The sequence below is a fragment of the Oryctolagus cuniculus genome, chromosome 7 (assembly GCF_964237555.1).
Source record: "Oryctolagus cuniculus chromosome 7, mOryCun1.1, whole genome shotgun sequence".
Lineage (NCBI taxonomy): Eukaryota > Metazoa > Chordata > Mammalia > Lagomorpha > Leporidae > Oryctolagus > Oryctolagus cuniculus.
The window spans coordinates 107,636,565-107,880,752 of NC_091438.1; the positions used below are offsets into that span (position 1 = coordinate 107,636,565).

Consider the following 244,188-nt stretch of genomic DNA (forward strand, 5'->3'; position numbering starts at 1 on the left):
GATCAGCGCGGTGCGCCAGCTGCAGCGCACCAGCCTCGGCAGCCATTGGAGGGTGAACCAACAGCAAAGGAAGACCTTTCTCTCTCTCTCTCTCACTGTCCACTCTTGCCTGTCAAAAAAAAAAAAAAGGGTGGGAGGTGTTTTGTTTTGGGGAGAACCTGTCTTACAGGTTGGGAGGTGGGGAGCCATGCAACTTGATCATCACACAACTGAAAATCACCAAGCCACTATCCCAGAAAGACCTTCCCTAGCCTGGGCCCTGCAAAGCTAAGAAGGGTGAAAGAAGGAGGAGGCAGAAAAATGTGCATTAGTAGGTCAAGGATATGTGAATCTTTGGCTATCAGGGTTTCCAGTGAATCCACAGAAGATGGCTTGGAGGGCGAGCACTGTGTGCGTTGGGTTAAGCTGTGGCCTGCAGTGCCAACATCTCATATGCATGTTGGTTTGAGTCCCGGACTGTTCCACTTCGATCCAACTCCCCACTAATGTGCCTGGGAAAGCAGTGGAAGATGTGCACTCACATGGGAGACCTGGAAGAAGCTCCTGGCTCCTGCTTTCAGCCTGTCACAGCCTTGGCTGTTACAGCCATTTGGAGAATGAACCAGTGGATGAAGGAACTCTCTCTGTATCGCCTTTCTCTCTTTGTAACTCTACCTTTCAAATAAATAAGAAGAAGATGTCTTAGAACTTGAGCTTCCATTAAAAAAATTTTTTTTAATTTATTTGAAAGGCCAAGAGACATCTCTGTCATCTACTGATTCATACCTTGAATTCCTACAACAGCTGGGGCTGGACCAGGCTAAAGCAATAAGCCAGGAACTCCATCCAGATCACCCCTGTGGGTAGCAAGAACCCAAGTACTGGAGCCATCAGCTGCTGACCTCCAGGGTGTACTTTAGTAGGAAGTTGGAAATGGAGCCAGGAGTCCAACCCAGGCACTGCAATATGGGATGCAGACATCTGAAGCAGTGTTACAAGCACTGTGCTCAATGCCTGCCGTGAGACTTCAGCTTTCTTGTCAGATCCCACGTGAGAGTACCCCTCAACCTCCCAACAACCCTAATGTGGACCCTGGCAGGGCCTCTTAACAAAGAGCTAACAGATTTCCTGGAGTGAGCCAGAATATGAATGGAAACCAGGGGAGGGGCCTGCGGCCGGTCAAAACTCACTGCACCCAAATGGGGTGGTTCACGTGGGGACCCGTCTCGAACTTCACAGAGTGGGGTCAGCATTTTCCTGCAGGCTTCTCTGAAAGCTCTGATCGACTGCGAATCGCCATGGAAAGGAGCAACCCAGGAATCAGCTCATGGAGGGGTGAGGAGATGGTGCGGGCACAGACCCCCCTCCCCACACTCCTGCCACTTGAGCCTCAAGCCACCTCAGCTGGAGAGAGGTACCCAGCTCCTACTGAAATGAAATTACAGTATGTAAATGAATTATAATTCAAAATGAAACTTGGCAGCTGAAATTGGGAAGAGGCCAATTTGAAATGGTGCTATTACTCAAGAGAAAAGGAGGATTGAGACAGGCAAAGTTACTGGAAACAAGTTGTTTATTTTTTACTGAATTGAAATTAAAAATTATCTTTTGGGAATGGGTGTTTAACCAGCTGATTAACATGCCTGCACCCCACATCAGAGTGCTTGGATTCACTTCCTGGCTCCAGCTCCAAACTCCAGTTCCCTGGTACACCCTGGGAGGCAGCAGGTGATGGCTCAAGAACTTGAGTCCCTGCCATCCATGTGGGAAACCAGAATTGAGTTCCAGGCTCCTAGAGGTTGGGGGAGTAAACCAGCAGATGGAAGCCTTCTCTCTCTTTTTTTGCCTCTCTCAGATAAATAAAACTAAAAACGGTGTGATTTTTTTTAAAGATTATTTATTTATTTGAAAGGCAGTTACAGAGAACTGGTTCACTCCCCAAATGGCCTCAACAGCCGGAGCTGGACTCATCTGAAATCAGAAGCCAGGAGCTTCCTCTGGGACTCCCTGATGGGTGTAGGAGCCCAAGCACTTGGGCCATCTTTTCTGGCTCTCCCAAGTCATTAGCAGGGTGCTGGATTGGAAGTGCAGCAACTAGGACTTGAACTGGTGCGTATATGGGATGCTGGCACTGCAGGCGGCTTTACCTGCTACACCACAGTGAGAGGACAGCTTTACCTGCTACAGTGCCAGTGCCAAAAATTGTATGTTAAAGAGATAAAAAGACTGCAAAGTATCCCTTTAGACAAAAGGTTGCCTGTTGTTTGTTCTTCTCCCAGGAAATCTCCTCACCCACTGCTATTAATAGGGGAAGGAATGGGAGTTCCAACTCTGTGCTCACACTTCTATGGCTTGTGAACTCTCACCACTGTCTCCTCTCCAAGACAACAGAATGTCCCTGTAACTTGTCTTCTAGAACGTTTCCCTGTAGGGAACTGCGTGAGAGTAGGTAGGGATATACTTATTGATATCTTCAGGCTGTTATCTACCTGCATGGGTGCAAGATACCCACATCTTTGATCCTTTCTTGTGAACAGTAGATTCATTAAGAATATGACAATGTAGCTAAAACCGTAGCTTTTAAGATGCACCTGTCTTTAATCTCAATCCTACTCAGAAGTCAAGTTGTGAGGCCAGCAATGTGACATAGTGGATAAAGAGCCACTGCCTGTGACACCGGTGTCCTGGATGAGCACTGACTCGTGTCACAGCTGCGCCACTTCTGATCCAGCCTCCTGCTAATGCACCTGGGAAAGCAGCACAAGATGGCCCAAGTGCTTGGGCCCCTGTGAGGCTCTTGGCTCCTGGCTCCTGGCTTTGGCTTGATTCAGCCTTAGCTGTTGAAGCCACTTGCAGAGTGAACCAACAGATGCTAGATCTCTTTTGATCTCTTCCTATCTCTCTGTAACTCTTTCAACTAAATAGAAAAGTCTTTTTCAAAAAATCAAGTTGTAGGCCGGCGCCGCGGCTCACTAGGCTAATCCTCCGCCTAGCGGTGCCGGCACACCGGGTTCTAGTCCCGGTCGGGGCGCCGGATTCTGTCCCAGTTGCCCCTCTTCCAGGCCAGCCCTCTGCTGTGGCCCGGGAGTGCAGTGGAGGATGGCCCAAGTACTTGGGCCCTGCACCCCATGGGAGACCAGGAAAAGCACCTGGCTCCTGGCTCCTGCCATCAGATCAGCGCGGTGCGCCGGCCGCGGCGCACCGGCCGCAGCGCACCGGCCACGGCGGCCATTGAAGGGTGAACCAACGGCAAAGGAAGACCTTTCTCTCTGTCTCTCTCTCTCACTGTCCACTCTGCCTCTCAAAAAAAAAAAAAAAAAAATCAAGTTGTAAATGATTCAGCCTACTAGTTGTTAATCCCATTAGGACACTGTCAGGATGGGTTTCCAACTCTGAGTTTGAATTTAACTAAATGCCTCTTGACTGTCATTTTAAAAAAGTAAGGATACAAAATTTCAGAGAGCGTAGCATGTGGTAATGTTACTGTTTGGTGAGGCCCTGCAGTTGACTACCCGTGTATAAGTTTGACAGTTTGTGTTCTGAGGCACAAATACAGTTTTCACTGCAGGTGAACTACTGATCTAAATACTGGATTCTTTTTTTTTTTTAAATTATTTATTTATTTGAAAGAGTTACACAGAGAAGGAGAGTCAGAGAAAGAGAGGTCTTCCATCTCTTGGTTCACTCCCCAATTGGCTGCAACGGCCAGAGCTACACCAATCCAAAGCCAAGAGCCAGGAGCTTCTTATAGGTCTCCCATGGGGGTGCAGGGGCCCAAGGACTTAGGCCATCTTCTGCTTATTTCCCAGGCCATAGCAGAAAGCTGGATCGGAAGTGGAGCAGCCGGATCATGAACCCACTGCCCATATGGGATGCTGCCCACTCCTCCTTTTAAGATTGATTTATTTATTCGAAAGGCAGAGTTACAGAGAGGCAGAGGCAGAGAGACGGAAAGTCTTCCATCTGCTGATTCACTCCCCAAATGGCCACAATGCCTGGAGCTATGCTGATCCAAAGCCAAGAGGAAGGAGCTTCTTCTAGGGCTTCCATACAGGTGCAGGGGCCCAAGCACTTGGGCCATTTTCCACTGCTTTCTCAGGTCACAGCAGAGAGCTGGATCAGAAATGGAGCAGGCGGGACTTGAACTGGCACCCATATGGGATGCTGGTGCTGCAGGTGGAAGCTTCGCTCACTATGTCACAGCTTTGGCTCCTATTTTATGTCTTTTAACGGTGTTCTAAGAATTCATATATAAAGCATCAGTCTATGATGGATTGGAAAGAAGGACAAAGTGATCCTCCACCAAACAGTTCAAGAAGCACTGACTTCGACCCAGCAAATCCCACACACAACTTTGTCCTGTGATGTTCCTTTACTCTAGCGAAGTGCTAAGTGGTCACAGTGACCCCTGGAAGGGACAGCAAAGGGGATACTGTGTAGTGTATAGAAAATAGGGGAGACTCTAGACAGAACTCCTTGTGTCTTGAGAATGGCTGTTGGACAAGGCACTAACACCAGCAAATATCCCAAAACTTTCAATTACCTTTGACCTTGCAGAAGTAAAAGTGATGGAGATATGCCTTCTGCTGGGAAAGCAGAAAGAGCTTCTTCCTTCTAAAGGAAGAGAACAAATTAAATCCTCATTGCCCAAGACTCTCAACGGGAGCCGTAGGAAGCAGAGGGATGATGCCACAGAGGCCTGTGGGTAAATCAGGTGCGTGGAAAGTAGCCAGGCCCTGTGGAGGGAAGTATACCTCCTAAATCCATTTGGATCACTTTTTGGCTAAGTCCTCAGATTTGTACGAAGAGCTGTTTTCAGTGTCTTTGCATCTTTTGGAATTTTGAAGACAGCAACATTGTAGAGTTAGCAACGCTGAGAATTGGATTGAGCGTTTAATCAGTTGAATACTTCCTTATGTTTTCCTGGTTTGTTCTCATAACAAGTGACCTTAGGCCAACTCCTAGTAACACATGATTGTGGAATGCGCCCTCCTGAGAATTACTGCATAGTTTTTCATCCTGAGCACATTGAAAAATCTCTGAAAAATCAGAAGTGTGTGTTTGGATGATGATGACAATATAAGCTAGCTGTACCTGCTGTGTGCCTGGTATTTTACATAACTCATCACTAAGTGTCATAACAACCCTGGTCAAATATGGGTAAAATTAAGACTTAGAAAATCTAGGTCACCTTTCCCTTGTGCAGTCATCCAATGCATATTGTTTTGGTGAAAAATGGGCTACATTTAGAGCCATGGTCCCATCACCTGGTGATGTTGTAACTGACTTTGTGCCAGTACCATGATGTTCACACATGATGAAATCACCTAAAGATGGAGTTCTCAGAACCTAGCCCTGTCATTAAGTGACACATAACTAAATTAACTTTTCATTATCACACCAAAATACATAAGAGGAACTATTTTTTATTTGTTTATTTGAAAGGCAGAGTTACGGAGAGGGAAAGGCAGAGAGAGATCTTCCATCCACTGGTTTATTCCCCAAATGGCCACAGTGGCTGGGGCTGGGGCTGGGGCTGGACTAGGCCAAAGCCAGGAGCTAGGAGCTTCACCGGGGTCTGCCATGTGGGCGGCAGGAGCCCAAGCACTTTGGCCATCTACTGCTTTCCCTGGCGCATTAACAAGGAGATGGATCAGAAGTAGAGCAGTTGGGACCTGCACCAGTGCTCATATGGGATGCCAGCATAGCAGGTGGCTGTGCCATAATGCTAGCCCTGAGAAAAGTTTTGTTTAGCTCACAGTTCTGGAGGTTCAAGTCCAAGACCAGGCAAGTTTAGTGCTGTAGTGGATAGCAATGGCAGAGTGTGCAGAGGAATGATCTCATCTTGAGCCAGGAAGAAGAGAGATGGGGAGTGTGCTCATCTGTGTCTTAATGGCCCAATCCAGTCCAGTCATCTCCCAAAAACCCTACTCCAAATACCATAATTATATCATGCTTCTACCTTTTAATACCATGAAAATAAGTTGAAGCCCAGGTTTCTGTATGTACATTCCCTACAGATTCTTACCAGCATCCTTATACACACAAAGCAACACCAGAACCCCAGAATCATATTTTCATTGATTCCTTTCTTCCACCTACTAACCCTGTCAACATCTACTTTCTTTTGGTTTTTGACCTTGAATCCACAAGCCACAGCAGAGAGCCGGATCAGAAGTGAAGCAATTGGGACTCGAACCAGTGCCCACTAAGCCAGAGGGCCTATCAATGATTTTTAACCTGCATTATCTTACTTAATCCATTCACAGAAACCACCTCCCCCATCCTATACCTTTTCCTGACTTTCCACAGCACTTTCACATATTATGTTCCCAATCCCATATTTCAGTTTTCTTACTATGTATATGCTTCGAGACCCCCACTAGAGTGTAAGCTCCATGGCTTTTTAGTTCAATGATATAGGTCCCCAGCAGGTAGAACCAAGGTGCTCAAATGTTTTTTGGATTAATGAACAGTCCCTACAGGCAAATACCACTTATAGGTGAGTATCATTCTCATTTACATGTAAAGAATGATGTTTTTGGAATTAAATAATGTTCTTGAGGTGTCTGGCATAGCTGTTGAGATGCCACTTGAGACACATGTATGCTATGTCGAGTGCCTGGATTCGAGTCCCAGCACCACTTCCAATTCCAGGTTCCTGCTAATGTGCACCCTAGGAGACAGTGGGTGATGACTCAAGTACTTGGGTCTATGCCACCCATGCAGGAGACCCAGATTGAATTCCAGGTTCCTGGATAGGCATGTAGAGTGAACCAGTGTATGGGAGATTTCTCTGTTTTTCAAATAATATAAAAGAAACCATTTTTAAGATGTGCTTACATGTGGAAGTTGTTATTTTTAACTTCAAAATAGGGTTTTAAATTTCAGTATTAACACTATTGCTTTCTGCATTGTATTTTTGGAATGCACAGTTTAACACCAAAAATAGATTGGTTTGACACCTCAGATATCCTCCTTAGAAAAGGTAAAGAGTGGGGCCAGCATTGTGGCGCAGCAGCTTAAGCCACCACCTGTGCTGCGGGCATCCCATATGAGCACCAGTTCGAATCCCAGCTTTTCCACTTCCAATCCAAATCCTTGCTAATGTACCTGGTAAAGCAACAGAAGATGGTCCAAATGCTTGGGTCCCTGCCTCCCATGTGGGAGACACAGATTGAGTTCTAGGCTCCTGGTTTTGACCTATCCCATCCCTGGCTGTTGTGACTATCTGTGAATGAACCAAGGATAGAAGATCCCTCTCCCTTTCTTTCCCTCTGCCCTCTCCCCTCTCCCCTCTCTTCTCTCTTCTCTCCCCTCTCTCCCTTTAACCCTGCCTTTTAAATAAATAAATCCTTTTTAAAAATGAGAAGATATATAGTGTATTTGTTAAATACATACATTTATACTCATGTATAGTGTTGGCTGTAGTTAACAGGATACAGTTGTGTTCTACCCTATCATGCTGCCCCCAGTGTTTCTTACATGGTGAAGGTTTGCCTAAATGACCAACCTATTCCTCTGGCACCAGAGTCTGAGGTTCAGATACTTCAGCTGGACATCCAGTTCCACTGATGGATGGCTGCTTTGTCACTGAATGGTGGTGTTCTGGAAAATTCTTTGGGCCTGAAATTTATCTCAAGCTAACTTCTACCTGTCAACCGAGTTCTACCCTCCATGGAATGAAAGAATAAATGAAATCATCCTTTCACATATCAACTCTTCAAATAATGGCTTATTTATACTTATTCTTGGATTTCTCTTGTCTTGGTTCCTCACACATTCCTTGTATGTGATCTTTCCAACCATTTTCCCATCCTGCTTGCTCCTTCCAGCTTGTTCAGGGTTCAATTTCAAGGCCTCATCCATTTCTCCTCGTGTGGTTTTGGGGTGAGTGCATTGTTTTTGGCAACTGCACAGTCCTGTCAGCTCATCCACATTCCTGGAGTCTTAGTGTGGATTATTGCTGAACTCTAGTGGGAAGAATGCACCATGCAGATGGAGCCAAGGGTTGCTGATGATTGTGAAAAATAATGATGTCTCCAGACACTCTTATGCTTCAGTTCTTTCCAGACTCCATCTGCCACGCCAAGACAGGACAAGAATGAACATTTATTGAATGAATCCTGCCTGTATATGAGGTAACCATCCTATATGCTCCATGTAAGCTGCCCATTTTACTTTCTTTCTTTTTTTTTTTTTTAAGATTGATTTATTTACTTGAGAGACAGAGTTACAGACAGAGGGGAAGACAGAGAGAGAGGTCTTGCATCTGCTGATTCATTCCCCAGATGGCTGCAATGGCAGGAGCTGGGCCAATCCAAAGCCAGGAGCCAGGAGCTTCTTCTAGGTGTAGGGGCCCAAGGACTTGGGCCATCTTCCACAGCTTTCCCAGGCCATTAGCAGGGAGCTGGGTCAGAAGTGAAGCAGCCAGGACTTGAACCGGTGCCCATAAGGGATGCCAGTGCTGCAGGCAGAGGCTTAATCTGTACCGCAGCACCAGCCCCCTATCTTAGTTTCTAAACAACCATAGTCAGAGACCTTTAACTCTATTTTACTCTTGAAAAGACTGAAATTGGAGAGATTGACTGATGTGGTTAAGATCACATAGTTTTGGGCAGCTGTCTGGCCTAGGAATTAAAATATTGGTTATTAAGATACCCACATACCACATTAATGTACTTGAGTTGCATCTCTGGCCCTGGCTCCTGACTCCAGCTTCTTACTAATGCAGACCTTGGGAGACAACAGTGATGGCTCAAATGATTGAATCCCTGCCAGCCATGTAGAAGACCTGGATTGAGTTCCCAGCTCTTGACTTTGGCTCCAGCCTAGCCCTGGCCATTGTAGGCATTTGAGGAGTGAATGGAGCTTGCTGTCTGTCTCTCACTTGTCTGTGTCTGTCTCTCAGAAAAAAAAAAAAAAAAAAAAAAAAAACTGGCTTATAATTGATGGAGCTTGGATATGCATCTAGGTCATCTGACTACAGATCCTGAGCTTGATAAGATGCACCTCAGGGAGCTACAAAGAGGATAAACTGAGCTAGCCAAGGCTCCTCCTTTCGTTCTCTCTGGAAAATGTGCAAAGAAAGATACTTTAAAGGAGTGATGGCATCTCCTTCCTATGCTTGGAAGAAGGAAAAGAGAAAGGATTCACTTTAGTGTCCTCCTACTTTGCCACGTGCTCCTGTCTGTTTATCTCATCTGCTCCCCAAACAGTTCTACAAGGAGGGCATTGTCCTTGTTACCTTTCTACAGGTCAAGGAACCATGGCTCAGAGAGGATAAAACTAATTTATTCCTACGGCCACCTGACACCAGAGCCAACACACTTTGTACCACACAATGCCATTTCTCAGAGGTTTTCCACTTCCACTCAAACTGCGCCCCTCCCAGAGAGTGTCAAGCTAGACTGCTACCCACTGTGATAGCCTTCCCTCTCCTGTCTGCTGCTTCCAATTTTTTTTTTAAAGATTTTTTTTTTATTTGAAAGGCAAAGTGACAGAGATCTTCCATCTGCTGGTTCACTCCCCAAATAGCTGCAACAGCTGGGGCTCAGCCAGGCCCAGGTCATCATCTGCTGAGACATATCCTTACTGGACAGCTGGTTCCACTGATGGGCACGTTAGCAGGGAGCTGGATAGGAAGTGGAACAGCTGGGATTCAGACCGGCGCTCTGATAGGGGATGCCAACATCACAAGCTATGGCTTAACCCACCATACCACAGCGCCGGCCACCACTGCTTCCAATCTTAGTGACTTAACACATTACCTAAATCGAAAGGGAGAAAAAGCCCTGACCAAAATAGATGAGCATTTGTTCCCTAGACTTCCTGTTGGCTGAGCTTTGGGCCAAGGATCATTCCTGGAAGCACAGTAAGAAATCTGCTGAGGTTACTAGAGCTTGGCTGGGGTGGGACCTGCTCGCTTCCTGCCTCCCCAGGCATATGACCTCACCCATAAATGCAAGGTAAGCACAAAAGCCGCGCTGAGACCTGATCATTTCTCAGCACTCACCGAAGGTCCTGGACCCACCGGCTTCAGACTGAATTCACTTTCCAAATGATTGGTACAGAAAATTATTTAGGGGCCACTAGGAAGAATCCTATCTAATTACTAATCTTTGCATTGCACAGAGAGTAAATGCTCACAAAATACTTTTCACTTACTTTATTCCCTTATTCCTCCCAACAACTTGCCAATAAAGGCTGGGCAGAAGTTCACTGCCCTGTTGTGCTTGCTGTCAGTGGTTCCTTTTCCCTTCACTCCTCTCCTGTGCTGTCCCCTAGGCTGCTTGTTCCTCTGTGCCCTTGCCATTGGCTTACTGGCTATGAGCAGTCACCAGCTCAGAGGAAATGGAGTGAGACCAAGCGGGAACTGCCCTGTTCAGGCTCCAGTTCCCAAGCCATCTGGTTGTCCTGGCTTTCCACAGCACAGGTGTGACAGTGTGCAGGCTGTCACCAATGTCCACCTGCACTTGAATGTCCAGCTGCCATAAAGCCTCTCTCCACCCCAGACAAGTACTATATATTAATCCTAAAGTCACACTGACCCTTAGGGAAAATGTGCAGCTTCACCTGACTTTCTCTAGGGCAGGAGATAAGCTGATAAATGGTCCTGGAAGCAAGGGCTTACCTGTGGCAGGCTCGCTTTGCCCTTTGCCTATGAGCTCAGCTCACAGTTGAATCCAAGCCTGCAAGCCCTCCCCTCACCCCATACCAATCTATCCTCTTTCTAAAATGTTTGTATGTCAGAAATACATGTAGGGGCTGGCTTGTGGCACAGCAGGTTAAGCCACTGCTTGTGACACCTGCATCCCATATCCAAGCACTGCTTTGAGTCCTAGCTGGTCTACTTCTGATCCAGTCCCTGTGAGGCACCCAGCAAAGCAGGCAAAGATGACTCAAGCACTTGGACTCCTGATACCCACGTGGGAGATCAGGATGAAGTTCCTGGCTCCTGACTTGAGCCTGACCCAGCCCCAGGTGTTGTGGCCATTTGGGGAGTGAACCAGTGAATGGAAGATCTCTTTCTGTCTCAGTCTCTCTCTGTGTCACTCTGTCTTTCAAATAAAAACACATCTTTTTAATAAAAGTATATAAATAGAATTATATAATATGTAACATTTTGGAATGGACATTTTTCCCCCACACAATCTGTTTCCCTTAGATTCTTCCAAGTCATGGTATAGATTTTATTATCTAAAGTGCATGTGTTTAGTTTTAAAAGTTTCACTGTAGTTTTAGTTTGTGTGTGTGTGTGTGTGTGTTTTAATTTGATAGGTAGAGTTAGTGAGAGAGAGAGACAGAGAGAAAGGTCTTTCTTCCGTTGGTTCACCCACCAAATGGCTGCAACTGCCGGCGCTGCGCCAATCCGAAGCCAGGAGCCAGGTGCCTCTTCCTGGTCTCCCATGCGGGTGCAGGGGCCCAAGCACTTGGGCCATCCTCCATTGCCTTCCTGGGCCACAGCAGAGAGCTGGACTGGAAGAGGAGCAACCAGGACTAGAACCCAGTGCCCATATGGGATGCTGGTGCCACAGGCAGAGGATTAAGCAAGTGAGCCATGGCGCCGGCCCCATTAGTTGGTTTTTAAGTTTGTATATTTACCAAGGTCTGTAACCAGGATTACAGAGGGCAGCTGTGCCACTCTCTAGCCAGGAGACCTTGTGAATTGCTTAGTATCCTCTTACCTCCTTACCTTTAGAATAGGTACAAGAATGAGCCTCTGTATTCTATTTCCTTTACTAACAGAGGTGTGCTGCAGTAATGAAAGACAGTGACTTCTTTAGCCACTGTGTAATTCCAAGTCCTAGTATTTCCAGGATTGGGATACACAGGCAGATCTTGCACATTGTTTGAAGGGAAAAACATTAGATTCAGTGATCCACCTTTTCTGAGAGGAACTGACGTTCATTCTGTGCATAGAGGAGTTGCCGAGGGTCCACAGCCAGCACCTCGAAGGTGATGTCTCCTCGTGGGGTACTCTGGCAGAATCACTGGACAGTCTATAAACTTCTCTGTCTGCCACCGGTCAGAGCCACCCAGTCATAGAGGAGTGCAGGCTGAGGCTGGCAGCCACCTAGCAGATAAGGCACTAATAGCAGAAAGTGTATCTGATGCCTCATTTAGTGCTTTCTAGACCCAAAGCAGAAATTACTTTACTCCACACAGTGAAAAATAAGAAGTGCCCATTTGTGCAGTCAGCGTTCTCAGGAGATTCTGGATTTGACAGGCACTTGGGGCTTACTGTATGTGCATTGAAGACAGCTGTTCCGTGAGGTTGTTACAAGGAGCCACGTTCAAGGGCCAGAAAAGCCTTGACCCTATATAAAAATGGGTTGCTTCACAAAGTCACCTATTTTAATACAAATTCAATCTCCTCTCCATAGGTTCGTGGCCATGTGTCACAGAGCAAAGAAATTTCTGGGATGTGTGTGTGTATGTAAAATAAGAGAATTCCTGTGCAAAATGTTTATGCTTAAGACTGGAAGTATTTCAGACTTCAGAAGTTTTTGATTTTGACTATTTGCATATTGTAACGAGGTATCTTGAGGATAGGATCCAGTTCTGAACAGGAAATTGATTTATGTTTCTTGTACCCATAGCCTGAAAGTAATTCATACCATATTTTAATAATGTTTTTAAGAATTTGTTTTATTTATTTTATTTTATTTTTTTTTTTATTTATTTATTTTTTTTTTATTTTTTTTTGACAGGCAGAGTGGACAGTGAGAGAGAGAGACAGAGAGAAAGGTCTTCCTTTGCCGTTGGTTCACCCTCCAATGGCCGCCGTGGCCGGCGCGCTGCGGCCGGCACACCGCGCTGATCCGATGGCAGGAGCCAGGAGCCAGCTGCTTTTCCTGGTCTCCCATGCGGGTGCAGGGCCCAAGCACCTGGGCCATCCTCCACTGCACTCCCGGGCCACAGCAGAGGGCTGGCCTGGAAGAGGGGCAACCGGGACAGAATCCGGCGCCCCGACCGGGACTAGAACCCGGTGTGCCGGCGCCGCTAGGCGGAGGATTAGCCTAGTGAGCCGCGGCGCCGGCTAAGAATTTGTTTTATTTATTTTAAAGGCTGGGTTACAGAGAGAGAGAGAGAAAGCGCGCGCTTCAATCTGCTGGTTCACTCCTCAAATGACTGCAACAGATGTGGCTGACCCAGTCTGAAGTCTGAAGCCAGGAGCCAGGAGCATCTCCCGGGTCTTCCACATGGATGCAGGCATCCCAAGCACTGAGGCCATCTTCTGCTGCTTTCCCAGGTGCATTAGCAGGGAGCTGGACAAGAAGTGGAGCAGCCAGGACTCAGACCAGTGTCCATATGGGATGTTGGTGCTGCAGACAGCAGCTTAACCTTCTATGCCACAATGCCGATCCCTTATTTTTAATAATTTTGCAAGTGAAACAAAGTGTTATGGTGTGGAATTTTCCATTTGTGACATTACATTGGTACTCAAAATGTTTCGGATTTGGAGGATTTTGGATTTCAGATTTTCAGAGTATGGATGCTCAAATTCTGCATGAATACACACAAATGTATATATGTGTGTATTTGTGCATGTATGCATGTGTGTATGTGTGTACATGCATGTGTGTATGTATTTGCTTGTGTTTTCTGGAAGCAGACAGTAGAGTTCAGGACAGAGCTGGAAACAAGATACCCACAGTTCCCATGAATGGTCTGTGTGGGGGAAAACACACTCAGATGACAGAGTGAGGTCTGCCGATAAAGGTTACAAAGTGGCCATCAGGTAAGAACGAAGGTCAGTCACCAGGCACAGTCAGGGCCCGTGTCTACAACAAATATAAGTCATGAAAATTTAAAAGATACTGGTTCCTGCCTCCAGTTCCATGTTGGAAATGCAGAGCAGAGTAAGTAAGCTACCTTTTAGTGTGTTTAATCTAGCAGTTTTTCAACGCTTTTCAACTTTGGAAAGAAAACTTCCTGTTAGGTCAAGTTCAGACTGGGGAGATGAAAAGATCACCATCTGGGACAAGCCTCACCTTCCCCCTCCGCAGGGGCCACCTGCTTCCACCCAGCTCCCACTGGCTGCTGCTGACCAAGCCCTCAACCCTAAAACGAGGTGGGGTCACTTTGGGCCCTGGCAGTTAAGGGTAAGGGACACCTGACATCAGAACAGAGATTCCCCCTTTTCCGTGATGAGAGCTGCTGTCTTGGTTTTGTGACTCTATGATCAGAACAAGCAGTAGTTAGAACCTTACACATCCCTGCCCTCCTTGGCCCCTGTGTCCTCCTCGCCCCTCCACCTGCTGGGCCCCCTTTTACTCCATCCCAGTAACTGCCATAACTAGAATACAGGGGCCATAGGTAGGTTTGAAGGGTGTGGAGACCTGAAATGCAGGTCACATGAGGCACTGGGCATGTGTGGGGGTGCGAAGGCTGAGCAGGGGGGCTGCTGTGAACAGCATGAAGTACTCTGACCCCTAGACCCTGAGAGGGTGTTCAGTGACAATGCAAGGGGGACACTGGGGGACTGGCGCTGTGGCATAGTGAGTTAAGCCACCACCTGCAGTGCCAGCATCCCATTCAGGTGCTGGTTCGAGTCCCAGCTAGTCCACTTCAATCTGGCTCCCTGCTAATGTGCCTGTGAAGGCAGCAGATGATGGCCCAAGTCTTTGGGCCCCTGTACCCATGTGGAAGACTGGGAAGAAGCTCTTGGCTCCTGGCTTCAGCCTGGCTCAGCCCCAGATGTTGCAGCCATTTGGGGAGTGAACCAGCAGATGGAAGATTTCTCTCCTCCCCTCCCTCCCTCCCTCTCCGTGTAAACTCTGCCTTTCAAATAAATACATAAATCATTAAAAAAAAAAAAAACCTGCTTCCTCTTCTGGCAGGTGTGTGATACAGCATTTAAGGCATTGTTTGGGATGCCTGCATCCCATATCAGAGTGCCTGGATTCAGTTCAGTCCCAGCTCTGCTCCCAGCTTTCTGCTAATGTGCACCCTGAGGCAGCAGGTGATGGTTCAGGTACTTGGGCCCTGCCACCCTTGTGGATGGAGTTCCAGGCTCCTGGCTTCAGCCTGGCCCAGTGTCAGCTGTTGTAAGCATTTGAGGAGTAAACCAGTGGATAGGAGATTCTCTGTCTGTCTGTCCCTCTGCCTTTCAAATATAATAAAGAACAATGTAAAAGTTTCCTCTTGCCTCAATGTGTTTGAATATGCACATGTTACTGTGACACGCCTATGTCCACTGCACTGCTGCTCCCCAATAAACTTTAATCTTTGGAGGTTTTCTGTTACTTAGGTTTTGACCACGGAAGCAGCAATTGGAGACTAACATAAAACTAATCTAAAGGCTGAGCCTAGGGAAGCCTCAGGAGAGAACCTGCACATCAGCCTGGAAAAGGCAGTGGCCCCGTGGGAGCAGCTCAGTCACCGTGCCAACGGGCCTCCCCTACGCAGTCACCAGGATCACAGTTAGTGGACCAGAGGATCAGAGTGGGTTAACAGCCAGCCTGCCCTTGCAGCGCATGCCTCTAACAATGTGGAGAAAATGTAGTAGAACCGAGTGTGAAGGAGCCAGGGAGACCTAGCATGAGCTCCTCTCTGCCACGTGTGGACTGCACACTCTTATGTAACCTTTCAACCCAGTTTCCTATCTTGCAAACTGGAGAGAAATATGTTTTCTTAGCCAGAAGGATTGTGATAAGGATTAAGTACCACACGTGACATCCCACATAGAAATCTCTGAATGAATATCTGCTACATAAATATTACATGCATACACACACACACACACATGATCATATGACTCTGTGGTGAGTTCTGGGAACAAAGAGAAGAGCAACCAGGATGGCTCAGAATCAAGTTATATAAAAAGAATGTGCAGAGGAATGGTGAGGTTTGATATAAAGCTACTTGAAATATTTTCAGGACTGACTAATTTGTGAAGCCTGATACAAGCTGAGAAAGTAGGTTCCCTTATTCAAGAAAGCATTAAGAACTTCAAAATGGCCAAACCCAGAATTAACCCAAGCTTGGGGCCCTTCTGAGCTCTGTGCCTGTTGTACAGGTTGCACATTCACAAAGCTGGCCCTGAATGTTACCATGTAAGAAGAGGGACTTGACCTCAGCAGAGAGAACTAGCACTGAGGGGAAGGAACTACAGACATAAGGGAGAGCTTTGTAATAAGCCAGTCAGAGAGGACCAGGAACAGGCACTCAGTGTACAGTTAAGATGCCCATGTCTCATATGAGAGTAATGAGTTTGATTCCCAGCTCTGGCTCCTAACTCCAGCTTCTGCCAGTGCAGAGCCTGGTAGACAGAAGATGATAGCTCAGGTACTTGTGTCCCTGCCACACATGTGAGAGACCAGAATTGTGTCCTTGGCTCCTGGCTCCAATCTGACCCAGTGCCAGCTGTTGTGGGCGTTTGGGGGTGAACTAGTGGATGAGAGTCTCTTGGTCTCTATCTCTGCTTTTCAAACAGTCAATTAAAGAGAGATGCAACTTGGGTATTTTTTCCCCTGCATGTTCAAGCTGCCAGTGGGTAGCCACTTGGCAGGTGCTTTATGCTGGATGGTGGAGAATGCCTCATCACACAAAATGCTGAGGTTAAAGAAAAAAAATTACACCAGGGCCAGCCTGTGGAGTAACAGACAAAGCCGCTGTCAGCACTGCCGACAACTCATTTGGGTGCTGATTTGGGACCTGGCTGTTCCACTTCTCCTTTTTTTTTTTTTTTTTTTAATTATTTATTTGACAGATAGTAAGAGAGAGAGACAGAAAGACAGGTCTTCCTTCCGTTGGTTCACCCTCCAAATGGCTGCTACGGCCAGAGCTACGCCAATCCAAAGCCAGGAGCCAGGTGCTTCCTCCTGGTCTCCGATGCAGGTGCAGGGGTCCAAGCACTTGGGCCATTCTCCACTGCCTTCCTGGGCCACAGCAGAGAGCTGGACTGGAAGAGGAGCAGCTGGGACTAGAGCCTGGTGCCCATATGGGATGCTGGTGCCGTAGGTGGAGTATTAACCAAGTGAGCCACAGTGCCGACCCCTCCTTTTTTTTAAGATTTATTTTTATTTATTTGAAAGACAGAGTTAGAGAGAGAGAGAGAGAGAGAGAGAGAGAGAGAGGTCTTCCATCCACAGGTTCACTCCCCAAATGGCTGCAACAGCCAGAGCTGTGACGATCCGAAGTCAGGAGCCAGGAGCTTCCTCCAGGTCTCCCATGCGGATACAGGGGCCCAAGGACTTGGGCCATCCTCTACTGCCTTCCCAAGCCTTAGCAGAGAGCTTGATCAGAAGTGGGGCAGCTGGGCCGGCGCCGCGGCTCAATAGGCTAATCCTCCGCCTTGTGGCGCCGGCACACCGGGTTCTAGTCCTGGTCGGGGCGCCGGATTCTGTCCCGGTTGCCCCTCTTCCAGGCCAGCCCTCTGCTGTGGCCAGGGAGTGCAGTGGAGGATGGCCCAGGTGCTTGGGCCCTGCACCCCATGGGAGACCAGGAAAAGCACCTGGCTCCTGGCTCCTGCCATCGGATCAGCGCGGTGCGCCGGCCGCAGCGCGCCGGCCGCGGCGGCCATTGGAGGGTGAACCAACGGCAAAGGAAGACCTTTCTCTCTGTCTCTCTCTCTCACTGTCCACTCTGCCTATCAAAAAATTAAAAAAAAAAAAAAAGAAGTGGGGCAGCTGGGACTAGAACCGACGACCACATGGAATGCTGGCACTGTAGGCCAGGGCCTTAACGCACTGTGCCACAGCACTGGCCCTATGCTCCACTTCTGATCCAGCTCCCTGCTAATGTGCCTGGGAAAACAGCAGAGGCTGGCCCTAGTGCTTGGGCCCTTCCCCATTGAGAGAGACCTGAAAGAAGCTCCTGGCTTCTGACTTCAGCCTGGCGCAGCTCTTGCCGTTGTGGCCATTTGGGGAGTGAATCAGTAGATGGAAGATACCCCTCTCTTTCTCTCTGTAACTCTGCCTTTCAAGTAAATAAATAAATCTTTTTTAAAAAAGATTTTATAAAATAAAAAAATATTTTATTTATTATTTATTTGAGAAGTAGAGTTACAGACAGTGAGAGGGAGAGACATAGAGAAAGGTCTTCTATCTGCTGGTTCACTCCCCAAATGGCTGCAGTGGCCATAGCTGGACTGATATGATGCCAGGAGCCAGGAGCTTCTTCCAGGTTTTGCACATGGGTGCAGGGACCCAAGCACTTGGGCCATCTTTTACTGCTTTCCTAGGCCACAGCAGAGAGCTGGATCAGAAGAGGAGCAGCCAGGACTAGAACCAGCACCTATAGGGGATGCTGGACCTTCAGATGGAGAATTAATCTGCACCACAGCGCTGGCCCCAGTAAATAAATCTTAAAAAAAAAAAAAAAAAAAAAAGTCTACATCCTGTACCACAGTACCTAGATTCAACTTTTTTTTTTTTTTTTAAAGATTTACTTATTTATTCGAAAGTCAGAACTACACAGAGAGAGGAGAGGCAGAGAGAGAGAGAGAGAGGTCTTTCATCCGCTGGTTCACTCCCTAATTGGCTACAATGGCTGGAGCTGCACCAATCCAAAGCCAGGAGCCAGGAGCTTCTTCTGGGCCTCCCACCAGAGTGCAGGGGCCCAAAGACTTGGGCCATCCTCTACTGCTTTCCCAGGCCACAGCAGAGAGCTGGATTCAAAGTGAAGCAGCAGGGCCGATGCCACGGTTCAATAGGCTAATCCTCCGCCTGCGGCGCCGGCACACCAGGTTCTAATCCCAGTCGGGGCGCCGGATTCTGTCCCGGTTGCCCCTCTTCCAGGCCAGCTCTGTGCTGTGGCCCGGGAGTACAGTGGAGGATGGCCCAAGTGCTTGGGCCCTGCACCCCATGGGAGACCAGGAGAAGCACCTGCCTCCTGGCTTCGGCTCAGCATGGTGCGCCGGCCGCAGCAGCCATTGGAGAGTGAACCAACGGTAAAGGAAGACCTTTCTCTCTCTCTCTCTCTCTCTCTCTCTCTCTCTCTCTCTCTTTCTCACTGTCCACTCTGCCTGTCAAACAAAACAAAACAAAACAAAACAAAACAACAAAGTGGAGCAGCAGGTCTCAAACAGGCGCCCATATGGGATGCCGGCACCTCAGGCCAAGGCATTAAGCTGCTTCCCATAGCACTGGCCCCTTAACATGCAGCTCTGTTTCCTAAATGCAGCCTCTTGCTAATACAGATCCTGGGATGGCTCATATAATTGAGTTGCGGGATTTGCCCACCTGACAAACAGCTTGCCAAACACTGACCATCAGGATGGTAGAAGAAAGTAGGTGTTTATTTTGCAACACACAGAGCAAGGAGTACAGGCAGCTCTCCCTCTACTCCTAGACTCCTCAAGAGTTAAGGGTGGTCAGTCTTCCAAAGCTGGGCAGGGCAAGATCTGGCTGGCCCACAGTGCTCACGGCCTGCCTTTGTTTCATCAGTAATGGGAGGCTGGCATGTTCTTCTAAAGATGCTGCATTGACAAAGTGGGCTCCAGTCTCTGGAAGCCACAGGTAGAAGGTTAATAGTTGGTTTGCTCAGGGCCTGGGATTCCTGTGAAGCATCTCAAAATTGAGCTGGCGTTAGGATAGTAATTATGGAGGTGATGATTGAATTCTTAGTCTTGTGACTTGGGATCTGGTGAGGCCAGCCTAACCCTTGCACCAATCCCTTAATTTAATGAGTTAATCTTTAGTGAGAAGTTGACTTTGAATCGTCAAAGTGAAAAAATTTGTGTGAGTGGAGTTGAACAGCATCTCAGTTGGTTATTGTTTATAGCCTTTGCCTCTTCCTGCTGGGCTATGTTGGACTTTTTAATTGTTGAAGTCTTTATTTAGTGGAGTCATTAGGCCTTTGACTAAAATATAAACTAAAAATACATTATCTCAAAAAATTATAAATAAAATTGAAAAAATAAACAGGATTAATATTTTAAAGTAAAAATGGAGGCAGAAGAAGTACAAACTTAGGGAGAGAGTCTGAGACCTGATAAAGCTGACATTGGGATGTTATGGATAGGAGCTCAGTTTCAATATTAGAAGCAAAGACTCCATGGGGGAGGACCACCGTGTATAAGAACCACCCGGGGCCTGCAGTGTGGTGAAGCAGGTTAAGCTACTGTCTGCAGTGCTGCTATCCCATATGGGTACCAGTTCAAATCCTAGCTGCTCCACTTCCAGTCCAGTTCCCTGCTAATGACCTGGAAAAAGCAGCAGAAGATAGCCTGTGTGCTTGGGCCCCTGCCACCCACATGGGAGATCCAGATGAAGCTTATGGCTCCTGGCTCAGCCATGGCCATGTGGCCATCTGGGGCATGAACCAAAGAATGGAAGCTCTCTCTATCTCTCTTAGTCCCTTTCTCTCTGTCTCTGATTTTTCCCTCTAAGTTTTTTTTTTTTTTAAAGATTTAGTTATTTATTTGAAAGACTTACACAGAGAGGAGAGGCAGAGAGAGAGAGAGAGAGAGAGAGAGAGAGGAGGTCTTCCATCCGCTGGTTCACTCCCCAGTTGGCCGCAATGGCTAGCGCTGCGCCAATCGGAAGCCGGGAGCCAGGAGCTTCTTCAGGGTCAACCATGGGGGTGCAGGGGCCCAAGGATTTGGGCCATCTTCTACTGCTTTCCCAGGCCACAGCAGAGAGCTGGTTCAGAAGTGGAGCAGCCGGGTCTCAAACCGGCACCCATATGGGATGCTGGTGTTTCAGGCCAGGGCGTTAACCCACTGCACCACAACACCGGCCCCATCTGACTTTCAAAATAAATAAATTTTTTTAGAGTGTCTGCAAGCAATTACTATCCAACCAGAATTTATCTTTTGTATCAAATTCCTAACCAGGAGTGGGATTAGCCAAGTTCCACTGCCTTTGTGACCTGAATACTACTCTGATTAGTGGACAGAGGCAATTGGCAATGGAGCAGGTCTCTGAGATCTGCCCAGATTGAAATAAAATTCTACCACTTGGGGACAACGCTGTGGCTCACTTGGTTAATCCTCTGCCTGCGGCGCCGGTATCCCATATGGGCGCCAGGTTCTAGTCCCGGTTGCTCTTCTTCCAGTCCAGCTCTCTGCTGTGGCCCGGGAGTGCAGTGGAGGATGGCCCAAGTTCTTGGGCCCTGCATCTGCATGGGAGACCAGGATAAGCACCTGGTTCCTGGCTTCGGATCAGTGTAGCTCTGGCCGTAGTGGCCATTTGGGGGGTGAACCAACGGAAGGAAGACCTTTGTCTCTCTCTCACTGTCTGTCAAAAAAATAAAAAATAATAATAATAATATAAAATTCTACCACTTAGTTGCTGTGTAGTCAGTAACTTAGCATCTGTGCATCTGTTTTTGTGCTTCCATAAAATGAGAATAATCCTGAGATCTAATGCATAAGGTTAAAGGGAAGATGAAATAAAAGAATTCTCATCAAGGATCATGAGATGGGTAGATAAGGGGTACTTAATAGGAATTAGCTCTTGGGGATTTATTTTGATTTCATTTTTTGTGTTTCAATAAAATTTATACAACATGTAATTTATTATTTTAACCATTTTTTTTTTGAGAGGCAGAGTGGACAGTGAGAGAGAGAGACAGAGAGGAAGGTCTTCCTTTTTGCCGTTGGTTCACCATCCAATGGCCGCCGCGGCCGGCGCGCTGTTGCTGGCGCACCACGCTGATCTGATGGCAGGAGCCAGGAGCCAGGTGCTTTTCCTGGTCTCCCATGGGGTGCAGGGCCCAAGCACCTGGGCCATCCTCCACTGCACTCCCTGGCCACAGCAGAGGGCTGGCCTGGAAGAGGGGCAACCGGGACAGAATCCGGCGCCCCGACCAGGACTAGAACCTGGTGTGCCGGCGCCGCAAGGTGGAGGATTAGCCTAGTGAGCCGTGGCGCCGGCCTTATTTTAACCATTTTTAAGAGCCATTTATTGGCCGGCGCCACAGCTCACTAGGCTAATCCTCTGCCTGTGGCACTGGCACACCGGGTTCCAGTCTTGGTCAGGGCGCCGGATTCTGTCCTGGTTGCCCCTCTTCTAGGCCAGCTCTCTGCTGTGGCCCAGGAGTGCAGTGGAGGATGACCCAGGTGCTTGGGCCCTGCACCCCATGGGAGACCAGGAGAAACACCTGGCTCCTGGCTTCGGATCAGTGCGGTGCGCCAGCCGCAGTGCACCGGCCATGGCGGCCATTGGAGGGTGAACCAACAGCAAAAGGAAGACCTTTCTCTCTGTCTCTCTCTCTCACTGTCTAACTCTGCCTGTCAAAAAAAAAAAAATCATTTATTTATTTGAAAGTCCGAGTTACATTGAGGGATAAGCAGAGAGAGTGAGTGAGAGAGCTCTTCCATCCTCTGGCTCACCCTCCAAATGGCCACAACAGCCAGGGTTGGGTCAGGCCGGAGCCAGGAGTGAGAGCTTCATCTGGATCTCCCACTTGGGTACAGTAACACAACCACTTGGGCCTCCTCTGCTGCTTTCTCAGGCACATTAGTGGATTGGAAGTGGAGCAGCGGGACTTGAACTGGTGCATATATGGGATGGTGGACCTGCAGACAGCAGTTTAAAACTGTGCCACAGAGCCAGCCCCAGTGTTAACCATTTTTAAATGTACAGTTTAGGGACATTAAGTATATGCACATTCTTGTACACCATTCACTGTCTATTCATTATCCAGCTGCACAGCTTTTTCATCGTCCCAAACTGTAGCTCCTGTCTTTTAGTTGCTGTTGTTATGACTGCCTGGGCCCACCCTTTGGAAGGATGTGATGGGAACACTTCCCAAAGTGGGGAACATGGTGAGTGGATACTAGCAGGTGTCCACTGAACATATCACACTTTTACTATTCTTTAAACATTACAGAGCTCTTTCACTGTTTGATGCAGTCCTCCCAAGGAAGGACTTCTTTGAGTCAGCAGGGGTTACAATCTTCATAGGAGAGAAGACTAAAGTTCAGGAAATTTGATTGTTTAAAACCTCCCGGGGGACGGCACTGTGGCACAGCGGGTTAAAGCCCTGATCTGAAGTGCCAGCATCCCATATAGGTGCCGATTCTAGTCCCGGCTGCTTCTCTTCTGATCCAGCTCTCTGCTATAGCCTGGGAAAGCAGTAGAAGATGACCTTGGGCCCCTGCACCCACGTGGGAGAGCTCGAAGAAGCTCTGGGCCCCTGGCTCCGGATCAGCGCAGCTCTGGCCGTTGCAGCCATCTGGGGAGTGAACCAGCGGATGGAAGACTCCCTCTCTGTCTCTACCTCTCTCTGTAACTCTGTCTTTCAAATAAATAAAACAAATTGTCGCTCCCCCTCTTCATGGAGGAACGACACTAAACCCTGCCTAGGCTTCATATCCGAGTCACGGCACCATTATGTCGCTCCCCGTCTTCGTGGAGGAACGACACAGGACCCTGCGCTGTTCTTCTGTCTGCTCGGCCCTCCCCGGGTTTGCTGCTGGTCCTTCCCGGGTTGGCTGCTGGTCCTTCCACCTCCGTGGAAGGGCGGTTCCCCCTGCCACATTCCCCACTTCCGCGGGGGAGCAGCACACCGCCGGCCGGCTCTCTCGGGGGCTGCACAGGTGTTCCCCTTAGATGTTCCTGGTGCATGCCGTCTCTCTCCTCCTTTATAGTCCTCCTCCGCCAATCCTAACTCGGCTGCCCACACGCCGAGTACGCTGCTCTCCTCCAATCAGGAGCAGGTCCTGCAGCTTGTCAAGTTGGTGAGAGGCAGCTGGGTAGAAGCTGTTGCCTCCTCTCCCAGCGCCATATTGTGGGAGAGCAGATGCATAGAATAAGTCTTAATTCCAGTAACTCAGTCCAGTCCGGGTTGCTCCCAACACAAATCTTTTTTTAAGAAAAAAAAAAAACCCTCCCATCTTGCTTACACACTCAGGCTTCAAGGTCATGTCTTCTCAGCCCAAGTTTGTGCTTTTTCTATTGTCGTTCCCCCTCTTCGTGGAGGAACGACACAGGACCCTGCGCTGTTCTTTCATCTGCTCGGCCCTTCCCGGGTTTGCTGCTGGTCCTTCCCGGGTTGGCTGCCGACCCCTCCACCTCCGTGGAGGGGCGGCTCCCCCTGCCATTTTCCCCGCTTCCACGGAGGAGCGGCACACTGCCGGCCAGCTCTCTCGGGGGCTGCTCGGGTGTTCCTTCAGATGTTCCCGGTGCATGTTGTCTCTCTCCTCCTTTATAGTCCTCTTCCACCAATCCCAACTCTGCTACCCACACGCCAAGCATGCTGCTCTCCTCCAATCATGAGCAGGATTAGCTCCTGCAGCTTATCAGTCAAACTGGCAAGAGGCAGCTGCGTAGAGGTTGTTTGGTCTCTCTCTGAGCGCCATATTGTGGGAGAGCAGATGCATAGAATAAGTCTTAATTCCAGTAACTTAGTCTAGTCCGAGTTGCTCCCCACATCTATAATGTCTTAGAGATGTGATTACTCAGCCAAGGTTAATTTTATTTTAGTATACAAGTTTTTTGAAAATATTTAATAAGATTATTCTTTTTTTTTAAATGACTCACTTTTATTTATTTGAAAGAGTAATAGAGGAAGCAACAAAGAGAGAGAGAGAGAGAGAGAGAGAGAGAGAGATCTTTCATCCACTGATGCATCCCCAATTGGCTGCAATGGCCAGTACTGGGCCAGGCCAAAGCCAGGAGCCAGGAACTCCATCTGGGTCTCCTACATCAGTGCAAAGGCTCAAGGACTTGGGCCATCTTCTGCTGCTTTCCCAAGTGTACTAGCAGGGAGCAGGATCAGAAATGGAGCAGCCGGGACTCGAAGCGACATTCACATGGGATGCTGACCTCACAGGCAGTAGCTTAACTCACTGTGTCACAATGCTGACCTAGTAAGATACTTCTAAGAAAAATATACGGAATGTATATTGGGTTTTTTTGTTTATTTCTTTACTATTTTAATTTTGATTAATTTTTACCAGATTCAATATGGTTTCTGGATACAATTCAAAGAACATATTGATATTCCCTCCCTCTCACCCTTCCTCCCCTCTCCCACCCATTCCACCCTCCTTCCTTCTCCCTTTCTTCCTTTTTTTAGATAATATATATATATATTTTTTTGACAGGAAGAGTTAGACAGTGAGACAGTGAGAGAGAAAGGTCTTGCTTTTCCGTTGGTTCACCCCCTAAATGGCCACCACGGCGGGCACACTGCAGCCAGCGTGCTGCACCTGTCCGAAGCCAGGAGCCAGGTGCTTCCTCCTGGTTTCCCATGCGGGTGCAGGGCCCAAGCACTTGGGCCATCCTCCACTACCTTCCCGGACCACAGCAGACAGCTGGACTGAAAGAGGAGCAACAAGGACAGAATCCGGCGCCCCAACCGGGACTAGAACTTGGGGTGCTGGTACCACAGACAGAGGATTAGCCAAGTGAGCCGTGGCGCCAGCCTAGATGATATATTTTAAATTTACATTACAGTAAAAAGGCTTAAAACTTAAATGAATAAAAAGTTTAACAAGTAAAAAGCAAAAAGACCCTAATTTAGTGGGAATACAGACAATAGCTACAAACAATAATTGAATGGAAAAAAAAAACCATTTCACCCACACACAATAAATTTGAAAGTAAAGATAGATCATTAAAACTATAGTAGTCTAGGCTGGCGCCACGGCTCATTAGGCTAATCCTCCTCCTGCGGCACCAACACCCTGGGTTCTAGTCCTGGTTGGGGCGCCGAATTCTGTCCTGGTTGCTCCTCTTCCTGTCCAGCTCTCTGTTGTGGCCCAGGAAGGCAGTGGAGGATGGCCCAAGTGCTTGGGCCCTGCACCCACATGAGAGACCAGGAGGAAGCACCTGGCTGCTGGCCTCAAATGGGCGCAGTGTGCCAGCCGTGGCGTCCATTTGGGGGGTGAACCAACGGAAGGAAGACCTTTCTCTCTCTCTCTCTCTCTCTCTCTCTAACTCTGCCTGTCAAAAATGAATAAATAAATAAATAAAAATTAAAAAGCTATAGTAGGCCGGTGCCGCGGCTCACTAGGCTAATCCTCCGCCTAGCGGCGCCAGCACACCGGGTTCTAGTCCCGGTTGGGGCGCCGGATTCTGTCCCGGTTGCCCCTCTTCCAGGCCAGCCCTCTGCTGTGGCCAGGGAGTGCAGTGGAAGATGGCCCAGGTGCTTGGGCCCTGCACCCCATGGGAGACCAGGAAAAGCACCTGGCTCCTGGCTCCTGGCTCCTGCCACCGGATCGGCGCGGTGCGCCGGCTGCAGCGCGCTGGCCGCGGCGGCCATTGGAGGGTGAACCAACGGCAAAGGAAGACCTTTCTCTGTCTCTCTCTCTCACTGTCCACTCTGCCTGTCAAAAAAAAAAAAAAAAAAAAAAAAAAAAAAAGCTATAGTAGTCTAACATTCTTTTTTTTACCTTTTATTTAATAAATGAAATCTGGTATTGTGATGCCTCCGGCTTTGTTTTTGTTGTACAAGATTGCTTTAGCTATTCGAGGTCTCTTGTGCCTCCATATGAATTTCAGCATCATTTTTTCTCGATCTGAGAAGAATGTCTTTGGTATCTTGATTGGTATCGCATTGAATCTGTAAATTGCTTTTGGGAGAATGGACATTTTGATGATGTTGTTTCTTCCAATCCATGAGCATGGAAGATTTTTCCGTTTTTTGGTATCCTCTTCTATTTCTTTCTTTAAGATTTTGTAATTTTCATCGTAGAGATCTTTAATGTCCTTGGTTAAGTTTATTCCAAGGTATTTGATTTTTTTTTTTTTTTTTTACAAATGCACTGTTGCTCTTTCTTCGCATGCTTGGTGCAAATGTCATTTTGTCCGAATTTTTTTTTTTTTACTTTTATTTAATGAATATAAATTTCCAAAGTACGGCTTATGGATTACAATGGCTTCCCCCCCATAACGTCCCTCCCACCCGCAACCCTCCCCTTTCCCACTCCCTCTCCCCTTCCATTCACATCAAGATTCATTTTCGATTATCTTAATATACAGAAGATCAGCTTAGTATACATTAAGTAAGGATTTCAACAGTTTGCTCCCACACAGAAACATAAAGTGAAAAATAATAGATGATTTTTTAAATGATGATGAAATCAGATCAGACCTATTGTCATGTTTAATCCCAGTGAGAGTCAAATTGGGAATTGCTAATTTCTTCTTTTTTTTTTTTTAACAGAAGATCAGTTTAGTATACATTAAGTAAAGATTTCAACAGTTTGCACCCCCATAGAAACACAAAGTGAAATATACTGTTTGAGTACTCGTTATAGCATTAAGCCTCAATATACAGCACATTAAGGACAGAGATCCTACATGAGGAGTAAGTGCACAGTGACTCCTGTTGTTGACTTTACAAATTGACACTCCTGTTTATGGCATCAGTAATCTCCCTATGCACCAGTCATGAGTTTCCAAGGCTATGGAAACCCCTTGAGTTCTCCGATTCTTATCTTGTTTAGACAAGGTCATAGTCAAAGTGGAGGTTCTCTCCTCCCTTCAGAGAAAGGTACCTCCTTCTTTGAAGACCTGTTCTTTCCACTGGGATCTCACTCACAGAGATCTTTCATTTAGGTTTTTTTTTTTTTTTTTTTTTTTTTTTCCAGAGTGTCTTGGCTTTCCATGCCTGAAATACTCTCATGGGCTTTTCAGCCAGATCGGAATGCCTTTAGGGCTGATTCTGAGGCCAGAGTGCTGTTTAGGACATCCGCCATTCTATGAGTCTGCTGAGTATCTCGCTTCCCATGTTGGATCACTCTCCCCTTTATTTATTCTATTGGTTAGTATTAGCAGGTACTAGACTTGTTTATGTGCTTCCTTTGACTCTTAGTCCTTTCATTATGATCAATTGTGAACTGAAATTGATCACTTGGAATAGTGAGATGGCATTGGTACATGCCACCTTGATGGGATTAAATTGGAGTCCCCTGGTATGTTTTTAACTCTACCATTTGGGGCAAGTCAGCTTGAGCATGTGCCAAATTGTACATCTCTTCCCTCTCTTATCCCCACTCTTATGTTTAACAGGGATCACATTTCAGTTAAATTTCAACACTTAAGAATTACTGTGTATTAATTACAGAATTAAATCAGTCATATTAAGTAGAACAGACAAGAAAAACTACTAAGAGGGATAATGTATTAAGTTGTTCATTAATAGTCAGGGCTATGCTGATCAAGTCACCGTTTCTCATAGTGTCGATTTCACTTCAACAGGTTTCCTTTTTGGTGTTCAGTCAGTTGTCACCGATCAGGGCGAACATATGGTATTAGTCCCTTTGGGACTGGCTTATTTCACTCAGCATGATGTGTTCCAGATTCCTCCATTTTGTTGCAAATGACTGGATTTCGTTGTTTCTTACTGCGGTATAGTATTCTAAAGAGTACATATCCCATAATTTCTTTATCCAGTCTACCATTGATGGGCATTTAGGTTGGTTCCAGGTCTTGGCTATTGTGAATTGTGCTGTAATAAACATTAGACAGCTTGTTTGTTTGCCAATTTAAATTCCTTTGGGTAAATTCCAAGGAGTGGGATGGCTGGGTCGAACGGTAGGGTTATATTCAGGTTTCTAAGGAATCTCCAGACTGACTTCCATAGTGGCTTGACCAGTTTGCATTCCCACCAACAGTGGGTTAGTGTCCCTTTTTCCCCACATCCTCACCAGCATCTGTTGTTGGTAGATTTCTGTATGTGAGCCATTCTAACCGGGGTGAGGTGAAACCTCATTGTGGTTTTGATTTGCATTTCCCTGATTGCTAGTGACCTTGAACATTTTTTCATGTGCCTGTTGGCCATTTGGATTTCCTCTTTTGAGAAATGTCTATTGAGGTCCTTGGCCCATCTCTTAAGTGGGTTGTTTGTTTTGTTTTTGTGGAGTTTCTTGATCTCTTTGTAGATTCTGGTTATTAACCCTTTATCTGTTGCATAGTTTTCAAATATTTTTTCCCATTCTGTCGGTTGTCTCTTCACTCTCCTGACTGTTTCTTTTGCAGTACAGAAACTTCTCAATTTGATGCAATCCCAGTAGTTGATTTTGGCTTTGACTGCCTGTGCCTCCCGGGTCTTTTCCAGAAATTCTTTGCCTGTGCCAATATCTTGAAGGGTTTCTCCAATGTTCTCTAATAACTTGATGGTGTCAGGTCGTAGATTTAGGTCCTTAATCCACGTTGAGTGGCTTTTTGTGTAAGGTGTAAGGTAGAGGTCTTGCTTCATGCTTCTGCACGTGGAAATCCAGTTTTCCCAGCACCATTTATTGAATAGACTGTCCTTGCTCCAGGAATTGGTTTTAGATCCTTGATCAAATATAAGTTGGCTGTAGATGTTTGGGTTGGTTTCTGGTGTTTCAATTCTGTTCCATTGGTCTTTCCATCTGTTTCTGTACCAGTACCATGCTGTTTTGATTACAACTGCCCTGTAGTATGTCCTGAAATCTGGTATTGTGATGCCTCCAGCATTGTTTTTGTTGTACAAGATTGCTTTAGCTATTCGAGGTCTCTTGTGCCTCCATATGAATTTCAGCATCATTTTTTCTCGATCTGAGAAGAATGTCTTTGGTATCTTGATTGGTATCGCATTGAATCTGTAAATTGCTTTTGGGAGAATGGACATTTTGATGATGTTGATTCTTCCAATCCATGAGCATGGAAGATTTTTCCGTTTTTTGGTATCCTCTTCTATTTCTTTCTTTAAGATTTTGTAATTTTCATCATAGAGATCTTTAACGTCCTTGGTTAAGTTTATTCCAAGGTATTTGATTGTTTTTGTAGCTATTGTGAATGGGATTGATCTTAGCACTTCTTTCTCAGCCGTGGCATTGCCTGTGTATACAAAGGCTGTTGATTTTTGCGCATTGATTTTATATCTGGCTACTTTGCCAAACTCTTCTATGAGTACCAATAGTCTCTTAGTAGAGTTCTTTCGATCCCCTAAATAAAGAGTCATATCATCTGCAAAGAGGGATAGTTTGAGTTCTTCCTTCCCAATTTGTATGCCTTTAATTTATTTTTCTTGCCTAATGGCTCTGGCTAAAACTTCCAGAACTATATTGAATAGCAGTGGTGAGAGTGGGCATCCCTGTCTGATACCAGATCTCAGTGGAACTTTTCCCCATTCAATAGGATGATGGTCATGAGTTTTTCATAAATTGCTTTGATTGTATTGAGGGATGTTATTTCTATACCCAATTTGCTTAGAGTTTTCATCATGAAAGGGTGTTATATTTTATCGAATGCTTTCTCTGCACCTATTGAGATAATCATATGGTTTTTCTTCTGCAGTTTGTTAATGTGGTGTATCACATTGATTGTTTTGCAAACATTGAACCATCCCTGCATACCAGGGATAAAACCCAGTTGGTCTGGGTGGATGATCTTTCTGATGTGTTGTTGCATTCTATTAGCCAGAATTTTATTGAGGATTTTTGCGCCTATGTTCATCAGGGATATTGGTCTGTAATTTTCTTTCAATGCTGCATCTTTTTCAGGCTTATGGATTAAGGTGATGCTGGCTTCATAGAAAGAATTTGGGAGGATTCCCTCTTTTTCGATTGTTCTGAATAGTTTGAGAAGAATTGGAGTTAGTTCTTCTTTAAATATCTGGTAGAATTCAGCAGTGAATCCATCTGGTCCTGGGCTTTTCTTTGTTGGGAGGGTCTTTATTACTGTTTCAATTTCTGTCTCAGTTATGGGTCTATTTAGGTTTTCTGTGTCTTCATGGTTTACTTTAGGTAGGTTATATGTTTCCAGGAATCTATCCATTTCTGATAGATTTCCATGTTTGCTGGCATACAAGTCCTTGTAGTAATTTCTGATGATTCTTTTTATTTCTATGGTTTCTGTTGTTACATTCCCTTTTTCATCTCTGATTTTTATTGATTTGGGTCTTTTCTTTTTTTTTAGTTAGTTGGGCCAATGGTGTGTGAATTTTGTTTATTTTTTCAAAAAAACAGCTCTTCATTTAGGTGATCTGTTGTAATTTTTTTTGATTCAATTCTGTTGATTTCTTCTCTGATTTTAATTATTTCTCTTCTCCTACTAGTTTTGGGTCTGGTTTGCTTCAGTTTTTCTAGATCCTTGAGAGCGTTGAAAGCTCATTTATTTGGTGCCTTTGGAGGGTGAACCAATGGCAAAAGGAAGACCTTTCTCTCTCTCTCTCTCTCTCTCTCTCTCTCTCACTGTCCACTCTGCCTGTCAAAAAAAAAAAAAAAAAAAAAAGCTCATTTGGTGCTTTTCTAATTTCTTGGTGTAGGCACCTATTGCTATAAACTTTCCTCATAACACTGCTTTTGCTGTATCCCATAAGTTTTGATATGTTTTGTTGTTATTCTCATTTACTTCCAGAAAGTTTTTGATTTCTCTTTTGATTTCTTCTATGACCCAGTGTTCATTCAGTAGCATGTGGTTCAATCTCCATGTGTTTGCATATGCTCTAGGGATTCCTGAGTTGCTAATTTCCAGCTTCATTCCATTGTGGTCTGAGAAGCTGCATGGTATGATTCTAATTCTTTTGAATTTGCTGAGACTTACTTTATGGCTTAGCATGTGGTCAATCCTAGAGTAGGTTCCATGTACTGCTGAGAAGAATGTAAATTCTTTATGTGTAGGATTAAAAGTTCTGTAGATATCTGTTAGATCCATTTGGGCTATAGTGTCAATTAAATCTGCTGTTTCTTTGTTGATCTTCTGTCCAGTTGATCTGTCTATTGCTGAAAGTGGAGTATTGAAGTCCCCCAATACTATTGTATTGGAGTCTAAGTTTCCCTTTAAGTCCCTTAACATATCTTTTAAATAAACCGGTGCCCTGTAATTAGGTGCATATACATTTATAATAGTTACATCTTCCTGTTGAATTGAACCCTTAATCATTATATAGTGTCCCTCTTTGTCTCTCTTAACAGTTTTTGTGTTAAAGTTTATTTTGTCTGATATTAAGATGGCTATGCCAGCTCTTTTTTGATTTCTGTTGGCATGGAATATCTTTTTCCAGCCTTTCACTTTCAGTCTGCATACATCTTTGTTGGAAATATGTGTTTCTTGTAAGCAGCAAATAGATGGGTTTTGTTCCTTAATCCATTCAGCCAGTCTGTGTCTTTTAACTGGAGAGTTGAGGCCATTAATGTTCAATGTGACTATTGATAAATAGTATCTTTGCCCTGCCATTTTCCCAAAGATATTTCTAATATATGCTTTGAACTTCCTGTGATCTTTTACTGGGAGGTTTCCTTCCTTTTCCTTCTTTCATATTGATGGCTGTGTTTCTGTGTTTCTTTGTGTAACACATCTTTAAGCATCTTTTGCAGGGCTGGATGAGTGGTGACAAATTCTTTCAATTTCTGTCTGCTATGAAAAGTCTTTATTCCACCTTCATTCACAAATTAGAGCTTTGCAGGATATAATATTCTGGGCTGGCAATTTTTTTCTCTTAGTACCTGGGCTATATCTTGCCATTACCTCCTAGCCTGTAGGGTTTCTGATGAGAAGTCTCCTGTGAGTCCAATTGGAGATCTTCTGAGAGTAATCTGACGTTTCTCTCTTGCACATTTTAGGATCTTTTCTTTCTGTTTCACTGTGGAGAGTTTAATTACAACATGTTGTGGTGAGGATCTCTTTTGGTCATGTTTGCTAGGGGTTCTATGAGCTTCCTGTACTTGGATGTCTGTCCTTCTCCAAACCTGGGAAATTTTCTGCTAGTATCTCACTAAAAAGGCCTTCTAATCCTTTCTGTGTCTCCATGCCTTCAGGAACTCCTAGAACCTGAATGTTGGGTTTTTCAATAGTATCCTGTAGATTCCCAACAGTATTTTTTAGATTTCTAATTTCCTCTTCTTGTCTTGGTTTGACTGTATACTTTCCTGTTCTCTGTCTTCTAAGTCCGATATTCTCTCTTCTGCTTCACTGATTCTGTTTTTAAGGCTCTCAAATGCATTTGTCATTTGATCTATTGAATTCTTCATTTCATTTTTGATTTCTCTTCAATATCATAATTTCATGTTCTACTAGATTCTTCATTTCATTTTGATTCTTCCTTAAGATTTCATTTTCACAAGAGAGATTTTATATCCTGTCCAGTAAGGACTTCTGTAGTTCAAGAATTTGTTTTTGAGAACTTCTTAATGTTCTTATCATAAATTTTTTGAAATCTGTATCTTGCATTTCTTCTATCTCCTCATCTTCATAATCTTGAATTGGAGTGTCATGTTCATTTGGGGGCGTCATAATGTCTTCCTTGTTCTTGTTTCCTTGGTTTCTATGTTTGTTGCTTGGCATTGTGGAGATATTCTTTGGTTTCTACTTTTTTTTTTTCCTTGCTATGGTGGCTTTTCTCATTATACTATGACTCTAGATTAAGTGGACTGTCTGCTTTTAGTGGATCTTTAGAGGCTTGTAATGGGTGTGGCCAGAGAGCTCTGTTCAGTTCTTCAGGGTTAAGGGTGTGCCAAAGGTTACATACCCTGGTTTGGCATGATAAATCTTCTCTCTCTCTTTCTTGTGCACGCGCATGCGTGTGTGCGTGTGCACTTTTTATTCAGAAGGGAAGTACTTCGGCACAGCTGAGCTATTCTCCTTGAAGGCAATCAGTGTCTAAGTGCTAGCCCCTCCCTTTCCGGCGCTGGTGCATACACTCAACGGCTGGGGTCCCGAGCCATGGGTGCCCATGCCCTCCATGTAGGTCTACCAGGTCCCACTAGTTCTGGAAGAGTTTCCTCTGCAGTTTTTTCCCTAACTCTTCCCTGAAACTACAGTATCTCCATTTGTATTAAACTATCTTTTCCCGGACTATCAGTGCGCTCCCTCCCTATTCCGCCATCTTGGAGAACTCCCAGTCTAACATTCTTAACCATTGGTTTGACAAAATATAAAGCAAAGTTTCACAGAAACTATATTTGCAGGAATACTGATAACACACAGACATTTCTTTTTTTTTCTTTTTCATTTGTTTTTTAAATTTTAGCTCCCACATGGAAGGGAAAGCATGTGGTGTTTGTCTTTCTATGTCTGGCTTATCTCACTCAGCGTGTTGTCCTTCACTTGCATTCATTTTGCTGCAAATGATAGAATTTCATTCTTTTTGATAGCTGAATAGTATTCCCTTGTATATATATACTACATTTCCTTTATCCATTCATCTGATGATGGACACCTTGGTTGATTCAGTACTTTGGCTATTATGAACAGTGCTGCTATAAATGTGGTGGTACAGGTTATCTCTTTGATATGTTGTGTTCAAGTATTTGGTGTATATACTCAGTAGTGGGATTGCTGGATCATATAGCAAAGTCTATTTTCAGTTTGTTAAGAAATTTCCAGACTATTTTCCACAGTGGCTGCACTAATTTACATTTCCATCAACAGTGAGGATGTCTGCATCCTTGCCAGCATTTGTTACTCTCTGTGTTTTGGGTCTTGGCTATTCTGACAGGGGTGAGGTGATATCTCACTGTGGTTTTGTTTTGCCTTTCCCTGATGGCTAGTAATGTTGAGCAATTTTTTCATGTTGTCCATTTGTATTTCTTTCTTTTTTCTTTTTTTTAAGGTTTTATTTATTTATTTATTTAAGAGGTAGAGTTACAGACAGTGAGAGGGAGAGACAGAGAGAAAGGTCTCCATCCGCTGGTTCACTCCCCAGGTGGCCGCAATGGCTGGAGCTGTGCCAATTCGAAGCCAGGAGCCAGGAGCTTCTTCCAGGTCTCCTGTGTGGGTGCAGGGGCCCAAGGACTTGGGCCATCCTCCACTGCCATCCCAGGCCACAACAGAGAGCAGGATCAGAAGAGGAGCAGCTGGGACTAGAACCGGCACCCATATGGGATGCTGACACTTCAGGCCAGGGCTTTAACCCACTGCACCATAGTGCCAGCCCCCCCATTTGTATTTCTTCTTTTGAGAACTGTCTGTTGGGGTCCTTTGCCCATTTCTTAACTGGATTGTTGTTTTTTCATTGTTGCTTATTTTCTTTGTTTTTGTGTTGTTGAGTTTTTAAAGTTGCTGATATATTCGGGATATTAATCCTTTGTTGGATAGGTAGCTTGCAAATATTTCTTCCCATTCTGTTTTATGTCTCTTCACTCTATTGATTGTTTCCTTTGCTGTGCAAAAGCTCCTGAGTTTAGTTTTCCTCTTGTTGCCCATGCTTTGCATATTTTTTTTATCACATACAATCAAACATAACTGAAACTGAATTGAGAGCTTGCATTCAGCTGTGAGGGATAGGAAGCACCTGCAGTCTTCCTGACTTGTGCAAGGTGCTTCTCACATAGGGGGAAGGCAAGAGCAGTCACCACGCGGTGTGGCAGAGGAACCAGCTCCCACCCGATTGCTTTTGCTGCCACCACTGAAGCTGTCATCCTAATCAAGAACACAGTCCTTACCTTTCAAAACAAAAGTGTTTACAAGTAGATTGATAGAAATTCAATCCATAGAATAGTGGGTGGAGACTCAGAGCATCAGAAAATGTTTCCAATGCTGACGGTTTGCATTTGTTGCTTAATACAGACATTAGGGCTTGCAGGAAAATCCAAATTATTGTTGGGTCTTTGATTCAGGGCGTCTGGGGACACTCATGGAAACGTACATCTCTGAGAAAAGGAAGTGAAGCAGCTGGTAGTGATTTTGAGGATACTCTTTTTTAAAGATTTATTTGTTTTATTTTTAAAATATTTATTTATTTGAGAGGTAGAGTTACAGACAGAGAGAGGGAGAGACAGAAAGAGAGGTCTTCCATTTGCTGGTTCACTCCCCAAATGGCTGCAACTAGGGCCAATCCAAAGCCAGGAGCCAGGAGTGTCTTCTGGGTCTCCCACATGGGTGCAGGGGCCCAAATACTTGGGCCATCCTCCACTGCCTTCCCAGGCCATTAGCAGGGAGCTGGATCAGAAGTGGAGCAGCCTTGGGGCTGGTGCTATGGCACAGCGGGTTAAAGCCCTGGCCTGAAGTGCCAGCATCCCATATGGATGCTGGTTCAAGTTTTGGCTATTCCACTTTTGATCCAGCTCTCTGCTATGGCCTGGGAAAGCAGTGGAAGATGGCCCAAGTCCTTGGGCCCCTGCACCTGCGTGGGAGACCCGGAAGAAGCTCCTGGCTCCTGACTTCAGTTTGGCTCAGCTCCAGGTGTTGCGGCCATCTGGGGAGTGAACCAGCAGATGGAAGACCTCTCTCTGTCTCTACCTCTCTCTATAACTCTGTCTTTCAAATAAATAAAATGAATCTTTATTAAAAAAAAAAAAAAGAAGTGGAGCAGCCGGATTCAAACTGGTGCCCATTTGAAATGCTGGGGCCACAGGTAGAGGTTTAACCTACTATGGTACCATGTCAGCCTGTATTTTACTTTTTTAAAGGCAGAGTGACTAGAGAGAGAGAGAGAGAGAGAGAGAGAGAGATTTTTCATCTGCTGTTGACTTCCCAAATGGCTACAATGGCCAGGACTGGGCCAAGCTGAAGCCAGGAGCCAGGAACTCCATCTGGGTCTCTCACATGTGTATGTAGCAAGGGCCCACATACTTGAGCCGTGCGTGCTTCCCTCCCTGGAACATTAGCAGGCAGCTGGATTGGAAATAGAGCAGCTGGGACTCGATATGGGACGCTATGGCAGAGGTGGCGGTTCACCCCCAGGTGCCACACCATCCGCCCCACATCCACTGGTTTATATACTTTATTTCAGATTATGAGTAGGAAGATTCTCAAATTGGAATGTGTGGGTAGGCTGTAGCTTGGAATTACAGGCCTACAAGAAGTCTGTTGTCTGATTCAGTTAATTAATTTTCATCTCATAGTTTAGGAAATGTCATCATAAAGAAACTTTAGTGTACAATGTAGAGATTTTGTGAATATCAGAGTGGAGGGATGGATCAATGACCTCCTGACTTTTATCTTATAAGAAAGTTTTAAAGTATTTGCTGGAAACAAATGGCATGACTAAGAGCATTTTTAAGATGAGATGGAGAAAACGATTCCATTAGAAAAGAAAGGGATGAGTTTTTGCTGATGTTTTATGGTTTGGGCAATGAAACATATTTTGCCTGATTGGCTTGATTACTTTTTTTTTAAGTGAAAAACACCTTTGCCAAATGCCAAAAGTCTTCATTTTATGCAAAAATCACAGGAAGAAAGCTACCCCATAGCACCTAACAACCAGACTAATGCTTGCATTAAGCAGTCTGCCCATTAAATTAATGGCTACCCTTTTGGATTAGACACCCACCTTCCATTTGCCACTCTTTCTAAAAGAAAAGCCCTTGGGGTATCTGAAGCCCTCAATATAATAAGTTTTTGTTATGCACAACTTGGTCATTCCTTTTGTATAAAACGCAGTTGCCTCGCGCCCTTTATCTTCTCTCTGACTTTCAACCTGGTCCCACCTCCTCCATGCTCCACTATGTCCCCCTATCTCTGCCACTCTTGTTTCCTCAGTTCTAAAGTACTGGATGTGTTCCTTTCTATGTGACCCTCCAACATGTCATATTCAGTCAATCCACATGCTTTTAGCCATGCTTTTACTCATGTGGAACACATTTCCCCTTCATCAATTCTGAGAATTTTCACACTTCATGGCACACAATATCCAGTTTATTCTGTAAATTTTCCTGACAACTTCTTCCTTTCCTAAGTTTGTCTAGCTTACAAATTACTATCAATTGTTGGACACGTCTTAAGTGCCAAGCTTCTTATCTTTACTCCACAGTACAACTTCACAAGGTAATTATTAGCATCTTTATTTTATAAAATAGAGAATGAGATTCAGAAATATTAGATCATTTGGCCAAGATCACACATTCCTCAATTAGTTTTTTTGTTGTTGTTGTTGTTTATTTATTTCAATCTGCTTGAAAGACGGGGGGGGGGGGGGAAGAGTGGGGAGAGAGAGATCTTCCATCCACTGGTTCACTCCCCAAATGTCCACAATTGCCAGGGCTGGGCCAGGCTGAATTCAAGAGGCTAGAACTCCATCCAGGTCTCCCATATGGGTGGTAGGGGCCCAAGAACTTCTGAGGATGTGTTAACAGGAATTTGGATTGGAAGTGGAGTATCCGGGACTTGAACTGGTACTCCCATATGGGATGCGGGCATCTCAAGGGGTGGCTTAACCAGCTATGCCACAATGCCTGCCTTCCTCAATTACTTCTTGAAATCAAGGACTATATAGTTTAAGATTTACATTCACTGCTAGTTCCAGAGATCGAAGTAAGGATGGCTGAAATAAGACAGGATTTAATTTTCTCTCATTCAAAAACAGTCCAGAGCAAGGCAAGCCAGGGGTGATAATGTGGCCCTTATGATAGCATCGAAGTCCTACCCTCTTTGAGCAAGTCCCCTGTCTTTCCCAGGTGTGGGCCTTGCCCTCATATTTACAGGATGGCTGCTGGAAGTCTAGTCATTGTATTTATGTTCCTAGCAAGAAGGAAAAGGGAAAAGGTAAGTCTCTCAGCAGATTTTTTAGACATCTTTTCTAGAAACCTGACCCTAAAACTACTATTTCTAGTTCAGTGGTTATCACATTTGCAAGGAAGGCTGGGAAATATTTCCTGTGAGTATGCTGACTCATCTGACTGTGCATGCTGAATAGTGGTGTCTTTCAAAGAGACCCATACCTCCATCTTCTCTTATATTTTGATAGCACCTAGTAAGTGCCCCATAACACTGGCAAGCAGTATACTATAGAAAAATGGAGAGAAGAAAAAGGTAATTTAGACAGCGGAGAAATAAACTGAAGAGACTCATAAGTACCTCATAAGAAAATATCCACTGATTTCCCACCATTCAGAACAATTAAAAAACTAACATCAAGATGGAGAAAATCATTTTGTTTAGATCTGCTGTTTCCTTCCGTCTTTATGCCTTGCACACATTTAATTTCCATTTATGAAACCAGCATCATAAAATGTTCTGTTCTGCAAAAGGACTCACTGTAAACCAGTGCCTCAGACAGAATGACCAGGACTCAGGCAATACCCGAAGAGCACTTAGAGAAAAGAATGAGAATCCATTTCCCATAGAAATTAGTGCTGCACATCGCTGGAACTCTCCTGAGATTATCATGTTGATTTGAAAAATAATTGAAATTCATAAAAGAAAAATCTATAGTAATTATCTGAAATGGTTACCCAGCCCCCAGATTAACATCAAAAGAAGGTCTTATTTGGCATTAAAAGTTCATTTCTGTGATTTTAAATGTTGGTGAGGTTTCACATTCTGTGTGCCCTTGATCCAGGAACACCAGTTGTTTACAATTTGGCCTGTTGGTTTTATCTCTTCCTTTATGTGTGCACGCATTTTTTTCCTGCAACTTTTGAGACTAAATCTGAGGCAATCCTATGCTTCAGAAGATTTGCTGAGAGAAGGACCTTCTTTTATATAACTGTAGTAAAATGGTCAAAACCAGAAATCCAACATTGGTCCAACACTGTTGTCTAATACGTGTTCCATGTGCAAAGTCCATTGATTGTCCCTAGACTGTCCCTTACAGCTCAGAATACAGTGTCAGACCACGCATTGCAGTCAGTTGTCATTTCTCTTTCATCTTTTATCTGGAACAGTTCCCCAGGCTTTGACTTTAGCTAACAACATTTGTTTTGTTGTTGTTAAAGACTATAGGGCAGTTATTTTGTGGAAGGTCCTTCAACTTGGTTTTGTTTTGTTTTGTTTTCTTGGCTTGCTGCCTTAGTCTGTTTTCTGCTGCTATCACAGAATACCACAGACTGGGTGAATTATAAACAACAAAAGTTTATTTGGCCCATGAATCTGGAGACAGGAGAAGTCCAAGATTGATGGCCACATCTGGCCAGGGCCTTCTTGTTGTAGAATAACATGGTGGAAGGCATTACTTGGTGAGAGACAGAGAGGAAAAGGAGGCCCAGCACCCCCCTTTTATAAGCAGCCAAGCCTTGCAGTAACGGCTTTAATCCATTCACAGGAGTGGTACATTGTTGCTGTGGATTTGTTCTGAGAAGAAGAGTGCAGTGGGAGCAAGAGGCATGGAGTTATGACACAGACCCCAGGAGTCAGGTGAAAGTGGGCCAGAGGTGAGCAGCCCGCAGACTCGTTTATTTCAGTTGGTACAGCACTGGTACAGCACTGAGGCAGCCAATCCGGTCAAGGGGCAGTTTATTCCCTAACAAATCACTGCCTGTTGCCAGCAAGGCTCCTTTGCCAGGTGGGTTCCAAAGCCATTCCTGAGTAACTGACGCTTGCTTGCCAGCAGCCATCTTGACATGGCCTTATTCCACGACAGTACATCACAGTCCAAGGCTCTACATACTTAGTCATCCTCCTTTTTCTTCCCCTTTCCCAAGTATCAGACCTGCTTATGGTTCAATAACTCTCCCTGGTCTCAAGATGACCTCCAGTGAACTGCTCACACTGCTCACCCCATCAGGGTGTATGTCTGCTTAATAAAGGACCCAGCCGACGGGTGGAATACAAGTACATGTGAGGAAATTTGCTCTGCCGCTACTGCCTATGTAAATCAGGTACAGAGCCACACAGATGGACAGAGGATAGTCCGTGGTGGTGTCAAGGGGTCATCAAAGTTGGTGGAGAATCACCATCAGCCTCACCCCAAATGCAATGGACATAGAATGCAATGGAAGGGACACGTCTTCCTTAAAAACACAGCTTCAAAAACAATTCCTCTAGGTACTAATTTCTGGCAGATTGCTGTCCCTCAACGTTTCTATATGTAAAACTTCTGGAGTTCCTAGTATAGCAGTTCCAAATCCTAAATCAAGACCTGAAGATTGGAGGGCCCGTTGCTTAGTAACCAAATTAGAATCCAGAAGGGTAGCATGTGTTGGGAGAAGGGGGAAGTTGGCACTCATTTCTACTCCTGGAAGTCAAATCATGGGAATCTGTGGGCTCCAGTGCTTTTTTCTGGGCCCCCAACTGAGGTAAGCCTCTGTCTTCCTCCCAAGCTGTGTTCCAAGGCCACTGCCTGCGCCTGGTTCACTATGCTCCAGTGACAGTCTAACCGGAAACCATTTGCCAAGTTGAGAGAATCATGCTTGGATCACATAGTTGAACATACAGTTTCGGGCTCAATAAGGCAATTATTCCAAAGATTTTCTGGGGAATGCTCCAAAATCCCATCTGGAAGTCAAGCACTGGCCAGAAAGGAAATAGCTCTCAGGTGGGGTCACATGGAAGGCAGGTAGAAAAAGTTATGGCCCAGGATTTCAGAGTGAGTTTCTTCTCTGTGCCAGGCATATTCATGTGCTTGTATTTCTAGAGCCAACGTACAATGCCGGAATTATGCTTTAAGGTAATTCTGGTTTTATGGGCTTTAAAAATGTGGTTTTGGAAATTAAGTGATTTTTCCAAGATCATAGTACTAGCAAGTAGCAAAGAAAGAATTCAGACCAAATCTTCTAACTGTAAACTTAGTGATTGTTCACAATGCTGGGTAACTCTTCTCTCACCTTTATCCAAATGCCTGTGTCAGTGATAATGTTTTACCTTGTGGCTTTATTTCCTTACCTAGATGACTAGAAAAAAAATCTGTCAACTTTTAGCCAGTCCGCGGTTGGGAAGCACTGTAGTGGACGTTGGCTAGTTTTTGGCATCCCAGCATCCATTTTCTTCCTTTTTTTTTTTTTTTTAATAAACATTGTAATTTCCTTCTGGAAAATTCCTCCTCCTCACCTGCAGTCCATGTTTTTTTAAGATTTATTTATTTGAAAGGCAGAGTTACAGAGAGGCAGAGAGAGAGAGAGAGGGAGGGAGAGAGGGAGAGAGGTCTTCCATCCACTGGTTCATTCCCGATGGCCACTGATCCAAAGCCAGGAGTCAGGAGCTTCTTCTAGGTCTCCCACATGGGTGCAGGGGCCCAAGGATTTGGGCCATCTTCTACTGCTTTCGCAGGCCATAGCAGAGAGCTGGATGGTAAGTGGAGCTGCCAGGACTTGAACTGGTGCCCAAATGGGATGCCGGCACTGCAGGCAGCAGCTTTACCAGCTATACCACAGTGCCAGCCCCACCTTTTTAAAAAAAATTAGATTTATTGGCCGGCGCCACGGCTCACTTGGCTAATCCTCCGCCTGTGGCTCCGGCACCCTGGGTTCTAGTGCCATTTGGGGTGCTGGATCCTGTCCCGGTTGCTCCTCTTCCAGTCCAGCTCTCTGCTGTGGCCCAGGAGGGCAGTGGAGGATGGCCCAAGTGCTTGGGCCCCTGTACCCGCATGGGAGACGGGGAGGAGGCACCTGGCTCCTGGCTTTGAATTGGCGCAGCGCCAGCCGTAGCGGCCATTTGGGGGGTGAACCAACGAAGGAAGACCTTTCTCTCTCTCTCTCGCTCACTGTCTAACTCTGCCTGTCAAAAAAAAAAAAAAAATTTATTTGGGGTCGGCGCTATGGCACAACGGGTTAAAGCCCTGGTCTCTCTCTGTCTCCACTTCTCTGTGTAACTGTCTTTCAAATATATAAAATAAATCTTTTTAAAAAATAGACATTTTATTTAGTTGAAAGAGTTACAGATGGGCCACCATTTGTGGCATAGTGGGTAAAGCCACAACCTACAATGCTGGCATCCTATATTGGTGCCAGTTCAGGTCCTGGTTACTCCACTTCTGATCCAGCTCCCTGCTAATGGTCTGGGAGAGCAGTGGAAGATGCCTCAAGTGTTTGAGCCTGGGGCACTCACATAGGAGGAAGCTCATGGGTCCTGGTTTCAGCCTGGCCCAGCCCTGGCCATTGCGGCCGTTTCGGGAGTGAACCAGCAGATGGAAGATCTCTCTGTCTCTCCCCTCTCCTCTCTATAACTCTTCCCTTCAAATAAATAAGTAAATTTTTAAAAGAAAAAACAAGTTATAGACTCAGAGAGAGACAGGTCTTCCATCTGCTACTTCACTCCTCAATTGGCCACAGTGGCCAGGGTTGGGCCAGGCCAGGGTTGGGCCAGCAGCTTCTTCCAGGTCTTGCATGTAGGTGCAGGGTCTGAAGCACTTGAGCCATCCTTTGCTGCTTTCCCAGGCACATTAGCAGGGAGCTGGGTTGGAAGTGGAGCAGCCAGAACTGGAACCTGTGCCCATATGGGGTTACGGTGCCACAGCCTACATAGCTTAACCTGCTATACCACAGTGCCGGCCCCTGTGTTGATTTTCTATTATTTTCAACTGGGAGGGAATTATGTGATACAATAGACCTCAGTCCAACACTGGTTACGTTAGGGGGCGGGCCTTTGGCCTAGAGGTTAAGATACTGGCCAGTACTCCCCCATTCCATATTGAAGTGCCTGAGTTTGTTTCCTAGCTCCAGTTCTGATTCTAGCTTCCTGTCAGTGTGAACTCTGGGAGGCAGCAGATGATGGCTCAAGTAATTTGGTTCCTGCAACTCACGTGGAAAATTCAGATTGAGTTTCTACCTCCTGTCTGTGGCCTGGCCCAGTCCCAGCTGTTGCCCACATTTAAGAAATGAACCAGCAGAAAGGAGCTCTCTGTGCCTATTTGCCTCTCAAACAGGTAATTTTAACAAGTCATATAAGACTGAAGAGCAAAGAGACCAGTAACTCCATTAAAAATGACCAAAGCATTAGAGCAGACATTTCTCCAAAGAATATGTACAAATGATCAATAAGCTCTTGAAAATATGTTCAACATTTTTAAGGAAGATTTATTATTGGGGCCAGTTCTGTGGCACAGCAGGGTTAAAGCCACAGTCTACAGTGTTGGCATCCCATATGGACGCTGGTTCGAGTCCTAGCTGCTCCACTTCCAATCCAGCTCTCTGCTATGGCCTGGGAAAGCAGTAGAAAATGGCCCAAGTCCTTGGGCCCCTGTACCCACGTGGGAGACCCGGAAGAGGCTTCTGGCTTCAGATCAATGTAGCTCCAGCCATTGTAGCCATCTGGGGGGTGAACCAGCAGATGGAAGACCTCTCTCTCTCTCTGCCTCTGACTCTCTGTTAAGTCTGCCTTTCAAATAAATAAATACTTTTTTTTAAAAAAAGATTTCTTATTTATTTGAAAGGCAGAATGATGGAGAGAGAAAGAGAAAGGGAGAGAAAGTGGTATCTTCCATCTGCTAGTTCATTTTCCAAATGACCTCTGTGGCCAGAGTTAGGCCATTGAAGTGGAGCATCTGGGACTCCAACTGGCACTCTGATATGGGATGCTGGTGTCACAAGTGGCACCACAACACCAGCCCCAAAGATGCTCAGCATTATTAATCGTTAGGGAAATGCACATCAAAACCACAGTGAGGTATGACTTCACATCCTCTAGGATGGCTATAATCACAAGTATGGACAATAGAAGTATTGGCAAGAATATGGAGAAATTGGAATCCTTGTACATTGCTGGTAGAGATGTAAAAATCACACAATTCCTTTGCAAAATAGTCTGGCAGTTCCTCACATATTTAAATTTAGACTTACCATGTGACCAGCAATTCTATTAGGTATATCCTCAAGAGAAATGAAAATACATATCCATATATTACACAAGAATGCTCATAGTGATTGTATTCATAATAACTAAAAATAAAAACTCAAATGCTCATTCACAGAGTGGATAAACACATTTTGATATATTCACACAAAAGAGTACTACTCAGTATAAAAGGATTGAGCTACTGATATGCACAAAAGCACGGATGAACTAGAAAAGTGAAAGAAAGAGCAGAAAATAATATATGGTAGGTCCTCAAAAAGTCCATGAAAAATAGTTATTATGAAAAAACAGTGCATTGATTTCAATTTTTATACCCAAATAAGATTATTTATTACATTTCCGTAAGTCTTGTATATAGCATGACCCAACTGTGGAGATAAAATTAGAAAGTGATTGTCTCAGAAGAAAGAAGGGAAAAGAAAGGAAAGGAAATTTCTAGAACTTTTTTTTAAAAGATTTATTTATTTATTTGAAAGTCAGAGTTACACAGAGAGAGGAGAGGCAGAGAGAGAGAGAGGTCTTCCATCCACTGGTTCACTCCCCAATTGGTGGCAACGACTGGAGCTGCGCAGATCTGAAGCCAGGAGCCAGGAGCTTCTTCTAGGTCTCCTACATGGGTGCAGGGGCCCAAGGACTTGGGCCATCTTCTACTACTTTCCCTGGCCATGGCAGAGAACTGGATTGGAAATGGAGCAGCCGAATCTTGAGCTGGCGCACATATGGGATGCCGGCACTGCAGATAGTGGCCTTACCTGCATATGCCACAGCACCGGCCCCATGATCTAATGTTTGAGAAGCTTTCCCATCCAAAAATATCTTTCTCTACCACTTAAAAAGGGACTGAATTTCTCCCTGATTAGTTTCTCCCATGAAATACAGCTTTCAAAAACCTAAACAAAATGCTACATTAATTTTTTTGCATTGAATATTTCGGCACAACACTAATGTATGAAGGTGGTTTTCCTACTTAGCAAGGTACCTCAACCTCCATTGACTATTAGTGGTCAAGAGATTCAGGCTCCATCCACCTTATAATGGAGCACATTTGTAAACCATTGATTCTTCATCTCCACACCTATCTTTTTTTTTTTTTTTTAATTTATTTGACGGGTAGAGTTATAGACAGAATAAGAGAGAGAGATGGAAAGAAAGGTCTTCCTTCAGTTGGTTCACTCTCCAAATGGCTGCTACAGCCGGAGCGCTGTGCCGATCCGAAGCCAGGATCCAGGTGCTTCTTCCTGGTTTCCCATGTGGGTGCAGGGGCCCAAGCACCTGGGCCATCCTCCACTGCCCTCTGGGGCCACAGCAGAGAGCTGGACTGGAAGAGGAGCAGCCGGGACTAGAACCCTGCGTCCATATGGGATGCCGGCGCCGCAGGTGGAGGATTAACCAAGTGAGCCACGGCGCCAGCCCCTCCATGCCTATCTTACAGAGTTTTGTGACAAAGTTCTTCATTCCATCGAACTTAGCTCAAAAGAACAAGTGAGGGCCTGGCATTATTAGCTACTGCTTGCGGTGCAGACATCCCATATGGGTACCAGTTTGAGTCCTTGCTGTTCCACTTCTAATCCAGCTTCCTGCTAATGGCCCATGAAAAGCAGCAGCAGATAGCTTAAGTGTCTAGGCCCCTGCCTCCCATGTGGGAACCCAGATAAAACTCCTGGCTCCTGGATTTGGCCTGGCCCAGCCCTGACCATGTGGCCATCTGGAATGTGAACCAGTAGGTGGAAGGTCTGCCGGTCTGTCTATCCCTCTCTCTTTGTACCTCTGACTTTCAAAATAGACAAACAAATCTTTTAAAAAATAATTAAGAGAGCAATTGATTTCTATTTAAAGTCTAGTAATGAAAATGATAATGAAAGTGAAAAAATAGTGATTATCATCTTCAAGTTGCTTAGAAGGTTGAAGAGTCAACAAGTGAATTTCCACTTTGACTAACTCCTCTTTTTTTCTTCAGCACCTTCTTCATCTGATCCCAACTTCCAGCATTATGCCTTTCTTCTCTCCACTTACTGATCGGTTTAATGGGCCCCAGAAAAGCTATGGAATGCAGAGTCACTTAGAAACTTCCCCAGCATGATTCTTGAGATTCCTGTGGGTACACTGGGATATCCATTTTGAAGGTGCTTTATGGATTAGAAAGAGTCTTAATTGCTTCACTATATGGACTTCTCTGTGACCAAAAATAAAAGCAATAGAAGCTCTTTGGGGAAAGGGAGAGGAAACATTACCAAAAAAAAAAAAGTATTATTTTCCAATGCCAAGGAAATTCATTAGCAAACACATTAAAATGTACTCGCACTAAATTGTTTTGGAAAAGATCTTGCTTTGGAAAATCACAAGAAAAACACTTCTAGTTCTGGTCCCTTGGCACAATGAGACAGCAAGATGACAAATGTCTTATTATTCCCTACAGTGCCTTAATATTTAGAGGACATCTGCTACTAAGTGTTTCTCCCTCCCCTGAGTCACCTTTATCACAGCCTAACATTATGTTATTGCTATTCTGCGTATCCACCTGTTACAGTGATAAGACACAGATGTACTCCTGCAGTGTGTGGGAAATAAATTAGTACAAAAACCAAGAGGCTGAGCGTCCAGTCCAACTTCTTGTACTAAATGTGCAGTCTTAGGCAAATATCTCAAATTCTTTTGCCTTCAGTATAATCAACTCAAGAATCAGAAGAGTAAAAGGCATGGTTCTAGTGAAAAGGAAACTAAGACTTGTCCCAGGAAGTAGAGGTTACTCCTGCTACAGAACCAATATGTAGATAAGGGGTGATATATATCCTTATTAGCAGTAACTAGGTTACTGCTACATGGTAGAGATGAGGTAAGCAGGGTTGTGTTTAGAACTTAAGGATTCAATAAATAACCTTTTGGTCAATGGAAAGTCACAGGCAGCCAGTAAGGACAGTGCCACATGTGGTGAAATTTGGGTTTCTTCAAACCTGCTTTAGAGAAGTAAGCAAAGGCATCTTTACTCATGCAGTCTGGCACAAAGGGATTTTCTTTCTTTTTTTTTTAATTTTTATTTATTTATTTGAAAGCAGAGCTACAAAGAGGCCGAGGGGGGAGTGTCTTCCATCCACTAGTTCACTCCCCAGATGGCCGCAATGGCAGGAGCTGCACCAATCCAAAGCCAGGAGCCAGGAGCTTCTTCCAGGTCTCCACGCGGGTGCAGGGGCCCAAGGACTTGGGCCATCTTCTACTGCTTTCCCAGGCCACAGCAGTAGCTGGAACCGAAGTGGAGCAGCAGGGTCTCAAACCAGCACCCACGTGGGATGCCGGCACCTCAGACAGCAACTTTGCCTGCTACGCCACAGTGCCAGCCCCAAGAAAGGGATTTTCAAAAGTATATCTAGAGGAAACACTAAAGGAAGCTAGGAAGAACAGACAAAGGAGATGGAAGGTTGTCAGGAGACCAGTTTCAACCTTGTGGACAGCTACAGAAGCAGGCACTATACCACCTGTGTTTCATGTTGCCTAGTCATTGCTCCGTCTCCCTACTCCCCACTTTACGAGAGAAACTAGAGGTGGCTACCCTTTTAGATTTAGGCAGACAGATGGTCAAGTCCCTCTCATGCCAGACCTACTCTTCACTCTGCTGGGTTCCCTGGGAGGTTGACCTAAGCACACTGCATCAGTAGGTTCTCTGGCCTTCTGGCTTCCAGCTGGGTTCAGCAACAGGGAGCACGGACAGGAGATCAAAGCCAGAAAGGCAGACGAGCAGCAGCAGGGTACTTGTGTCCCTTCTGTAGTCACCGTACCATGGACCAGCTCCATCCTTCCACTGGAGGTCATAGCTCTTTTCAAGCAGCTCGTACCACACAGCTCTGTCTCCTGCTTTCTGTCCTTGCTTCTTCAAGCCTACGAGGGGGAATGGTACCCCCCATTATGAATACTAGGGCAGTTTATTATCACTTTTTAGTTCCTTACATCCTGCCCACACCTTTTTACATAGTCCCTTTATCAAGCTCTCCAATTACCAAATTTGTACAGATTTTTTTTTTCTTTTCTGGTGAAGCCCTGACTAATACAGATAGGTTTCTCATAGGAACCACATGGGCAACTGAAAGATCAAAAGATTTAAAAAAAAAAAAGTACATGAAGTTTCTTTGGAGAATATGACTTTGTTGAAGTTCAAATAAAGCATATGCAATACATGCAGAAGGTACATAAAATGTATGTCTGCAGTTTGCTAAGTATGAAATGAACATCTTCATAACCAGTGCTATCACCTGGATAGAAAACATGCCGGCTCCTCAGAAGCCTAAGCTCCGCATATCCCTCTTGCTAGTCGCCTTTGCTCTGACTCTCACGGCAATCATTTTATTACTGCTCTGCTCTTTTCCAGCAAATGTGCACTTGACCTGTTGTGCAAGTATCCTTCATTTTACCTGTTGTAGAGCTTACATTAATGGAATCATCCAATGGATATTATTTTGAACTTTGATTCTTTTACTCAGTTTTAGGTTAGATTCATCTATGTTGATGTAGTGTATTTAGTTCACTTTCACTACCTTATATTATTTTACTGTAACAATATCCAGCCTTTTATTTATCTGTTTGCTGTTGGTGATACTTGAATTGTTTCTGGTTTCAGGCTGTTCAGAACAATGCTGTTAAGAAAATTCTTGGATTTATTTCTACAATAGTGTTTTTCAAACTGGTCTCAAGACCCCTCTACATTGTTAAAAATTATTTAGGCAGGGTGGGTGTTTGACAAAGCAGTAAAGATGCCACTTGGGGCACCCATATCCCATATCTCATATCTTTTGTGTGTGTGTGTGATTGGTTTTATTCATTATCTGCATAACAGCAAGAAACCAAGAATAAAGACACACACACACACACACACAGAGAGAGAGAGAGAGCAAGCACTATCTGGGCATTTTCTTGTGTTTGTTAAGGTGTTGAACAAGTAGTCCTTGCACAGGCAACTTGCATCCCCTCCTTCTGCTCTCTGAAGTTCCATAGCCTTTTCTGCAGCTCCCAGGTGGACAATCCTAGAGGATTAGTGGGTCTAGTTTCTATATAAGTTAAGGGGTAGGGGTCCTGCAGAGCCCCTTATTGATGAGTGAGGCCCAGGCCCAGGCTGTGTCTTCACTGGAGCAGGTGCCCAGCCTTTCCGCCAGCAGCACATCCCCTATCAGAGTGCTTGGGTTTGAGTTGCAGCTCTGCTCCTGCTTCCAGCTTCTGTAAATGAGCGTGCTGGGCGATGGCAGGTGACAGGTGGCCAGTCCCCCATTTGGTGTAACTGGACTGAATTCCCAACTCCTGGCTTTGGCCTGGCCCAGTGCCTGCTGTTGCTGGCATTTGGGAAGTGACCAGCTGATGGGACCTGTCTGCCTCTCTTTTTCTGTATTTTTCTCTCTCTACCTCTTCACCTTTCAAATAATTAAAATAAATAGGTAAAAAAATGTAAAGTTATTGCAATGTTCCTATAGAACATTCACTTATATTAATGGTATCTATCAATATTTACTATATTAGAAATTGAAGCTACTCAAAATTTTAGATATTGGGGCCTGGGTTGCACAGCCGATAAAGCCACTGCCTGTGATGCTGGCACCCAATATGCGCGCCAGTTCATAACCTTGCTACTCTGCCCCTGATCCAGTTCCCTGCTAATGGCTTGGGAAAACAGAAGATGGCCCAAGTGCTTGGGGCCCTGCACCCATGTGGGAGACCTGAAAGAAGCTCCTGGCTTCGGCCTAGCCCATCTGTGGCTGTTGTAGCCATTTGGGGACTGAACTAGTGGTTGGAAGATTCTCTCTCTCTCTCCCTCTATCTCTTCCTCTCTGTAACTCTTTCAGATAAATAAACATTTTTAATTTATTAAGACTTATTTATTTAAAAGGCAGAGATACAGAGAGAAGAGAGAGAGAGAGAAAGAGAGAGACATCTTCCATCTGTGGGCTCACTTCCCAAATGGCCCCAATGGCCCAGGCTAGGCCAGGCTGAAACCAAGAGCCAGGAGCTTCTTCCAGTCTCCCATGTGGGTGCAGGAGACCAAGCTCTTGGGCCATCTTTTGCTCCTTTCCCAGGCACATTAGCAGGGAGCTGAACTGGAAGTGGATCATCTGGGACTCAATTGCCGCCCATATGGGATGCTGGCACTGCATACGGAAGCTTAATACCTACACCACAGAGCCATACCCTAAACTAAATAAATCTTTAAAACATTTTAAAATTATTAATTTATTTTAAATAATAATAAATCATTACATGTTAATATAAATAATGTATTTAATAAAAAAAACTATGAAAAAATGAAAAAAGTTTAGAAAGAAAATATGAAAGAATTTTATGACTTTGATATATGTAATTCTTAAATAAAATTGTCGCTCCCTGTCTTCATGGAGGAACGACACAGGACCCTGCGCTGTTCTTTCATCTGCTCGGCCCTCCCCGGGTTTGCTGCTGGTTCTTCCCGGGTTGGCTACTGTCCCTTCCACCTCCGTGGAAGGGCGGTTCCCCCTGGCCACTTTCCCCACTTCCGCAGGGGAGTGGCACACCGCCGGCCGGCTCTCTCGGGGGCTGCACAGGTGTTCCTTCAAATAGATGTTCCCCTTAGATGTTCCTGGTGCATGTTGTCTCTCTCCTCCTTTATAGTCCTCCTCTGTCAATCCCAACTCGGCTGCCCACATGCCAAGTACGCTGCTCTCCTCCAATCAGGAGCAGGATCAGCTCCTGGAGGTCATCACTCAAGTTGGCAAGAAGCAGCTGCGTAGAAGCTGTTTTCTCCTCTCCCAGCGCCATATTGTGGGAGAGCAGATGCATAGAATAAGTCTTAATTCCAGTAACTCAGTCCAGTCCGGGTTGCTCCCCACAAATCCCCCTTTCTTTTTATTTTTGGCGTTGATACGCGCCTGTCTTCGGTGCCCCGCGGCACACACTCTGCTCTGCTTGCTAGAGTTGCCCACAGGTGCTTACAAGCCTACCAATCAGGCAAACCGAATCCAGGTCCTCTCTTCGCCATGTTGTGAGGAGGTTTTTAGGCGCTGATGCGTGCCTGAGTTCGGTGCCCTGCAGCGCATGCTCTGCTCTGCTAGAACTGCCTGCAGGTGCTTACAAGCCCTATCAGGCAAACCGAATCCAAGCCTTCTCATTGCGGTATTGTGGGGAGACATATTGATGTTAATTCGTGCCTGTCTTTGGTGACCTGCGGCGCATAAGCTGCTAGCTGCCCACAGGTGCTCACCACCTCCCTAATCAGGCAGACCGAATCCAAGCTCTCTCATTGCCATGCTGTGGGGAGGCCTTACTTTTCTCTATTTCTCTATCTCCGGGCATTCCTATTTCTCCTATTTTACTTCTATCTACCAGCATTCCTATTTCTCTCATTTTACTTCTAAACTTCTGTTTCTCTTATCCCTGCGGCTTCCCGGCGCCCGCCCCGAGGCTGCTTCTCGGCGGCTTCCCGGCTCTGAGCCGCTTCAGCCCGCGCTTCTCTCATCTGCGCGGCTTCCCGGCTTTGCGCGCGCACTCCGCACCCCTTTGCGCCCGCACCACGGCCTCGCGCTAGCCCCACGTTCCCTATCTATTCACGCCCCGTGCTCTCTCTACACGCAGTGGCTTCCGCGAGTCACACAGCATAGCTTACGTTTCCGCCACCACCGGTATTCAATCTAAGTTCCCCGGGCTAACCTGGCGAATTCAACCTAGCTCACGCGTCTGCGCCTTTCGGTCTGGCTCCCCGTCCTTTGCTCCCCGGACTAATCTGATGGATTCCAACCTGGCGACCCATGTCTCTGCCTCTGGTTCCAGATTTTCGCCTTTTGCCCCCCGGGCTGACTTAAAGAATTCCAAACTGGCTTATGTTTCCGCCTCGGCCTGCCCCCCGCGGCTTCAATTTCCCTAACATTTTTCTCTACCCTGTATGTTTCCCTAAGTTTTCTTCCAACAATATTCCTCCCTCATTTCTCCTGGCTTCTCCCCACAGTCCGTATCCGAGTCTGTTTGTTCTAGCTTTCACTTTCGCTTTCGACCTTAGAGATTTCTCCCAGCTTCCCCCCGTAGTCCGTATCCGAGTCTATGCCTAGGCTTTCAATAGCTTCTTCCAGCACCTTTTTCGTCCGGCTTTCCCCTAGGCTCTTTGCTAGTCTCTCTCTCGTATTTTCCCACTTCTTCCCATTTCTTCCCTCCTAAGTTTCCTATCCGAGTCACGGCACCATTATGTCGCTCCCCGTCTTTGTGGAGGAACAACACAGGACCCTGCGCTGTTCTTTCGTCTGCTCGGCCCTCCCCGGGTTTGCTGCTGGTTCTTCCCGGGTTGGCTACTGTCCCTTCCACCTCCGTGGAAGGGCGGTTCCCCCTGGCCACTTTCCCCACTTCCGCAGGGGAGTGGCACACTGCCGGCCGGCTCTCTCGGGGGCTGCACAGGTGTTCCTTCAGATAGATGTTCCTCTTAGATGTTCCTGGTGCATGTTGTCTCTCTCCTCCTTTATAGTCCTCCTCCGCCAATCCCAACTCGGCTGCCCACACGCCGAGTACGCTGCTCTCCTCCAATCAGGAGCAGGATCAGCTCCTGGAGGTCATCACTCAAGTTGGCAAGAGGCAGCTGCGTAGAAGCTGTTTTCTCCTCTCCCAGCGCCATATTGTGGGAGAGCAGATGCATAGAATAAGTCTTAATTCCAGTAACTCAGTCCAGTCCGGGTTGCTCCCCACAAAAATGAAAAGCAAAACCATAAAAATTGGTCAATTGGGCTACACTAAAGAACTTATCTTCATGAAATGATACCTGAAAGAGGGGCGACCCAAACCACAGAATAGAAGATACTGGCTGCAGAGGTAACTAGTGAAGAATTTGATTCTAAAACCTATAAAAATGTGGCTGGCGCTGCGGCTCACTAGGCTAATCCTCTGCCTGTGGCACTGGCACACCAGGTTCTAGTCCCCATTGGGGCATCGGTTCTGTCCCGGTTGCTCCTCTTCCAGGCCAGCTCTCTGCTGTGGCCTGGGAAGGCAGTGGAGGATGGCCCAAGTGCTTGGGCCCTGCACCCCATGGGAGACCAGGAGAAGCACCTGGCTCCTGGCTTCAGATCAGCGCGGTGCACCGGCCATGGTGGCCATTGGGGCGGGGGGGACCAATGGAAGGAAGACCTTTAAAAAATTTTTTTAATTTAAAAAAACTATAAAAATGCATACAGAAAAATATGAAAAAGTCCGATAACCCAACAGAAAAAAATGGACAGAAAATGTGAATAAGCACCTCCTGACGTGGGGAATCTGGAAGGCTGTAAGTGTATGAAGACCTGCTCCACCCGAGGGGAGAGCAGGAGAAGCACAGCAGAGCACCCGTGTGTCCCAGCCACTGGTGATAACGTGGGCTGATGGCAGCGCTCAGAGGCTTGGATGGGAACATAAATTTGGGAAGCTACTTTGGAAAAGAGTGCCGGCCTGTCTGGTGAAGACTGATGACAGATATCTATGACACAGCAGCTTTCCTCTAGGCCTGTATCTCAGGGCGTCAGTCCCAAAGAGTGGTCCCCATGGACTACTGAATGTCCTTGATCTTTCCCGGAGTCTATAGGAGCAAAATATTTTTATAGTAACATGTTGTTTGTCTTTTTTTTATTGCCTTTTATTGCACTGATGGAGGGAGAGAAAAGAAGGGTCAAATTGCTGGGAGCTTAGCACATAGATCAAGGCAGTGGTATAGAACTGTGTTAGTGGTCTCCTTACTCTTGAACAATGCTACTCACCGTCAAAACCCATGCATGCCTGTTTCATGTAAGAATACTTTCAGTGAAAATTGTTTTTGTTTAATCTTGACCATTGAATACACTTCTTTTTTTTCCTAATGAGATTAGTAGTAACACTAACAAATGTGAGGGTTTTATTTTATATTTTTTAAAGATCACTTGGTTGATTTGAAAGGCAGAGAGACAGAGGAGAGAGATCTTCCATCTATCGATTCACTCCTCAAGTGTCTGCACCAGCCAAGGCTGGGCCATGCTGTATCCAGGAGACAGTAACTCCACCCAGATATCCCACATAGGTGGCAGGAACCCAAGCACTTGGGCCATCATCTTGCCACTTCCCAGGTACATCAGCAGGAAGCAGAGTAGCTGGGACTCAAACCGGCTCTCTGGTATGGGATGTTGGAATCAAAAGCATCAGCTTAACCAACTATACCACAACACTAGCACCCAATTTTCTGACTTTAAAATCAAGAATGCTGGCTGGCGCCTTGGCTCACTTGGCTAATCCTCTGCCTGCGGCACTGGCACCGCAGGTTCTAGTCCCGTCTGTGGCACCAGGTTCTGTCCCGGTTGCTTCTCTTCCAGTCCAGCTCTCTGCTGTGGTCCAGGAGGGCAGTGGAGGATGGCCTAAGTGCTTGGGCCTGCACCCACATGGGAGACCAGGAGGAAGCATCTGGCTCCTGACTTCGGATCGGCCCAGTGCGCTGGCAGTAGCGTCCATTTGGGGGGTGAACCAACAAAAGGAAGACCTTTCTCTCTCTTTCTCTCTCTGTCTAACTCTGCCTGTCAAAACAAACAAACAAACAAACAAAACAAAAAACAAGGATGCATATTTACTTTAAAAAAAGATTTATTTATTTATTTATTTATTTATTTGAAATTCAGAGTTACACAGAGAGAGAGGCAGAGAGAGAGAGGTCTTCCATCCACTAGTTCACTCTCTAGATGTTTGCAACGGCCGGAGCTGCACCGATCCAGAGCCAGGAGCCAGGAGCTTCTTCCAGGTCTCCCACTCGGGTGCAGGAGCCCAAGGACTTGGGCCATCTTCTACTGCTTTCCCAGGCCATAGCAGAGAGCTGGATCAGAAGTGGAGCAGCCGGGACTAGACTCGGCGCCCATATGGGATGCTGGTGCTTCAGGTCAGGGTGTTAACCTGCTGTGCCACCACGACGGCCCCTGCATATTGACTTTTTACAATTTGTCTTTTCTGGAAATGTTGAGTGGTCATTTTTTCCTTTATTAATATGACAGATTACATTGATTTTTGACTATTAAACCAATTTTGTATTCCTAGGATAACTTAACTTGGTTATATATATTAGCCTTTTGTACTACTGGATTCAGCTTGCTAATATTAAGTCATAGTCCCAACTGTTCTGTAATTATACTTTGTTCTACTGTCCATGATGAGTTTCAGTATCATTATGAGCTTGGGAATTGTTCCCTCTTTAATATGTTTACGTGATAGCATACTTTGTTCCTTAAAAGATTGGTTAAATTCACATTAGTTTCTGGTGCTAGAGTTTTTCCCTTTTTCTAACTTAATAGTTTATTTTTTTGAGATAACATGTTTAATTTACATTATAGTCAATGGGTTAATGACTCTACTAAATAAAGAGTTCAACAAATAAAAGGTAAAAAAAGTCCAGCAAAATAGCTCAGTAGGAAAATAGGCAAGGCCTGTAAGCAATAACCAAATGAAAAGATCATTTCAACTTCATTCATAAAAGGCAAATTTTAAAATAATCACAAGATCATTAAAACTATGATAGAATATAATTCCTATCAATTTGTTTGACAAAAATTTGAAACAAAATTTGACAAAATATTGTATTTGCAGCGAAATGGATACACACAGGAATTTCTTTGTTTTTAATTTTAGCTCCCCGATATAAGGGAGAATATGCGATATTTGTCTTTCTGTGTCTAGCTTATTTCCTTTCATATGATGTCTTCCAGTTCCAACCATTTTGCTGCAAATATATAGCTGAATATTCCATTGTGTGTGTGTTTGTGTATGTCATATTTTCTTTATCTGTTCATCTAATGATGGACACCTTGGCTGATACCATATTTTGGCTATTGTAAACAGTGCTGCTATACACATGGGGAAGCAGGTATCTCTTTTGGGTATATACTCAATGGTGGGATTGCTGGATCATATGGTAAGTCTATTTCTAGTTTTTAAGGAAGTCGCCATACTGTTTTCCACAGTGGCTGCACTAATTTACATTCCCATGACAGTGTGAGTTCCTCTTTCTCCACATCCTTGCCAGAATCTGTTTTTTGTTGTTGTTGTTTTATTTTTATTTTTTTTTTTTAAGATTTAGTTATTGAGACTGGTGCTGTGGCAGAGAAGGTTAAGCTGCTGCCTGCAGTGCCGGCATCCCACATGGGCTCCAGTTCAAGTCCCGCCTGCTCCATTTCCAATCCAGCTCCCTGCTAATGTGCCTGTGATAGCAGTGGAAGATGGACCAAGTGCTTCGGCCGCCGCACCCACATAGGATACCTAGAGGAAGCTCCTGGCTTCAGCCTGGCCCAGCCTCAGCAGTTGTGGCCATTTGGGGAGTGAACTAACGGATGAGGAATCTTTGTCTCTCTCTGGCTTGAACTGGCACCCATATGGGATACCCGTATGGGATACTAGCACAGCACTGCAGGCAGAGGCTTAGCCTTCTACAGTGTCAGCCCCAGTCCTTCAAAATTTTCACAGCTTGTTTTAATAGCCTAGCCTGAATCCTTCAGAATTTTTTTTACAGTTGTTGACCATAACCTATATAATCTCAGCTGGGTTAATTTCACTAATCATCACTGTTTGAACAATTTCATTTTTTGCTTGTTCTATCAATTATTGAGATATATACTTTAATTTCTCACATAATTTTAGTTCTTCAGATTGCCCCTCATATAGTCTGAGGCCATATTATTATGATATAAATGTTGCACATTTATGGACTCTGTGTAAACTGAACCTGTTAAAAAGTGATTATCTGGGGCAGGGAAGCAGATTAAGCTGCTGCCTGCAATGCCAACATTTTATATGAACACTGGTTCAAGTCCCAGCTGCTCCACTTCTGATCCAGCTCCCTGTGAATGTGCCTGGGAAAGGATTAAAAGATGGCCCAAGTGCTTGGGTTCCTTTACCCACGTGGGAGACCTGGATGGAGTTTCTGGATCCTACCTGCAGCTTGGCCCAGTCCCGACCATTGCAACCATCTGGGGAGTGAACCAGCAGATGGAAGATCCCTTTTTCTATATCTCCATGTCTCTCTCTGTAACTCTGCCTTCCAAATAAATGAATACATTTTTTTAAAGTGATTATCAAGGCCAGCACTGTAGCATAGCAGGTAAAGCCGTTGCCTGCATTGCTGGCATTCCATATGGGAGCTGGTTCAAGTCCCAGCTGCTCCACTTCCCATCCAGCTCTCTGCTGTGGCCTGGGAAAGCAGTAGAAGATGGCCCAAGTTCTTGGGCCCCTGCACCCCCGTGGGAAGACCTGGAAGAAGCTCCTGGCTCCTGGCTTCAGATCGGCACTGCTCTGACCATTGCGGCCAACTGGGGACTGAACCAGCAGATGGAAGACCTCTCTCTCTCTCTCTCTCTCTCTCTCTCTCTCTCTGCCTCTCCTTCTCCCTCTGTATAACTCTGACTTTCAAATAAATAAATAAAGCTTTAAAAAAGTGATTATCTTTATCTTAGCAAATCTTTATTATGGTAAAATATTATGATTTTTATTTATTTATTTGAGAAACAGAGAATTAGAGACAAGGGGAGCTCCCATTCACTAGTTCACTCCCCAAATGCCAACGATGGCTGGGGACAGAGGCCAGGAGCCAACAACTTAATCCAGGTCTTCCAAGAGGATGGCAGGAACCCAATTACTTGAGCCATCATCTGCTGCCTCTCAGGAACTGCATTAACAGCAAACAGGAATCAGGAGCCAGTGCTTGGGATCCAACTCAGTACCCTGGTAACTTAACCACTAGGCCAAATGTCCACCCTTCAGTTATTTTTAAGTTTACAATTCAGTGGTATTAATTAGAGTCATAATGTTCTGCAACTATCATCACCATCTATTATCATGACTTTTTCATCCCCAAACTGAAACTCTGTAACCATTAAGCAAAAACTCCCCTCGTCCCCACTCCCACCAGCTCCTAGTAAACTCTGATCTTGTTTGATTTCTCCATGACTTTGCCTATTCTAGACATTTCATGTAAATGGAACCATACAATATTTGTGTTTTTGAGTCTGGCTTATTTCACTTAGCATATGTCAAGATTCTTCCTCATTGTGGCAGAACTTCATTCCTTATTATGGCTGAATATATGGCTGATATTCCATTGTTTGTATCTACCATATTTTGTTATCTGTTCACCTTTCTTTGCTTTTCATTCTTTTTGCACCACAAGACATCCTTGTGAATTACCTTTAACAGAAGTCTGGATAGTAGCAAATTCTCTGTGTTTCTATTTCTTTCCAAAATAACTGGTTGGGGGGTGGGCATTTGGTGCATGGGTGAAGATGCTGCTTGGGATGCCTGTACCCTGTATTGGAGTATTTAGGTAGGAAGTATAGCTGTGTTCCTGATTCCAGCTTCTTATGAATGCACAACCTGGGGGGCGGCAGGTGATGCTTCAAGTAGTTGTGTCCCTGTCTTGCACATGGGAGACTGAATTCAGCTCCTTCTGGCTTCAGCCTGGCCCAGCCTGAACTCTTTCAGGCGTTTGGGGAGTGATCAGCAGATGTGAGATCTTTCTCTGTCTTTCACTCTCTGTCTCCCACTTTCAAATAAATAAAGTAGATAAGTAAAAAGTTAAAAGATTTGTTTATTTATTTGAAAGGCAGAGTAAGAGAGAGAGGGAGAGACAGAGACAGAGAGAGAGAGACAGAGAGAGAATCTTCCATACACTGGTTCGCTCCCCAAATAGCCACAACAGCCGGGGCTGGACCAGGCCAAAGCCAGGAGCCTAGAACTCCATCTTCCACTGCTTTCCCAGGCACATAACAGGGAGGAGGATCAGAAGCTGAGCAGCTGCAACTTGAACTGGCACCTATATGGGATGCCAGCATCATAGATGGCAACTTAATCCACTATGCCACAGCGCTGGCCCCGTCTTCGTTCTTGAAAGATACTTTCACTTGGAAGAGAACAATACATTAACAGTTATTTTCTTTCTTTCTTTCTTTCCTTTTTTTTACAGGCAGAGTGGACAGTGAGAGAGAGAGACAGAGAGAAAGGTCTTCCTTTGCCGTTGGTTCACCCTCCAATGGCCGCCGCGGCTGGCGCACTGCAGCCGGTGCACCGTGCTGATCCGAAGCCAGGAGCCAGGTGCTTCTCCTGGTCTCCCATGTGGGTGCAGGGCCCAAGGACTTGGGCCATCCTCCACTGCACTCCCTGGCCACAGCAGAGGGCTGGCCTGGAAGAGGGGCAACCGGGACAGAATCCGGCGCCCCGACCGGGACTAGAACCCGGTGTGCCAGCGCCGCAAGGTGGAGGATTAGCCTATTGAGCCACGGCGCCGGCCAATCTTTTGCTTCTTTCAGCTGTCAAACATTGTGTTTATTTTGTGTTTTGTTTTTGTTTTTTAACTATGTTGCTGCTCACTGAACTAGAAAATCCTTTGTGCAAATACATTGAGGTCCAGCTTGAAGGTGGCTTCTCAACGGGTTTAAATGTGTTACTTTCAATCTCTCGATGCACTGTTGCACCAGTTTTAATTCAGTTTCTGGCTGTTTCTGTGTTGGTGGAGCTTGCAATGCCCAGAACTGAGCAGGAATACTGAAACCGAAAACTGAAGAAGGAAGCTCCACATAGGAATTGGAGCGGGCACTTGGCACAATGATTAAGGCACTGCTTTAGACACTGGTTTTGTTAGGTAAGTTAGAAATTAGAAGTTAGAAATTAACCTAAGTGTTGGGGGGTGGGGGTGGGGCGTGAGGAAAACAAAAATGTCTTCAGAGAGGCATGTTAACAGCCTCAGAAGCACATCTTGGAAGCAGCCCAGGGTTTTACACTACAAAGTCTTGCCCATACTCCAGTAACTTTGCAGGTGGTCTCAGCATCCTCACCCCCACCCCACCCCACCAAGGAAAGCTCTCTAGGAGAATCATCTCTGCTCAGCCCCAAATTGGTTACCTAGCCTGGTAACACTGAGCAATAAAAACTGCTGGGGCTGGTGCTGTGGCATAGTGGGTAAAACCACCACCTGCAGTGGCAGCATCCCATATGGGCACAGGTTCAAGTCCTGGCTGCTCCACTTCCAATTCAGCTTCCTGCTAGTGCACCAAGGAAAGCAGTGGAAGATGTTCTCTTTGCATTCACATGGGAGACCTGGAAGAAGCTCCTGGCTCTTGGTTTTGGATCAGCCCATCTCTGGCCATTGTGGCCATTTGTGGAGTGAACCAGTATTGAAAGACTTTTCTCTCTGTCTCTTCCCCTCTCTGTCTGTAACTTTGCCTTTCAAATAAATAAATACATCTTTAAAAAACAAGACAAAACAAAACAAAACCCTTCACAGCCTTCCTCAAAAAAAGGCACCCTAGGGGAAGCTTTTCAGCCAGGTGGAGCTCCCCAGTCTGATAGCACTGGGTAGTGAAATCTTGGGAGGAATTTCACCTAGTTCACACTGAGCAAACCCTTTGTCCTGGAGAAGACTAAGGAAGGGAAGGAGACACGGCAGGAAGAATTGGACCCCATTCCCTTATAAGCCCCATTCTGAATACAGAGTGCCTGCTCAGCTCTCAGCTCTCCTGAGCTGCCTACCTGGCCTGCAAGGTACGTTCTCTCCATTAAACCATGTAACCTTGCTTTCCTCCAATCTGAATGACTGGGCACTCTCTCAAATTCTGTCTAGAGAGGTGCTCATCTGTTCTGATGGATGCCCCACCCCACCCCCGTTCAACCTTGATAACTTACTAACCACTCTGTCCCACATCTGAATTCTTTGTTGTGCAAGGTTGTCCACCCATCTCAGCTAACATTTTGAGTGTTGGCTACCCTGCTTCCAATTCAGCTTTCTGCTCATGCGCATCCTTGGAAGGCAGCAGATGATGGCTGAAGCACCTGAGTTCCCACCGTCCACGTGGGAGACTGATGAAGCTCCTAGCTCCTAGCTTCAGTCTGGCCTCCAGCTCTGACTGTTGCAGCCATCTGGGGAGTGAACCAATAGATAGAAGATCTCTCTCTCTCTCTCTTATTCTCTGTCTTTGCCTCTCTTTCTGTAACTCTACCTTTCAGATAAATGAATAAATAATTTTTTTAAAAAAATCAGAATAGGCAAGATTTTATATTTTTACAAATCCCGAGGGATCTAGGGCTTGAAACTTGTGTTACAACATTCCTTTTCTGTTCTGTAAGAGTTAGCTTCTCAGGGCTGGCACTGTAATGTTGAAGATTAAGCCTCCACTTGCAGTGCTGGCTCCCATATGGGCGGCGGTTTGAGTCTCCCTGCTAACATGCATAGGAAAGCAGTGGAAGTTGGCCCAAGTGCTTGGGCCCCTGCATCCATGTGGGAGACTGGAAGAAGCTCCTGGCTCCTTGTTTCTGATTGGCCTGTCTCCAGCCATTGTGACCATTTGGGGAGTAAACCAGCAGATGGAAGATCTCTCTCTCTCTCTCTCTCTCTCTCTCTATTTCTGCCTTTCCAATAAATAAATAAATCCTTAAAAAAAAAAGAATTAGCTTCTCAGGCATCCTGCTTGTTCTTGCCACCTTATCAGAAAGTCTTTGACAGCACATAAACTTCATGACTGGAGAGTGGCACCTTTAGGCTGACAGGCGGTCAGTATCCTAAGAGAGAGAAAGCAAATGGAGTGGGTGAGACTGAAGCTGCTGTTGCCATGGTTTGCTGTCACAATGGCTTGAATAGCTTTGCACCACCAAGTGGTTATAACTGCAGTAATGCCAGAAAACGATTACAATTTTCACAAATTGTTTCTACATGATACTTTCCAAAAATCCCTTGTGCATGGAAATTTGGGGGAAATGTAGCCTTTCAATTCCCAGTTCTATTTGTAGATTTTCTTCTGTAAGCATATCTTTTTATTTGAAAGGCAGAGTTTCAAATGGAACGAGAGACAGAAAGAGGGAGATCTTCCATCTGCTAGTTTACTCTACCAAATGTCTACAACAGCTGGGGTTGGGCCAGGCTGAAGCCAGGAGCCAGGGACTGCATCTGGATCTCCCACCTGAATGGGAGGGACTCAAGCCCTTGAGTCATCATTTGCTGCTTCCCAGACACATTAGCTGGGAACAGGGTCAGAAGCAGAGTAGCCAGGACTCAAGCCTGCACTCCAGGATGGGAGGGGGTGTCCCAAGCACACTTTCTTATTTTTTTTTTGTTCCCCAAAGATTTACTTTTTATTTATTTGGAAGTCATAAATACAGAGAGAGAGGGAGACACACAGAAATCTTCCATCTGCTGGTTCATCCCTCAAATGGCCACAATGGCCAGGACTGGACCAGGCTGAAGCCAAGGGCCAGAAGCTTCCTCCGGGTCTCCCACGTGGGTGCAGGGGCCCAAGGATTTTGGCCATGTTCCACTGCTTTTGCAGGTACATTAGCAGGGAGCTGGATTGGAAATGGAGCAGCCAGGACTCGAACCGGTGCCTATATGGGATGCCAGCACTGCAGGCAGTGGCTTAACTTGTGCCACAGCACCGGCCCCTGGATTTTCTTTTGTATTTCATTCCTTAGGAAGATAGACTAAAATTGGCTGGATTATCAAGTGCCCTCAAGATAAAAGTGGCTTGAATACTCAGTATACGTTAGATATTTTTTCCTGATAATTCCTTGATGTCTTTTTAGTACTTTGATGGTTTCAATATAATTTCGCTTTTTAACAATGTTGGCATTTAGTACTCTATCTCTGGTGAGCATTCCGGATGTCCGTCTCTGGAGTTAGGTGATGGGATGAGCTCCTCCCTGCACTGGGGTCTGTCAAGGCCTTGCAGGTGCACTTTCTGACTTTCTGCTGTCCTCAGGTGCACAGGACTGTAGCTGGGGTATTTCCTGAGTTGTCATTTTTCTCCACATGCAAAATGCAAAAGAGAAAAGGATGAGGCTGACGTTGCGTAGTAGCGTAGAGGTAAAGCTATTTGGTGTACCACTGTCCCACATAGGCACCAGTTCATGTCCCAGCTGCTCCTTGTGGTCTGACTCGGGCCTGCCCTAGTTCTCACTGGCACTATAGACCTCTTTGAATCTTTGCTATATCCTCATCCAGTGTCTCAGTCTCCAGTTTTGCTCTGGATCACTTTAACTGCCCTGTAACCTGCTCTTTCTCAGCTGAGCCAGATTCTGAGTCCCCTCTAGGAAGTGCAGGAACATCCAAGTCCCTTCCAGACCAGACAGGTGCCCACAATGCACCCCCTCCCTTTTTGTAAACCTGATTATTCTGCTCTGCTCTCAAACCCCTTTGGGCCCCACCCCATGGTGCCACTCACTTTAATCAGTGATATCCATTTGGAATTCCAAATGGGAAGTAGAAGAGAAACCCCTTGGTCTTAGCCTTCCACTCAACCATTGTGTGTGTGTGTGTGTGTGTGTGTTAAGGAAATTAGTATTTATTTATTGAACGCTTACTAAGTATCAGTGATAAACAAACACCTGAAATTTCATTTAATTCCCACACTCTTCACATGATAGCACAAGTTCAGTCAGTACTGTGTGTATCTGGGCTTGCACACAACCTGTGCTAGAAACCAAGCTATTTTTGTAAGAAATTTAAAAACAGAGTAAGAATGACTTTAAGAAATGAGGATCTTGGTAGTTTCTTGAGCCAGCTTATTTCAGGTATGATGTCTTCACAATGCCCAGATTTCTTTTCTTTTCTCCTTCTTCTTCCTTCCTTTCTTTTTTTTTTTTTTTTTTTTTTTTTTTTTTTTTTAAGATTTATTTATTTGAGAGGCAGAGAGAGTGAGAGAGAAAATCTTCCAGCCACTGGTTCACTCCCCAGATGGCTACAATGGCCAGAGTTGTACCAATCTGAAGACAGGAGTCAGGAGCTTCTTCTGGGTCTCCCGTGTAGGTGCAGGGCCCCAAGGACTTGGGCCACCTTCCACTGTTTTCCCAGGCCATAGCAGAGAGCTATATCAGAAGAGGAGCAGCTGAAACTCAAACCAGTGCCCATATGGGATGCCGGCACTGCAGGTGGTGGCTTTACCTGCTATGCCACAGCACCAGCCCCCAAACAGATGTCTTCCTTCCTTCCTTCCTTCCTTCCTTCCTTCCTTCCTTCCTTCCTTCCTTCCTTCCTTCCTTCCAGCACAGTGGAACAGTGCAGCTAGGAAAATGACACTGCATGTAATTGAATCCCTGAGGATGCACAAGGCTTCCAAGTTTTGGCAGTGCATTGACACACTGCCAGGAATATCACACAAAACAGACGTCATCTTCCAAATGGGCTTATGCCCAGGCGATCCACTCTATACTGCTGTACCCATAAATCTGCACAACCTGACATTTCTTCCTCCAAAAGGCAGAGTTTGGGGTCCCCTCAACCATACTAACACATCTTTTCTCTTTCCATCTTATTCCTGAGATCAAGAAAACATCCCACTGCCTGGCTCTCCTAACTCCAGTGCCTGCATTCTCCCCCACAGTTTCCTGGAATAGGAAGCCATTCAAACCCTCCGCTTCCTCTGCGTCCTAGCCTCTTCCATCTGGGGACAGCAAGCTCCAGGGTCTAGTGATTGCAGGTGGGGCAAGTTCTCTCTTTACCCTGTAGAAGAAGCTGGTCTACCACGTTGAGCTGAGTCAGTAGCAAAGGAATGTGGAAAATCTTTCCTCTCTCACTTATTTTCTGGCTTTCTAAATAACCATTTTGACCAAAAATCCTATTTTGGATATCAGAAGCTGATTTTTAACTCTTCCTTTTTACTTTATTTTATTTTTAAAGTTTTGTTTGTTTGAAAGGAGGAGTGAGAGCAAGAGGAGGAGGAGAGAGAAAGTGAGAGAAAGAGAGTTTTTACTACTGATTCACTCCTCATAGGCCCACAACAGTGGGGGCTGGGCCAGGCCAAAGCCAGGAGCCAGAAACTCTATCCAGGCCTCCCATGTGGATGGCAGAGACTCAAGTACTTGAGCCATCATTTGCTGCCTCCCAGGTACAATTAGGTGTGTAGTGGTGGCTTAGTCTCTTATTTTTAATAATAAATAAAGACCACTTTAGCTTTAATTTTTATTTGTTTGAGATGTAAAGAGACAGAGAGCTCCTGTTCATTGTTTCACTTCCTAAATGCCAGCAACAGTTAAGTCTGGGACTAGGCTGGACCAAGGTCAGAGCCAGGAGCCTGGAACTCAATACAGGTCTCCTATGAGAGTGGCAGGAACCCAGTGACTTGAGCTTCTTGCCTCTCAGGAGCTGCATTGGCAGGAAGCTAGAGTCAGAATCCGAGAACTGAAGGAAGATGCTTTAAACAGCTATGCCAAACACCTGCTCCCAACACTTCCTTTTGAAATCCCTGCTTTCACAGTCCTAACTTTATCTTCACCCACTGCCTTCAAGCAAATGTATGCTTTGGTCAACTAAGGGAAAGATCATATGAAAGAAAGTGTCAAAGAGAAAAGCGTCGGGCTGACATTGTGGTGTAGTGGTGTATTGGCATAGCGCGTGAAGCAGCCTGCCACACTAGTATCCCTTTTGGGCACTGGTTCACATCCCAACTGCTCCACTTCTTTTTATTTTATTTTATTTTATTTTTATTGTTTGACAGGCAGAGTTAGAGAGAGAGAGAGAGAGAGAAAGAAAGGTCTTCCTTTTTCCATTGGTTCAGCCCACAAGTGGCCTCTACGGCCGGTGTGGTGCGGCCGGCGCGCTGCACTGATCTGAAGCCAGGAGCCAGATGCTTCCTCCTGGTCTCCCAGGCGGGTGCAGGGCCCAAGGACCTGGGCCATCCTACACTGCACTCCTGGGCCACAGCAGAGAGCTGGACTGGAAGAGGAGCAGAATCTGGCGCCCCAACCGGGACTAGAACCCAGGGTGCCGGTGCCACAGGCAGAAGATTAGCCTAGTGAGCCGAGGCGCCAGCCCAGCTGCTCCATTTCTGATCCAGCTCCTCACTAATGGTCTGAGAAAAGCAGCGTAAGATGTCATCCATGTAGGAGACCTGGATGAAGTTCCTGGCTCCTGGATTTGACCTAGCCCAGCCTTGGCCTTTTTTTTTTTTTTTTTTTTTTTTTTTTAAGATTTATGTGTTTATTCGAAAGTCAGAGTTACACAGAGAGAGGAGAGGCAGAGAGAGAGAGAGAGAGAGAGATCCTCCATCTGATGGTTCACTCCCCAGTTGGCCACAACAGCCGGAGCTGTGCCCATCTGAAGCCAGGAGCCAGGAGCTTCCTCCAGGTCTCCCACGCAGGTGCAGGGGCCCAAGGACTTGGGCCATCCTCTACTGCTTTCTGAGGCCATAGCAGAGAGCCGGATCAGAAGTGGAGCAGCCAGGTCTCGAACCATACCCCATATGGGATGCCGGCATTTCAGGCAGGCTAGCCCTGGCCTTTGTATGGGTAGTGAACTAGCAGATGGAAGATCTCTCTCTGTAACTCTGTAACTCTGACTTTTTTTTAAATTATATCTTCCATGATATTTTTTTAAATATTTATTTTGTTTATTTGAAAGACAAAGTTACAGAGAAAGGTAGAGACAGAGAGAGAGAGAGAGATCTTCTGTCTGCTAGTTCATTCCCCAGATGGCCACAACAACCAGAGCTGCGCCCATCCGAAGCCAGGAGCCAGGAGCTTCTTCCAGGTTTCCCACGTGGGTGCAGGAGTCCAAGGACGTGGGCCATCTTCTACTGCTTTCCCAGGCCATAGCAGAGAGCTGGATCGGAAGTGGAGCAGCCAGGACTAGAACTGGTGCCCATATGGGATGCTGGCGCTTCAGGCCAGGACTTTAACCCACTGCGCCACAGCGCCGGCCCCTGTAACTCTGACTTTTAAATAAATCTTTAAAAAAGAGAGAGAGAGGCCGGCGCCGCGGCTCACTAGGCTAATCCTCCGCCTAGCGGCGCCGGCACACCGGGTTCTAGTCCCGGTCGGGGCGCCGGATTCTGTCCCGGTTGCCCCTCTTCCAGGCCAGCCCTCTGCTGTGGCCAGGGAGTGCAGTGGAGGATGGCCCAGGTGCTTGGGCCCTGCACCCCATGGGAGACCAGGAAAAGCACCTGGCTCCTGGCTCCTGCCATCGGATCAGCGCGGTGCGCCGGCCGCAGCGCGCCAGCCGCGGCGGCCATTGGAGGGTGAACCAACGGCAAAGGAAGACCTTTCTCTCTGTCTCTCTCACTGTCCACTCTGCCTGTCAAAAAAAAATAAATAAATAAAAAAAAATAAAAAATAAAAAAAAAAGAGAGAGAGAAACTCACATTAACATATTCCATAAATATCCAAGTTACAGTTATATTCATATGTATATGTTATTTGTTCATCAGAAATATTGATAATACTTATCTATTGCTATGAAACAAATTGCCTCCAAAGTTAGTGCCTTCAAACAATGAACTGTCCCCATTTCAGTTTCTAGGGTCCTGAATTTGGAAGCAGATCAGCTGACTGATTCTGGCTCGGGATCAGGTTTCTGTCCAGAGGGCAGCTGGGCCGCAGCCACCTAAAGACTGGACTGAGGCTGAGGGATCCACTTCCCAGCTCATCCACAGGGCTTTTCACAGCAGGCCTCAGTTCCCTGCTGGCTGTGGGCTGGAGGCCTGTTTCTCACCACACAGGCCTCTCCTGGTGACTTAGTAGCCAGTTTCCCTTGGAGTGTGTAAGCTGGGCAGAGCTGGGGAGGGGAGAGAGAGAGAGAGAGAGAGCGCACGCATGCGCTAGCCACACACTGCCACTTGTGCTTTATTGCATTCTTTAGAAGTGAGTCACCAAATCCATAACCAAGCCAAAGGAATTTAGGTTCTCCTCTAAAAGGGAATGTCAGAGACTGTGTGGACAATTTAAATCACCAGAGCATTCATAATTACCCACTTCCTATGTGCCAGAATGAACAACTAGGGTCTAACAAGAACAAAACAGATATGCCTTGCATGGTGGAGCTCCAAGCCCAGTGGGGACATGAACATGAAGAGGCAATTGCGGCCGGTACCGCAGCTCACTAGGCTAATCCTCCACCTGTGGCGCCGGCACCCCGGGTTCTAGTCCTGGTTGGGGCGCCGGATTCTGTCCCGGGTGCTCCTCTAGCAGTCCAGCTCTCTGCTGTGGCCCGGAAAGGCAGTGGAGGATGGCCCAAGTGCTTGGGCCCTGCACCTGCATGGCAGACCCGGAAGAAGTACCTGGCTTCTGACTTCAGATAGGCGCAGTGCGGCGGCCGTAGTAGCCACTTGGGGGGTGAACCAATGGAAAGGAAGACCTTTCTCTCTGTCTGTCTGCCCAACTCTGCCTGTCAAAAAAAAAAAAAAAAAAAAAAGAGGCAATTGCAGCACTGAGACATGGGTCTCCCCATAGCCCAGGTGACATGAGGCATAGCATGTGCTTGGGGCACATGTGTCCACACATGTGAGAACACTTTCACATGAATAATAAAAGTGATCAACAGTTAAGGTTCAAGAGCCGCTTACTGACAGTACAACCACTGGCCAGGAATTCATTTTCTCTGTGCTGCATCAGTGAGATGGGAGAGTAACAGTACTACCTCATAGGATTCTTGTAAGGATTAAATGAATTAGCACATGAAAAAGACTTAAAAAGTGCCTGGAACACCACAGATGTTAGTGATCAAACTGTAAGCTGCTTCAGAAAAGATGGGTATTATTATTCTAATTTCTGAGACGAGGTACATGTCTTTCAATGTCTTCCTGAAAATGGAATTGCCATTCTTTGTCATTTAATTTTTAATGATACTGTACTTTTTTATTTTTAAGCCTATTAACATGTCACAAAATGTGACTGTCTTTCTTCTTGTCTGCCCCCACCCACTCATCCCACTTCCTTCCCCAGAGGAAACCACTTGAACAGTTTCATGAATGTTCTTTCAGAAATGTTTCAACCTTTTAGAAAGCTACATATTTTAAAAGTATTTTGATACAAATGAGATCATCTTATATAAATATATATATCATTTTACTACTTTACTTGATTTTTGTGTTTTAACAGATTTTTTCATGTTAATGATCATAGCTTCATTTTTTCAGAAGAATTATTATTTGAGAGGCAGAGTGACAGAGAGAGAGAGAGAGAGAGAGAGAGATATTCTATCCTCTAGTTCACTCTCCAAATGGCCACAATAGCTGGGAAGGATCCAGCCTGAAGCCAGGAGCTTGGAACTCCATCTAAGTCTCTTCTAGGTGGGTTGCAGTGGATCAAGTACTTTGGCCATCTTCTTCTTTTCCCAGGCACATTAGCAGGGAGTTGGATGGGAAGCGGAGCACCCCGGGCTTGAACGGGTTCTACGATATAAGATGCCAGTTTCACAAGTTGTGGCTTAGCCTACTTTGCCACCATGGCAGCCCCAGGTTATAGTTTTATATTATTCCTTTTAATGACTGTATTAAATTCTGTAAGATGGATATACCATAGATGCTTTAACCATTCTTTTATTGATGAACATTCAAGTTGTTTACAACTTTCTCTTATAAACAATTGTATAATAAACATAAATATTTTTTAAATATTTATTTTACTTGAAAGTCAGAGTTACACACAGAGAGGAGAGGCAGAGAGAGAGAGAGGTCTTCCATCTGCTGGTTCACTCCCCAGATGGCCACATCGGCAGGAGCTGCGCCAATCCAAAGCCAGGAGCCAGGAGCCTCTTCCAGGTCTCCCATGAGGGTGCAGGGGCCCAAGGACTTGGGCCATCCTCCACTCCCTTCCCAGGCCACAGCAGAGAGCTGGATTGGAAGTGGAGCAGCCAGGTCTCAAACCGACACCCCTATGGGTTGCCGGCGCTGCAGGCGGTGGCCCCACCCACTACGCCACAGTGCTGGCCCCATAAACATAAGTATTTAAATAGCCTTTCTTACCTTCAAAGATTCTTGAATATAATTTTTGATCAAGACTTTTTATACTCATTGAATCTGCACAGCTGTAATGAAGAAGTCTACAAAATATTTAAAACCTTTAACCTGCATCCCAGAATTTCTCTAAAGTGACATCAACTATTTCTCCAATTTAATCACAGTTGTTGGATCAAGAGTTGTCACCAACCTCAAGCTGTGCCGGTCACAGTCTTCTCTTTGAGAACTTAAAGACAGAATGAAGTCTGATGGTCAGCCTCTTTCCAGGTAGCCAGACTGGGTCACCATGGGAGCGAGAGGGTTGGTTATGTGACTCGTGGTCCAGAAGTACAGCCAGAGCTGACTGCCAGAGACCCAGGAATAGACAGATGATGGGGAGGAGACAGGTTTCCATGTACATTACCAGGTCTTTCTTCCTGGTACCCAATTACAGTCAGACTCTGGGCTTGCTGAAGCTGGCTCTTCCTGTTTACACTCATGAAAGTGGGTTCCATTATCTTCCCTTTAAGACTGATATCCAGGGGCTGGCATTGTGGCAAAGCAGGTTGAGCTTGCCTGGCATCCTATATCTCAGCAGCAGTAAAGTCCCGGATGCTCCATATCGGATTCAGCTCCCTGCTAACGCACCTGGGAAAGCGGCAGATGATGGCCATCACTCAGGCCCCTGTTACCCATGTGGGAGACCCAAATGGAGATCCTGGCTTCATCAGATCTGGCTATTCTGGCCATTTGGGAAGTAAACCAGTGGATGGAAGATTCCCTCTCTCTCCTCTGTCCCTCCCTGTCTGTATTGTTCATCTTTCAAATAAATAAATAGGGCCAGTGTAATACATAGCAGGTTAAGCTTCTACCTGAGACCAGCATCCCATATGGGCAGCGTTTGGAGACCTGGCTTCTCTACTTCTGACCCAGCTCACTGCTAATGCACCTGGGAAAGCAGCAGAAGATGGCCCAAGTGCTTGGGCCCCTGCACCCACAGGCAAGACTTGGAAGAAGCTCCTGGCTCCTGCCTTAGGCCTAGCCCAGCCCTGGCCATTGTAGCCATTTGGGAAGTGAATCAGAGGATAGAAGACCTCTCTGTCTCTCCTTCTCTCTATGTAACTCTCTCAAATAAAAAATATAAATCTTTAAAACGAATAAATCCCTTTTTAAAAGATTAATGGAGGGGCTGGTGCTGTGGTGTGGTGGGTAAAGCCACTGCTTGCAGTGCCAGCATCCCATATGGGCACTGGTTCAAGGCCTGCTGCTCCACTTCTGATCCAATTCCCTGCTAATGTACCTGGGAAAAGTACTTGGGCCCCTGCACCCATATGGGAGATCCACAGGAAGCACTTAGCTCCTTGCTTTGGATCACCACAGCTCCTACTGTTCTGGTCATTTGGCAAATGAACCAGTAGACAGAAGGTCTGTCTGTCTCTCTCTCTCTCTCTCTCTCTCTCTGCCTTTCAAATAAATCTTTAAAAAATATTGATGGAGAGCCGGCGCCGTGGCTCAATAGGCTAATCCTCCACCTTGCGGCGCCGGCACACCGGGTTCTAGTCCCGGTTGGGGCGCCGGATTCTGTCCCGGTTGCCCCTCTTCCAGGCCAGCTCTCTGCTATGGCCAGGGAGTGCAGTGGAGGATGGCCCAGGTGCTTGGGCCCTGCACCCCATGGGAGACCAGGAAAAGCACCTGGCTCCTGGCTCCTGCCAGGATCAGCGCGGTGCGCCGGCTGCAGCGGCGGCCATTGGAGGGTGAACCAGCGGCAAAGGAAGACCTTTCTCTCTCTGTCTCTCTCACTGTCCACTCTGCCTGTCAAAAAAAAAAAAAAAAAAAAATATTGATGGAAAAATGGAGTTAAAAATAATTTTCAGGGCTGGCACTGTGGCATAATGGATAAAGCCGCCAGCTGCAGTGCTGGTATCCAATATGGGCTCCAGTCCAAGTCCTGGCTGCTCCGCTTCCAATCCAGCTCCCTGCTAATGCTCCTGGGAAAGCGGCGGAAGGTGGTCCAAGTTCTTGGGCCTCTGCACCCACATGGGAGACCTGTGGATCGGCCCAGCTACAGCCATTGTGGCCATTTGGGGAGTGAACCAGCAGAGGGAAGCTCTCTCTCTTTCTCTGCCTCTGCTCTCTCTGTAACTCTGCCTTTCAAGTAAATAAATGAATCTTTTTTAAAAAAAGTTCATTAGAAAAAATAAAGACTGATCTCAAGTCGCTCTTGATCTGTGACTAGTGACTGACCTGACCTGCGCACATTAGCTATTAGGGCCACTCAGAACTTTCAAACCACACATTTCTGTCAGTTTGTTTCAAGATCACGATTCTCCAATATCATGGGCAAAAGAGGATTTGTAGAAAAAGAAGATAAAAATCAACAGTTTTTCTTTTTTGAACCAGTGCCCATATGAGATGCCGGCACTGTAGGCAGCAGCTTTACCTGCTATGCCACAGTGCCAGCCCTGGCATCTCACTTCTTTCCATAGAATTTCCATTGTAAGCATCTCCCCAGCTCCCTTGGGACTGCACTTCCTCTGCTTTTCCTCTTCCGCTGGTCAGAAGCTGCATGTCTTTTCCCTATTCAGCCATCTTGGATGCTCGTCCTCCCTCCCTCCCTCCCCATTTCCCTCTCTCTCTGTCACTCTGCCTTTCAAATAAATAAATCTTTAAAAAGTTTTTTTCAACACCAATAATGTTTCTAAGGTAATTGAAAAAATTTAGCTAGGTTGCATTAAACATAATACTATTGAATCATTTCTGGATGATTAGGGTAAACATTATGAAGAGTGAAGTTTTTTAAGTTTTCTTTATTTGTCTTGTTTGATAGGACAGATAGGGAAGTATTTTAAACAAAAGCTGTAAAGCAAACACTGAGACCTAAAGAGGTTTTCAAACTTCAGAATCTTTCACATCTAAGTTTGATTTCATAAACTAGTCAAAAAGCCTAAAGTGGTTTATCAATTATCAATATGATTTAATTTTACCAAATTGATTCCCATCTTAAGAAACAGATTTTTATCTGTAGTTTATACTTGTGTAAAGATATAAAAGGTCTCCTGCTAGAATGTCCATATTCATGTTCAGTAATAGCAGCATACCATATCAGAGGGCCAGTTCAAGTCCCGACTACTCCACTTCCAAGCTAGCTCCCTGCTAATGTGCCTGGAAAAAGTAGTGGATGATGGCACAAGTACTTGGGCCCCTGCCACCTACATGAGAGACCCAGATTGAATTCCTGGTCCTGGTTTCGACCTGGCTCAGACATGGCTGTTGCGGTCATTTGGAGAATAAACCAGCAGAAGGAAGATTTCTCTCTCTCCCTCCCTCCTTCCTTCCCCAGTTCCCTCTCTCTCTATCACTCTGCCTTTCAAATAAATAAATCTTGGCCGGCGCCGCGGCTCACTAGGCTAATCCTCCGCCTAGCGGCGCCGGCACACCGGGTTCTAGTCCCGGTTGGGGCGCCGGATTCTGTCCCGGTTGACCCTCTTCCAGGCCAGCTCTCTGCTGTGGCCAGGGAGTGCAGTGGAGGATGGCCCAGGTGCTTGGGCCCTGCACCCCATGGGAGACCAGGAAAAGCACCTGGCTCCTGGCTCCTGCCATCGGATCAGCGCGGTGTGCCGGCCGCAGCGCGCCGGCTGTGGCGGCCATTGGAGGGTGAACCAACGGCAAAGGAAGACCTTTCTCTCTGTCTCTCTCTCTCACTGTCCACTCTGCCTGTCAAAAAAAAAAAAAAAAAAATCTTTAAAAAGTTTTTTTCAACACCAATAATGTAATGGTGTTCAATGAAATAAGTAATGTATTTTTTTAGAAAACTTATTTAATAAATATAAATTGTGAAAATACAACTTTTGGATTATAGCGGTTTTCCCCCCATAACCACTTTCCCACCTACAAACCATCCATCTCCTACTCCCTCTCCCATCCCATTCTTCATCAAGATTCATTTTTAATTATCTTTGTATACAGAAGATCAACTTAGTATATACTAAATAAAGATTTCAACAGATTGCACCCACACAGACACACAAAGTATAAAGTACTGTTTGAAGACAAGTTTTACCATTAATTCTCATAGTACAACACATTAAGGATAGAGATCCCACATGAGGAGTAAGTACACAGTGACTCCTGTTGTTGATTTAACAATTGACACTCTTATTTATGATGTCAGTAATCACCGAGGCTCTTGTCATGAGCTGCCAAGGCTATGGAAGCCTCTTGAGTTCACAAACTCCGACCTTATTTAGACAAGGCCATAATCAAAGTGGAAGTTCTCTCCTCCCTTCAGAGAAAGGGTACCTCCTTCTTTGATGACCTGTTTTTTCCACTGGGATCTCATTCACAGAGATCTTTCATTTAGGTCATTTTTTGCCAGAGTGTCTTGACTTTCCATGCCTGAGAAACTCTCATGGGTTTTTTAGCCAGATCCAAATGCCTTAAGGGCTGATTCTGAGGCCAGAGTGCTGTTCAGGGCATTTGCCATTCTATGAGTCTGTTGTGTATCCCAGTAAGTAATGTATTTAAAAATTAAAATTTATACAAAAGTACATTCTTATTATTTTAAATACTTATTTATTTCCATCGAGTGGCTCATTCCCCATATGCCCTCAATAGCCAAGGCTGGACCTGGCTGACATCAGCAGTCTAGAATTTCATTGGGGTTTACCAAATAGGTGGCAGGAACCCACATTCTTGAGCCATCATCTGCTGCCTCCCAGGTGCCTTCATAGAAGCTGGACTGGATCCCACACACTCTGGTATAGGATGCAGATCTCCCATGCAGCAGCTTAACCTGCTGCATCACAAGGCCAACCTGTAGATTGTTATGCTCAGAATATGACTTGAGGGGCCAATGACGTAGCATGGTAGGTTAAGCTGCCGTCTATAGTGCTGGCATCCCATATCAGTGTCAGTTTGAGTCCCAGCTGCTCTGTGTCTGATCCAGCTCCCTGCTAATGTGCCTGGTAAAGCAGCAGAGGATGGCCAAAGTGCTTGGGCCCCCACACCCATGTGGGTGACCCGGAGGAAACCCTGGCTTCTGACTTTGGCCTGGCCCAGCTCCAGTCACTGCAGTCAATTGGGGAATGAACCAGTGGATGGAAATTCTCTCTCTCTCTCTCTCTCTGTCTCTCCTCTCTCTATATAACTCTGACTTTCAAAAAAATGAATAAATCTTTAAAAATTACTTGAAAAATACAGTTTTTGTTTGATCAAATACTTTTTTTGTCAAGCAACAAAGCAAGATAAAGGAATGAATACAACAGCTTGTATTCCTAAAGTTCATATTCACTAGCCTGGTATAACTGCAAGCGAGAAATCTCAATATGGGACAAATATAGGAGATGATGCTTGATCTTGGGAACACTGTGTAGGATTATTAAGTAAGAATTAACAGGCTCTATCTAGTCATCCTACAAAACATTCCAGAAATCAGTGTCCCAGCCTTCAAGATAGCAGAGGTAGAGAAGGGAGAGAGAAGACGGCAGAATTAGAGAAGAGAATGCCCATTATAGAATGTGTCTGGCTTTAACACTTCATAGTTTGCTCTGCTGATGTGCCTATCACTGGAAGCCCCAGCAGCTACTTGGATGAGCATTTGTACTTGGACTGTATTATTTTAACTATATTATAATCACCATTATGGAAACCAGGGATGAAGACCCACAAAAGAATCCAAGTTTTACTCATGATTACCACTTGGCGATTTGATTCCTTTGATCTTCACATCGACTTGTTTGTCAATTCTGATCCTTAAAGTAGACGTTTGGTATAGTTGGTCAGCCTGGACACTTCAAAGACAGCAAGCTGCCCAGCCATCTGCGAGACTGCCACTGGGTCCCTGATGTTCTCACAGATGGCAGCTTATCACTTCTCAAAGACAAGCAACAAATCTATTCCATGCCTAAGTGAAACAGCTGCTCAGTCTTAGAGCATAACACCCAACACCTTACTCAGAAATGCAAGCAAGGTTAGTGGCAACCTGGTGACCTCCTTATCATCTAGGAGGTTTTCCACTCTATCCCCCACCCACCCAAACACTCTCCCTTTCTTCTTTAGATATTCTGTATGATTAAGAAGTACACCCCCCCCCCCAGAGGTGGGGGGGCAGGGTAGGGGTTGTGACTCAGAGGGTTAAGCTGCAGCTTGCAATGCCAGCATCCCACCTGGGAGTGCTAGTTGAGGTTCCTGCTTATGTGCCCAGGAAGGCAGCAGACGATGGCACTTGGGCCCCTACCAGCCATGTGGGAGACCAGGCTGGGCTGGTTCTGTTGTGGCTATTTGGGAAGTGGCCCTGGTTATTGTGGCTATTTGGGAGGTGAACCAGCAGATGAAAGAGCCTCTCTCTCTCTCTCTCTCTCTGTCACTTGCCTTTCAAATAGATAAATAATAGATCTTTAGAAGAAAAAAGAAAGAAGTAATTTGAGTATTAATTTATGGGAATAAGAGGTCACATGCCTTGCTAAAGTCTTGTTCCTGCATTGCCAAATTCGATCACTTTTGGGTTTGAGGGGTTTTGTTTCCCTTGGTTTGGAATAGGTAGGAAGAGGGAGTAGAGTAGGGTTTTGCATGGATTACTGCAGAAGGCATTCTGTCTTCATAAAGAGGGGAAAACACGCCCACCTCATAATTGCAAGTATTTGGACTTAAAACACGAGGCAGATCTTACCCCTGCCTTCCACATTAAGTAGCTGGGTTGGTCTGGACAAGTCCCTTAGCCTTTCATTTTCCTCATCTGCAAAACGAAAGCATTAGTGTATAGACAGCCATTGAAATCCTGCCTGCAAACATTCATTCTTTATTTTTTTCAGCATCTTCTAGAATAACCGATGCTAGTAAGAGCGATTCTCGGAAAGCTCCAGAATGCGTCTGGAACGTTCTTAAGCATCACTGCCCCTCGTCCTGTTAAGAGAGGCGACCGGCTCCTGCGCCAGACGGAGCGAGACGCTGCCACCGCCCGAGAGCGCACAGGGTCGGGGTAGAGGCGTCTACCGCCTGGGGCTGCCGGGCCTGGAGCGCGTCTTTCCCAGTAAGGAGCGCTCTGCATGTTAAAGGGCTCCCCAACCACTCGAAGGGCGCCTGGGGTCAGGGCGGGGCGCCAGCCGCTCTAGTGCAGGCTGGGGAAACCTGGGACGCTTTGCTGGGCTTCCTCCGAGTCACGCGGCCCTTGCACGGTAGAAATTGTGCAATGGCTAGGCGGGCGGGAGAAGCGGGGGACGAGGTCACCGTGCCAACTGCTCTTTTTTTTTTTTTTTTCCCTTGTAACTTTTTTTTCCCCCCTAGGTTGCCTTGCGCGGCGCGAGGCGCTACGCCGCGACCGGAACACCGGGTTCCCAGCTGATGCCCGAAGCCCCGGCCAAAACCCAACGCCTTCCGCAGGGGCGGGTGGGTGCGTCCTCGGGCTGGAGCGGAGCCTCCGGTCCCCGCGGCGCTTCCCGGTACCGACAGCGGGCGAGGAGGAACCTGGGTCCGCCTACGGCAGGAGCCCAGGGACTGCCCACAGCGCTGCATGTATGTCCCGCCAGCTGGACAGGCGTTTTCCGATCGGGAACCGGCCGCGGGCTTCGCAGGAGTCTGCGTGGAAACCCCACCCCCACCCCGTTCCGCACCGGGCTGCGTCCCACCGAGGGCCGACCAGGGTCTGGGAAGGAGCCGGGGTAGGACGCCTGAGGTCCCTGGGCGCGCCCGGCTGCAGGCGCGGAGGTGGGGGGGGGGGGAGGCACCGTCCTTCGTGACCTCTTCCTCGTGGCGGACAAACTGCTGTTAGCTTCGCTCAGAAGTCAGGCAGCGATCGTGCTGACCACGACTGTCCCTGGCCTCCAGCGCGGCGGAAGGCCAAGCTGCGAATGGCGAGCCCGTTCTTCGACACCGGCGTCCACTAGGCTTCGCTGGGAGCAGCCGCTTCTAGGCTTCCCCACCGCAGTGAGCGGCGACCGGGTAGCCGATGGGACAGGTGCGCTGTGACTCGGAGCCCCTCCGCTCCGGGCCGCGGGGAGTTTCTGGCCGGGACTCACTCGAGTGACTGCCTTGGTGTGATGTAACAAAATTAAATATGTATTTCCCATGTGTATCGCGAGGAGAAAAAAAGGTTGCAGACTTTGTCCCTATTTTCAACCCTATATTGGGGTCGGGCACGCGTATCCTGAGGATGCTGGAGGGTTGGTTGTAAACAAGCCGCGTTGACGAGGGTGCCTGCACCTTGGGGACACGCTTTTGTCCGTCGCCATCTCCTGGGTGACAGCCTTGTCTACGTGCCACGAAAAGGGCTTTTGCCACTTCACCCCCTTTCCCTTCCGGAAACTTCAGACATGCTCTGAGATCAGAACGTGACTTCCTCGTAGCCCTGCTGGCGGTGGCGTGGGCGGGGACCTCCGGGAAGGCGAGCGGAAGCAGTCGAGTCACCGCGCTGGCGTTCGTGCGGGCGTGCGGGGAGAGAGGGTCCAGGCGCCTCAGGCACGGGGACCGCCCTGCAGGGGCTTCCCTGCTGGCTGACCCTCAGCTCTTTTCAGTAACTCCGGGAACAGCGCAGTACAGTAAAAGATAAACGTGTGTGTGTGTGTGGGTTGGGTTAGGGCATGTCCCACAAGTGTAGACTGAGGTAAGAAAGGATATGCCGGCATTAGGATTCCCTCCCGGCTGGCACAGTTTTCATGTGCCCCTGGCACATCGTTACAGGATCAGCGCGGAATTGGGCGTGGGGCTGGGGTAGTTTATCTTGGAAAGTGGAATAGAACAGTGGAAGTTCTCCAACATCATGAAATTTGCGGAATTAACCCTTTCTCTTTCTTTCTTCTTTCCTTCCCTCCCTTTTCTTTTGAAAGACACATAGAAAGAGAAATTTTCCATCACACTCCAAATGCCCACGGCAACAGCACTGGCTGGGCCAGATCAAAGTGAGGAACCTGGAACCCAAACCATGGCAGGGACCCAAGGACTGGAGCCATCACCTGCTGCCTCCCAGGGTGCTGGGTTAGCAGGAAGTTGTTGGAAGCTGAGCTGGACTGGAATCCAGACGTGAATATGGGATGTGGGCCTCGCAAACTCTTGCTGTCCCCAAAGCGCTCCCTACTCCTTGTATTTGAGTATTACCGACCACTGCTCACGTAGATCAGCTGTTTCTCCCTTCCCGGGCTCTGCTTTGTGAGGCTAACCTTGCTAGACAGGTCTTGTCCCTGGCTACCCTGGGGAGTTGAGAAAGCGCTCATAAGTGGCTCTTGGTAGAGTTGGGGCTTCCAAGGAGAAATGAGAGCACGAAAAGAAGGACCTGCTCCTTTAGAACAACAACAACAACAACAAAACTTTTAAATCACAAATAATTATCCATTGAAGAAAAGTCAGAGTTGTTTAGAATCAGAAAGAAAAAAACAAATTGAAATCCCACCAACCAGAAAAGCAAGGCAGAGCATTCAAAAAGTTCACAGAAATGCATATTAAGACAAAACTGTGCATGAATTGCAAATTGGTTTGCACCTAAATAAACTTATCTTTTAAGGCTATTTCCATGGACTTAAATAAAAAGATTTATTTATATTTATTTGAAAGGCAGAGTTAGAGAGAGAGAGAAAAATCTTCCATACTGTGGTTCACTCCCCAAATGGCCACAATGGCCAGAATGAAGCAAGGAGCCAGGAGCTTCCTCCAGGACTCCCACGTGGGTGCAGGGGCCCAAGCACTTGGGCCATCTCCCACTGCTTTCCCAGGTACTTTAGCAGGGAGCTGCGCTGGAAGTGGAGCAGCCAGGACTGGAACCAGTGCCTATATGGTATGCTGGCATCCCAGGAGGTAGCTTAACCTGTTACGCTACATCACTGGCCCCTTCCGTGAACTAAAGTGCCTCAGTATAACATTATATATAAACAGAATGCCTTACAACCTTTTTTCCTTGCATAAATTATCATGACATGCCATCAGGTACACTCTATGCATGTCTTTAAATGGCTGTGTGGTATGCTGTGCTATATTTATTTATTTATTTTTAAGTTTATTCATTTATTTGAAAGGCAGTTACAGAGAAAGAGAGGCAGAGACAGAGAGTGAGATCTTTCTTCTGCTGGCTCTTCCCCTGAATGGCCACAATGATCAGGCCTGGGCCAGGCTGAAGCCAGGAACCAAGAGCTTCTTCTGGATCTCCCACATGGTTGCAGGGGCCCGAGTATTTGGGCCATCTTCCCTGCTTTCCCAGGCATGTTAGCAGGAAGCTGGATTGGAAGTGGAGCAACCAGGACTTGAACTGGCTTCATACAGCATGCGGGCGCCACAGGCAGCGGCTTGACCTGCTACGCTACAGCAGCAGGCCATCTATATTTATTTAACCAATGCTTCATTGAAGACCTTTAGATTGTGTCCAGAACCTTGTTATTTAAATAGGGCTAGAGCTCTAGCCTTGCAGAAAGCACATTGTCAATTATGCACATAGATAACTTTCCTGGAAGTGATATTGTGGGGCCCAGGATAAGGTCACCTTTTCAGTGACCTCTTACTTTTCATTATTCCACCCCCAGGGCCAGTGTTTCCCCAAAGTTTTGTATCATTTATTCTCTAAGAATTTATTGAGCACATGTCACACATGAGTATATTGTAACTCAAAGATAAGAAAAAATTGATAAGTGATAAATAGATTGATAACCAAATGTTACTCAGAGATCAATAAATACATTGTCGTTCAAGGTGTCACAGACTAGCCAGGAAAGTTTTGGCAGCCATCTGCCCAGTTTGAGGAGGGTCCTGGAGAAAAATGTAGCCTTTCTCAAGGCCTACAGATTTTAACTGAGAGGAGTATTGAAGGATAGGAAGGGCCAGAAATACTGTGCCCAGGCAGCCTGATAAGTGCTCGCTCATTTGGAGGAAACTGTGATTTGTCTTCTTGCCGATACTGAGAGTAGAGCTGGGCAGGAGGGCAATGGCGTGCAGCAAAGAAATAGCCTGTTACGTCATACTACCCAGGTTTGGACTTCATCACAGAGCAACTGGAGAAAGTGATTTGTGATCCTCCAAGGTCATGATGAAACTGGACTCTGCCACTTAACCCACTGAAGGGTTCGGTCTTCAGTAGATCCCCACAACCATTCCAGGGGAGAGAAAACAAACAATAGGAAAAGTTTGCAAAGGAAATATCTTACAGCAGTGTTGAAGTAAAAACTGCAGAGTTGATCGAATTCACTGGTAGTCACCACCATGTCCATCACAATTAGAGCATACTGTGGTTAACATTAGAAAGTTTTGTTGTGAATTTTTTTTTCTCTCGCTCTGCTTTAAAAAGAATAATCTTAATGCCGGCACACCCAGAGATTGCTTCAATGTCCTACCAGGCAAACAAATCCAAGACTTCCAATAAGTCTAAAAGCATGTTGCATAGATTTTAGTATGTGAAAGCACTTGGAAAACTAAAGAATACTTAAAATAAACTATAAAGTTGTTAAAACTATGAAATAGTTCAACTTTAAAGGAAGTGGTTTAAGAAAAACTTTTTACTTACAGATAAAGGGTCAGAAACTCAAATGCCTACTGTGACTATGTAATCATTGTTGATGGTTCTGAAAATTTTTCGGACATTACCTCTTTGAATATTTGAATATTTATTCTCCCTCATTTTTCTCTATCTCCTTGGATAAGCCTGAGTTAATGTTAAGCATTCTTATTTTAGATTTTGTGTCTTATCATTTCTTATTTGAAGACTGTAGGTGTGATTTTTGCCATCTGTTGTTGCTGCCTTTTACCCATTGTGCTTTTCGTACTTGGTGTGTTTTCTGAATTTTGACTCTGAGTGTGTATTCCTTGGATATGTGGAAAATATTTGAAGCATAGATTGAAGTTATGTTCATCCAAAGATCATTTGTATGTACCTCTACTAATTACCTGGGACCAACTTAATACCTCTACTGTTTGTTTTCTTTTAAGTATGGGAGTATCAACTTTGGATATAAAGTATAAGAAAAAGAAACATAGGTATGAGTATTTGGCACAGCAGTTAAGTCACTGCCTGGGACGCCCACATCCTATATCAGAGTGCCTTGTTCAAGTCCTGGCTCCTCCACTTCTGATCCAGCTTCCTGCTTATATTGTGTACCTTGAGAAGCTGCAGAATACCTGGTGCCTAACACCCATGTGAGAGCCCTGGATGGAGTTCCAGGGTCTTGGCTTTGACCTGGCCCAGACTTGACTGTTGTAGGCATTTGGTGAGTAAATCACTGAATGGATGCCCTCCCTCCCCCTTTAAAATACAGTGTTGGGTGGGTTTTAGCCTTAGCTGATTTCCAAAAACTTAGTGTTTTGAGATCTTCAGATTTTTCAAGAATAACTTGATTTCCATGTGAAATCACTAATTTTTTAAACTTTTTTTTTATTTGAAAGAGTTATAGAGAGACAGAGAGAGATCCTCCATCTGCCATTTTACTCCCCGGATGGCAGGGCTGGGTCAGGCGGAAGCCAGGAACCAGGAGCTTCATCTAGTCTCCCATATGGATGGCAGGGGCTTAAACACTTGGCCATCTTCTGTTGCTTTTCCCAGGCCATTAGCAGGGAGCTGGATCTGAAGTAGAGCAGCCAGTATATGAACTGTACCCATATGGCATGCCTGTGTCACAGGCGGCAGTTTTACCCATTACACCACAGTGCCAGTCCCCAAATCACTAATTTTTAAATGTTGGAAAACAATTCAAATTTCTTTTAATGAACTGGAAGAAAACAGTCATCATGGGTTATATTTTATCTCCAACCTATTAGTTTGTGATTTTTTTTTTTTAGACAGAGAGAGAGAGTTATAGACAGTGAGAGAAAGACGGAGAGAAAAAAGGTCTCCCTTCTGTTGGTTCACCCCACAATGGCCGCCATGGCCGGTGCTGCACCGATCCGAAGCTAGGAGCCGGGTACTTCCTCCCGGTCTCCCGTGCAGGTTCAGGACCCAAGGACTTGGGCCATCCTCCACTGCCTTCCCAGGCCACAGCAGATAGCTGGAGTGGAAGAGGAACAACCGGGACAGAATCCGGCACCCCGACCAGGGCTGGAACCCAGGGTGCCGGCGCCACAGGCGGAGGATTAGCCAAGTGAGCCACAGCGCCAGCCTTCTTTTTTAAAAAGCTGTATTTACTTATTTGAAAGGCAGAGTGACAGAGAGAAAAGAGCAAGAGAGCATCCATCCACTGATTCACTCTCCAATGGCTGCAATAACTGGGGCTGGGCCAGCCAGAAGCCAGAAGCCAGAAACTCCATTCAGGTCTCCCACTGTGGGTGACAGGGACTCAGGTACTTGAGCCATCGTCTGCTGCCTCCCAGGGTGCACATTAGCAGGAAGTTGGATGAGAGAGAGAAGCTGGTAGTTCATCAACATTAGTTATGGATGTGGTTTAACCTTCGGTGCCACAAAGCCCGCCCCACTTTACAGTTTCTGTTCTAGACAAAATCAGCAATCGACCCTCCAGTCAACCTGTGTGTATTGTATTTGTACCATGTAGAATGTTAGATTGCATTTGTTAAGATTTATTTATTTGAAAGTCAGAGTTATAGAGAGAGAGAGGGAGAGACAGAGAGTGATCTTCCATCTGCTAATTTACTCCCCAGATGGCCACAACACCTGGGCTGGGCCAGGCCAAAGCCAGGAGCCAGGAGCTTCATCTGGGTCTCCCACGTGGGTGGTAGGGGCTGAAACTCCTTGTCCATCTTCTGCTACTTTTCCCAGGCTGTTAACACGAAGCTGGATTGGAAGTGGGGCAGCTAGGACTCGAACCAGTGTCCACATCACAGGCAGCTTTACCTGCCATGCCACAACACCAGGCTCAGAATGCATTTGTTAAAAGCAACAACCACATATGTGCAGAGAAAAAGTCCAGTTTTAGGTTTCTGTTGATTTTTCTTGACAAATATAATTGTCAACTCAAGTGTTGAGATTTTTTGGTTCAGGAACTCAGGTCCCTGTATCTACAATACAAGGAAATATAGAAAATAGTTCCTGATCACAAAGATTTTACATGCTGTGCGAGACAAGATGGACTGAAGTATCAAGAGATATGAGAAGAGCAACAGGAAGTTACTGACTCAGTCTGGGTGTGCTTGAATGGAGGCTGCAGTAGTGCAGACATGATGGCCTTAGGAGGAAATGGGCAGATATCATATATTGAAAAGATGATGTGACAGAAGTTGGTAACTGAATGAGACAAGAACAGAGGAGAACTGGGGAGTAAGTATTTAGTCTAGTGGTTAAGACGCCTGCATTATAGGGTGGGCATTGCAACACAGCTGGAGCTGGTTAAACTGCTGCTTGGACACCCACATCCCTTACTGGAATGCCTGGTTGAAGCCCTGGCTGCTCTGTGCTTCCAATTCAGCTTCCTGTTGATGCACCCAGGAGGCAGCAGACGATGCCCCAAGTACTTAGGTTCCTGGGAGATCCAGATTGAGTAAACCAGTGGATGGAAATTTCTCTCTCTCTCTCCCTCTGTTTCTTCCTCTCTCTCTTTCACTTTAACTTTTAAATAAAATTAATTGAACATTTTTTTGGAAAAAAAAAAAAGGACTCATGCATCCTTTTTGGGAATATGTGGATTTGATTACCAACTCCAGCTTCAGACTTTGCAGACCCTGGGAGGCCTTGGTGATGGCCAGGTAATTCTGTTCCTGTCACCCATGTGGGAGACCTGGATTGCATTCCTGGCTTCAGCTTTTACCCTGGCCCTGCTGGGGGTGTGGAACACAATCTTGCCTGCATATTGAAGTCAGGTTTTTTATTTTTTAAAATATTTATTTATTTATTTGAAAGAGTTACACAGAGAGAGGAGAGGCAGAGAGAGAGAGAGAGAGATTTCCATCCGATGGTTCACTCCCCAATTGGCCGCAACAGTCGGAGCTGCGCCAATCCAAAGCCAGGAGCCAGGAGCTTCTTCCATGTCTCCCACGCAGGTGCAGGGGCCCAGGGACTTGGGACATCTTGTACTGCTATCCCAGGCCACAGCAGAGAGCTGGATCGGAAGTGGAGCAACCAGGTCTCGAACCAGGGCCCATATGGGATGCCGGTGCTTCAGACCAGGGCATTAACCTGCTGCGCCACACCGCCGGCCCCAAGAAGTCAGGTTTTTTAGATTTATTTTATAAAATCCTATATGTCATAGTTAAGAATTGGGACACTAGTGTCCTGTCTTCGACCTTTTCTCTGCCTTTTACTGTATGCCTTGCACAAGTCTCCCTACCTCTCTTGAGTACCAGTTCTCCAAGGATTATGGTGAGGTGGTTTTTTCCCTAATTTTTATTTATTTTCATTTTATTTTAAAGGCAAGAGAGAAACCATCATGGGGCATCTGAACAGTGAACCAGCAGATGGAAGCTCTCTATGTTTGCGTCTTTGTCATTGCTCTCTCAAATAAATAAATTTTAAAGAAAGGAGAAATGGTATGTGTATTTTATGTTCATGTGATTGGGACCAGGTATTATGTTTCATGACTCTCCATAATTATTTTGAAATAAAGGAAAGGAAAAAACCCAATGTCACTTTTCTTTTGATTTGTCCAATGTGAAATATTTTCTAATCTGTAAAAGACTCAACAGATGTAATCAAGTTTATATAACAAAAAAAAAAATCCAAGAATTAAGGGAATTATTTTGGCTGATATATTCATGTACGTTGCCTTCTTCAGGTGTCTTCTCACATTCAAGGATTCTCTTCCTCCTTATTTATGTAACAGCAGCTGAAAGAGTGTGCAGGTATTTCTTGTGCTGGAAAAGTTCATTGAAATTGATTGTCAATATTCTCCTGACTCGCTGCTATTAGTTCCATTTAAGGCGTTTCACTGGCGTCTGATTGTTTGAAGAGACTATAGGGAAACTGATGACATGAAGTAAGATAGATTATGGATCATGTTTAAATCTCATCTCTCCTTGGGCCTAGTAGGCACAACTCCCATTATTGCTAATGGAGTGTGGGGCATAAGTCTTTGCATACTCAGGAGTTCACCACTAAAAAACTGTCAATCACCGCATCTTTGCAGTAGGTTGCAGATAGGCTTTAACTTTAGGTATAATTGGCTACAATGGTCTAATTGTAAATGATTACCACCCAACAGGTTTTATTTCACCCATTCTGGCCTTTTATAGCACCAGAAGGATGGGGGCACTTATCAACAGCTCAGGATAAAAACAGTTCTAGAAGAATTTGGTTGCTTGTGTACATTCAGGATCCCAGGTAGGGTTATGTTTGTTTAGGAATTGCCAAGTGCTTTCCCATGTATGGGGTCACATGTGGATCTCACTGACAGCTCTTCCTGAAAAAGTAGATAGGGCAGACCTATTATCCCAAACTAGAGACTGATTATCAGTTACATTCACTTTTTTTTTTTTTTTTTGTCCAATGTCACAAATCTCACATGTGTGAAAATCAGGACCAGAACCTAAGTCTTAGAACCAGAAGTTCAGTGCTTTGTCCTGGGTTCCACATTGCTTTCACAGCCAGGGCTTCCTTCAGGGATCATTATGTGAGTGACTTTATCAGGCTCCGAGGGCTGCAAGAATGCAGTGTTGCCACTGCTTTCAAAGGACTTACGAGTTTATTTGATGAAAGGGTGTGTACAGATAAAATAGCTACAGCAGGAATTGTATTATCGTCAGTTATTTTAAGAATGTAGAGAAAAGAAAAAAAAATCATCTTGAGCTATTCATTAGGTGTCATTTCATGGAGAAGACCTGTGCATGTTCGTGGATGCGCTACTGCAAATAGGGTCACAGAAAAGCCAACTTTTGAGCATCTACTCTGTCAAGCACTGTGTTAGCTGCCTCTCATATTTTCTTTGATTTAAACCTCATCATAGGAGCAGGTGTTTTGTGTAGCAGTTTAGATGTCACTTGGAGCACTCACATCCCATGTCAAAGTGCCTAGTTTGAGTCCTGGCTGTTTCTGATTCTGGCTTCTGGTCATATATACCCTGGAAGCAGCAAGTGATGGCTCAAGTAGTTGGGTCTCTGCCACCCATATGAGATCTCTCTCTCTCTCTCTCTCTTAAATATTTATTATATATTTGACAAACAGTTACAGAGAGAAAGAGATCTTCCATCTGCTGCTTCACTCCCCAAATGGCCACAATATCCGGGACTGGGCCAGGCCAAAGCCAGGAGTCTAGCATTCCATCTGGGTCTCCCACATGGGTGCAGGAGCCCAAGCAGTTGGGCCGTCCTCTACTGCTTTCCCAGGCACATTAGCTGGGAGCTTGGAAGCCAGGACTGGAACTGGTGTTCAAATTGGACGCCAGCATCACAGGTAGCAGCTTAATCTGCTGTGCTACAATGCCAGCCCTGATCTTTCTTTTTTAACATAATTTTTTATTCATTTTATGTTAAAGTTTCTCCTCTAATGCTCTAATTTGTATACTAATGCTGCTTCTAAAAAGTATTTATTTGCCAAAATGTTTGATTACCATGCAATAATTCTATGTTTTAATGGAGTACAGTGCAATATTTTAACATACACACAGTGTAAATCTATCAAACCAGGCAATTAGCCTTTGCATTTCTTTATCTTTTCTTTGAGTTTGGAGCCTACCAGTTTCTCTTTTCCAGTGGATTAAGCTGCCCACTTGTGGCACTGGCATCCCATATTGGATTGTTGGTTTGAGTTCCAGCTGCTCTGCTTCCAACCCATCTCCCTACTATTACACATAGAAAGACAACAGAAGATGACCTAAGTATGTGGGTTCCTATTACCCATATGGGAGACTCAGATGGAGTTCCAGACTCCCTGCTTTGGCCTGCCCCAGTCGTGACCATTGAGGCTATTTGGGGAATGAGTCAGTGGAGTGAAGATCTCTCTCCCACTCCCTCTCTCTCTTCAAACACACACATACGTACATACCCACACACACACACAAATAAATAAATACTTAAAACACTGTGTGTGAGGTGAGCATTTGGCCCAGTGTTTAAGATGTTGTTGGGATGCCTTCTTCTCATATTGGAGTGTCTGGGTTGGAGTCCTGGTTCTGGCTCTGATTCTACCTTCTTGATAACATGCACCCTGGGAGGCAGCAGATGATGGCTCAGACTCTCAAATCCTTGCCAATCACGTGGTAGGGATAAAGCTGCTGGCTTTAGCCCAGCCCACAGCTGACTGTTGCAGGTATTTGGGCAGTAAACCAACAGATGGAAGTGTTCTCCCCAAATGGCTACAAAACCCAGGTTGGTGCAGGCCCAAGGCAGGAGAAGGAATTCCATTCTGGACTCCCATGTGGGTCAGAGGAGCCCACGCACTCAAGAGCCATCTTCAGCCGCCTTCTCAGGTGCATTAGTAGAAAACTGGATTGGAAGCTAAGTAGCTGGGATTTTAAATGTCACTCCAATATGAGATGCCAGCATTGCAAGCAGTGACTTAACCCACTGCATCACAACATTGGCCCCTAAATTGCCATCATTTAAGCTACCTAGTCTGTGTTATTTTGTTATGGCAGTTCTAGAAAAATAATACAAATCTCTCCAGAAAATTTTTTTATTCCAGTTAGTGTATTTTTCAGTTCCAGAACTTGCTTCCTTTTAACAATTTTCATCTCTCTACTGGTAGTCTCACTTTGTTCACATACTATTTTCTTGATTTCCTTTAGTTTTTTGTCCATATTTCCCTTTGTCTTATTGAAGATATTTAAGATTGCTGTTTTAAAGTCTTTGTATGGGGGCAGGCATTTGGTGTAGTGGTTAAACCACCACTTGGGATGCCCACATCCCATATTGGAATACCTGGCTTCAAGTGCTAGTTCCACTCTCCATTCTAGCTTCCTACTGATGCATACCCTGGGAGGCAGCATGTTATGTCTCAATTAGTTGGGTCCCTGCCACCCATGTGGGGATCCCCAATTGAGTTCCTAGCTCTTGGCTTCAGTCTGGCTGTTGAAGGCATTTGGGTAGTGAACAGTGGGTGGGCAATCTCTTTGTTACTCTCTCTGTCTCTGTCACACATTGGAGTGCCTGGGTTTGATTAAAAGTAAGAAGGGAATGTCTTTGTCTAATAAATCCAATGTCTAGGCTTCTTCAGAGACAGCTTTTAAAAATCCACTTATTTTGTTCAATTAAGCTCCCCTTTCATATTTACTCATGTGCCTTGTGTTTTTTTTTTTTGTTTTTTTTTTTTTTTTATAGATTTTTGAATAGTATAATGTGGCCACTCTGGAAACTGGCTTCTGTCCCTTCCTCTTGGTTTTATTTATTTGTTTACTTTTTTTTTTTTTTTTGGCAGTCTATAGTAGTGTTCTTGTTTTTTGACTTGTTGGGGTCTATAGTAGAATTGTACTACTATAGTACTGTTATAGTTGGACTTTTTCCAACCATTTGTACAGAGACTACTGGGCAAGGCATGGCCAAAATCTGAAGCAGAAAGTTCATTTTTGTCTCCCATGTGGGTAGCAGGGACCAAAGTACCTGGGCCTTCATCCACTGCCTCCTGGCACATTAGCGAGAAGCTGGATCAAAAGTGTGGAGGAGCTGGGACATGAACCCAAGTACTTCTATGTGGGATGTGAGCCTCCCAACTGGAATTTGAAGCTGCGGTGTCTCAATGCCTGCCCCTCAGTGAGCTTTTTGACATAAAACAAAAAACAAAAACAAAAACAAACTAGGGGCAAGTACTTGGTCTAGTGGTTAAGATGCCTGTGTATCACACCAGAGTGCCTGAGTTTGATTCCTGGTTCCAGCTTCCAGCTAGTGCAGACCGTGGGAGGCAGTGGTGAGGATTCAGGTGGTTGGGTTTGTGCCACCCACAGGGGAGACCTGTATTGAGTTCCAGCTCCCAGCTTCGATCTTGACCCTGGGATCATTGTGTGCATTTGGGGAGTGAACTAGCACACAGGAGCACCTCCCCTCTGCAAATAAATTTGTAAAAATTATAAGCAAAACAAAACACTCCTCTCAGTCTTTGCCTACTGGGGACTTCCTTTGATTCATAGCCAGACCTGTACTGCACTTGGGAATCAGCCCATGATGCAAGCTCAAGATTTATTCAGGTCTATGGTGAGTTAGTGACCTGTCCTGGGCATGTGCATGGCTTTCTAGATTCCCTGCAAAAAGAGGTGCTTTGGGTTGTCCTAACATCCTAAAGAAACTTGCTCCTCTATCCTTGGATTTTCTTCCATGATATTCGGTGGTTTATGGAATGCCTTTGCTTCATGCTTGTTCTTCCAAGTTTTGACACCTGATGCTTTTCCAGCCTGGGTTCAGAATAAGACAGACAGAGATGAGCACTTTGTGTCAGTCTTCAGGTGGCTCTGGGGAAAAACTGACACAAGAATTCGCAAATATGGTTTGCCCTGCTCTGTCTGGAACCAGTGACCACAGGTGCCATGCTGGCAGTGTGGGCTGCTGTCTTCACAACTGTTGCCAGCCCCGGAGTCTGTGGGGTAAGGAAAAGTAAACAATGAAACAAAAGATTGAAAGCATTTTAAGTTGATTTTTTAAAAGGATTTATTTATTTATTTTTATTATTTATTTATTTATTTATTTGAGAAGTAGACTTACAGAGACAGACAGAGAGAGACACACACACAGAGAAAGGCCTTCCATATGCTGGTTCACTCCCCAAATGGCCGCAACGGCCAGAACTGAGCTGATCTGAAGCCAGGAGCCAGGAGCCTCTTTCAGGTCTCCCACATGGATGCAGAGACTCAAGGACTTGGGCCATCGTCCACTGCTTTCTCAGGCCATAGCAGAGAGCTGGGTCGGAAGTGGAGCAGCCGGGACTCAAACCGGTGCCCATATGGGATGCTGACACCACAGGCAGAGCCTTAGCTTTCTGTGCTGGCCCCCTATTTATTTATTTGAAAGGTAGAGTAAGAGAGTGAGGGAGGGCGTGAGAGACAGAGAGAGAGGAATCTCCCATGCATTGGCTCATTCCCCACGTGGCTGCAATGGCTGGGGCTGTGCCAAGCTGAAACCAGGAGCCTGGAACACCATCTGGGTCTCTCATGTGGGTGCAGGGGCTCAAGCACTTGAGTCATCTTCCACTGCTTTCCCAGGTGCATTAGCAGGGAGCTGGATTAGAAGTGGCACAGCCATGACTCCAACTGGTACCCATATGAGATGCTGGACTTGCAGGTGGCAGTTCCTAAATTGATTTCTTTTCTTTTCTTTTCTTTTCTTTTCTTTTCTTTTCTTTTCTTTTCTTTTCTTTTCTTTTCTTTTCTCTTCTCTTCTCTTCTCTTCTCTTCTCTTCTCTTCTCTTCTCTTCTCTTCTCTTCTCTTCTCTTCTTTTCTTTTGTTATTTTTTGAAATATTCATCTGGTTGCTTTGCCTTCTTTTTCCCAAGGTTCTGACAAAGTTGATTCTGACAGTGCTTGTTTTTTATGTCTCTGGGCGGGGGGACAGGAGCTTGGAGTTCCCTACTCTGCCATTTTGCTGACCTAATTAGGGGTTTGGAATCTTAAAGTTAGTATAGAGGATAGACTTTTTCCCTGATATGTAATTGAAAAACAGATGTTGCAAAGATTTAGATGGTTAAGTGCATGAAACTTCAAGGCAGATGATCTGAATTTTAGTCCTTCCTTTGTTTTCAAAAAGTTTTTAATAAGCTATTTAGTTATTAAACCTCCCCCAAGCTTCAGTTCCTTATATGTAAATTAGGGGTGTTTGAGAAATTGAAGAGGATCGCTTACAGTAAAATCTTGTGTGCCAGTAATGTTTAACACTCAGCTTTCAGAAGGGATGGGGTGGGGAACCCTGATCTTTAGTGTTTATCAGTTTCCATACTGGCAGTACCCCTGATTCAGCTCATTTGAAGATGTTAACATAAAATCAGCTGATGTAGAGTCAAGAAGACACATGCACAATTAGTTCGCAGGAGCCAGTGGGAGCGAGCTCCAGTACATTGCCTCAAAAAGAGGCTAGGGTGTATAAGTGATCAATCAATCAACATTATCATCTTCAATTACCTTGCACAAAAAGAACAAACAAAAAGGGGATGATTCCTGAAAAGTCAAGTTACGTAATCTCCCTCTCAAATGTCCTATGTTCTGAAATGCTTGTTATTTTGGGTATTTTGAAATGTTGGCCCCAGGCGGTCTGTCTTCTGTGGGAATCACATTTCCTGTTCCTGTTCTGTCCGTAGAGCTTGTATCACTGTGTACAGTGAACATAGTTACAGGGAGGATGGTCTTAGCACAAAAGCCTGCCTACTGTGCCGGCAGCTGACCACACCTGGAAGGACTTGTTCCTAATTGGCCAACCTGTTAACCCTGCAGGCTGCAGGAAACCTTGGAGGCATCATGTTGCCGAGGTGTTTTGCTGGATATTGACCTGCCAGCTGCTGCCAGCTAACCATGTTTTTCCCTTGAAGGCGCACATAAATAGCCCAGCCACCCTCACCAGGAAAACAATTTCTGCCCACAACCAGGCTTAGTCAAGTTAATGAAGCAAAGACTATCTTACTCATTCCCCTAGGTAACCGTCTCTAATCCTAGTACCAAGTCACCATGTTGCCCCATGTTCCTTATCCACCCATCCATTCGTCCATGACTTACAGAGTGTCTGTGGCTCCACTACAAAGATGACAGAATGATCCCTGCTGTCTATAAACTCAAAGCCTAGGATGGGCAGGGTGGAGTAGGGCTAGGTATACAAATAAAATAGAATGCAGTATGGCAAGGAAAGTGCAAAATTATATGTGAAATACTTCCCAAAGGAGTGATCTTACCTACCTGCAGGCACTAAGGAAGTTTTCACAGGGTGTCTGCAGACAGCCATGGGGCAGGGGAAAGGCTTGGGGTCACCCTATGTGCCTGGCTGTGGCATTGGCCCCTCCACAAATAGGAGCCTTTATTTGCTTCCTCTCTTAAAAATATTTATTTATTTAAGAAGGAGATAGAGAGCGAGCGAGCGAGCAAGTGAGAGAGAGCTCCCATCTACTGGGTCACTCCCCAGATGGCTACAATGGCCAGTGTTGGGCTGAGGCTGAAGCTGGGAGCCAGAACACAATCTAGCTCTCCCGTATGAGTGAGAGAGACTTAACCGCTCAAGCCATCACAGCTGCCCACCAAAGTTTGCACTAGTAGGAAGCTGTACTTAGTAGCTGAGCCAGGTATTGAACCCAGGTATGGATGTGGGACACTGAACACTTAGCCACTGGGCTGAATGCCTGCCTCTTTCCTTCCTCTTTTATTGTTCTGCCTTTTAGAACTTCAAGGCTCTGATACCTGCTAAGAATAAAATAATAACCAACATTTTTTAGGGCTTACAATATATCAGATATTGCACAAAATTCTTTACATTCATTATTTAATTCAATCTTCACAATTGTAGAAGAGAGAAAATGTTATCACCCTCCTGATACAGTCAAGAAAACAGATTTAAAGCAGTCTTGTTCTCCAAGTTTCAGCCTAGGAATAGGCAGAGCTAAAACCCAGCTCCAATTCACTGACAAACCTGTGGTCTTAGAAAAAGTTATCAAGATGGTACAGTAAAGGGAGTAGGAAAAGTGGTTCATTCCCACAACCCTCCCTGCAAAACTTTGCTGTGCTTTATAGTGCTCCTACCTTAAACACTCTCACTTTCTATCTGGACTAATTGCAACAAAGTGGAAGTGCCTGGTGTGAGGGGCAAAGGTTTCAAAGGATGTTGATGGTGGTGCGTTTGTCTCCCAGGACTCTGGTTGTTACTGGCTGCTGTTGGGTTCATGTTAATCTTGACTTTCTATGAGTCAGCTAATGCCACTCCCAAATAGTGTAAAGTGTTAACCCAATTAGAAAACATCATCAGCCCAATTGGAAAACTTCTACCCAATTAGCCTTAATGTCAGACCAAGTGTCAACTTCTGTTTTATATTCTGTAAAAGGAAGGAGGATTTCCACTTAACACTCAAAATTTTCAATAAATGCCACTGACCTTTCTTTTCAGCCAAGTGGAGAGACAATACAAATATATATGTATGTTATTTAACTTAGTGTTGACATAACTGTATAGAATTATGTGTATGCAAATAAGTAATCTGAACCTCATTTGTTCAAGTTCATACAGTCAATTTTCTTTCTACTACTGGACTAGAACTATTGGGATGGTTTGTTTAGTATGTATCCTAGTGGGTAACTCTCCTCCTTATTAATAATGATAATTTTCATATTTCTAAAGGGTAATTATTATTTTGAAGATGTGACAGTGCAAAGAACCAGAGCCTTGAAGCTAGGTGTTCCTGTGTTAAAATTCGCAGTTCCTACTCTGTGGAATGTGACCTTTGGCAAATCCCCTAGTCTCACCTCAAAACTTGTAAGAATTAAAGCAGGTGGCTTATACCCAAGGATACTTAAATACATGTTGTTTATTCCTAATTCCTCCTTGGAGGAATGTGACTGGACATTTCCAGCTGTCTCAAGACATTTTAACTTATTGAAATTTATTTACAAAGAGAGAGAGCATCCTCATCTGCTGGCTCATTCCCCAGATGCCTGTAATGGGCAGGGCTGGGCCAGGCTATGGCCAGCAGATGGAACTCAACCCAGCTCTCCCACACTGAGGCAGGAACCCAAGTGCTGAGCCACTACCTGCTGCCTTCCAGGGTCGGAAGCCAGGGCTGAGCAGTGAACCCAGGCATTCTGATATGGAATGTAGGTGTTTTCACCTGCCAGGCTAAATGTCTGCTCCTTAATTTATGTTATTTAACATGAATTCCTGCTTTGTGGCATTTTTAGGGATGTTTAGGGAAAATGTTGTGAGATTAGGCAAACCTTACAGCTCCCACAGGTTGGTGCCCATCAAACAGATCAGGGAGGCCTGTTACCCATGAGGCACTAGCTGAGGCGCCAGGGCAGTGCTGGGGCAGAATGAGGAGAGACTGCTGTCTGCAGGCAGTGAGAAACCTGGTCAGGGAGGTCAAACACACAGGCAGAGGGAGACAGAGGCAGGGGAGGATGCATTTCCCAGGAGCGGTGGAGACAACGAATGTCCTGTGGATTTGGGAGACAGAGAGCGAGAGCGAGAGCGAGAGCGAGAGAGAGAGAGAGAGAGAACGAGCACTTAGAGCTGTGAGACTTTGTGACCCACTTCCCGTACTCTCTGCTTCTGTCCCTTTGTAGCACCAGGGGCTTCTCTTCCAGTCATCGAGGCACTTATCTGCTGTAACAAGGTGGAGAAAATATCACTCTCTCTTAATAGCTGGCGCCAGAATTACCCCTGGGGATAAGAAGCAGCTAGGTTTGAAAAAATTTGTTGGAAAATGATGTATAATAATAGGCTGGAAAGTGCTAGAGGTGGAAAGTTGAGACGGAGGAACTGGCCATAGGCGAGGAGGGGCAGCTTGCTGTGCACTGTACAGGCAGAATTAGTAATTCTTAGGGGCATTCTCTAATGGGGAGTGTGAGGATGAAAGAGGAGGGAGGACAGAGGAAAAGTGAGAGAGCACATTGCAAGGTGGCTGGGTTGTGCTTCCTCCCTGCAATGAGCCCCATGCATCTTCAGGGATTGTTACCAACCCCAGGCAACCTGGAGAGAGTGCCTTTGATGGGAAAACCAGGAAGGGACCACGATCATTTCAATGCTGTACAAAACCCAGGCTACGTGAGGAGGTAGAAGTGTCCTTTCAGCCATCACCTAGCTCCTGAAAGAGCTTTTATATTTCCATTGGCCAGGTGTTGGGTTGGGGACTCAGGTATCGGGTTGGGGGTCCAAAACAAGTTTACACAACTCTTTGAGGGGCAAAGGGGCCTCTGTTGACTTTTGAGTGGTGTCTCCAGTTCCTTTTACTTTCCTTCCTTCCCCTCCCCTCCAAAGCCTACCCAATACAGTGCTTGATGTAGAGTAGGCACTCTACAAACCTGTTATGCTGAACCAACATAAAGAACATTTATATATGTGCTCTTTGTATCCACGGAACAGACTCAATCCACTGAAGATCAAAAATATTTGGAAAAAAATTAAACTTTTTTCTTGTCATTATTTCCCAAACAGGATAGCATAGTGAATGTTTGCACAGCATTTACATTGTATTAGGTATTATAAGTGATCTAGAGATGATTTAAAATATACAAAAAGATGTGGATAAGTTATTTGCAAATATTACACTATTTTTAATGTCTATTTATTATCTTATTAATTGGCAGAAAGAACAACACAGAGAGAGAGAGACAGAGAGAAAGAGAGAGAGAGAATCTTCCATTTGCTATTTCACTCCCCAATACCTATAACATCCAGGGCTGGGCCAGGCTGAAGTCAAGAGCCCAGAACTCCATCTGGATCTCCCACATGGGTGGCAGTGACCCAAAAACTTGAGACATCACCTGTTACCTCCCAGGATGTGCATTGGCAGGAAGCTGGATCAGAAGCTGGGTAGCCAGGACTTGAAACATTCACTTTGATGTGGGATGCTGGCATCCCAAGTGGCAGCTTAATCCAGTACTTCATAACACCTACTCCAGCTACACCATTTCAAATAAGGGACTTGCACATTAGCAGATTTTGGTATCTGTAGGGAGGTGGGGCTGGGGCCTAGAATCAATTCCCTGAGAATATATGCAGGTTATGTTTTCTGCCATCATGGTACTTAAAATTGAGTGAGGACAACACATACATGTATTTTTTTTTTTTTTTGACAGGCAGAGTGGACAGTGAGAGAGAGAGACAGAGAGAGAAAGGTCTTCCTTCCGTTGGTTCACCCCCCAAATGGCTGCTGCAGCCAGCGCACTGTGCCGATCCGAAGCTAGCAGCCAGGTGCTTCCTCCTGGTCTCCCATGCAGGTGCAGGCGCCCAAGCACTTGGGCCATCCTTCACCGCCTTCCCGGGCCACAGCAGAGAGCTGGACTGGAAGAGGAGCAATCGGGACAGAATCGGCGCCCCAACCAGGACTAGAACCCGGGGTGCCGGTGCCACAGGCAGAGGATTAGTCTATTGAGCAGTGGCGCCGGCCACACACACACAAAAATAAACCTAGTCTTGGGGCCGGCACCGTGGCGTACTAGGTTAATCCTCTGCTTGCAGCACCAGCATCCCATATGGGCACCAGGTTCTAGTCCAGGTTGCTCCTCTTCCAGTTCAGCTCTCTGTTGTAGCCCCGGAGGGCAGTGGGGGATGGCCCAAGTGCTTGGGCGCCTGCACATGCATGGGAGACCAGGAGGAAGCACCTGGCTCCTGGCTTCAGATCGGTGCAGTGCGCCGGCAGTAGCAGCCATTTGGGGGGTGAACCAACGGAAGGAAGACCTTTCTCTCTGTCTGTCTGTCTGTCTGTCTCTCTCTCTGTCTATAATTCTACCTCTCAAATAAAAAAAAACTAATCTTGACAGGTGTGGGCAGCATAGAAATGCCAATTAAATAGGCCTAACATTTTCTTTTTTTGATTTTTCAGTAAGGTTCAGCTCACATCTCACATCCATCATGAGGTCTACCTGGTCTTTGAGTGATGCTTCCTGTCTCCAAAATCTTACATTTTATGCATGTATCAGCCATTTGACACTGGTCATTTATTTTTCAAATGGAAGTCTTGCCTTTTACAATAAATCACCACAGAGGGCAGGAAGATTGGCCACTTCTGCCAAAAGCCTTAATGTATTATCCTAAACACGTAGCTGTTGGGTTAATTTGTGCTGATTGGATAGGTCCTGTGTCATTCTCAGAAATCAACAAAGTGTTTGGCACATAGTGATACTGAATAAGTATTTGTCAGATTGAGTTGAACTGTTGGGTGCCATAGACCTCTGAGAATACATGATTTGTAGATACCAGTGTCCCAACCAAATAACAGAGAACCGGAACTTGGGAAGAAGTCGCATAGAATTCTTGTTCAGGTATACTTTATTTTCCTATTGCTTTGGGCATGGAATTTGGGCTTTCCGCTTCAGTCACCCTTTACCAGACACATGCAAAATTTCTTGGCTAGTAACTTTTACATGGATATCACGTAGTTAGGAAAAATAAAGATGTTCAGAATTCTGGTGCTGACAGGCATCATAAAATTAATGTGCTCTTATTCAAGGAGAGATCTGAGCTCAGAGGGGTAGTGGGACTGGCCTAAGTTTCTTCTCCATTGAAGATTTCACCTAGGATTCAGATCTACTTTCTGATCCAGTGGTCTCTCCAGGGCACTAAGTTTAGTTGTCAGAATAGCATTTCCTCACAGAGTGTTTTAATATTTAATGCAGTATACTAAGTCCCAGGGGTAGAATAAGCCTCATTATTATAGCTAGTAAGCCAGTCCAAAGCAATTTGATATTCCTGTAAAACTGAATAGATTTTGAAGTAAAGCATTCTTGGGCTCACTGCCCTCAGAGGGGGCCATCACCTCATTTACCTTTTAAAAAGCTCCATAAAGTTCCATAAATGAGCCCTTCTGTATAGACATTCATTATATATCTTCACCTTATTGATTCTGTTGTATTACTGTTAATTACAGGAACCACAAAAACCTTCAATTAGATTAAATCCATAACAAAACAGATTAGTTCTACTTACTCTGCTCTGCGTGCTGAGTGTTTTTAATAATAAATTGATATTTATTTGTCCAGGCTTTACTAATTTGCCATCCTGTGAAATACTTAAACCAGGTATTTTGACTTATTGTTCCAGGCAAAAACATTTGCCTGGACTCAGATTTTAATATAAATGATTAATCTTCCTGATCATCCCGTGAAGTAGACATTGTGGTTATCCTCATTTATAGGCAGTGAAATAGAAACTTAGAGAAGTGTGGTCTTTTGTGCAAAACCCTGTAAGAGGAAAGCCAGAATTAAATGAGATAATACATATGTACTGAACACAGTGCTGGGTGGATCATATGTTGGTTAAGTGCAAGTGAGAGATTTCGTGTGATGTTCAGATACTTTTAATAAGAGGAAGTGGTTGTGGGGGTGGGGAGTAAGGTCCATGCTCTGAGTACCTGTGTGTCTAATAAATGTATGACCAACATGTGATTCTGAGCATCTTAATAACGGGCTTGAGGGCCGGCGCCGCGGCTCACTAGGCTAATCCTCCGCCTAGCGGCGCCGGCACACCGGGTTCTAGTCCCGGTCGGGGCGCCGGATTCTGTCCCGGTTGCCCCTCTTCCAGGCCAGCCCTCTGCTGTGGCCAGGGAGTGCAGCGGAGGATGGCCCAGGTGCTTGGGCCCTGCACCCCATGGGAGACCAGGAAAAGCACCTGGCTCCTGGCTCCTGCCATCGGATCAGCGCGGTGCGCCGGCCGCAGCGCGCCAGCCGCGGCGGCCATTGGAGGGTGAACCAACGGCAAAGGAAGACCTTTCTCTCTCTCTCTCTCTCTCTCACTGTCCACTCTGCCTGTCAAAAAAAAAAAAAAAATAATAACGGGCTTGAAAGGAGAAATACAGATGATCAGGTCCATAAGTGATAAGTAATCCTGTCCAGGAAGAGTATAGCTATGTCTGGAGTTCAGGCCCAAGGGCACTTTTCAGGACACAGGATTTGACACCTGGAAGAATCCTAGAGAATGAGGCAAGCTTACTGTGGGGTGGCTCTTAGAAACCTGGGCGAGGTGCTGGCCACCTCTGGGTGAAGTGAAGAGTTCTGAGTTGCCCTGGTAGAAGGTAGGGAAGGTTTAAGAAGTTGAGCAAAGGATCACTATAGAAAGGAAATATTGTATAAGACCAGAGAATCCACGGGAGGCCCAAAAGACACACCATTTACCATGACCGTCAGAGGGGTACTGTGGTGGCTCCCTCTGCAGGCTGTGGCTTAGAGTGAGACAGTGATCCTTAGTAGCCAGGGGCATGCAGGGGCTCCTCCCAAGGAACAGACTTGATTGGAAGTGCATCCATTTGACTCAACTCCATTTTTGTGAATCTACTCTGGAGAAGTTACTTAACTATCAAATATGTAATTTAATATTTATTACTTCAAAATTATTTGCATGAAAAAGTGCATTAATTGAAGACTTGGGTGCAAACATGACAATACATGTATGCTTATAAGTTAATTTTTTTAAAAGATTTATTTATTTGAAAAGCTGAGTGAGAGAGAGAGAGAGAGAGAGAGAGAGACAGAGAGAATCTTCCACCTACTGGTTCACTCTCCAAATGGCTACAATGGCTGGAGCTGGGCCTATGCTGAAGCCAGGAGCCTTGAACTCCACCTGGGTCTCCCACATGGATGGCAGCACCCAAGTACTTGGGCCATCTTCTGCTGAACAAAATATATAACATGGTAACTGCATGAGGAGGTTTCAAAAAGTTCATGAAAAATTGGAATCATAGATAGTTTTATTTTGGTGCAAAAATTTGAAATCCATACATATGAGGTGGGGTCTTCAGAAAGTTTGTGAAGGGGGAGGGTGTTTAGCACAGCAGTTAGGATGCCAGTGTCCTACATCAGAGTACCCGGGTCTCATTCCTGGCTTTGCGTCTGGCTCCTGACTCCAGCTTCCTACTGAGACAGACTTGAAAGGTAATCGTGAAGGCTCTGAGTGATTGGGTTCTTGACACCCACATAGGAGATCTGAATTGAGCTCCTGGCTTCCAGCTTTAGCCTGACTCAAGCCTGGCCCTTATGGCATTTTGGAAGTACCGTTGTATTAGGGTTGAAAGGTTACAGGCAGTTTTATCTCTTTTTTTTCTTCTTTTTTTAATTTTTAAAAATATTTTATTTATTTATTTGTGAGGTATAGTTACAGAGAGGAAAAGACAGACAGAAAGGTCTCCCTCTGCTTGTTCACTCCCCAAATGGCTGGCGCCAATTTGAAGCCAGGAGCTTATTCCTGGACTTGGACTCGGGTGCAGGGGCCCAGCACTTGGGCCATCTTTTGCTGCTTTTCCAGGCCACAGCAGAGAGCTGGATTAGAAGTGGAGCAGCTGGGTCTCAAACCGGTGCCCATATGGGATGCCAGCACTGCAGGTGGAAGCTTACACTACTGCCACAGTGCAAGCTCTCTCTTTCCTTTATAGTTTCCAACATTTTGAAATTAAATTCATGATTCGTACAATGAGTTTTAGTTTAGTGTTCCTCTGTACCTCTTAAAGGCAAACCTCCTTGTTTGACTACAATATGTTTTCCCAACGTTATCTGGCTGATAAGCAAATTTTCTTTTGATAAAGATTGATGAAGATTTATGTGTGGGGGCTGCTAAGTTGCTGCTTGGAAGGCCCGCATCTCATACTGGATTTCTGGGTTGGAAACCTGCTGCTCTCTTCAGATCCTCCTTGCTGCTAATGGTGCACCCTGGGAGACAGCATGCATGGCTCAAGTGCTTGGGTCCTGTCGCCCACGTGGGAGACCCAGATTGGGTTCCAGGGCTCCTGCATTCGTCCTGGCCCAGTCCTGGCAGTTACAAACATTTGAGGCCAGTGAAACAGCATACGGAAGGTATGTTTCTCTCCCCTTTACCTTCCAAATAAAACGAAATAAAAATAAAATTAAAAAGTGTTGAGAGACTCCAGCCTTGGGATAAGCCCATGTGGGCAAATCCCGACAATTCTACTTCGATTCCAGAAGAGGCGCTAAAAAGAGGTGAGTTGAGGGAGGGAGAGCGAGAGAGCAAACACTGCACTGAGCCTGCGGCGGCAACTGGAGGTGCAAGGCCCTGGGCCTGGACCGCGGCCCCCGCCCGACGTTGCCCCGCTGCCGCTCGCGACGTCACGAGGGGGCGGGGCGGGAGGCGGGGCCAGGCGGGGCCAGCCGCGGGGCGGGGCGGGAGGCGGGTGCGTCGCCGAGCGCAGGCCGCGGCGCCCGCTGAATAGCCGGGAGCTGCGGACCGCGCGGGCCTGCGCCTCATCCTCTGGTTGCCCTCCAGGCGCCCCTTCCTCAGCCCTAGGCGTGTCCTCGCAGGAGCCCGGCGGGGCTGGCCGCCTAGCGAGCCGGCCCCTGACCGCGACCCGCACTGCTGCGCGGAGCCCGCCCGGCCCAGGCGCACACGGAAGTGGTGAGTGTCACCGAGAGGAGGTGGGGGAGCCTGCGCGGCCGGCCGCGGCGACCTGGCGAGGGGCGCGGAGCCCCGCACTGGCCGAGGTGGCCGCCGCTCTCCGCCCTCCTCGCGCGCCGCGCAGTCCGGGCGGCCCGGGCGTCCACCCGGCGGGCCGGCGGAGAAGTGCGGGCACGGAAGGTGGGGGATTTCCAGCGGAGCCGGCCGGCCGGGAGATCCGGGGTGGGGGCCGGCCGGCGGGGAGAGATTGAGCTCGCCGCCCCCTCCCCCAGAGCGCACGGCAAGTTTTCATAAACAAGCCCGGAGCGCGCCGTCTGACATCCTGTTTATGCCACCCTGAGATCCAGCCGCGGGCTTAGGGCTGACGGCCCTCGCTCGCGGCGCCTTGAACTTGACCGCGGGGTTGCGGCAGGGGGCGAGGAGGTTAGCTTTTGGCTGCGGGATGGAGGCTGAGGGTCCCAGCCGCATTCCTCCCTGGTCTTCTCGGGGAACAAGAGTTTCTAGAGTCGGGTGAGGGTGGGTGGGGGCGTCTGTGAACTCAGGAAACGCCCCCTCCTCTTTCAGGTTCTGTTAGGAGCGAAGGCCCCAGGTAGCCTGCGGAAGAAAAGGGGGAAAGATGACCCTGGGTGAGAGAACACTCGGTCCCCTCGCCCCAGGGAATCCTGAACCCTGCTGTAAAGGGACGGGTAACCAACGCTGGAGCTGGATTCTGGCTCTACCTCCGGGGACCCCATGGGTCAGCGCCTCAGTCCGAGGGGCCAGGGCGCTTGGCAGGCGGTGCACACGCCTGCGGGTCACTCCCCGGGTCGCAGGGGGTGGGCTGCTTTTGCGTGTGTTTACGGAAGTTCTCAAGGGAGCTTGGAGAGACGGTGTGATTATTGCCTGGCAGGTGTTGGGTGTACTTTTTTAATGTTCTCCGCGTTTTCCTGGGGAAGGAGACCGTGTTCTCGCCGTCCCTTTTATTCGCGCCTTGGACGTGCTATTAACGTTGCTCCCCGTAGTCCTAGAGTTTTTCTCTTGGTGGCAGGAATTTGCAGTGGTATAAAGTCGCCATTACTTTCTTCAGGGAGGAAAACAGTGAAAACCTTGGTAGTTAAGTGATGAGTCTATTGCAGATACAATTAAGTACAATCATGGAGTCTTTGGTTGTTGGCCTTTTTTTTTTTTCTAAGAAAAGATTTGAGATATGTTTGGGCATATATATACAATGGAAGCAGATTCTTCGAGATCAGCGTTTTGTGTTGATTACATGTTTGTTTCTCCCATTTTTTGTTGACTCTCTTGCTTTTGGTGACTCTGAGGTTTTCCAAGACCAGGGACTCGTTTTTATTGAAGGATCAATGTGTTCTTTTGTACTTTGTGTTGAAGGCTGATGGAGACTCTCAGAGTGCTGGACTCTTCTAGTACAAACTGCTTTGTAATATGGAGAAAATGTCTCCCACGTATAGATCCAGATCACATTTAAATATGTAAGCAGATCATACTTAAGGACTGTGGACAGGAGTAGGAATAATGAAAGCCTCTATTTAATTCTATATGTCATCTTAAGTAAACACTTTCGCTGTTCCTTAGTTTCTTTAAGCAGCTACAAAACTGTATTATTAGGGTTGCAGTGTGACACTGCACATCGAGGATGGCCAGTTTCCTCCATTCTGCAGTGTACTAATTATTTACTACAGTCAGGAAATGATGATAGATTGCATGAGTTAGACATTGGTAAAATAATTTCTCAAAATATAACCACATACCAGTCGTAGTTTAGATGGTCTTAATGTCAGTTTGGCTAATGCTGTGTACAAACTTGTGATTATCTCTGTGAACATGTAGAAACCTTTTACAGAGGGATGGTACTAAGAAGAGTTAGGTTGCAAATCTTTTCAAAATGCAGGCACTAACTACTAAAAAACCTAGTGACAATAGGAATTCTGGGGGTGGGGTTGCCTTTGCAGGAGTAGAGACTTGGGTTCAATGACATAAAGAGACTTAACTTCTAAATAGGCTGTGAGGTCTGGCAGTTTAGATTCTGGTTTACAAACATTGTTGGTTCCAGCTGCAGACCACCAGCTACAAACTCTAATAATGTTTAAAGTTTTCACTCAGTTTCTTCTGCATACCTTGGATGTGGCCAGAAACCCACATGAAGTGAATATTGAGAACATGTGTAGGTTTTTACCTTTTTTAGAGAACACTAAGGTAGTCACAAGTAACTGCATTTATAGTCTTATTACCAAAGACTAAGGTCTTTGTTTTTAACTCTGATTCCCCTGCTAAGTGTTTTCCCTCAACACACATTCTGCATGTCTTTATTATGTTCTGACAAGATAATGATATGTCATTAGAAGATTTACTATCCTCAGTAAATTTGTGCAAAGCAATTCTTGTTCATTTCTACATTAGAAAAATTGTTTCAAGAGGATGGGGAATCAGTTAATTGAGCCTCGCTGAGCAAGCAGCATCTGCTGGCACTGTCATCTGGGCCTTGTCACAGAACAGAGGTGCTAGAAGGGACCTTGCAGATTCTTTTAGACCACTGGTTCCAGCTGGGCATGAGTTTGCGCCCACAGACATGTTTGCAGTTTCTGTGGATATTTTGTTAGAATTCGGGCCGGGGTGGTGCTGTGGCTTCTAGTGGGTAGAAGCCAGGGATGCTACTAAGCATCCTGCAGTGCCCAGCGCAGCTGTCCACAGCAAAGCACCATGGAGTGTAAAATGTCAGTAGTGCTTAGGTGAAGAAGTCCTGCTTTGTAGTGCTGGGTGAGGAACAAGAAGATACAGGCTCTGTCAGGTATGAGTCGTTTCCCTTCCAGCACCTATTCTCATCTGTGAAAAGGAGGAAAAATACCCACCTTGGCCATCTCACTGAGTTGTTGAGGGAAATCAAATATTGCCTGTATAATGTATGGGAATGGAAGTGCCATTTTGAAGACACTGTTTTTTATAAGTGAATTCCTCTAAAGATAATACCTATCATTGAGAGGAAAGGGGTAGAGGCTTTTGTTAATCATTTTTGGGGGTAAAGGACTCAGTGTACTTTAACTCCATAATTTCTTTAAGCATAAAGATGATTTTCTTATACCAAGAGGGAAAACTTGTTGCAGAAAAATAAGAAAATACAGGAAAGTAGTAGTTACAGGGAAAAAAATCATCTGTGCTCCACTCCCTTTCTCATTTCAGGACAATCACATTCTTACCCATTTCGTTTCTGTAAGGGAGGTTAAAACTGGGAGAAGGGCTGGTGATCCAGACAGAGCGCAGCTGGTGAGCAGGGAAGGTGCTGCTTGTTTCTGTACCTTTCAATTTTCTCTTTTTACCATGAAAGTCCGTTCCATTATAGGAGGCATTAGGGAAATTGGCTCTCTGTTTTTCCGCATCTTGAGCTAACCTCTAAGCCGCGTTCTCATTAGGCTTGTTGTTTACTCCCTGCTTCTTGGTCTCCCCTGTGCTCAGCTAGGTGTGCCACCGTTGCTTCCTGTCTCAGAAACCCTCTGGTGACATGGGCTTTTAAACAGCTACCATGTCGAAATGACTGGGTTTTAAGGGCAGGAAGCGAATTGCAGTGTGTATTCTTCCTTCTGAAGTGCACCAACATTTTGGCAGATTGAGACAACAAGAAAGCATAAAACACAAAGCTCGTTTCCATGTGGCATTTACTTTCTCAGTTTTAAGGATCTGCACTTATTTGCAGTGGCAGTGGGCACACATTCTTCCTTGGTGGTCTTGAGTAAATTAGCCAGTTCCCAGGGAAGACCTGGTTTAGATGTAAAAGGAAACTTCAAGTCTTCTCTGAACAGAAGACAGAGCTGGTACGGGGATATTTTTAATCTGGAGTGAATCAGTTTATTTAATAGTAATATTCACAATACATTTTGTTCATTTATTCATTCAGTAAATACTTGCGGAGCTCTTGCTGTAGCTCTGAGAGAAAAAGTAGAAACAGGCAGGGCCGGCGCCGTGGCTCAATAGGCTAATCCTCCGCCTGCGCACTGGGTTCTAGTCCCAGTTGGGGCGCTGGATTCTGTCCTGGTTGCTCCTCTTCCAGGCCAGCTCTCTGCTGTAGCCCGGGAGTGCAGTGGAGGATGGCCCAAGTCTTTGGACCCTGCACCTGCATGGGAGACCAGGAGAGGCACCTGGCTCCTGGCTTCAGATCAGTGCCGTGCACCGGCCGTGGCGGCCATTGGAGGGTGAACCAAGGCAAAGGAAGACCTTTCTCTCTCTCTCTCTCTCTCTCTCTCACTCTCCACAAAAAAACAAACAAAAAAAAACCAGGCAGAACTCCCTGTCCTCCTCTGCAGCAGGTTGGAGACCCCAGAGGAGAGGGCATTTGCAGAGTTTTGCAGTTGGAGATTATACGCAAGCAAATGGATCAGTCCTGCTTTGTGACTGTGGAATGTTTCCTGGTTAGCCTTCAGGGTACTCCTTTGAAGTCTAAGGAATAAGCAGTAAGCTTTCCTTTTTTTTTTTTTTTTTTGATTTTTCTTTTTAGAAATACAGATTAATTCATCATTCCTTGTATACACAAGCATCTCTTTTTTTTTTTACTTTTTATTTTTTAAAATTTATTTTATTTATTTGAAAGACAGTTACAGAGAGAGGTAGAGACAGAGAGAGAGGTCTTCCATCCACTGGTTCACTCCCCAGATGGCCACTATGGCCCAAGCTGCGCCAATCCAAAGCCAGGAGCCAGGAGTTTCTTCTGGGTCTACCATGCGGGTGTAGGGGCCCCAGGACTTGGGCCATCTTCTACTGCTTTCCCAGGCCATAGCAGAGAGCTGGATTGGAAGAGGAGCAGTCGAGACTAGAACTGGCGCCCATATGGGATGCTGGCATTTCAGGCCAGGCCTTTAACCCACTGCGCCACAGCGCTGGCCCCACAAGCATCTCTTTAGTACTTACTGTGTGCCTGTCAGTTGGATAGGGCTCCATTTATGTGGGAATAAGCCTGCTGTGTGTAGCTGTTGTCCAATGTGGATGATATTGTATTAGAGTGCCCCAGACTGGGGGAGGGCAGGCATTTGGCACAGTGGTTGATACTACTTGGGGTGCCTGCATCCAGTATTAGAGTGTCTCTGTTCAAATCCCAGCTCTATTTCAGATTCTAGATTCCTGCTGAGGTACACCTTGGGGGGCAGAAAGAGATGGCTCAGGTTTGTGGGTCCCTGTCACCCTGAGAGCTGGATTTGGTTCTGATCCTCCTGGCTTTGGTCCAGCTGCTGCAGGCATTTGTGGGGGGCAAACCAGTAGATGGAAGGTCTCTCCCTGTTGCTTTGCCTTTCAAATAAATAAAATTTGGGGGCAGATTGTGGCACAGCAGGTTAAGCTGCTGCTTACAAAGCCCACATCCTATCAGATTGCTGGTTTGAGTTCTGGCTACTCTGCTTCCAATCCTGGGAGGCAACAGATGGTGGCTCAAATCTTCGAGTCCCTTCCACCCATATGGAAGACCCCAGTGGAGTTCCAGGCTCCTGGCTTAGGCCTGGCCCAGCCCTGGCTATTGCAGGTGTTTGGAGAATGAACCAGAAGACTTCACTCACTCTCTGTCATTCTGTGTTTCAAGTAGATGAAAATAAATAAACTATTTATTTATTTTTTAAAAAGCACTAGGACTCTGGAGGAGGGCAAAACCCTGCTTGGGGCTCTTGTTAAATGCTTTTTTGAAGAATCTTCATTTGTGTAGGGCTTTGAGTGGGTAGAAGCAGAGATGCAGCAGGAGCAAGGGTAGGAAGCTGGGCATGTACGTGACAAAATGGGAAGCGGCCACTGTGGCTCGAGCAGACACCAGATGGGAGGGAGCAGAAGGAGGTGAGGCTAGACATGCAGGCTGGGCTGGATTGTGAGTTTGGGACTCTCTATACATCTGTGAGCAGTGTGAGGTCAGGGAAGTAGCCCGTGCTGAATCAGTGTGTGGAGAAGAAGAGAAACCACTGGCAGTTTCTGAACCCCAGAAAAACATTAACAAAAGGAAGAATTGGGAAGCACTGAAAGTTCTGTGCACAGTCAGCTGCTTCTTACTGTTGTGCTATTCTTTCCTTCTCATCTAGAAAATGCTCTTTACTTAGCCATTCCTCCTAAGCAGTGCAGAAGACTGCAAGGAAACAGGGCATGCTTAGCCAAAAGAGAATGCTTGCCGTATAGTGGAGCAAAACCTACTTTGATTTGCTTTTAATTTATAAAGCATTCTTTGACAGTTTATCTGACTGGGTTTCAAGACAGTAGATCACATACAACAAACCTACAAGACAAAGGTTCTGAAAGAATGAATCCAGGAAGGCACACTCTTGGAGGCAAGCAGTGTTAATTTTTTTTCATAGTAGTTAATGAGGAATAGGAGCTTTGTGAAAAGCAGACACATAATTCAAAAGTGAAACAATCTGGGGCATTTAGTGGCAGGGCAAACCATTTTGAACACTGTAGTAAGCTGAAGCTGACACTGTTAAGCATGCAGTGTGGTAATGGATACAGCTGCAGCTGCCCAAGCCATTGAGAAGAGAAGAGGTCAGGTTGTAGAGCCTCATTGAAATGCGGTGGGAGTTCTCCCGCAGAAACAGGCAGCTTCAGACACCTTAGTGGGGGTTGGGAGGTGTGAAAGTATGGGCTGGGGACATTCTGCAGAATGGAAAGCCAGTGGGGCACTTTGCTTAACTCCTCAGGGGAAGAGCTTTATTTTTATTTATTTATTTTTTAAGATTTTATTTGAGAGGTAGAGTAACAAAGAGGGAGAGACAGAGAGAAAGGTCTTCCATCCGCTGGTTCACTCCCTAAATGGTCACAATGGCCTCCCAAGCCAGGAGATTCTTCTGGGTCTCCCATGTGGGTGGGAGACCAAGAGGAAGCACCTGGCTCCTGGCTTCAGATCAGCGCAGCGCTGGCCGTTGCGGCCATTTAGGGGGTGAACCAACGGAAGGAAGACCTCTCTCTCTCTCTCTCTCTCTCTCTCTCTCTCTCTCTCTCTCTCTCTCTTTTTAATTTTGACAGGTAGAGTTAGACAGTGAGAGAGAGAGAGACAGAGAGAAAGGTTCTTCTTCCGTTAGTTCATCCCTCAAATGGCCGTTACGGCCGGCGCTGCGCCGATCCAAAGCCAGGAGCCAGGTGCTTCCTCCTGGTCTCCCATACAGGTGCAGGGCCCAAGCACTTGGGCCATCCTCCACTGCCTTCCTGGGCTACAGCAGAGAGCGGGACTGGAAGAGGAGCAACTGGGACTAGAACCTGGAGCCCAAATGGGATGCCTGCGCCGCAGGCGGCGGATTAACCAAGTGAGCTGGCCCAAGACCTCTCTGTGTCTCTTTCTCACTGTCTAACTCTATTTGTCAAAAAAACAAAACAAAACAAAACAAAAAAACCCTCAAATTATATTCAGAATGTTTTAAGATTGTAGAGAGGTGCCACCTAGTAGAAGCAGAACAAAGGATAGCTGATATGTTCTTTGTTAGAACAGCTTAAGTAACAATTGAGTCAGTAAAACATTTAGGAGCTTTAAAAAGGTGATTTCTCAAAACTACAAGGGTTAAAGTTGCTGGCTAAATTAGGTTTTACTCAAATTTATTCAAGTAAATTAGGTTTTAAGGAAAAATGAGAAACAAGGATGCATTTATTTAACTTTAAATGCCATGTAAGGTAGATAATTTGGTAGGAATGTATTAGCCTTTCTGGGAAAGTCAATATAAAGAAACTGTGTTGCCTTCACTGATTCAGTTTACTTAGCAAAAGGTCTGTTGGCGGAGGGGCCCCAGGCATAGCTGTTTGTAAAATGGTGCCTGCAGAGTTGTGTGGAAATTGACAGTCTTTTAAATCAGATAATGCTCCAGTGAATATTGCTGCTTAAGGAATTATAAGAGTTAAAAGAATTCTCATATATATACATACTCAGTTTCCACTGAAAGTTTTTACAGTTTTATTTCCATATGAAAAGCTGTGCTTTCCTAGAGTAAGATTTATCCAAAATTTAAAATTGTATAGAGTTGGTTCTTCCTCCTCATTTATACACACACTTTCCATATTTTGAGTGTATTTAGTTGAGCAGGTTTCTTGGGTGTTATGCATACTCAGAAGAATGGTAGTTGCCACTGTGGTTGGAAAAGAGCTCTTAATATCATTTACATCCCACGTGCTTTGATATCAATCCTTGTTTTCTCATTTGAGAATGAGAACAACAGTAAAACTCTGAGTTGATTTGTGGAAGGGCAGTTGGTATGGAAGTCCACTGAACTGGTGAAAAGGCCAACTTATATGAATTTAAAAGCTAAATTTAGGTCTTATTTTCAGGAGCATTAAATAACTTAGATCAGCATGAAGATATAAAGTAGAAATAGATAAGAACAATTTGTAATTAGTGAAGCTCTTATTTGTTTTTAATTGTGTTTTTAAGGGCTTCGGGATACTAGAACTGACAATGGTTCATTTAATTAAGCACAATTATATCTGTAGGCTTGCTTGCACAGTTAATTTGTTTAGATTATAACAAGGCTGTAATTTATAGTAATTTTTTTTCATTAGTAGAATTGAAAAGTAATCTTTTATAGGAATAGAAAAGACAAAACAAAAGAACTCAAGGAAAAACAATTGGCCAACTATCAGGGAAAAATATTAAGACATTTAAAAAATTTTATTTGTTTTAAAGGAGCCAGGAGCTGGGCGCTCCATCCAAGTTTCCCATGCGGGAGGCAGGTACTCAATTACTTGAGCCTCCCAGGGTGTACATTAGCAGGAAGCTGAAATTGGCACCTGGACACCCTCTTGTGGGATGTGGGCAGCTGAAGCAACATCTTAACTACTAGGCCAAGCACTAAGCCTTCATGGGAAAGTTATACTGCTGGGGCCGGCACCCTGGCTCACTTGGTTAATGCTCCGCCTGCAGCGCCAGCATCCCATGTGGGCGCCAGGTTCTAGTCGGAGTTGCTCCTTTTCCAGTCCAGCTCTCTGCTGTGGCCCAGGAAGGCAGTGGAGGATGGCCCAAGTGCTTAAGCTCCTGCACCCGTATGGGAGACCAGGAAGAAGCACCTGGCTCCTGGTTTCAGATCGGCGCAGCGCCGGCCATTGCGGCCATTTGAGGGGTGAACCAACGGAAGGAAGACCTTTCTCTCTATCTGTCAAATAAATAAGTAAAAAGAAAGTCATACCGCTAATTAAATTAGCTTGGTGGATTGCACACAGGTAGCCAGACAGATATGATTTATATTAAGAGATGTAATGAAGCTTGCTTAAGTATACCTGCAAACCCACTTTAGGGTTAATTCATGTATTACACACTGAAGAAAAGTATTACGGATAATGCCTAAATTGGCTATTCTGATTGTGTTCAGCTGAAACCATTAGGTAAAACTCTGGGCAGATTACTGAGAGATGAGTGAAAAAAAGTAGGAGTCAGGGACATAGTGTTCCAGAGGAAGAATACAGGAGGCAGAGGAAGGAGCCCGTGCCTAGCACCCAGGTGACATGATCTATTCATTCTACCCTGGCTGTCTTTGCTGACACTTGCCATTAATTGTTACAGAACTAATATCTCTCCTGGCCTGTCATTGTACTGACAGATGATTTCCCTGTTTCTCTTAATACCATCTGTATCCAGCTTCCTCAGAACCTTAGAAAGCTTTCCTGGTGAAGGGAAAGGCAGCAAAGACTGAATTGTCTCACTGTCACTAGTGAGATCTGTTGTAGCGCTAACACTGACACCGTGTTTGTACAGGTGAGCCTGCCTCTGTTTCCAGGCAGACTTCACATATAGGCATTGAACTTTGTATTTCCACTTGTCACAAAATGCTACTCTTTTCCCCTCCACCACTTAAAAATGGAAAAATTAGTCACCTCATTGGCTGTGCAAAACAAGTGGCAGGCCAGGTTTGGCATGCAGGCCAGATTACTGACCCCTGCCCTTGGACTCTTCCTGACCTCCCCTGTTGCTTTCTCCCCACCCTACACCTAGCAGTTTGCAGGCTCTTCTGCTCCCTCCCAGAGTTTCCCACCGTTGCCTTCTCTCCATTCGCACAGCTGCAGCTTTGCTCTGGCTTCCTTTACCAGGGTGATTGTCGATCGTGGCAGTCTAGCCTCCCTGCCTCTAGCCTCCCCTCCAGGGTATCATCCATGGACACAGACTAATCTTCTGCAGCTTAACTCAGGTTGTAGAATCTCCCTGATCACAAGCCTTTGCAAGTCCTTTTTGCTTACAGAAAAGAGTCCAAACTCTACCTTAGTCTGGTAGTAAAGGCTTTTTGTGATAAGTCCTCCGCTTACCTTTTCAGCTTGTTCTCTGTTTCTTTCTACACTGTGCCAAAGTGGATTATTCATTATTATGCATTCAAAGCTTGAAACATTTATTATGCTTTTCTGCATTCTTTTAAAAATGTATTTAAAAACTTAATTTGAAAGGTAGAAACAAGACACACACACACACACACTGCACACATGCGAGCTCCCCCGTCTGCTGGTTCAGTCCCCAAATGTCTACAATGGTTGAGGCTGTGCCAGATAGAAGCCAGGAGCTGGGAACTCAATCTGGGTCTTCCATGTGGGTGTCAGGGACCCAGCCACTAGAGCCTTCATTCAAGGTGTACATTAGTAGGAAGCTGGAATTGGGGTTGGAGGTGGCACTTGAAGCTGCCACTCTGGTATGGGATGTGGGTATCCTAAATAGTGTCTTAACTGCGTGGCTCCTGGCTTTGGATTGGCTCAGCTCCGGCCGTTGAGGCCAACTGGGGAGTGAACCGGCGAATGAAAGACCTCTCTCCGTCTCTCTTCTCTCTGGGTAACTCTGCCATTCAAATAAATAAATAATTTTTTTAAGAAAAGACTATTTATTTAAAAGGCAGAGTTACAGAGAAGCAGAGGCAGAGAGAGAGAGAAGTCTTCCATCCACCCGTCCACTCCCCAGATGGCCGCAACGGCCGGAGCTGCGCTGATCCAAAGCCAGGAGCCAGGAGCCTCCTCCGGATCTTCCCATGTGCATGCAGGGGCCCAAAGACTTAGGTGGAGCAGCCAGGACTGGAACCATATAGGATGCCAGCACTGTAGGAGGTGGCTTTACCTGCAATGCCACAGCACTGGCCCTTTTGTCAGTGTCTTGTAATCTGCAGATGACTGTGTATTTGGGGTAGGGCCTGTCTGAGGGATGTATAGCATATCTTCCTCAAGGAAGGGGAGAGGGAGCAAGGGGATGAGACAAATGATTTGTGTTTACTGTCTCCAGTGTTGGGCTGTGTGCTTTGCATTTGATAGTCTAATCTTTGTAATAACCAGGAAGTTGTTTGTTTTTTTAAGATTTTTTTTTTTTATTATTTGAAAGGCAGAGTTAGAAAGAGAATGAGAGCTTCCATCTGCTGGTTTATTCCCCACATGACCACAATGGCCAGGGCTGGGCCATATCGAAGCCAGGAGATTCTTCCGGGTCTCCCATCATGGGTGTAGGGTCTGAAACACTTAGGGCATTCTCCACTGCTTTCCCAAGACACATTAGTAGGGAGCTGGATCAGAAGTGGAACAACTAGGACTTGAACCAGAGCCCATATGGGATGCTGGTACTGCAGGCGGCAGCTTTACCCACTATGCCACAATGCTGGTCCCCAAGTTGGATCTTAATGGCATCATTTTCCAGTTGAGCAAACAAAGCTTATAAATGGCAGAGCTGGAATTGAAATCTGTTGCTATTTGCTGTTAAAAACTTCTCATTTCTTCCAATGACTTGTTTTTTAACTAGCAATGGGGATGTATTATTATTATTTTTACCATAGAATGTGAAATATAGTTTTTACTTAAGCAGTTACATGAATGAGGCTGGTTTTGAGTTTCTTCACTGACAACTCCATTTTAACCATTTAACAAATTGTACTTAAATTAACAGTAGTAAAACAACAAGAGAACAGGAAGTATCTTCATTACCAGATTAACAAATTTGCAGGCACCCAAATAGTTTCTGAGGCATATCAAAACACCTACATCAAAGGTTGCATTCATTTGAGAGGTTTCAATACATGTTTTGTGCTGAGACTATTTGTAGCATTTAAAGTATATACTAAGCAGCATTAGACTACTGTAGTTCACATTTGAGAAACACAGATTTAAGCTTTATACTACAACTTGCCAATTTAACGGTGCAGCTAATACAGTAACAATTACTCATTTCATATTTTTTCTTCTGAAATAAACTCAATAAGCCAATTCTCATTTAAGCACATGAAATAATGTCATGTCTTTTTTCTTATAAGAATAAATTTTAAAATTCAAATACTTTTTTTTAAAGATTTATTTATTTGAGAGGCAGAGTTACAGACAAAGAGAGGGAGAGACAGAGAAGTCTTCTATCTGCTGGTTCACTCCCCAAATAGCCGAAGCAGCCGGAGCTGGGCTGATCTGAAACCAGGAGGCAAGAGCTTCTTCTGAGTCTCCCACGTAGATGTGGGATCCCAAGTACTTGGACCATCTTCCACTGCTTTCCTAGGCTATCAGCAGGGAGCTGGATTGGAAATGGAGCAGCCAAGACTCGAATTGGCGTACGTATGGGATGGTGGCACTACAGGCGGAGGCTCAGCCCACTACACCACAGCGCTGCCCCTCCAAATACTTTGTATCATGGAAATTTTACCTAGCTGTACAAAGGCTCCCAATTACCATACAGTCATAAGTTTCTTCTTTGTAGATTCCATTAATTTATAGTTATTTTAGTACAGCTAAATGCAGGATACTACTCCAGATTTTTGGGCAACAAAAATGTCAGTGTGTCACTACCTGTATTTAAGTAGAAGCACACCACAACCACAACCATGGCAAGTAAATGCCCTCACATGCCTTCTACTGCTTCCGGGGTTCCTTTCCACATCACAGGAGCTCGTTTAATGGATACCATTGGTCTCAACCTATCTCTGAGAGTCCCTTTTAAAAATTTTGAAATTTAACTGATGGAACACCTATAGGCTCAGTATGCTAGTTTTTTTTTCTTATTCTTCACTAATTCAAATACAATATATAATGTTTTAAATTTTTATAGACACCTTATTAAAATGATTAAATACATCTAAAATAGCATTAGTGGGTAAAATATTAACCAAAAAAAGGCACTAAGACTATTTTTGTAAAGATTTATTTATTTATTTGAAAGAGTTAGAGAGATTTTCCATCCACTGTTTGACCAGTTGGCCTCAACAGCTGGAGCTGCGCCGATCCGAAGCCAGGAGCCAGGAGCCTCCTCCGGGTCTCCCACACAGGTGCAGGGGCCCAAGGACTTGGGCCATCTTCTACTGCTTTCCCAGGCCATAACAAAGAGCTAGATGGGAATTGGAGCAGCCAGGACATGAACTGGCACCCATATGGGATGCTGGCACTGCAGGTGGCAGCTTTAACCGCTACGCCACAGTGCCAGCCCCTAAGAGTATTTTTCTTTTCTTTTTTTTTTTTTTTTTTGACAGGCAGAGTGGACAGTGAGAGAGAGAGGCAGAGAGAAAGGTCTTCCTTTTCTGTTGGTTCACCCTCCAGTGGCCTCTGCGGCTGGTGCGCTGCGGCTGGTGCGCTGCGGCTAGCGCACCGCGCTGATCTGAAGCCAAGAGCCAGGTGCTTCTCCTGGTCTCCCATGCGGGTGCAGGGCCCAAGCACTTGGGCCATCCTCCACTGCACTCCTGGGCCACAGCAGAGAGCTGGACAGGAAGAGGAGCGACCAGGACAGAATCCGGCGCCCCGACCGGGACTAGAACCCGGTTTGCCGGCGCCGCAGGTGGAGGATTAGCCTAGTGAGCCGCGGTGCCGGCCCCCTAAGAGTATTTTTGAGACTATTTTTTTCTTAAATAGAAAAGCTATGGGATTCATAATGAACACAGATATAAGACACTTTAACCCTGCTGTTTTCTATCAATAGTAATAGTAAATGCATGAAGCACAGAAAAGAAGAGCAGGATTTCAGGAGAAAAATCTAGTAAACACTTGAATTTTGGGTGCCTGAAACACAAAAGGGTTCACAGTGCTTATAAACACTGTCAGTATTTTCATCCTTTAAGTAGTTCAAATCTTTATTTCATTTCTTATTTTATCTGGAAATAGAAACCTAATTCATTACATAATGTATCTTACCAATTTCAGTTTTCAAGTATTCAAGTAATGCAAGCCCAAGTTTGCTTTTTTTGTGTGTGTGTGTGACAACAACACACTTAGTGAATGAGCTTCAAAGGCAGGGAAAAGTTCATTTAAAATAACTGATAATTTTCTGCCCAAAGACATAAGAATTAAGACTTAACACTGTAATCACACAATTGGTATATAATAAGAGAAAGAAAAAAAAGATGGTCCAATATAATCAATGTCTTCTTTTTAAAATGATTCAAAAGGGGCCAATGCTGTGGTATAGTGGGTAAAGCTGCTGCCTGCAGTGCCAGCATTCCAAATGGGTGCTGGTTTTAGTCCCAGCTGCACCACTTCTGATCCAGCTCTCTGCTATAGCCTGGGAAAGCAGTAGAAGATGGTCCAAGTCCTTGGGCCCCTGCACCCATGTGTGAAACCTGGAGGGAGCTCCTGGCTCCTGGCTTTGGATCGGCGCAGCTCCTGCCATTGCGGCCATCTGGGGAGTGAACCAGCGGATGGAAGAATCCTACGCCTCTTGCCTCGCCTCTTGCCTCGCCTCTTGCCTCGCCTCTTGCCTCGCCTCTTGCCTCGCCTCGCCTCGCCTCTCCTCTCCTCTCTTCTCCTCTCCTCTCCCTCTGTGTAACTTTCAAGTAAAATAAATAAATCTTAAAAAAAAAAAAAAAAAGAGCAGATATTCCCCTAATACACAGAGGCATAGTCCTCACAGCCTCATAGCCATCACAGGGAAAATAAAAAACAAGTATCTCTACAAATACCCAAAAATATATGCAGCAACTCAAGAAACAAGAATGAGGAAGGCAACATGATGCCTCCAAAGAAACACAATGACACTTCAATACTAGAATGTGAATGCTTTACCCACTACACCGCAGTACGGGCCCTGTCTGCTCTTTCAGTGAGTACCCTGAAGCGTGTACTGGGTATGGCCTGGGAGCTCTGTTCAGTGCTCCAGTGTGAGGGGAGTGTCCAAGGTGACTCCTAAATAGGGTGTGGTAAATCTCTCTCTCTTTTTTAATCAGAGGGGAGGTTTAATCAGCTCTGTTGGCATAGTCTCACCTCCTCTCTTCCAAGACGACCAATGTTATATCCAGTGGGTATAATATTCATTCGCACTGCCACAAGAACCACACAAAGGATCTATGCAGTCCTTGGTGTGAGCATGGATCCTGCAGCAGTGACCCTCATGAGGGAATCAGGGAGCCCCGAACCTGTGGAGCTGCCCACAGTGACTGCCCAAAGACCCAGCCACACTCTGGTCCTCCCACACAGCCACAGTGTTTTCACAGTCCCAGCATGTAAGGCTCCCATAGTCATGAGCTCCCAGTCTGCTGTCAAACCTCCCACTGGATTCAGGTGTCTCCTCTCGACTGGTTTCTAGACACTCAGACATGAGCTGGCATAGCTGTTACGTTTGTCCAAAATGGTGCCTGCTCTCTGTTGGCTAGTTACAGGATGCTGGTGTCGCGTGGTTGGGGAGAGAGAAATGTGCCCTTTTTTTTCCCTCCAGGTTGGCAGGTATACTGTCTCCCACAGGGCTCCAAGCTGTACTCATGCCAGGCTCTTCCTGCAACTTTATTGCCAGTGGCTTGGGCTGCTGTAGTCTGGTCTCACCTCACTCTCCAAAGCTGGTGCTGAGGCTCTTGGCTGCTGGAGTCTTGAGTTGTGCACTTCCACACCCTCCATCTGCAGCATCTCTCTAATTTGTGTGGCATTTCCTCTGCCATTTTCTCCCTGATTCTTCCCTGAGATTGGACTCTCTGCATGTTTTTTCTTTTTTAACTGTCTTCCCCTAGACTAGAGCAGTAAGCTGTCTCCCTATTCTGCCATCTTGGTGTCTCTTGCGGTGTATTTTCTTTTTTTTTTTTTTTTTTTTTTTTTTTTTTTTTTTTTTTTGACAGGCAGAGTGGACAGTGAGAGAGAGAGACAGAGAGAAAGGTCTTCCTTTTGCCGTTGGTTCACCCTCCAATGGCCGCCGCTGCAGCCGGCACACCGCGCTGATCCTGGCAGGAGCCAGGAGCCAGGTGCTTTTTCCTGGTCTCCCATGGGGTGCAGGGCCCAAGCACCTGGGCCATCCTCCACTGCACTCCCTGGCCATAGCAGAGAGCTGGCCTGGAAGAGGGGCAACCGGGACAGAATCCGGCGCCCCAACCGGGACTAGAACCCGGTGTGCCGGCGCCGCAAGGTGGAGGATTAGCCTATTGAGCCACGGCGCCGGCTGTTGCGGTGTATTTTCTAACGACTTTAAAAACATATTTACTTATTTGAAAGTCAAAGTTAGAGATGTCTTCTGTCTGCGGGTTCACTCCCCAGGTGACCGCAATGGCCAGGGTTGTTCCAGGTTGGAGCCAGCAGTCAGGAGCTTTGGCTCGATCTCCCATGTGGGTGGCAGGGGCCCAAACACTTGGGCCATCTTCTGCTACTTTTCCCAGTCCATTAGCAGGGAACTGGGAAGTGGAGCAGCCCGGGCCACAAACTGGTATCCATGTGGGATGCCAGCATCACAGGCAGCGGCTTTATCTGGTATGCCACAACACTGACCCTTAAAAACTTTCCTACTCTTCAAAACTTCTTTCTGCTTACTCATCACTTGTCTCCTCCCACTTCTTCCTCCCTCCCTCCCTCCCTCCCTCCCTCTCTCTCTCTTTCTCTCTCTCTCCTTCCCTCCCTCTCTTTCTCTCTCTCTTTCTTTCTTTCTTTCTTTCTTTCTTTCTTTCTTTCTTTCTTTCTTTCTTTCTTTCTTTCTTTCTTTCTTTCTTTCTTTCTTTCTTTCTTTCTTTCATTTTTGACAGGCAGAGTTAGACAGTGAGAGAGAGAGAGAGAGAGAGGCAGAGAGAAAGGTCTTCCTTTTTCTGTTGGTTCACCCTCCAGACGGCCACTACGGCTGGCGTGCTGCGCCAATCCTAAGCCAGGAGCCAGAGCCAGGTGCTTCCTCCTGGTCTCCCATGCAGGTGCAGGGCCCAAGGACTTGGGCCATCCTCCACTGCCTTCCCGGGCCACAGCAGAGAGCTGGCCTGGAAGAGGAGCAACCGGGACAGAATCTGACACCCCAACCGGGACTAGAACTTGGAGTGCCGGCGCCGCAGGCAGAGGATTAGCCAATTGAGCCATAGCGCCGGCCTCCCCCCACTTCTTTTTTGGACTGATATTAGCATTTAAAATAAAGATCTGTTCAGGTCTTGCTTTCTAAACTAAAGTTTCTGAAGTAATTTTAGGTTATTGGAGGAGTGCCTTGATGTATCTATATAGTATTTGTTGTTGTTAGACATTAGGTAATAACAAAGACCAAACAGGATTTTAAAAAATTTTGAGGGGGTGGGGGGAGGCAGGGCATTTTAGTTCATTTAGCTGCCCTAAAGAGAATGTAGTACTTTCTTGTGAGATGTTTACCTTAAAAGTTGCTTTAATGTTTTTGACATTTTAAGTCAAACTAGATTGACTGTTGTTATATACAACTTGGTGATTATATAAAAGGTCCTGTGTTTACCTGCTTGTGTCTGAGAGTGCCATATGGAAAGCATGCTGGACTTGGACCAGGAGCAGCTGGGTCTGAGGGTGTCCTCTGCATCTCACTACCTCTGTTACCCTGGGTGGTAATTGATCCTCAGTTTTTCTCAGCTGCAAAGTCTACTTACTTGTACCTGTCATAAAGGAGGTTTTGTGAGGATTAAATGAGGTAGAGCTTATGAAATAACTTGAGACAGTGCCTGAGATGCAGCATTTAACGGTGAACATTGCCAGAAACTCAGTGATTGTTTACAAAGTGATTATACTTTTGTAAGTGTGTACTTTATAGGTAAATATTCCTCAGGTTGTGAACTTCTCATGTAGGAAACCCCCTTAGGCAAAAGCAGCAGTCTAAGATTCAGCCTCCCAAATCAGTTTGTGGGTTTGACTCCTGTTGTTTTTACTTGGTGAGTGGTTGTAGGCAGGTTATTTAATCTCTTTGTGCCTCAGTTTGCTCATTTATGAAAGGATCACGAAAACAACAGCACGTACTGTGTAGAATTGTAGGGATTACATGAGAGTGTGCATGTGTGTGCGCATGCACGTGCCATCACTCTGTTGTAAAGGTTTGCCTGTGTTGCTCGGTGTTTCTCTTTCCTCCCTGCATAGGCAGCCCTCAAGTCCTCTGGAAAGTCCCTGGAACCCTCCCTCATATCTTCTCTTATCAGGAGACTTGTTTGTACATCATGTGCCTTTTTTCTCTAGCTTTAGTCCCTTCCTAATTACTTCATTTTAATACAGGCTGTCCTTTTCTTGTGTCTCCTTCCTTGTGCATTTCTTGTCTAGACACTTAAAAAATTTTATTTTTGTATTGTGTGGAAACTGAACATTTTCTGGTATTGATTGATAAACCCCACAATGTACTAAGGATCCTCTTGTGTCAAGAAAGATGGACATCCTATAGTTTCAAGCAAAGAAGAAAAAAAAAAATGAAATGCTTTATTGGTTACTGGGTTACTGAATGTTTACTCTGGCTGGGCCAGACACTTAAATCAGTAAACTGAGGCTTACAAAAGTTGAATAATGTGCTTAAAAGAACCTAGCTTTTAAGTGGGGGAATCTGGATTAGGTCAAAGCCAGGCTCCCTGGTCTCCTTAAAGTCTTCAGGTACAACTCAATACTGACTGGAGTGTCACTATATCCTGCTTTCCCTCATGCACCAACTTTTGATGACAAAAGCACTCACGGTTCTCTTTGACTACAGTGTTTTCTGCTCTTTTGGTAGGGCAGAGTATAGTGTTTCAAATAGGTTATGTGTTAAATTGGTCTTTTCTGTGTTTGGTTAGAAACCTAACCACATTTGCAACAGTGTGTGTCGGGTGAAAAACGTGCTGCAAGTCTCTTAACTAGCAGTGAATTTTTAAAAAGGTAGAACAGTTTATAAAATAAGGACCACTAGTGTGTGTGTGTGTGTGTGTGTGATCTGCATTGGTATACTTTAAAAGCTTGTGTATCCTACCTGAACCAGAAAGTACACAGGTTCGCACACTCACTTCCTTAATTATTTAGTCTCATTTGGTTGATCTTTGTATCCCAAATCTGTGATATTATCTTTGACACATCATAGGAAACTTGTGAATAGACCTATTTAGGTCTCTTAATAAGCAATGGCTCTTTGTACTTTTCTGTCTGCATGATATATTTCAATTAAAAAAAAAAAATCAGAACTAGCGCTGTGGTGCAGCAGATTAAAGCCCCGGACTGCAGTGCTGGCATCCCATGCCAGTTGAATAGAGACATTTATTTATTTATTTTGTTTTATTTTATTTATTTTTTGACAGGTAGAGTTAGACAGTGAGAGAGAGAGACAGAGAGAAAGTTCTTCCTTCAGTTGATTCACCCCCCAAATGGCTGCTATGGCCGGAGCTATGCCAATCCAAGGCCAGGAACCAGGTGCTTCCTCCTGGTCTCCCATGTGGGTTCAGGGGCCCAAGGACTTGGGCCACAGCAGAAAGCTGGACTGGAAGAGGAACAACCAGGACTAGAACCTGGTGCCCATATGGCATGCTGGCACCACAGGCGGAGGATTAACCAAGTGAGCCAGAGCGCCAGCCCTGAATGGAGACTTTCAAAGGTATTTGGGAACCAGACACTTAAGAGAATATTGCCGGCCTGCGCCGTGGCTCATTAGGCTAATCTTCTGCCTGCAGCACCAACGCACCAGGTTCTAGTCCCGGTTGGGGCGTTGGTTCTGTCCCGGTTGCTCTTCTTCCAGTCCAGCTCTCTGCTGTGGCCTGGGAAGGCAGTGGAGAATGGCCCAAGTCCTTGGGCCCTGCACCCTCATTGGAGACCAGGAGGAAGCATCTGGCTCCTGGCTTTGGATCGGCGTAGCGCTGGCCCTAGCAGCCATTTGGGGAGTGAACCAATGGAAGAAAGACTTTCTCTCTCTCTCTCCCTCCCTCTCTCTGTCTCTCAGTGTCTAACTCTGCCTGTCAAAAAAAAAAAAAAAAATTGCCTTGATTATTGGGAGATAAGGAAAGCAGTCCAGCAAGTTCCATCTTGGGGTGGAGTCTTGTTTACTTTTCTCAGGTTAGAACTGCTAGCTCTAATAGTTTTAAAATGTCAGGGAGACACGTCTGCTATGAACTCTTGCATATTTGGTTCTGAGTTTATGAACATTGTCTGATAACATTGTCAACATGTTAGTTAGTCATTAGGTTTTCTTCTTTTTTTTAATATTTCGTTATTTATTTGAAAGGCAGAGTTACAGAGACAAAGAGGTGCAGAGAGAGAGAGAGATCTTCCATCTTTTGGTTCACTCTCCAAATGGCCACAACGGCTGGAGCTTGGAGCTTCTTCTGGGTCTGCCATGTGGGTGAGGTACCCAAGGACTTGGGCCATTTTCTACTGCATTCCCAGACCATAGCAGAGAGGTGGATTGGAAGTGGAGTAGCTGGGACTAGAACCAGTGCCCATATGGAATGCCAGCACTGCAGGTAGCAGCTTTACCACTACGCCACAGTGCCAGCCCTGTCATTAAGGGTTTTTATAGTTGAAATACAACAGTGATTTTTCATGTCATTGGTTATGGTTAGAGTCTATGTGAGAATTATGATATATACTGTATTTTTATTACTTGTTTGTTTTGTAGGATTTTCTTCAAAACCTCTACCTATTTATATTGCTTCAGTATTTATTAGTGGTGGTGTTGGTTATGAGATTGTATTGATTTTTTTTTTTTTTGACAGGCAGAGTGGATAGTGAGAGAGAGAGAGAGAGAAAGGTCTTCCTTTGCCATTGGTTCACCCTCCAATGGCTGCCACGGCCGGTGTGCTGCGGCTGGCGCACCACTCTGATCCGAAGGCAGGAGCCAGGTGCTTCTCCTGGTCTCCCATGCGGGTGCAGGGCTCAAGCACTTGGGCCATCCTCCACTGCACTTCCCTGGCCACAGCAGAGAGCTGGCCTGGAAGAGGGGCAACCGGGACAGAATCTGGCGCCCCAACCGGGACTAGAACCTCGTGTGCCGGCACCCGCAGGCAGAGGATTAGCCTATTGAGCGGCGGTGCCAGCTGATTATATTGAATTTTAATGGACACTTTGTAGATTTAATAGTATTTTAATTTAGGGAGGATGTTGGATATACTATAACAATAGCTATTGAAGAGTTTCCTGAGAACTGATGTTTTGTAGTTTTAATCTGGACATTTTATTATTAGATTTATTAATAGAATTATGGTTATAAAAATAGATGTTATGAAATGGAGATTATTGTTGATTTTAAGTATTGAATAGTTTTTCAGGTTGAAGAAATTGGTCTTCCTAATCTCTAAAGATGTTTTAACACACAATGATCATCAAATCTTGTAATATTTTTAAGAGTTCAAGGAATAGTGAACATTGTGGTGCAGTGGGTTAAGCTGCTGCTTGGGACACCCACATTCCATATCGAAGTGCTGGTTTCAGTCCTGACTCCTCTGCTTCTGACCCAACTTCCTGCTACTGTGCCTGGGAAGTCAGCAGATGATGGCCACTTGGATCCTTGCCATCCCCACTAGAGACCCAATGGAGTTCTGGCTTCAGCTTGGTCTAGCTCTGGTTGTTGTGGGCATTTGTGGAGTGAATAAATGGATGGAAGGATTCTCTTTTCTCTCTGTGTCCTTCCCTTCCTCTAAAACTTCGCCTTTCAAATACATAAAAAAAATCTTAAAAAAAGAAAAAAGTTGGGAAAATTGAAGTTACCTAGGAACACCCCCTTCCCCAAGGATGGAGGTAAAAAACAAAAAGAGTGTTTATGTGACTTTCTCAGGAACCTTTGGGGGCCAACACTTCAGTGATAAGATGATGCAGAAGGTAGTGAAGTGTTGCCTTTAGAAAACTGCCTTTTTGTTCAAGTATTTCTGAGGAGGCTGAGGTATATTTATGGGTCGGAGGAGATTTAAAAGACACTTAAGAGAATTAGGCTTATTTATGGCCCACTTAGTACCTTGGATGTTCTGAAGGGCAGCTGTCCTGGGGGAAGAGGTCACATTGCTCATGTGAGCTGTTCTGGTTGCTCAGTCTTAGGGCCCGGTTGAGTGGATGGTGTCCAACTTCTGTGGGTGTTTTTTCTTAGGAACAAAGTAACACCAACTTAGCTCATTTCTTTTTCTTAAAGATTTATTTATTTGAAAGTCAGGGTTACACAGAGAAGGAGAGGCAGAGAGAAAAAGAGAGGTCTTCCATCCGCTGGTTCGCTCCCCAGATGGCTACAATGGCCGGAGCTGTGCTGATCAGGAGCCAGGAGCTTCTTTCGAGTCTCCCACACAGGTGCAGGGGCCCAAGTCTTCTGCTTTCCCAGGCCATAGCAGAGAGCTGGATCACAAGTGGAGCAGCTGGGACTCGAACTGGCGCCCATATGGGATGTCGGCACTGCAGGTGGTGGCTTCACCTGCTATGCCACTGCGCCAGCCCCAGCTCATTTCTAAGCATGGTAAAATTGGGTTCCGGTTTTTAAAATTTCAATACTATTCTGCATTTAATAAAAATGTTTCCTTTCATGTTGACATTTACTCCCATGTTAAAACTGTTGTTACTTACTCTCTCTGTTTTTGCCCATGAGAGTATGCATATGTAATATTAATTGCAGGATGTATATGTCTTTTCTGAATAATTTTTTTAAATTACATATTTTTTATTTAGTAAATATAAATTTCCAAAGTACAGTTAATGGATTACAATGGCTTCCCCCCCATAATTTCCCTCCCACTCGCACCCTTCCCATCTCCCGCTCCCGCTCCCATTCCATTCACATCAAGATTCATTTTCAATTCTCTTTATATACAGAAGATCAATTTAGTATATATTAAGTAAAGATTTCATCAGTTTGCACCCACACAGAAACACAAGTGTAAAATACTGTTTCAGTACTAGTTATAGCATTACTTCACATTGGACAACACATTAAGGACAGATCCCACATGAGAAGTAAGTACAGTGACTCCTGTTGTTGACTTAACAATTTGACACTCTCGTTTATGGCGTCAGTAATCTCCCTAGGCTCTAGTCATGAGTTGCCAGGGCTATGGAAGGAAGCCTTTTGAGTTCGCCGACTTCGATCTTATTCCAACAGGGTCATAGTCAAAGGGGAAGTTCTCTCCTCCCTTCAGAGAAAGGTACCTCCGTCTTTGATGGTCCCGTTCTTTCCACTGGGATCTCACTCGCAGAGATCTTTCTGAATGATTTTTTCCATTGTAGTACGGCTTTCATGATAACTTTGAATGGTTATATAATATTTAATTGGATCAGTGTTACTTTTTTTGCTTAAATAAGCCCCCTGTTATATTTAAGCTTTTTCTGTTTTTACTAAATAATATAGAGAACCTTTGAAGCATAAATAACATTCTTGTATGCCTATAACTTTGTTAGGATAAATATAAAGATTTACTCTATCAAAGGATGTAACCAATTCAATGATTTAATATTTAATTCTGGAAAATTAAACAGGAACTCAGATCATAAAAGGCTTTAAACATTGGCAGGAAGCTGTTAATTTCTTGACAGTTGTAATGGCAACCTACTGGTTAATAACATCACATAGTCACCCTTTTATAGTTGTTTACTATTGGCAGATGCCATTTTATTCAAATGACATGAATTGATTTACTTTTTAGGGAATAGTATTATGTAAGTGCAAAGGAAGGCATGAATGTGAAATTGAGTATATAATACTTTATTAATAATATATAATTAAGTATTTTATATGATATATAATACTTTGTTATTAATAAATACCTTTATTATTTGTTATATAACTTAGTTATAATAAAAGAAAAAACAAAAAAACCTATGTAGTTTCTAGGCCTGTGAAATTGGCCAGTGCAGTGAATTTTTGTATGACTAATAGGAGTGGGGCTTTTACTTTTCTGTCATTCAGGTGTAGAATCGCATAAGCTGGCTGGTTTCCCTGAAACACTAATGTTTTTTGTTATGTGGGAAATGGATTCTACTTTCAACCTCTGGTGTTTTGTGCTTAGTGGAGATACTTTGTATGATGTCAGGATCATCATTCTGTAATGCAAATCTGACTCCTCACTGCCTTACATAAAATCTGTCGCTTGCCTGTGCTCTTTGCTGTTGAGCATCAGGTCCATCCAAATTCCTTAGCTTGGGATAAAAAGGCCCCTCATGGTCACCAATCTCGCTTTCCTGTTCTTGCAGTCAGTACTCTGGCTTTACTGACCCATTTTCTTAGATATGGCATGGTCTCTCCTAATTCTAGGTCTTGTTCTTTGCACATGCAGTTCCTTTTGCTGGGAACAGCTTTCCCTCCTGCAGCTCTTGCTCATCCTTTAGATTGAGTTTTTTGTCTTTTTCTCTTGTAAGCTTTATCCTCTAAGGGATGTGTCTCCTTTGGCCCTGGATAACATCTGGTCTTCGTTATCATGGCATCGACTGTGCCTTTGGCTACCCTGGAAGCTCCAGAGGTTAGGACCAAGTTGTTAGTCCAAGTTCAACCCAGTGTCTTCTGTCAAACAGATGGCCAGTAAAATAGTATCAAAGACCAGTCATAAGAAACTGTGGAGTCCGGCACTGTGGCTCAGCGGGTTAACACCCTGGCCTGTAGTGCCGGCATCCCATATGGGTGCCGATTTGAGTCTGGCTACTCCACTTCTGATCCAGCTCTCTGCTATGGCCTGGGAAAGCAGTAGAAGATGTCCCAAGGCCTTTGGGCCCCTGCACCCACATGGGAGACCCAGAAGAGGCTCCTGGCTTCTGGCTTTGGATCAGCTCAACTCCAGCTGTTGCAGCCATTTAGGGAGTAAACCAGCACATGGAAGACCCATTGCTTGCTCTCTCTGCCTCTCCTCTCTTTGTGTAACTCTGACTTTCAAATAAAAATAAATAAATCTTTTTTAAAAAAAGAAACTGTATTTGTCTTATCCAAGGTGTGGTTAATTGTTTTTTAAAAATTTTTTATTACTATAAAGAGGACAGATTTTATGCTTTGCATAGGTACAGTTCCAAGAAGACAACTACAGTTCCCTCACTCTTCTGCTTCCCCCGCAACACCCCTCCCTCCCTCACTCCCCTCTCTTCATCAGTTTTTGCAAAGCCATAATTTTAATCTGCTCTGTAGTCACAGGCTTAATTCACCACTAAACATAATATTTAATGGGTAAAAAATAGGAAGACCATAGTTCCACAGGAGTATAAACAAGGGCAAAAAACACCAATCATGTTCCAAACTGACCACTTCATTACTATACATTTTTCTGTATTCTATATTAACCGCCATATATCAGAGAAAACATGATATTTGTCTTTTTGAGGCTGGTTTATTTCACTAAGCATAATAATTTCCAGCTCCATCCATTTTGTTGCAAAAGATAGGACTTCGTCCTTTTATATGGCTGAGTAGTATTCCATCGTGTATATGTACCACATTGTCTTTATGCAGTCATCAGCTAATGGACAGCTGGGTTGATTCCATATCTTAGCTATTGTGAATTAAGCTACAGTAAGCATGGGGGTACAGATAACTCTTTCATATGCTGATTTCATTTCATTTGGGTAAATTCCCAGGAGTTGGATGGCTGGGTCATATGGTAGATCCATTTTCAGATCTCTGAAGAATCTCCATACTGTCTTCCATAATTAATTGTTTTAATATTGTTAGACTACTTAGACTTTCATGGAGGAAACCATTACATTAATAACAGTCACAACAAGGAGGGATTGAGAGCTCCTTGTAGTTTATGATGCTCCCTTGTAAAGTTTTCACTGGAGACTGTAGGAAATAGGTTCAGAGAGGTGGAGCAATTGTGAGCTTTCAGTTCCAGGCCCTGTGTGTGCGTGTGGCTGCTGCCATAGATGGGTTTTGAGAACTGCACAGCCCGTAGGCATCTTAGCCTGGTACTGCTTGTGCAGCTGACCGTTTGCTGCCCTGGTTCCAGAGCCTCCAGGGGTGTGGTCTACGGGCCTGCTGCCTCTGGGCAGTGTCAAGCCCTACCACAGGCTTGAGTCAGCATTTGCCTGCCTTTCTCTCGTTCTGGCAGAAGGGGTCAGCTCTGCATATTCTCTGGAAACACAGCCTGAGTACATCATGCAGTCAGGGTCTTTTATGGCTGAAACATGTCTCCATGAATGTAATCTATTACCCTTGACTTGAATCTTTGAGGAGCAAGAGGTTTTTAGTTCCTCTTTCCCTTTTGACCCTTTTCCCCCTTGTCTTTAAAAAGCTTTAAAAGGCTAGGAACTGGGGCCAGCGCTGTGGCACAGGGGAATCACCAGCATCCCATATGGGCGCCAGTTGGAGGCCTGACTCCTCCACTTCCGATCCAGCTCTCTGCTATGACCTGGGAAAGCAGTAGAAGATGGCCCAAGTGCTTGGGCCCTGCACCCGCATGGGAGACCTGGAAGAAGCTCCTGGCTCCTGGCTTTGGATCAGTGTAGCGCGCCAGCCTCAATGCTCTGGCTGTAGTGGCCACTTGGGAGGTGAACCAACGGAAAAAGGAAGACCTTTTCTCCCTGTCTCTCTGTCTCTCTCTCTCACTGTCTAACTCTGCCTGTCCAAAAAAAAAAAAAAAAAAAAGTGAATCCGCAGTTTAAAAAAAAAAGGGCTGTGAATTAAAAATAATTGTGAACTTTCAGTTTTGTACAAGAAAGACAAATATTTTATTAGCTCTTCATTGATGTGTATCAAGTGTGGTCTCTACAGACATGAGACACTCAAGTTTCTTTAAAGCGTTATTTTTGAATTAATTTTAGATTATTCAGTCTATGCTGGACAATTACAGTTTTATACAGATTACTATGTTAGCCATTCTTGCATTTCTTCTTAGAAAAGCCTGCATATAAGCATATTATTGGCTCTTCATAGGCAATCACTTAAACTTTTCTGTAGCTGCTGAGCTATAAGTTACATATTTACAGTTTTGAATAATTAAATAAATATTCCAAGACCTACTATTCAGAAAAGCTTTTGTCAGTGTTTTCCTATTTATTATTCACACTTTGTTGCATGCACATAGGAACCTATAAACTGAAAAAAGTAGATTGTAGAACATAATGCTATTTTGTTATCTGGCCTCTTTGCTGAGTGACTCCTCACAGTCCCCCCCCCCCCCCCCCCGCGCCATGACAACCACTTTAGACTATCGTGTCACAGTGTTTTATGGTACAGCCTTCAATTGTATGGCTGGATAAAAGTTTGTTTACCTAAACCTTCACTGTGGGACATATGTATGTGGCTTGCTTGTCCTATTGTAAATAATACTGTTATAAACACCTTGGTGCCTTCATGTTTTATATTTTTCTGATTATTTCCTTAGGATACTGTGAGTGGTATTCTCTCTCAATTTCTGTGATTTAAAATCACATATAGCAGCCGGCGCCGTGGCTCAATAGGCTAATCCTCCACCTTGCGGTGCCGGCACACCGGGTTCTAGTCCCGGTTGGGGCGCCGGATTCTGTCCCGGTTGCCCCTCTTCCAGGCCAGCTCTCTGCTATGGCCAGGGAGTGCAGTGGAGGATGGCCCAGGTGCTTGGGCCCTGCACCCCATGGGAGACCAGGAAAAGCACCTGGATCCTGGCTCCTGCCATCGGATCAGCGCGGTGCGCCGGCTGCAGCGGCGGCCATTGGAGGGTGAACCAACGGCAAAAGGAAGACCTTTCCCTCTCTGTCTCTCTCTCACTGTCCACTCTGCCTGTCAAAAAAAAAAAAAAAAAAAAAAAAAAAAAAAAAATCACATATAGTATTTGACAGAAGCACCATCAGTTAGTTTTTCAAGACAGCGTGTTCTGTAGTTTTTCTGGAGACAGCAGGATGCATGCGTGGTTTCTCAGGTGCCGCGATTCCCCCAAGCATGGTAAACCGAGTTCCAAAATCTGCTCTGGAGACTGAGATGGAAACCGAGTTGGATGCTAGAAGATAATCCAGTCTGTGGCAGAGACAATCCTTATCCCTCTGTGTTTACTACGTATGTTGCATTGAGCCTTGAAAGCCGTTTCCAGTAAAATAGGGTTTTCTTTCTTCTGTGCATGATTAAAATATTGGCTGCTAATCTTTCAGGTTGAAGAAGGCAAAGCTGTTTGAGAAGAGGCATCTTGTACTGATGAGTGGGTCTAATGATTTCACATAGATGGTATTTCTAGTGTTTTGAAGTTAATTTGTATGTCAGGTCTGCTTCAGTGAAATCAACAAGGCTGGCTGGCACCGCGGCTCACTAGGCTAATCCTCCGCCTTGCGGTGCCGGCACACCGGGTTCTAGTCCCGGTCAGGGCCCGGATTCTGTCCCGGTTGCCCCTCTTCCAGGCCAGCTCTCTGCTGTGGCCCGGGAGTGCAGTGGAGGATGGCCCAAGTGCTTGGGCCCTGCACCTCATGGGAGACCAGGAGAAGTACCTGGCTCCTGCCATCGGATCAGCGCGGTGCGCTGGCCGCAGCGCGCCGGCCGTGGCGGCAATTGGAGGGTGAACCAATGGCAAAAGGAAGACCTTTCTCTCTCTCTCTCTCTCTCTCACTGTCCACTCTGCCTGTCAAAAAAAAAAAAAAAAAAAAAAAAAAAAAAAAAAAAAAAAGAAAGAAAGAAAAGAAAAAAAGAAAAAGAAATCAACAAGGCTAATTTATCTTTGCAAAGACTTGTGACAACAAGCTTGTAACTATACTCCCTGGGGGAGTGCAGTTCACTTTTAAGATTTTGCTTTAGGCCTTTCTCTGCAGCTTTATGCTGTGAGCCTTTCAGATTCTAGATAGGAAACTGGTTTGACATTCATGCTACTGTAACAGCTTTTTTTTTTTTTTAAAGATTTATTTATTTATTTGAAAGAGTTAAGGAGGGAGGGGGAAGAGAGAGAGAGAAAGAGAGAGAACACGAGAACACGAGTGAGCCAGCAAGTGAGTGTGAGCTTCCATTTGCTGGTTCACTCCCCAGATGGCTGCAACAGCCTCGGCTGAGCCAGGAGCTGCCATGTGGGTGCAGGGACCCAAACGCTTGGGCCATCTTCTACTGCTTTTCCAGGTGCGTGAACAAGGAGATGAATGGGAAGTAGAGCAGGTGGGACTTGAACCAGCACCCATATGGGAATGTCAGTGCTACTGATGGCAGCTTAACTCTATACCACAGCGCTGATCCCCAGGACAGCTTTTTACATAACCTCTCTACATTAAGTCAGAGTCTATAGGGCGTAGGACCATGCTTGGCACGTGAACTCCTTTCTCTTATTTGCTCCTTTCTCCTTACCTTTGGTTCAGATGACTGTCAATTATAGCTTATCAGTCAATAAACATTTATTGATTAGATTGGATTTAATGTGATTAGATCTTGACAATAATTAGTGAAAACCAAGCCAAGGGAACCTAGAGTAAATGAAGCATTGCACTGAGGAACTGGGAAAGGAAGTCCTTAGAAGGCGTGGGTAAAGGGTCTTGTTTTCCTCCTGTTCTTTGACTTGTTAGAATATTCTATCCCAGACCTTAATTTTGGAATAATGTTGGCTCTCTCTTCCATATTATACCTCAAGGAATTTGGAAACATACTTATTTTTAAAACATTTTTTGTTTATTAAATGTATTTGAAAGGCAGAAAAGCAGATCTTCCATCAGCTGGTTAACTCCTCAAATACCCATGACTGCCAGGGCTGGGCACTCTGATATGGGATGTGGGTGTCCCAACGTCATCTTTTCCTGCTGCACCAACTACCTGCTCTCTTTCCACTCTGTGGATAGGACCACTCTGTAGGTACCTGATAAACATAGAAAGGGACAGTATTTGTCTTTGCATGACTGGCCTGTGTGAAACATGTCCTCAAGGGTCACCCATGTTTTTGTATTTTTCCTTCCTTTTTAAGGCTAAATAATACTCCATTGTATGTATACCACATTTTGCGTGCTCATTCAGACATTGATAGGTTCTTAGGTTGCTCCCATCTTTTTCAAATGTTTCCAGGTGTTACTTATTTTATTTGAAAAGCAAAGTGACAGAGATTTTCCAGCTGCTAATTCACCTCCCAAATATCTGCAACAACCAGGACTGTTCCATTCTGAAGCCAGGAACCTGGAATTCCATCCAGGTTTCCTATGTGGGTGGCGGGGACTGAAGTCCTTCAGAATGTATTGCCTCCAGAAATGTTTATTAACCCTAAGCTGGATTGAAAGCAGAGTAACTGGAACTTGAGCTAGGATGCAGGTGTCCCTGGTGGTGGCTCAACCTGCAGTACCACCGTGCCTGCCTCTGTTTCCTTTCACTTTTTGACTATTGTGAATAAAGCTTTTATGAACATGGGTGTGCACATATCACTTTGAGACTCTGCTTTCAGTTGTTTTATGAACTGGTGCCTTTTTAGACAGTTCTTAGTTCAAACAATTCCAAAACTCTGTCCATTGTATTTCCTTAAAGGTTTCTTTGGGACAGTCATTTGGCATAATCATTAAGACGCTGCTTGGGATGCCTGAACTCTATAATAGTATGCCTGAGTTAGCATCCTGGCTCCACTTCTGATTACAGCTTCCTGCTAATGCGCACCCTGGGAGGCAGCAGAGGTCTTGACTCAGGTACTTGAACCCCTTTCATCTATGTAAGAAACGCAGATTGAGTTCCAGGCTTGACTTCTGTCTGGCTCAGTGCAGCCATTGCAGGCATTTAGGGAGTAAATCAGCAAATGGAAGATAGTCAATCACTCTTTCAAATAAGTAAAAGAAATTTTAAGAAATTAAAAAAGAAATAACTGCCTTGTATCTTCCTTACCACAAACTTTTGCTAGTCACCTAAGCTGAGTCTTGGGCCTTGATTTGACTCTTCTCTCGTAGACTATTTGTTAGTCAGCAGGTTCTGTTGATTTTGACTCCCATTCTTTTAATCCACCATTTCCCCAACTATGTTTGTTCTTAAGGCATTTTATAAATATAGAATTTCATAGCCAGATAAATTTGAGGATTGCCATGATGCAGCTGTTTATAATTTTTTCTAGGAGAACCAAAATGAATGTCAATATTATATAAGTCTGAAAGTTTTGTAATAAAAGACCTTATTAATGTTACTCAGTCAGCTGTTTTCCAAATATGTTCGATTGCAGAGCCATCTTTTCCCTTAGCACTTACTCATATGCAACAGGGCTTGAGAAACAACTCCACTGTCTTTGCATCCCCACTCCTATTGCCTGGCCTTGGGTTTCGGCTCTTGTTTGGACTGTGAACACACCTCTGAAGTCAGCGGATTTTAATCTTTTTCCTTTGTCTTATCAGCTCTACTTGGTAGCCAGTTGAAGCTTCCTTCTCTTAGAAAGATGTTTTGAACACAGAATTAAATAGGTAAGATCACAGATCATTTACTGATTTGCTAGAGGAGCTCTGTCCTTCTGGTTTATTGTCAGGCTCTGCAGGCTGGAAGTGCCACGTGTGGAGACTGCATTGTAAGGCAGGGACTAATGTGGGCGGTGGCGTCATGACAGTCTAGACAGATTGCTTAACTCCTCTGTCTCCATTCTGTAAACAGGGATCATAACAGAACCTGCCGCCATATGTTGTTACTAGAATAAGTTGAATCCTTCTATTGGAAGCACTCAGAGCTGTGATTGGCATGTGTCAGTGCCCAATACATGTTGGCTGCTATTTCTTTCCTCCCCCTTTCCCTCCCTACTAGTATCATTTTTATTGCAAAAATGATTTATAGTTTCCATGAAGTTCATTATTTAGAGATTTTGCTTACATCTCAATAATTAGTGCTTGATGAGGGAGAAAAAAACTGCATCAGATAAAATTTCCCAAGATTAACTTTTTTGGTGGCCAGTAAGTGGAAAATAGAGAACAGCAAAATATTTGCTTTATTTAATAAGTATGTATTCTGAAAACCTAGAAATTAGAATATTAAAGGAAACACTGGAAGGAAGAAAGTGTGGTTATGGATTACTGGCTGAAAGAAGATTTTCATTTTTATTGTAAGACTTAAATATTTACTTTGGAAAGTTTCAGCAGATAAGAGCAGGAGTTCTAATCATAACCCCTGACTTGGAGCAAATTACCTAATACTTTGCCAGCAAATACTTGTTTGCAGAAATGGGGCTAGCTATTTGTGCTCAGGTTAATTGGAATATTAAATGAGATAATGCCACAGCACACATAGACTGTAGTGGGTGGTCAGTGAACTGGAGGTCCTCTCTTCTTTCTTTCCAAAGGATAGGCTTCCACTCTGATTTGTGGCCCAGCTCGAATGCTCTTTCCTCTGTGAGTGGCAAATCTTCCTCATGGCTTTCTTAGAAAGCATGTTTTTTATTTATCTTAATATATATTTATTTACTTGAAACATATAAAGAGGGAGACATCTCTCTTTGTGGTTTTCTTTCCAGATGCCCACAGCAGGGCCAGGCAGAAGCCAGGTGCTAGGAACTCAGTCCTAGTCTCCCTTGTGGGTGGCTATGATCCAGGAGCTTGAGCGTGTCCTGCTGCCTCCCAGTGTGGCAAGCATTTTCAGGTTACATTTTATTATTATTATGGCAATTCTTTTTGATATGTTGTTTGACTTGTGAATTATGTTCATGTGGTTCAGAAAGGAAACTAATATAACAAGGCACAGATTGAAAAGGCTGCTCCCATTCTTATCCATTCTTTTTTTTTTTTCTAAAGATTTATTGAAAGAGTTACAGAAAGAGAGGGAAAGATAGAGATAGATATAGAGAGATAGAGAGAGACAGAGAGAGACAGAGACAGAGAGAGACCTTTCATCAGCTGGTTCACTCCCCAGATGGCTTCAGCGTTGGGCCAGGGCTGAGCCAGGAGCTTCATCCGGATCTCACATGTGGGTAACATCCTCTGCTGCTTTTCCTAGGCCATTAGGGAGCTGGATAAAAGTGGAGCAGCCAGAACAAGAACTGGTGTGCATATGGGATGCTGGCATCACAGGTGGCCGCTCTCCCTCCTTATGCCATAACACTGGCTCCCTACTCCCCTCTTTTCCCTTGTTGGCTTCCTTCCCTTCTCCCTCAAGTCTATCCTTTATTTCTTTATTGTGTCCAGATACAAGAAATACAATAATATAGTCTTGTTTTTTGTACAAAAGATAACATCCTGTGTACAGTATTCTGTACATTTTATTTAAAAGCAGAGTTACAGAGAAACACAGCAGAGACAAACAGAGAGGAGAGAGAGAGAGAGAGGTCTTCCATCCGCTGGTTCACTCCCCATATGGCTCCAATGGCTGGAGCTGCGCTGATCTGAAGCCAGGAGCCAGGAGCTTCCTCTGGGTCTTCCACGCAGGTGCAGGGGTTGGAGGACTTGGGCTGTCTTCTGTTTTCCCAGGCCATAACAGGGAACTGGATCAGAAGTGGAGCAGCTGGGACTCAAACCAGTGGCCATATGGATTCTGGCACTGCAGGCGGAGGCTTTACCTGTTATTCCACAGCTCTGGCTCCCACTTTTTTTTTTTTTTTTTTTTTTTTAAGATTTATTCATTTATTTATTTATTTGAAATGCAGGTGTCAGGGAGAGACAGAAATTTTTTCATCTGCTGGTTCACTCTGCAAATGTCTGCAATAGCCAGGCCTCAGCCAGGCTGAAGCCAGGAGCCAGGAACTCCATTGGGGTCTCCCATGTGGGTGATGGGCTCAAGTCCTGGAGCTGTCATCTAATGCCTCCTAGCATATTAGCAAGAAGCTGGTTGGGGAGTGGAGGTATGACTGGAACCAGGTATTCTGATATGGGATGGCAGGTGTCCCAAATGGTGGTTTAAGCTGCTGTGCCAACAACACCCACCCCTGCAATTCTTTTTCATATGTATGTATATATATATACACACACACATATGTATATACATACGTATATACATACGTATATACGTATGTATATATAGATGTATTTACAACAACTTCAGAGTGTTCCAATGTGTGAATGGACCATGGTTTAAATAAGTAGTCTCCATATTCAAGAACGTTTGGTTTGTTTCCATACTTTTGCTGTTACAAACAGTGCTTATTTGTGTAACTTGTATGTAGAAGGTTGGATAAATTCCCAGAAGTTGGATTGCTAGTTTAAATGATAAGTGTATTTGTACTTTTTTAAATTTTCTAAATTGCCCTCCATGGGATTTGCATGCATTGGCAAATACTATATTGCATTGCAGACATGTCTTCTCTCTTCTTTCAGCTGCCATCTTGTTAAAGTGGCAACTAAACGTGTTGTACCATACACTTGCTCCTTTGTTTATTTTATTTTATTTTAATTTATTTGTAAAGATTTATTTATTTGAAAGAAAGAGTTACAGAGAGATATTGATTGATCTTCCATCTGCTGGTCCATTCCCCAAGTGGCCACAGAGGCTGGGCCACGCTGTATCCAGGAACCAGGAGTTTCATCCAGGTCTCTCACATGAATGGGGCGGACCCAAGTATTTGGATCATGTTCTGCTGCTTTCCCATGCACGTTAGCAGGGAGCTGAATTAGAAGTAGAGCAGCTATGACTCAAACTGGTGCTCACATGGGATGCAGGTTTTGCAGGCGGCAGCTAAACCTGCTGCACTATAGTGGTAGCCCTTGCTCCTTTGTTTCTTAGAAAGAAGCTATGTTATTTACTTTTTGTAAAGTTATTCCTATTGTGAAGATTTTGAATAAAAAAAAAATAAAAACCACTGGGAATACTGTAGCACCTTGTTAATGTTTTGGTGAATATCCTCTCAGTCTTGCATTCGCAACATAAATGGTAATCATATGCTGCATAATGTTTTGTAATTTTCTTTCATTAGTGCATTATAAATATAAGTCCATCTTCTGTAATCTCTTTCACACACAAATACATGTGTCTTTTGTGTGGAATTCTATTGGATTTACCATGATTCTGTGTTCATTGATGAGTGTTTAGGATTGTTTTGTCATTCTAAAAATTCTGGTGAGGATCCTTCCGGATAAATCTCCTGTATTATTGTAATTTTCTTAGAATAAATTCCTGGAAGTAGAACTGACTGTTAAATTAAGCCATAGCTACTTATTCTGCCAGTGCACAGGGACAAGATTTGATGCAAAGAAACAGGTTTATTCAATAGGTTAGCAGTCTTAGGCAGAAAGTAGACATCTTCAGTCTCAAAAGTGCTTTTCCTAATTTGCAAGTTAGTTGAATGACTTTTGAAGGGAACAGAAAAGGGAGGTAAAGGAGGAGTCAGGAACACTGGGAGAACAAAGGTTAGGGCCAGTTGCAAATTGGCCACTGGCCAGGTGAGAGGGAGTTGATTGGAGTCACAGTAGTTACTTTGTCATGCAGTCTTAAGTCCAATCCTCTGGTCGTGCTGACTGAGGTGGGCCAGATTACTTTGCAACTTGAGCCTGCTTTCTCAAGGCCAGTTTCTAAAATTCTCAAGTAAACATTTATCTGCTGAATTGAGCAGATACTCTGGTCACTAGATCAGCAGCTAGCTTTTTTTAAAATTATTTCTAAATTTACTTAAAGGGCAGAGATAGAGAGAGGGTGGGAGAGACAGGTTTTCCATCTGCTGGTTCACGCCTCAAATGGCCACAATGGCTGGGCTGGGCTGATCTGAAGTTCTCCAGAGTCAGAAGCTTCTCCCGAGTCTCTCACCTGGGTACCCCGGGCCTAAGCACTTGGGCCATCTTCCACCCCCTTTCCAGGTGCACGCAGGGAGCTGAATTGGAAGTGAGGAGCAGCCAGGACTGGAACCAGTGCCCATATGGGATGCCAACCCTGCAGGCGGTGACCCCCAGCAGTTAACTTTGTTAATGAAAATGTGAAAAGGAAAGAAAGATATCTTTATTGAAGTTACAGAACTCCTAGCACATTATGTTGAAGGATGTGCACAGGTTGCTCTTCAAAACTGACATACTGGTTGTATTCCTAAAGGAGAATACCTACTTCATTATTCTCAAATCAAGGCCCAAGCTCTAGACTGTGTTCAGACAGTTAGTGTCAGTTTGAGTTTTTTTTTTTCCCCACTGTTTAATCCATCTGTCAGCCAGAAAATAGGAATGTTGAAGTTCTCTCTAGGGAGTAAGTCTTTACAATGCTATTAATTAGGAAGACTCAAGTATTCTGGAGACACTTTAACCATACTTAAAACTTGGATTAGTAAAAGGGCACATTTTGCCTTTTGGAGGAATTAGGAAAATGAATAAAGTAGTTTATCTGTTTTTGAGGAATTTGGTATTTGACAAAGTCATAAGTAATAATAATAGGCATGGATGAAATGCACTATTTAATTGCTTTAATGATTAAAAATAGCAAGCAAATGTAATATGTTCTTCACTTTTAATGTGATGAAATTCTTCATTTGACCTTCATACCAGCACTTTCTGTTCAAAATAAACACTTGAGAGTGTGCCTCATAATATGAGAGTGTTATCCCCTAGACTGCTCCCCACCTGAAGACATTTTCTGCTCAGTTATCATGATTAATACCTTTACCAGAATATTTTCTTCTCCAGAGAGTATTTTGTCTCCATTCTGCTGCCTGTGCCAAAAACTAATCTTTGAATATCAAAATGGTCCATCCGTACTGGCTCTTAAGCAGACAACCAGATTGGTTTGATGTCATTCTTTCCATCTAGTATGTAGGAAGGGCTAGTGTGTCATTTTTTCTCCATGACATTCCAGATCTGCTTGTCCTCTATCTCTTATATTGAAATGCCTACTTCCTTGGCCAGCGCCATGGCTCACTTGGCTAATCCTCTGCCTGTGGCGCCGACACCCCGGGTTCTAGTCTTGGTTGGGGCGCCGGGTGCTAGTCCTGGTTGCTCCTCTTCCAGTCCAGCTCTCTGCTGTGGCCTGGGAGGGCAGTAGAGGATAGCCCAAGTGCTTGGGTCCTTGCACCCACATGGGAGACTGGAAGGAGGTACCCGGCTCCTGGCTTCAGATTGGCACAGTGCCGGCATGGCAGCCATTAGGGGAGTGAACCAACGGAAGGAAGACCTTTCTCTCTGTCTCTCTCACTGTCTCACTCTGCCTGGAAAAAAAAAAAAAAAAGCCTACTTCCCTCCAAGATATCAAATTTCATCATTCAAATGTAAGCTTCCTATAAAACATCATAATCTTCTAGTTCTGCAGTTGGATATTTTATTCATCCAGGAGTAGTTTCTGTCTTTGAATTTTGTCTAATTCTGGAGCTTTCTCATATTTGTCTATAACCACTAAACTGACATCGTTGCTGCAGGTCAACAGGGTGCAGGTTGGTAGGGGCTTCCACTGGACATCTGGGGATTCGTCCTGTAAACCATGCCTTTGTCATTTTCCTGGAGAAGGTCCAACATCGCAGGGACTCCGATCTGATTCTTCATTTCTTTAAATTCAGACATTTGTGCTGAGCTCAGTCAGCATTCATGTTGGGGAATCTGATAGCAAATGACTGCAAGACCCTGTTTAAATCACTTTATGCCTCTGAGCTTTGGTTCCTTCATCTGTGAAGTGAAGCTACTTTGTAGGTACAGGAGTTTCAGTGTAAAATCACAGCTCCCAAATTCCCTTACTAGATCCATTTTCTCTGATAGAAAAAGCTGTAAGTAGGATCACAGCTCCAAGGCTCTTTAATAGTCCTGATTTCTCTGATAGAAAAAGTAGAGGACTCTGTGGGAAATTTGAAATAATTACTGACTTATCTCCCTTAAAATATTTGGTTGATCAAGAGAAATAATCTTTGCCTTTTTAAAAAGGATTTATTTTAATTATTTTAAAGGCAGAGTGACATAGAGAGGAAAAGACAGAGACAGAGATATCTTCCGTCCACTGGTTCACTCCTGACAACGATGATCAGGGCTGGGCCAGGCCAAAGCCAGGAGCCAGGAACTCCATCTGCATCTCCCATGTCAGGTAGCAGGGGCCCAAGGACTTGGATCCATCTTTCACTGCCTTCCCTAGTGCATTAGCAGGGAGCTGGATTGGAAAGTGGAGCTGCTGGGACTGAATTGGCACCACTGTCACACAACATTGGCCCGAGCCTTGCATTTCTCATTATTGTCAGAGTAAGAGGTCAGTCAGCCCCAAATGGAAGTTTCTAGTAGCGTTGTTGCATTCTATATTTGAAAGTTTCTTTTTGCCAGATGTTGATGCTAGTTACAATAAATTCTTGGCTCTTTTGAGCCCTTAGGGAGAAATTATTTTGTGATTGCCAAATTTTATAGATGATGGGAGTTTATCCTTATAATAACTGTACATAAAAATCTTGAACCACTTTGATGAAGAAATTAGAAAATATTGCTTTGTCCTTGCACTGGGATGACTGAACACAATTTTTTTTACTTTTTAAATCATGTTCAATCCTAGACATAAGTGTGCTGAACACTGTGCTCATAAGGGCATACTGTAGACTGAAGTAGACCTAGATTGAAGTTAACTGCTTATTGACTCTTTAGTGTGTGTACACACACACACACACACACACACACACTGTACTCTAACTAGCTTTGGTCTATAATTCTTGTTGTGATTTCTGTAATTTTTTTTTCAACTGTATTTTCTTCTCTTGAAGCTATCAGTGTGCTTGTTCCCATAGGATTCATAGGCTTACTGGCATCTAGTTACTTGTATTTTATATGTAGCTTCACATGAGAGCGTCTGGCTACATGTGATGTTCCTGAGTATTTGTGTGAAATTTCAGCAGCATTTCCTTTGGTGAATTCCTATTTTTTGTGTGCTCCAAAACAATGCAGCTTAGCACTGTTAAAACACGAGTGTGTTGCATGCCGGTCTTTAGAAAGGAGCAATATTGAGTCACCCAGTTGGGGGGTATACAGTGGAATTTGTTTTTCTTATTCCCTCTGTTTTTTGTTTTTATTGACTTGTGTGTTACATGTGCACTAGAGGTATAATACCAGCTATATTTCAAAGTACAGATTGAAACCATGTGATTTTCTTTTAAAGTTTAAAGTCCTGTATGGGAATTACATCTGTGATCATGACCTTGTAATTTGCATGTGTATTGCGTGCCCAAGTACTTGCATATACCTCATTTAATCCTTTAATAACCTTTGTGCATTGGATGGCATTATCCCCATTTAAAGATGAAGAAACCAATGTTTGGAGATTAAATATGTTATTTAAGCTTGTAACTCCAAACTGCTGCAAGCTGGCAAGCTCTTATAAACTTGGGTAGAGTATTACAGTTGAGGGGAGGGGTAGATGTTTATTTTATGTATTTTTTTTAAGTTTTTAAGCCTTTATTCAGTGGGAGAAATGCATAAGAGAGTGAGGGCCCTATCTAAAGAGAGAGGGAAATCTGGATTCATACCGAGTACCAGGAGCCAGCCATGTGGAGGAGCACGTAGGCCAGGAAGCATGGAGCGGTGGCCTGAAGGCTCTGCTCTCTGGAGGCGCAGACCAGCACAGGCCCACAATGGCAGAAAGCTAAAAAAGGTCTGGGCCCACCGTGTCCCAGGCCTCTAATCCATTTCCAAAGGGGAGTGGTTAATTGGTGTAGATGTTTATACTTGTTTTTCCTCATTCTGTGTCATGGTAGAAATCTGTCACTTGGTATTCTCAGCCACATGATCAGCCTTAGCGATATATCTTGGGCTTTTATGGATACATTCATGCACAGATCCACTACACAGATTCATCTGACGTCCTCTGGCCTCCGGACAAGATGGGTGATAGCAGCCAGAACAGTGTATCATGGAGGGCAAGGATCCGTTTAAGGCCAGATATATTACCAATATTCAGACAGTAGTCTCTAAGTAAATGAGCCAACAGAATCTCTGTGAAAATAATGCTAGGTAGGTCTTCAGATTAGTCAACTAAGTACTTTAATTATTAAATGAAATGTTAAATAAATCACAGTGTTAAATAAGAACAGCAGGAGTAGGCAGAGGCCCTTGATCCTGTTCTGGGGGCACTTAGAACTGTGTTAAGATGCTATAGCATGCCATCTCCCTTTGCCTGCATCACATCCATGTGTGGACGTAACATTAAAAAGAGGGACTTCATGAGGATGCGTTACTTCTCGGTTTCTTTGCCATAACTTCTACTTTTAGTTGAAAAACATGAGTGTATATGGCTTGTCGTTGGAAGAAGAGTTGACACTCTTGTTTCATTTAGCTAATACTGATCTGGGCTTTACATGTGGGTCTAGTGTTGAGAGAAATAGAGGAGGTAAATAGTTCTGGTGTTAAGGGAAGTGGAGCAATAAAATCAAGCTGAAACATGACCATGAAGCCTGAACGAATCAGGTCATCTGTGTACCTTGATATGCGGGTGATGGTCTTGGTCCAGGCCCTCATTTACTCCATGTATGAACATGGAATCAAGGGTTCAGACAAGTACAAATGCTTCCAGGTATTTTTCTTAACTGGTTTTAATGTATAGGCCAGAGAAGGAGTCTGCTACTATCTTATTTTGTGACTGGGCCAATAGTGTTAGTAGACACAGGGGTCCTTCTGCTTGGGCCAGATCACCAAATTCAAGTGGCAATTCCTCAGAGGAAAGCTTTATTTACCTGTGACAAGTGGGAAGGTAGATTTCCTGAGACCACCTCTCTGAGTAACACTTTGTCAGGGCTTTCTATATAAGCAAGGAGTAGGAAGGGGGGAGCCTTTCCTACTCTAGCTGTGTCCATCTTCACACGTTGTATGCTTAAAACTTGGACTCAGAGGCTTTCTTGCAGCTCTTCTTGGTAGTAGGTTTGCACCCAATATTGCAAGGTAAGTCTTCTTGGAACCACTCTGGCCGATAAGCTCTGATAAGTAAATTGTTTCAGATTCTCTGCCCCAGTGCCAGGCTCTTGGTTAAATCCTCCACTCTTGGTTAAAGTAGTTGAAAAGGGGCCAGTGCTGGGGCCAGTGCTGTGGCTCCTTCTCTTTTTTTTTTTTTTTTTTTTTGACTGGCAGAGTGGACAGTGAGAGAGAGAGACAGAGAAAGGTCTTCCTTTTGCCATTGGTTCACCCTCCAATGGCCGCCGCGGCCGGTGCACTGCGCTGATCCGATGGCAGGAGCCAGGTGCTTCTCCTGGTCTCCCATGTGGGTGCAGGGACCAAGCACTTGGGCCATCCTCCACTGCCTTCCCGGGCCACAGTAGAGAGCTGGCCTGCGAGAGAGGCAACCGGGACAGAATCCGGCGCCCCGACCGGGACTAGAACCCGGTGTGCCGACGCCGCAAGGCGGAGGATTAGCCTATTGAGCCGCGGCGCTGGCCGTGGCTCCTCTTCTGATCCAGCTCTGTACTGTGGCCTGGGAAAGCAGTAGAAGATAGTTTAAGCACTTGGGCCCCTGCACCCATGTAGGAGACCCAGAAAAAGATCCTGGCTTTGGATTGGCACAGCTCCAACTGTTGTGGCCATCTGGGGAGTGAACCAACAGATGGAAGACCTTTCTCTGTCTCTTCCTCTGTCTGTAACTCTACTTGTCAAATAAATAAATAAAATATTTTTTTTTAAAAAATAGATAGTTGAAAAGAACCTTTTATTAATGGATTAAAGACATACAATCACATAGTACATTTAAAATTTTACATTAAAGTTCAGTAATTTCTTGTGTCTTTGTGTAATTGAACTTTATAAAAAATTTTTCATCCATAAAGTTGTGTCCATTCTTAGCATGAAAGATTTGACATTTTCTGTTTGAGATTGTTAACAGTGAAGGTAATTTAATGTCTCAGGCAGTGTTGGAGTGATGGATTTCCTTGTTCCAAGGTAGAATATGAAGGATCCACTTGAATTGTTGATTGATCACTTTGATTCAGCCTTAATACTATGTCTGAAAAACTGAAATTATATGATCCATATTTTCAAGGGTTTTATTTAAGATTTATTTATTTATTTGCAAGGCAGAGTTACAGAGAGCAGGGGGGCGGAGAGAGAGAGAGAGAGAGAGAGAGGTCTTCCATTTGCTGGTTTACCCTCCAGATGGCCACAACGACTAGAGCTGCTCTAATCTGAAGCCAGGAGCTTCTTCTAGGTCTCCCACATGGGTGCAGGCGCCCAAGGACTTGGGCCATCTTCTGCTTTCCTAGGCCATAGCAGAGAGTTGGATTGGAAGTGGAGCAGCTGGGACTTGGACCGGCAGCCATATTGGATACCAGCACTGCAGGTGGTGGCTTTATCTGCTACACCATAGTGCCAGCCCCTTTTTATTTTTTAACTTACAGAGAGTAAGCAAGTGAGCGAGTAAGCATGTATGAGCTCCCATTCACTGGTTCATCCAACAAAATGGCCTGACCTGGGCTGGGGCCCCAGCCAGAGCTGGAAATGCAATCCACATCTCTTACATAGGTTGCAGGGACCCAGTCATTTAAGCTGTTATCTGTACCTATCGGGGTCTGCATTGGTCGGAAGCTAGAATTGAAAGCTAGAAGTAAGAAGTAAGAATTGAACCCAGGCGCCTTAATCAGTGGGCTAAATATTTCCCTAAGGTTTTCTAATTTCATGATTAAGTCTATTTTGGCTTGTAGCTACCAGTGTCCCAGTAATGCCTCTAAACTTTTCTTTTTTTTTTAAAGAGATCTTTATTTTGAAATTAACTGTAGATTGATAGCAAGTTGCAAAGATAGTTTAGAAAGATCCTGTGTTGGGGCAGACATTTGGCCTAATGGTTAAGATACCCCTTGGAATGCCTGTATCTCATATTAAGTACCTGGGTTTGAGTCCTAGCTCTCTCCTAATTCCAACTTCCTGCTAATGCCCATCCTGGGAAGCAGCAGAGATGGTTCAAGTAGTTGAGTTCCTGTCACCCGCTTAGGAGCTCTATCTCTCTTTCTCTTTGTCTCTCAAATTAAATACATACATACATACATACATACATAGCTGGATTGTATAACTGAACTTTAATGTAAGTGATGTACTTTTTCTAATTTTTAAAGGTTCTAGACTTACGGAAAAATTAGCAAAGGTAAAAATGCTCAATGTTGGGTCTCTGGAACTTTTGGAACCAAAATGACACCAGATACTGCTGGAGTAATGTTCAAATTCCAGTATGTTGGGGAAGACTGAATATGGCTTGGGCATGAGGTGTTTTCCCCAGAAGCAAGAAATACCATCAGAAGGAGAATGCTGTGGAGTTCTCTGGTGGCTCTAGCTTGTTTCTTTTAAGCCTTTGAACTTCCTGTAGGTATAGGTTCTGCAGATTATGCTTGTAGTCCTGGAGCTACAGTTGTCAGAGTAATAGGTGGCTGGGAGCCAGTTGGCAGTTGAGCAGCTCCCGAAATAAGCTAAGATTGCTCATCCTTCTTAAGATCAGACTGGAGGTGGGCAGGATTAGTCCCATACAGGTGTTTAATCCTTTTTTGTATAAACAGACGTTTGAAAAACTTTCAGTAAAAGGGCTGAACTGCTTTGGACAATTAGAGCAATTTTAAGTGCACTGCTTGGAGCAGATGTTCAGTCTAGCGGTTGAGACAGTAGTTAAGATGCCCATGTACCACATCAGAGTACCTGGTTCAATACCCGGCTCTGCTCCTGATTCTAACTTCCTGCTAATGCAGACACTGGGAGGCAGAACTGATGCCTCGGGTGATTAGGTTGCTGATACCCATATGAAGAGATCTGGATTGAAGTTCTTAGCTCCTGGCTTTGGTCTGGTCCAGTCTTGACTGTTGGGATGTTATTTTTAAAAATGTATTGCTTTGCATTCTTATTCATACCTATTTATCACAAGAAAAAGCCATTTTTGTATGCAAAAATGGTCAGATGTGGGCAGTTTTATATGGTTCAGTCTTTGTTGCTGTCACATTTGAGGATTCCTGTATGTGGAGTAGCATGTTCCAAGGAAACATGGGCTCTACTTCTTCACGTATGAAGTACAGCACTTACAGTTTACTCATTGGATCAGCTGACTTAGTCCTTTTAACAATGGTGTAAGGGAGTGGGTCCTAGTGTTTCCCCTCTCTGTAAGCTGGCTGAGCTCCTAGTGGAGGAGTTGGACACAGCCGGAGCGGGAAGCTGTGCTGTTCTCAGCACTTGTGTCGGGCCCCACCTTCCTGATCATACTTGTGAAAGTGCTGGCTGTCTGCACAGGTGATGGGCAAGTAACACGAGATGCCTCTGACATTATGGGAAAAAAAAAATACGATTTCCCCCGAAGAATTAATTAATTCTTTCAGTAGTTGTGGAGACTTAAAGAATACTTCCTTAAAGGTCCCTGCCAATTCCTGCTTAACTGTGTTGGGGAGTGTACTGAAAAGCATTTTTATTCTTGTCTTAAATATGAAATACTCTTGGAGTCTTTGGGCCTGTGGAGTTGAGGGTAAGGGGGGCTAATAATGGAAGTGTAGATGATTGTTGCTGTGGAAGAGGAATGTGAATGTTTGACTTTTAGAGTCCATGCCAACTTTGAGGTCCTGTGGCTTTCATATGAACTCCTCCTCCTTCTGTGTGTTGCTTAACTGCTTGATCAAGACCCTGAAGAAAAAAAAAAAAAAAAAAAAGCTAATCAGCCCACAAAGGAGTTTAATTTAGAAAATGCTCATTACTGCTTGCTTACTGAATTCCCTGTGAGTATTGGTAGAGTAAGGGGAGGGACTGGGAGACAAAGCCTCAGGGGAGAAGCAGGGGTGTCTTTGACCTTCTGTTTCTGGTGCACCTGCCTTAGGTATCAAGACGAGTTGTGTTCTGTTTTTAGTATGGTCCTATTGGATCCCATCAGGTCACGTTCCAGCTTGTTGGATTTGTTTGAACATCAGTTATGGCTCCACCATATACTGAACAAAGTTGTAAAGGCTCACACATTGGTTTTCCATGGATTTTCCCTCTTCTTGCTTAGGATCTGCAGTGAGCCATTGCAGTGGCAAGCTACAGTGTCTCACATATTCTGTCACAGCAGGAAAAGCTGGACAAGGATAACTGTCAAGACCAAGATCACTTCAGGCTGAGTAGGAGAAAAGGACAGATTGTCGGAGACTTGGTTTAAAATTAATTATGATAAGTCTTTCTGGTTGCATCCGCTGACAGGTGGAGGAAGGAAAAAATCATAAATCTGTTTTATCACTGTAAATCAACAGCCGTCAGTCTGGTGCTTTTAGGTTTAGGCTGCAGTGATTGTGAGATTGGGAAAACCAGTTCAGTTTGTTTGGTGGGGTCATCTGTCCTCAAAGGTGCCAGATGCATCTATATTCTCATTCCCGTTGCTAGCAGGAGAGTCAAAGGAGCAGCTTCCTCATTCTGGTCTTAGAGGGAAGAGGGTTGCCTACCCCCAGGGCTAGGGTTAGATTGGTCCTCAGGAGTTATGTGTGGCCTTGGCAACTCTGTGTGGTCCTGCTATAGGACATTTATTCATCTGTTGAGTCCTGCTGTGGTCTGGACATGGACTGTGAGAAATAAAAATGAGTGACATAGCCTCAGCCCCCAGTATTGTCTGATGGGTGATAATTTGCAACACAAAGCAAGCTATGACTGTAATCAGTGTGTTTAAGAAAGTACTGTGGGGGCACAGAGGAGATAGTGACTAGTTTGGTCAGGAGGACTTCACAGGCAGTGTGAGGCCTTTGACCTGGACTTTCCAAGATGGACCAGAATTTTTCAGGTCTAAAAGATGGGAAAATTTTCAGAAAAATCTCTCAAGATGACAGAGCCTTGGGGACAGTGGAGATTGAGGGGCACCCCTATTGGTCTGTATCCCAAGATCCTGCCCATGACTTCGTGTAGCTGGAGTGCCGTGCTCTCTGGTGAATGTTGTTTTCCCTTTACTGTTCTGTGCACTCGTTATGATGAGTCACTGTCCTTTCTGTTTGCAGTGATGCCAGGTGCTTCCAGTGCAAAAAGGTCCCGCTCATCGCAGCTTGGTTCCCTAGCATGGCTGCCTGACCTTCTCCCCGCTTCTTAAAGCAGAGGCAAGAGGCCCTCGGAATCTTCAAAAGCAGCTTCGTATGTTGTGCCTCTGTGTCATTTATCGCATCACTTATTGAGCAAGTTCCTCAGGACCAGAGCTGGAAGACATTTGGGAGATGCCTCTTGGGGTCTCGCTGCAATCCTCACTGATTCTGGTTGGTGACCAGGGGCAGGGGCTGCTTTGGGTTCCTGCCCCTCTTTCCTTGTGTTTTCCATCTCTGTGATAGCCCCACCCCTCCCTCGGTTTTGATCAGCATCCATCCTTCCTCCTGTTGAATGCCCCTCCTGGTATCTGGGTCACTTTCTGCCAGCTCCCTAATTCCAGAGGTAGAGCCAAGTTAGGCCCTTGGTTGTGAGTCTTGTGATCGTGTTTGGGTTGCTTGAAGGTACACACACTTATATAGTAATTGTATACTCTGTAGTGCCTGAAACCCTAAAGACCAAAGCAGGTTTGAATGATTCAAAGTTAGTCACTACAGCACGAAACCAAGTGAATCTACCAGTAAACCAAGATTCCTTTGAAAGCAAAAACGGTCTCCAGAGCAACATGTTTGACAAAGCAAGGAGATTCCATTCTGTGGTGGTGGAAGTACACTGTTCCCTTCTATGCCCTGCTTGCACCGTGTCTGCAGGGCTGTGCAGGTCCTTTGCGGTGCTAAAGACACAGCGTGTGGGAACATCAGGAGGAGGGCGAGTGTCACTTGAGTTTCTGCCGAGGGGTGAGTGCATTGCAGGATTGTGGACAGGCGGAGGTTCCAGACCTTCAGAAAACACACCTGAACAGCCTTTTGGAGGCTTGCTTTTAGTCAGTGTTGTGCAAGCCTCTTAACATTTCTTCGCTTCCCTGGAAACACGTACAAGAGAGGGATGCATCACTTTTAGGCAGCGATTACTCAGCAGCTGAAAAATGCTGCACTTGTGAGGAGTTTTGCTGAGCGGGATGGTGGCCACTGTAATTAAAAATAGCTCCCCAAATCCAGGAATCTAGGAATCTGCAGGTTCAAAGCAGAAGATGGGAGCCCTGTATTCTCTTCTTCCCAGGAAAGTTAAGTGTTTTACTTTCTGTAGAAATTTGAGTAAAACTAAGTTCTTTACCTGTGGGTTTTCTCATCTGTAAGAAAGGTATAACAGTGGTACCTGCCTTATGGAGTGGCTCAGAATTAAATGAACGAAACACTGGTATGATGCCAGGTATATACAATTAACATTGGTGTTGTGCTGACAGGACCTATATTATTATTATTATTATTATTATTATTATTATTATTTTGACAGAGAGAGAGAGAGAGGTCTTCCTTCTGTTGGTTCACCCCCCAAATGGCCGCTATGGCCGGAGCTATGCCGATCTGAAGCCAGGCGTCAGGTGCTTCTTCCTGGTCTCCCATGAGGATGCAAGGGTCCAAGCACTTGGGCCATCCTCCACTGCCTTCTCGGGCCACAGCAGAGAGCTGGGACTGGAAAAGGAGCAATCGGGACTAGAACCCGGTGCCCAAATGAGGTACCTGTGCCACAGGCGGAGAATTAGCCAAGTGAGCCACGGCACTGACCCCTGGACCTATATTATTTTTTTCATTATTACTATTTTTTTTCGTAATTCAGATTTCCTTAAGTTTCTATACTCATTAAAAAGTCATTAGGCACTATCCATAGTGGCTTATAAATTCTTAGTGGAAAACAGGAACTTTTGTTCATGCTAATATTCTTTTTTTTTTTTTTTGACAGGCAAAGTGGACAGTGAGAGAGAGAGAGAGAAAGGTCTTTCTTTGCCGTTGGTTCACCCTCCAATGGCCGCTGCGGCCGGCGCGCTATGGCCGGCGCACCGCGCTGATCCGATGGCAGGAGCCAGGAGCCAGGTGCTTTTCCTGGTCTCCCATGGGGTGCAGGGCCCAAGCACCTGGGCCATCCTCCACTGCCTTCCCCGGGCCATGCAGAGAGCTGGCCTGGAAGAGGGGCAACCAGGACAGAATCCGGCGCCCCAACCGGGACTAGAACCCGGTGTGCCGGCGCCGCTAGGCGGAGGATTAGCCTAGTGAGCCGCGGCGCCGGCCCATGCTAATATTCTTTTATTTTCAGTTTCATTTATTTGAAAGTTACAGAGAGGGAGACACAGAAAGGGATCTTCCATTCATTGGTTCATTCCCCAAATGGTCACAACAATTAGGGATGGGATGGGTGGAAGCCAGGAAACCTAGAACTCCGTCCTGGTTTTCCACATGGGTAGCAGGAACCCACGTTCTATGGCCATCTTCTGCTGCTTTCCTAGGTGCATTAGCGAGGAGCTGGATCAGAAGTGGAGCCTCCGGGACTCAAAGCAGCACCCATGCGGGATGCTGGCATCGCAGGTAGCAGCTTAACCTGCTGCGCCACAACGCTGGCCCCCATGCTGATACTCTTAATTCCCTTCCCTTGCCCTTGGGATGGTGCAGTGGGGAGGGCTGTGCAGAATCAGAGCTCTGTGGGGAACAGAGATCTTGTGCAGTCCTGGAAGGAGTGGGTGTCAGCAGGAGCAGTCCAGTGCTCGAGAATTATTTGATAATGGACTGTTCCAGTTTATCAATTAAAAAAACACCATAGCCTTGGTATTAGAAGAAGCTGACAAGATGTACATGGGAACTCTGTATTATCTGGGCACGTTTATATAATTCTAAATTATTTCAAAAATTAAAAAAAAAGCCCTAGTAACAAAACTGGCATATAGTACCAGGCCTGGCACATAGTAGACACTTAATAAATGCTTGTTGGTGTGAATATGGCCCTGACACTTAGGTAAGGTAAGGGTAAGCTAAGGGTAAGCTTTGGCTAAATTCTTTTATGAATCTCAGTTTTAGTATTTAAAGTACAATAATACATATCTCATAGTACTGGTGTAAACGTTAAATGAGATGCAAAGGTGTGTCAGAGGATTCTCTGTACACTACCTGCTCCAAAATGTAGCCATTATTATTAGTATTAAAGATAGTGTGGGGGCTGGCACTGTGGTACAACGGATTAAAGCCCAGGTCTGCAGTGCTGGCATCCCATGTGGGTGCTGGTTCTAGTCCTGGCTGCCTCTCTTCCAGTCCAGCTCTCTGCTATGGCCTGGGAGATCAGTAGAAGATGGTCCAAGTCCTTAGGCCCCTGAACCCACATGGGAAACCTGGAAGAAGTTCCTGGTTCCTAGCTTTGGATCAGCTCAGCTCTGTTCTGGCTGTTGTGGTTATCTGGGGGAGTGAACCAGCGGATGGAAGACCTCTCTCTCTCTCTCTCTCTCTCTCTCTCTGGCTTTACCTCTCTGTAGCTCTGTCTCAAAAACAAACAAACAATAAATAAATAAGATAGTGTGAACAGTTTGTTGTTTGAATATCCCTTTTTAAAGCAGCATTTAGGTTGCTTTCAATTCTTTGCCATTACAAACAACACTGTGATTATTAACTTTGTATGTTGCTCTAGGTGTGAATATTATGTGTGCTTTGGATAAATTTCTGGGTATAACATGGTCACATGACTTAATTTTAGGACTACTCTGTTCTGTTACCAGGTTGTATCCTGATAGTTTGTAGCAGCTTACTGTTACCTGGTGTGTGGAGAGCAGAGCTTTGATAAGCATGTGTTTATCTTTAAAGGTAAAGGTTGAGGGCATCTGAATGTTTGCCTGAGCTCCTAAATGGGGATCCCCAGGGCCCTGGTAATCAGTTCAGGGTGCAGCCAGTCAGCCTTGTGTCAAATGGCTGCATTTCCTGCTGTGGTTGGAGCAGGCTGAGAAGCTTTCACCATGTAGCTGGGGGAGTTGGGTCTTGAATGATTGACACCAGGGTGGAAAGCTTCTTGCCCAAGGTACGTGAAACTTTACTGTTGACAGAGGGACAGAAAGGGAATATTTTTACTTAGACCTTCCCTTGTACTTGGGCCTCTGAGAGAATCTGGTATGATGATTTTTGACACGTTGGAAGCCATGGAACCCTATTTCAAATCGCATCCCATGTGGAACGTCCTATGCTAACAAGATTCATTCTACGAGTCCAGACTTATAGGTTATTATGCATTAACTTCTGATGAAGTCAAGAGAACAATGAAGCAGCAGTTTTGGCCGGCTGCCAGTTTCATTACTTAGTGTACTTGTGAATTTAACTTTGGTTACACAGCATGGAAAATTCTGATTCATATGGGTAAGTAACTGTAGGCAAGAATAGTTTATTAATAGTGCATCTTGCAATTTCTTTTTTTCAAGATTTATTTGAAAGGCAGAATTACAGAGGCAGAGAGAGAGAGAGAGAGAGAGAGAGAGAGAGAGGTCTTCCATCCACCGATTCACTTCCCAGATGGCCACAACAGCCTCATCCTGCAGTTTCAAGATGCTCTTCATTTGTATTGATCTGGAAGTCCGAAGATGAATAGGGGAATTTTGATCTCAAAGGAGAAGCAAACTGTTTAACAAATGCTGTCATTCTCTATCACAATGTGCAAGGCAGAAGATAACATGGACTCATTTTTTATTACGATGCAACCTGTTATCAATTCATTTGTTGTTGTATGACTGGCTATTCCCCTGTGATAAGAGCATGAGCCCACAGATGTGCCTGAGATTTGCCTGGCTTTTAATTGAACATGCTGCAAGTGTTCTGTGGTAGTTAGTACTTGATTGAGCAATTTTAAAGATGCAGACAAGTACAGGCCTGAATTAAAAAAAAAAAAAAGTTCCAACTTCCTTCAGAGTCGATGGCAGGCATTATTTCCAAGATTCCAAAATACTGAAATATAAATTTAGGATTGACAAGAGCAGGTCTGCAGGAAGATATTGTTAACACGTTGGTAAGGTTCAGTTGGCAAAATTTGCTATAAAACTTGAATTTGTGGGAGTTTATTATCTCAAAAATTGTTAAAGTATTAGTTTAGAATGAGGTTTAAGTGAAAGAAAAGTTGGGAACAGAATTTTATAGCACTCAGGACCTTTTGGTTTTTCAGAACAAAGCTTGAAAACCCTGATCTGTTACAAATGACAACCTATGTATTTTGAACTTAAGGCCTAGGGTGGGTTACATGGTCACCAAGAAGGTTATAAGGAGGGGCTGGCACTGTGGCGTAGTGGGTAAAGCCGCCGCCTGCAGTGCCAGCATCATCTATGGGTACAGGTTCAGGTTCTGGCTGCTCCACTTCTGATCCAGCTCTCTGCTATGGCCTGGGAAAGCAGTAAAAGATGGCCCAAGTCCTTGGGCCCCTGCACCCACTTAGGAGACCCTGAAGAAGCTCCTGGCTTTGGATCAGTGCAGCTCAGGCCATTGTGACCAATTGGGGGGTGAACCAGTGGGTGGAAGATCTCTCTCTCTCTTTCTGCCTCTCCTCGCTCTGTGTAACTCTGAATTTCAAAAAATATATTTTTTTTAAATAAAAAAAGGGAAAGCTGAGTAGAAGAGTACTTGGGTTTTTGCTTCTTTAAGCTGCTGCTTTTTTTTTTTTCTTTTTTAACTGCTGAGCGGTTAGGACTTCCTAAAGGGCCAGTAAACTGGAAACTTTCAGTAGTACCCTACTTTAGTATTTAGTGTGTGTGTGTGTGTGTGTGTGTGTATGTGTACATGAATGCATTCTGTACCCACTTGTACATGGTGAGAGCTGGCTTTGGGAAAAGGGAGTTGTGTTAAGTGTGGGAGCCCCAGCCTGAGCATACCTTTCTGGATAGTTCTCTTTGTTTGGAACCTTTCCACCACCCTTTATGGCTTGGAAACTTAATCTCTTCAGATCCCCACTTCCAGGCTTCCCTGCGCTGATATAGCTAATCTGTAAACTAGTCGCAGTTAAGAGGTGCTAGTGAACTAACTGGCTGCCCCTCCCTGTTTTTGTGTTGCCATAAACATCTCAGGCTTTCACATCATGTGGCTGTTTTCAGGGACACTGGAAGATTGGAAAAGGCATTGTGTTCTTCTCTTCTCTTCTCTTCTCTTCTCTTCTCTTCTCTTCTCTTCTCTTCTCTTCTCTTCCTCGCTCTCTCGCTCTCTCGCTCTCTCGCTCTCTGTCCCTCCCTCCTCCCTCCCTCCCTTCCTTTCTTGCTTGCTTGCTCTCTTCTTTTCTCCTTTTCTTTTCAAGATTTATGTATTTATTTGAAAGGCATAGTTACAGAGAGAGACAAAGATCTCCATCCACTGATTCACTCCCCAAATAGCCACAAGTGGCTAGAGCTGGGCCAATTTGAAGCCAGGAGCCCAGAGCTTCATCCAGGTCTCCTACATGGGTGTCAGGGGCCCAAGCATTTGAGCCATCTTCTGCTTTCCCAGGCGCATTAGCAGGGAGCTGGATCAGAAATGGAGTGGCTGGCACTCAGACCAGCACTCATGGGATGTCAGTGACATAAGCAGTGGCTTAACCCACTTCACCACAAGGCCAGCCAGAGGAAAGTCAGTTTTCCTTCCTGCTTCCCTCCCTTTTAAAATTATTTGAGAGGGGCATGTGTCCACCTCCCTCATTTCCAGTGAGGGAGGTAGACACAAAACAAATGCACAGGCTAATCAGTAACAGAATGCTGGGCTGAGCCAAGAGTTGGGAGGAAAAAACTGGTGAGGTTTAAGGAGATGAAGAAGTGGGGAGGGGTACTTTAGATGGGGTCTGGATAGACAAGGCTCCTCCTTCATAGAGTTTTTAGGGAAATCTATATTTTTAAAAGAAGATTATTGATTTGAAAGGCAGGATCGCAGTGAGAGAGAGGAGAGACAGAATCTTCATCTGTTGGTTTACTCCCCAAAAATGGTCGCAATTGCCAGGGCTAGGCCAATCTGAAGCCAGGAGTCAGGAGCTTCTTCTATGTTTCCCACGTGGGTGCGGGGGCCCAAGCATTTGGGTCATCTTCCGTGGCTTTTCTATGCTGTTATCAGGGAGCTGGATCAGAAGTGGAGCAGCTGGATCTTGAATCTGTGCCCATATGGGATGCCAGCACTGCAGGCTGTGGCCTAACAGACTATGTCACAGCGCCAGTCCTGGGACATTTTTGGAGCGAACACATTATGAGATGGAAGAATGGCAGGGAGCTGGTATGAAGAGTAGTCAAGGCCGAAGAGCCAGCTTGAGCAAAAGGGGGTAGTAGTTTGTATATTTGAGGATATAGCAGTATGGACTTGGGGCCAATGTTGATAACCCACTGCCTGTGACACTGGCATTGCATATCTGAGTGCCTGTTTGAGTAGCAGCTGCTTTGCTTCCCATCTGACTACCTGCTAATCTGCCTGGGAAGGCAGCAAGAGATGGCCCAAGTATTTGGTTCCCTGCCACCCATATGGGAGACATAGATGGAGTTTCTGACTTATTCCCCAGATGCCTGCAGTAGCTGAAACTGGGACTGGGTTAGGCTGAGAACTGAATCCAGGCCTCCGATGTTGGTGGCAGGAATCCAGCTCTTAAGCATCAACACTGCTTCCCAGAATGTGCATTAACAGGAGACTGGAGTCAGGAGTTAGATAATTCAGTGTAATGAACTGCAGGTGTCTTAGCTGCTTAGGACAAATCATTTGGGAGGAATTTTAGAGGAATTACCACCCCTTCCTCAGACTAACTGAATTCCTGCTTAGGAGCCAAACACAGGTCTAAGATCAGTGCATGAAATGTAAAGGTAGTAGGCCTCACAGTAGTGCATGGCTGATGCAGTGGTTTTCTGTGGGGGTTTTGGTGGTTCTGTCAGTGATAGTAGAATGAATATATGTGGCATTAAGAGGGCATGGCCAGGAATATTAAGAATTCTGTCATCTGTATTGGACTACTCCTGTACAAAGAATTTTTCAATACTCGAAATGACTTTTAAATGTATCTCTAAATGTTCTTGTAGGAGAAATACATGCTTGTAATGTTCTGAATGTAGACCCAAGATCTATTTTATTTATATATTTATTTATTTTTTAAAGATTTATATGAAAGAATCACAGAGAAAGAAGGACAAGGAGGTAGGGGGCGGGGAAGAGAGAGAGAGAGATCTTCTATCTGCTGATTCACTCCCCACATGACTGCAAATGGCTGGGGCAGGGTTAGGCTGAAGCCAGGGGCCAGGAATTTCATCCAGGTCTCCTTGGGGGTGCAGAGGTCCAAGGACTTGGGCTGTTTGCTGCTGCTTTCCTAGGCCCATTGACAGGGAGCTGGATCGAAAGTAGAACAGCTAGGGCTTGAACCAGCACCCATATAGGATGTAGGCGGAGGCTTAACCTTCTGCACCATTTTGCATAATTTTGTTTGTAACATTACCAGAAGCTATTTACCAGTGTTGTTGTGCTTGTGTTTATATCACAAAAAGAATATGCCAGTATCTGTCTGCATTTGTAACTATTACACTCATGGTTACCTACTAATAGTGCAAGTTTGGACTGCTTCATTATATTTTCTAGTATACTTATGACAGAGTTGTGAAATACATTGAAATACATAGTCATAAATTTATATAAGTTCTCCTTTGATTATAGTGAGAGCATTATATAGGTGAGCTTGGAATTGTGCATATGGATGGTTTGTATAATTTTTGATTTTCATTTCAGGGTATTGAAGGCAGGACATTACAAAAAATGTTTTGAATAAGGGGGAAACTGTTGAGAACCATTGGTCTAATGCTTTAGAATCGTATCAGGCTTAGCAAGGTGCAGGGAAGTCTTTGTAGAGAGTGTAAGCTTCATTTTATTTTAAGTCATGATATGTATGAACTTGATTCTAAACTCATTTGAATAAAAGTTGTTTTTAGCTGATGATTTTGCAGTTCTAGAAAATGGGTGTATCTGAATGGTTGTGAAGTGGCCACAGTGGTTTAGTCACAGCGTTCTGAGCATTTTACCCCAAGGGACTCTAATTCGTGACATCTTCACCACAGCCTGTAAATGAGTATGCCCATGTGACCTGAACCAAAGTGGTTTTGGAGAGTGTTCTTAGAATGTTTGTTTAATAAGTTAGTTATCTGTCACTGCTCAAGAATGATTTTTGTATTTTCAAGCTTCTGCAATTCTGATTACGTGGTGTTGTAAAATCACTTGTGGTCCTGTAGTTTATAATAAGCTAGAATAATGATTGAGTTAGTGGGACTGGAAGTTAGAGAAACAGCACCTTTCCACTTAAGGCCTTAAAGAGATAGGCATTAGGACCAGCATGATGGTCCTTGAAACATGATGAATGTTTAATTAAATCCAAATTGTATCATGTGTCAGTCATTGTAACTGATGAAGCTAGGTGTTGAAGGAGGAGGTTGGATTGGAATGGGCCTTAAAGAGAGGATAGTAGCATAGTATAAAAAGGCTGTAATTGTTTCCTACCTTAAATTTCCATATGTTATCCAAATAGTCATACTGGCTTGTATTTCAAATTTACTTAGTAGATATAATACTTAATAAATATCTTTTTTTTTTTTTGACAGTTATAGACAGAGAGACAGAGAATGGTCTTCCTTCTGTTGGTTCACTCCCCAAATGGCCGCTATGGCCGGCGCTGTGCCGATCCGAAGCCAGGAACTAGGTGCTTCATCCTGGTCTCCCATGCGGGTGCAGGGCCCAAGCACTTGGGCCATCCTCCACTGCCTTCCTGGGCCACAGCAGAGAGCTAGACTGGAAGAGGAGCAACTGGGACTAGAACCTGGCGCCCATATGGGAATGCAGGTGCCGCAGGCGGAGGATTAACCAAGTGAGCCATGGCACCAGCCCCAGATATCTTTTTTATATATAAGACTTGGGCCATCTTGTACTGCTTTCCCAGGCCATAGCAGAGAGCTGGATCAGAAGTGGAGCAGCCGAGACTAGAACCGGCACTCATATGGGATGCCAGCACTTCAGGCTGGGGCTTTAACCTGCTGCGCCACAGCGCCAGCCCAAAACAGCTATCTTGAAACATTAATAATTTGAAATACAGTATGTTTCTCAAAAAGGTGACCTAGTGCTAGAAAATACTTTTATGAAAACATCTTTTATACTACATATCAGTTATGTATCTAATGTTTTGTTCAGTTGAACATTTAGTAAAAATAATTTTTGCAGTGAAGTTTATTCCATTTTCACAATGAATTTAAAGATATTTTCAAATATTCTAACCATTCACTTTTTTTTTTTTAATTTTTTGACAGGCAGAGTGGACAGTGAGAGAGAGAGACAGAGAGAAAGGTCTTCCTTTGCCGTTGGTTCACCCTCCAATGGCCACTGCGGCTGGCGCTCTGCAGCTGGCACACCGTGCTGATTCGATGGCAGGAGCCAGGTACTTATCCTGGTCTCCCATGGGGTGCAGGGCCCAAGTACTTGGGCCATCCTCCACTGCCTTCCCGGGCCACAGCAGAGAGCTGGCCTGGAAGAGGGGCAACCGGGACAGAATCCGGCGCCTTGACCGGGACTAGAACCTGGTGTGCCGGCGCCGCTAGGCGGAGGATTAGCCTGTTGAGCCGCGGCACCGGCCACCATTCACTTTTAACTTCCTAAAAATTACAACTCTAAAAACATTTATTTCAAAGTTACTGTAAGTGGTATATTTATTGCTCAATTTAAGTTTTTATAAGTGGTATATAAAGCATGATAGGACATAACAGGTTAACTGCTGCACCCACCACTTGTCCCTAAACCTAGGTTTTCATTCCATTTTTTATAAACCTTCTGAAGTCTCCCTATAGTGCCTATTGTATGATTTCCACTGTGCTTGGTCCTTGACAGCAGTTAAATCACAGGGAATTGGTATTAGAGATGCAGAAGCTTGAGGCCCGGGAACTGAGGTGCCCAGAGCCAACAACTCCTAAGTGACAGAGCCAGGATTTAAACTCAAGTTTGACTGATGCCAAAACCATTCCCCATGGCCTTTGTAGCTTTGTTCTAAAGTTGGCGATCATGATTAGAGTGTTCATGCACCATTTTATTTATTTATTTTTTTTTTTAAGATTTATTTATTTGAAAGAGTTACAGGGAGAAGTAGAGACAGAGAGGTCTTCGATCCGCTGGTTCACTCCCCAGATGGCCGCAATGGCCGGAGCTGTGCCCATCCAAAGCCAGGAGCCAGGAGCTTCTTCCAGGTCTCCCACGTGGGTGCAGGGGCCCAAAGACTTGGGCCATCTTCTACTGCTTTCCCAGGACATAGCAGAGAGCTGGATCAGAAGAGGAGCAGCCAGGCCTCGAACTGGCACCCATATGGGATGCCGACGCTTCAGGCCAGGGCTTTAACCTGCTGCGCCACAGCACCGGCCCCCATGCAAAATTTCTACCCAGAGTATGAGGTAGAGCTCATTTGATTGAAGACTTGCAGACTCGTTAAGTTTTTGACATATAATCTATGATTTTATTTAAGGCAGGTATGGTTAGAAAGTTCTAGCCTAGTTAGCAACCTAGAACATTTGATGAGCATGGATAACCAAAAACCTAAATCATACTAAATGTTTGAAGTGGTGATTCTGATATTCTTACTGTCAGCTTTGAAAAATGTGTTTGTAACTGGAGAAGTCTAGGTGAGTGGCATTTAGACTTCTGAAGTTTGGAAATTCCCCATGGTGAGTTCTTGTAAACTGACAGGGGATTCCAGCCATTGTGTAATGAAAGGTGAGGATGCAGAGTGGATTTCCATACCTCTAGCTATCAGAGTGGCTGCAGCTGCTAAGGAAATTGTCAGGTCAATGGAAACAATCTTGTTTTTATACAGGAATAGTTTGGTTAACTATTCTCAAGTAACCAAGGAGGACACCTGAGAGTGGCTTTGTGTTTTCTTAAAAACAGTGAAATGAGGAACCCAGCAATTGGGAATTTTTGTCACTGAAAGAATTGCCGATAGCCCTGTTTCTCAGGAAGGATTACCAGAAGTCTCAGGGTGTCTTTCAGGGGCTGACTGCATTCAGGCCTGGGCTGCTCCGCATTGCCCCAGCACCTGTGTGATCTGACACACCAGGCACTTCATCTCTTTTTTGCTGTCCTTAACTCTAGCGTTGCTACAGCTTGGGATTTCTTTTCTGAGGGTGGATTTCAAACCTTTTTTTTTTTTTTTTTTTTTTTGACAGGCAGAGTGGACAGAGAGAGACAGAGAGAAAGGTCTTCCTTTGCCGTTGGTTCACCCTCCAATGGCCGTCGCGGCCGGCGCACCGCACTGATCCGATGGCAGGAGCCAGGTACTTCTCCTGGTCTCCCATGCGGATGCAGGACCCAAGGACTTGGGCCATCCTCCACTGCCCTCCCGGGCCACAGCAGAGAGCTAGCCTGGAAGAGGGCAACAGGGACAGAATCCGGCGCCCTGACCGGGACTAGAACCTGGTGTGCCAGCGCCGCTAGGCGGAGGATTAGCCTGTTGAGCCGCAGTGCCGGCCCTCAAGACTTTTCTTGGTTGGGAATGGAAGCTGTGGTACATCTGGGGTCAAGTCTAAATGGATAGGCTCAGTTCCTATGCCTGTTGCCTTTCCCCCACCCTAGGAATTATTATCCAGGCCTCCTGTTCCCCTCACAGCCCTGCTAGGTTTCCAAAGGTCCTCTGACTGACGCTGTGAGGGACAAGAAGGAAAGGTGGTAGGAGCACATCAGATTGGATTTAGGTGTAGATCTATCACTGTACCTTGTTTAAATTTTGGCCTACTCACTTCATTTTGTTGTTGTTTTTGGGGGGATACACAGGATTCATTTACTGGTGGTATTGGAGATAGGGACAAGTGAGAGATGGTAACATTTTCATGGCTTTCTTTAGCTGACATAACTTTGGAAGGAAGGGGTAGCTCCAGCAACCCAGGCAGCAAAGGGAGTAAGAAAGAAATAGGCAGGATACAATGTTTGTAGACTGTTGAATTACTTTTGTAAGTAAAAATCATAGGGATTTTGAATAGGTTTCATTCACGTATTTGCTTATTCCTAGATTACCAAACCAATTTTGGTTTTTGAGTGACCTGAGTGAAAGTCCAGCTCCACTACTTGCTAGCTGCATAACGTTGGGCAACTCACTGACATTCTCTAACTCTGTTTCTTCATCTTTAAAACGGGTATGGTGACCTCTCCCCGAGCATCCTCGTGGCCACCGAGAATCAGTTAAGCTAACAGGTGTGAAGATGCTTCGTAAACTCCAAAGAGCTTTATAAGCCGGAAGGGTACCTAGTCTGCTCTGGGTATAAAAAGTCTGGGCAGCTGTGTATGGAGAAGTGAGGTAGTCCTGTTTTTTGACAATGAACTGGGATCTTGCATCGCAAAGCCCAGAAATCTTCACTTAAGTGGTTTTTCTGCTGTAGCGGTCCTGTGCTGGTTTTTGGAGTGTGACCAGAAACATATGCTACACTTATTAAGGGGCTTTGGCACTCTGTAACATGGATTACTGGCACCAGAAGATGAATGATACAGGAACTTCTCATTATATTCAGATGTGTGAGTCATGCACGTTTATGGGTTCCTTTAAAAAATGGAGTCATAATAGAAATGGGCATTGCTTCAACTTACATTATTTTCCTTGGCTTTAGCAGTTTTTGGGTTAAAAGTCACTGGGTACATTTAACTGTCTTAAAGCATAGCATTTCTTAAAAGCTTTTAGGACTTAAACTCTGTGTAAGAGCACCTGAATTTGAAACTCCCTCTTAATTTCCCTTCCAGTTGGCTATTTGAGATGGTTTTATGCATCCCTGTGAACTGCTCTGACACTGAAGACAGTGAATCAGAAAGCAAGAAATGTGGACTCCTACAGCCCTGTGGTCCTTTGGGGAGCCTCATGGTTCTTTATTCTGTGTACCCTTTTACAGTGGGGAAAACTCAGAGCCGGAGACTTTTCCCGCCTTGTCCAAGGCACAGAGCTAGGTTACAGCAGAGAGAGGGTTAGAACTCTCAGTCTACATCATGCTGCCAACAGGGAGAGTGACTCCACCAAGATTTAGTCACTGTATTGGATAAGAGATTCCCACTAACATCATTTATTCCATTTAAAAATACAGCTTTTAGTGTAAGCCACTTTTCCTTCCTCTGGTTTAGTCCTTTTCAGACTTGGAAATAATTGTCACAGATACCACACCTTTGGTATTAAGGATCACAATGAGTTTTACCTTTCCACATGGAGCTACTTTTTCATGAATCACTTTAGTCCTGTTGCTTATTACTGTTAGCTCTCTGTCTTCTAATGCCAGACTTTTGAGTTCTTTCCTGTGTCAAGCAGATGCTAGAGATGGAAGGCATCGAGTGAGGGAAGGGGGAGCTCCTGGGGGAATCTCCTGTTTCCCCGAGACTGCAGCGTTAGGACCATCAGCATTTTATGGATAATGGAACACTGGGTGAGGGAAAGAATAGTTAGGAAAAATAATGATCGTATTCATCTCTGTCCTCGACTAAGAAGGCATGCTTTACCAGTCAATAAGCCACACAAACTGGCAGGTGACATAAGCTGAGAGGGCTATTGTGTTTTGCTTAGAAGGTTGCTGGGTTAGACATGGAGAAGATAAGGTAATTAATTGATGGTTAATTCCTAACTGCTAATTGTCTCCTTTTGTTTTAGGGATTTTAAATATATTGGTTTGTTTAATCTTTTCTGGAAGAGACTTAAAATTGGGAAAGGTATTCACATACATATAAACCATATGAGTAGTTAAAGAAAAATAACATGTGCCTGCTGCTCAGTATCCCAGGAAGCCCCTCTTTGTTCACCCTCCAAGTCCCCCAGAGGTGACAGCCACTGCACTTTGTATTAGTCATTCCCTTCCTTCTAGTGTATGTATCTCTAAAGCAATTGCAGAGCTAAGTGGAGAGGTTGCAGGGACTTGGTTGGGGAATTCAGTGGGAGAGGTCTCTAGTGAGTTGTGGGAAATAGTTCCTCACAGTTGGGGTGTCTTTAGGGCTGCAGCAGCTCCTGCTGCAGGAGCCTGGAAGGAGTATAGTCAAGAAGATTGGGCTGCTTTGTGCTTCTGCTTCTCTGTTCACCCTGACTCACATCGAGCCCCAGAAGTAGGCAAAAGCAGGTGCTCGAGGTGGAGAACAGGAACCTCATTGCTGCATGATTAAGGAAAGCCGAATTCAGTTAGGAATCTAGTCCAGGTTCAGCCAGCCATTTTGGCCCTTGATGCAGTCTATGGGATCTTGTCAATGACAGCCCTAAACATAGCCATCATTTCACGTGCTCTCTTTTTCAGTAAGATTTACTTATCTGAAAGGCAGAGTGGCAGGCAGGCAGAGAGATCTCTTCCATATACTGATTTGTCCCCCAAATGGCCACACAGTCAGTGCTGGATCAGGCCAAAGCCAAGGGCCAGGAGCCTTTCTGGGTGACGGGTCCATGCACTAGAGTTATCATCTCTTGCCCCCTGGCACGTTAGCAGGGAGCTGGAATGGAAGCAGAGCAGCTGGAATTTGAACCAGAGCTCTGATACAGGTTGCCAGCATCTCAAACAGTGGCTTAGCCCACTGCAGCACAACTTTGGCCCTCATATCCATCTCTTAAGTGGCAATGTCTAAGGGTAGACAGGTCACTCTCAAAGGCTGGCCATAACTTTCATCCTGACAGGTCACCCAACTTTCGTTCCCCCCGGGAATCCACTTTACCTCTTTGCTGAACCTTTAGTTCCTGTATTGGAGTCTGTCTTCTTCTAGCATCTTGAGAATACATAGCAGACTGAGATCCTCAGTGTCCACATGTACTTTGCTGCCCTCATAAGTTGTCAATAATTTGCCTGTTGTAGACTTCCAGAGTGGAAATTGTTTCCCTTTACAATTCTGAAGTCCTTGACTGGTTGTCTTCCTGCTTCACACAGCCTGAAAAATCCTCAATTCTTCTTCTTCTTCTTCTTTTTTTTTTTTTTTTTTTGTAAGATTTATTTATTTATTTGAAAGAGTTACATAGGGAGAGGAGGAGAGGCAGAGAGAGAGAGAGGTCTTCCATCTGCTAATTCACTCCCCAGTTAGCCGCCACGGCCAGAGCTGCACCAATCCGAAGCCAGGAGCTTATTCCGGGTGTCCCATGTGGGTGCAGGGGCCCAAGGACGTGGGCCATCTTCTACTGCTTTCTCAGGCCGTAGCAGAGAGCTGGATCAGAAGTGGAGTAGCCGGGACTCGAGACAGTGTCCATATGGGATGCTGGCACCGAAGGCAATGGCTTTACCCGCCACGCCACAGCACTGGTCCCAATCCTCAATTCTTGATCTTTTCAGTGTATCTTTTATTGTCTTTTGGAAACTCAGTAGGCCCTTCTCTTGATTCTAGGGCTCTGGAACATCCCTGAAATGCCCCCCAGAGCAGGCCCCCTCACCTATTGTGTTGATGACATTTTCAGTTGGCTACTTGTGGCTTCAGTTGTGGGAAAGCTTTCTGAAATTATTTTGCTGATTATTTTCTCCTTAGCATTTTTCCTGTCTCTTTTTAGGAATTACCTTTATGTGACTGTCTGGATTGGTCCTCTTAATTTTCTTTTCTCTTTTCTTTTCAAATTTTTTTTTTTAAGATTTTATTTATTTATTTGAGAGGTAGAGTTACAGACAGTGAGAGGCAGAGAGATAGAGAGAGGTCTTCTGTCCGTTGGTTCACTCCCAAAATGGCCGCAACAGCTGGAGCTGCACCGATCCGAAGCCAGGAGCCAGGAGCTTCTTCCTAGTCTCCCATGTGAGTGCAGGGGCCCAAAGACTTGGGCCATCTTCTACTGCTTTCCCAGGCCATAGCAGAGAGCTGGATTGGAAGAGGGGCAGCCAGGACTAGAGCTGGTGCCCATATGGGATGTCAGCACTGCAGGTGGAGGATTAACCTACTGTGCCACAGCTCCGGCCCCTCAAATTGTTCTTTTCTAAGCTATTTCCTAAATCTTCAAACTTTTATGCCTTAATTTTTTAATGCTTAATGGAATTTACATACAATAAAACGCAGTAAAAAGTGCCAATCTTCTTTATTTTGCTCAATTTTGATGATTGTTTACACCTGTACAACCAGCATCCAAAACAAAACAGAACAGTTTCATCAACTTACAATGTTCCATAGGTTGCTTTTCTAGTCTTGTTTCTCATTTCTATTATTATCTTTTTTTTTTTTTTTTTTTTGACAGGCAGAGTGGACAGTGAGAGAGAGAGAGAGAGAGAGGGAGGGAGAGAAAGGTCTTCCTTTTGCCGTTGGTTCACCCTCCAATGTCCGCCGCAGCCGGTGCACTGTGGCCGGCGCACCACGCTGATCCGATGGCAGGAGCCAGGTGCTTATCCTGGTCTCCCATGGGGTGCAGGACCCAAGTACTTGGGCCATCCTCCACTGCACTCCCGGGCCACAGCAGAGAGCTGGCCTGGAAGAGGGGCAACCGGGACAGAATCCAGTGCCCCGACTGGGACTAGAACCCGGTGTGCCGGCGCTGCTAGGCGGAGGATTATTATTATTTTAATATTCAAGAAATTCTATTTTGTTCTCTGAAATGTTATTTTAAAAATCATCTTAATTTTGCTTGATGGATAAAATGTGTTCTTTTAAGTTTCACAAGACATTAATTTTTAATTTTCCTCTCTGTATAACCTTGATTTACTCTGAGTTGCTTTTCTTTGTGTCTCCATCAGAGGCTTACCCATGACCATCTGTTTATCTTGATTGTTCATGATCAAACATAGGAGAAAGCTGAGCATGCCTAGGGCTTAAGAACTTCAAATTTCACTGAAAAGTGACTTGAGTGAGCGAAGAATTAGGAAACAGTTGGTGGCAGTATCTTTAGTCTATTCTGGTGGGGTGGTCCCATTCTTCAGTAAATAGCATTTCAGTCACTGGCCTGGACTGGCTGCCAGCATTTGTAGAGTCATGTAGGGCAGGGGTGGGGTGCAGATGCAGTATCTTGGCCCTTAGCATTCAGCATAGTCTTTCTGCGTGCCTTATGGTCCTCATGTTTTGCCTGGCATCTCTACTACCAAGACCTTCTGGCTTATCCTTTCCAGGAAATAAACCTCTGAAACCATGTTGCCCTATGATAAAATATCCATGGTAGCCTCATGTTAGCTGTTTAAACTTAAATTAGCTAACAGCAAATAAAGTTAAGAAGTCAGTTCCTGGGGCCGGCACTGTGGTATAGCAGGTAAGGCTGATGCCTGCAGAGCCGACATTCCATATGAGCGCTGGTTCAAGTCCTGGCTGCTCTGTTTCTTTCTCATCCTGCTCCCTGTAATGTACCTGGAAAAGCAGTGGAAGATGACCCAAGTGCTTGGTCCCCTGCACCCATGTGGGAGACCCAGAAGAAGCTCCTGGCTCCTGGCTTCAGCCTGGTCCAGCCCTGGCCCTTGCAGCCATTTGGGGAGTGAACCAGTGGTTGGAAGATCTCACATTCTCCCTTTTTTTGTCTCTCCCTCTCTCTGTAACTCTTTCAAATAAATCTTTTTCTAAAAAAGTTTTAGTTATACTGGCCACATTTCGAGGACTTAATAGTCGTATGTGAGTAGTGGCTGCCATACTGGAGAGCACAGACACAGAGCATTTCCATTATTGCAAAAATTTTGTTGAGTATTGCATGTCAAGACTTGCTGGTGTGGAAGAGTGAGCGAGGGAATTCTTTTTCTCAAACCCCTTTCCTTAGTCCTCTTCCTTTATCCCAGTTGCAGATGTCTCCGATTCCTGTGACCTTTGGGCTTCTGTAGTATATGTTGATTTGGTTTTCGGCCATTGTCATTATCAACTTGGGTTTCAGTTTTTATCAACTAATCATTTTTCCTTATTTGCGAGAGAGAGGAGAGAGAAAGAGAGACAGAGAGAGGAGAAAGAAGAGAGATATCTCCCATCTGCTGATTTTTTTTTTTTCCCCAAATGCTGGTCAAGCTGGGGATGGGTTAGGTCAATCCCAGGGGTGTAGAACTCAATCCAGGTCTCCTTTATTGGTGGCAGGGACTTGAGTACCTTAAACATCGTCTGCTCACTCCCAGGGTGCACATTAACAGGAAGCTGATATCAGAAGCAGATTCAGAACTGCAACTCAAGAATTCCAGTATGGGATGTAGACATCTTACATGGTATCTTAACTACTATGGTGAATGCCTATCCCTAAGTAATTTCTCTACACATTCATCTAATTACGAGCTTCTAAAATTTAGTTGCAGTTTTATACTTTTTTTTAAAAAATAGATTTATTTATTTATTTGAGAGACAGAGTTACAGAGGCAGAGAGAGACAGAGATCTTCCATCTGCTGGTTCACTCCCTAGATGGGCCCTGGAGCTGGGCCCATCTGAAGCCAGGATCCAGGAGCTTCTTCCAGGTCTCCCACATGGGTGCAGGGGCCCAAACACTTGGGCCATCCTCCACTGCTTTCCCAGGCCATTAGGAGGGAGCTAGATTGGAAGTGGAGTAGTCGGGGCTTGAACTGGTGCCAGTATGGGATGCCAGTCAGAGGCTTAACTTACTAGGACACAGTGCTGGCCCACTCTCCTTTTTTTCCTAATGTATTTGTGTGTTTGGTCTTAAAATGAAAAAGCCTTATTATATTTACTATTATTATATTTTTTCTTAAAAAGATTTATTTATGCCTTGTAAAAAAATTAAAAAAATTAACAAAAAAGATTTATTTATTTGAAAGTGTTTTACACAAAGAGAAGGGAGAAAGAAAGAGAGAAAATCTTCCATCCATTTGTTCACTCCCCAGATGGCTGCAGTGGCTGAGGCTGGGCCGTGCTGAAGCTAGGAGTCAGGAGCTTTCTCCAGGTTTCCCATGTTGGTGGTGGGTGCCCAAAAAACTTGGGCCATACCCCGCTTCTTTTCCCAGGCTATCAGCAGGGAGCTTGATCACAAGTGGAGCAGCCAGAACATGAATCAGTTCCTGTATGGGATGTCCGCATCATAGGCTGCAGCCTCACTCGTTATGCTACAACCCTTTAAATACTATATTTAGTGCAGGTTCAGGAGGGTAATTGAGAGATTTGTGTTCTACCCATCATTTTTACCAGAAATATTGCTCATAGACGCTTTATAGTCCTATAAAATATAGTTGCGGTTATTTTCATTTTATAATAAAGAGAGGCAGATAAAAAGCTCAGTTATACAGCTAGTAAGTGGGATTTGAACTTGTGTAGGATTTTAAAATCTGAGGTCTTTTAAATTAAATACATTATTTTTCTATATTGAGAAGACCTAAGTTGGAATACTTTAATGATAGTTGTGCTTTAAATATATTAACCCAGATATTTCTGTTATCCTTAGTACCACTTGATCAAAGAGGTAAGCCTTGAGTAGTTTTGTCTACTCAAGTTATTTTCTCCTTAACTGTTTATTTCTGTGTTGTCTTGAGACTTCCTGACCTCGGAACTGTATTCTCTTCAGCAGGCCTTCAGTGTTTAGGATCTAACATATTCCAGTGTTTAAATTTTTTTAGATTTATTTTATTTATTTGAAAGAATTACAGAGAGAGGTAGAGACAGAGAGGTCTTCTGTCCACTGGTTCACTCCCCAGATAGCTGCAATGGCCAGAAATGCGCCGATCCGAAGCCAGGAGCTTCTTCCAGGTCTCTCACGTGGTTGCAGGGGCCCAAGGATTTGGGCCATCTTTCACTGCTTTCCCAGGCCATAGAAGAGAGCTGGATTGGAAGAGGAGCAGCTGGGACTAGAACCAGCGCCCATGTGGGATGCCAGTGCCACACTCAGACCTTAACCTACTATACCACAGTGCCAGCCCCATGTCTACTGTTCTGCCAGTATCAGCCTCAAGATACCTTGCTAGATGTACCCTCAAGGAGCCTTAGAGGATTCTCTCTGCTCAGCATGTCAATCCAATGTAGTCTATCCACCTATCCCTCCATGCATCCAGAGTACTTGTGCCATCCATTACCTGCTGCCTCCTAAGGGCACATAACTAGGAAGCTGGAAGCTAAAATGGAGTCAAGACCCCAATCCAGACACTCTTATATGGGATATGGGCATTCCAAGCCGTATTTTAACTGCTGTGGAATACTTGCCCCTATGTTAGAATCTTGTGCAGTAAGTTAAAGATTAAATAGATAACAAGTATAAATATAGCATTATAACTTCAGCATGATATTTATGGTGGAATTTTTTAAAGCTTAGGAGGTAAGGGCTTTTGTGGCAGAGACCTGTGTGGCCTCAGAATTAATGTTACACTGCTGTGCCATCTCACTGAAAGGTCGTCTCCCATAAGAACTAAGTAAAGTAAGACAAATTAGCTCGCTGTGTTGTCTAGTAAAGCTCTTGGGCAATGTTGCGAGTGCCACTTGTCACGCAGCTCAACAAGGCTAATGTGACATGTCGGAGCACGGGGAAGAATCACAAAGATTCGTGATAGTCTTTTCAATATAATTTATTATTCAGTATTCAGTACCACTCTCTATATATTCAATGCACACATCTAAAGGTCAATACCACTCAATATGTCATTAGTCCACAGGTCATAACACACATCTAGGAGTAAGGCAACTTTCAGAAATATCCAGCAGTAATAATAAGAACACATACAAAGCATAAAAGCATAACCAATCTAAACACTCATGGCTAAGGATGTAATATGAATGCTGCATTCTCAAGGTTCGTATCAAGGTCACGAAAAAGTCAAAGTCCAGAGTCCAAAGTCTCCATTACCACTTGGAGAGACAGATCTCGGAAGTCACTTACAGGCAGGAGTTGTGAGATGACTGGCGCTCTGGGCAGTAGGCTCGGAGTTCCAAGACGGACAGCAAGGTGAAGGGTTGGAGAGGTCACCTGATGAGAGGTCCGGTCTGGCTCCGATGTCAGGTCTGGCAGCGGCTGGGATGTCCAGGCGAGATTGGCTCCAGCAGGGTGGCTAGCAGAGCTTCAGTCAGTGAAGGCTCGGGCAGAGTTTCACTTGCACTGAGCCATGGTCCCCGAGGGGATGCAGAGCAGTTTTGAGGCTTGCCTTTTTATCCCCACTCTGGGATAGGTGGGTGGTGAATGTGCCCTGGTGTGTCACCAATCACAAGCTCATCTTTTTGGGTGTCAGCTGTTAGGTATTTCTGTTAGGCCGTCACAAAACACACCAAACACCGGCGTAAGGGGAAAACCCAGCAGACTGGAGGGAAGGGCCCAAGAAGGAGAAAGAGAGAGGAGAGTATGAGAGAGAAAGGAGAGGAGCTAGCGAGGAGAGGAGAGATAAGAGAGAGCGAGCAGGAGAGAAGAGAGCAGGAGAGAAGAGCCAAAAGAGCCACGTGTTCAGGAACAGGCCCTTTTAAAACTTTGCCTGAGGGTGGAGCTTGACAAAAGATAGTTGGGCCATGTGGCTACCTGGCTTTCAGCAATGGCGGCGGGAACTGGGGCATAGGATGTAAATCAGGGTGTAGATTGCGCCATATATAAAACTGCGCCAGTTTCCTAACCTCAACAACCAGATGTTGGTGTTTGGATGTGACCAGTGGTGTTTCAGGGGTCTTTTGGGTGTGGCCAATCATGGTGCTGTGGTGAGGGTGAAGTAATGCAGTAGCCAGCTGGTTGGCTGCTTCTTATGATGGAATGTCCCCCAGTCCTTATCAGGCCTCACTACCTGTGTCTGTTCTGACAGATGGTCTAGGCAGTTCCTTATGCTTAGTGGCCTTAGCTTAAGTAACTCCATTGTGGTTTTGCTTTTTCTCTTTCATTTTGGGTTAGCGGTGCTCAGTAACTCTCTTGGGACTCCTGTGGGATTCCTCACAGGCAAAGGCTTGATAACAGTTAATGTAGCCAAGTACTAACTTGAGGATAAGGACTGAAACTTGAAAAGTAAGACTTAGATAAAGTATCCATTTTCTTTTCTCAGTGATTTCTCATGACACTGTCTCTCCCCTTAGTTCTTTCAGTTTGTTTTTCCCCCCAGTTTTCCTAATTACCCTTTTGTGAGGAGTCAAATGGGTAATAGGCAGACAGGGTGGTCCCCTGGTAGAAATTTATAATAGTGAGGAGCCTGCTCCCCCTAGAAGGTTATCTTTAGTAGATCAAAGTATCTTGCTTCCTTAGGAATCTGCAAATTTACAAAATTACGATGAGAATAGCAAGGGAGTAGTGATTTCTGCCCCACCCTTCTGGATTTTTTTTTTTTTTTTTTAATCATAAGTGAGCCAGACATGATGGAGAATTGTAAATCAGGTCTTTTGTTGAGTTTATCCCCACTTTGTTGATTGATAGTTTGGTCCTCACCATTGTACTTAAAAACTCGAATGCTACAGGGCCTTTTTAGGGTTCTTTCCCCTCTTGGAACCCCTCCTCTATGCTGCTCTGGCTGGAGGTCTTTGACTCTAATAAATACTTTTAAATCTCTTTGTCGTTGGCTTGGAAATTCTTCTTCCATGTATAAAGAATTAAGGTAACAATACTTCGCTGCCATTTTCCTATAACACTTTCTTCCTGGTTTTGACCTCTCCTTCCTTCCATCCTAAAATCTTTGTATTTCATCATCAACCTGTTCCCCTTCCAGGTCAACCTCTCCAGTAAACACTGCTTCACCCCCTACCTGCTTTCAATTTCTTCTACTCTGAGACCCTATCTTCCTGTTCTCTGCAGACCACATGTCACAGGTGTGTCAGCTTACCTGCCAGAAGCTCCCAGTAGAAACAACAACTAGGAAAAGAAGTCCACCATTAAGCATCACACTGTAATGTAGAGAAGGACAAAACCTCATGATTGGAATGCCTATGAATTACATTCCGGCAATAGCCAGTGTAATGCTAGGTGGTAGTGCAGTAGAAGCTCTGTTTTAGTCCTTTGTTTATTCATTAGTCGTTCATTTATTCACTCATTCAGCAGCCACCTATCCGTGTCTGTTATGTTTTCAGTAGTGTTTCAGTGGTCTGGGCTTTTGATGTTAGAACACCCTGAGGCCTATGACCTTGTCTGGGAATTCAGTGCTTGTTTGCTTTGGGGGCAGGAAAAAAACTGCCTCTAATTTTGCAACTCCTTTGTATTTACAAATACAATATACCTGAATATTTAAACAAGGTATGTGTGTTTTCGCCATGAATATACACATAATGTATTATTGTCTAAAGACTGGATATACATTTCATTTCAGCAAGCTGGGAATGAAATATAGCAATTTGAATGTCTGATTATGATTTTTCAAATGGTGTCTTGCTAGTAAAGGAGTAAAAACCCAAAGACTCAGCAAGATGGGAACCTTAACTGCCTGCTTGTGTTCTGGGGTCTTTGAAACCTTCTCTCAAATGCAATAATTTAAGCAAAACATAATCAGTGCTTTTTTTCAATCTGTAGAGTCAAACTTTTTCCTAATTGGTACAAATGATAATGAAGACTTGCCTAAATATGTTGAGAGCTTCAGCAACAAAAATACACATACAGAAACAGAGTCTTGGGCAAGGATAGCTCAGTAGGGAGACCTCTGTTGTGTTGAGGTGGTTAAGAACTGTCCAGACACAAGCAACATTGTGAGATCACTGTGGTAAAAATAAGGACAAAAGGGGCTGGCGCCGTGGCTCACTTGGTTGGTCCTTCGCCTGCGGCACCAGCATCCCATATGGGCACTGGGTTCTAGTCCCAGTTGTTCCTCTTCCATTCCAGCTCTCTGCTGTGGCCTGGGAAGGCAGTGGAGGATGGCCCAAGTGCTTGGGCCCCTGTACCCGCATGGGAGACCAGGAGGAAGCACCTGGCTGCTGGCTTCGGATCAGCGCAGTACTGGCTGTAGCAGCCATTTGGGGAGTCAACCAACGGCAGGAAGACCTTTCTCTCTGTCTCTCTCACTATCTAACTCTATCTGTCAGATTAAAAAAAGAAAATTAGGACCAAAAACCAACCCTTATCCTTGGCTTCATAAAGGTTTTATGTCTAAGGATTTGATAAGACTCGTGGTGAGTACATTACAGTTTTAACCTGAGCAGCACTGACTTATCTTCCCTTTATGTTACCAATGCTGTTTAGACATAAATGAACTTTTCTAAAGTATGTGGAATGTTCTTTGAGTTATGGCGGTCAGTAGACTACTTTATTCATCCCTGTTCTTTTCCTTTACCAGTTCATTTTTCTTTTATTTTTTATTTTTTATTTTTATTTTTTATTTTTTGACAGGCAGAGTGGACAGTGAGAAAGACAGAGAGAAAGGTCTTCCTTTTGCCGTTGATTCACCCTCCAATGGCCGCCGCAGCCGGCGTGCTACGGCCGGCGCACCGCGCTGATCCGATGGCAGGAGCCAGGTCCTTATGCTGGTCTCCCATGGGGTGCAGGGCCCAAGGACTTGGGCCATCCTCCACTGCACTCCCAGTCCACAGCAGAAAGCTGGCCTGGAAGAGGGGCAACCGGGACAGAATCCGGCACCCCGACCGGGACTAGAACCCGGTGTGCCGGTGCCGCAAAGCGGAGGATTAGCCTAGTGAGCCGCGGCGCCGGCCTACCAGTTCATTTTTCAACAGGTGGTATACTGCTAAACAGTTTTGATCATGTCTCAAATTCCAAACTGGAGAAATCTGATTTATAAAGATTTAGGCTAATGGGATTAACAGTGTAAAGGCTGTGATTACATTTTCATCAATATCAGTTTTGATATAAACTGAGTCTTCCTAGCTTTTTTGCAGTCTTTATTTCCTGGTAGCAAAGGGACTTTTGTGCCTCTCACCAGCATATTTTTTTTGCTCCTGGAGGCAACTCCTGTGCCCTCTCAGGGGCTCACTTCTATCAACTTGGGGGATCTCAGGGCTGAGAGTGTAGACATAATATGCCATGTTTGTGTATTTCTCTTCTATAGGAGATTGCTAGGGCTCACAGAGGTGAAGTGATTTATGGTCACAGAGCTTGTAATGAGTCTGGCACTTTTTTCTAAATTCCACTTTGCTGTAGGTCTGAAAAAAGTCTAGAGGTTCATTATGCTAGAGCAATGTTATTCTTTCCTTCAGAATCAAAATCAGAACTTAGACGTTTCATTTTCTAATAGCTATTCTATTTTTTTAAGATTTATTTTCATTTATTTGAAAGGCAGAGTTAGACACACACACACACACACACACACACACACAGATCTATCCTCTGGCTCACACCCCAAATGACCACAATAGCCAGGGCTAGGCCAGACCAAAGCCAGGAACTTCTTCTGGGTCTTCCATATGGGTGCAGGGGCCCAAGAACTTTAGTCATTTTCTGCTGCTTTCTCAGGCACATTAGCAGGGAGCTGGATCAGAAGCAGAGCAGGCAGGACTCGAACCAGCGCCCTTATGGGATGCCGGCATCTCAGGTGACGGCTTTACCTACTGCGCCACAATGCGGGCTGCAAGGGAAAGAAGTTTTTTTTTTTTTTTTTTTTTTTTGACAGGCAGAGTGGACAGTGAGAGAGAGAGACAGAGAAAGGTCTTCCTTTGCCGTTGGTTCACCCTCCAATGGCCGCCGCTGCAGCCGGCGCACCGCGCTGATCCGATGGCAGGAGCCAGGATCCAGGTGCTTTTCCTGGTCTCCCATGGGGTGCAGGGCCCAAGCACCTGGGCCATCCTCCACTGCACTCCCTGGCCATAGCAGAGAGCTGGCCTGGAAGAGGGGCAACCGGGACAGAATCCGGCGCCCCAACCGGGACTAGAACCCGGTGTGCCGGCGCCGCAAGGTGGAGGATTAGCCTATTGAGCCACGGCGCCGGCTGGGAAAGAAGTTTTGAATATATTCATTTGAGAGAGGGATAAAGGGAATAAGGAAAACAAATACACACACGTATGAAAGGTAGTAGTGTACTACCCCCCCCCCCCATGCCACTTTATTCCTTTAAAGCTTCAAGAAGCAGTGTGGACAACAGTTCTTTCCAAGATATCTGGAAATTTGGGTTCCAGATCTGTGTGTTTGTCATTTACTTATTCTCAGTTTTATCGCTTGTCTGAGTCAGTCTTCACCTATTCATCTACCACTTATTGAATATTTTGTGATATTGTGTGTCAGATACTGCAGGTACAACAGAGAATACATCTGTCCCAGCCCCTGCTTTCTCAGTACGTATGTGGTGACCTTGATGGTGATTCAGAGTGGAGTAGTGGTGCTTGAGGTAGAGAGAAACTGTGGGATATGAGCATACTTTGAAGTTAAAGCTAATAGAATTGGTGATGGTTTGGGTGTGTGATGAGAGATGTGTCAAGGCTGACCTTTGTGTTTTTACTCAGACAGCATGATGAACACTGGGGAGGAAAGAAGAGGTCTGTGGGGTTGTTGCTTTTCCTATAAGTGATGCTTTAGATGCCTACTAGACTTCCAAGAGATATTCAAGTGGTAGTTGGATATTTGAGACCAGAGTTCTGAGACACAGATTTAGAAATTCTCAGCATATGGATGATATTTAAACCATGCGACTGGGTGTGTGTACTTTGGTAGTGAATGTAAATAGAGGAAAGGTGAAAATAGGAGTTTGTGTCCTTGGGTCCTTGGGCCAGCAAGATTTGGTGGTTAGGAATAGGAGGAGGCTCAGCCTGAGAACGAAGATGCTGCAACTTGACCTCTTTCCCCATTCAAGTTGTTTAAAGGATTGTGTAAGATTGCACATGAACACACATATATAGTGTGTGTGTGTATATATATATATATGCATATATGTGTATATACTGGTTAAAAGCCTATAATCCATTTGAAGTACCTAGGTTCAATATTCACCTCTGGTTTCTGACTCCAGCTTTCTGCTGTATAGTGCTTAACTGCATGAATGAGTACAGGCATGTAGGAGATTATGTAGAGCAACAATTCTTCCACTTGATTTTTCTTCTGAAAAACTATTTTATGGGACTAGTTGAGGTGTGTGCAAATCAGTATGTAACAGAGGTTTCCAATGTATAGATTACGCAGTTCTAAGTGGGGGGAATATGGGTAGGGATGGAGTGAATGTTTGAAGGGGCCTATACACAATGTGTGCTTTCAATGTGGTTAATTCTGCCCTTTAGTCCAAGAAAATATGTAATAGAAGGATCCATGACATGAGCATTATTCTTGGCAATAGGGTTCTCATACTCAGAAGTTTAGCATTGGTATTTGATATCTGTAGGGATAGATACTCATGCATTCTTGAAAGCATGTATGTGTTCAATTTGAATCGGATACAGTTGACATGGTCTGCTTTTGTGAGCAGATGTCTGCTTGGATTCCCATATCTTACTGAACTGTTCAAATTTGCTGTCTTCTTGCTTTCTGCCCCATCCGTTCTCTATCATCATCTTGCACTAGGAACGGGATGGTGGTGTGGGTTTCCTGAAAAGTGGGCTCTGTTCTGGGAAGACTCTGTGGCCAGCTACCAGTGTGTCATATAACCCAACCAATCCCATGGTGAAAAGAGAAGACTCGCAAAAAAGATCTAGGGTGAAAACAGGAAAATTAAGTGGGTTGAAGGGGAAGAAATTAAGAAGGCCATAGCAAATAAAGGCAGAGGATCATTTGGAAGGGAGTTGGGGAGAGATCTTCCTCTTTCCCTGGATGACTGGTGTTTCTCTCTCTCTGGGTTACTTTCTTTGTGCCCACCTGCTGATTGCAGAATGGCAGGCATTTCCCTTAGGTATTTGGGTTATGAGTAATATTCTCAGATATTACCTCCCAGAGCCCCTGTTTGAGGCAACATTGCAAAACTCCCCATCCCCCTCACCCCCAGTATACCTCTGTGAGTTTGATCTGATTATACTTCGTGAGATCCTAGGTTTTATGCCCGTGCTTGTATTTATACAGTGAAAGAGAGAGATGGGGGTGGGGGGTAGGTGATGAATATGAATATAAGTGAATGAATGCCATTTTGGGGGAATCTGGTATATTGAGTCATCTATCCAGGAAAGAAAGCCTTCTGAGATTGATGCTGTCACATAAATCTCTAAAATTTGAGAAATAAAAGACAGCATAGAGAGCATCTGATTGAGACTTTTCCAAATACATATACTATTTTTTTTTTTTTTTTTAAGTTCCGTGGGACTTGTGTTTGGCCTGGTGGTTAAGATGCTGGTTAAGAGCCTGTAATCCATTTGAAGTACCTAGGTTCAATATTCACCTCTGGTTTCTGACTCCAGCTTCCTGCTAATGCAAACCCAGGGCATAGTGATGGCTCAAGTAATTGGATTCCTGCTACCAACATGAGAGACCTGCATTGAGTTTCCAGCTCCCAACTTTGGCCCTGACCCAGCCCCAGCCTTTGTGGAATGGACCAGAGGATAGGAGTGCCCACTCTCCCCCCCCACCCCCCAATCTCTCTCTCAAATAATTTTTTAAAATAAATAAATAAAAATGAAGTCCCTTGAGCAATTCTGCAAAGGTTGGAAACTCACTATACTTACTAATATGTTAAGGGCTTAATAATTCTTGCTGTTAAAATACTTATTTAACTGTGCTCTCATTTATTTTACTATGCACTCCCATTTTCTTTTCCTGCCTTTTTTAATGGATATGCATATGGACATTTTTTTTTTTTGCACAGAAGTACAAGGCTGCAGAAAATGTGGTTTGGGAATTTAATCGTTAAGTGTAAGTTTATGCCTTTTTTTTATTTTTATTATTTTTTTTTGACAGGCAGAGTGGACAGTGAGAGAGAGAGACAGAGAGAAAGCTCTTCCTTTGCCGTTGGTTCACTCTCCAATGGCCGCCGCGGCCGGCACGCTGCGGCCGGCGCACCACGTTGATCCGATGGCAGGAGCCAGGATCCAGGTGCTTTTCCTGGTCTCCCATGGGGTGCAGGGCCCATGCACTTGGGCCATCCTCCACTGCACTCCCTGGCCACAGCAGAGAGCTGGCCTGGAAGAGGGGCAACCGGGACAGAATCCGGCGCCCCGACCGGGACTAGAACCCGGTGTGCCGGCACCGCTAGGCGGAGGATTAGCCTAGTGAACCGCGGCGCCGGCCAGTTTATGCCTTTTTTAAAAAATGATTTATTTATTTGAGAGGCAGAGTTCCAGAGAGAGAGAGAGAGGTCCTCCATCTACTGGTTCACTCCCCAGGTAGCCACAGCAGCTGGAGCTGGGCCAATCTGAAGCCATGAGCCTAGGTATTTGTCTTCATTTGTAAAGTGAATGGGATGAATGAGCCCCTCTTCCTTGCTGTGACAATTCTGGTTTTGGTTTATTTATTTAAAAAGCATTTCTTTCTATATTAAAGAACCTTGCCTTTCTGTCTTTTTTGGTCCTTATTTTAACCAAGGTGCATGTGCAGTGCCTGGCCCACTGTAGTCCTTCAGTACATCTTATTGAACAAATAGTGCCTGTTAGTTCGAGAGCACAGTGACAGCTATGCTTGGAGTCCTACAGAAGGAATGGTCTGTGACCCAGCCATCTGACTCCTGGGGATTTACCCACGAGAAATGAAATAAGCAAATAAAAGGGTTATCTGCACCCCCATGTTTATTGCAGCTCAATCCACAATAGCTAAGACATGGAATTAACCTAAATGCCTGTCAACAGAAAACTGGATAAGGAAATTATGGGATATATATTGTATGGAATACTACACAGTGGTAAAAGAAAAATGAAATCCAGTCATTTGCAACAAAATGGATGAATCTGGAAGACATCATACTTAGTGAAATAAGCCAGGCCCAAAGGGACAAATACCATATGTTCTCCCTGATCTGTAATAACTAATAGTGCACCTAAAAGGAAATCTGTAGAAGTAAAATGGACACTTTGAGAAGCAATGACTTGAACAGCCGTTGTCTTGACTGTCAAGGAACAGGTTTTTTGTTTTTGCTTTTTCTTAATGGAGAATGGAACTGGGAATGAGAGAGGGAGGAGGTGGGAGTGGGAGAAGGGTGGGAGGGTGGGTATGATAAGAATCACTGTATTCCTTAAAAAGTGACTTTGCCAAGTTCATGGAAGTGCCATGGAGAGATCCCAGATTAGATTCTGGTTGGGGTAACTGGAAGTGTTAAGTAGGAAGTCAGGAATTAGCCTATGTGTGTGAGAAGGGCCTAAGGAAATTGACATCTACAGTAGTCCAGCATCCACATTTCAAAGTCACCCTGATAACCTTCCAGATGCAGTCCAATATCTGCACTTCAAAGTCCTGTCCAGACCCTGATAACCTTCAAGGCATTCCTTCTCCTTCTACCTGGCCTGATAAGCATCCTTCTAAGGCGGCCGGGCACCCTAGAGAGAAGCCCCTTCACCCATGCCAGCCAGGCTTCCTCTGTCTGACAACTTAAGCGGAAAACTTAGAAAGGAATTTTTTTTTGTATTTACTCCCAACAAGTCCTTTGTTCTAGAGGAGAAAGAGGGGGAGAGAAAAGGGGGAAGACAAGACCCATCCCCATAAAAACCCCAACCTCAATGTAAACTCTCCTTTACCTTAGTCTGACCTCAGTCGGCCTCCAGAATCTTGTCCCACTTCCCTTCATGAAGTGAAGGTGTTTCCTTAGGATTCCCAAAGGGCACTTTATGATTTTTCTGCCTGCTGTCTTTGATCACACCTTTATCTTCACCTGGGATGGATCTCTCCTCTCCTCTCGGCCTGCTAAGATCTCTGTGACTTGCTTATCATTTGGAATCATTCTATGCTAGAACAATCACCTTCTCCTCTGAAGTTACACCATTTTAATTTTTCTACTCATATAACTCACTGGAAAATAATTACATTTGTCTTGTCACATCTCTTAAGTGCTTTGTGTTGCTAGTAACAAACTGCTATGGCAGGTAGAGTGGTCTCTTTGTATGTTGACTTAAACAATGGCCTAGGAGCTGGCTCTCCTGAACCGCCTCCTAGTGTAGTTCCCTGTGTAAACTGAGGAATTACTTCTTCCCACTCTGCAGTAGTATCATTTATTTGTTGTAGAACACTTGGGAAATCTAAAAATGTACAAAATGAAGTAGCGGGGCTGGTGCTGTGATGCAGTAGGTAAAACCACCGCCTGCAGCACCAGCATCCCATATGGGCACTGGATCGAGTCCTGGATGCTCCACTTCCAATCCAGCTCTCTGCTATGGCCTGAGAAAGCAGTACAAGATGGCCCAGTACAAGATGGGAGACCTGGAAGAAGCTTCTGGCCCCTGGCTGTGGATCAGTCCAGCTCTGGCTGTTGCGGCCATTTGGGGAATGAACCATCAGATGGAAGACTTCTCTCTGCCTCTGCCTCTTCCTCTCTGTAACTCTGCCTTTCAAATAAATAATAAATAAATCTTTAAAAAATAAATAAATCTTTAAAAAACATGAAACAGCTACCAATATCACAATCACCTTTCTTTAGGATTACATGTATGTACCTATACAGTATAGCTAGGATCATCACATACATGCTGCTTTTTAAATATAACCTGCTTTTTAAATACTAACTATATTGTGTGGTTACTGAATCAAAACATATGAAGATTTTTAAGTCCAAATTGACATATAGAATCAGATTGTCCTCAAGGAAACTTATAACAAAAGCTTTGGAGAAAGAAAGAACTTTTTTGCTTTTATATCTTTCTATAGTGTTGAATATTTATATACATACTTTATTGTGAGTCTTAATAACCTTTTTAATAGTTTGAAGGTGACGCTAATTTACATGTCTACCTAATCCAGGCCTTTTATTTACATTTAAAAACAATTACAACACCAACTCTACTGACTAGATAGAAAAGAAAATGGCATTCCACCCATGTCGGAGACCATTATGGAGTTCCTGGCTCCTGACTTTGGCTTGGCCCAGCCCTGGCTGTTGTGGCTATCTGGGGAGTGAACCAGTAGGTGTAAGATCTCTCTGTGTCTGTCTCTTATAACTCTGCCTTTCAAATAAATAAAATCAGTCTTTTTTTTTCTTTTTCAGAAAATGTCATTCTATATTTTAATTTAGTGAAATTGTACCTTTTTACTATGACCATTTGCCCTTTTCTTGTTAGTCATTTCCATTTCTGTTTTCTACTAGTGACTTGGATCAAAGTCCTTGTTAATAAACACAAATTGCCTTTTGCAAGTCACATAATATTTCTAAGGTTTAGTTTGTCTAAGTAGAAGAAGAGGAATAACTCAAATTATTGTAAAAATTCGGATATACTAAATGTGCTTTGTGAAATGTAAGAACTATATGACTTTATTATTTGAATTAGTCAATTGGTCATGAGCTGTTATGCCGACTTTTTCTCATTTGCATTCACTTGGAAAAAGGCTAAAAAGGCAGAAAGACTTTGTGAATATTTATTTGGATGCAGTGTGGGAACCATGAGATTTGGCATTTGAGGATCTGGATTTGTGCCACATTTCTGCTACTAATTACTGTCTCAGCCTGGAATACAACTGGAATGCAACTATATTAGCTAGCTGTGTATGCTCCTGGAATGCACTTGACAAGCACAGCTTTGGCCAGGACCAGAAGTGTTCAGGGAACATCTGGCTTGACCTCCTCAGATAGCCCTGTGAGCAGATGAAACATTTATATAAGCTGTGGAGCCTGCTGAGCTGAATGGTGGTAGAAGGGAAACTTTTTTATCAAAGTTCACTCACTGAATTCCCCCGACTCCCAGTTCTATTCCTTGTAGTTTTGTGAAATAAAAATCAGCCAAAATCATGCTTCCAAGGCCCAAGAAAGTCTGCTTTGATATTCTGAATCATCGAATGTGATAAGTTCCAACCAACATGATTTTTGTGCCATGTCCAGATCCCTGGAAACACAAGTGCTATGTCTGCAAGTTTTCTAGAACCCTGAATTCTGGATGGTAGGGCAGCAGGCCTATATAAACTACTCTGCTGAAATAGATGGCCTCTGGCCCTGAGCCCTGACTCCTCGTTCCCTTTATCCAGGGACAAGACAAATATTTAGAGGACTCCAGGGACAACCCCATGTACTCCTCCCTGCAGCAGGGTGTTGATTCCTCTGGTGCTCTTAGTAGATGTCCCAGCCAGGAGACAGAAATTTTGGGAACATGTTTTATAATTCACTGATGTCCTGATTTACAGAGAAAAAAACCACTAGTGTCTCATTTTCTTCTTTAAAAGTAAGAAGTTTCTTTGTGTGTAGGGGATGGTGGGGTTATGTTCTCCCAAATATTCAAATGAGCCCTAAATAGTAAACAGCATTTTGGAGGCTGCTGTTGGCTTCATTTACTTTTTTTTTTTAAAGGTTTATTTATTTATTTATTTGAAAGGCAGAGTTACAAAGAGGCAGAGAGAGAGGTAGAATAGAAATCTTCCATCCACTGGTTCGCTCCCCAAATGGCTGCAACTGCCAGAGCTGGACATATCCAAAGCCAGGAGCTTCTTTCAGGTGTCCCACATGGGCATAGGGGCCCAAGGACTTGGCCATCCTCCAGTGCTTTCCCAGGCCATAGCAGAGAGCTGGACAGGAGGAGGGGCAGCTGGGACTTGTACCAGTGCCCACATGGGATGCTGGCACTGCAGGTGGCGGCTTTCCCAGCTGCACCACAGCGCCGGCCCCTCCATTTCCTTTTATTGTGCTGGGACATTCACACTGGGTGAGAATCTCGTGAAGGTGCGTCATGTCTCCGAGAGACTGGCTGACTCATTTCAAATACTTCAAGGAGGACTGTTGCTTTCACAGGTGACTTTCAAGTGTCCTGGGCCCATGCCTTTCCCCATCATGTCCTAATGTCTGAGAGACGTTTCCCATTGTAGTCAAACTCTTTGCAGTAAAACATAAAGTAAAGATTCTAAATGTGCATTAGAGAAACGCCACATTACTTTCAGAGGATCTCCAATTAGATTCACAGCTGTCTTCTCATCAGAAACCCTACAGGCTAAGAAAGAATGGCAAGATATATTCCAAGTCTTAAGAAAAAAAAACCTGTCAACCCAGATACTGTACCCTGCAAAGCTCTCACTTATGAATGAAGGTGAAATAATGACCTTCTATAATAACATTGAATTTGTCACCACTCTTCCAGCCTTAAAAGATACTTCAGTATGTGCTACACACAGAAACACGGCCAACACTGTGTAAGAATGTGAAGACAGAAAATCCCCCAGTAAAAATACAAAGGAAATCCAAAGTAAACAATGGGAATATTTCTGGAAAAATGGCAGAACCAAATTGTTACTTATCATTAGTCACCTTGAATGTAAATGGCCTCAACTCTCCAGTTAAAACGTACAGACTGGCTGAATGGATTAAAAAATCTATTTGCTGCCTACAAAAAACACATCTCACCAGCAAAGATGCACACAGACGGAAAGTGAAAGGATGGAAAAAAGATATCCCATGCTAACAGAAACCAAAAAAATGAAGCTGGTATAACCATCCTATTATCAGACAAAATAGACTTACACAAAAATTGTTAAGAGGCCGGCACCATGGCTCATTTGGCTAATCCTCTGCCTGTGGCGCCGTCACCCCAGGTTCTAGTCTCAGTTGAGGCACCGGATTCTGTCCCGGTTGCTCTTCTTCCAGTCCAGCTCTCTGCTGTGGCCAGGGAGTGCAGTAGAGGATGGCCCAAGTGCTTGGGCCATGCACCCGCATGGGACACCAAGAGGAAGCATCTGGCTCCTGGCTTCGGATCGGTGCAGCGTGCTGGCCATAGCAGCCATTTGGGGGGTGAACCAACGGAAAAGGAAGAGCTTTCTCTCTGTCTGTCTCTCTCACTGTCTAACTCTGCCTGCCCCCCCCCCCCAAAAAAAAAGTTAAAAGAAATAAAGAAGGGCACAATGTAATGATTAAGGGATCAAATCAACAGAAACTTGTGACTATAATAAATGTCTGTGCATCTAATGATAGGACACACAGCTTTTTAAAAGAAAAGTTAATGGATCTAAAGGGAGACATAGACTCTCATATAATAGAAATGGAGCACTTCAGTACCCCACTTTCAGCAATGGACAAATGAACCAGACAGAAAATCAGCACGGAAACAGTCGTTAACTGATGCTATAGACCAAATGGACCTAATGGATATCTACAGAATTTTCCATTCTACAGTTGCAGAATACACATTCTTTTCACTAGTGCCTGGAACTTTCTCTAGAATAGACCATAGGCCAGGCGATAAAGCAAGTCTTAGCAAATTAAAAAAACTTCAGAATCATACCATGCATCTTCTCTGACCACAATGGAATGGAGCTGGAAATCAGCAACTCAAAGTTATCTAGAACATGTGCAAACACATGGAGACTGAATAAATGCTGCTGAATGAATAGTGGGACATAGAAGAAATCAAAGGAGAAATGAAAAACGATTGAGGAACACTTTTTTAATACTATTTGTTGATTTTTTTACTTAGTATGGAATTAATCTTCTGTGTGAGTTAATCAAAAGTAGATCTTAGTAAAAAATAAGAATGGGAATAGGAGAGGAAGAGGGGTGGGAGTGTGGGTGGGAGAGTGGGTACAGTGGTAAGAATCACTGTATTCCTAAAGTTGTTTTTATTAAATGCATGAAGTTTGTATACCTTAAATAAAAGGTTTCTGGGGGAAAAAACTTCACTTGGTCATAATGTATATTATTTATTTATATATATTAAATAAATTTTATATATTTATTAAATAACATATATTTATATATTTATATATCTTATTTATAATTAGATTCAATTTACTAATATTATGATTTTAGAATTTTAATGTCTTTACTCTTAAAACATAGTGCTTTGCAGTATTCCTTTCTTATAATATCCTTGGCAGTTTTTATATCAGTGTTATGCATGCTGGTCTCATAAAACTCAAAAATTTGGAAATACTTCCTTTTTCTTCTTAAAGTATACTAATTTTCCCAGAATGTTAAATTTTACCAAGAAAGCCATATCTGAGCATGCAGTTTTGCTTTGTTTTGTTTTATTATATAGGCTTTTAACTGCAGATTCAACTTCTTTAATAAAAATAATGGCTATTGGAGAATTTTTTATAAGATTTATTTATTTATTTGAAAGAGAGAGAGAGGGAGAGACCGAGATCTTCCATCCTCTGGTTCATTCCCTAGATGGCTGCAGCTGCAACAGCCAGGGTTGGTCCAGGCCCAAGCCAGGAGTTTCATCCAGGTCTCCTGTGTGGGTGGCATGGGCCCAGATATTTAGGCCATCTTCTACTTTCCCAGGCCATCAGCAAAGAGCTGGATCAGAAATAGAGCAGCTGGAATATGAACCAATGTCTACATGGGATGCCAGTGTTGCAGGCCACAGCTTTATCCGCTACACCACTCTGTCAGCCTTTATTTGCAAAATTCAAAACATGGGTCTTGCATGCTTTGTGGGCATAGTTTCTACGTTTTCTAGATCTCTGTGGTGCGTTCCAAAGACCTAGGAGGTAAATGACTAAAAAACTTCCTAGAAGGAGAAAATGCATTGTGGAATGAAGACTCTGAGTGTGGCATTGTCCAATTGGTATACATTGTGGGGAAGACGTGTGATCTTCTGTTGATCTAAGGATTTCCTGGCAAACTACATCTCACTGTTTGATGTTCAGCTGGGGAAGGTGTGCACATTGCATGAAAACAGTGACTGTACGGCAGCTTTTATTGATTAATTTTGTTGAGTTTCTTTCACTGATGGTGTTCAAACTGTGGTCTGTTAATCATTAGTAGCTGTGAAATCTGTTTTGTGGGTCTTATTTAGCTTTTAAAAAACCTGTTACAGAAGAGAGTACAGAATAAAAATGTCAAGGTAAATATGCATAGTAAGGATATTTTGTGAAATTTTATGTCACATGCACATATACTGTCAAATATATTTCTTATGGTAGATCACGGTTTAAAAAAAAGACTGAAATCCTGTTTTAAAGCCTGGATGTCTACCTAGATTCCTAAGATGTCAGATTATAATGCCTAACCCTTACTGGATTCTCAGCTGAGAGAAAACTGGGCCAGATGGGGGAGGAGAGTGAGAGCAGACTGGCTGGCCCTGGAGGGACAGTGTTGACCTGCTGATCCTGCCCTGCCCTGATGCTGGGCTGCTCTGGTGGAAACTAAGTGCTTTACTCACGCAGACACAAACTGCTGAGAGCTCTGCCACCAGTTTGAAATGAGAGCTTTTGTTGGTGGGGCTACCTGACAGCTAAACCACAAAAATAAATTAAAGTGTCTTAACTGGGGAGAAGCATAGGGGACCATCTAGGGAAGCAGTTTTCTTGAGATGTCATCTTATTTTTATTTTTCTCTCTCAGCTTATATTTTGATAAGTTCCTTTAGGCTGTAGACTGGAATGGACATTTGCTACGTGTGAAGTGGCCAGTATCTGAACTCTTGTTTCTGGAGTGATCTTCTGTTGTATAGAAGCTAAGGTGCAGAGCTATGACTGGGGGTGAGCTAGGCTCAGTCTCTTGGATCACTCCTTGCCAAGATTTTGAATCTGTAAGGAAGGGTATACATCGATAGAGATGGCTTAAGATCATTCCTTTGACAGATGGGTTGGGTTTCAGCCTTGGTGATGGCCAGTGATTGGTGATGAATGTGCCAGCAGTGATGTCCTTATCAGACTGTGCCTGTGCCCTTACACTCATTTTTGCTCTAAGATAAGCAGAAGCTGGCTTCTGTTGTTTCTAGTCAAGAGCCCCAAGGGGAGCCAGCGTTGTGGCCCAGCAGATTAAGCTGTTGCCTGTGATGTTGGCATCCCATATCAGAGTGCTGGCTCAAGTCCCAGCTGCCCCACTTCTAATCCAGCTGTCTTTTAATGTACCTTGGAAGGCAGTGGAAGATGGCCCAAGTACTTGTGCTTCCTGCCACCTGCATGGGAGACCGGGATGGAGCCCCAGGCTCCTTCTGGTTTTGGCCTGGCCCAGCCCTGACTGCTCTGGCCATTTGGGGAATGAATCAATAGAGGGAAGATTCTGCTGCACCCCTCCCACCCCGAAATCAGTCAATCAATCTTAAAAACAAAACAAAAAAACCCCATAACCCTCTAGTAGTGAAAGAGTTACAGGAACCATGCTAGATAGATTAACAAGAAGAAAGGAAGCAGGTGAATATGCGGTAGACGCCCAAATAAGTTAGAAAACATTAGCAAGAGGTGAGGGGATTCAGGGCTGTTTTGTGTTCTGATTACCTTCAGGCTTTGTCAAATGGTGTATTGTGACATTTTGAAATACAAATTAGTGGAAAGTTAGCTGTGTTAGGGTGTGGTATAAGGTTTCAAACATTGTAAATTAGAGTTTATTTCTGTTTTTCTTTCTTAAGTCTAAAGGTTTTTTGTTTGTTTGTTTTGTTTTGTTTTGTTTTTGATAGGCAAAGTGGATAGTGAGAGAGAGAGAGAGAGAGAGAAAGGTCTTCCTTTTGCCGTTGGTTCACCCTCCAATGGCCGCCACGGCTGGCGCACTGTGGCTGGCGCACCGCGCTGATCCGAAGGCAGGAGCCAGGTGCTTCTCCTGGTCTCCCATGGGGTGCAGGGCCCAAGCACTTGGGCCATCCTCCACTGCCTTCCTGGGCCACAGAAGAGAGCTGGCCTGGAAGAGGGGCAACTGGGAAAGAATCTGGCGCTCCGACCGGGACTAGAACCTGGTGTGCCGGCGCCCCTAGGTGGAGGATTAGCCTATTGAGCCGCGGCACTGGCTAAGTCTAAAGGTTTTTTAAAACATTAATTATACTCAGAAAATTGACTTTCTAATGGGCATGGGCTTTTTATTTTAGCATAAGAGGTTGGAGAAATCTGAAATCATCACAACAACCTTGCCAAGTTGATGCTTTGATTTCCAGTTTACGTTGGAAGCAAACTCAGATTAGGAAAGTTGCCCAAGAGTCACCCAGACAAGTTATGTGTGACAGCTGGTATCTGAACTCAGGTTAGGGCACCTCCAGGCCCATGCTCCTGTAAGAAACCTTAGAGGTCATCTAATATTTTTTCATTGTGTAGGATTTGAGGTCAGAGAGCTTTAGAGACTTGCTCAAGACTAGGCAGGTCCTGGCAGAGCTGGGCTGGAACCTGGGCCTGTTTCTGATTGATTATTTAGCCTACTGCCTTCAGCAAGCAGCTGGCATAGTCATGTCATTCAAACCCTCCCTCATCTTTCTACACTGTGTACATTTTTCTTCTGTGGTCCCTCCTGGTCTGTGTATTCCTTCCTGCACACCATCCTGGGTATTTCCCTTCCCCCGGGTGCGTCCTTGGAAAAACTGCCTCCATCCTCTCTGTCTTGTTAAGAGCAGTCACTCTCCCTGATGACGTCCCAGTGTAGCACATCACCATCTTTCGCCTCTGCTAGACTCTACCCCCTCCATATCACTTACTTGAGGCTGTCCATGTCTGTGTTAATCTAGCCAGCTGTCAATAAACTAAGGTTTTGGTGGGCTCACATTTTCTCATCTTAACTTCTTTGAATTCTCCCTAAGCCTCGCCATGCTTTGTGCAGGAAAGGATTAAAAATGGAAAAGGTCATGAAGTTGGAGGTGGGGAGATGGGTTTGAGCCCCAGTCCTGCCACTCACTAGCCAGTCAACAGGCAAGAATGTCCAAAGCTGAGTCTTTTCATCTGAGAGAGGGGCTGCGAGACCTGACTGTGCTCATAGATGTGAAAGCCTTTTCAAAGCTATGAAACGCTGTATAAGTGCAAGTTTTATGCTGTGGTATCTGTACTTCCTGGTGTTCCTTCCTGGAAGAAATGATGAAAAAACTCAGGTGGCGCTTTATAAAAAACAAAAGGGGGGAATGTTAGGAAACTGGCACAGTTTTAGCCAGGTGGCCACATGGCCCAGCTACCTGAGCCAGGCTCCACCCCCATCCTAATGGGATTCACTGCTCCTGCTTCCCTGCCCGCCCTCGGGCAAAGTTTTAAAAGGGCCTGTTCCTGAACATGTGCTCTCTTGGCTCCTCTCCTCCTCTCGTCTCTTCTCCCTCCTCTCTGTCTCTCTCTCTTATAGTCTCCTTCTCTCCTTTTCCTTCGCGGCCCCTTCACTCCGGTCTGTAGGGTGTTCCCCAATAAACCCTTTCCCTTTTTAAAAAAAAAAAAAAAAAGAAAAGAAAAGAAAAACTCACGTGAGAAGACAAACCATTCTCCCTTGTGAATGTCCACTCCTACCACCACCTTTTTGACTCCTGTGTAATGTACATGATTGAATTCAATTAATCCTATACTCTGCTTTTTAACAAAGGTATGGATGGATAAGTGGTAATTTATGTTAAAAGAAGAAAAAGTTTAAAGAAAATGAAAAAGTAGCAAAGTTTCTTGGTACTGTGTGGCTTTTGGGAAGATACTTATTGACTTTAATTAAGCAAAGTGCCTTATTTACTTTGATCAGAAATCTCCTCTGTGAAAGCAGGCTCATTGGGAGCAGTGCAGAGCCCTGAGCCATCGAGTTGGCATTGATTGTTTGATGATCCCTAGAAGTTTATTGTAAATGAAGCAGCATTTACGGTTCTGGGGTATTCCTGGAATTGCTGCTATAGTTGGAAGTGAGTTATTCTGTGTGGCAGGAGTGGCATATAGGAAAGCCATAATTCTGATTTGCTGACAGGAAAAAAATAGCAGATTTTATATTTCTATGATGTCATCCTTTTGGCTGGAATCCATCTGTGTTACAGTATCCTGGGAGACTCTTTCACACTGTTATCCCTTGGTTCTGCAGCACAGTGGGGTCCCAGGATCAGCAGATACCAGCTATTTCTGTGGCTCAATGGGTGTGAAGCCACTGGCGATATGGCTGAAAGATCAGCACAGATGGTTTGCTGGGGTGTGTTAGGAAGTTCTGTGTGCCTCTCTGTAACTCTACCTCTCAAATAAATAAATAAACCTTAATAAAAAATCTCAATTATATATGTGAACTATATTGAAGCTGTTAAAATCTAATTAAAAATTAAAATGAACAACAGAAAAAAACAAGAAGCAGCATGTGCCCATAAACCAGACAATAAATGTATTTGAAAGCCACTGAAGACAATGCTGTTGGTGATGGGCTGGGTCTGGGGACAGGTTATGTTGGAGCAGTTTTTGCCCACTGTAGCGAGAGAACAAATTCCTTGGAATCAGGGGCCATGTGTTTGACCCCTAGCAGTCTCATAGATTAGCTTCAAACCTCTCATGCTTTTATGAGATTTAAGGGCAAGTGCCTGGCTCCATGGATGAAATGTTGAAGATGCTCAGTGCATATGGGGAAGCCGCCTCCCTGGCTGGAACCATATTCCATCAGGCTAAAATCTGTTTAACCCAATTTATGGTCAAAATATGAGTGCTTGCTTACTGCATACTAAAGTCTGCTAGACACTTTACATGCATTAACTCATTTCACTCTTAACGGCCTGTGAGATCAATGCTATTTTTATCCCTCTACTTACACTGAGAATGTTGAGGTTCAGGAATGATGCTTGCATAAGATTGCCACAGCTGGTAGATGGGAAAGCCAGGAATCAAAACCTAGGTAGACTCCGGTCAGTGCTCCTAACTGCTCAGCCTTCTCACCCGAGACATAGCAAGGAGGACTGTGATTTGTGGGCCAGGCTGTTGCTCAGAATCCCTGTTTATGCAGGCTCATAGGGCACTTTTGTCCTCTGCCGTAAAGTCCCTGTCATATTACTTCAGCACTTCCCACCTTTCTGAGCACTTTCACTTCGACAGCACATCTTTTTGAAAAAGGCATCCTAGAAGCTGGAGAAAGGGCTTTTGAAAAATCTTTTAATTCTTACACTGACCCTTTAGGCAAGATGTTTCCTGTGGGGTCTATGGGTGGGGAAACTGAGGCTTTGTGATAAAAGTGATTTGCCCATGGTTTTGCTAGCCAGTTGTTGAGAACCCCCACACCTGGGTTTATGGTGATTTCTCATTGCATAAGGTTGCTTACTTTGTTCCATTCATCTTTCATTTACTATCTGTTAAGGGGTTATTGGATACCTGCTATGTGCTGAAGGTAAGCACCAAAGAACTCTTGGAGCTTGAATTGTTGTGTTAGGTTCCCTGTCAACCTTAAGACACTGCCTGCTAAATAGTTTTTCAAGGTTTAAGATCTTTAGTCTTAAGCTTTTTTAAGGTGTAGGTAGCTGATTACAGAATATTTTCTAAATTACATTTTTATGAGTTTGTTAAGTCATTAGCATTTTATTTGTATTTTCTGCTTCAGAAATCAAAAGCTCTGATTCCTATAAGTATATAGTAAATGTGATAGTTTCTTTGGTGAAAATAATCAGATACCCACAATATTTTTTTTAATCTTTGTACTTGATTTTGACTATCACCCAGTATGTTTCTATTTTATAAATCTGGCAGTGACTGTTCCCCAAAAGTAATCATATTTTGATGATCCTATTTATAGAATTAAAATCATCTATTTTTACTTTTTGTCCACTATCCAAAATTTGATTGTTTTTCCTTTGTATAGATGCCATTATTTCAAAGATGTCCTTGAAAATTTAGAGGATTTTTTTGTGTTCAAATGGGTATCTGTAAAATTTTCACATTGGGAAAGAATTTGTCCCAACTGTTGCAGTTTGGTGTTGCTTTGAATCACTGCTCTGTGTTTTGTTTCTTTTACTTTTCCCTCATTCAGAAAGTATCAGATACACTTGTCTCTTGCATAACAATGTGATAATCCAGAAGAAACTTGAGAAATCAGGATTTCCCTATTTTGTTTTGTTTTTATGAAAGCAGCATCTACAAAATTGAGGCACAAAAACAATCCTCTGTTATGGAGAAAACGTATTTTCTTTAAATGAGGATGGAAGAATTCACTGATATCACCAAAATGATTTTTGACTACTCATCTTTATCCTTTCCATTTCCTTTTTTTAAAGATTTTTTTTTTAAAGGCAGAGTTGTAGAGAGGCAGAGAGAGAGAGAGAGGTGTTCCATCTGCTGATTCACTACCCAAATGGCTGCAAAGGCAAGAGCTGGAGCCTAAGCCAGGAGCCTGGAGCTTCTTCCAGGTCTCCCACACGGGTGCAGGGGCCTAAGGACTTCAGACATCTTCTACTACTTTTGACGAAACAAAGATGTAAGCCTCAGCCATTCTCACTCATTTCCCAAAAGATAGATAAATATTGGAATTTATTTCTTGTTCCTGAATCTCAATTCAGTTTCACACTCTATGTTCTTTATACCCCACTCCCCAGGTTCGGAGGCCTAGCAGCCACTTGAAAGACCATATGGAGGAGCTCACCTCCACCTGCTGCCCCCTACCCCCACCCCCACCCCTAGCCCACGTAAGATTTAAAAAGGCCTGGTCCTCCGGCGCCGCGGCTCACTAGGCTAATCCTCCGCCTAGCGGCGCCGGCACACCGGGTTCTAGTCCCGGTCGGGGCGCCGGATTCTGTCCCAGTTGCCCCTCTTCCAGGCCAGCCCTCTGCTGTGGCCAGGGAGTGCAGTGGAGGATGGCCCAGGTGCTTGGGCCCTGCACCCCATGGGAGACCAGGAGAAGCACCTGGCTCCTGGCTCCTGCCTTCGGATCAGCGCGGTGCGCCGGCCGCAGCGCGCCGGCCGCGGCGGCCATTGGAGGGTGAACCAACAGCAAAGGAAGACCTTTCTCTCTGTCTCTCTCTCTCACTGTCCACTCTGCCTGTCAAAAAAAAAAAAAAAAAAAAAAAAAAGGCCTGGTCCTGGAGTCGAGGACCTCTGCCACGTGTTCAGTCTGTGCACACTAGCAGTTGGTCACCCTCCTCAGCAGATTTATTTTCTCTGAATAAATTTGATCTGGCTGTAGATTGGTTCCCTGCCTCCTCTCTGTTCTGCGCCTCTTTTTCTGACATTTTGTTACCCTGTGTGAGGCACCATCAATCTAGACTCTTTTCCTAACAGCTTTCCCAGGCCATAGCAGAGAGTTGGATTGGAAGTAGAGCAGCCGGGACTTGAACCATTTCCCATATGGGATGTAGGCTGCGGCTTTACCCACTATGCCACAGTGCCAGTCCCTATCCTTTCCATTTTCTAAGAATTCTAAGAATTCATATCAGTTGAGAGTTGAACCCAGGAAATCAGGTTCTTAAAAAAAGGACATTTTGTGATGTCCACTGATCAGCTTTTTATAGCATTGAAGATTTTCCTCTTGTAACTTGTAGCAAGAAACTTGAATTGATTTCTTGGAATTTTTCAAAGCATCTGTATACTAATCTTGCTCCTTTTTCTACTTGCTCTAAAAATAATCAGCTAGATCATATTGTCTAGTTTATTTGAAAGCACTGTTATTTGGATGAAGCCATTATACAGATACTATAATACTTATGAGCACTTGTCCTCCTGAATGAGGACAGTTGCTGTTTTGCATGAAGGGTCTGAAGTGCTTAGAACAGTGCTTAGCATCGTTTTAAGTGCTTTGTGCATGGTTTGTATTTTTATTATTATTTTATCATTAGAATGTCAATTCCCTGAGGGTAGGGTCTTTGTTGTTACTGAGAAACATCATAGTCAATGCATTGTTTAGAAATTCTGTTGCTGGGTATCATAAACCCAGCATTTATTATTCTGTCCAGTAATTCTGGAAGTTAGTTTGAAGTCTAAGTAAAATGTGATTTCAGTATAGTATTTCATGTAGTAGTGAAAGAATGACAAGATAACCAAGCTGTCCTTAATGACAAGTTTTCATGGGATCCTAGTTCTAGAAGAATCTTAGTGATTTTAGTTGCACCTTTGAATCTTACACAGGTCCAGAAAAACTCCATGATTTCTAAACTTAAGCAATACAAGATCTGATGGTATGCATTAAAAAACCTCTTTTTTTTTTTTTTTTTTTTGACAGGCAGAGTGGATAGTGAGAGAGAGACAGAGAGAAAGGTCTTCCTTTTGCCGTTGGTTCACCCTCCAATGGCCGCCACGGCTGGCGCACTGCAGCTGGCGCACCGCGCTGATCCGAAGGCAGGAGCCAGGTGCTTCTCCTGGTCTCCCATGGGGTGCAGGGCCCAAGCATTTGGGCCATCCTCCACTGCCTTCCCGGGCCACAGCAGAGGGCTGGCCTGGAAGAGGGGCAACTGGGAAAGAATCCGGCACCCCGACCGGGACTAGAACCCAGTGTGCCAGCACCGCTAGGTGGAGGATTAGCCTATTGAGCCGCGGCGCCGGCCAAAAAAGCTTTTAAGTTATAAAAAGGTTTATGGGGCCGGCACCATGGCTAACTTGGCTAATCTTCCACCTGTGGCGCTGGCACTCCGGGTTCTAGTCCCGGTTGGGACGTTGGTTCTATCCCGGTTGCTCCTCCTCCAGTCTAGCTCTCTGCTGTGTCCCGGGAAGGCAGTGGAGGATGGCCCAGTTCCCTGGGCCCTGCACCCCATGGGAGACCAGGATAAGCATCTGGCTCCTGGCTTCGGATCAGCGTAGCTCTGGCCATAGCGGCCATTTGTGGGGTGAACCAACAGAAGGAAGACCTTTCTCTGTCTCTCTCTCACTATCTAACTCTTTCTGTCAAATAAATAAAAAAATAAATTAAAAGGTTTATGTGGTATCCCTCTGAAAGGGGTCTGGCCTTGGTAGGACTCATAGGTCCCTTCTTCATCTAAAAGGCTGAGCCTGTGTCCCTTCCTGGGTGTGAAGTAAGCTGCTTACTGCTCCGAAGCAAAGAGCTCTCTGGTCAGTTTTCCTTCATCCTTAGCCGCAGTGGATGCTGCTCAGCTGCTGTGAGCCTCTGGTCGAAAGCCCCAGATGTGCCTTTCAGCAAGTATTGCCTTTGAATTGGCTCACGGTCTTCTGTGCAGGAGTTGGAAAAGAATGTTGTAGAAGGCTTCCCTGTTCAGGCAGTGGTTAGACCAGGCTAGCGCCTTTCCTCTACAGGGCCTTAGTGTAAGCTGATCCTTTTGCCCAGGTTGCTTTTTCCCTATTGGCTTTATGCCCTGCCTCCCCAGACATTGTTCCAGAGCCCAGACTAGAGCACATTTCCACTGTGCTATGCTCTTTTGTTTTCCTTCTTCATACTGTTTTTAGTATCCCCCACCCCCCCATAACCTCTATCTGTGCATCTTGGTTTGATTCCGTTGTTCTGTGGACTGTAGCTCCATGTAGGCAGAGACCATATTGCTCTTGTTCTTTGTTGTGCCTCTTGTACTAGCTCAATTTCTGGCATGGAGAGCTGCTCAATAACACTTGTTGAATGGATGAATATAAATGTGGCGTTTGAAGCTTTGCTTCTTTTAAAAAATGTTTATTTTCATTAATTTGAGAGACTGAGCAAGGCATGCACATGCGCACACACTCACACATATAGAGACCTTCCACCTGTTGGTTCATTCCCGAGTTCACAATAGCCAGAGCTGGACCAGGCTCCAAAGCCAGAAGCCTAGAACTCCATTTGGGTTTTCCGCATGGGTGGCAGAGACTTAAGCATTTGAGCTGTCATCTGCTTCCTCTCAAAATGCATTAGCAGGAAGCTGGATCTGAAGTAGAACAGCTGGGACTAGAACCAGAGCTCTGGTGTGGGTTTTGAGCATTCTGAGTGGCATCTTAACCCACCATGCCGTGATGCCCATCCCAGAAGCTGTGCTTCTGAATTGGAGCAAGGCATGAACATTTAATCAATTTCTAATTTCTGTTTTGATACAGGGCAGAGTGTCAATTCACATAATTAAAATTGACTGTATTAACTTCTGAAAAACTAGAAGTATAATGATTTGTTCTTCCAACCTTGTTAAACTTGTCCATATCAAAATAGGCATATCAAAGCCATCAGATCAAAATTAATACTTGTATCCACTGCTTGGCCTCCCATCGTTATTTTCTTTAAGTCTTACCCACTGCAGAAAGTCTTCCAAAATTAGCTCTTGCCAGCATCATTCCCTAGAGTTGGCACAGAAAATAACAGCATGACTCTATCGATTTTAGGTTGCTTTTGTGTTCTCATTTGTGCTGTATTTCATCTTGGTTGTAAGGTTGGTCTTAACCTCAGAGGTCACCCCTCCACTCCTTTACCTCCTGACTTCCCTTCTGTGTGGTGCCAGGGACTGTGCTCTTCTTAAAACTGGATTCTAATAAAATGTGTTGAATGACTAGATGGAAAACTGAGACATGATATGTGGAATCAGTTGGAAACTGATTTCAAATCAGTTAAGGTTGGTAGCTCCTTTGCAAAAATTAAAAAAAAAAAAATTGTGAAAGGCAATAAGGAAAATTGTTTAAGAAAAAACAGACCTGTGTCTCAACCTGGGTTGAGTGGGGGTCATCCTAAAGGAAATGTGCGTGGGAAATAAAAACGCACGTCTCTGCATGTTCTGAGCTTTTGTTCACAGCACCAGGAGAGAGGTTGTTAACAGAAGAGGTGCATAGTCTTCACTTCCTCTATGCCCGGAAGCGAAAGTGCCCAGTGGCTTCCTCTCTCAAGAGAGTGAAAATAATACCTTCTGTGATGTTCACACCCTGAGGTGTCTGTCTGTCCTCCTGATGGCCTCATCAGTCTCTGTTGTTTGCCTTCCTTCTTCCTCCCAAATGCTTTTTCCTGCCACTTATGGTTTGGCTGCTTTGTTAATGAATGTGTACTCTTATTTTTGGATACAGTTACCTCTGCAACTGATTTATTTATTTACTTATTTACTTACTTATTTATTTATTTTGTCCTTAGCTCAGCTCTGAATGGGCTTTGGAAAGTCAAGAAGAAAATCCAGTCTGCTTTTTGGGAGACATTGGACAGCCGAATAAATGCAGGTATGTAGCTTTCCCTATTTTTTAAAAAAAAAAAAGAGAATCAATGATTAAAAAGGTAATGCAATTATGATATAGAACCTGTAAGGTTATCTGTATTAATGCTTTTTATTTAAAAAAAAAAAATCAGTCTTTTATTCATTCCCAGTGGTGAGTATGCTGGTTAAAAGGAAATCTCAATTGAACAAAAGTATAGGAAGCACAGAATAAAAGCTAAAGTTCCCTTGTCATGTCTCCTGGGTGTTTACCCCTGTTAATAATTTATTGTGTATTTTTCACAGGTATAACCAAAAGCACTATAATATACACATTTTACTGTTTTTCACTTTGTAATAAGTCATACACATCTTTTTCAGTATTGAATCACATAGTCTTATGTCACCCTTTAAAAACATCTTTAGAAATTATTTTTTATTTATTCAAGAGTCAGAGAGAGTTCCCATCTGCTGATTTGTTCCCCAAATGCCTGCAGTGGCTGGAATTGGGGTATGGCTAGAGTCAAGAGCCAGGAATGAAATCCAGGTTTCCCATGTGGGTGGCAGGAACCCAATTACTTGAGCAATCCCAGGGGCTGCACTGGCTGGAAGCTGGAGTCAGGAACTAGAGCAGGGTCTACCACAGGCACTCAGATGTGGGACATGGGCATCTTAACTGCTCCCTATGTCATCCTTTTGAATAACTGTCCTTTGTGTTGATATTCCTTGTTTTGTTTTGATTTTCATTTAAAAAAAATTTTTTTTTGACAGGCAGAGTAGATTGTGAGAGAGAGAGACAGAGAGAAAGGTCTTCCTTTTGCCGTTGGTTCACCCTCCAGTGGCCGCCATGGCTGGCGCACTGTGGCCGGCGCACCGTGCTGATCCGATGGCAGGAGCCAGGTGCTTCTCCTGGTCTCCCATGGGGTGCAGGGCCCAAGTACTTGGGCCATCCTCACTACACTGGCCACAGCAGAGAGCTGGCCTGGAAGAGGGGCAACCGGGACAGAATCCGGCACCCCGACCGGGACTAGAACCCGGTGTGCCGGCGCCGCTAGGTGGAGGATTAGCCTATTGAGCTGCGGCGCCGGCCAAAAATTTTTTTGACAGGCAGAGTTATAGACATGAGAGAGAGAGAGAGAGAGGGAGGGAGGTCTTCCTTTTGTTGGTTCACTCTCCAAATGGCTGTCACGGCCAGCGCTGTGCCAATCCAAAGCCAGGAGCCAGGTGCTTCCTCCTGGTCTCCCATGCGGGTGCAGGGCCCAAGCACTTAAGCCATCCTCCACTGCCCTCATGGGCCACAGCAGAGAGCTAGACTGGAAGAGGAGCAACCAGGACTAGAACCAGCACCCATATGGGATGCAGGCGCCGCAGTTGGAGGATTAACCAAGTGAGCCATGGTGCCGGCCAGTATGCCTTATTTTGTTTAGTGAATCCTCTCTTCTTAGATGCTATCAATTGTGTTTTTCTGCCTCAAACAGTTGCATATCTTGTATGTGTATAATTATATATAGTGCCTGATTTATTTCCTTAGAGTTAAAGGGTATAAGACTCTTTGCAGTTTCCCCCTGTTATGTCTGTAAAGAATCTCAAGAACAAAGGTTTATCTAAATAAGTTTATTTTGGTGTAAGACAAAATTTTAAATCTGCTATGCATAGTTTTTATAATATGCATTTTCCATGAACTTTTTAAATAGCCTAAAGGAATGGATTTCAGGATTTTTTTGATTAAATATTATTAGCTCACCCTTTTTATTTTTTTAAAGATCTATTTATTTATTTGAAAGTTAGAACTACACAGAGAGAAGAGACAGAGATCTTCCATCTTCTGGTTCATTCCCCAAGTGGCTGTAACAGCCTGGGCTAGACCAGGTTGAAGCCAGGAGCTTTTTCCAGATCACCCATGTGGGTGTTAGGACCCAAGTATCTGGGCCATCTTCCGCTGCTTTCTCAGGCACATTAGCAGAATGCTGGATCAGAAGTGGAGCAGCCGGGTCTCAACCAGGACCCATATGGGATGCTGGCATTGCAGATGATGGCTTTACCCAGCTGGCTACAACACTGGCCCCTAGCTTATCCTTTGCTTCCATTTTCCATTAACTTTTTGAAGTATCCCTAGTATGGCTTTACTTGTTTCCTCATGTCATTCTGCAAGCATCCACTTTCTGTAATCCTTTGTGCTTTGTACTAGGGATCAGAGAAACATCATAGTTCGTGTCAAGGAAGTGACAGGTGCACAAATAAGATTGTCATTTTTCATGTGATAGTGCACACCTAGTTTAAGAGCACAGAAGGGAGGCCTTCAGCTTAGGCAGTGAAAGCTCCCTGGAGGAGGTTTGTCTGAGTCAAGTCCTGAAGAGTTGAAGGCTGCCATGAACGAGGTAGAGGAGTCAGCATGAGTGAAGAGAGGAGGGTGAGAAACCATATTGGGGTGGAGGTAGGTACAGGGACAGTGGCAAGCTTTGTAGATGTCAAAGATGAAGTCAGAACCTGGGGTGATAGAAGATGGGACAACTGGCCAGGTGATAGAGGGCTTCTGTCACAGAATTGGAGAATCTGTGTGAAGACTGATGAGCAGACATTGGAGGGTTTGCTGCCTGTAACAAAGACTTTTTTAAGAAGTTAAGCAAAGGTCAGCCTGCCAGGCAGAAGAATGCAGGGCTAGAGAAGTTAGTTTGTAGGCCATTGGTGTGGGAGCAAGGGGAAGAAAGAATGTGTAGTGTTTTTCCTTGTTTGTTGCTTGTTTTTGGCCTTTCCCAAGGCTCCATTACTAAGATAGGGTCTTTGGTCCTAGTTGCCTTCCCTTTTAAGGGTTCTCATGTGGACAACTTACTTACAAACTTCTCCCCAGTGGGTTCCAGCCTTCCCTAAACAACACTTCCCTCGTTCTGCTGCCTGCCTATGCATGGGGTAGTTGGCACCTGACCCCATTCCTTAACTTTTACTGCCCTTCCATATGACTTCTGAACATGTGTCATTAGTCATTTGTGTGCACCATCCCAGAAGAAGATATGAGGCTAGATAAGACATGGTCCCTGTCAACACCAGACTTGCTGTTTAGCAGAACATAGGCGTACGAGACTATAGTTCATACCATTGGTCTATTTAAAAGTTGAGTTTCCAGTAGAGGTAGCAGCAGTATTAGTAACTAACAGGGCACCTGTAACATCATTGGTTCCAGACTGGGCCACATTCTTCAGCTACAACTTATGTGTACAGAAAATAAATTCAGGCCATATTTAAATTACTATGTTTTTTGAGAATATGATCTGACTAATTAATTAGCTAGTGTGCATAATTATTTTTTTGCCTTGTTTTCACCCCTTGTGGGCTCTGACGTGTTTGGTTTTTCAGGAAGGGGAGGGCCAGGAAGAGGTACTTCCCCATGAGTGGGTATTTCTGCATGCCTACCTGTACACCATTCTCTCTTGCTGCTTGAACTTGCAGCACATAGAATGACCACATGGCTTCTTTTTCCTCCCACTACAGTATCTAAATATAAAAGAGGACTGCAATGCCATGGCTTTCTGTGCTAAAATGAGGAGCTCCAAGAAGACCGAGGTGGATCTGGAGGCCCCTGAGCCTGGGGTGGAAGTGGTCTTCTATCTGTCGGACAGGGAACCCCTCCGGCTGGGCAGTGGAGAGTACACGGCGGAGGAGGTGTGCATCAGGGCCGCACAGGAATGCCGTGAGTACTGGCTGCTGCGTGGGAGGTTTTGGTGGCACACCATCCTGTAAGGATTTACCATCCGGGGCTCTGCCCCTTGTAGCTCTGCTGAACAGAAAGGGTATATAGGTTCAGCGAGGCAGGGCTGCCTCTGCTCTTGCCACTAAATTGCACGTGACCCTAAGGCCAGTGATTTTGATCCTTAGAGTTTCACTTTTAAATGTCTTAGTCTGCAAAGTGGCTCATTCCTGGACTCTCAGGATTACACTTATCTTTTGTGGGGGCTCAGTTCTCTGCTTCCCTCCATCTGCACAGTTGGCATTAACATGAGCACTAGGTGAGGTGGTATGTAAAGCACTTAGCACAAAATAGAAACCCATCGAGCAGCATCTCAGGATCTTAGTCAAGATCCCGCATGTCTGAAGCTTGACTCATCCTTCTGCCACTGCCACCTGCCTTCCCCCAAGTGATGCTGTCTTCAAGTAAGAAGCTGAGTGTCACTTTGTGGCTTGGTCAGGTTGCCACATTGTGAAAATGACAATGAGGTTGACAGCAACACATTTTTGTTTTTTTTAAAGATTTATTTTATTTATTTGTAAGACAGTTACAGAGAGAGGTAGAGACAGAGAGAGAGGTCTTCCATCTGCTGGTTTACTCCCCAGATGGCCACAACGACTGGAGCTGTGCCAACCTGAAGCCAGGAGCCAGGAGCTTCTTCCGGGTCTCCCACGCCTGCTTTCCCAGGCCATAGCAGAGAGCTGGATCGGAAGAGGAGTAGTCAGGACTAGAACCGGCACCCATATGGGATGCCAGCGCTTCAGGCCAGGACTTTAACCCGCTGCACCACAGCACCAGCCCCATGAAGCTTGTCGTTAAGTTAGCCTATCACCTTCAAAAGGTGGAGAAACTAAAACAAACTAGTAAAATAATAACTCTTTTAAAAAGTATCCTTTGAACTTGGGGACAATGGCAGTTTTTATGCCTACCTCTTTCTATAAAAATTTTAAACATTTTAATATTTAATTTGAAAGGCAGAGTGACAGGGAGAGAGATCTTCCATCTGGTGATTCACTCCCCAAATGACAGCAATAGCTGGGGCTAAGATCAAGCTGAAGCCAGTAGCCGGGAGTGTTATCCAGGTCTCACACATGGCTGGCAGGGGCCCAAACACTTAGACACTTCTGCTTTTCTCAGGCCATTAACAGGGAGCTGGATCAGAAGTGGAGCAGCCAGGACATAGACTTGTACCCATATGGGATTACCCTTTACCCCACAATGCTGACACCTAAAATGCCTTCTGTATTAGGGTTAAGTATAAGGGCAAAGGTTCATGCTATTAGGAAGAGTGTAGTAGAGTCTTATTAACTAAATATAACACAGGATAAATGGGCTGTGCTATGAATTGCTAGTTGGAAAATGGAGTACTTAAAGTCATTCTCATTGCACAACAATATGTACACGTAACCAGCTTTAGAAGACAGCTTCAAATGTTTTTGTAGTTAACAGAACAACCAAATATAAATCAGTGCTTCTGAAGTATTGTTTAAGGCTTTGGCCTTTTGTCGTTGTTTGTTTTCCCTCCTTTCTCTTGAGATTTGAGAATCTCAGAGGTTTGTCTGTTTTCTTTGCCAAGCTTCTTGCCATCAGCACGGAAGGTAGAAACCTCCGTTTGTTCGCTGGGGTCATGTTAGGCTGAGGTGCACGTCGGGATGAGATTAGGGAGGCACCACGGACCTGCCAGGGAAGGACAGGAGCAGGTGGAGCCTGTGAGTCTGCTGTGGGGCATGGCCACTGGGTCTCCTGTAAGTAACTCTGGCCTCAGGGTCACTTGATTGGGACCATTATGTTTATGCCTTTTCTGTGGAAAGTGAGTGGTGTCTCACGTTTATTAATTTTAAAAATGTATAAATGCTGACTGCCACAGATTCCTGTAGCTTTCATTGTTACTATAGTAAGTGATGTTTTGGTAGCAGTGTTGTTTTTTTCTGTTTTCACCTGTATGTGGCTCATTGCTTTACCTTCTCTGTAACTTTATCTGGTTTGAATCTCAGCTTTGCATTTTACTGGCTGAGTAGCCCGTGGGTCAGTCTAAATCTCAGGGGGCCATAGTTTCTTCATCTGTGAAATGGCAAATAATGTTCACCTCATTTAGTTTTCTGGAGGGCTAAAAGTTGGTGACTGTGGAGTGTGCCAGCAGTGTTGGTGTCGTAGTTAGAGTTATTCAGTACTTGCTCTTAGAGAGGTGTCCTTGACTTTCCTTGTTTTTGGGTAGTTATACTGTTAGAATCAGACCTGTGGTCGAATTACAGATGGTTCTGGGACTGCCTCAGATGTGTGTGTGCACACTCAAATACCGGTATGTGTAGAGAAAAGCCAGGTTTCCAGGCCAGCCCATGGAACCAATCTGAGTGAAAACCCAAAGCCCACCTGAAGTGTAGTTGAGATGACATCAGGTCCTAAAGCTGTTTGCCATTGCTCTCAAGGGAAATGCTCCTGGCCACTGTGCTTTGTCTTCTCTATTTGTAAGGCAGAGTGTAGCTCCCCAGGGGACCACTCCCAGCTTCTAGAGAGGCAGGGAATGAGACTTGCAGGAGAGAATGTCGAGATGCCAGCCTTTTAGCCCAGTGTTGGCCTTGGAGTCATCTAGGGGCAGGGCCAGAGAGGGCCCCACCATGTGTCATTCCCACTTTGGGTGTCTGATTTGAGAAATAGTTGCCAGTTATCTCATGTTCCCACATATTTTTTGGCCATTTAAGTCCACTGTGTCTTAGTCTGAGGCCTAGCTGCACGTGGAAACATCAGTACTGTTGACAGAATTTGGCAGTCATCCTCCCCCACACCTGTGTTGTGGGTCTGAGTAATTTTAATCATGGGCGTGGAACCAGGTGGCTTCATAGTCTCCCTTTTCTTTTCCATGTTCTTCTTGCCAGAGGCGGCAGCTGCTGGGGATGGGGAGGCAGAGGAGCACTGTCGGGGCTGGCTTTGTTAAGCCTGTACCTTCTTGCTGGTCGGCTACTAATAAAAAATATTTATGTTCACTATAAAGAGTACTTAAGACACATATTTATTATTAATGGTAATAGATTTTAATCACTGACAAGAATCACTTTGGTTATTACTTATTCTAATATGCATTTTGTGCACTACTGCCAGGAAGCTCTTTGCATGTGTGTTAGAATTGCTTAACATTTTCTGTAGGAAACAGATTGAAGATTTCCCAAAGAGTAAGAGTATTTCTGTCTGTGATTCCTAGGTGCTTATCAGATAGGAGATATGAGCTCCTCAGATAGTCGTTTGCTCTTTTAAGTAGGATTTGATAAGACTGTATCATAGATACCTATAAAGAGAACTGTCATCAGTTCTCTTTGATTTTTAAGTGATTTTAATTTGATTTGTCAGGCAATACAGGGCATATTCCTGGGGAGCCATGGTTCTTTGTGTTTGCTTTTTTTTTTTTTTCTTAAGATTTTTATGTGTTTATGTATTTGAAACACAAAGGTAAAGAGAGAGAGAGAGAGATTTCCATCCACTGATTCACTCCTTAAATGATTGCAGTGGCCAGGGCTGGGCCAGGCTGAAGCCAGGAGCCTGGAACTCTACCCCTACCTTCCCAGGTACATTAGCTGGGAGCTGAATTGGAAGTGGAGCAGCCAGAACTTGAACTGGCATCATATGGGATACTAGTGTTGCAGGCTGCAACTTAACCCTCTATGCCACAACACTGGCCCCTGTGGTTCTTGATTGCTGGGATTGGAACTGCCTGATTGAACATGGTGGGAAGTCATAATTGCCCTTAGAGGATACTTGTTTCCTAGATGTGTCTGGATGAGAGAATTCTTTATCTTGTCATTCGCTAGGCTTTGGAGGCCTATGGCCAAATGTATGTCCCTTCAGTTTTCTGATGTGTTCCTTACTCCCTCCCCATCCCCAGGTATCTCTCCTCTGTGTCACAACCTCTTTGCCTTGTATGATGAGAGCACCAAGCTCTGGTATGCTCCGAATCGCACCATCACTGTTGATGACAAGACGTCCCTCCGGCTGCACTACCGGATGAGGTATGGGGAATACAGGGCTGGTGCTGTTTGGCCTCCTCGTGTGGTGAAGGACAGTGGTTAACCGGGGCCTTGAGTCACCTGCAGAGAAGTATTGTAATCATTTTTTGTAATTTGTGACTTTTGTATTTTCTTGGTATGAGTATTTGGTATTCAGTATTTGGAAGGCAGCTCAAAGATGAGTTTGATCACCCTCTACTGCCATATTTTGGAAAGAAATCTTTAGGATGCACAGGGTATTTTGAATAGAACCAGTATCCTCAGTATCCCACCGCTGACCTTTTCAAACAGTGAATCATGGTTGGGAGTTTAATTTAGTAGGTTGTGATGAGAGTTTGTTTCTCTCTCTCTTAAAGACTTATTTATTTTTATTTCTTTTTAGATTCATTTTTTATTATTTTTATTTGAAAGAATTACACACAGAGAAGGAGAGGAGGCAGGGAGAGAGAGAGGTCTTCCATCTGCTGGTTCACTCCCCAATTGTCCGCAACAGCCAGAGCTGCGCCGATCCAAAGCCAGGAGCCAGGGGCTTCCTCCTGGTCTTCCCACATGGGAGCAGGGGCCCAAGGAGTTGGGCCATCTTCTACTGCTTTCCCAGGCCATAGCAGAGAGCTGGATTGGAAGTGGAGCTGCTGGGACTCGAACTGGCACCCATATGGGATGCTGGCACTGCAAGTGGTGGCTTTACCTGCTATGCCACAGTGCCAGCCCCTAAAGACTTACTTATTTAACTGAAAGAGTTACACACACACACAGAGAGAGAGAGAGAGAGAGAGAGAATCTTCCATCTGCTGGTTCACTCTCCAAGTGACAGCAACAGCCAGGGTTGGGCCAATCCAAAGCCAGGAGACAGGAGCTTCTTTTGAGTCTCCCACATGAGTGCAGGGGCCCAAGCACTTGGGCCGTCTTCTACTGCTTTCCCATGCACATTAGCAAGGAGCTGTATGGAAAGCAGAGCAGTTGGGACACGAAGCAGCACCCATATGGGATGTTGGCGTCGCAGATGGTGGCTTTACCTGCTATGCCACAATGCCAGCCCCTGGGATATTTTTCTAGATATTGTCCTCAAGGTTTGCTGTATGATCAGTGTTGACTTGCATACTTAAAGCCCGTAGTCTAGGAATGGGCATGTCATCAAGTTCTGTTTCTTTTCCTCTCAGAGTCTAGAATGGTAACATTTAGGAGACTTAGAAGAGGGTGAGTTTACCTAATTCAACCCTCCCACGTTTTCATTGGGAAAGCTGATGTCCCCCACCCCCAAGGGCAGGGACTTACCCAAAGTTATGCCTTTAATGAACGGTCCTGCTGGTACCAGAGCTCTCTGAGCAGCATCAGCCTTTGTTGGTCAGATGAATGCCTCACTATTAGAAGCTATCCCCGCCTGCTCCCTTTTTCTTTGAGCTGCCAGGAAGTGCACAGCTACTTCACTTTTGTCACCTTGACTTTGTACCTGATATTGAGCTTCAACAGGATGTTACTTTATTACCACAGGATCTTTGAACTTGGAAAAAATAAAAAAAAGATAGCACCCTAAGTGAAAACATTTGCATTATAAAAATACTACAAAAGTTTTGAAACCTCACAATCTCACCACTAAAGAAGATGCAATGTGAAAACAAATGTTGTTGATTATTTCAGTGGAACCCCAGCTCTATTTTTGGAAATGTACTTTACTTACGGTTTTCTATTTTTAGAAAGTGATTTTGGTAGTTACTCTTTTATACTATATCTTAGTATATAAGACAATCATATTCTTTATTCTTTTTTAAGAAAAATTTTCTTGCTTTTTATTCAAGTGAATTTCACAATCCACTAATGTAATTCTATAGAAACTGAAAGAGAATTCATTATGCACAATATCTGCAAATAAAATATGCAGTGACCCATAGTTTAATTTCTAAAACACTTGGAAGTTTTGCAAGCCATGGGGTCTGCTGACAGCCTTAGTCTTCTGTTGCTATCAGTGTCTGACCCCTTTCATCTATGTGGAGGTTGAGGGGCCAGTCCAGCAGCTTTGGAGACCTGTTGTGTTTCACATAGCCTTGGGCTCTATAGATACATGGTTCTTCTGTGTGTGAGAGACAGAGGGAGAGCAAAGGCCACAGTCACTGTCATAAGTTACCAGGAAGATGAGTGATACAGAATAATTGAAAGTTAAAGAGCTTTTTTTTAACCTTTAAAGCAGTTTCTTTATTCATCCTTTTTCTTCTCCGTGTTGATTATTCTTCCCTGAGTTTGTTCATCATTTGTTGTTTATCTGCAAGCATGTATTAAGCACTTGTTATGTGCCAGGCACTGGAGAGTCGATGGTGAGAAAGACAGCTGTGGCCTCTGCTTTGTTTTTCCTCCGTATGCATCTGCTTGATTCCTGGCTTCTCTTGTTTCAGCCCATATTCCATGGAGCTGGTATCCTGCCTCATAGCAGCTCACTCTTATCCTGTTTTCTGCCTGCTATGTATAGTCAAGGCTCTGTAGCCTGCCATTTATTTTCTCTGGTCCCTGCCTCCCTTCTGTGACCCATTCTCTCCTCCCTGCGACCTTTCTTGGTTCCCTCTTTGGCACTCCTTGGTACCTCATTGGAGACTTTCTTATATCCAGGGACAGCTTATCCCAGGGGTGAGGAGCATTTGGCCCATGGCCACGTAAGGCCCACAAAATCCTTTGGTCTAGCCCTGCCAAGGCAACCACGTGTGGAACTCGAAATTCAATAAATATAAAGGAGGCTTATTCTGAAACTGATGATTTCTTATGGACTGTGAATGACATTATGGCCCCTGGCAGATTAAAGATTCCCCACTCTGACTTATCCATTTGGTACAGTGCCTAGTAATAATTTCTGGGACCCACGAGATTATTAGGAGCCCAATGAGATGTTTTGATTTTGTTTAAAGTCAGGAAAGATAGAAATAATTAATTCAGGCTGGATTATATTCATTTTTATGCCAACACAGTAGTGAAGTATAACTTCTGATTTTTTTTTTATGAAGAGGAAAAGTGTGTGGGGTCTGTGAAAATCCTGGTATAGTCCTGCTTCTCTCATGTACCCCATTGTCAAGTGGCTTTATATTGCTGGATGTACCTGATTGCCCCGGTAGACAGGCAACTCAGAGAGGGCAGGACCTGACATATCCCATAGGCTCTGCAACTATGACTCAGTGGCAGATGCCCCAGTTTAACAGCAGTTCTTCTGGAGATGAGTTTTAATTTGTTGCTTCTGTGTGATATGGTTGTTTTTGCATCAGCTCCTGGGCATGCCAAGAGAGAAGAGATCCAGGCTCCAGCTGAGTCTGTCGCTTAGGGAGGGTGGGAGCCAGCTTTGCTCAGTTCCTTGTGCGCTGTCTGGGACTCGTTGCCACAGACAGGTAGCAGAGGAAAGTGGTGAAGGAACCGAGGTCAGTGTGCAGTCTTGGTCACCTGGCCTCTTGAAATCTTGATTTCTTTCAGTATAAATGGAAACAATGAAGCCTACCTGGTAGAGGAGCTGTCATGATGAAGTGGTGTCCAGCATCTGAAGTGTTCACTAACTCACAACACTGCATCTAATGCTGGTTATGAACTAGTAGGGTTCATGCAGTTCCTTTTTTACAACTCCTTTAATTTAATAACAGTACTCTGGGACATAGGAATACCTGGCATGTGAGTTGTCCATCTTGACTGTGTGATGAACTTAGATGTCAGGAATGTCAAATGCACCTCAAAGAGGTCATGGCCAGTGGCTTCAACATGCAGCTGATGGTGAAGGAGTTGCAGGGTCAGTGTCTCATCCTAGTCAAAGGGTGTTTTCTTGTTTGGAAAGATGCATTGGCCAGTCAGAGGAGCCCTGTCTATGTGATCTTCAGGGAGTTGCTTTTTCTGTCAGAGTTAGAGAGGAGGTGCTGTCACAGAATGGAAAGAGCAGGGCTCGTCTGTTTGTCCCCCAGAGCCGTTCAGCCTCCTGCACTGGCCACTGTGGGTTGAGCCAGCCTTCCAGGGTCACAGTTAACATCCATTTTCCTGCTTCCCAGGTTCTATTTCACCAACTGGCATGGGACCAATGACAGCGAGCAGTCTGTGTGGCGACATTCTCCAAAGAAGCAGAAAAATGGCTATGAGAAAAAGAAGGTTCCAGATGCAACCCCTCTCCTTGACGCCAACTCCCTGGAGTATCTGTTTGCTCAGGTGGGAAATTTGGATGCAGGGTTGTGGGGATGGTGAGGCATTACAGAGCTCAGATTCCCTTGTGCACTGAACTTGGTGGTGCTAGGATGCTGTGAGACCTATCACCCCATACCTGGAGCAGCCCCAAGTGAGGAATGCTCATTATCCCACGCCCGGGTTTTCCAGCCTCACTTCTTCCCTGTTCCCTTCTTTCCCCCCAGCTTCATGGCACTGCGCCTTTCAGATGCAGTCCCTGCGGCAGAGGGAGATAGTGCTTGAGGGAAGGTGTAGTTCAGTGAGGCTGATGAATGTACTTCTCGGCAGTCTTCCGTGTTTGTGGGGAAAGGAGGTGGCCCCTGTGTCACAGCTAAGACACTCAGGAAAGCCAAAAGAGAAGTTAGAACCATCTGGAGTTACATTACCCTAGATCACTAACGTTTTTGATAATACATTTCCTGATTTTAACATGCAAATTTATTATGTATTTTGAAAATACCTTACATTCATATTATCTCATATGAACTGTCCTGAAATTTAATTTAAGATTTATTTGTTTATTTGAAAGGCAGAGCTAGAGAGAGAAAGGGATCTTCCATCTGTTGATTCACTCCTCAAATGGCCATGACTATCCGGGCTGGGCCAGGCTGAATTCATGAGTCCAGAACTCCATCTGGGTCTCCCAAATGGGTACAAGGGTCCAAGCACTTGGGCCATCTTCTGCTGCTTTCCCAGGCACATTAGTAGGGAGCTGAATCTGAAGTGGAGCAGCTGGGACTTGAACTGTGCTCAATATGGGATGCCCACACCTTAGGCAGCAGCTTAACCTGCTACACCACACTGCTGGCCCCTATTTTAAATTACATATTTGAAAGACAGGTAGATAGATAGGGTGAGATCTATCTGCCACTGGTTCACTCCCTAAATGTCAACAGTGGCAGAGGCTGGTTCAAGCAAAAAATAGGAGCCTAGAACTCAATCCAGGTCACCTGTGTGGGTCACAGGGACCCAATTACTTGAGCCATCATCTGTGCTTCCCAGGGTCTGCATCAGCAGGAAGTTGGAAGCAGGTATCAAACCTAGCCACTCTGATATTAGACACAGTGTCTTCAGCTGCTAGGACGAATGCCAGTCCCTAAGCTGCTTTCTTATTCATCCCATTTTAACTCATCTGTTCTTCATCTTTCACATGTCCTTGGCACCTGGAACATCTGGCCTATGATTGGTTCCCAGAGTTGTAAATGAATGAATGATAGTATTTAACTTTTCAGTGCCTTAGATTCCGCATCTGTTAGATAGAGATGATCTTTATAAAACCACACAGGACCACTATTAGGGCTAAATGAATAATAAATAAAAAGAACCAGGCACAGTGTCTAGCACTGAGGTGAGGATTTAATGAATGGGCAACAATGTTGATATTATCATCATTATTCTGTATGAAGCAGATGGTGGGCACTGCTTGCTGTCCAGTTTTTAAATTTTTAAATTTTTTTTTATTATTTTGAGAAACAGAGAGACATAGAAAGACCAAGGAAAAGAGGGATATCCCCAAACACCCAGGAGCCAAGAACTCAATCCTGGTCTCCCATATGAGTCACAGGGACTCAACTACTTGAGCCAATACCTGCTGCCTCAGAGGGTACATATTAGCAAGAAGCAGGAATTGGGAATGGAGCCAAGACACAAACCCAGGCACTCTGATACAGCCTCTTAACCATTGCACCAAATGCTTGGCTCCATTTAGTCTTTTTTTTTTTTTTTTTTTAATTTATTTATTTATTTTTGACAGGCAGTTAGACAGTGAGAGAGAGAGACAGAGAGACAGGTCTTCCTTCTGTTGGTTCACCCCCCAAATGGCTGCTGTGGCTGGCGCACTGTGCCAATCCAAAGCCAGGAGCCAGGTGCTTCCTCCTGGTCTCCCATGCGGGTGCAGGGCCCAAGCACTTGGGCCATCCTCTACTGCCTTCCCGGGCCACAGCAGAGAGCTGGCCTGGAAGAGGGGCAACTGGGACAGAATCCAGCACCCCAACCGGGACTAGAACCTGGGGTGCCGGCGCCGCAGGTGGAGAATTAGCCTAGTGAGCCGCGGCGCCGGCCTTATTTTTGTTTTCTGAAGTCCCCTTTGGCTGCTGGAACACCATGTACCCTATCAGTGAGGTGGGATACATTGGTAATACTTTCACTACTGTAAACTTGAGCAGCAGATATGGAAGAGTCTTGGATGTGGTAATGATATACTGTAGAATATGAATAGTGCCCTGTCAACTTTATATCCCAGACCAGGACATTGCAGTACATGTTTGTGGAATTGATGAATAATCGAAGCCCAGCCCAGCATCACCTTCCCCTGGTCTGGCATGGTGCAGGCCTGGTCACAGTTTTTCAGTGTCATTTATCCAGCAGGCCCCATTGGAGGAGCTTCATGCTTATACTGTTTACTGGTATGTCACATAGGGCTCAATAGATATTTGTTAAATGAATGAATTAACCTGGTGAGAATATTCCTCAGCCCCTCCATGCCCAACTGTATTGAAAAGAGCTTTGATGCTGGAGAAACCATGAATCTGTCGAGTCTCATTGCTGTGCTGCTTTTCTGACTGATACTTCCTGTGGGGTAGTTGTCTCCTCTAGAAAAAAACATCGGTGGGCTTCTGAAACTTAAGTGGTGGTTCATTTTTTCTTGCCTCTGCTCCAAAGGGACAATATGATTTGGTCAAATGCCTGGCTCCTATTCGAGACCCCAAGACGGAACAGGATGGGCATGACATCGAGAATGAGTGTCTAGGGATGGCCGTCCTGGCCATCTCACACTATGCCATGATGAGGAAAATGCAATTGCCTGAACTCCCCAAGGACATCAGGTAAGTATTCCTGCCAGCTGAGGAGCTGATCGTGGGGATCGTAGTACCTTTCATATTCTCATACACTTCAGCTTATCTCCTGCTGGCACTGGGCTGACCCCTGCTCTCTGCAAAACCAGAATCTTGTTTAGAATTTTTGTGATAGGTAGCACAATTACAATTGTGCCCTGATTTTGAATGTTGGCATCTAAGCTCATAAATTTATAGTGGAGTGAAATTTCTGGGTGGAGGATGTCGATCAAATTAGTGACCCACATGCTTTTTACTTCCCTGCTTACCCACACCCCTATCACTATGGTTTACCTTTGGTGGCTGGACCTATTTTATTTTATTTAAAGATTTATTTATTTATTTATTTGAAAGTCAGAGTTACACAGAGAGAGGAGAGGCAGAGAGAGAGAGAGAGGTCTTCCATCCATTGGTTCACTCCCTAAATGGCTGCAACAGCAGGAGCTGCACTGATCCAGAGCCAGGAGCTTCTTCTGGGTCTCCCATGTGGGTGCAGGGCCCAAGGACTTGGGCCATCTTGTACTGCTATCCCAGGCCATAGCAGACAGTTGGATAGGAAGTGGAGCAGCCAGGTCTTGAACCAGCACCCATATGGGATGCCGGCGCTTCAGGCCAGAGCGTTAACCCCCCTGCACCACAGGGCCGGCCCCTGGACCTATTTTAAAAATCCTTCCCAACGTAGCTCTCCAATTCCCAGCCTGAGATCCCCAAGAAGTTGTAATTTACTAGAGAGCTGTTCATTCTTATGTGAAGGATAATCAACTCTGACCTTTATATGCAATTTCTGTGTTTTTTGTTTGTTTTTGTTTTTGTTTTTGTTTTTAAAGATTTACTTATTTGAAAGGCAGAGAGAGAGAGAGAATCAGTTCTCCATCTGCCAGTGCAAATGGCTCTGCATGGCTGAGACTGGGCAAGGCTGAAGCCAGGAGCTTCATCAAGGTCTCCCACAGGGGTGCAGGGATCCCAGTACTTGGGCCGTCTTCTCCTTATTTGGCAACACACAGAACTCAAATCCACAGATTTAGATTTGTCTCTAAAGTATTTTCTGCTAAGCTGTTCATGAAAAAGAGTATATTTTCCTATTTTCTTTTAGCTATAAGCGATATATCCCAGAAACGTTGAATAAGTCCATCAGACAGAGGAACCTTCTCACCAGGATGCGGATTAATAATGTTTTCAAGGATTTCCTAAAGGAGTTTAACAACAAGACCATTTGTGACAGCAGCGTGTCAACACATGACCTGAAAGTGAAATACCTTGCTACTTTGGAGACTTTGACAAAACATTATGGTGCTGAAATATTTGAGACTTCCATGTTACTGATCTCATCAGAAAATGAGATGAATTGGTTTCATTCCAGTGACAGTGGAATTGTTCTCTACTATGAAGTGATGGTGACTGGAAATCTTGGAATCCAGTGGAGGCAGAAACCAAATGTAAGTGGCTGAAGCTGGCTGATGTACGTGTGTCACACAGTGGGGCTGTTGCATGTCCATGGCCTCCTTGGATTGAGTTTATTTAGGCTGGAGACCATGTGCCATACATGTTTTATTTGTATCCATGGGCACAAGGTCTAAATAAGTATTTATTGCCTTCTATAGGGAAATACAAAAACATAATAACCCAATAGCAGCAGGCATTCACTGAGTGCTTACCACGTGCTAAGTACTTGTTGCACTTTTGACATGTATTAACTCATTCAGTTCCAAAAGTAAAACCAAAACCCTTGAGAAGAGCAGTGCTGACACTGTTATACCCATTTACAGATAAATTCAGAGGCATATAGAGAAATTAAGAAACTTGCCCAAGACATAACTGAGAAACAGATGTGCCAGTAATTGGACTCGGGCCTCTGGCTCTGTGGAACAGGATAATTGATTTTGCAGGAAGAGGCTTCTTTAGTAAGGTGTTTGTTGGATGAGGCAGTAGAGCAGAGTGGTTTAAGAGCATGGGCTTTAAACCCAAGTAGACCAGATACAAATTCTAGCTCTACAAGTCAGAGTTACGTACCCTTGGCAGGTTGTTTCTCCTGTGCCAGTTAAGTATGGTCGTCTGCCAGAGGGAGGTACTTCCTGCATCTCACTCACAGCATTGTTGAGAGAATGAAATGGCATTTAGCACAGGGCCTGGTGCATAATAAATGTTGAGTAAATTTTCAAAGCTACTATAATTATTATTACTCTAAGTAATAATATCAAAGTAAATGTAAGATCCATTTTCTCCTCCTATTTTGTTCTCATCCTGAAGTGGAAATACCTAGCAGAACTGAGGGCTTTTTGCATGGCACTTACCTCAGACATCCTCATGTTTTCTGGATGGAGAAATAAAGGTTTGCGGAGATGCCCTAACTAGTTGTATGACTTCCTGAGATAGGAACTTAGCCTAGATCTCCAAACATCTGGTTTGTACAGATGCATACTTTCAAATGTGTCAGTTATTGAAGCATGGAATTCACATCTTCTCTTGAAAATGCCAACCTGAGTATTGTTAAGTTCGAGACAATGACTGACAGAGGAGAAAGCTTGTGTCTGCCTTGTCTTTTGTCCCTGCCTGGGTCGAAGCATTGGCATTAGTGTGCAAGTGAGGGGACCTGACTGCAGGTGTGTGTGTGCTGGGCAGGCCGCTCCCTTTCCGAGTTGACCTGCATGTGTGGAGCATGTGTAAAGAGCTCAGTCGCTACTCATTAAAGTCCCCTCCAGATGCGCAGTCCCAAGATGCCCTAATCAGGCCCAGTCCCCGGTCTGAAGCCTGTAGGTGCCGACTCCTCCAGTTCCTCTGGATCCAGGCACGCTGGCTTTCTCCTCCATGGACCTCGGCCCTGCTTCAGTTTGTCGGAAGCATTAACCTTTTACTGGTGGAAACTGAGAAAGCCAAGCTAATGTTGTCACCTACACATCTTGTCAGGTTGTGCCTGTTGAAAAAGAAAAAAGTAAACTGAAGCGGAAGAAACTGGAAAATAAACTCAGGAAAGATGAGGAGAGAAACAAAATGCGAGAAGAGTGGAACAATTTTTCCTACTTCCCTGAAATCACTCACATTGTAATAAAGGAGTCTGTGGTCAGCATTAACAAGCAGGATAACAAAAAAATGGTAAGTGCTCCCAGGGCTGTCACATGCGGGTCTGCGGAGGATGCCTGGCAGGGTGGTGGCAGCCCTGGTAAGCCAAAGGTCGCTGGTGCCAGGAGGCATCCTCGGGGTCAGTGGTTAAGGTCCGGCGTGACATTCCTGTGCCTTTCCTCTGTCTTGCAAATATGAATCTGCCTGCCCAAAGATACTGCAGCATCGACATTAAATTCACGAAAGTAAGTGGAATTGAACGGAAGGGAATCAGCGGGCGCCAGTGTTTCCTCTGGGGCTCCTGCAGTCCTCTGCAGAGTCCTGTGGGTCCTTGGCCATGAGACGCGGGAGCCCGGCGAGTGGCAGGCTCACCCAGGGACTCTCAGGTGTTGGGTCTCGCTTCCTCTTTTTTGGTATCACTTGAGGACATCATCGGGACGAGCAGGCCTGCTTGGTGGGGAAGTGGGGCCTCTGCCAAAGCAAACATGCGTGACGCTCTCAGAGGGCGGAGTAAGCCGCCGGTGGTACCGTGGTGCGCAGCTGCAGGGCCGCCCACTGCCTCTGTCTGCTGGCGTGGCCTTTGGGAAGGCGGTTTGGCGGTGTGTGATACGAGCCTTGAAGTTGTGTGTTTTCTTCTCGGGAGTCTAGGGCTTCTGTCCTCCAGAAAGTGTGAGAGGCAGACAGCAGTTTATGAATAAGAATGTTCAGGTACAGCGATTTACTGTCCGTTTCCTAAAGAACCCCAAGGGAGAAGCTTGACGGTTTCCAACCCAAAGAAGTGATAAATGCTTTAGGAGATGGAAATGCGCATTGCGCTGACTTGGCTGCTGCATGCTGTATGTGTGTACCGAGTGGAGGGGTGACTGTAGCCCAATAATGTGTATAGCCATTAGGTGTCAATTAAAAAAGGGAATATTCACAGCCAGAGTTGTGGCGTACCAGGGTAAGTCTCTGCCGGTGATGCCAGCATCACATATGGGCACTCAATTCCAATCCAGCTCCCTGCTAATGTGCTTGGGAAAGCAGTGGAAGATGGCCCAAATACTTGGGCCTCTGTACTCACATGGGAGATCCAGAGGAAACTCCTGGTGTGCAGCTTGGCCCAGTCATGGCTGTTGTGGCCATTTGGGGAGAGAACCGTAGATGGAAGAGTTCTCTCCCTCTCTCTATCTCTGTAACTCTGCCTTTCAAAATAAATCTTTGAAAAAAAATTCACTCCAGCACTGTTCACAGTGTCAAAACATTGAAAATGATCTAAATACACAGTAATAAGAGAGTAAGAAAATAAATCACAGTTCTGTATATGTAGTAGAATATACAACTACATTTCTTAATTTTTCTGATATTTGGAAAAATGTTTTTGTAAATGAAAAACAGAATATAAAACTTTATGTGTACAATGGTACTAATTTGTTTAAAAATTTTTTTTTTTTTTTTTTTTTTTGACAGGCAGAGTGGACAGTGAGAGAGACAGAGAGAAAGGTCTTCCTTTGCCGTTGGTTCACCCTCCAATGGCCGCCGCGGCCGGCGCGCTGCGGCCGGCGCACCGCGCTGATCCGATGGCAGGAGCCAGGAGCCAGGTGCTTTTCCTGGTCTCCCATGGGGTGCAGGGCCCAAGCACCTGGGCCATCCTCCGCTGCACTCCCTGGCCACAGCAGAGGGCTGGCCTGGAAGAGGGGCAACCGGGACAGAATCCGGCGCCCCGACCGGGACTAGAACCCGGTGTGCCGGCGCCGCTAGGCGGAGGATTAGCCTAGTGAGCCGCGGCGCCGGCCGATTTGTTTAAAATTTTTAAAAGATATACACACACATCTGTCTATATATATATACATACATATACTTTTAGAAAATAAACATTAGCACTGGTTTATTTGTGGTGGGAATATGACTATTTTCATCCCTCCCTTGTTTTAAAACAAAAAGAAATACATTAATATTATCAGAAAAGTGTAGTAAAAACAAGTAGGAGAGTCCAGGTACCTGTTAGCGGGTAGATGGAAGAGTGGAAGGAGGGGGAAAATAATATTAAGTGCAATGTGTGGAGCCTGTTACAGACACTAGGCCCTGTGTTGGCTGCCATGCCTGTGTCTTCCTTGTTAGTGTTAAAGGAGCCTGAGAGAACAGTCAGCTGCTTCAGGTGGGAAACCTGAGACTAATAAGGAGGCGTAGAACTTGTACAGGGTCACACAGTGAGAAAAGGTCAGGTCCTTGCCCAGTTCTGTCTGGCTCCAGCCTGTGTGTTTTGTCTCTTGCTTTGGTTTCTGAGGTGTTATCCTCCCCCAGGGACATGAGGGCGTGAGGGAGAGGTTCCTCTGCCCGTGATCTTCTCTTCAGCATGACCAAACCCTTTTAGGAAGCTAGGCAGAGGAGGAGGAGGAGCAGAAACCTGGTGCACGTTTTGTGAGCCTGCCCCCTTCTGTCCTGGCTGTCAGAGTCAAGTCCAAACATTTGGTCTTCCTGTGACTTTGTTTTTCTTTACAAACACCAGCCATGCTATATGCAAGCCACTTTTTGTTCTAAGCTCTTTATAGATACCAATGCTTTTTTTCTTAAGTTTTTATTTATTGAGTTACTTGAAAGTGAGAGTTACAGAGAAGGAGAAGCAGAGGAGGAGAGAGAGAGGTCTTCCATCCACTGATTCACTCCCCAAATGACTGCAGCGGCCAGGGCTAGGCCAGGCTGATGCCAAGAGCTTCATCCAGGTCTTCCATGTGGGTGCCGTCTTCCACTGGTATGTAAGCAGAGAGCTAGATTGGAAGTAGATCAGCACCCATATGGAATGCTGGCGCTGCAGGTGGTGGCTTTACCTGCTACGCCACAGCGTGGGGCCCCAGATGTCAATTTAGTTTTCATATCTTAATTTTCGTGTCTGCCCTGTAGATTGATGTATTAGTATCCCTGTTTCACAGAGGAGGAAACTGAAGCACAGAGGTTAAGGGGGCTGTCCAGAGTCACACAGCTGTTAGGCCAAACCATTTGCAGTTGCTAGCATTTGACCACTTTTGACCTATAGAGAGCAGTGAAGGTGCGGATCCGCAGACCCAGGCTCGCCGGCCCCAGCCCTGGGGGCTGGCCGCTTCCTGATGCCGCCTCGTTACCGTCCCACTCCCTTTCCCCTTCCCAGCTCTTAGAGCATCAGTCTTCCAGGAAGCACGATGCCAGCATGCAGGGCAGCCAGATCTCAATTTATCACTGCCCTCTGCAGCTCCTTGACCTCTGCCCTTTCTGTTTCAGAGAACCTAAGTGCTTAGTGGTCTTGCTTATTGTGTGGGTAGGGGAGAGGCTGCCCAAGCCAGCCCCGCCTTTCGTTCTAGAGCATCTTGAATAGGTTCTTTGGGGATATCTGCCAGTGGGTGACTGGCCGCATAAGGGAAATCTCCTTCCTCAGGTTCCCACCCTGAGGTGGCTTCCTCAGTTCCCAACCCCAGGGCACCCTTCCTTGTCGTCATGTCTGTCACCAGGCTCCACCTCCTTCCAGAATGGTTATTATAACCGCCTGCCGCTTTTCCCTTCCTGGTCTTCTCATCTCTCTGCGACCAGCCTCTTCTTTCTCCAGCGTTATGGAAAGAGTCTTATTTGCAAGTGTCATTTTGCTCAGGTCTTTAAAGATTTTTGTAAGTGAAAGTTTCCAAGTCATGGCTTTCCATACCTTCCTTCACCAGGAAATGTTCTTGGTCAGCCCCCCGGCTGCTCTCAGATGGGCATTGCCTACTCAGGGGTCTGTGATTAAGAACAGGAACCTCCCCACCCCCATCTCGCCCCCCGGGCCAGCGCTGTGCCATAGTGGGCTAAGCCTCTGCTTGTGGCGCCTGAAACCCAGATGGGCGCTGGTTTGAGTCTTGGCTACTCCTGTTCTGGTCCAGCTCTCTCTTATGGCCTGGGAAGGCAGTAGAAGATGGCCCAAGTCCTTAGACCCCTGCACCTGCATGGGAGACCCAGAAGAAGCTCCTGGCTCCTGCCTTTGGATCAGCCCAGCTCTGGCCATTGTGGCCATCTGGGGAGTGAGCCAGTGGATAGAAGTCCTCTCTGTCTCTCCCTCTCTCTGTCACTCTGCCTCTCAAATAAGTAAATAAGAAATCTTAAAAAAAAAAAAAAAAAAAAAAAGACCAGAACCCCCTACCTGTCTTCTCTGCCAATGTTTTCCTGAATACCTTCCCCTCTGCTCTTGTCTTGGCCACTTACCACTCTGAGGAAGGCTCTCTGCTTCCTCCAAACCCCAAGCAGTCCCTGGAGTTAGTCTAGTAATTCATTGTGTCCAGGAGCATTCCTGGGTTAAATCCACGAGTTTTTACCCTTTGGACCAAGTCTGCCATGAACTAACCCAGGGCAGCATTTCCATAGGTGTTCCTGTCTGTTACAGCCTCCCATACCTCCAGTCCTGCCACCCATGCAACACTAGCCCTCATATGATAGGTTCGAGTCCCGGCTGCTCCACTTCCAGTCCAGCTCCCTGCTAATGCACCTGGGAAAGCAGCAGAGGATGGCCCAAGTGTTTGGGCCCCTGCACCCACGTTGTAGACCTGGATGGAGTTCCAGGCTCCTGACTTCAGGCTGTCCCAGCTCCAGCTGTTATGGCCATTTGGGAGTGAACCAGTGGATGGAAGATCTCTCTCTGTGTCTCTGCCGCTCTGTAACTCTGCTTTTCAAATAAATAAATCTTTCTTAAAAGTGAGATGAAGATGAGAAAGTATGTTGAACAGTAAAAATCCTGTGTAAATGCAAGAGGGATCTTTAGCAACACAAAAGCGACATCCCTGTGGGGTTGTGTGTCTGTTATGTTCCTCCCTGCAGCTCAGCTGCTGAGGATGCCAGATACGTACATGATGTGATCGTGGGCATCTCTTCCCTGTCCCCAGGAACTGAAGCTCTCTTCCCATGAGGAGGCCTTGTCCTTCGTGTCCCTGGTGGATGGCTACTTCCGGCTCACAGCAGACGCCCATCATTACCTCTGCACTGACGTGGCTCCACCACTGATCGTCCACAACATACAGAATGGCTGTCATGGTCCAATCTGGTAGGTTCTGGAACCTTTACAGTCACCTTTGGGCTGAAAAGATCCCACATTTTAGCGACAGAACGCATGGCCTCCTCTTTCCCAGGCGTGTCCAGTTTTTTGGGTTGGGGCAGATGACCGTGTTGCCTGCTGCATATGGGGTCCCATCTTCTCCATCCCTACTGAGCAGGTTTTCAGCTACCTATGCCCTTGCAGTAGCCCCTCAGCTCCTCTGTTAACAGTTTAATCCTCCTCTGTCTCCATAGCTGGCCAAGAAGCACTGCAGCTCTTGACTCTCACTGTGTCAAACACGGTGGGCTGTTTGAGAACGGCAGGACACAGGTCTCAGCATCACACAGTGTGGCGGGTGAAGCCCTGAGGCAGCCTGTCCTAAGGGCCAGATGAGTGGTGGCACCAAGGCTGTCATAGCCTTAAGGCCTCAAAGAATTCCACCTGCTTCTCACATTGATGATGGCCTGTGCTCAGATACCTCGGGGGGGGGGGGGTAGTTTGCACCACCACAGTATACCCTTTCCCGATACAGAGTTGGAGTTTGCCTCTCCATAACATGTACCTCCTCGTTTGAGTTCTGCCTTTTTAGACACCAGGTATTCAGCTTATTTCCTCTACTTTTTTATAAATATTTATTTATTAATTTGAAAGAGTTACACAGAAAAGGAGAGAGAGAGGCAGAGAGGTCTTCCATCCTCTGGTTCACTTCCCCAACTGGCCACAACGGCCGGAGTTGCACCAATCTGAAACCAGGAGCCAGGAGCATCTTCTGGGTCTCCCATGTGGGTGCAGGGACCCAAGCACTTGGGCCATCTTCCACTGCTTTCCCAGGCCACAGCAGAGAGCTGGATTGGAAGTGGAGCAGCCAGGACTCAAACCAGCACCCATATGGGATGCCGGCACTGCAGGCGGTGGCTTTACCTGCTACGCCCCAGCGGCAGCCCCACTTCCTTCCTCTTACACTTTTACATCCCCAGGGCCAACAACTTCCTCTGACTGGCCTCCAGGTCACGGAAGATAGCTGCTCTGTTCTTTCCGAGTCTCTCTTTTCAGGCCTGACTAGATCTGGGAAAGCGTCTCTTCAGTTGCCTCCCTTCCTCAGGACGTGCTGTTCACCCTCCCTGTCCCCGTTCCCTGTGACAGGGTAGATTGGGATTGCTGTGGCCCTGGCCTGGAGAGACTCACAAATCCTGGGGCATCTAACACACAGGAACTGCAGAGCAGTGGGCTCCGTGTCCTAAAAAGCTTCTTCCTCCAGTGCCTCGCTGTGGCTGGCATCAGGGCCTTGGCCCTGGCTTGTTCTGTGCCCTGTGATGGCCTTCCTGCAGAACCCACACGGCCTCCACGCCCGTCAGGTGTCTGTCGGTGACCACCTCCTGTGCAGTAACAGCACCTCTGCGTCCCACGCTCCCTGGTGCCTTTGCTCGGCCAGTGACATTCTTCAGTGGCGTGTGCTACCTGCCGACACACCCTATTTATTTCCATTTCTGCTTGTGTCTGGTCTGCGCTTCCTGAAGGCAGGCGGCACTGTCTGCGTCGTCCTCAGCACCCACAGCAGCGGCCGACCCGTCGCAGGCCCTCAGAGCATTTGCTGAGTGATGGACTGTTTGGCGTTCTGTGGAGCTGGAAGTGTACTCCCTGCAGAGCCTTCCGAGAGGAGGAGCTTGCAGAATGAGTGATGGTTTGCCGCATCTTAACAAAGGGGCAGGGTCTCCGGGGCGAGGCAGGGTGAGCCGCTGGGTGGGGCAGCAGAGGCTCTGCCCTTCTAAAGCCTGTTGACTGCGCCAGCCCCCCGCCCCTGCACTTAGTGAGCAGCACGCACTGAGCGCTGGGAAGTAGGTGGCTTTGTTTAGCCAGGGTTCGTTGCCCTCTGCATGCCAGGCATTGGCCCTCGGGATGTAAAAGTGTAAAACAGACATGCCTCCCTACTGACGTCCTTCTAATCCCCATGGAAGGATTCACTCAAAGTGGTGTTTCATACCTGCTGTGAGCCAGGCTTGTTCTGGTTACTGGGATGTAGCACTCAACAAAACAGCCCTGAATTCCGGCCCCATGAGGCTCTTGCTGCAGTTGGGTTGGCTGGGGTTGGTGAGGAGGGGTGAGTTCCCTACTATTACATCATTGCCAGCTTCTCATTCCAAGCCTTGGGGGAGGCCTTTGTGGCTGGAACTGGACACAACATCTGTACGACACTTGGGGACAAGCTGAGATCAGTGCGTAGGAGACACGTTCAGTCTCAGGGGTCCTCAGCACCCCCATTTGCCTCTTGCATCTCTGAGAGGATTTAGCAGCCAGGCAATTATGCACTTGAGCCGTCTACTGTGGGCAGCCCGGGGGGGTGGGTACCCCCGAGGGTTTATTGTGCGACATGCGTGACTCTTTCTCCCTTGGTCTGCCCCCCACCCCACAGCACAGAGTATGCCATCAATAAACTGCGGCAAGAAGGGAATGAGGAGGGGATGTACGTGCTGAGGTGGAGCTGCACCGACTTTGACAACATCCTCATGACTGTCACCTGCTTTGAGAAGTCTGAGGTCAGTCAGACACTGGTGTGGACCATGCCCTCTGGGCCCAAGGTATCCAGTGCACTTGGGCCATTGTCCTTGGTCCTAGAGTTGCTGCGGAGAGGCCCTTTCTTGCCGGAGTGCAGGTAGAAAAGCCTGGGTCTCTCAGGAAGGCCCTGGCTGGTCAGCTCGCCAGCAGGGACACTCCCGAGCAGCCCTTGCTGTCTTCCTTCTAAGGTCCCTGGCTAAAGATCCACCGTGGCCCTGGGTAAGAGACCATGACCAGAAAACCAAGACGCACCGAGCACCCAGGAAGCTTAGTGTAATTATCTAGAGTGGTTTATTTTAGGCTCTGCCAGGATCACCCGAGAGCTAGAGACGTGTCTGCAGCATGCACCAGTACAGACATGTGCCCCAAATCTGGCGCCGCGCCGCGGCCTGGCACAGACTCCTCCAGATGGGAGCTTCAGACGTGTTAGCAGACGAATTGCCTGCCACGCGCTCACGCTGAATAGAGGTGTCTGTTGGTGAATCATGTGCCCTGGAAGCTGCGAATGAAGCAAGAGAAACCCTGCAGGCCGAGACAGAAGTCAGAATCGGCGATTTCACGCCACCAGGCCACAGCTGCCTTCATTAGTTATGTAATTTTGAAAGACACATAGTAGACTATTTTAGATGACAGTTTTTACAGAATTAGTTTGCATAAATATACTCACATTGGCTGGGCTCCAGCATGAACTGGGAGAGCTGGGGCAGGAGCGTGGCCTTCAGGATAGAGGTCAGTGTATTAAAATGTTGGAGACCTCAGATCCAGGAAGGACAGGAAAGCACGCACAGCCCCTGGAGGCTGGACTCAGTCAAGAGGGGGAGAGGAAATGGCTGAAGGCACTCCATGCTGCCAGGTGTCCTGCGCGAAGCCCCAGGAGCCACTCCCTGCCCAGGGGTGTTCTGTACAGGTAGGCCTTGGGGCTGATGGGGGCTCAGTAGCTCAGGACCCCGCAGGCAGGCTCGTTGCCCTTACAGAAAGCCTGTGTTGGAGAGAGTTAAGGGGGGTAGGAGCCAGCCTGGTCTCATTCCAAGGTGTAATTGACCTGTGCTGAACCGAGAATGGTGTCTGATTACCTGGGCAAGAAATGAGGCAGAGCAATGACTACTACTCCTGCTCAGTTTAGCCCCACCCACCCGGCACTGTGCCAGGCCTTTTACCTGCACGTTCCTGCTTAGGGCTGACAGTGGCCCTGAGGTGGGTGTTATTAGCCCATTGTACAGAGGAAGGACTGAGCCATTGAGGTTTCAACTATTGTGTCCTAGTTTATACTGTAAGTAGGTCTTTCTGGCCCTCAGTCTTAACCACTAAAATCATTTCCTTTGTACAAAAAGAGCCTGTGAAGGAAAACTGCTTATACTTCCTTTCTGTGCACCTTGAAACCTGTGGCTGGACTGATAGCCACCCACCAGCTCCCGTGTGCTTGAGGGAGTTCCTGGATGAATTTTACTGTAGTTACTGTTTCGTGTGTGACAGTTACTAGCATTTGTAAGTGCTGAGTATTTAAGAATGTGCCATACCATATAATTATAGCAGCAGCCTGTGAAAGTTGATATTTCCACAAACTTAATCTCATCTTCTAGGTCAAAAGCCAGGTGACACTTCTGGAGAAATGGCTGTTCTCAGTGCCTTCTCCTGGGCTCCTCTTCTTCTTCTTCTTCTTTTTTTAAGATTTATTTTATTTATTTGAAAGGCTGAGTTAGACAGAGAGAGAGAGATCTTCTGTCCACTGATTGACTCCTCAAATGGCCACAGCAGTCAGGGCTGGGACAGGCTGAAGTCAGGAGCCAGGAATCAGCATTTGGGCCATCCTCCACTGCTTTCCCAGGTGCATTAGCAGGGAGCTGGATCGGAAGCAGAGCAGCCGCGACTTGAACCGGAGCGCGTATGGGATACCAGCACTACAAGTGGCAGCTTAACCCATTACACCACAGTGCCAGTCCCCTGCGCTCCTTTGAATCGTTGAGTGATTTGTTGGTTGGGTTGTTTATCAGTATAAAGTCTTGGTGAAGAATTTCAGATCTATTGGGAATACAGAGCTTCTGCGCACCCTTCCCCCTGCCCCTCCTGACGTTACGCGTTACACAGTCTGCTGTGCATTTGCCTGACCCTGTTTTAAACAAGTCTCGTCTGGTTTTCTTTCCTGAATGACATGTGCTGGGTGGCAGAGACAGTTCAAGAACTTTCAGATCGAGGTGCGGAAGGGCTGCTACAGCCTGCACGGCTCAGACCGCAGCTTCCCCAGCCTGGGAGAACTCATGAGCCACCTCAAGAAGCAGATCCTGCGCACAGACAACATCAGCTTCGTGCTGAAACGCTGCTGCCAGCCCAAGCCCAGAGGTTTGTATCTGGGGGTAGAGCCAGGCCCTGAACCCTCAGTGATGCTGCAGGACCCAGATGGACCGCAGGATGCTGGTTGGGTTAAGGTTACTCCCTCCCACAGTTCCCAGGTGTTTTTCAGTAGCTTTGCTAGGATTGTGTCCCCTGTGTCAGATTCCATCCCTGAGTGTGAGCGTTTTCTGTAGCAGAGACATACTCCTTTCTCAGCATCTCAGCCTGCTGAGAGAGGCACGTTCCAGACTGGAGCAGACACTTTTTGTCTCTTTAAGATAAAGTGTCTTAAGTGTCCCCGTCATTATTTATTTGAAAACTGTCTCTAGCATATGTTCAGTAGGCCAAGAACTTTGTCAGATATAAACAATCAGAAATGCCTAAGACCCACACCCTGTTCTCTTTCTAGTCTGATGCGGGAGTGTTACAGATGAGCCCACTGCAGTGTGTGATAAGGATTTAAATCAGCACATAATTTATACCCCGAGGTCAAAAAGAAGGGGATGGCTACAACCACTGAGTCACAGGGCACGGAGGGCTGTGTGGAGGAGGCAGACCTGGAACCGAGTGAGTTGGACAGTGAGGAAAAGGTTGCCTCACCTCCCGTACCTCAGGGTGCTGCCCTGCAGGTGTCAGATGCTTCCCACGGAGCGCTCAGGCCTCCAGGAAGGGGTGGCAGCATTGCTCCTGCGGTCCCTGTATGTGTCAGCTGATGCACTGAGGGGTCTCTGTCATAGCCGCGTTCCTCTCAGCTCTGCTGGAAATGCTCTTCTCTGACCGGCAACCTCCGGCACACTGCACTGTCCATCTCAGCTCCAGTCTCTTCTCCATGCAGCCCTGCAGGCCCTGTGACTCAGAGGTTGTGTCCACAGTGTCTGCATCAAGCAGACCGAGCTGTTGGTATCAGACAGCGAGGGGCTCGGGTCCCTGAGGGTTAATTATTTCCCTCTCTCAGCAAGGGGCCCATTACTGAGCTTGGTGCAAGAGGAAGAACCTGCGTTCTCGTTGATCAGATAGGGTTTCCTGCCAGCCTCGGGAGCAACTGCAGTCTTTGTTTTTGTGCTCAAAGATGTTCCACAAAGAAAAACACATGTGCCACTCAGCCTCAAGGCCGCCCAGCCCAGCCCAGCCAGCGTTCTCTCCTGCCAGCCCTTGAGAGTGGTGGGTTCTTTCCTGCGCATTAGTGGTCCCTGGGTAAGGACAAGGAGGGGGACAATAGCATCTGCAGGAAGGAGGAGGTTCGAGACCGCCAGGTGGATCCTTGGTAGGACGTCAGGGCCCCTGCCCCAGGTGCCTCCCCTCCTAGCCCAGACCTGGGAGCTGAGGGCTGTGCAGGAGGAAGAGGGGGATGGAATTGAACCCCTCTCGTGCCTTTTGCACCTGCTTGTGCACTTGTAGGACGGCTCTGGGGCCCACTGCCGCCCCTGATCCACGGCAGGCACAGAGCCCAGCCCAGAATCGGCAGCCAGTGGTATCCGTCAAGTGACAGAGGCAGCGACCGCATTAGGGCCCAGCAGGTCACAGGCGCGTTTCGTTTCTTTCACTCACACAGTCGTCGGGAGCGGTTGTGAGGAGTGTGAGGCTCGGGAAAGCTGATGTGCCCGGGGCCACACGGCTGGTGCAGTCACAGTGAGGAATCAGACGGCCGCTGCGTGGGAGCCGGGGCACACAGTTTGCCCGGCGCTGCTCAGAGCCTTCCTCCTCGGAACAGCCCAGACTGTTATGCCCAAGTGGGGCTTTCAGCTCACGTCTGACTCCACATTCAATGATTTCCCCCCTCCCCACCCCGGCCAAAGAACAGGAAGGCCTGGTGGCGGGCAGGTGGAGGAAGTCCGTTTGCAAGGCTGTCATGCATAGGTCCTGCTCTCCTCCTGCCCCCTACGAATTACAGAAGCAGGGAAATCACCAAACTAGGACCTGACCCGTGCTTTTGGGTTCCGCAGCTCCTCTGTCCTCGCGCCTATGGGGTTCTGATTGCCGGGCACCCTATTGTCACTGGAAAATGCAGCCAAGAAACTCCCCACAGAAGAAGCGAAAAGCAGGCTGGGAAAGCAGGGAGCTCTCAGCACGGGTGTGATCACTGAGCCAGCCCACGCCGTCCCCACGTCTGGGGGGCCGCGCTGAGGAGCACGAGAAGGCCCAGACGTGGCCTGTTCACCTCCGGCCTGGAGGACTCCTGCGGCCCACTGTAGAAGCTGGGACCATGGTGGTGCCACAGGCTAATGACTGCTCCTGGTGACAGCAGCTCCCGGGTACGGTGCATCTTCTCACCGGCCCCACGTGTAAGGTGGTGCGGGCACAGCTATTGCCCCATGCTTGACAGTGAGGAAACGGGCTGGAGGGGGCTAGGTGGCTTCCCGCTCGCATCTTTGGCCCTTGTGTTATTTCCTGAAGCGCCCGTGCAAATGATCGGTGCACACGTGGCCCTTCCCCCGTCTTCTCTAATCTCCCTAATAAGTGCGAGGTCTGCCAGCAGAAGCATTTGCTCTGGGCACCTGTCAGGTGGGCCTCGGAAGCCTTTCTCCCCTGGCCGCCCTGAGCTGCCTGTTGGAATCTGATGTCCCCCAGGGAGCAGGGCGGAGCCAGAAGAGCAGCGTGGAGGAGTCGCCTCTGGACAAGCAGTGTCCGGGACGTGGTTCCAGGGGACCCTCTCCCTGAACCCAGTTTCTGGTGCTCAGATTTGTAGCTGTGTTGTGGGGTGGAGAGGGGCCAGCGCCACCTCTGGCTTCATCGCAAACCTGACTTGGGGCTTACTGACTGCCTGACCTTGGACACTCTGGTTCCTGATCTGTGTGCGTGTGGGGGGTTAGGATACTGTGTGACTCTTAGAGTAGACAGGAGGGCGAAGGAGTTAACATGTGGAGTGCTCTCAGAACAGCAACTGGCACAGAGGACACAGAAAATGTGCACTTTTTTTTTTTTAAAGGTTTGTTTCATTTGTTTGAAAGGTAGAATTACAAAGAGGGATTCATTCCCCAAATGGCCACAATGGCTGGGGCTGGGCCAGGCTGAAGCCAGGAGCCCGGAACTCCCTCGGGGTTTCCCACCTGGGTACAGGGACCGAAGTGCTTGGGCCATTTTCCCACAGCTTTCCCAGGCACGTTGGCAGGGAGTTAGATCAGAAGTAGAGCAGCTGAGACTTGAACAGCATCCATCACGGGTAACATCTTTTTTTTTTTTTTTTTTTTTTTTTTTCATTTTATTTTTTGACAGGCAGAGTGGACAGTGAGAGAGAGAGAGAGAGAGAAAGGTCTTCCTTTGCCATTGGTTCACCCTCCAATGGCCGCCGCCGCTGGTGCACTGCAGCCGGCGCACCGCACTGATCCGAAAGTAGGAGCCAGGTGCTTCTGTTCTCCCATGGGGTGCAGGGCCCAAGCACTTGGGCCATCCTCCACTGCCTTCCCGGGCCACAGCAGAGGGCTGGCCTGGAAGAGGGGCAACCGGGACAGAATCCGGCGCCCCGACCAGGACTAGAACCCGAGTGCCGGGGCCTCAGGCAGAGGATTAGCCTAGTGAGCTGCGGCGCCGGCCCATCACGGGTAACATCACTGGCCCCAGGAAATGTGAACTTAAAGAAGCAGTGAGGACTTGGAGACCCTGAGGGAGTATAACTCCCTGGGTATGTGTGAGGACCTGTTCCTCAATGGCTGTCACCTCCTCGTGGCAGGTATGGGTCACCTCCGGGGACTGTGCCTGGTGATTCTCACAGTTCGCCTTGTGGGCGGCTGCTTCTGTTACAATACAAGAATTAGGACTTGGATATCTTCCTTTTGCCCTTAACTCATTATCTTCTCGTAGTACAGGAGAGAGGAAAAAAAAGCAGTCATTTCCTTAGCATTCCTGCTTCGTTAAGAAAACCAGGGATTCCCTGAACACTCCCTGCAAGTGGTGAGAAGGCGATTTCTGTGGGATAGCAATCCCCAGTAGGCTGCCTGCGCAGATTTTAAAATGTATTGAGTTTGCTGTTTGAATTGGCAGAATCTGGGGGTGGTCCACTCAGAGCCTGCACACTCAGGGAGTGTTGTTAGGTGCCTCTTGGTTAAGGCACTCCTGGGCTCAGAGAGAGGCTTGGACAGCACCTTCTTTCAGGGTCACCTTTCCTGTACTCTGCGTATAAAACCCGTGTTTGTCACCCTCCTCACAGGGTTCCCATTGCCTGTAGCCCAGGGCTTCTTCCTCCTCAGCTCTTGGGTTTCAGATCCTGCCCCACCTGTTCATTCGTACATGTAGCATGTACATGTAGTACATACATGTAGCGTGTACTCACTGAGTGTCATGTGCCAGGAAATAAGATGGCCATAGTCCCTGACTTCTCAGGTTTCTCTTCTTCGATTTACCACCTGCGTTTTCTTAAGAAAGCCTCCCCAGCCCCTCCCCAGGACAGATGCCCTTGGAGCACCCTGTCCTGTCCTTTAGAGCAGCTGGGCACCTGGTACATGCCATTGGACTGGGTGAGTGGTTTGGGCTCTGCCCGAGGCTCTATTTGTTGAATGTCTGAACTAATAAATGGACACATTCATGGTCGGTAAGCCCCATGGCTCCCCAGACATGGGCTGGCCGAGATCCTGGACCTTCACCTCTGCTCTGACAGCTCTTGTCTCTTCCACAGAGATCTCTAACCTGCTGGTGGCTACTAAGAAAGCCCAGGAGTGGCAGCCTGTCTATCCCATGAGCCAGCTGAGTTTTGACCGGATCCTCAAGAAAGATATCATGCAGGTGAGTCATTGCTGCAGGTCTTGGGTCGAGCGTTGGGCCTGCCTGCCTGCCTTTGAGGGAGCAGCCTGGACATCTGGGGGAATGGAGTCAGGGTTTGGGGAAGTCCTGGAGGAAGAAGATGAAGGAGACATCACAGTTCGAGCAGCTCAGCCCGTGCCTCTGTCCTCCGTGGCCTGGCAGATGCTCCCCCGAGGTGCTTCTTCCCTGGAAGGAGGTAAATTTGTTAGTGCTTGGAGGTACCTAGTGTTGAGACCCTCTCCACTCTGAGGGAGCGCTGACCCTGCAGCTGGGGGAGCAAAGAACACAGGGCAGCAGGAAATGGAGAACTAGAGAGCTAGAGAGGCCTAGAGAACTCCCCTTAGAAGTGGAAGCCTCCTGGGGGCTCAGGCTGGTGTCCTGGCCTTTGGAGACATTTTGCCTCGAATCTGCAGCCTCATGCAGATCCAGGGTGTCCTCTGTAGCTGCCCTTGGGACTTGGCCAGGCGTGTGGGGCCCAGGGCAGATCTGTCCCACTTTCTGTTCCACACCTGTCCCCCAGCCTCTTGGAACCACATGTGGCCGTGGGGGCATCAAAGCAGACAGCAGCCTGCAGCCTTGAGAGGGGAATCCAATGAGCACAGGCAGAGGCCATGGCCGGAGTCTCGGGGGGTGGGAGGGTGGATTGTGCACTCCTGCTGTGAGGAAGTCGGGGCGAGGGTGCTGACACGGGGTCTCTGTTAGCTTGCTTGTTTCAGTGAATCCCTGAAATGACTGGGCAGAATTTTAGGGACTGGAAGTCCATGGCTGTCATTGCTTCACTGTCCATCAGTTTCTTCACTGAAGACTTATCTTTATTTTTGCCTCTCCCTCTGGTGGTGTCAGAAGTGAATGTCCTGAACTTCAAAACAGATCAACAAGATTATCAGAGCTACAGCTTCCCAGCCTCTATTCCGGGATTGTCTGGAATTTCACGCTGTATGCGGGCCTCCTCCTCTCTTTGCACGGCGTCTCTGAGCACACAACCCCTGTCCTCCCAGCCTTCAGCACATAGTCCACCTCAGACCAGGAGCCTAGGGCAGCACTGTGTCACCAGGGGACAAATTCCAAGCTGGCAAAGCACAGCAGTGTGTGGGCACCTCCCAGCTAGTCGTGTGTCCCGGTCGTGGGAGGACAGGATGGCACCCTACAGGAAGTGGCATCCGAGCACCGCCCAAAAGAACAAGCAGCAAGCACCTGGGCGCAGGCTGAGGGAAGAGCATCAAAGGAGACTGGAATGGACGTGTAGGGAGTGCGGGGGTCCCTGTGGGCTGCTGTGGAATCCTGCCAGCCTGGAGCCGTGACTTGGCTGCTCTTCTGGGGAAGAGCAATGATTCTGAAAGCTCATGGCTTTTATGGGAAGTTCTGGGAACACCCCTTCCCACAACCATGAGGCACATGCATGACAGCTGGAGCTTTAATGAGTAATTTCAGAACATTGTCAGCATGGAGCAGACAGGGCGGATGGATGGATGGCCATGGTGCTTTGACAGATGGCAAATAGGGGTATATGTGCACATGTTTTTAAAGATTTATTTTATTTATTTGAAAGAGTTACGGAGAGGCAGAGAGAGAGAGAGGTCTTCCTTCTACTGGTTCACTCCCTAGTTGGCCGCAATGGCCGGAGCTGCGCCAATCCGAAGCCAGGAGCCAGGAGCTTCTTCCAGGTCTCCCACGTGGGTGCAGGGGCCCAAGAACTTGGGCCATCCTCTACTCTTTCCCAGGCAACAGCAGAGAGCTGGATCGGAAGAGGAACAGCTGGGACCGGAACCAGTGCCCATATGGGATGCCGGTGCTTCAGGCCAGGGTGTTAACCCGCTGCGCCACAAGGCCAGCCACCACATTTTTTGTTTTTTAATGTATGTATTTATTTGAAAGAGTTACAGAGGGAGGTTTTGCCAGCCATTAGCAGGGAGCTGGATGGGAAATGGAGCAGCTGGGACTTGAACTGGTGCCCACCTGGAATGCCGGCATCACAGGTGGCAGCTTAACCTGGGATGCCAGCATCACAAGAGGTAGCCTTATCCACTGCTCCGCAACACTGGCCCCATGTTTGTATGGATCAGTACACCTGGCTAATGACTGTGTGTGTTCCTTGAGGGACCAGGCTGGTTCCCTAAGCAATGCATTTGCTGCATTTAAAGGGGAACCTAGAAAAATAGAATAACATGGGCTAGTCAGCGGGTTAATGCCCTGGGCTGAAGTGCCGGCATCCCATATGGGCGCTGATTCTAATCCCAGCTGCTCCACTTCCGATCCGGCTCTCTGCTATGGCCTGGGAAAGCAGTGGAAGATGGCCCATGTCCTTGGGCCCCTGCGCCCACGTGGGAGACCTGGAAGAAGCTCCTGGCTCCTGGCTTCAGATTGGCACAGCTCTGACCATTGCAGCCAATTGGGGAGTGAACCAGTGGATGGAAGACCTACTTACCTCTCTCTCTCTCTCTCTCTCTCTCTCTATCTCTCTCTCTCTCTCTCTCTCTCTCTCTGCCTCTCCTCTCTAACTTTCAAATAAACAAATAAATCTTTAATAGAAAAAAATAGAATAACAGATCGTGAGTTTTCTAGCTGTAAGTTGTGGGGCTAATGTCAACAGTACCTGAGTTTCATGAAGTGTATTTCTATTTGTAAAGGTGAGGCATTTGAACAATCAGAAATGTTGAGGCGTGAACTGGAGGCGTCCTCAGAGACAGATCATTAGGTGCTAGGGCTTTGCACAGTTGTCTCTCAGCCTTTCTGCTGCTCCCCGAGAGAGGAAACCAAGGGATCCCAGGTCTCTGCCTCTGGCTTCGCCTCTCCTTCCCTGAGAGATCGCTGGGGGAGGCACTGCTGAAGCTCAGCGTGTATGCACACACATGGCACACAGAAGGCAACCAGACAGTTCCAGGGGGACAAACAGTGAGCCACTGGCCCCCTGCTGCCCAGGTTTGGACCGGCAGCCTTTATGCCAATTTGCCTAGGTGATTCCTACAACAGCCTTGGCGCAAGCACCATCCTCAGCCCCATGTGCAGGAGGTGGGTAGAGGCGGGCATGGTCAAGGACTGCCCCCTCGGTAAACGGCCAGCAAGCAGCATTACAGCCCCACGCTGTGCCCCTGCCCCAGCGAGCGGGAGCTGCCTGGAGTGGGTGCCGTTGGTGGGTTTGTGACAGGTCGGGATTGTGTTTCGGCCACGGGCTGCTGCTTGCTGGGGGTAGAAGGCGAGGAGCTGCCCCGAGATCCTGAGGATTGTCTCCCAACGAGCTGAACTTGAACTTGCATGTGCACTGGGGCGGGGAGCCGTTGGAGCTCTTTAGCTTCCACCCCTCCCGTTGATATTCTGTGTTCCCGTTGCGGCCTGGCTGCCTGACCTCTGCTTCTCCCGCAGGGCGAGCACCTGGGGAGAGGCACCAGAACCCATATCTACGCCGGGACCCTGGTGGATCACAAGGATGACGAAGGGACTTCAGAAGAGAAGAGAATAAAAGTGATCCTCAAAGTCTTAGACCCCAGCCACAGGGACATCTCTCTGGCAAGTGTCTTTCTCCCGTCACGGCCCCCCCACTGCTCTTTGTAGGGCCCGGTGAGTGGGGCACAGCCTTTGCCCCTTGTTTGGCCTTGCAGTTTTCAAGCTGGCCTTTGAGTCAGAATCCCCTCTGATGTCATCTGCAGCCTGCTAATGGGTGCAAAGTAGGGAGGACCGAAGATGCTGGGGGCTGAGCAGCTCCTTGCACTTGGCCCGCCCCTCCGTTTCCCCCGATCCCGTGTCTTCCCAAAAGGCGGTGTGGCAGTGCCCTGAGGCTCCAGCTCAGTGGCCTCGGAGTTGGTGTTGCCCAGGGCTGCACAGTCTGGAAACAAGACCCAGAAGAGTGGCCTGACTTGCCCGGGACCCCACAGCCTGACCTTGAGCAGAGGCGCTGAGCATGGTCCTCTCCCAAAGTTTAAGGCAGAGGGAGGAGAGGCAGGCACGAGTGTGCAAGCTGATTGCCCCAGCCTTGGGGCGCTGCACGGTCGGCAGGGCCTAGGGACTGACAGCGGCTGTCCTGGGACTTGCCAGCTTTCCCCTCACCAGCGAGGCTGACTGGTGACCCTTCCTTGTCCCCTTCTCCCACAGGCCTTCTTTGAGGCAGCCAGCATGATGAGACAGGTCTCCCACAAGCACATCGTGTACCTCTATGGTGTCTGTGTCCGCGACGTGGAGAGTGAGTGTATTCTTTTGAAGGGGCCCTGGCTGGGAGCGTGGGTGCTGTGGAGACCACCTGCAAGTTGCCCAGGCCTCCTGCCTTTCTGAGCACTGGAGGACATGAGGTGCTGAGCAGGTCGCCAGCTTCGTTTCGCAGAGGCTGTGCCATGCAAACAGACTCACTTGCACTCGGTTCTCCCGTGCTTCCTTCTGGCCAACTCCAGGCCCCTGTGCTTAGACTCAAGAAGCAGAGGGGCTGAGGTGAGGCCATGGGCTGATTCAGAGGGGAAGGCACGCCAGGCAGCGTGCAGGGAGGATGAGTGTGGAGTGGCATGGGCTGGCCCATGGAGCACACCAGCCCGCCTGTCACCTGCTGGCGGGTGTGGCCTGCCTGTGCTAGGCCCGAGGGCGTGGGCCTGTGGAGCTGAAGTGGCTGAAGCTGCTGGCCACCGAGATGGGTGGCCCCAGCCTTGGAGTCCCCAGCATGTAAATTGGAAGAGAGTTTTTTTGTTTTAACTGCAGTTTATTTTCCATGAAACTCAGTAACATGGGCTCTCTCGCGTGTTGGGAGCAAGGCGTGCATGCGCTGGCGGCCACCTCTCACTGCCCTCTGCACTGCGGCGTGTGCTCGCAGACCCCATGTCCTGTGTGCCAGGTGCTTCTCCAAGGCCCTCCGTGCCTTGAGTGGGCCCTGTAGGCCTCCCCAGAGCCCTCGGAAAGTTGGTGTTGCTCCCTCTTTGTGTGCAGAAGAGGGGACTGAGCCTCCGGGGGGTTGTTGGCTGCTCACGGTCACCCAGAATAGTGTGGGGTTGAAGCCAGGCCTGTCCGACTCCGAAGCACTCTGCCACACGCACCTGCCGAAGGTCTGTTTTATTCCTTGAAGCTGAGGACTGTCTCAGAAGTGGGCCCTTGTAAGGGGACAGGACTGTCCCGGACAGACAGAAGTTCCCAGATGTCAGGGTGTTTGTGCCTGTAGATATCATGGTGGAAGAGTTTGTGGAAGGAGGGCCCCTCGATCTCTTCATGCACCGGAAAAGCGACCTGCTCACGACGCCGTGGAAGTTCAAAGTTGCCAAGCAGCTGGCCAGCGCCCTGAGTTACCTGGTGAGATGCTCTGGTGTCCGTGGCAGCCCCCACCAGAAACCAGAGTTCTCGTAGGGGTGGCAGGAGGGGGTGCTGGCATGCAGGCTGGGGGTCATGGCCTCGGGTGCTGGGGCCAGGGCTATGTGATTGAGCATGGAACGCAATCACTTGGGGCTCATCTGGGAATGCTGTCATGTCAGAGGCCGCCTTAAGCATGGGCTGCGTGGTAAGGGCGGGAATGGGTGCAGAACTGGGCGAGGGAGGGCGTGGAACCGCCAGCATGCCAGAGCGTGCCCGCAGGCCCGCTGCTCACAGGTCTTGTGATTCTGGTCGGATTCTGGCCAGTTTGGTGGGCACAGAGCCCTGTGGAGGTCCACGCCACTGCTGCCCGCTTCCCTGCGTGGAGGACGTGCCCGCGTCACACACTGTCGCTGGGAGAGGCGGCAGGGAGTTGGGGGGAGGGGAGACGGCTGCCTGGGAGGCTCTGCTGAGCCAGCCCCTTTCACTCTGCAGGAGGACAAGGACATGGTCCACGGGAACGTGTGCACCAAGAACCTACTGCTAGCGCGCGAGGGCATCGACAGCGAGTGCGGGCCGTTCATCAAGCTCAGCGACCCCGGCATCCCCATCACCGTGCTGTCCCGGCAGGGTAGGGCGCCCCCGGCCCTGCCCCCACCCCGCCCCGTGGGCACCCCGGAACCGCTCTGAAAATCGCTGCCGTCTTTCTCCAGAGTGCATAGAACGCATCCCGTGGATTGCTCCCGAGTGTGTGGAAGACTCCAAGAACCTGAGCGTGGCTGCTGACAAGTGGAGCTTCGGAACCACGCTCTGGGAGATCTGCTACAATGGCGAGATCCCCCTCAAAGACAAGACACTCATCGAGGTGAGCCGCTCTTCCCAGGGCCAAGCAGGGCCGGGGCCCTCCGACGTCCCTGGCCCTAAGCTCACACTGCACTTCGAGGTAGGGCTGGGTTTGAGTCTCCCTCGCAGGTGCACTGGCTGTGTGACCTTGAAAGTACAGCTTGGCCAGCGCCGCGGCTCACTAGGCTAATCCTCCACCTAGCGGCGCCGGCACACCGGGTTCTAGTCCCGGTCGGGGCGCCGGATTCTGTCCCGGTTGCCCCTCTTCCAGGCCAGCTCTCTGCTGTGGCCAGGGAGTGCAGTGGAGGATGGGCCAAGTGCTTGGGCCCTGCACCCCATGGGAGACCAGGAGAAGCACCTGGCTCCTGCCTGCGGATCAGCGTGGTGCACCGGCAGCAACGCGCCAGCCGCGGCGGCCATTGGAGGGTGAACCAACGGCAAAAGGAAGACCTTTCTCTCTGTCTCTCTCTCTCTCACTGTCCACTCTGTCCAAAAAAAAAAAAAGTGCAGCTTGTCTGAGCCTCAGTGCATGGGCCACGGGGAACGTGTCATGGAGCTGATTACTATCTACGGCTTTCTCCCATGGGCACTCAGGGCGAAGTGCCCACCAGTGTCAAAATGGTGTCTGCAAGTGTCACCCAAGAGCCCTGTGTATGAGGTGGGCAGTGCCACCCTGCTTTTTACCCAGCACTCTCCTGGGTGCATTGGCTGGAAAGCAGAACAGATGAGACTTGAACTCACAGATTCACTTTTGGGGAGAGTGGAGTCTCAGTAAAAATAGGGGCTGGTGTGGCGCAGTGGGTAAGCTGCCACCTGTGATGCTGGCATCCCGTGGGAACGCCTGTTCAAGTTCCAGCTGCTCCATTTCCCATCCAGCTCCCTGCTAATGCACCTGGGAAAACAGCGTTAGATGGCCCAAGTGCTTGGGCACCTGCACCCACATAGGAGACCCAGACAGAGTTCCAGGCTCCTGGCTTTGGCCTGGCTCAGCCCAGGTGGTTATGGCCATTTGGGGAGTGAAACAGCAGATGGAAGGTACCCCCATCTTTCTCTAACTCAGCCTTTCGAATATTTAAATATATAAATCTTTTAAAAACCTTAAAAAATACATAGATCGGTAAACCTCAGGCCTCAGGCTTGGGATCCAGGCATGGGATGTGTGTTGTGTTCAGCGGCTGGCATCACTTTGCGCTGGGAGAGGCTGATCCTAGTCCCAGGGGAAGGCAGCACTGCGGCTGCACGTGGAGCGTGGGGTGGGGGTGGGGTCAGGCTGTGGTGTCTTCGTTTCCCCAGAGACAGGACAGTGGGGGTGCGGTGTTGAGTGATGGCTGCGGGCAGCTGCGGGCTGGCGGCCAGGCTTCGGGGAAGGCAGAAGGGGGAGCTGCTGAGAAGCTGTCCGTAGGAGGCGCCGAGCTAACCCAGGGAGGCCGCCGGACTCCACATGTGCTGTCTGGAATGCTCAGCCTAAGCTTTTGGGAAACTCATTTTATTTTTCACTTCCTCGGAAAAAAGTTAGAAAACATGAATGGTATTCCCGTAGTCAGTGCCTGCTGAGCACCGGCATCTTTCATAATAAAACGGGCTCCTGGCTCCTGCTGGTCTCCAGGGGCAAGGGCGGCGCTCAGCCCCGGCTCGGCTCCAGTCCCCTTCCTCCCAGCCTCTGGTGCCTGGCCCTCAGGTGGCATCGGGTATTTGTTCATGGATTCTAAATCAGCTAACAGTTGGAGCAAGTTTGGAGACTACAGAAAATGACTCAAAAGGTCATCCCTATTCCCGATTCTCTGTTAGGACCTGGCAAATTGTCTTCTAGGCTATGCGTTGTGAAATAATGCAATTTAAGGATAGGTTTATCTTGGTGCAAAACAATTTTGAAAGCCACACATAGTTTTTTCAAAGCATGCATTTTTCCACCAAGTATCTGAAGACTTACATTGGAATGAATTTCAAAAAAGGTTTTCACTAAAATTTATCTTTTAATCTCATATTTCATGAGCTCTTAGAAGTGTCCTCATGTATCTTGAATTTTCAAATTTTAAAAAAAAAGGTTTTTTATTTATATGAAAGAGTTACACAGAGAGGAGGACTGCGGGGTGGGGGTGGGGGATTCTTCCGTCTGATGATTCACTCCCCAATTGGCTGCAAGGGCGGGAGCTGCGCCAGTCCAAAGCCGGGAGCCAGGAGCCTCCTCCGGGTCTCCCACATGTTACAGGGGCCCAAGGACTTGGGTCATCTTCTACTGCTTTCCCAGGCCACAGCAGAGAGCTGGATTGGAAGTGGAGCAGCCAAGACTGGAACTGGCGCCCATATAGGATGCCGGCACTGCAGGGGGGATTTACCTGCTATGCCACAGCACTGACCCCAGATTTTCAAATTTAATCTTGTATTTTCCTATGAAATAAGTTTTACAATTTTTTTAAAAAGATTTATTTTATTTGAAAGGCAGAGCTACAGAGAGAGAGAGGGAGTGACAGAGCTCTTCCATCCACTGGTTCACTTCCCAAATGGCCAGAACAGCTGGGGCTGGGGCTGGGCCAGACCGAACCCAGGAGCCAGGAGCTTCCTCCAGGTCCCCCACGTGGGTGCAGGGGTCAAAGCACTGGGGCCGTCTTGGGCGGCCCTCCCAGGCGCATCAGGAGGGAGCTGGATCAGAAGTGGAGCAGCTGGGACTCAACAAACCTGTCAGTGGTGGTGACTTAACCTGCTATGCCACGGCGCCGGCCCCTCCATGTTCTTTCTAGCACTACAGGGAACACCTTTGTACCTAAGCCTTGGTTCACATCAGATTCTTTCCTGAGTCGCTCGATTATGGGCATGAAAGAGTCAAGAGGTCTCAAGAATCCGAAGAGCACTCTGTGTGTTGTGTTGCCAAGTTGTGTTCCAGAAAAGTCACCTGGCTTTGCTGAGTGCGGCTGTCGGGTGGATGGACTGCGCGTCCCCCTCCAGCTCGGAGGGTGTCCGTGCCGGCCCAGACCCCAGCGCCGGAGGGCGGCCGCTGTCACTCTCGCGATGAGCTCTGCCTTTCAGCGGCGCCGCTGGGGTCACGGAGGGACTGCTAGCTCCTTCCGCCGCGGTCACCGGCGCGTGCCCTCCCCTTTACAGAAAGAGAGATTCTACGAGAGCCGCTGCCGGCCAGTGACCCCGTCCTGTAAGGAGCTGGCGGACCTTATGACCCGCTGCATGAACTACGACCCCAACCAGAGACCCTTCTTCCGCGCCATCATGAGAGACATCAACAAGCTGGAAGAGCAGAGTAAGCGGCCGGCCGGGGGCGCGCGGGGGGCGCGCGGGGGCCGGCGCGGTGCCGCGCAGCTGCCGCCCACGGCCATGCGTGCTCGCTCCTCCTTTCTCTTCTCAGATCCAGACATCGTGTCGGAGAGGAAGCCAGCCACTGAGGTGGACCCCACGCATTTTGAAAAGCGCTTCCTCAAGAGGATCCGGGACTTGGGCGAGGTGAGCCCCACGCGCAGCGCCCCCCGCCGCCCCCTTCCAGCGTGCCCCGCGCAAGGCCTGTTGGCAGATGCACCTTGCTGCTTCGGGGGCCGGTTGTGTCTGACCGCGCGCTCCGGACTCGGAGCTGGGGGAGCGAGCCCGGGCCGAGCCCAGAACCGGCCCCACTGGCTCTCGAGGAAGCTGCAGGGTCATCCGTCACCAATGCTGTCCCCGCCTTCGCTCAGCACCAAAGGGGAGTGGGTGAGGCCACCAGGGGGCCGCGGTGCGGGGCAGGGTCGGGGTGAGGCCAGCAGAGGGGCAGCTGCCGAGCAGGGCTTGCTTTCTCTGTCTGTCCGGGCAGCCCAGGCTTCTCTGGTGACAGCACGCGCGTGTCCCTGCAGGGCCACTTTGGGAAGGTTGAGCTCTGCAGGTATGACCCCGAGGGGGACAACACGGGGGAGCAGGTGGCTGTGAAGTCCCTAAAGCCAGAGAGCGGCGGTAACCACATAGCTGACCTCAAGAAGGAAATAGAAATCTTGCGGAACCTCTATCACGAGAACATCGTGAAGTACAAAGGGATCTGCACCGAGGACGGTAGGTTGCGCGCACCGGGTCAGGCTGTCGGGGTCACCGGGGCTAGCGCAGGGCAGGCCCCTCAACGTGCTTGCTGCCAGCTGCGCGGGCTCCTCCCGGGGTCGGCCACACGCCCGGCTGTGACTGGACACGACCCATCCAGATGGCCGCCCTCGGGCCAGGGCAGCGGATGGCCCTGCTGCTGCCTCTCCTCGGCCGGGCTGCACTGGCCAGGGCACACTGCACTCCGGGCGTCGAAATCGCACAGGGGAGTGAGACCTGTGAGCCAGCAATGCCTCTCCTGGGCGGTTCTTTAAAACTGGTCATGAAATGACATGGCTTATCACTGGTATTTATGAGGCAGACGTGGTTTATAATGCGTACTTTGTGAGGCACAGAGCCCCTGCTGCTTCACTCCCCAGGTACCCGCAACAGCTGGGCCTCCACCAGAACCTCCTGGTGCACCAGGGCCTGGAACTCCAGGGGCTGGAACTCCATCCAGTTCGCCCACGTGGGTAGCAGGGGCCTGAGTACTGGAGCCATCCTCCCTGCCTCCTAGGGTGCGCGTTAGCAAGAAGCTGGAATGGAAAGCAGAGCTGGGAATCCAGCTCAGGCACTCCGCATAGAGGGCGCCAGCCTCTTCTGGATTAACCGCTATGTCCACACTCGGGCTCCTCCTGATTCCTAGAAATTGCCGTCTGCCTCCTGCTCGACAGAACATCCTGACCCTTCCCCCAGTGAGCGCTGACGCCCAGCAGGGGCATGGGTGTTCTGCCCATCACACTGGGCAGCGCCTGTGGCGCTGAGGGAGCTGAAACCGCCCAGGTCCTGTGGCCTTCCCCTCCCACCCCACAGTCCCTGCCCTGGGCAGTGCCACACTGATGGGTGTTTCTTCTCAACAGGAGGAAACGGTATTAAGCTCATCATGGAATTTCTGCCTTCGGGAAGCCTTAAGGAGTATCTTCCAAAGAATAAAAACAAAATTAATCTCAAGCAACAGCTAAAATATGCCGTGCAGATTTGTAAGGTAAAAACAAAAGGCACACGTTTAACAGGTCGGCCCCTCCCTGGCAGCTGGTTTGTAACTGGTGTCTCCAAGTGGCAGCTGTGACGCTCACCGCACTGTGCAGATGAACAGTCAGCCTCTACTAAAAAGTGAATGGATTTGTTCTGCATGGCTGGTTTTGTTTTTTAATCAGTTGGGGCTATTCTTGCATAAAACACACAAACAAAAAAAATCCCAGCGATGTGTGAATGAAATGACATTTCAGGTTTTTACTGTGGAGAGCTACAAAATGCAATCAGAAACCGCTGTGGCCATGTACCTGACCTTTACTTCTCCTTTTTAGGGGATGGACTATTTGGGTTCTCGGCAGTACGTCCACCGGGACTTAGCAGCAAGAAATGTCCTTGTTGAGAGTGAACACCAAGTGAAAATTGGAGACTTCGGCTTAACCAAAGCGATCGAGACAGACAAGGAGTACTACACCGTCAAGGACGACCGGGACAGCCCTGTGTTTTGGTAACTGAGTCACACAGCTGCCTGTCATCTGTGACTGCTGGGGTTGTTAATATCTCTTACTCCTCCGGCCCCGGGGTCAAGGTTAGAGTAGAACATTTGGAATGGTTATCTGCCTTCCAGAAACACCTTTTAGACTGTTCACTGAAAGAGGCCTACACCAATGCCACCGTCTTGCGAGGAGCGGGAGAACTCTCCCAGCAGCTCCTGCACCCCCTGGACAGGGCATTCACCTGAGACAGTTCTCAGACACATCCGTGCAGCGGGCGGTCCGAGGGCAGGGAAGGGTAGGATAGGATAGGATGATTAGGAGAGTGGCAATGGCACCTGAGGTTTGAGGAATATTTAAAGAAGCTAGATATGAAGTGCCTTAGTTTCTGGTGTGGGCCATCAGATGATTCATCAAAACTGGTCACACCGCAGACTCACCATGAGCTTACAGGAAATCAAACCCAGGACTTGTCTTCGTGTGACCCTCCTCCCCTGGGTGCATTTGTCAGGGAATGAAGAACACAACCTTGTCTACTTGGAGAAAATATGTGGTACTGAGAATATGTATGTATGTGAAGTATATTGCTCTGTATATGCAGCATGTACATGACAAGTATGTAACACACACATAGATGCTTTGAGTATGAAATTCTGTGACAAACCAGAGGTGAGTCTTTGGAGTCACTCTGTCATGTTTGTCAAAACAGCTTCCCTGGAAGTGAGGCTGTGTATTTGGCTTTCTTTCAGGTATGCCCCAGAATGTTTAATTCAGTGTAAATTCTATATTGCCTCCGACGTCTGGTCCTTTGGAGTGACTCTGCACGAGCTACTCACTTACTGTGATTCAGAATATAGTCCCATGGCCGTAAGTCATTTAAATCTAATACCCAATTAAAATGTGTCCATCCCTTCAACATTGTATTGGTTTTAAAGATTTATTGTATTTCATGTATTGAAAGCCAGAATTAGAGAGTGAGCAGGCTTCATTAATTCACTCCCCAAATGGCCCCAATGAGCAGGGCTAGGCCAGGCCAAAGCCAGCAGCCTCAAACTCTGTCTGGGTGTCCCACTGCCTTTCACCACGTGCATGTTAGCAGGGAGTTGGATCAGAAGCTGGGGCTCAAACTGGTACTTTTTAATTTTTTAAATGGAATCCAATCAGTGTATTAAGTGGAAAGAGAAAATGTCACCTGTTCAACTTGGTTTATAACTTCACAACTATTTGTGGGTCTCTTAAGGAGTCCAAAGTTCTCAAGGATGTTCCATAGATCTTATCTGTGAGGAAACAAGGGACAGTTTCATGGGAGTGAGTTAAGTAAGATAGCATTCAGTAGGGCCTTATGTGTACCTTGTTTATTCCAAAATAAGATCATTTTCATTATAACAGGCTCCTTGACAAGTGAAAGAAGTGATTGGTACAGTCTGAGGCTAAAATAATTTTGGGTTTTCATTTTTTAAGTAGTACTAAGGAGAAAAAGCCTTTTTTTTACTTTAATTTCAGGTTAACTATGGAAGTTTCACCCTAATCAATTTGATTTTTTATATAAATGTTGAAAGTGAAACATTTTGTCTGGCTTTATTTTACATAGTTGTTCCTGAAAATGATAGGCCCAACTCATGGCCAGATGACAGTAACAAGACTTGTGAATACACTGAAGGAAGGAAAACGTTTGCCGTGTCCACCCAACTGTCCAGATCAGGTATTCATGGTCTATTCCACAGTAATAAACCCCAGCTTTCACTGTTTTTCTAGCTTGAGTGATCCAGCAAGGGGCGGAGGAGGAGGAAGCAGGGCAATGGATTAGAAAAATCCTTTAAAATAGTTTTTTCTAGCTGAATTTCAAGATATTTGAGAAATCCTCTCTGGGGCTGATGATACAACTTATTACATTCAAAGCACAGTTAGGGTCTACCAGAAGCAGACTCCCCTCAGTGTCTCTCCATTGCCCACCTCCAAAGAGAACTTGGCGACAGCATACTGTGACAAATACATTTTTGTGTAAGTCTGGCCCACTTAGTGACATAACATTGTTTTCCATACTCTAAAGTAAATTGGGCCTTTAAGATATACTGAATAGTGTGAGCGCAGGAGGTGGGACGTCAGAGACCTGCTCAGGCACACACTGACCCATCAGCTGGCTTCAGACACACACCAGATCTTGTTGAAGGCCACTCAGCCAGCCCAAGAACTTCTCAAATGTTAAAACATTATTCATGTACCATGTTGTAGCTCATTTTCTGCAAAACTGTTCAAATATTCTTGAAAGTCTTAGTTATCAACATCATTTACATTTTAAAAATTTTCTTACTGCTTATATCTAACATTTATACTTTTTTTCCCCAGGTTTATCAACTTATGAGGAAATGCTGGGAATTCCAACCTTCCAATCGGACAACCTTTCAGAACCTTATTGAAGGATTCGAAGCAATTTTAAAAAAGCATGAATAATATTTAAATTCTGCTGTTTGTCAAGTCCTTCTGCAACAAATAACCAAATCATTTAAAAAGTTTTTTAATGGAAAGAGTTTGTATTATGTCTAAAAAGGCACTCAAAAAAGTACTTGAGTATGTATCCATGTATAAGGCACACTGTGGCGCCTCATGTGTTTAAGGACTTCTTCCTTATATTTGGCTCCAGGAAGAGAGTTACAAACAGTGACAGCTAAAATATTAGAAAGCACCATGCCTTCTGGAAAGGAGCACACCACCACGGCATCTGGCTAGCTTGCCTTCACAATTGCATACTAACGTGGGAATTTTGGAAACAAGAGGAGTTGACCAAAGTATTTTCTCAAGAGGATTGCTTTTCCTAGCTGCCATTTGATCTGAAATGTTTTTCTGGCACAATTAGTCACTGATGAAACTTAGTGAAGTTCAAGGGCATGTTAGAATATCAGCTATCTATATGGTGACAACCAAGCAGTCTTAAAATATTAGATGCCAGTTAGTATACTGTTGTCTCTATACAGAAGTGAGTGTCAGTAGTAGGACTTAAACTTTGTTTCTCCAGTGGCTTAGCTCCTGTTCCCTTGGGTGATCACGGATGCCCATTTTGAGAAAACTGGTTATGCTGCATGTTAACTTCTTGAGAACTAAGCCTGTGCCAGTGCTTTCCTAGGCAGTCTATCTTTAATCTGAGTGGACTCCCAGACCCTGGATGCTGTAATACTGCTTTTAAGACATGTCCATGTATACCCTTTTCTAATTCTACCACTTTGGGCAAGCTGTTTCAGCATTGATTTTGGATGCTGTATATGCAACCAGTAAGAATAAACACCACCGCCATTGCACTGTTCTTAAAGAGTGTTTCGATACCACCCACCTACAAGGATCAATCACTATTTTGACCATCACCTTACAGTGCAAAACTTGAAAGACCCAGCTAAAAGGCACTGTGGAGTTCATGATCCACTAGACAGTTTTTGGTTTGCTTGTGGAGCTGTGTAGTCTGAAATATTTAAGTCTCTGATTCAATGTGAAGCATAAAGTTCTTTATGACCAAGAGTCTGAAAAAGTTTTTAATGCTGGTTAGTATTTGTCATCATAGATTTCACTTTTTGAGTTCAAAAATAATAATCAGGCCTGACTCAATGGCAGCAATAAACTTGCCATTTAAATCTGTTCACTAGCCCTCTATCACCAAGGTTTCTTTCCATGTCAAACCTGTGGCCACTCTACATGCACTTTGTTTACTCTTTATACAAATAAATATACTAAAGACTTTACATGCATATGCCTTTTAATATTAAGATTTTCAAAGCATTTCAAACAATTCACTTACATAGAAAAATAACATAGTTTGGGGTGGTGGTGGTGGTAATGGTCTTTATTACTAACACCACTTGAGTTGCACTTCTCTGTAAATGTCCAATGAAAATGGGCACAGGCCAAGTGTGGATGGCAAATTCACATGTGCTATAATCCAAAACATCTTTGTTTTAGCTTTTTCAACCTCTTCCTGCTTTGTCTTTGCAGCTCTGATGTAAAAGTCACCATCCTCCCTTTCCTCAGGTTGTATTATAGTAGTGGTGTAACCAAGCACTGAAGAGGCTAAATGAGAAGAAGTACAGGGCATGGAGAAGCCACTAGTCATCTGCTGTATAACTGAGTGATGCCTACTCTTGATTAGTTATTTATAGGTAGTACTACTTAGAAATTAGCTTAGTTTAACTTTCTAGCTGTTATTTTCCAACACGAGCTAGTATAGGCAATAAATTAGACCAAGTAAAATTTTTTACAAAGCATACAACATGTACCAATTTTTTACTTCATCTCTTAAAAAAACAGGATATCTATATCATACTCAAAAACAAAAAGTTCCCAAAATGATATTTAATAATCTGATTTCAAAAAGACTAGAATCACTGAGATCCCAAACTTCATCAATTACAATCAAATAACAATGAACAAACAAATTTCTAGATGGCAAAAGGTTTCTCATGCATTTAACACCAAGGCCTTCAGGAAACAGTGATGTCAAAAGTTGTATGTAATAAAAACAAATTCAGAAGTAAATTGGGTTAAATAGCTGATATTTTTTCAGCCTAACATACTACCAAAGAATCAGAGACAAAGCAGAGACTGAGAGGTATAGCTTATTAGCTCAAAATGTTTATAAATATTTACTCCATAAGACTCCTTCAGAAAGGGCAGTACTGACTGCTTCACTATATTGTGGAAATAGAGCATTTGATGATCAAAA

At 45.8% G+C, this 244,188-nt stretch overlaps 1 protein-coding gene and 1 long non-coding RNA gene across 5 annotated transcripts; both read left to right on the forward strand.

Annotated features, from left to right (window-relative positions):
• The first annotated feature begins 77,303 nt into the window (after positions 1 to 77,303).
• Positions 77,304 to 85,253, forward strand: LOC127493673 (uncharacterized). Its single transcript, XR_011390676.1, has 3 exons — positions 77,304 to 77,831; positions 84,770 to 84,939; positions 85,139 to 85,253. It is a non-coding gene; the product is annotated as an uncharacterized lncRNA (long non-coding RNA).
• A 16,167-nt stretch (positions 85,254 to 101,420) lies between these two features.
• Positions 101,421 to 243,211, forward strand: JAK1 (Janus kinase 1). Of its 4 annotated transcripts, XM_051856411.2 has the most exons (26): positions 101,449 to 101,665; positions 147,277 to 147,525; positions 195,420 to 195,502; positions 198,961 to 199,159; positions 203,070 to 203,193; positions 207,195 to 207,348; positions 210,025 to 210,188; positions 211,291 to 211,633; positions 213,102 to 213,287; positions 218,111 to 218,268; positions 220,670 to 220,793; positions 222,978 to 223,149; positions 227,750 to 227,856; positions 231,235 to 231,378; positions 231,961 to 232,048; positions 233,006 to 233,133; positions 233,626 to 233,761; positions 233,844 to 233,995; positions 237,073 to 237,223; positions 237,329 to 237,423; positions 237,804 to 237,996; positions 238,878 to 239,002; positions 239,325 to 239,497; positions 240,233 to 240,350; positions 241,075 to 241,185; positions 241,830 to 243,211. In XM_051856411.2, exons 3-26 carry the CDS (start codon positions 195,497 to 195,499, stop codon positions 241,932 to 241,934), a joined length of 3,456 nt encoding a protein of 1,151 aa, XP_051712371.2. In that variant the 5' UTR covers positions 101,449 to 101,665; positions 147,277 to 147,525; positions 195,420 to 195,496; the 3' UTR covers positions 241,935 to 243,211. The 4 variants fall into 4 exon arrangements, with proteins under 4 accessions (XP_008263345.2, XP_051712371.2, XP_069934453.1 ...); XM_008265123.4 differs by lacking the exon at positions 147,277 to 147,525 and having other exon boundaries at positions 101,421 to 101,665; XM_070078352.1 differs by lacking the exons at positions 101,449 to 101,665; positions 147,277 to 147,525 and adding an exon at positions 101,750 to 101,845.
• Positions 243,212 to 244,188: the final 977 nt, after the last annotated feature.

Coding starts and splice junctions, on each gene's coding strand:
- JAK1 (XM_008265123.4), top strand. Junction 207,349..210,024: donor TGGAGTATCTGTTTGCTCAG/GTGGGAAATTTG, acceptor TCTGCTCCAAAG/GGACAATATGATTTGGTCAA. Junction 231,379..231,960: donor GCCACAGGGACATCTCTCTG/GCAAGTGTCTTT, acceptor CTTCTCCCACAG/GCCTTCTTTGAGGCAGCCAG.